The sequence below is a fragment of the Talpa europaea genome (genome assembly GCF_964194135.1).
Source record: "Talpa europaea genome assembly, chromosome: 7".
NCBI lineage: Eukaryota > Metazoa > Chordata > Mammalia > Eulipotyphla > Talpidae > Talpa > Talpa europaea.
In genome coordinates this window covers 4,910,641-5,149,369 of record NC_140074.1, presented here as the reverse complement: position 1 = coordinate 5,149,369, position 238,729 = coordinate 4,910,641, and the positions used below count along the sequence as shown (strand labels likewise).

Sequence of the window (238,729 nt, the reverse complement as noted above, 5' to 3'; positions counted from 1 at the left end):
AGAGCACTCGGGACATTGGAGTGGCCGATTCTAATTCACGGTCCCCAACATCTTGGACATAGGCTTGCCTTCGGGGCGGCCGTCCTGCTGGTGGTTCAGGTCCCAAGGCAGGAGGAAGGGGAGAAGGGAGACGGGGCTTGCTGGGACCAGCGTTTAGGTGTCCCCGGAACTGGGGCCAAGAGGGAAAGTGAAGAAACTCCAGGGCAAGCGAGTTTCAGAAGCTACTGGGCGAGCGTCAGTGCTGACCCGGGTGGTGTGCTGCGGGCGAGAGCCCGAGGGCGCAGGAGAGCCTCCACGGGCAGTGAGCCCCAAAGCAGACGTGTGTTGATTCTGTCTCCTAAGAAGAGCCGGTGGCCACGGATCCATTTGCCCCCCCAGGGTGGGTGGTAAGGCCCAAGGCCACACCCCTAACCCCTTGTCAGCTCCTCCACCCAGTGTGTGCCGGGCAGCCCCGCCTGCGGGAAGGCAGGCAACAGCAAATCCTCCTCAGCTAAAAAGAAGTTAGAGCCACTCTTCTCCAGCGTCAGTGCGCGTCCCAGTCCCCGCTGGAGGGTCCGAAGGGCGGGGGGGCAGCACGAAGGACCACGCGGCTGGTGGGGAGAAGGCAGCGAGGCAGCGAGGGCTGGCCGGGTCCGTGAAGGAGTGCTGGCTGCCAGAAATAAGGGTGCTGACATGCGGTGGGTCCTGGACTATAGCCCTTTTGTTTGGGGACAGTACCAGTGAGAAAAAGCAATCCCTGCTGGTGCTGAAAGAAATGTTGCTGGAGAGCCCGCTCCCTAATGTCTTAAGGGCAGATCCCCAGAACCTGTGGGGAGTGAGCACATGCTGTGTGAGCACATGCTGTGTCCCGTACTGTGTGCGCAGTGTGAGGGGGGACAGGCCAAAGCACGAGCAGCTTACCAAATCTGCTCGACCACATCCTGTGGGACAAATGGAAGGAGTCACTGGGCCATCTCCACCCTGGCTGGCTCGGGTGGCTGTGCTTTACGCCTCTGTGTTTCCCCCCATGTTTCCTGAATTAATATCTTTACTCACGCAATTAAGCCATTTTTTAAAAATAACCAGAGCAGGCCTGACTGGGGCTCCTGGCTCTGAGCGCCGCCCCCCCCACCATTCTTGCCCAAGAAAGGAGGTTGGACTGGGAGGGCAGATGCATGTCTGTGCCAGCTCAGCCTCACCCCAGTGTGACGTGGGTGAAGGGAGGTGCGTGGCTTGGATTAAAAGGTCCGAGCTTTTGTTGATATTGCCCTGAGGTGCCAAGAGCAGTAGCTGGCTTGTGCGGGGGGAACGGCTTTGCAGCTCCCTATGTCACCCTGAAAGCTGGGGACAGGGTCTGGGTCCTATTTCAGTGAAACAGACCCTTCTCCCAGCAGGCTTGGAGTCCTTAGGTCAAGGGCACCCCTGTGTCCTGTGTCCCGTCCCCAGGAATCCCAGCCTAGCGGGGCCAGGGCAAACGGACGCTAGGTGTAAGGGGAAGTGGGCTTATAAGGGCCTGGAAGAGTCCAGACAAAGCCCGCCCTGCTAGGAAGAAAGCCCAGCCCCCAGGCTTGGAAGTCTCCCCAGTACCCCCTCCCCCCAGCACCCCTGCCTGCCTGATCACCTTTAACCTCCACCCAGTTGTTATTTAACTGACTAACCCAGCGGCGCTCGGAAGCCTGCCAGAGAGGCTTGGAGGTCTGTGGGCACATCCCAGGATGAGAGCAGGAACCTATCAGGTAAGATCTTCTTTTAGGGAGGTCCCCAGGCTGTTAGGGTGGAAAGAAGGCAAGGTCTTGGGGATCCCTCCAGCTCCCCACGGCCCTGGAACCCCTGGAATGTGAGCAGGGAAGACTTGGCAGAGATACCCTCGCCCGTGAGTCGGTTTGCCCTGCCCAGTTGGGGAGCAGGAAGCTGAGGGATGAAAGGTGCCAGGTCCCTGGTTACCACCTGGCCAGTGGCCGAGAGGTGGTGGGAAACAACCGTGGAACAGCCAGACCCGTCGTCCAGAACCGCCTCCTTCCAGGTAGGAGAACTTGGCGACCTTGGGTGGGCGGCCTGCCATTCAAGCTTCCATTTCTTTCCGTAGTACAACTCTAAAGAATTGTAACTGAGTTCCCAGGCCGTTGGCAATGATGATAATCCCCCACTTTGTGGGGCCCCAAGGGAAAAACTTTGTCATCTACTAGCCTTAGGCTAAAGATCTGGGGTGGTCAAGGGCTGCGCTGTGTCTCACAGTCCACCTGCAACCTGGCTGGAAGCTCTGTGGATCCCCCAGACAGTGATTTGGGGGACTCCCTTGAGGGGGATCTCTGAAGGAGAATCTATGGCAGGCATGGAAGTTAGCCTGTGCCACCTTGAGAGTCTTCCTGTGTCACCTCGAGGGTCCTCCTGCACCATTTAAATGAGCTGTCAGCTGGATTTTATCCAAGGTAACTCTGGATGCTTTGTGAGGAAGGATAATTAACCTCAAATAATTAATGATGATGATGAAGGTGATGGTGATACTCACGGCAACACTAATTGCTTACTGGCTGCTGGCCCTGTGCCCATGTTACCTGCATTTTACAGATCTGGAAGGTGCAATTAAGAGCAGTGAAGGACTTAGCTGTTGGTTTCTAAGTTCGGCTTCTGTGTGGAGACCCTGTTGGGCTCTGGGCCCAGCACCTTCTGTATGGCTATGTGCAGTCCTCTGAGCCCTGCTTCCCTAGGCAAGGAGCCCGGCAAAGCCACTAGCTGGGAAGCAGCGGCCACTTTCTGCCACCCAGCCCCACTGGGGCCCAGACTGCTGGAGCTGAATGTAGCCCCAGGATAGAAGCAAGGCCCTCTGGCTCCTGCCCTGACAGACACCTTACCAGTTGCTTAGCCTCACCAGGCCTTGGTTTGCCCCTCTATAGAACAGGCACCCCCAGACATGCCTCCCTCTCTCTCTCTCAGGATTGCAGTCTGAGCCCTGGTGTTAACCGCAAGGCCTCAGGGGCTCACCAGCTTCCCCAGAGCTGCACGCCACGTTAGCTTCATCTCCCAGCCCGTCTGGGCAGACAGAATCTTCTGCCTACTGCAGAGGGCTGGTCCCAGATGCCTGGGTAGAGGAGCTGTCAGGACCTAGAGAGGGGAGAGGCCTTGTTCGGGTCACACAGTGTGGTCAGCTGTGTGGCTTTTCATGGGCTCCTGGTCAGAGATAGGGCCTTGCTCTGAAGGAAGAGCAGCTCCAGGCCAGAGCCCACCGACCAGCTGACCTTAGTCACTTCAGAGCACACAGCGCAGGTAGGTCCAGGGTCCGGGGCTGGAATCTGGGGCCGGGTGACAGACCCCTGAGTAACTCTGCCTCCTCCATCACACCTTCATTGCCTCCTCTGAGGAAGGGGTCCCGGCTGGAGCCTCCTGTCTGCTGGCCGTAGGACCAAAGGACGCAGATGTGTGTGCACGGCTCCCTCCACACAGCGCCGGTGTCTAGATAGAACTCGAGTTTGTTATTATTTAGGGAAATCCAAGCCGTGCATGTGAGCCTCTAGCGGGGGCTCCCCAGCTTGATGAGAGGGGCTGATCAGCGCCGCGGGAATGAGGGGAACCAGGGTGCAGCTGAATTCTGGTGCCGGACGGTGGTCTTGGCAGGGGATTCCTCTCTGGTTCTCAGTTTGCTCGTCTGTCAAATGGGCTGGGGCGGCGCCAGGCCAGGAGGAGGCGCTGCAACTCTTCCCTCCTGGGGCAGGCGCTGCACACGGCAGAGTGATAACAAATTGGGGGTGGGATCAGACTTTTTTTCCCTCTGAAAATCATTAAGATCTGCCTGGCAATCCCGTGAGTGGGGACCCCAGGGGCATCCCAGGAGCCACTCCTGCTCCCACGTCCATTCCGGCCCCCTGTTGGGCCTCGGTGTCCCCACCTGCAGAGTAAGAGTGTGGGTCAAGAAGCACCCCAAGATGCCAGCCTCCCAATATGGAAGAAATGGTTCATCCTTGTTTCCTTGTGTATATGTCCCCGGGGGACTGATCACACGGGTAAGCAAACAGAAGGCAAAGTCACCGCTGGTGGCCTCCCGCCCGCAGCTAGCCGGGGTTACCACTTCTGGGGTAACTCCCAGGCTGTTTTCTGAATTATAATTACTTTAACAAAAATGGGATCCCCTGCCCACACTGCCTCTTCATGGGTTTGTTCCCCGAACAGTCTTCTTGTCTGTTGATTCATGACACTCTTTGGAAAAGGTGTTTATTTTGAAATGCTGATATAATCACGTGGCCCAACACTCAAAGGGGACGAAAGGGTGGATGGTGACAGGAATGTGGCCAGAGGTGTCATCTGAGCCGTCCCGGAACAGCCAGGAGTTGCTCACGTGAACTTCTGGGCACGAACATCCCATGCAGACAGCTGAGGCCTGAGGCAGTCCCGCTGTGTGCTGTGGCGGGTTGAGTGACTCTGTGCCTCAGTTTCCCCACCTACACAATAAGGATAATCAGTCCTCCTGGAGCAAGGGTTTGGTGAATGCCTTTAGCGCTGTGTCCACTCGGTGTGGATGTGTGTGACGCTGGGCAGGAACTGGGACAGCTGGGGGTCAGCGAGGTGGCCAGCAGGGAGGGGGGAGATGCTAAGATCCAAAGCTTGGATTTCATCCCAAGTGCAGTAGGACTCGCCTGCAGGGTTTGAGCAGGAGAGAGAGCCATGACTGAGTTTCTTTTCAAATGAGGGAGAACGTTTGTGGGTCACCGGAGCAGGGCAAGGAGACTTTAGGGCAAACCTGTGGCTGAGGACTGCGGAGGGGGGCTGGAGGGGTGGCGGGGCAGAGTGGACAGGCCGGTGGAGGCCGGGGCAGGGCTGAGGGAGAGGGAAGCCCAGTGGGAGGCCCAGCTTTGGACTTGAGCCGCTAGGGGGCTGGCGGAGCTTTTCCTGAGCTAAGAGGTTTGGGAGCAGCAGATGGCGTGTTGTGGATGCGATCAGTTTAAGGTGCCCTTGGGGACATCCCTGGGGGTGATGTCAGGGCCGCCAGGGACTCATGTCTAACTCAGAGGAGAGGGGCACTTGAGGGTCGGATGTCACCGTAGACCTGGGTCAGTGGGAGACGAGCTTAGCGAGAGAGGCCTGACCCCGGGCCCTGCAGTGTGAGGCTGTGAAGGGCGGTCAGCCAGCCAGGAAGGAGGAGAACTGGAGAGGGAGATATCCGGGAAGCGCAGAGGACAAAGGGTTTCAGGAAGGAGGGCGTCATCACCGCGTCACCACGTGTCACAGTCATCGCCACGTCCCTGGCCTCCTGAGATGGACGGCGACAAGCAGCACGGGGGGCTCGGGACACAGCCCCAAGTGTTTCCCCGGCTCATGTTTAAAAGTGGAATTTCAGGGCCCAAGGGAGGCCGGTTTTTAAGGTCCAATTGCCGTCTTAAAAAACGATTCCAGTAACACCTTAGAAGCCAGAGTCAGGATGAGCATGCTCTCAGGGTTTGGCACAGATCATTTCTCACCAAATGGATGGCTGGACGGCTGGCATCCTTTTCCCTGGGCAGGGTGGGGGCCAGAGCAGATCCCTCAGCCCTCACCCCTGTGCACACACCCGCAGAACTGCTGTGGGGGCGGGGCGGGGGTAGATCTGGCTGCTTGCCAGCTCCCCCTACCCTTGCTTTCTTTTCTCTTAAGACAAAGGCTGTGTATCTATTGTCCTCGCTGGAGAGTGAGGTCACTGGAGGGCCTCTCCAGGTGTGCTGTGCAGGTGCCTTGGGTTTTCTCCTTTACCCTTTTCTCTGTGTCCTTTCATGAACATCTGTGGCTTTTTCAATAAAAAGGAAACACACATGGTTTTTGAACATCAGAAATAGTGCTCAGCATCCTTCCGAGAAAGGCCAATAATAACAACCCTGAGAATCCATTTTTCCACCTATGCGTTTGGCAAGGATCGAGGTTAGCTCACACTGTTGGAGAGGAGGTGAGGAGACAGCTGCTGGGGACGTAGGGGCAGAAACTGGGCCCCCTTATGAGGGACAAATTCCCCCCGATTCCCCAGCAATTGCACTTCTTGGAATTTATCCATCAGATGCACTCAAACATAGCAGAAATGATGAGGGTGAAGGTCGCGTACTACAGCGTGTGTGTGATGGCAAAATATTAGAAACCTGACATCCCTCCGTGGAGAATGGCCAAATACACAATAGCATTGCCACACCATGGAGTATGGCAGCTTCGAAAAAACAAATTAGCTAAGAGAGTGGCTCTTATGTACCGACACCCTTACACCTGGAGTAAGGTCCGGGGTGTAAAGGGACGTGGGAGAGGATAATGCAGACTTGAGCCTGGGATCTGCTCTCTGTGAGTACAGAGGAGAAATTAATGTGTATTTGTATTGGCTTATAAATACCTAAAATATCTCTGGAAGGATCACAAGAAGCCTAAGTTTGATGACTTTGGAGGAGAGGAATTAGGATTCCAGTCCTGGCTGGGGTGGGTGGGGGTAGCTTTTCACTCTGCATGTTTATTGGACCTCTGATTATTTAAATGGCATGAAGTAGGGCCTCCCCAGTGGCGCAGCGGTTGAGCACTGGGTTGCGAAGCTGCCCGCGGCCTCTGCGGCACCGGTTCGATCCCCGGCTGCTCCCCGGCCACCAGAGGAGGGTCCCACATGGCGCGCAGACCTCTCCTGCCGCCCGCTGCTCCCCTCAGCAGTGTACTTCGGTCCTTCTGCCTGCTCTGCTCCCTGCTCTGGCTCTGGTGAATTCTCTCACCCTCCCGTGCTTCTGACTGTACCCAGTGCTTGTATAAATAAACAAACAAACAAATAAATAATACATGCCTCTTTAAAAATTAATTAATTAATTAATTAATTAATTAAAAAAAATAAATGGCATGAAGTAGAATCCACTCCCAAAACATGATCATTTTCAAACAAAATAAAAATAAGGAAACGTTTTAATAAAGACTAGAAGATAAATCTATCCTATTCCTTCCCCCTTAAAGTTGACACCTCCAGACCTCCCTGTCACTGACTCGGAAGGGTGCAGTAGTCCAATTTTCATGTAATCGTGAAGTGCACAGAGGTCCAGGGAACAGGTGACTGGACTCTCCTCACCACTTATCATTTCCTGTACGGTGAGGAGACCAGCTGGGACCTGTCCGGAGCCATCCGGAGCATGTGCCGTGTCGCATATGCGTGCCATGAGTTTGCTTTACCGTTTCGCCTTCGGAGAACCACAGGTTTTTCCTGTAAAGCACATGAGACTGGGAGGTACAGGGGGAGGAGCTACGAGGGTATAAGAGGAGAACGCGGGAGAGAGAGGAGAAGAAGAAAAGAGATTTAAGAGGAGAACCACGAGAGAGGAGAGTGCTGCGAGAGGAGCAGAGAGAAGGCCAGGGAAGTAAGAAAGACAGGGAAAAGTAAAAGAGAAGGAAAAGGAAAAATAAAGAAGCAAACGCTAGCGTCAAGTTGCCAAGCCCCTCGTTTCAATCCTCAGCCCTTCTCTTTTCGTGCCTCCGAATCCCGCGGGTCGGGACAGGGACCCCTGGGATTTTCGATGCTGCTTCTTGCTTCCCATGTCTGTACCTCTATTTCTGTTTCTGAGTGGAGCTGAGGCCTGAGGCTCAGAGATCGTTTGTAACAGGCCAGAGGGGAGAATCGACAGAAACTAATCTGCTCAGGGCAAAGGGGAAGAAATCAGTTAGAAATTCAGGAATATAGACAGGGTAAGTGCTTTCCACCGTACACAGAGGAGGCAGTCTCCATCCTGGCATTTCAGCTTTCCTGGGATCTCATTCTTGGAGGAATGGGCCAGAGCTCCGCTGGGCTCCAGTGGTCCGGAGCCCAGTTACCGATGAATCCACTCAGGCCAACCATAGTAGAGAGGGGAGACACTGGCTACATGGAGGACAGAACTGAGTAATACCTGTGATGCCCCATGCGCTTGCATATTTACCAAGAAGGAAGGGAGCAGGCATGAGAAAAATGGGCCAAGGATGTCCCCTGAAATAATTGCATGGAAAGGTGCTGAGATTCTGCGGAGATTCCTCCCGATGAAACAGAATAGCAATGACAAGGTAATCTATACCCAGCAGGCTGGGGGAATTCTGCGGGAGGAGCACACTTCTCACACAGTGGACACCGCAAGGGTGTCGGTGATGGGATGCAAGGGTCAGTGTTGGGGGAAAGAAACAGAACAACCCAGGACCCCACCCTCCCACTCCATGTATCTACCCACTGAAGGTAACGTAAATACCCTTCAGCACCATCCCCCATCCCTGCCTGGCTGGGGGGTGCAAGGAGGGAGGGAGGGAGGCTAGGAATAAGGACTCTGCGACGAGAATTCACATCTTGCTTTTGTGACTCAGCACTGAGCACTTATTCCTTTGTGCCTGATAGCCCAAGTCCCTGATGGTTAAATGAGCAACTCTGCAGAAAGTGTCTGGCCCAGGGAAGGGCCACTGACCCCCTAAGTGACTGCTTGGGAGGTATCCCTCTAAGCTGACTGCTGAGTGAGAAAGTGAGGAGGCAGAAAATGCTGTCAAGCACATGGACAAACCTTAGAGAATGTGTGTGATTTCCTGAGCATAGAAAACTGTGGGACACACGCCACAAGGAGGACCAGAGGAGGAAGATGGGAAGCAGAGAAAAACGATGAAAGCTTCTGTGTGAGCATTTAAGTTCTATGCCTGAATAATATATAGGGAGAAAGTTTCAACAATTACCAAAAAAAAAAAAAAAAGAAGGAAACCAAGAGAGAGGAAAGAAACTCTATTCTCCAGGGGGCTGGGGTGGGGGCACCCAGCAGAGATGCGTAGAGCCGATGACAGGGTCTTCCTGACGCGCCACTTGCTTATTTTGAAGTACAATCTCAGATAAATAATTACTCCCGGTGCCCTCCGGAGAGAGGGAGGCAGGCCCTGAAGCCCCTCCGTGGCTGGGTTGTTTGCAAGGAGCCTTCCTCCTGCCCTCCCGTTTGGACCTCGGCCGTGGAAGGAGAATGCTGTCCTGCTTCCCCGGGCGAGCAGTCGGGGCCCAGAAGGTCACAGGGAAAGTTCTGAAAACTCCAGGACGGTGGGGGTGCCGGGGCACCCCCCTCGCCCCCGCCCCAGGAGCGTGCGGCTCCCCACCCACCCTCCGCACAGCCTCCTCCCCAACTGCAAATTTGATCTTGTCCCCAAAACCATTTTATTGTCATCCACATGCCACCCCCGTTTCCGCTGGCTCGGTGGAGGTCCGAATCGCTTTGCCCAGAGCCTCTCCCAGACCCCAGCCTCTGCAGACCCCGTCCGGGCCTGGCCGGGACGTCGCTTCTGCCGGGAGCCTTTTCCCGGCTGCCAGGCCCGTGCGGGGCCGCGGGAACACGGGGGCCAGGCTCGGGGGCCACGGCCCCCCAGGCCGGCTGGGCTGTCAGACCCGTGAGGCGGGGGCCGCACCCCCGCCCTGCGATCCGGGCGCGGAGCGGGACGTTCCCAGCCGGGCCCCGGCCCCGGAGGCGCCGCCCGCGCGGCCAGTGCACCCCGCGCTCGCGGCTGGTCGCGCCCGGCGCGCGGGGACTGGCTGTCTTGGGGGGTGCGGCCGGGTCCTGGGAGGTCAGTGACGGAAGTGCGCGCTCCGCTGAGCCGAGGACGCCGGGGGGGAGGGGCCGGGGGGGGCCGGGGGGGCAGCGCGCTCTGCACCCTCGCGGGGGGCGCTCCGCACTGTCCGGCCGCCCCTCGCAGGGGGCCGCCCCCCGGGCTCTGATTGGCGGGAGGGCGGTGCCGACGGGAGGGGGCGTGGCGTGGGCGGGAGGGGCGTGGTTGAGCGCGGGGCGGGGCTAGTGGGCGGGGCGTGGCTAGCGGGGGCGGGGCGACGCGGGGCGGGGCGTCCGGCCGGGCCTAGCCCTCCGCCGCCCGCGCAGCGACCATGTCGCGCGCTCGCGGCCACCTGCGCGCGGCGCTGAGCCTGGCGGCCGTTTCTGCGCGCGGCGCGACGTCCCGGGGCGCGGCGCGGCGAGGGTTGAGCGCGCGGCCCGCGCCGCAAGAGCCAGGCATGGAGTATCAGGTACCGGCGGGGGGTCCCGCCCTGACCCGTGGGCCCGGCCCGAGCACGCGCATCCGGGCTCCGCGGCTGAGGAAGGACCGGAGCCGGCACCGGGAGGCCCGGGGGCGGGACCGGATGAGGAAGCTGGGCCCGGGCCGCGGGATCCAGGGTCTCTGAGACGCGGGTGTCGAGCCTGACAGCAGGAAGAAGGGGAAGAAGGTGGCCCGGCTGGGTGCTGGGGCTCGCGTGTCTTCGGGGCCCCAGACAGCACTTGGGGAGCTGGGAGGGGACAGGGGTGCAGGGTTTACGCTTGAGAGACCAGGAGTGTGAATCTGGATTGCAGGCTCCAGGGTTCCGGAGACACATACAGGTGCCCGGAACCGGGGGCCAGGCAGGAATTAGGGTCACTGGAGGGCGGGCAGAAATCTAGACAACAAAAAACTTCCTCCAGACTCCGTGCCAGGGGCCAGTTGCCAGAGACCAGAACCTGCTGCCTGCCAGGCAGGTGGCCCCAGTTTGATGAGAATGGGGCCTCCACCCTGAGGGGTAATAAATAGCATTTCACCCCCATCCGGTGTGGACCTCTCTGAGGCTGTACCTTCTTCCTGCCTTCCTGGCTGTGTGCCCCAGGGACACCCTTCTTTTCTCAGAGCTCCCTTTTGCCCCCATCTGGTTGCTTCAAGCACCTCTTTGCTGGATCAGAATGTGGAACCCCCGTGCTTAGGGTTGGGCATGGAATCCTTCAGGAACTCTCAGTTCTGATTCTCCAGTTCTAAGACCGTGGCCTTCTGTTCTGGCCCCATCCTAGGAGGGACCCAGGTGCATTCTTATTGCAGGGAACAGTTAGGGAGCCCAGACAGGAAGCATGGGTAATCCCGTTAGTCCTGTTACTTGTTCTGCCTGAAATTCAAAGGGTGGGGCTGAACTGCCCCAGGCTCCCTTCTCTGCCAGAGCTGAAAAGATGTCAGTTCTCTCACGTGTGCCTAACCTCACGGCAGGTGCAATAGGCATCAGGCCTGGCCCCTCGGCATTAGGTGTTATCTATCCCTGTGCGCCTTCACCTGCTCCCTGGGGACTATCATTGCCAGGAGGCCGTGCGCACACTCAACACCCTGCAGACCAATGCTGGCTACCTAGAGCAGGCGAAGCGCCAGCGGGGTGACCCCCAGACACAGCTGGAAGCCATGGAGCAGTATTTGGCACGGAGTGGGCTGCAGGTAAGGTGGCAAGACCTGTGACCACTCCCTACTCCTATCTGTGAGTCCCGTGGCTGAAGCTGGGACCTTATATGTCTATACCAGGTGGAAGATTTGGACCAGCTGAACATCATCCACGTCACTGGGACCAAGGGGAAGGTGAGGGACAGGATAGGGGCGGGGTGTCCACTCATTGGGGTGGTGGGTGGGACCTGCCTAACCACAACCTTTTCTCGTAGGGCTCCACCTGTGCCTTCACTGAACGGATCCTCCGAAGCTATGGCCTGAAGACAGGATTCTTTAGGTACTGAGGTACAGAGGGAGGTGGTGTCCCCTAGCATTCTGGGTGAATGCTATGAACCATTCAGCACCTCAGAGCTTGAGTTACCTCCAGGAGCCTAGCTGCATGTCTCTCTGCCCAGTGTTTATTCATTCAACAAACATTCAGTTAACACTTACCATATTAGCCCAAGTTCATGGCAGTTTTGAATTTTCATAATGAAAAAAAATTGGGGAGGGGGCAGCAACTCGAATGTATAAACTGATACCTAGCTGGAATAGTCAGATGTCCTTTTATAAATATTTGCATATTGAAAAAATATATTTTTTCTTCTTTTAAAAAAACTTATTGAAGTGACACAGGTTTAAAAACATTTTTCGGGGCCTCCCTGGTGGCGCAAGGGGTTAATAAGCACTGCACTATGAAGCTTTCCACAGCCTCTGCAGCACGAGTTCGATCCCCCAGCCAGCCAGGGAGAAACCCACGTGGCAAGGCAGACCTCTCCTGACTTGCCCGCTGCTCCCCTCAGCAGTGTATTTCGGTCGGTCTGCCTGTTCTGTTACCCACTTTTGCTGGTGGATCCTCTCACCCTCTGCATCTCTGGCCTGTACCCCAGCTCTTGTATGCATAAATAAATACATCTCTTTAAAAAAATTTTTTTTTCAGTTAGGACCTCTTTGCAGCTAGGAGCTGAAAACTTGGTTTGTGAGGGCTTAGCTGATAGGGAACTTTGTCACACGCTGGTGGGCGCCTCCCAGCCAACCACCGACGGGAGCCCTTTGGCCTGCCTGCCTCTGCTCGGCGAGCCCTTGAGGCAGCACTCGCACTGGAAGATGGGGCGTAGAGATGCGGGTCTCTTCCTGGGTTGTGCTTGGCCGTGAGACCTTGGAGGGGGTCAGGCGAGGAGAGGGAGGAGCAGGTGGAAGGCGTGGACTCGGGAAGGGATTGGGAGGCTGGAGGAACTGAAACCGTCTAGAGGGGCTGGGTACAGGTGCCAGCCTCGGGAGAGGTGAGGCTCAGAGGCCAGTGGCATCGGCCCTGGCAGAGCCTGGGAAGCCTCAATGAGGAGCTGGGGTTCCCTGGGATCGGGGTGGGGGGGTGCATAGGAGGGTTGCAGCAGGGGAGTGATGTGGTCAGACCTGTGTTTGCAAAAGACAAATCTGCCTGGGGAGCGGGAGCTGGAGAGGGGAGTCCCAGTGACCCCAGGTTTCCCGGCAGCTCTCCCCACCTGGTGCAGGTGCGTGAGCGAATCCGCATCAACGGGCAGCCCATCAGCCCCGAGCTCTTCACCAAGCACTTCTGGCACCTCTACCAACGACTGGAGGAGACCAAGGTGCCCCAAGTGGAAGGGCTGGGGGTCGTTGGAGTGGGTGGATGGGCCCAGAGGGCATGCATGTCCCGGAACCCCATGTCCCTGGAGCAGAGGCTGCGGGGCCTGGGCACTGACGGGTTCCTGTCCGCAGGGTGACAGCAGCTGTGTCTCCATGCCTGCCTACTTCCGCTTCCTCACGCTCATGGCCTTCCATGTCTTCCTCCAAGAGAAGGTGCCTATCCAGTCCCCAGAGCCCTGGGCCTGGGTCCTTGGGGAGGGGCTCCCGGGTGGCATCTGGGCGCCCTGGTAACCCCTGCCGTGGCCTCTGCAGGTGGACCTGGCAGTGGTGGAGGTGGGTATTGGCGGTGCCTATGACTGCACCAACATCGTCAGGTGAGATGAGGGCAGCTGCCTGAGGAGAGGTTGGCAGCGGGAGCCGGGGTGGCCGGGCCGGGACGTCATGGCCTCTCGTCTGCAGGAGGCCTGTGGTGTGCGGGGTCTCCTCTCTCGGCATTGACCACACCAGCCTTCTGGGGGACACGATAGAGAAGATCGCGTGGCAGAAAGGGGGCATCTTCAAGGTGACCGGGGAAGCTGGGGGACGGGAAGGACGTGGTCAGCCTGGCCCGCCTTCGAGGCCGCCACAGGAACTGGGGCTGGGGCGGCGGCGTTTGTATCCTGAGATGGGATGGAGTCTTGGGCCTCAGCGGGGTCTGGGTGCTTATCTCAGCAAGTTGAACCCCACCTTGAGCCTTAATCTCCCATTGAAACATAAAGGACCAGGAGTGCCCTGGATCCTGGGCTGGGAGGTTGGGGCCAGAGATGGGGGGGTGGACCCTTGGCAGCCCCGTCTCACTCTCCCCGCCTCCACAGCCTGGCGTCCCCGCCTTCACCGTGCTCCAGCCTGACAGTCCCCTGGCCGTGCTGAGGGACCGAGCCCAGCAGGTCTCGGTGAGTTCGATTGGGTGCTGGGGCCAGGCCTGACTGGGCCTCATGTGCTCGTCTGTGCAGTGAGGGAGCTGGGCCAGCGGCTCACCCAGCTGGAGCGCATCTCAGTTCTAGGGGCAGGGCTTGTGGGGTGTGGTTGACGGGAAGATGGACGCCTAACGGCCTCAGGGAGGGCCTCCTGGAAAGCGGCTGTCTGTCTCCCCTGCAGTGTCCTCTCTACCTGTGCCCACCGTTGGAAGCCCTGGAGGAAGGGGGGTTGCCCCTGACCCTGGGCCTGGAGGGAGAGCACCAGCGGTCCAATGCTGCCTTGGCCTTGCAGTTGGCCCGCTGCTGGCTGAAGCTGCGGAACCACCAGGGTAGGTGGGCAGGCGAGTGGGTGGGCAGGTGGGCAGGAGGGCAGGACAATGTGGAGCCGGCTTCTGAGGATCCCGGGCACACAAGTTCCTCCACACTCCTCCCACCTTGCTCTCCTCCCCACTCCCTCAGGCATTGGGGAGCTGAAGGCATCATTCAGGCAGAGCCACGCAGGGCAACTGCCCCTGGCACCTGTGTTCCAGCCCACGTCCCACATGCAGCACGGTGAGTAGGAGGTCCTGCTTAGCCAGGACCTTTAGTTTCCTGTTTGAGGGGTGGGGCAGTCGGAGGTGGCGCCCACGAGAAAGGGCCCTGGAAGCTCATGCGCTTCCCTGACCTTGCATCCGTGAAATCTCTGGGTCTGTTCCCCCAGGTGATGCTGGGGACCCCCCATGAAGGGATATCACTAAGGGACTGAGCCCTGAGCCTGGCGGTTTTAGAACAAAGTACCCAGCCAGTGGCAGCTGCTGCTAATGTCATTATCATCATCGACCATGAGGTTCTTGAGGATGGTGATATTATCAAGCTTCTTGCTTCCCCCAGAGCTTTCAGCACATGTAGGTGCTCATGGCTGTGAAACCCCTTCAGCAAATGGCTCCAGTGTGCCTACTGTGTGCCAGGCCCCGGGCCAGGCCCTGACAACGTCCTGAAACCAGGCAGATCACATCCCAGCCCCTCACTCGCCTGCTCTGTGACCTGACACGAGCTCCGGGCTTGCTGTGGCAGCAGGTGGCGGGGAATAACCTGACAGCAAACCCCCTCTCGGTTGCTGGTGAGATTCCACCAGATGAGGCCGCCCAAGAGCTGATCCCCTGACTGGTGTCCAGTCACAGGCTCGGTTCCTCGGGCGTGAAGCCTTGGAGATGCTGGCGGTTGGTGGGCGGTGCGTGATGTTGAGGACTGGGGCGGTAGCGGCTGTGAAGGGCTTCCCAGCGGCGGAGCTAGAGGACTGCGTCGCCCCCTCTCCCAGGGCTTCGGGACACGGACTGGCCTGGCCGGACGCAGGTGCTGCGGCGCGGGCCGCTCACCTGGTACCTGGACGGCGCGCACACCTCCAGCAGCGTGCAGGCCTGTGTGCGCTGGTTCCGCCAGGCGCTGCAAGGCCTGCGGCCGAGCGGGTGAGCTCCGGGCTGGGGCGGGGCCCGCAGGGGGAGGCGGGGCCTGGGCGGGCAGGCGGGGCCTGGGCGGGCAGGCGGGGCCTGGGCGGGCGGGCGGGCCAGTGGGAGGAAGGGCAATTTCTGGAAGGATTGAGTGGCCCCTGGGAAGAGGTGGGAGCCATCACGCTGGCCCCTCTCCGGTTCTTGCAGCGGACCTGAGGTGCGTGTCTTGCTCTTCAACTCCACCGGGGACCGGGATTCCGCCGCCCTGCTGAAGCTGCTGCAGGTGGGGTCGGCTGCCTCTGCCCAGCCCCCTCCTGGCTGTGTGACCCCCAGCACTGCCTCATCCTGAGCCTCTGTCTCCCCAACTGTAATAAGATCTGGTTCCCTGCACCCCTGAGTTGTAAAGATGATGAAATGTAAAAGCATCCAGCTCCTGGGGAGGCGTAGTCGTGGGCCATTGCCCGCATTCTCCTCCTGGGTCAGACTCAAGTCCTGCGTGGCCGTGTGCTCGGCACCTGAGCCCGAGCCCCTGACCCGGCCCTGACCCAGACGTGGCCGTCCTCCGAGCCTCAGTTGCAGCGTTGTAAAATGGGATTGCTGCTCAGGGTGCTTGTGTCTTAAGTTCTTTCTAAGGAGTGCCTGGCCTATAAGGGTGGGGGGAGTCTCCGGAGTTGGGAGAATGTATGTGGGCTCAGGGGGTGCAGTATGGAAGTTGGGGTGAGGGGCATCCTCTGACACCAAGCTTTCCTCTTGGCCTCCCAGCCCTGCCAGTTTGACTTTGCTGTTTTCTGCCCTAACCTGACAGAGGTGTCCTTGGCTGGCAATGCAGGTGAGAAGTGACAGGTGTGGCACCTGGGGGCAGGGGGCAGAGCCAGACTGCTCTCCTGGGCCTCCTGCACTGGAGGTCTGGGTGGGAGGTAGATTTGTTTTACTGTATAAACTTTGGTACAAAATTTTGAAATTTTGTGCCATGTGACTGCAACACTGCAAAAGGATTATCAGGAAACTGTTTCTCAGAATGCAGGCTGCAACCCACTGATGGCTCTTGGAATCACTTTAGTGGGTCACAGCCAGTATTTTTCATTTTAAAGGAAATAGAGAAGTTCAGTATGCCTTTTATAACTGTACTGTTCCAGCCCCTCCCCTGTGTGTGTGTGTGTGTGTGTGTGTGTGTACACATATACATCTATATGTATATTTGTGTGCTCTAGGTTGTCATTGTAAAATGTGCTTTTTTACCATGAGTTACCTTCAAAACAAAATAGTGTGAAAATACAGATTCCCAGGTCCTACAGCAGCCGTAAGGGGGGAGGGGTGGCTGTCCAGGAACCTGCATTTCTAGAAAGACTTATGCCCGCCTGGTGATGGGCCCAGCTGGCCGTCATTTGGCATGTGAAGGCAATGAGACGAGGACAGGAAGGTGAGTTCAGTGGGCAGGAGCCCCAGCTTTGAAGTTGGCCCCTGCCGCTCACCAGCTCTGACGGTGAGCAAGTCCCTGGTTTCTTCTGAGCCTGTTTCCCCAGACTGTCCACTGTGAGCCCCAATGATCATGGAAAGCGCCTCCAGTGAAGCTGGTGCTCAGCACCCCCCCACCATCTGTGCCCATTCCCATGCCCCACAGATCAGCAGAACTTCACAGTGACGCTGGACCAAGTGCTGCTCCGCTGTCTGGAACACCAGCAGCACTGGAGCCGCCTGGATGAGGAGCAGGCTGGCCTGGATCTCTGGAGCACCCCCAGTCCAGAGCTAGGGGGACCTGCGCCCCTGCGGCTGGCACCCCGCCCACCCCACCCCCATAGCACCAACTCCCTCGTCTTCAGCTGCATCTCCCATGCCTTACAGTGGATCAGCCAAGGCCGGGACCCCGTCTTTCAGCCACCTGGTCCCCCGAGGGGCCTCCTGTCCCACCCTGTGGCAGACAGTGGGGCCAGCGTGCTCCGGGAGGCGGCGGCCATCCAGGTGCTGGTCACCGGGAGCCTGCACCTGGTGGGCGGTGTCCTGAAGCTGCTGGAGCCCTCCCTGTCCCAGTAGCCATGGGGCTGGAGGCAGGAGCCTCCCACACCTGCGCTGCGTTCTCTCCATGAACTGCTGTATTAGGTGCCTTTTGTTTTCTGATTTCCTGGTTCTGTCTGGACTGGCCCAGGGTCCCGGGCTCTGGACAGAAGAGTAGCGGCCGGGGGTGGGAGGCTGGGATGGGAAATCCTCTGTCTCTCAGCTAGGATGCCCTTGGCCTCTCCTTCCTCCCCGCTGAGACAGGCAGGGGCTTCCAGTCCTGTGGCGGCTGCTGCAGGAGCCCTGCCCGCCAGCCTCTGTCCCCTCCGGCCCCACCTGCTTCCTGGCCCAGACCCAGCTTATTGTGTGGGCCGCCTGGCTGGGCGGGGGTCCTGCCGGTGCTGGTTGACAGATTTCCTCCCGTGGTGGCCTTCTGCGAACGGAGAGGGCCCTTGCTTGGGGCCCCGCGGGGACAGAAGGTGACTGGAGCAAATTAAAGCCTTTAACATTTTTTGTAAAGAAGGGTGGACTCTTGACCTCTACCTCCCTCCGCGGACAATAGGGGAGCGGGGGCTGCAGCTGGTCCAGGAACTGGATTGTGTAGGAACCTGGGCTGTGAGGCTCCTGCTGAGCCTCAGCTGGCCTGTCTGTGAAATGGGAGGCTGGAGGATGTGCGTGACCACAGCCCAGGCGCCACCCTGCAGACCCACAGGGACCTTGTATGGAGGAGTCTCGTGCCCATTTTGCAGAGGAACTGGCTGAGCTTAACGAAGCCGCGAGCTGCACAGTCACAGCCAGTCAGTGGCAGGTCCAGGGTTTGAACCCATGGCTGTCCCCTGCCCCCCGGCTTGAGGTGCCCTCACCTTCTCCCAGCCCAGCACTAGTTTCATGGTCTGATTTATTGGTGGTGAGTATATAGGGGTGGGCCCAGCACTGGCACCTGGCCACTCCCCACCTGCTGCCCCATGGGCTGGGAGGGGGGTGGCCTCCAGATCACCCTTCCAGGCTTCTGTTTCTCCCCCCAGAGTTGTGCCAGTCCAGGTGTGGGTGCCGAGGGGGACCAGATCCCAGTGCCCCGGGCCGACCCTCTGGCCCGGGCAGGAGGCGCTGGTGGCCTGGCTGGCGGTGCAGAGTCTGTTTGGAGTTCTCGCCTCCTGCCCAGCCCAGGTCACTCAGTGCTGGCTCCGGGTTTGAAAAATGGCAGGGACTTGGGTTTCTACAACAAAGTGGACATACGGGGCAGTGGTCTGTCTCTCCATGATCCTGGGCAGCTGCACTCCAGGCCCACTGGGTTTGAAGGTTTGATGGGGTGGGGTGGGGGGACCCCAAGGTCTTCCAAGCTGGTGCCCCCGCCGGCAGCAGACCTCTGAGAGGGAGGCAGGAGGAGCGGGCACAGAGGCAGGTCCCTCTCGGTCGAGTGCAGGGGCTTGGACCCTGGGGTGAGTTCATGAGCCGTGGTCCCCAGCGGGTGGTCGCTCAGTCTCCTGGCGGGTGAGGGCTGGCTGGGCGGCCCCCGGGGCTCTGGGCCCGTGCTACGCCATGCTGCTGGTGGAGCAGGGGGTGCTCTGGGTGCTGCCGATGCTGTGGTTGGTGCTGCTGCTCTCGGAGGAGGCCGGGGCAGCCACCGCCACCACGGGCTCCCGCTTGCCAGGGGGACCTGGGGGCAGGGGCGGAGGTCAGGGCCCCGACTCGGGCTCCCCGCTCCCCCAGAGGCTGGGCTGGGCTCCCCCAGGTGGTGGTGGTGGTGCAGCGGTCCTGAGCACTCACTGGGGTGGCCGGGGATACTCACGCGTGTGCGAGTAGATGCACCAGAGCGCAGCGGTGAGCAGGGCCCCGATGAGGAAGGCGCCGAAGGTGATGCCCAGCACGGCAGGCAGGACCAGGGTCTTGCCTGTGCAAGCAAGCGGAGCGCGGCCTGGATCAGCCCCTGCCTCCTCCCTGGCCCCCTGCCCTGCCGGCCGGCCGGGCACAGGCTGGGCACCAGGCCCAGCTCAGCCACCGATTCTGGCTTCTCGGAGCTGGTACACTGGTTTTCCGTGCCCGCGGCTGGCACTAGCTGTGGTCGCTCTCGCGTCTGCCCAGAGGCCCAAGCCGTCCTCCCGAGGCGGAGGGCGCGTTTTCAGGGAGGAGGGAGGGCGTCGTGTAGGCAGAGTGGGGGCGCCGGGTCCGGAGCCCGCCCGCCTCCCCGTGTGACCTCAGCCCCCTGCGCCTCTGAGCCCCGAACCCTGCTAGGGAGCCAGGCGCCTCCGAGGGCTCTCCAGCTCTGCCCTTGGGTTTTGCCAAGGCTCGTTCCTTTCACACTGCGGGCGGGCCGCCTCCCCTGGCCCTCTGCGTGCCCCTCTGCAGTGGGCTTCTCAGCCCTGCTCTCCCGGTCACGGGACGCCCTGGCCCTGGGGAGGCGGCCACCGGGCAGGTGCCCCCACTTCTGCGCCCAGAGTCAGGGACCTTAAGGAGAGGCCAGCACCACTCTCAAGGTGACTTCCGCCCGTTCAGGTCTGGTCTGGAGGCCCCAAGCCCCCGACAGGGTCAACCTGCAGCCGTGGGGATGGAGGTGCCCGAAGTGCGGCATCCCGTCCCGCAGGCGCTCGCGGCGAAGGGGCCGCTGGGAAGGCCTACTGCCCCCCCCTCCCGGGGCAGCTTGGCCTCGGCCCCACCCATCCAGCCCCTGGCGCCTCAAGAGACCCAGAGAGCTTACCAGGCATGCCGGGGCTAACGATGTTCAGGCGCATGGAGGCAGTCCTCTGGGTGTCCTGGGGAGGAAGGGAGAGCTGTGTGTGGCACCGCCTACAAGGAGGCTTCCGGGTGTCCCCCCCGGCTTGTGGCCCTGGCCTGTCACTGCTGCCCTGGGACCGTGGCTTTAAAGTCACTCTAATACTTTGTAGCTGGGAGCCTTTGAGCAAATCCCGGGAGGTCCGGGCTATGGCAGGGTGTCGGGCGGACAGTCTACGGCTGTTACTGGAATGTCACCTGAGTTCCATGGCTCCTCCCCTGAGGACTGTAGGGGTTCTCTGCACTGTACCCATCACCCTTGGGAACACCTTAGAGCCAGCTTGGCCCGGAGGCTCAGGCCCACTGCGGCTGAGGGAGAGGCCCGCTCAGGAGTGGCCCCGGTGGCTTCTCGAGGGCCAAACCACCGGGGAGAGGTTTAATCCTGCAGCACCTTCTGCGTGCATGGGCCTGGGAGGACCAGATGTGTCCAGGCCTCAGGACGGGAGCCCCGGCATGGTGAAGTGTCACGGCCGGTAAATGCAGAAAATCAGAATACTGTATCCTCTGTCTTAGAACGCTTTCTTGAGCTCTCCGGTTCATTGAGATTACACTGGAGATTCTACTTCATGGATAGATGGAGAATGGGGTGGCGTGGTGGACAGAGATTGGGCAGATGGGAGACTGGGTGGCAGGTGGATGAAGATGACTGGATGGATGGAGGGTGGATGGAGGGGTGGTGGTGGATGAGGGTGAGGTGGTGGGTGGCTGGCAGTAATGCAGAGATGGGCCGCAGATGGGCTGCAGGATGGTTGCAGATGCATATCCAGCCAATGTCCAAGCACAGCGGAGCCAAAGGGAGGCTACAGAGTGGCAGATGGCGTGCCCCTGGGAGCCAGAAGCCACACACCTGACTGGTTTTCCCCTCACCCCTGGTCCCGCCACTTCCTGGGCTGTCATGTCCTTCCTTGGAAATCCCAGACTCATAAGCCACCCTTGAAGCTGGGTCTGTCCCAGGCCCCACTCACCAGAGACCCGTCCCTGTGACGCAGGGCTATGACGCAGCTGAGGGTGCCCGTCGTGGGTGTGGGCACCATGTAGCCGCGGAGGAGGAAGCTGAAGCGCAGGTCACCCTCAGGGCTGGGGGACAGCAGGTTCACACAGCTGCCCTTGGCCGCCTGGTTCTGGATGAGTTCGACTTTGTCTGCCTCGGGCCCCAAGTCTAGCTGGCAGCTGTCCAGGTGGAGCACGAGCTCAGGGAGCGGTGAGGACATGCTCACCTGCAGGGGAGGTAAGGTGGGCGAGGCGCGGTCAGTTCTTCTCAACCCTGGACCCTACCTGGCTCGAGAAATAAACTTGGTCCATTCTAGAGTTACTGCCGCCGGGCCCTGGGGGTGCGGGGACAGGCTTGCGGGGCCTGCCTGGAATAAATGAGGAGGTGACCGTCCAGTCTCAGCTTGGCCTTTCTCTCCACACCTCCCTGCCCCATGCTGGCTCCCCCCTCTCTTGGAAAAGTGAAATTCTCATCTCTGTACCGATGCGGGGAAGAAAGGCTCTGAGGTGCCCCAGCAGTCAGGGTGAAAGTGAGGGCCATACCTGCACAAAGCCCTGCTGGCCCAGCTCGATGGTGTGGGACGTCTGCAGGAAGTGCGGACTGAGGTAGAGGCCCAGCTGGAAGGAGACGTGCTCCAAGGTGATGCAGTGCACCTTTTTCTGTGGGGGAGGGAGGGAGAGCTGGTCGGTCTGGGAGGTCCCGGCCAGGAAGGTCGGGGCGGGGCGGGGTGGGGGCAGACGTCATGGCCAGGTGTACCCAGAGCCTCACCCTCATCTGCACCTTTAGAAAATAAACCAACTAATACTTATCAGAACTCACTGTGGCCCAGGCCTGTGGGAAGTGCCTTCCATGTGTCATCTCAGTGACTGCTCGTAAGCAGCCCCACTGGGGGCGGGAGCTCCTTTCTTATGTCACTACTTATGGGCATGATCTTGGGGCCCGGGAAGCCTAAGTGATTTGCCCAGGGCCACAACTGGTGTGTGCCAGAACCCTCTGTCCTGAAAGGAAGGCTGAGAACAGAACCCTTTCTGTCCTGCCCCCATTGTACAGAAGGGGAGACTGAGGCATGCAGGAGCCACGAGGGTGGCCAGGATCAGAGTGTGAGTTTCCTGAGGGCTGTTCCCGCCCAGGCCAGGAAGGGGCCCCAGAACCCTGGACCAGGTGGTCAGCACAGTGTCATCCATCTCACCCGCTGCGGTGACGGGCTTGTCAGGAGGTGGACGATCACCTGCAGGGGCAAAGTCAAGGAGCTGGTCAGAGCCAGAAAGGACTGCGGAGCTTCCCCCAGCACCCCGGGTTTACGGATGGGGGTCTGAGCCAATCACTGGCTAAGTTTGTCTTCCTACTGAGCCCCACGCGCCCTCCACCCCACAGCCTGGCCAATCAAGGCAGCACCTGGAGGGGGTGCCCCACCTGGAGTGGGGGCCATCTCAGGTGCGTGAGTACCTCTCCCCACCCGGTTCTCACCTCATTGCTGACCATGTTTTCCGTCCCTTGCATGCCACAGTTGGAGTAGGTGCTGTGCAGGACGAGCTGACCGTCTCTGTCCTCAGCCTGGCAGTTGGGGTCTGAGAAGGTCAGGCTGCTGATGGTACACCTGAGGGTCTAGGCCGGGGGGGAGGCACTATCAGGAGGCGCCGTTACTCCAGCACTGAGGACAGCCCCTACCCCAGGAGTCCTGAATCAGTCATTTCATCTGTTCCTCTACCTGTTTCTGTGATCTTGTTCTCCTATACCATTCAAGATTCAACACGTTTTCTGAATATGACTCATTTTTGTACTTAGCTTTGTCCTAAGCAAGAAGAGTTTGATTTGCTACTTACTGTTTTTCTTCTATCATATGTGAAAATAAATCCGAAACTATTAATCTCATCCAAGTTCTAGATACAATCATCACTCAGTCCCAAGGGCATGCAGCCCCATAATCCAATCTCAGAACCATAGACTTTTGGACCTGGGCCTGGGGATCTTCCATCAAAGAGTAGGATGGTGAGTATATTAGGCTTTGAGGGCGATGTGGTCTTGGTCATCCCAGCCCCAGAGCAGCAATAGTCAATGTGTAAATGAAAAGGTGTGGTTGTGTGCCAATAAAACTTTATTTACAAAAACTGGCAAAGGGCCACAGTTTGCTATCTCCTGTCTTAGAAGAATCAAATTTTAGAGTTTTTCAGTGATATTCACAATCAGAGAACCTCAGAATCTTCAGAGTTGAGTGGGTGGTCAGAAGTCCTACTTGAATCCAGCTGACTCACTCCTCTAGAATGCCATCCCTGACCATGGCTGCCTCCCTCCACCCCTACCCCCACCACAAGCTGCCCAGGTCACTTTAGGAGACATCGATCCACCAAATAAAAAGGGTTCTGGGTAAATCCCCAGTGACTTGAGGGTCTGGTATTCAAACTCTACACACTGACCACATCTTACAAGTGGACAGGAGGGCAGTACACTGATTGCAATAATCTTTTCAGGCCCTTTTCTTTGTTTTCTATACAGACATATGTATTCAGAGAAATGTGTGAATTTGTCTTTCCTTTTTTTTGTATTTTATCGAATGGTATCATGATTACTAGCCTTCATGCCATGGCTTAGTTTTCTCACTGAATAATACATACATATCTTTCTGTGTCTATATTTATAGATCCAGCACACTCTTTTTACCTGCACTGTAATGTTCCAAAGATGGGTGACAGCAGTGGGACTGGACAGCAGTAATGCAGACCATCGCCACTCACTACCCCACCTGTTCCACCTCCCTGACAAGTGCTGGGCCAGGCACAGGCAGAAGGTGAAGAGAGATGGGCCGCAGAGGGGGTGGGGCTTCATAGAGGTCCCTCTACCCCCACACCCAAAACTTCCACATGGACTTAGCCACAGGGTTAAATGCCATTCTGAAAATTCCTGAGAACATGAAAGCTTTGTCAAGACTCTGGAGAGAGATCTCCTGCCTCAGAAAGACCAGGAGAAATTACAAAGGGGGGAGATAGGCAGTTGGGATGGCCCAATATTTTCAGACGTCCAAAAAGTTAAAAACGACTGTAGGCAAAATGTAAAGAATTCTAACCCACCAGGAGAAATGATTTCAATAAGAACGAGCGACAAAGTAAACATTTTTGTCTTTATGCAAAAATTTTAAAAAATGGATTAAAAATCATGAAGAAAAATACCAAGCCACAGAGATCAAGAGCCTTGCGTTCTTAACAGTCACTTGGAGCCAGAGCCACGCCCACACTCCTAATCACCGGAGTATAAATTGCAAGAATGGAACAGGCATTCCACCTCCCACACTGGCAAAGTCTTCCTAAAACAAAAACAAGAGTCTGCAGGGGGTGGGGGGATGGGAATCAAAGTGCTCCCATAAATCAGCAGTGAAAATTAGAGTCATCTTTTGGACAGTGGATTGGCAGCATGGATCAAAGCTTCCAGAATGTTCGGTCATTCTGACCCAGTAACCTCACTTAAATAGGACTCTCTGTTCTATGAAAATAATGCTTTGTGCAGAAACTGTTCATGAACGATCACATTTTCTGCATCTTTATAACAGAATGGGAAGCAACCTGAATGTGGAGCCAGGGAGGGTTCACCTGGGGTGAACCTAGGATGGGCCCTGTGTGCTAATTCAACACGATCCCAAGCACACCTGTCCAGGTTCCAGAACCACGCTGCGAGTGGAGCAGGAGCTGACTAGCGTGCCGCATACAACCACACCGTGCAAGCCGTACCCAAAGAAACACACTAGCGTGTTGGGAGCCAGTGTCTACAGGTGGAGAAACTGAGATTTTCCTCTTTTCTAATTTTTCCACATGTTTTTAAAGCCTGGATTATTTTCTCACAAATATCGTTGTTCTTCCACCAGCACATTTAGGGTCAACAGTGAGGACACTGGGGATCCACTGCCTGAGCACTTGGGAGCCCCGTCCGGCTCTGGGTCAGACGGTACCTGGACCCACCACGTGGTAGGAGCCATTCTCAACCCTCCTCCAGGTGGGGCAACGGGCCTGCAGAGGGCTGTAGTTTGTCCCCCAGCCTGGGTTCTGCCTCCATGATTGCTGGGTCAGAGGAGGAAGCAGCCGCCATGTCAGGCGGACGGGAGTCTCCCTTACCATGATGAAATATTTATTGAGTTCCAGAGTCATGGCGTCGTCAGAGCACCTGGGCTGGATGAGGGACAGAAGCAGCTTCTGGTCACAGGTCTCCCTGGGAGGGGTAGTCTGGACCGGGGTGGGTGAGGTGGCCAGTGCGCCGCCTGTGGGGTGGCAGAGGGGGCCAGGCGGACAGTCTGAGTGCCTCGGCAGCGAGCTACTCTCTTGTCCCCAAGTTGCAGGTGAGGCAAATGGAGCTCCCAGGGGTTCCCACAGCAGCCAGGCAGTTCTCGCTGCCAGGTGTGGCCGGCGACACCAGGGGGGGCCAGGGAAGGGGGCTGGGCACTCACCGCAGCTGTGGGCCTGCAGTGAGATGGCACTGGCCATAGGGAGCTCCACGAAGGACGCCACCACGCTGGCGTTGAGCTTCCGGGCCTCCCCCAGCAGGCCTTGGGGGGTGTCTGGGAGCACAAAGCCAAGGATGTTCTTCTCTGGAAAGATCTTGAAGGAGTATTCACCAGTAGTCTAGAGACAGGGAAAAAGCAGTCAGGAGTCACCACAGGCCAGCAGGGGGCCTGCCAGGCCTCCTCCTGCTGCTTCCTGCTGCTTCCTAGGCAGTCCTTCCCTTCAGCAACTGGCTCCGATTTGTCCTTCAACTCAACTCGGGGTTCATCTCGCCAGGAACCTTCTCTGACCCTATGGGCTGTGTTAGGGGCCTTCCTAGGAGTTCCTAGAAGGCTTCCTGGAGGAGGTGCCATGTAGGTGTTGTGAGGGAAGATTAGGTGGTGCCCAGAGGGAGAGGGTGGGGTGGAAGGATTGTCATGTTCAGGATGGGGTGCTGACCAAGTTGAGTTCTTGGGAAGGCTTGGGTTGGCTTGCCCTGGGCTGTCTGGGTCTCAGCAAGACTCACCCAGATTTGCATGTTGTGGTTGGCGTCGATGAGCCAGGACACATAGCGTGGCCCCTGCAGGATGAGCACAGCGGAGCTGGGGTCACCAGAAGCGCAGCTCAGCTCCACCTTCACGGTCACCGTCCTGGGCCTGCGAGGGGGGCTGCGGGCGGGGCACAGACCGCCATGTCAGTGCGCGTGGTAACGCCGGGAGGACCAGGACCAGGCCTGACCAAGTCCTTTCGGGGTGGGACATGGGTCCTTGGGATGGGCGTGGGGATGTGGCGGGGCACCGAGCCAGATGGGGGAGACCGTTCTCTTTCTAGGCCAGGGGCGGGGCTCAGACGGGGTAGGGGGGTTGTGCTTAACAGGGGACTGGGTCATGTGGCGGCGGGCAACGTTACCTGCCCTCGGGGCCGGGTAGGACCCTCAGGATATGTGCCTCCTTGTGGCCGGCCACACCTTCCAAGCGGCAGCCCTGGACCAACGGCCCGGAGCGCGGCTGCCATTGGAGCGTGTGGCCCATGTCCGCGAGAAGTTCTGGGGTGCAGGCAGACGGCGAGCCCTGGGCTGTGGAGACAAGCACACTCAGCGCGCTCCCGAGCAGCTGCTCCTGACCCCGAGCCCCACAGTCACCCACAGTCAGCAAGCCAAGGGCCATCAGAGGGCTGGGTTGCCCACCACCCCACCCCGATTCTTAATGCCTCAACACAGGGTTAACACCAGGGAGGCGCCCTGGGGCACGTTAAGGGTGCAGCACCACCCACACAGCCCCTCACTTTCAGCCTCCTTCCAGCACTTGCCACCACCAGAGTGAGGTCATGTCTTATCTGCATGCATACTTGCCACCTCTGCACCAGCAACAGCTCCCGAGGGTAGGGTCAGGCCTGTCCCCCAGAGTTGCCAAGTGCCTAACATGGGGCTTGGCACATAGTAGGTGCACAGTAAATGATATAAAAGTGCTGTTTTCCTGGGTCAGTTTTACTTGGCCCACCTAGCACTGGGTAATGCTCTCCCAGCAGAGCACTGGCTGCTGTGTGTGCTCCCCCTGGGAGCCCCAGTGTCCCCATCTGAGTGGTGTGGGACAGAGGAATTCAGATTGCTCCAGAGCTGGGTCCTGAGCAGGAGAGGCTGACCTTGATCCAGATGGATGAGGATGATGCGGGGGTCATTCAGTTCAGCCACAGAAACGACAGGCCCCCTGGAAGCCGCCCAGTGGAGGAACTCGCTCTTGCTGGTTAAGGGCGGGAGCTCTGTGATGTTGATGCTTGATGGATCTTGGAAGATGACCAATTTGGGGTTCTGGGGAGACATATGGAGGCTCAGGACATTCTCCTTGGGCCCCAGTCCCTTCTGTCCCAGGCCAGAGGTCACTGGGGAGGCAGCCAGTTGGCTGAGAGGAAGAAGCCAGGGCTGAGAATACTGAGGCTGGTGAACCTAAAGGCAACTCAGAGCCAGGCCCCCCAGAACCAGGTCTGCCCCCTCTCCTGCCACGCCGGGGGAGGGGCTGGATACACACTCACCCACGCTCATCCACCTGTGCAGACATCACCCACCCCTGCACCAATCCCATTCATTCAAGCCACATTGACGACGTCATGTGACTCCCCCACACTGTGAGGGTCTATGAGACAAGGTCTGCTTTGCTTGACACATAGTAGGTGCTGGGATTCTGACATGTTGGCTTCACCCTGACATCTGACACATGGCAGGCCCTCACTGCACATGGGATGGAAAGAAGAAATGGATGACTACGTGAATGAATGAATGAATGAATGGATGAATGAATGACAAACCAGATGGACCCTGCACTGGGGCATCTTTCAGTCCACTAGCCACACATCAAGTTACTTGAAACAATGGAAGACAGTGGATATCATTTAGTAAGCGACAAAGGAGCAAGATAAGTCCCCTGGGTTGACAGGGATGGGAACCTGCGTGGCTCCAGCACCTCACAGCTTCCCCTCCCCAAGCCTAGGAGAGACCCAGTTGGACTTGGGGAAGGAAGCAAGGAGGACTTCCTGGTGGAGGTGTTCTGTTGAAGCCCAAGGGATCAGCAGAAGCTCTTGGGGTTGTGGACTTCAAGTTCCTTTGCATTCTACCTCCAAATTCAGGGGCATTGCTCTGAAGCACCAGGAATAGCAGGATTGCCTGAATGTGGCTGTGGTGGACAGTCCACTAGAATGGAGCTGGACTTAAAAGAGACAGCAGAGTGTGGAGATTTCTGGACCTACTGAACATAGAGCTTCCATAGGATCCAGCAATTCCACTCCTAGGTATTTACCCAAAGGACACAGAAACATCCATTCCAAAGAGCACCTGCACCCCTATGTTTATAGCAGCACTGTTTACAATAGCTAAGCTTTGGAAACAAGCCAAATGCCCAAAAATAGATGACTGGATCAAGAAGATGTGGTACATATACACCATGGAATATTACTCAGCAATCAAAAAAAAAAACTCATGCAATTTGTAGCAACATGGATGGCGCTGGAAGGGATCATGCTCAGCGAAATAAGCCAGAAAGAAAAAGAAAAATACCGGGTGGTCTCACTCATAGCAGGAATCTAGAAAACTTAAATAAGGGACCAGGAAAATGAATAACTATAAGAAAGTGAAAATCAAAATCAACAAAAAACTATGAACCAGAGACACTCTATGGGGGGTGGGGGGTCGGGAGGGGAGGGATTGGGGTCAAAATAAGGGGGTTGCAATTGTATGGGGAATATAAAAATAAAATTTATTATTAAAAAAAAAAAAGAGAGACAGCAGAGTGGTGAGCCCTGGGAGAAAGCCAGCCCATGAAGGAAGGGCTGGGACAGTGGTTTAGAGCTGGGGGTAAGGTTGGGGATGGGGGTGCTGTACCCAGCCTGACTCTCAGGGTCATCATCTGTAAAATGCGGATGTAGCAGAGATTAAAGGGTCAGGCCTCTGTCATTGGCCTGGCGCTGGGCAACGCCCCCAACCAGGCTGTGACCCCTAGAGGCCGCTGCTCTGGAAGCAGAGTTGTGGCCTTTTGCAGCTCTGATAATGCCCCCCACCCACCCCAGGTATTAGCCCAGGAAGGAGGGTGCAGCCCAGGCCTGTGCTGTGGCTGCCCTGACCTTCTGTCCCAGCCGGCGTGTGGGTTTCATGTTCGTTGTGTCACTCAGGGCCTCGGCAGGCTCAGATTGGGCAGGAGGGCCGGAAGAGGAAAGGGGGGAAGAGCTGAGGGGCAGGAGGAGCCATGAGAATTTGATGCCCCCACCCTGAGCGCCAAGGCAAGAGCCCGTGGGTCAGGCCTCCTGGTTGGCCTTAGCCTCTCCCCGCAGCAGGCTTTCATGCTGGTCATTTCTGTCTGTGCCTTCCCTGCCGCTGGTCTGTCCTGGGTCTGTCCCTGCTAGCCCTGGCCTGGGGCCTGTCTGCACGGCCCAGATCCCCTGCCTCCTGTCCCCTGGTGGCTGTCCCTGTGGCCTCCCTGAGTGGCCGTGTCTCTCCCACAGAGGCCCGCTTTCTTTTGGGTCCCATTTTTCTTTCTGTGTCTCTCTGCCTTGCTATCCCGGCTCTTCCCTACCTAGCTCTCTCCCCTCCAGCCTCCGCTGTCTGGGCTGTCAACGGCAGCTGCTCACACCTGGGGCACCCTCCAGGCCGTCCACGGGGGCGTGGGGGCAGTGCACACGTTCCACCCACCGCCGCTTGCTCCTTGCCGTGGGTCCCCAACACTGATCTCCTCGCTCTGGTGACTGTGCCTGACACTTAAAACGTGAGTTTTTTACAAATCATGTTCTCCACTCTTAGCCCCTGTTAGAGCCAGCCTTGCGAATCCAACAGTGTAAAGACCGAAGCGTGTCTCTCCTAATCCACCCCCAGCTGTCACACACGTGAATACCTATGTCGCTAGGTTTCCGCCTGACCCTTGTCCTCTGTACTTAAATATTTTTCAAATTTTGTCTTGTAAGTTCTTCCAAAGCCAGTGACAAGACTATTTTATGGACTGTCCTCCGAGTCCAGTTCTCCCACTGGACATTTGGGAAGACGGAGGCCATGCGTGAGGTCTGCAGTCGGCCAGGGTTGCGAATCAGCCTGACTCCCACGTCTGGGTGTGGGCTCTTTACCCCAAGCACTGCTGCCCTTTGGGTTCCCTCTAGTGGGGCCTCGTGGGGTCCAGGAGGGACCCTGGAGTATAATGCCCACGTGAGAAAGAAAAGCTGGGCCCTTGGGGGCGGGAGATACGGAGCCAGAGATGTGGGCAGCAGGGGCCTGCCCCGGTGGCTGCAGGTGGGAGATGACTCACCGAGGCCAGGTAGAGCGGGATCCCGGGGGCCTGCAGGTGCAGGAAGACGGTCTTGCTTAGGACGAGGACCAGAAGCACCTCTCGGGGCTGGGTTCCCTCTTGCTGGGCTGTCTCCAGGGTCAGGTTCAGCTCCAACACATCCTGGGGGGAGACAGGGAGCACACACGCCATTCAGACTGGCGCAGGCACCAGGGGGACTTCTTGGTGGAGGGCTCTGTTGAAGCCGCAGGGTCGGGGGAAGTGGTGCCACCCAAATCAGTAGTGAGGACTCAGTGACCGCCCCCTGGCTCCCCAGACCCAGCAGAGCACATGGCCTCAGGGGGAATTGGGAAACAGTAACTGAGTGAATGGAGGGCATTCATCCCAGAAAAATCCAGAGATGGAAAAAAAGCCAGAGCCTGAGCAGTCCACGCAGGCCTTTCCACGGAGTCCCCGTGGGCTGAGCGTGTGTGTGGCTCCAGGAGCGCCCTGCGCCCTGCATCCCATAGCGCTGAGGTACCAGCCCTCCGCGCTTGCAGTGTTCCCGCTGCCCTTACTAACATGCTAAAGTGGGGGCCTCTCTGGTGGCGCAAGGGGTTAAGTTGTAGCACTATGAAACTGTCCCGCAGCCACTGCAACATGAGTTCAATCCCCGGCCAGGGAGCTACCCACATGGCGCAGCAGACCTCTCCTGTCTCCCTGCTGCTCCCCTCAGCAGTGTATTTCAGTAGATCTGCCTGTTCTGCTCCCCACTCTGTCTCTGGTGAATCCTCTCACCCCCTGCACCTCTGGCCTGTACCCCAGCTCTTGTATGCACAGATAAATAAATCTTAAAAAAAAAATAAAGTGCTAAAGTGCCATTGGTTGCTATGACGCCAGCCCTTTGCTATCTATATGAACGCGAAGCTGAACTCATTTGTCTTAAGAGGGCCTTGATGCGTTAAAACTTGAAATCTCTCACGGTGTGTGCACTTAGAATGTTTCACAACCAAACAACAATAATATCTGACACATATTGTGCTTGTATGGTCAACCCAACTGGCGCCTGGCCCTGTGCTGAGCTCTTGCCAGGATGGCGCTGAGCTTGATATTTTACCCTCGCGACAACCCTGAGGGGGCAGGTTCTCCCCTACAGAGAGAACATGACTGTTTACAGGTGAGAGGGGACTGTTTACAAGGCAGAGAGGGGACGTCTGTGCCCTTTTCCTCTAAACTTCATATTTATTAAATAAAACACTTTAATATTTTTGAATCTATGTCCTGTGCCTTCTTCCAAAGTCAATGACAAGACGATATCATGGAATGTTCTCGAATGCAAGTCTCCCGCTGGACAGAAGGGAAGAAAGAGGCAGTGAGGACTGGATTCAGCCAGGCTTGTGCATCAACCTCACCCTCGCCTCTGGGTGTGGACTCTTCACACTCTGTTCCCTCCCCTGCTACCCTTTGGGGTCCCCCTAAGGGGAGCCTGAGGAATGCGGAGCTAGGATGTGGCCCAGGCGGGCCTGCACTCGCTACGCCAACACTGCCCTGCTGTATCCATAAGGCAAAGCCTCATATTGAAAGAAACTCTGTGCAGACAGAGCCTCTGCGTTCTCTGCACGCGAACAGGTGAAACCCAGACAGGACCCGCCGCCCGCACACGCGCGCGGCCAGAGACAGAAACACGGAAATGCAGCCCCAGCTGCTCTGAAGGCTGGCGGTCGCCACAGAGACCAAAAGCTGACACCCCCCCAACACCAAAGCTCCTCAAAGTTATCAAAAAGGAGGCCCATATTTCAAGACGAAGACATCAGTGGAAAGTTTTTGGATTTCACTTTTAATTATCTCCTGGCCTTTTCCCCAACGGAGGTCACAGAGCCAGAGAGAGAGTTTTGTAGCTGCTGGAAAAATCTGCCCAGAAATATTTCCGTTACTGGATAATTAGACCGTAATCACTCTTTGTCATTTTGCTCTTTAAAACAAAAGAGAGCAAATAAAAGAGGATTACAGTTTCAATGTGTCACCATTTTTATTCATTTTAGCGAGCTATTAATTTGCTTATTTTTGAATAGTTATTTTTATGCTAATTTATAGCAGAATAAGATGTGTTTTAAACTTGTGCTTGTGTAAGTTCACATTTTTGATTAACTGACTTTTTCTAATGGGTTTGCAGTTTGTGGTTTTCAAAATATCTTGTTTCAGCAATATGAAAAAAAAAAGGATGCATTCTAGACACTTGGAAAATTAAATGCTGCATTTCATGTCAAGTTTCGGTAAGATAAGGACAAAACCAAGGGCGGGTGGACGCTTTGTCCCAGCGCGGTGATGGCTATTTGAAAAAAGGGGGCTGAAGGGTGTGAGTAACTGTGCCACCCGCGGTGGGGTGGGGGAGGCTGGGCACCGCTGACCCCCAGAATCTTTGAGTACGGAGCCTCCCTGGTCGTGTGCCACCAGCTTGAGCAACAGAACATGATTGCACAACTGTGCACACACTGAAACACTCGGCTGGACCCTTGAAATGGGCCAGTGTTATCGCCATAAAGCTGTTTAAAAACAACAACTGAACGAGCAGCCATTTCCCATGGCTCAAGCCAATCAGTGCCTGGCCCAGTGCAAGTCTCCCCCAAAGCAGCTGAGACTCAGGGAGGGGGCCTGCTTAGGGGGCCCTGCTGCTCTTCAGCCCACCCCTGGGTTCACCACTGCCCAACCCAGAGGCGTGAGCTCAGCGACCCACACTCAGCGAGTAGATGAATCTGGTGGCTTGGAGAGGCCATGGGGAGAGCCGCTGTCCCGGGAGGACTCCCACGGGCTGGGAGCACCGCAGGTGACAGAGAGCAGCTGGGAGCAGAGGCCTGGAGCTGGGAGGAAAGAGTCTTGTTACACCTGTTCCTGCTGCTGCCTGTTCCTGTCCCTGTTGATCTGTGCCTCGGTTTCCCCATCTGTGCAAGGGTGTAAGGCAGGGCTGGGGACCAATACTAAGTGGGCTCTGGAAAAAGGAAGTTAAAAGGCAGATGGGAAGTCGGGCTGGGGGTGAGGAGATTTGGGGTCATTTGTTCCAAAGCTCGCCCGCCAAACTCACCACTCAGTCGTCACCAAGTCTCCCCCCATGGAGCTGGGGGCTACACAGGGGCTGAGGCCCAAAGAGGGGTGGTTAGAGGCCAGAACCACACAGCAAGTGAGCTGTGTGGAAACTCAGGGAGCCTGGAAAGCTGGGCTCTCTGATCCTGGTCTTGGGGCCTACCAGAGGCCAGCTGGTTACCAGAAAACGCTGTCAGGGTTTCCACAACAAACCTCCCCAAGCCTGCCCGGCCCTGACTCATCGGCACGGTCACTCACGCGCACCCGGCATCCCCGGCCCTCCCAGCCCGGAGCCCAGAGGCAAAACACGCCTGCCTGGCCCCCCAGCCCCCAGCAACCAGGCTTCTGAGTGGCATCCTGGGATCCCTGGGATGTCTGAGGTCGCTGGGCCACCCGCCCCTGACCCTGCTCTGCCACCTGAGCAGCCTGGGCCTGCCCGGCCCCTCCCTGAGCGGGTGGGTGGGAGACGGAGTTTCTATTTTTGTGCCAGTGTCCCACAGATGCCATTGTTGCGGCGGCGGGTGGCGGGAAGGGGATTTCGGTGAGGAGGTCCTAAGCACTAGTGGCCACTTATAGAAAACGGCTTCCAGCAATTCTTCTAGGAGTGGAGCCTTGGGGCTGCCTGCAGCCCCCGCCCTCCTAGGGCCAGGCGGGAGGCGGCCAGATCGGAGCCAGCCGCCCCTCTGTCCACGGGGGCACTCGGTGGGGACACACGGGCAGGGCGGTGGGGGCGGGGCCCAGCCAGACTGACCTGAGTTCAAAGGCGGGTGGGGTGGGTGGTTAGCCTGTGACCCTGGGCGGTCACTGCCCCGCTCTGGGCCTCAGTTTCCTGGCCTGGAGAATGGGCTGAGCGGTACGCCCACTTCAGCCTTGGGTGGGTTCAATGCATTCTGCCCACAGAGTCCGGGCCCTGGCCTGGGACTGCTTCTTACCTCCCGTTCTCTCTGCCCGCCCAGAGGAGGGCCCTGGCTTGGGGCTGGGGTCGGGGGCTGGCGTGAGGTTGGGGAGCGGTTAGCTGCACCTTGCTGTGGCCTGCCCTCGCGGGGCCTCCGTCTGCCCTCTGTGGGGGAGGAGCTGGACCCAGTGATGTCCTCGTATCTTGTGAACCCTGGGTCCCCTCCTGCCCCCCAGAGGTCCCAGTGTTTGGCACTGGGGGGGTCGTGGCCTCCCCAGGAAGCCGCAGAGTGGGTTTCTAGAGAGACATGCTGCTTTCCCCAGCCAAAGCCCCAGGTGAGCCCACGCCATCCCCCCTCCCTAATTCAATGAGGAGGCCAGCGCCGGGCCAGCCTGAGGCCTCTGTGCTTGGGAAGGGACATGGAGAAGGTACAGCTCTGTCCCCGGGCGCCTGGCAGGGAGCAAATGAACCCCCCGGACAACGGAGAGGAGCCGCAAGTGACACCAGTAAGTCCTGGGGCGGGCGATCAGCCAGCGCTTATAAACAGGTATATTCTGCCCCCTCCTGCCCCCTCCTGCCCGCTCCTGCCCTCTCTCTTTCTGTCTTCCCTTCCTTGCTCCTTTCCCTCTTTCTCCCCCTCACCCGCCCCTCTGTCCATCCGTCCACCCATTGATACTCATTCCTGGACTGGCCCAGTGCGGGACACGGCGGGCCCAGCAGTGAGAGAGCCAGGCTTTCCCTAGTATTTGCAAGGCCTGGGGTAAAATACAAATACAAATACAGCCCACACGCCTTCTCCCCGCATACACGAATGACGACAACCCGGCCCCGGGCACTCAAGTCCTGCCATGCCCCTGTTCTCCTTGCCTGCCCTCGGGGCTCTGGGCGCCTACTAGAGCCTACGTGCCCCCTCTAGAGGGCAGGACAAGGAAGGGCCCTGCCCAGCCCTGGAGGAGCCTGGCCGCTTGGGCAGGGAAGGCTGAGTGCTGGAGACCCAGGGCGGGGCAGGTGCCCATGGGCCTGTCTCTTTGGCCCAGCAGGTTCCTCATCCCGGGGAGGGACGAGCTGGAAGGGGAGCAGGGAGGGGCCACTCACTGTGGGCCCCAGGCAGGCGCCCCTAGCCCAGGTCTGAGGGCTGGCACCGCCTTCCGCAGCCCTCACCACCCCCAGAATGATCTGGGGAACCCAGGGCCGCTCCCGGCCAGTGAGTCAGTGCCCGAGCTGGTGAGTTCCGTCTGCTTGGGGTGGGTGGGGTGCCTTCGATTCCCCGAAATTGCCCAGAAGTGGGGTGAATCAGTGGCTGCCCCAGCTCTGGTCTGCCTGCTGGAGGACAGCAGATTGGTGCCGTCGCCTGCCGGGAACTGCTGAGACACCAGGCCCGGGCTGGTTTCCTGTCTCCGCAGGTCAGGATGTGACCCCAGGCCCCCTCCCGGAATCCAGGCTCCGGCCTGCTCTTCGGGGACCAGAGAGACAGAGCCCCTGCCCCTGGCCCCCCGGCCCGTGTGCAAAGCTGCAAACCTCCCAACACCCACACAAGCACGCGTGCGCACACGCCCTCAACCCCGGCTCGTGGGTGCCGTCGCTCCTCTTCTGCCCACCCACAGGAAACCCGAGGATTCAGGCGCCATGCTGGGAAGGAAGGGGAAGCTGGTTCTCCAGGCCAGAGTTTGAAGGTGGCCCTAGGTCGGGGAGGATCCGGTGCGAGAACCCGCCACCCGCCCCCGTTGCTGCCGCTGGCTGGGGTTCCTCGCCCCAGGCCTTGGCTCGTGCAGGGCCCCTGCCTGGATTGCCCCCAGCGTCTGTCTGGCTAGATGCTGGGAGCCTCCCTTTTCTGGCCCTTTTCTTCCAACTTCAGGGCTTCCTGGGGGAACCCCGTATTCTCCCGCGCCCCCACCATTGCCAACTCCATACTCAGTGCCAGGTCTGTTTTCTCTCTGCACCACCAATGCCAACACAGGCTGGGCACAGAGCAGACAGCTGGTGAGGACTGGTGAGGGGGATGTCAGACTGTTCTAGGGGCTGTCTGGGGAGGACGTCCCTCCCCGGGAAACCACGGGTCCCTCCGTGTCCCGGAAGTGGGGTCTGGTGGGATCATGGGCGCAGCCCTTGGGCAGGGAACCCCGGGACCAGAGGGGAGGCTCCCCACAGGTACTGGCTGTCAGTTGCCCTCTTTGGGAATGTGTTCGCGGCATCTGCCCGGCTACCTGGCAGGATGACCTCTGCGGGTCCAAGCAGCGGAGGGACGGGAAGGTGTTGTCGCACTGCAGGCCATGGAGCCAGGACGCTCGCGCTGAGCCACGGCCCTGCGAGGCCAAGCACGAGCGAGAGCAGCTCCTGGCACCGGCGGCATCTCGCCTGCCCGTCCCCTGGACCCCCGCGGCCTCCTCGTGAGGTTGGTACTGACCTCACGTGTTTCTCTTGGGAAAGCCTGGACTTGGAAGCCAGCGTCCAGGTCAAAGACCGACTCCAGAACCCACGTTCTTAACCCCTGGGTCAAGGTCACCGAGAAGGTCGTTCATCCCTTTATTCTTGCACAGATTCCCCTGACCGTTACCCAGCGTAGGCCAAGCCCTGGGCCAGATTCTCATACTTCATGGCTTTTTGGAAAGTCCTGGCCTAAGAAATAGGTGTCTACTGGAGAGTGGGCAGAAGCCCCCTCTGCACGGCAGGAACTCTGTGAGGTGCTGGCCAGGGACAGGTCCAGGGCTGAGCCCAGGTCTCCCGGAACCCAGCTCTCTCCACCACCCCCTCAAACACCTCCCGCAGCCCTGGCGCTTGCAGCCCGGCTCCTGAATGAAAAGCAGATCCCGCCTGGACTGAGTTCTCATCTGTCGTCACGAGCTCTGGGATGACATGAGTTACACAGCATAAGGCCAGGCTGCCCACTATGGCCAGGGCCTTTCCACGTCCCCAGCCCAGGCCCCAAGTGAACAGTCAGCAACTGCCACCTGCTCACCCCAACGCCACCCACTTCCCTGCCCCTGCGTGTCCCTACCCTCTGCTTCCCCACCACCTCCATAACCCAGTGAGTTCCAGACTGTCCTTTCTGCTGTTGCTCCCTCCAGGAAGCCCTTATCCCACAGCAGCTGGGTACCCCTCCCCTGTGCTCCCCAAGGATGCACCCATCATGTGGATCCTGCCTGGCTGCCTACACCTCAGACTGTCATAGACCTGGGCACGTGGTAGGGGGCATTGCTCTGACTCTGGCTGAAGTTGAGTGACTAGACTGGGGGGACCCCAGTCACCCAGTCACCGAGGGATCCGGGCATCAGAACAAACAAAATGAATGGACACGGGCAATCTTATTTTCCATATGATTACCAACCTTGAAAAAACTACAATGGCTCTGAGAGCCGCACGATATGTGTGGGCGCTATCTGCGGTTTGGGGGTTATCAAGGCCCACAGTCCTGGTGGCAGGCAGGGCGGTGGGGGGCAGGCCCCCCGATATTGGTGGTCTGGGCACCATCTTATCATCGCACAAAGGCAGGGCATTCGGGCGCAGGCTGGCCACACGTTCACCCTGGGCTCGCACCGCAGTGTCGCTATCAGATCCCGAGGCAGCACGGCCAGAGATGGCCGCCAGCCCAGGCCCCGCACTGCCGAGCCTGGAGACCGCCGGGAGCCGGGACAGTCCGGCTCTGCTTCCCTACGTGTGGCTCCAGCCTGGGGCGTGTCGCTTCACCTCTCTAAGCCTGCCTCAGTGTCCTCCTCTGTAAAGCGGGCTAACAGACCCCGCGAGATGGGCCCTCGGGAGGTGGGCTGCGTGTGAGGTGTTGAACTCACTTCCTGGCACGTGGTAGGCCCGGGCCAGTGCTTAGCCTATGGTGAGCTCAATCGCTGTGTTGTTTTTATTGTTAGAGGAACTTACACAAACTTAGACAAAAATCAGGAAGGTCCTCTGGGGAGGCTGGCGTCGCTGGCTTCCAGCCTCCAAGGAGCTGCCTGGCTTGTCGCGGGTATCAGGTGGGGCCACTCCAGGGAGCGAGGTTTGGGTTCCAGGGAGGGGAGCACGTTCCCAAAGCCAAAGGGGGTGCGGGGCAGCTTGCCAGGCCCTCCCACCGTCATCAGGGCTCTTGTCCACTCGGTCAGCCCTTCCCACCAGGCCTGTAGCGGCACCCCCACACTGCCCCTAGAAACGCTCCCCTCTAGGCCCTGTGTGAGCCCCGCCAAGAGGGCTCCCCTCATTCCACTGGCGCTGGCTTGCCTCCGGGTACACACCTGACACTGGCATGGACACTTACCCTCGGGAACTCCAGGAAGAGGACATGGACTTCCAGGGTAGCATTGGGGGCCGAAGTCACACAGCCCTTGGAAACTTCGCTGGTGAAGTATGTCACCTTGCCCCCCTTGGGGTCCACAGGCTGTAGGTCACAGTGGACTGTTTCTGCAAGATCTGTGGGGTAAGCACAGTGGGAGGGAGAGCCAGGTAAGACTCAGGTGTGACAACCAGTCCCACTTTCGGAATGCCTACTGGGTGCTTGGCACCGGCTGAGGGCTTTACTGCATCTTCACAGCTGCCCTGCGAGGTGGATGTCACTATTTCCACTTTTCAGATGAAGAAACTAAGGCTCAGAGGGGAAAAGTCTCTGACCTGAGATGTTACCAGGTGAGGGGTTCACGGATAAAGTAGGAGACTGGGTTAAATTTGAGTACATAAGCATAAGCAATGAGTAACTGTTGAGGTATAAGTGCACCCCAAATATCGTACAGGACATACTTATACTAAAAAAGTTTTTGTCGTTCATCTGAAATTGAAATTTAATCCATGGGTTTGTACTTTTACGTGCCACCTCTGACAACCCTGACGGCACAGCGGGGCCGCTGGAACCCAGGCCTTCAGGCTGGTTCACTCCCAAGGCAGGCAAGACAGTGAGGTCAAACTTCCCCTCCTGTGACTCAAGGAAGCCCAAAGGGATGGTCCAATGGGGTTGAGAGTCTCATGGCCCGGGGGGACAGACAAGAGGGAAGGAGGCCCAGCCTGGAGGCCGCGGAGCCTCCTCCGCGCTGCCCGTCCGGAAACTTGGTCCTGAGGGAAGGGAATGGAATTTCACCCTGACCCAGCAGAGGAGGAAGAGGAAATGAGGCCCCTACACCTCGTCCTAAGGAATGTGCCGGGAAAGGGGGTGGGGGGGCAGCGGAGGGAAGGAGGACAGAGGAGGGGAGACTGTTTGGAAGTTTGTGTCTCCATCTTGTCGCGCTCACTTCCTGTTTTCTTGGAGATCAAAGTTGGGCGCGGAGGGTCCGGCCACACGTCCAGCCGACGCCAGCTCACAGGGGCGGGCAAGGAGGCTTCCGAACCCTGGGCGCAGCCGGCCTCCGCCCCCCTCCCACGGCCCCGCTGGACACAGGACCCCCGGAGGTCAGGGAAGGACATAAGATGGCCGTCTCGGCCACGGCAGCGCCATCCACCAGTGGCATCTGGGGACAGATATCCTGGGGACAGGATGCGCGGCCTCCACGGGGGCCAGGCCTTGCAGTCCTCGCCGGGCCCTGCCCTGGGCACTGTGGCCTGTGGAGCCAGAATGGTCTGGGTTTGAATCTCAGGCCTGACACTTCCTATGTGGCTTTGGTGAAGGTTTCACCATTGGGCCTCAGTCTCCTCCTCTGCAAAGAGACTATAATAAAAGCAGAACCCCCTCGACCCAAAGAGGCCAAGACAGGGCACACGCGGCAGGTCTTGTTACCTCAATTATCTGATTGACTTCAGTCACAGGGGGACTGTGGGGTGGGGTCGGGGGCAGCGGGGGACGGGCAGCTTGCAGGTGAGGGACCTGTGCCGGGGGGGCACTGGTGTCTCAGCCAGCCGACTCCCTCCCACAATCGACTCAAGGGCTGGCACCGTCTCCCGCTGTACCACCAAGCCCCTCTCCCTCCCCACCCTCTCCCTTCCCTATCAGTGAACACAGACTTCTTGGCTGTTCCCTAGTCCAAACCCCTCCTATACAGATGGGGAGACTGAGGCCCAGCAGGGAGGGCTGTGCCAGCCACACTGTGCAAGGCTGACCAGGCGGGGCCTCGGACCCTCCTCTCCCCACACGACCCAGGGTCTGGTGGGCAGATTAGTGCCTTTCTCCTCCCCTTGGACTTTCCCTGCCTCCCTCCCCAGACTTCCAGGAACCCCAGTTCCTCCCGGATTGCCGGGGCCGCCTGGGCCACCTCCTCCATGCCGTCAGCGGGAGAGGCCACAGGCCTGGCCATTATGTAATGATCAGATAACAGGCCAGGCTGGGAGATCAGATAAGAGGTCCATTTATTTTGGGGCCTTTTCGAATCCTGGCGCCCCCACCCCGCAGACGAGAATGGGGAGACCGGAGGGAGTGTGACGCCCGGGCTGTCTCCCGGAGCCGGAGGCGGGCCCAGACAGAGCTGAAAACAATCCCTGCACCAAGGGAACGCCAGGCCTCCAGGGACGGCTGGAGGAGGTGCCGCGGGGGCCTGGAGGACCTGCAGGAGACCCCAGAGCCACCTCTGTCCCCTGCCTCCTCCTCCTCCCCCACCAGGACCACAGTCACCTCCAGAACCTTCCGAACAGCCGCACTAGCACGTGGGACACCACCGCGGAGAATGGTCAAGGAAAGCAAGTCTGGAGTCAGACAGCAAGGGTCAAATCCCAATGCCAGCTCATTAAAGCCGATCATCTTCAGCAAAAGCCTAACATCTCTGAGCCTCAGTTTCCCCCTTGGCAAAACAGCAGCCATCACAGGAGATGTTTCATCGCACTTCCTGGGGCTTCACACACGTTCATGCCTTTGTGCCTCTCAGCAGCCCCAAGAGGCGGGCAATGTCCCGACTACAGGATGACACAGGGAAACTGAAGCTGAGGGCGCAGCCGGAATTTGCTCCGGGTGACCCAGCTATTGAGCGGCAGGGTCTGGACTCAGACCCAGGCCCTCCGGCTAGCACCCAGCCCCCGCCGGGCAGGCTGTCGGTTTGAGGTGTAACCCGGGTAAAGTGCAGGTGCCCAGCTAGTGTTGTGGACACAGTAGCTGCCAGGGCAGGTCCTCTTCAAAAGGGTCCTTTCTGCTGAAGGGGCGGCCTCCTCTCCCCCAGCCACCTGGCCACCCTTTGCTCCTCCCAGGCTTCAATTATGGGCCAGCGGCTGCCCCAGGTTCCAACCTGACCCTTCCACCTCCACCCCATGTCTTGCTTCAGCTTTGCCCAAGGCTCCCCAGTGGCTGCAGGGTCAAGTCCACATGCCACAGGCCAGAATGGGGTTATGATTACAGGAACCTGGCAGATGCTAGGCGTTCAGAGTCTACTTCTGCCTCCTCCAGCTGCCTTTGTATGCCTCAGTGTTACTCTCTCTAAAATGGGCATGATGCTCACTCCCGGAGTTGGCGAGTGTCCATACATGACACACGCGGCTAAGTAGGCTCTCGGGACAGAGGGCTGCTCAGGGACTGGCCACCAGGGTCACAACATTTACGCCATCAGTGGGGAGATGTGACCTTGTCCTCCAAACACACCTGGCCCCCTGCTCTGCCGTGTCTTACCCCGTGGTCTTCCTTTATTTGACCACCTGACCAACTTGTATCCATCCTTCAAAACCCTAGTTTGAAAACCTTCCCATCAGAACCCATCCTTTGCTTCTCAGGGGCATGGTGCCTGGATGTCCTCTAATTCGCCTGTGTCTGCACTCCCAGCAGTCAGTTAACTTTCCAGGATGGAGACAGTCTAGACCCCATGTCCCCATGACCCAGAGCAGGCATGAGTAGACCTTGGTGGAGTTGGTTTGTCAGGTCTGGCTTCAACTTGCTGGATGCCCTGCATCAAGTCCCTCACCATTCTGGGGCTCAGTTCCCCCACGGTCACTCGGCAGGGGGAGAGTAGGATGGTTAGGACATATCCAAGCTCCACTGGGGCCTGAGGTTCCACCTGAGAGGGCAGGGCGCTGATGAGGCTTCTGAGCTTAGGACAGGGTCCTCGGGGAGCACCTTAGGTGCAGGGAGGGGACCCACTACCCGAAGTGAGACGATCTGGCCGCAGGGAGGCCTCACCATCTCCCCTGTGGCAGGGCAGTGCAGTGGCTGGGTCCAAAGCTCGAGCTCCCTGCTCCTCCCTTCACCTGTCTGTGCCCCCGTCTCCTTGGCTATAAAATGGGGTGACAGGATTATCACTTTATTGGGCTTTAGAAGGATCAGTCCCAGGGTCATACACAGGCCCAGAGCAGTGCCTGGCATACAGTCAGTGCTAAATAGATGTCGTGTCTATCGTCTCCACCCCCAGCCCTGCCACAGGCACTGAAGTCCACTTGGGCCTGGATGAAGGTGCCCTTCAGCCTCCAGGGCTGATGCCCAAGCCTGGGCTGGAGCTGGAAGATGTGGCTGGGCCAGGGCGGTCGGCTCTAGAAGGCTCCTCTCCCCGGCCACCAGGCGCAGGGGAGAGGAGCTGGGTTTGGAGGTAGACAGCCTGGGGTTGACATGTGGACCTGGCATTTGTCCTGAGCCTTGACTTCCCCATCTATCTACTGGGTGTAGACAAAAGCTGCCTCCTGCACCTGGACACCTGGGGCTCACCCAGGAAGGGGCGCCCTACCTCTCTCCCAGATCCCCAGATCCCCCTCAGGCCTCGAATGAGCCGGCCAGGACTGTCCTCAGAGAGCCTGGTGCTGACCCATGTGCCGCTTAGTGTCCCTCCGGGTCCATCATCACTGCCTGGCTGGGGGGGGGGGCGCGTCTTTTAGCAGCCACGTTGCCGCTGTCCCCAGGGTCTGGCACTCACCTGGCTCATACAGCCCTGCTTCCTGCTCTTTTTTTCTGTTGGCAAATGGGCAGCTGTCCCAGAGGGCAGCCCCCAGGACGTGGGTGCCTGTGGCCTGTCAGGTCTCTAGCCCCGTCTTCAGTCCCAGCCCCCTTCACGGGTGGCTCAGGGGCTCCAGGTCGCACCTCTGCCCACGGTCTAGCGTCTACCCCACGGTCTACCCCTCCACACTTAAGAGGCTCTGTAATCCCAACTCCCAATGGGGGCCACACACCCCCGTTTCTGGGGCTCTATCCTAATGAAATAACCCAAAATGCAGGGAAAGGTTCCTGTACCAAAAGCAAGCACAGAGCCGGTGTTATAATGTAACAGAGAAGCAACCTAAATAGTCAAGCACAGGGGATCCAGGAGGCAAATGATGGTGCATTTCAAGGAGAGAATATTCCAGAACCACAATGAGATGGTTATGGAGTCTACACGACCTCACCGAAACCTTCTGGCACCTAAGTAAGGGACACAAGACTCCCAAATGCAGATCCACCTGCGTTACAATTACCCAAAGAAAGTAGCCAAAAACCAGTGGACGGTCTTCCAGCATGTTACCGAGCCACCATACCAAGGAGCTGGGAGGATTGTCCCTTTCTGACCTGCTTTCTTGGAGGCGGGGACGGGAGCAAATATGTGGTTAAATTGCTCTTTAAAAAAAATCTCTAAAAAATCTTTAAAAAATCTCCACCTGTTGGTTCCATCCTTCGGGATTTTCTGTGCACGTCGTGAGGGTATTTCTCCTACAGAAAGGGCACCACGTTGCTTGGGTATGCCCCAGACGCCTGTCCAAGCAGGATAGACACACATCTGCCTTTTTCTTGCTGCCTAGCATCCCCCTGCGTAATGAGTCATTGAATGGGGCTGGTGGACACTCGGGGTGGACACGGGTGGTTTGTGGTGGCTGGGTTTTTTTTTCCAGGACCCACAGACCCACATCTTGAGAGAGCTGGGCAAGCAGTGCCACAGGGTTGACGTCTGAAGGTTGAGTTGCAGGGCAGCACTAGGCCTAAGGCAGAGTCTTGAGAGAGTCTGCCAACCTGTTCCAGAACGCGAGGGCCATGCAGGGACCTGTTTTGGGACCCATTTCCATGCCCTCCAGTTTGAACGAAGGTGCCTGGATCCCCGCCCTGGAGTGAAGATCTAGGTTCCACGCCTTGGAGCAGGCCTCCACCTGCCCTCCTTGGGCCTCAGTGTCCCAGGCTGTGAATGAGCTGGGTTGGGTGTCTTGGCGTGCCCTTGAGCCCCGTGGTGGCCAGTGTGCCTGTTCCCATGCCCAGGAGCACGTGGATCAATTTTCAGGAGCTTCCCTAACTGGCTGATCAACACCGCTGTTATTAAAAATTACATTATTAAAGGGCCTCCCTGGTGGCGCAGTGGTTGAGCGCGGGCTGTGCAGCCTCTGCAGCGCCGGTTCCATCCCCGGCCACCAGCGGGGGTCCCACATGGCGCCCAGTCCTCTCCTGCCGCCCGCTGCTCCCCTCAGCAGGGTGTTTCGTTAGTCTGCCCGTTTTGTTCCCTGCTCTGGCTCTGGTGAATTCTCTCATCCTCCTGCACTTCTGACTATACCCAGTGCTTGCATAAATAAATAAATAAATCTTTAAAAAAATTACATTATTAAAAAATAAAATTTTAATTAAAAATTAAAATGCACAGGGGCCTCCCTGGTGGTGCAGGGGTTAAAGACAGCACTATCAAGCTATCGCCAGCCACCATAGCACGAGTTCGATCCCCAGCCGACCAGGGAGCTACCCACATGGCACAGCAGACCTCTCCTGTCTCCCCACTGCTCCCCTCAGCAGTGGATTTCAGTAGATCTGCCTGTTCTGCTCCCCGCTCTCTCTGGTGAATCCTCTCACCCCCCTGCACCTCTGGCCTGTACCCCAGTTCTTGTATGCATAAATAAATAAATCTTCAAAAAAATGAAAATGCACAATCAAACAAATTGTATCTATACTTAAAGGTAACGGCTATCAGGCTCACGACTTCCTCATTATTGTCCTCCGCTTTATTGTCCTCCCGGCCCCAGGCTGTCTCCCTCGCTGTACCTGTCTGCTGGGGACGCTTGATAAGGGTGGGCGGCTGTGCAGCCCCAACTCTGAGTCTGGTGAGTCGGTAACTTGAAATCAGCCCAGTGGGAACACTCACCCGCAGAAACCGACAACGGCTACCCCACCCCTGTTGTTAATTTTTGCCAACACACGCTGCCTCGGAGCCTATAAAACCAGACTCTAAACGTCTGCTTGGAAGGTTCCTGATGATAGCAAGGAGAGCGAGTCAGCTCGTGTCAACACGCGAGGGAGGCGGGAGAAAGGGGCTCGGAGGAGCCCGCCTGAGCCGTGACCTTGGCGCTCGGGCCTCCAGCTCCCCTCCTGGAGGGTGGGCTGCCGGGGCAGCCATCTTGCGGGCTGCCCCTGGGCTTTCAGGAGAGGGCTTGCCGGCCCACACGTGGTTGGGGGCCACGGGCCTGGGGTCAAATCCCCGCTGGGTCCCTCCTCCTGAGACTCAGTTTCCTGTCTGTAGGGAGGCAGTGGTAAGAGCTCTCGAGACCAAGGTTTAGGAACTTTCAGATGCTTTGTGTGTGCCTGCGTGCGTGCGTGCGTGAGTGCGTGTGTGGGGGTGCGTGCGTGCATGTGTGTGTGTGTGTGTGTAGATGGGGGGTGGTCAGCACTGCTGCTCTACCCCCTTTCATCCGCATCCTCCAGATGCACCCGAGTGGCAGGGCTGTCCACAGGGCTGTCCTGGGCTTAGGTGGACGAGGGGCAGGGCACAGCGAGGCCCGCAAAGCGAAGGATGAGGGGTGCCGAGTCCCCAGCTCCTCGCAGCTCCTCATCTGCTGGGTTTCAGAAGGCAACAGACTCCAGGAACCTCTGGAAGAGCCTTCCAGGCTGAGAAGGCTCCATGGGACCCCTACTCTGAGCCTGCACCCCTCTTGGGAAGGACAGAGTGGGGTGCTGCTGTCTGACATTCAGAGGGGTCCTGGGAGGCCCTCAGAGAGGCCCAGGGGAAGGCGAGGGAGGGGAATTTAAAGCTTATCATAAAACAGCAACAATCACGAAGCAGCGGCCCCCAGCCCACCAGCCCTCGCCGCACGCCTGGCTTCTCCACCGAGGGGAAGTTGTGTCGCGTCCCCACTTGGCTCAGGGGCCAGACGGCCGTCTCCCGACAGCACAGCGTGAGCTGAGCCCAGCGCCCGCAGGCCGCCTCCCCAACACCCCTCGTCGTCGGGAAACCCAGGGCCCGGGAAGGACAGGAATTCTCCGAGGGCCGCGCAGCACCCGGACCGGGCTTCCGGGGGAGAAACCGGAGAGACGCTGCGGGCGGGGATGCAGGCAAACACTCCATCCCTGCTGGCCGTTTTAGCGCTAAAAGCCCTTCTTCCCGCCAGGCCGAGCCGGCTGGCCAGTGGCCGGCACCTGCCAGGGGCTGCCAGACTCCCCAGGACAGCCCCGCGGGCATGATTTCAGGACGCAGGAGCGGAGCCTGGAACGCTGGGGGCCCAGCGGTGCGCTGGGGTGAGTCTCCCCACCCGGGTCCCTGGACACCTACTTGTGGGGCTGAGGCTGCAGACGGCCAGCAGCAGGGCGACGAGCGGGGGGACTGCGCCGTGGTCCATGCCGTCCAGCCGGGGTCTGTGCGCTGGGCCTTATCCGGTGTCCAGGGGCAGGGCTGCGGGCGGGCGCGGGCGCCGGCGTGGGCTCTCGTGGGGACCCAAGGGGAGCAGGCGGCCGGAGCGACGGCGTCCCTGCTCCAGCCTTCTGAGGGGGCGGCCGAGGGGTCAGGAGAAGTGGGCACAGGGCCAGGCCCGGGGGCGCTGGCCTGTGGACGAGCAGGAGGGGGTGCTGGGCTCCGGTGGACAACGGCGTCTGTCCTGGCCTGTGGGTGCAGATGGAGGCTGGGGTATGACCGGCAGCGGCGGGGAGCTCCTGGCTCATCCAGCCCAGCCGGGAGGCAGGAAACGCGCTTCCTTAGAGAAGGGGCCGGACCAGGCGGCCTGCCAAGCTGGGAGAGGAAGTGCCACAGGCTGTGTGGCTGGGTGGGGGGCCCTTGGGGGCGGGGAGCAAAGGGGGGGTGGAGGCAGTGGAGTGGGAGGGCCTAGGCTCCAGACTTGTCCCTCCACATCCCCACCCCAGCTTCTGCGGGACCGCTGGGTACAGGGGACATCTGGCAGCCCTGGGGAGGGGGACAGATAGAACCCCATCACCAGGCCCTGGCCCCCACGAAGGGATGTGTGGAACTCGGAGCCCAAGTGAATTCAGTGCTCCATTTTGCAGATGAGGAAACCGAGGCCCGATGTGAGACGTGGCCAAGACTGTGGGTTCAGATTCAAGCCCATCTTGCCGGGCACCACCGCTGCCTTCCATCCGTCCCGTATTATGCCGGCAGGGAAACTGAAGCCCAGGATAGGGACGGAACACCACGTTGGCACAGCATGGCAACTGGGGCTGAGGTCTCAGGGTCCAGAGAGAACCTACCCAGGCCACACATTTAGTGCCTGGCCCCTTCTAGGGGCACAAACATTAACAGCCCCAAATGAAGCAGGGGGAGCTTTGAAGGCATTTCTGACATCGATGACGTGGGTTCAGAATCCTGCTCCAATCTAAGAGACCTTGGGAAAGTCCCCTCAAAATTGGCACCCCTGTTCATAATGTGGGCACAGCCATGCCTGCCTTGGACTGTGGCAAGGTTTCCAAGGGTCAGGGCAGGACACATGAGCCCTGGACCTGACATAGATAGTGCTCCCCATCAGTGCTCCCTGCAAGGCCCCAGCGAGGCCTGCCTCAGAACTGCCCCTTGTTCGTTCTGCAAATAGTAAGTGGCAACGATGTACCCGTCATGGGGGTGCCAAGGTCAGGCCCAAGGGAGTTGAAGAGGCAGCCTGAGCTGCTTGGAGGCCCTGGCATTCAGGCCAGGGGTGGGGGAAGGGAGGGGAAATCTAGGTGGGGAGGGAGAGCACGGGGCAAGGGGATGAGCCTAAGAAAGGTACAGAGGCAGGAAGTGGCCAGACCACCAGGGGACAAGCAGGGTGTGGTGGGGACAGGAAGCTTGGGGAGGCTGGCTCCGGCCCTGCTCAGTGAGGGCCCCCCCACAACCGCCAATGCCAAGACTTGGTCCTGAAGGCTGCGGGGAGTTGCCGTGGGCTTTGAAGCACAAAGTGCTGGTGGAGCTGGGCCTCGAGAAGGCCAGCTGGGCATGTGCTGGCGGGACCCGCAGGGGCAGAGCCAAGGGGCCTCTCTCTTTACACTTGTCCTGGGTCACAGATGGAGAAATGGAGGCCCAGGGAGGGAGAGGAAAACTGAGCCCTCCGTGACCCAAGGGAGCTCAGTGGGCGCTGACACGGGGGCAGGAAGGAGGGTGTGGCCCTTGAGTGGGCTCTGGGAGAAGGTTCATGAGCCCACCCTGCGGCTGCGGTGCCAGGTGTGGGTTACAGGAGACCCAGCCTCACCCAGCAGGCCGGGAAGGCGGTGACAGGCAGGGGGCCACCCTGGCAGCCTCAGAGAAGGGGGCAATGGGCATGGAGAGGCCAAGGGTGACTTAAAAGGGGGTTGGAGGGGGCTTATAAGTTCTCCCCAGGCCCCCCTTCTCCACAGGGTCTGTGGCCTGGGGCCGAAATCTCCCTGTGCACCAGGCCCCGCCCTAGGCGTTCACCTTATCAGCTCCCAATCCATTAAACCAGCAGCCACCCCCAGCAGCCACCCCTCCATTAAACCCTTGCCACAGGAGGCCCCCAAGACTCCCCGAGGCTTAAGTGACCGCAGCCCGAAACTGGAGACTCCATGGCTGCCTGGCTCCAGGTTCAGCTTCTTCTCTCTGCCACCACCTGAGCTGACTTGGAGAGGACGGATGTCACCCGGGCTGTGGCTGTCACAGGGTGAGGGGGTTGCTGTCCACAGTGGGTGTCAGGTGCCCAGAACCACAACAGGGACCCCATCCAAACTGTCCTCCTTGCCTCTCCCCTCCACGCTGCTCCACTCACCCACCCGCCTTCTAGACAGCTCTGCAAAGCCGAGAAGCTGCAGCCAGATGCAGGGAGGACTCCCAGGAGCCACCAGGGAGGGGCAGCCCCCGGGGCCTGTGGCCTAGGTCCCAGAGAACTCATGGAGGAGGGAAGAGATGGGGACCCTAGGGGTGGAGAGGCGATCACGGGCAGCTCCCACGGCAGCCTGGGCCTCCCGTCCCTCCCCCCTCGTGTGGGGTGGCGCAGTGTGCAATTGACTAGAAGCCCCTCGCGGACAGGCATTCAGATGCCCCTTCACCATCGTGTCCCCAGCACAGAGCTCAGGACACTTGGGCTGGGCCTTGAGATGCGCTTACTGTCCATAAGCACGAGGTGCCCCTGAAGTGAGGCAAGGACGGGGATCATGAAAGCACAGGGAAACTGAGGCACGGGGAAGGTCTTGCCTCTGTTCCCAGCACACATGGTCAGTCCCCAGTTGGGCCGTCTGTCCCTGGGGTGGTGTGCACCGGGGGTAGACCTCGGGTTAGCTGCGCTCTGTCCGTCCCCCCGGATGTGCTCTCTGTTCCGATGGACACGTCTACCCACCCCCACGGGCCAGAGAGAGGGGGAGGGTTCGTTCTTCCAGACACTTCCCTGCAGGGTCACTGTAAATTGGCGACCTCCCTCCGCTGAAGGCCACAACCCTGACCAGGGCCATGTCCATGCGGCCCATCAGTCCCCGAGGGGTCAGAGCCCTCACTGCTGACAGCTCTGGGTCTGTCCCGGGTCCTGTCCGGGTTGTGCCCTGGGGTTCGGCACGGGCCCCTGTGCTTTCCCGACACCCTGCTCACACCTGTGTAAACAGATCGTCCACTGCGCTGCCCCCACTGTCCCCCTGGAGCGTGCCATCTGTTTCCTGCGGGGGCTCTGTCTGCCGCAGGCGTTTTCAGGGGCCGCCTAGCCACACGCCAGAGACACGTGGCCCCTCCTTGGCCCGGCCCCACAGCAGGCAGGTGGGGAATCTGCTCTGGCCGGCGGGTGGTGGGGCTGCAGGAAGGGACAGAGCACGTCGACTGTTGGCCCAAGGCCACTGGAGGAATTTTAGACGGCCCCCAGGGGCCCCCCAGGAGGCTGTCTGTCTCCAGCACCGGCCTGGAGCCAGGGGCTGAGAACAGCAGGACCGGATCCACACAGGCTTGGGAGAAAGTGAGTTCAGGGGAGAGTGAGCACTGAACTGGGAGTCATGGTGTCAGGCTCTGCCCCACACTGGCCAGGTCTTTCCTATCCTGGGTCTCAGTTTCCTCATCTGCACAATGTGAACAGAGGCAGCCTGCTGGCCGGGAGGAGCCGCAAACCCAGGACAAGAATCGAACCAGCCACCATTCTACATTCACCCGGCTTGTGCCAAGGGCTACCTCCAGCCACCTGTGTACCAGAGGTCATCACAGCCAGATTTATAGAGGAGGAACCTGCAGCTCTGGTGTACACGGCCACAGGGCTGAGGAGAAGCAAAAGGATCATAAACCTGGGCCCGTCCTTCCTCCCTTGGCTTCCAGAACATTCCATCCTGTTTTCCTCCCACCTCCCTGGTCACCTCACCTATTTCTTTCCTGGCTTCTCTGCACCCCCCTACGCTCAGACCCTATCTTCTCTCCTCTGTCACCCTCACCCTAGAGGTGTCCTCAGATCTCCCTGGCTGTGACATTGTGCCTTGGAGTAAAGCCTGGGACTCAGTTAACCGAGAAAATGTTTCTGAGTCCGTCTCTGCCTCGAGGCTGTGCATCTGCCCTCTTCGGTCTTCTTTCAGATGCTGAGTCTGGACCCCTCTTGTGACTCAGCAAGTCAATGCCTTAGATCTTTGCTACTCCCAATGGGGTCTGACCGTTCTCCTGGGGGCGTCTCTCAGCCCTGCCCCCCACCTCCTGAATTAGAGCCTACGTTTAATCAAGATGCCCGGAGCATTCCTGTGCACATTAAAATTTGAGCTGTGCCCCGACCCAGACCAACAGCTGTAGATTCCATCCACCCTTGTGGGGGACTCCGAGTCTTCATCTCCCCCAGCTCTGTCCCCAGACTCCAGGCTCTGGGTGGCAAACGGCATCTCAGACAGCGCGAGACTCAAACCCGGCTCTAGGTCCTCTGCCAGGTGCTCCTGCCTCAGTCTCTCCATCTCACACCCCGACAGCTCCCTCTTCTAGCTGCCCAAGCCTCAGGTCGGCCTTGACAGTCTCTCTTACACCCCTCATCTCACAATGTTACACCCCTCACAAGCAATGTTGTGGCTCCTCCCCCAATTCCCACTGTTTGGAGGGTTCGCAGCACTCCACGGCCACCCCCTGGTCCAGGCCACCCGTACCTCTCGGGATATTGCAGTCGCCTCCTCACTGAGCCCTACTCACCTCCACCCTCATCCCCCACCCATTCTGTGCACCATTAAAGGGACCCATGAGGACAAGGACCGCGCTCCGCTCCGAGTAAAAGCCGGAGCCCCCTCCTGCGTCTCCTCTCCCATCCCCCCTATTTCCCCTCTTTGCTCGCTCCAGCCACACTGGCCTCCTTGCTGGTGCTGGAATGTGCCCAGCACATGTCCACCTCAGGGCCTTTGCACTTGCTGCTTCCTCTAAAAACACTCTCCCCTTGGAGACCTGCTTCTCATCCATTTGATCCTCGGAGATCAACGGCCCGTGGTCAGGGAGGCCTCCCCTGACCGTCACGTTTAAAATAGTTCTCCCCTCCCGCCCTCCGGCGCACGCGTCACCCTCCGGTTCCCCATCCATGGCCTTGTTTCGTCTGTCCCCCTCTCTAGAGCAGAAGTTCCATGCGTGTAAGGGCCTCGCTTCCTTTGCTGCTGCCCTGTCGCCAGACTGGAGCCTGGCAGGCGCTGAGAGAATGGATGGATGTGCTGAACCCAGACCTGCGGTTTCAGAGACTGTGGTTCCGAGTGCCAGGGTGTGGGTGTTGGGGTATTCTGAGCCCAGGGCAGGGTCTCTAAAGAAGACTGGCTCCCAAGGTTTGTCCCCAGAGTCAGTGGTCCCCCAGACTCTGCTCAGTTCTAAGGAGCAAAGTCTCTGTCCATTCTTCTGGCTCCTTCCCTGCCCTGCAGGGTCAAGGCAGAGTCCTGTACCCAAGGCCTGCAGATCCTGGGCAAAGCTGGCCTTGCAGGTAAACCACTTCCAAAGGCCTGAAGGGCCCACAAGAGCTAGTCAGAGGCAGAATTCCACTGGGCCAGCATTCTAGAATCTGAGTTGTAAGGGCTCTGAGTTCACAGAAAGGGAAACTAAGGCCCAAGAGGCGAGGCTCACACAGCACTCCATGAGCCAATGAGGGCAATGCAGACAGGAGGCCCTGCACCTCTAGAACCCCAGGACAGGGTCCAGCCTACGCCCCTCCCTCCCTGTGTGGCCTGGCGCATGCCATACCACCTCTCTGGGCCTGCTCCCCCAGCGAGGAAGCCCTGTGCTAGCAGGCCTGCATGTCCAGTCTTATCCCGGCCCCCACCCCCCAAAGCCCCCCCACAGTGGAGCCGCCAGGCCTTCCTGTTTACTCCAGGCCCCTCTCGCGGCTGGGAGGCGACAGCCTTGGCCTCCTCTGCCTCCCGCTTCCTTCCTCTCCCACTTCAGAGCCTCCGGCCAGGCCCTCAGGGTCCCCGAGGCCAAGACTTAGGGGCACAGTCCAGGGGGGCATCTGAGGCCATCACTACAGCAGGGCCCACCCAGGAGCCAACTCTGGAAGCCCAAGGGTGTAAAGGCACCCCACCATCGCCCTGGCGGGTTAGAACATACAGCTCCTTGAGACCAGCGGGCTGCCTGGGGTGTCCCACAGTCAGGAAGCGCCACACCCACCTCTTGGCCCACCAGTAGGGGATGAGCATCCTCACTCTAGAGGTGCCCCTTCCTCCCCACCCCCTCCCCTGGCTCCTATCACCAAGGGAAGCCACCAGGCCTCAGGGCCCAACCCAGACCTACTAAATCAGAGTCAGCCTTTTAGCTCTAAGAAGCTGTATCTGGTTTAAAACCCAAACAAGAGGGCCTCCCCGGTGGCGCAGCGGTTGAGCGCTGGGTTGCGAAGCTGCCCGCGGCCTCTGCGGTGCCGGTTCGATCCCCGGCTGCTCCCCGGCCACCGGAGGAGGGTCCCACATGGCGCGCAGACCTCTCCTGCCGCCCGCTGCTCCCCTCAGCAGTGTACTTCGGTCCTTCTGCCTGCTCTGCTCCCCGCTCTGGCTCTGGTGAATTCTCTCACCCTCCCGCGCTTCTGACTGTACCCAGTGCATGTATAAACAAAACAAACAAACAAATAAAACATGCCTCTATTAAAAAAAAACAAAACAAACAAGAGGACCTCCCTGGTGGCGCAGGCGGTTGAGCGCAGCGCTGTGAAGCTGTCCTCAGCCTCTGCAGTGTAGGTTCGAGCAACCCACATGGCACAGCAGACCTCTCCTGCCTCGCCCGCTGCTCCCCTCAGCAGTGTATTTCATCAGTCTGCCTGTTCTGTTCCCCGCTCTGTCTCTGGTGAGTCCTCTCACCTCCCCGCACATTTGGCTTGTAACCCGGTTCTTGTATAAATAAATAAATAAATCTTTAAAATAAATAAGTACTTTGTCCAGGGCCTCCCTGGTGGCACAAGGGGTTAAGACACAATCTATGAAGCTATCTGTAGCCTCTGCAGCAGAAGTTCGATCCCCTGGCCAGGTTGCTGCCCGCATGGTGTAGCAGACCTCTCCTGACTTGCCCGCTGCTCTCCTCAGCAGTGTATTTCAGTACATCTGCCTTTTTATAAGTAAATACAAGTCTTTTAAAAATAAATAAATAAGGCCTCCCTCGTGGCGCAAGGAGTAAACACCGCAACTACGAAGCAAACCGCAGCCTCTGCAGCACGAGTTCGATCCCTGGCCTGCTAGGGAGCAACCCACATGGCGCAGCAGACCTCTCCTGTCTCGCCTGCTGCTCCCCTCAGCAGTGTATTTCAGTCAGTCTGCCTGTTCTGCTCCCCACTCTGTCTCTGGTGAGTCTTCTCACCCACCCCCCCACCCCCGCATCTCTGGCCTGTACCCCAGCTCTTGTATGCATAAATAAATCAATCTTTAAAATAAATAAATAAATAATACATAAATAAATACTTTGGCCAAATAGGGTGACAATGAAGTATGGGAAAAGGTTCCCAACTATATAACGTTGATGAAGGGTGGGTGGGTGGGAGATCATTATATTATTTCCTCCAACCTTTAGTTCATTCGTAAGTTTTCCTTTAAAAACAAAACTCTCTTTGAGCCTCCCATTGCCCTGAGCACAAAAAGTAGATACTGGGGTAGGCGGTCAAGGCCCTGAGAGGTGGGCCCTGCCCTCTCCCAGGCTCCGCTCTCAACTCCCCACCTCCCCTAGGCACCTGCACATCCCAGTGCCCCGCCGACCTCACTCAACTGCCCTGTTCGCCTCTGAGACGCCGCCGCAGAGCTGTTGCCTCTGCCTTTCCATGGTCTCTGTCTCTGGCTGAACTCCAAGGCCTCCTCAAAGCCCCATCACAGCTTCAGCTCAAGGACGCTCCTGCCACCAGGGGGCCTCTGAGCTCTGTGCCCTGAGCTGCCCAGATCTGGTCTCAGGGGAGCAGGTCTGATGGCATCTTGCACCCCGGGGTCCCCACTATGCAGAGAGCCACACTGCAGAGGCCAGAGGCTCAGAGCCTGTGTTGCCGGCACCGCAGACCAAACGGACAAACGTCGGTGCAAGGAAACCCTCAAAGCAAGGTCCACGGTGGCGAGGATGGAGGGGGTGATGGGAGCTTTTAAACTTTCTGTTTTTTTTCCAAGCTGTTGTTTTTAAAGTGATTCTGCAATGCATAGTTTGGAGCAACTTAGGTTTTCATAAACTGGGACGCAGCTGAATTAGAGAAGCTGGAATTAAAACAGTCGAGAGAAGGGTGACAATTTTGTCAGAAGGATTTCTCCAGCTCTGCCACCTTCGGGTGCGCTTCCCTCTGATCCTCAGACAACCCCAGACACCAGCGCGGGTGAGTGTGAGTGTGTATATGATAGCTGTGACACAGAGACCCCAAGGTAGGAGGCCCCAGAGCAAGTTGTGGGTTCCAGGCACTTCCCTTTTGGCCTGGGGAGCAGAGGGACCAGCTGCAGAGGCCCCCTGACACCCCATCCTGCATGGCGCTGCTGTCTCCTACCTGCCCCGCACTAGCATTTATTTATTTTGTGCTCTCTTTCCAATAGACTCACCCTTCATAACTTAAATATGTTTATTTTAAAGGAAAATTTCCATAACTAATGTAAATGGAAAACCAGCCGCATTTGCCAGAAGTAGAAGGGGACACGGAACCCAGAGTGGCTGCCATCACCCCACAAGGGACTTTGAACTGCTGAAGGCTCTCTTGGCCCTACAGGGAACCAGCTGTGCCATGACGCGGTGTCAAGGACACATGAACCCCAAGTGGAGTCTTTCTCAGTGATGAGGCCAAAGTGGGAAAGAGGACAGATTGGGGATCCGGCACCCCCACTCCTGCACACCCTGGGAGGCTGCTCCCACCCCCACAGGTGTGGCAACTGACAACTCGCACCCCTTGCCGGGTGTTGTCATCCCAACCTTGGGGGTCAAATGGGGACACCAAGCTTAATTCAGATTCAGAAGTGGGTTCAGGAAGGGCAGCTGTGACCAGAGGAGCTCCTGCACCTCATCTCCCCAGGGAGACCCCGGCCCCGATGGTGACCACCTCATCCCCACCAAGCTCAAGGCCTTTTCAGATCCTCAGAGCTTCTTGCACCAAGAAGGTAAATTTGCTGCCCACTCAGCTGCCTGGCGTGTGCGCCCTCACTCCTAGGAGGCCCCCAAGCCCCAGGCCCCAGCAGGCGTAGGCACAGAGAACACACTCAGAGAGATGAGGGATCAAGGTCACCCCAAGATGATGTAGAGGAGCCCAGGCGGGGGCCTGGCTCGGCCTGATCATGATTCCCCAAGAGCTAGAGAGCTGCCTCCGTCTCCCTGAACCCCCAGGGCTGGCCTGGCACGGACCCAGCACACACGGAGTAAGGAAGGGCCTGGGTCTTCCACCAGACCTAGGGGAGGGTGCGGAGGGGGCCTGCGGAGCCGGGAGGACGGGGTGGGGGGGCAGGCTGGGGACTCCCACCATACCACATGAGTCAACTCCAGTGGAAGCAAAGAAAAAGGAGTAAAACCGAACGTCCTTGGAAATTCCTTTAGTGTTCAGCTGTCCATGGAAACAGGATAAAGCGGCTTCCTCTGTCTGTGTTCCAGCCGGGCAGGGTGGAGGCCCGGAGCTCAGGCCAGGATGCCCCAGTCAGGACAGGGATGAGGCGGGGCTCCGAGCTGAGGAAGGGGCTCCAGCCAGACTACTTGAGGGCGTCCAGGTGGGTGCAGACCTGGGTGAAGACACTGTCCACGGAGCCTTCTGCGTTGACCTGCGGGGAGACAGGCCTTGAGGGTGGAGCCCCCGTGGGGAGCCAGGCGGCCCGCAGGCCAGGGGATGACTCCCGCAGAGCCCAGCCAGAGTGGACGGCACCCCTTGGAGAGCCAGCAGGGAAACCAAGGCCTGGAGCCGAGGGCAGACTTGAGGTCACAGCCATTTGCGGCTGGGCCAGCAAACACACAGCTTCCCCAGGGCCCCTGGGCTGGGGTTGGGGGGGTCCCCCAGCGCCCTCCCCGCCCCGGCCAGCAGGGGGCGCACCTTGCGCACGATGCCGCGCTTCTCGTAGAAGGCGATCACGGGCTCCGTGGCCTTGTAGTAGGTCTCCAGCCGCTTCTTGATGGTTTCCTCGTTGTCGTCCACCCGCCCGCTGGTCTCCCCGCGCTTCAGGAGCCGCTGGGTCATGGTCTCGGGGCCCGCGTCCACGTACAGCAGCAGCGTGGGCTGCCCGATCTGCGGGCGGCGCGCGGTCACCGGCGCCCAGACCCGCTCGGGCCGCGAGAGCCCGCGGGGCCGCCCGGGGACCTTCCCACGCAGCCCCGGCCCTGCCCTGCCCTGCCCAGACCTTCGCGGCCGCCCCGTATCTCCAGGGGGGCCCACCTCCTGGCCCCCCGCACCCCACAGCTCCCTGCAGCCTGGACCCCAAGCCGCGTTCTCTAGGGACGAGCTCCCGGGCGCGGCCCTCCGGCCCCTTTCCTTGCCCTGGAGCCGGGCTCTGAGCCCCTGGGCGCTCCCTGACCTCTCCCGGCCAGGCCAGGGCCCTGCGGGCAGGCGCACAGCTGACTCGCCCCTAGGGCTGAGCTTGGGGTGAGGGGCTCTGCGCGCTGGGGAGCGGGGGTCTAAGCAAAGTCACTGTGGCTGGAACAAGCACTGCACCCCGGGATGACTTGGAGGGGGGAGACCCGCAACCTGCTCTCCTTCAGTGGGGCCCTGGCACCCCCTGGTGTCCACAGCCCAGAAGACCAGGCGGTGGGACCCGGGGCCAAACCCGCTGCCAGAGGCTGAGCTGGTCCGCCCTCGCCCTCGGCTGGGGACTTTCATTAACCCTGTTTTCTGATGCAGCCGTGAGGCTCGCAGGGACACCTCACAGCGAGTGCACGGGGGTCAGGATAGGATGTGCCCTGGGGCCGCCTGGCATTTGACCACAGGGTCCACGTCTTCCGTGGAAGCCCAGCCAGCCACCATTTCACACATAGGGAAACTGAGGTCTTGCAGCCACTTAGTGGTCAAAAAATACAGTCTAAAGTGACGGAAACCTAAAGGCGGCGCTAGCCTCACAGAAGTGGAAGTAGGGGTGGAGGTGTGGTCCTGCCCCAGGACTGCTGGGACGTGCCGTCCTCCCTGCAAGGCCTGGAAGCAATCACTCCAAGAAGTCCCCCCAGAGCCCCCCACCCACCCTTGCTGCCTCTCCCTACTGGGCACATGTAGGCCCATCTGGACGGCCGGTGACACCAGACGCATGGGTGCGCACGTGTGCATCCCCACGTACAGGGCATTGTACACATGTGCATGCATGCATACTGCCAGGCACATGGCACACATATGCGTGCCGTGTGCACATGCCTGTGGCTCCCACACTCACATCGCTGTCCGTGTCTGTGCCCCGTGTGCGTGCTTATTTGCTGTGTGCATGCGTGTGCTTGGGGAAGGGGCCCGACAGGCACCTGCTCGCGGAAGCTCAGACCCCTCATCCTCAAAGGTCCACTCTTTCCAGCCAGACTTCCTGCAGCTCCCCGAAGGAGACAGATCCCCCTCCCCAGCACAGCCTGCCGCATCCAGGCCACCTGCCTGCTCCAGCTGCCCCACATATCCCTGTACCCCACACCAGCAGGACCCTCCCAGTCCTGCCCATGCTCTTTCTGGCCTGTCTGACCATGTGTTTATGGGGTGCAAGCTCCACTCTTGAGGGATGCATTCTCTCTAATCCCCCTACTGCCCCTTAAGGCAGCTGTGGCCTTTCTCTCCCCATTTTTCAGGCGGGGACACTGAGGTTCAAGGAGGCAGAATGAGGAGAGCTAGAGGCCTCCAGTGGCTGGGCGGGAACCCGAAGCCATGCACCTCCCAGCCCAGTGCTTCCTCTTCATCTAGACTTTTCTTCTGGAAAAGAAAGACTGTCTGGCCAGACAGTCTTCCCTGGAGCCTTAACATGCCTCTCGTTCTCCAGCCCCCACCCCCACCATCCTTCCATCTTGCCGGGCACCCCACACCACAGGCCCCCACTAAGCTTGCTCCTTACCCTTCGCTCAAACTCCTCCCCCTGCTGCACCTCCCGAGGGTAGCCGTCGATCAGGAAGCCTTTGGAAGAATCTACCTTGGCCAGCATGGCGTCTCGGAGCATGTCCAACACCGTTTCCTGGGGACAAGGAGGGATGATGGGGCCATGAACCCCCTTCTGGGGCGCTGCGTGTGCTGGCCCCATGGCCTGCGTGGCCTCTGACCTCTGGCCTTGACACAGACAATCCCAACAAGCCTCCCTCTCAGGAAGCCTTCTCTGAAAGGTGCCGACTTTGATCAATCCTTCAAGCCCTTCACTTCTTCATTCATTCATTCTTTCAACAGTATCGCCTGAGCCCTCCTCCAGCCAGCTCCTGTCCTGGCCCTGAGGACGTGGCAGGTCTCCATGCTGTCAGGAGGCCCACAGACAATTGCACAAGTGATTTATCCAGGTTGTATGAGCAAAGAAGCGGGGTGACTGGCATATAAAATTGGGGGACAGGGTCTTAGCCAAAAGCTGAGCAGCCAGGAAAGTCCGAAAGCTGAGGAGGAAAGAACATTCCAGGCAGGAAGGAGTGTGACGAGTATGAGCGACAGGAAGGCCAGGGTGCTGGGGGACAGAGAGCTGGGGGAGTGGGCAGCCTGGGACTGCAGGGGTTGGCAGGCCACGGGTCCGAGGTTCTTGGGCGCCTCTGGGAGGAACTTTTTGCCAAGAGTATTGGGGACCCATCAGGGGCTTCAGAGCCAGGGAAGACCACGGTCAGCCTCGCTTGGCATCCTGCCGGCTGGTGCCCACTCGGGACCACCGTCGCCCCTGCCCCCCACCCTGCCGGGGCCCACTCACCAGCGGCACCAGCTGCCCCTTCTCCATGATCTCAGACAGCATCTTGCCCCTGGCCGAGCCAGAGCTGACCTCCGCCCGCAGGAGGTCCCCGCTGGAGAGGTGGGTGTAGCCGTACTTCTCGACAATCTTCTCACACTGGGTGCCCTTCCCCGAGCCGGGCCCGCCTGCAAGCGCCCGCCCGTTCAGAAGCCCAGCAGGGACAGTCTGCCAGGGCCACCCAGCCGAGGAGGGGCGGAGCTCAGGGTGCAGCCCCAGGCCCGGGCTCCCGCCCCGCTGTCACCCCCGCCTTGGACTCACCCACCACAAAGATGATCTTGGTTTTCTTCAGCTTCTCTGCGGGAGAGAAAAGGGGGAGCAGAGTCAGCCACTTGCCTGACACAGCCAGAGCAGCTCTGGAGCCTCCGGCCCGTGCTGGGCCCCGGCAGGGGGGTGGACACGCCGTACGCTCCTGTCAGGGGACGGGCGAGTCGGAGCCCAGAGTGAGTTCTGATGGGCTTCCAGGCAGAGGGACCAGCAGAGGCCGCAGGCTCGACACAGGCTGTGGGGGTGACTCTGGGGGACTGAGATGCCCACCCTCCCGGCCCCTCCCTGTGGAGGTGGGGCCTCCTCGGGGGTCACCTCTGGCCCTAGTGTCTTGTGCATCTTGGGTTCCAGACGAGCAGCAGCTCCCCATGGTTCCGTTCCACAGAGGCCCCGACCCTTCCCCTCCCAGGCCCTGGCCCTGCCCATCGCCGGCCTCTCCTGGGCGGTGCGTGTGGAGTTGGCGACCACAACATCTGTTGCCCTGGAGATGGTTGCCAGGGAGGAGGGCTGCGGTGGGCACATGGAACCAGGGCCCAGAGGGCTGAGGAGCCAAGCTCTGCCTTGCCAGCCCCTAGAACTCAGTCAGATGGCAGTCCCGCCAGGCAGGGGACCCGGGGCCTAGAGAGGCGGGGGCCTGCCCCGGGGGTGCCTGGAACGGGAACGTGGGGTCCTTTTCCCTGACTACCCAGCTTCCCCCTCTTCTGCAGAAATAGGCCCTCATCCGCGTGACCTCAGGAAACAATTCCCGGCCCCTCTTCCCTTCCCGCCCTGCCGAGAGGAGGTGGGCGCCGCAGCCCCTGGGGCCCTCCGGGCCTGTGCTGGACCCTTGTGGTGCTGGCAGAACCGCTTTTCCTGTGGGCCCCCTGAGCCTGCCTGCCTGTGATAAGCCCAGTTTGGGCCGAGGGAGGCGGCAGGCCAGCAGCAGTTCATGTGCAAGCCCCGGGGGTGGGAGAGTGACCGGCGGCTTCAGCCAGGCCCGCTGCAGCTTTAAGAGCTGCAGGCCCAGGCCCAACGCCAGGGATGGGATGGTGGTGCCACCAGGAGGTGGGCCAGCCAGTTCTCCGCCCACCCCATGTTTCTGTCCAGGTCCCAACCCAGAGGAGCCAGGAGGACTCAAGACATCCTCAAGGCCACCCCCACGGAATGCTGTGGAAACTGAGTCTCGGAGAGACGTAGGAACCTGCCTCCTCCTCGTGAGGCTCTCCGGGGACAGGCCTCCCCTGGCCAGAGAGGCAGGGGCTCGGCGCTATAAATACCAGCGCAGGAGGTGAGCGGCGAGGCCCTCCCCGGGAGCCTCGAGGAGGCCTCTCCGCTTCTAAAATTAAACATGGAGCTGGCACATCCCGGAGGGTGCGGAGGAAGATGCTGGGAGGGCCCCCAACAGGGCCCCTCCAGCAGCGCCAGAGCCTGCACCCCCTCCCCAGTGTCTCCAGAGAGCGTGCCCCCTTAACAGATGGGTACACCGAGGCATAGGCGGTGAGCAGGAAAGGAGCGCAGCCTCCGTACCTTCCATCCTGTCGAGTCCGGAGCTGAGTCAGCGTCTGCAAGACAAGGGCACCGGTGGGGAGAGAGCAGGGCAGCCGCTTCTTCTCCTCCAGGTTGCATGGGGTGTGTCAGGCTCTGAGGGGAGAGGGGCCACTGGGGCAGGGAAGGCCCAGGAGCCAGGTGACCTTGGAAATGTCACCTTTCCTCGGGGCCTCTGCTGCTCACCCCACAGCAGCCCAGCTCTTCTGGAGGGCAGCGGTGGGCAGCGGTGAGGGGCATAAACAGTGGCACCAGCACCTGCTGAGCTGCTCCCAGCCAGTCCCAGAGACAGGGTGTGGGTCCCAGGGGGCCCAGCACCTTGACAACACTCCCCAGGGCAGGAAGCGGGCTGCCCGAGGCAGGAGGCAGGCCCGAGCAGTGACGGTGGAGGTGAGCAGGAGGTGGGATGGGGTTTGAACCAGATGCCTGAAGGGACTCAGTGGGCCAAGGGGCTGCACTCAGGTGGACACAGCCAGGGGTCCCAGGCTCAACTTCCACCCCCCCAAAAATTCCCCCTCAACCCTGAGAACCTCGCTTCACTGGCTCCTCTTCGTCTTCCCTGAGTTTCCTGGGACCCCACGATGAGCTTCCATGTTGCCCTGGGGCCTCCCTCAGCCTCCCCATCGGTCTCTTCAGGGCTCAGCCTCCGCTCCCCGCCAGCCCTCCCCAAAGCCACCAGCCACTCTCACAGCCATTCTTTTTGACCCTTAACCCTTGACCCTCAGCCAGCATTCCTCCTGCCTGGGTCCTCTAGCCCAGGCCCTTAGTCCACCTAGGACACCCCTCCCTCCAGTCAGCCTCCCTTCCCAGCCCTATAAGTCCCAGGACAGGCCTGGAGGCCCAGCCATGCCCCAGTCAGCATGATGCCCTTCTCCCACACCCCGCCTCCACCCACACACCCCAAGCCTCTCTCTCCAGCCTGTGTCTCACCACCACTCTCTTGTTTTCGGTGAGGGGCCTGGCCATCTCTGTCAGAACAAGTCATTTGTCTGCTTAAAACCCCTCCGTGTGTAGCCCCCTCGGGTCCCCAAATAAAGCCTGGACCCCTTAACATAGTTAATAGAGCCCCGGTGATCTGGCTCTTGCCACCTCCTGCAGCCTTATCAGCTGTTGCTGGAAAAACTTGTAGCTCCTACACCCAGCACGATGGTGCCCCTGCTCCAGGCCCTGGCCAAAGCTGTACACAGTGCCTGGATACCTTTTCCCCAAGGTGCCTGCTTAGGTTGCAGTTTGGGTGTCTCCTCTTTCAGGAAGCCTTCCTGGGCTTTTCTCTTCACTGCCTTCTCTGAACTGTCCCTCCTTTAGCCCCCCTTGTCACATAACCCACACTATGCTGGACCTTTCTGTTGTACATCAGGCCTGTGTTCCCCACCCGGATCCTGGCTCCTGCTGAACACAGGGTTGGGGGATCTCCATGCTCAGTCGTCTTGGGAGGGAACTGAGACTTGGAGAATTGGAGAGAGTTGCTCCAGGACCTGGCTGGGGGTCAAACTTGGGCCTGTAATTTCTGCTGCTCTGGGGCTTAGTACCTAGAGGCCCTTAAGAAGCTTTGCTGTGGGCTCCTGGGGTTTGACTTGTAGCCTCTTTCCTGTTGGGTGTGCTGAAGGATGGGTAGGAGCTCCAAGGCCTCTCAGCAGCAGGTTGGAAGAGGGGAGGTCCCTAGCCGAGGGACAGCCTCGAGTGATGCCTTGAGGTGTAACCTCCATCCTGCTCTGCCCCACCCCCTCCCAGTAACCTAAACCCCACCATCCTGCTGGCACCTGACACTTCCTTGGTCCAAAATAACTTGGGCTGTAAGGAGGCCTCACAGAGGCCAGGGATCCAGGATGGAGTTGGGTTACAGGCTCCGCACCCAGGCCTTATAAGGCCCCCAAATCAGGGCCCCAGCAACTCCCAGTAGGACTGGGTGGTGTTCCCAGAGGCATGGGGTACCCCAGAGGGAGAGCAACCTAACTTCAATTGCAAGGCCAAGTCTCCCAGCTCCTGATCAAAAGCAGCCTTCCCAGTGGTGGGTAACGACCTTGGAGTCAAATCCCAGCTCCATCACTCAGCTGTGTGCCCTTGGGCCGCTGGTGTCCCCTCTCTGGGCCTGCGTTTTTCAGCCCGTGCTACTACTGCTGAAGCGTCCTGCCGTGCTGGGGCAAGCCTCCACGTGAGTGCCCATCCCTTCAGGAGGCTGTGGCTCCGGGCCAACATCCCAGGGGGGTCCCGCCCCTCCAGCACAGTGAAACGACAAGATGGAACAGCTCTGCAATCACCCAGACTCTCGCACCAGGTCCTCCCTGCAGGGAGTCAGGCCACAGGGCTCCCTCCCCAGCCTCAGCTGAACCTGCCAAGGGCAGGGACCTGGAGCCCCAGGAGCACCGGCTGGGACAAAGGGGTGACTGTCTGGGAAGGCGGGAGGGGCTGCCACACACACACAAAGACACACAGTGTGGCACAAACACCCACAGCAGAGTCTGGGGAATAAGACACGGAGGCGCACACAGATCATAACCACGGATACAAACACACAAGCCCCCAGGGTACTCTCACGCGCAAACCGCAGCCCCCAGGTTCCTGCGGCTCCCCTACTTCCCCCACAGGCGCCCTCCCCCCCGCGCGCACAGACAGCCGCACAGGCACACACTGACCTGGGGGAGGGGTGCGGGTGGGCGCTGGGGCCAGTGCGTGCCCTGCCCGTCCTCGCCCGCCGCCTGCAAAGGCGACTATTTATAAGGCTGTCAGCAGCGCACGGCATGCCGGGAGCAGCTCCGTGGTGGCAGGCAGGAAAGGAGGGAGGGAGAGCGGACCGGGAAGGGAGGGGTGTGGACTGGAACCCTCATGGAAATCCAGAGCAAGACTGGCGCCCCCCATAGAGCACCCCAGGTGGCTGTGCCTGCGCATGTGCGCCGCACTTGACAGTGTGCAAGGGTTTCCATCCACGCTGCCGCCATCGTGCAAGTCTCCCTTAGACCGCTGGGGACCAGAGAGACCCTGTGCAGAGAGTTGATGGCCGAGAGAGGCCAGACCAGGAAGGCGGAGACCCAGGCGTGGATTATTGGGGCTTTGCTTGCCAGACAAGGCCCCCAGCCCCTCCTCAGGTCCTGCCCAGAGGCCATCCCTGCTGCAAGGTGCCCTGCAGCTCCATCCCTGCTGCAAGGTGCCCTGAGAGCTCCCCTGGGGCTGAAACCACCCCCTCCCAGTGGGGTGGATGTGTGGATTACAGAAGCCCAGCCCTGGCCCCACAGAGCTGCCAGGCAGCTTCCACATGCGGGTCTTGATAATACTGATCAAAACTAAAGAAATAAATAAATGACTCCCACTGGGGAGCCCTCCCGGCACACCAGGCGCTGGGTGGAGCACTGCTCTCAGACCACACCTGATTCTTTACATACAGAGGGTGAGATCCCGTCCGTACAACAACCTGCCTGAGAGTCCGGAAGGCGATGTGCTTCTCCAGCATTTGCTTAGAGACCGCACAGAGCAGCAGGTGCTAAGTAACGTGGAAACAGAGAGAGCCCGGGACCAGGCGGCTTCGGAAATCATGCATTTGCCCACCGGACCACGTGGAGACCCTGAACACAAGCCAGCCTCGCTGGCCCCCAGCAGCCCCCAGCCGCCCCCAGCCGCCCCCAGCGGTGGGCTTGGTTGACTTTCAAATGTGTCTTACAGGCACTAGGGAGTCAGGAGGGTGTTTGAGAGTGACACTACCAGGAGAGTGAGTGGTTTCCTAGCAACAGCAGCAGCCAGGACCAGCTCTGCCACCTGGGACCTCAGACAAGGTCCTTATATCTTAGGACTTCATTTCCCCTGCTGGAGAGGGAAGCACTGGGCCAGAGGTTCTGCATTTCAAGGTGTTTGAAAGGCCCTCTGAAAACACAGCAGTGGGTGTGGGCATTGGCACGGCCTCCCGACCTTTGTGGAAAGCAAGAGCATGTTGATCAAGATTTCCTTTACCTTAGGAATCCCTTACAAGGGCACAGAGGTGCCAGCCAGTGTGGGGCTGACGGAGGGGCAGTGGCACCACCAGGTGGGGCCCGGCAGGACAAAGGAAGCTGGATGTCCTCACGGCTGGCGCGGCAAGAGGCCCTGGACATGAATTGGTACCAAAAGGCCTGCGCAGGTGTGGCCTGCCCCCAGGAGAGTAACTGACCACCTGCAGGAGTGGGGGTGTGCGAGTAAAACCCACTCCCAGGATTTTTCTGCTTTTTTTTTTCATTTTAACAGCTCTGAAATCGTGTTGCCTTATCTCAAACCAATGGCATCTTAAAGTTAAAATGAAGCAAAACTGGTCAGGGGCGTGTATGCACAGGACGCCCAGAGGGAAGTAGGACTTTCACTTTGTCAGGCCACCCCAGGCTCCTTTTTTTCAAAATTCAACAGCACCTGTTACTTTATATAAACCATCTTGACACAGATGTTCCCCGAGGACATTGCGCTAAGTGAAATGTCAGTCACAAGAGACAAACGACAAAAAAAAAGTGTATGATTCTACTTGTTTGAAGTCTTTAAAGTAGCCACATTCCTAGAAGCAGAATGGAGCATGGTGGTTACCAAGGTGGGCAGGTGGATTCCGAGTCATCTAGTAGAAATAGAGTTTCCGATAACGCAAGATGACGATGTTCTGGAGCGCCAGTTCACAGCCACGTAAATACACTTAACATGACTGACCCGGCTACACTTAACATGACTGACCCGGCTACACTTAACGCTGGTGAAGATAGAAAATTCTGTGGCTTTTTTACAATCAAAATAAAATTTTTAAATGTGAAACTTTAAGTACCTTAAGTTTTAATTATTTAATTTGCATATGGCCTAAGGTTTTCCATCAGGGCTGGGATACTGAAGTTTGGGGATTTTTTCCTCCCACTTATAATCTAGAAGAAGGGAGAGAGGAAGGGCAGAAAGAAGGGAGGCAAGGAGAAAGGAAAGGAAGAGCAGAAAGGAGAGCGGGAATGAAAACAAGTGCATGGAAGAAAAAATATGGACGTTTCTACCCTCGACTATAAATAGGGACTAGAACTGCGAGGCGTCCTCACTTCCTATCTTATATCATTTGTATGGTTTAAATTATTGTATGTGATATAAAAATACCTAAAAACATAAGCAAATAATTGAAACCAAACTTAAGAAAATATTTTGGTCAAAGAAAGAATTCTGAGGTTTGAAAATATGTCCGTGTCGAGGGGCTGGGGGTGAACTGGGGCAGCCTCCCTTTGAGGGTCACAGCTGGATCACACAGACCCCAGGTTCGGGCTGGCCCAAGTGGGCCAGGGGTCGGGGCGGCCACCGAAAGAGCTGGAACAGGGGCTTGGAGAAGCACCCGGGCCCCCATGGGGCAGGAAAGATGCCTATTCCCACATCCCCACGGCCCAGCATGACCTTAAGCTCCCCACGGAGCCCCTGTCGCTTCAACACACTCACCACCTGAGTCAGGTCAGGTGGGCCCAGGCCCTGACCCTGCAAACTCCCTGGCCAGCCCGCTGCAGTCCAGCAAGGAGGATGGTGCCCTCGAGTGGGCTCGCCTCCCCCGGGGCTCCCTGCCACTGCCACAGCCTGCTGAGCAGGGCTGTGCCGCCCACCCTAGGCTTTGTCCCTGCCACCCTCCCTCCCTACCTGACATTCCCAGCCCCATCCGTTGCAGCTAATGCACCGCATAAGGTGGCTACTGGGAGCGTGACACGCATGTGAATGGAGAAAATCGGGGTGCCATTCCTGTGTCCAACTCCACGGCTCACCGTCCCCACTGGCCCAGCGCCAGGAGAGCTCTTGCTCAGGCCCCAGCAGGCTGCCTGCCCATGTCTCACACAGCCACCCTTTGTTCGGCCTCTGCTCCCAAGGGCATCTTATCTGCCTAAACAGGTTGTAATCTCCCAGAGTCACGGACCCCTTTCCTCGTGCCAACCTAGAGTAAACAAGTCCTCTCTCTGAGAGGCTGGCGGCAGGAGAGGCAGCATCCACAGCACCACACCCTCCCAGGGAGGCCTGACTACCTCCTGCTGGGCCCTGCAGGAAATTCTGGCTTCCGACCCACAGCACCCCCAGGCCCCAGAGCCAACCTCTGCCCCCTCCATCCCCTGCTCTGCCTCCTCCCCCTCCTGTCCTCCCAGGCTGCTTTCAGGGATGGGGGATATGCTTCTCCCACCCTCTCCCTGCCGGAAGCTCTCTCCCCAGAGCTCAGCAGGACCCTTTTGGTCCTTCAGGCCTCGGAAGAACGTCACCTCCTCAAAAGTCCCTCTGGCAGCTGCCTGTGTCATTGTCTTTGTAACCCTTAGGAGTCAGACTGGGACAGAACCCATAGTGGGGCCCCTCCCCTCCCTAGAACCTGAGCCCCTGAGAGAGCAGAGTCTGGGGGCTCCAAGGTGAGGAGACTTGCCCAAGGTCACAAAGGCAGGGGGAGGTGGGACTGGAAATGCCAGCTGGGCTTGGTTCCAGAACCCTGCCACCCAGGGTTTGACTCACTGGCAGGCTGACAGAGCTGGCCGTTCTGCTGGCCTCCTAGTCCGCAGCCTGCAGGGTGTGGGTACAGTCCAGAGAAGGCCTGCAGCGCAGGGCCACAGGGAGCTGAGGGGCATCTGGAGACACAGGAACTGGAGCCAGAGCTTAGGTGCATTTATTCCTGTACAAATCATTACAAAACCCAGTCTGGTGTAGTTGCCAGCCCCCGCCGTAATGTGCAATGGCTCGCTGCTGGCCTCCCAGTCCACAGCCTCCTCCAGGAAGCCCTCCAGTCTTCCCTCTGGGCTCTGGGAGGCAGGGGGCAAGCCCCACCTGGGTCCTGCAGTAAAGTGTCTGATGCAGAGTCGGGGGACAGAACCAGGTGACCCGGTAGAGCCTTCCCAGGCCCAGCTCAGGGAGAGCCTTGGAAGCCTCCAGCAGCTGCAGACAAGGGGGCTACACAAAACCCCAGTTTGGCTGGGATTCCCCCTTTCTCAGCCTGCAAGGCTCCCCAACAGGTGGAAAGCCTCCCTGCAGGATGGCAGAAAATGGGGCCTGGCTCTTCAAGAGCCAAGCTAATGGCAGCTGGGCTGAGGGGCTAAGAAAACAGCGGAAAGGTCTCATCCCGGTTTAGAGTCCCCCAGACCCTGGGGAAGTTTGCGCAAAAATACCCTCAAGTTTCTAGGAGGAGGAGACCGGCAAGGGGTCCCCTGACATCCCAAGGAGCTGAGCCCCCAGGGGGTAGTTGATGGGGGGAGCCAGGCTTCGAGAGAACAGACCCAAGGCAGCCGGTGGGCGAGGGAGGGGCCCAGACTCCCGGTCCCCTGGCACTGGGGCAGCGCCCACCCCCGGACGCTGGCCCCCCACTTCTGGGCGCCCCCCACCCCGCTGGCCTCGGACGGCTCTTCCGGCTCTGGAAGGCGAAGGGGGCATCAAGGCCCACCTCCGTGGGGCAGGACCCAGCGACCCCGCCAGCAGAGAGGGCGCGGGCCGTCCTGGGGCGCTGACCGAGGCTGCTGGGAAGGGGCAGGCCTCAGCCTCCGACCGCTCGGAAATACCCTGATTGACGCGCTCTGACCCTGACTGCGCGAGAAACACCTCGACACCCCTGACGAACCGCGCAGAAGCCCGAGACCCTGATTGGCCACAAAATCCCCCCATGCGCCGACTGGCTGGAGGCATCACCCCGCAAGGCCCTGACTGGCCGGAGGACCCCCGTCAGCCCTGACTGGCCAGGGCACACTTCGGCCAGCCTCGACTGGCCAGGAGGGCGCGTCCAGGACGGGGCGGACACCGCTCCCTGGTCCCTCGAGGGCGGCCTAGGTCCAGGACGGGTGGGAGAAGGTGATGCCGTAGAGCTGGGCCCAGGACGAGAAGACCCTCTTCTCGGTGATGAAACGGTGGTGGTTGCCCTTGCGGCTGTGCTCGTTCTGGATGTAGGTGACACACTCGTCGGGCCCCTTGGGCTCATAGTAGTGGTAGGGCATGCGCTGCAGGCGGGGCCGCTGGCTGGGCAGAGCACACGGGCCAGTGAGCGCGGGCCCGGCACGCCCTGCCCGCTCCAGCCCTGGCCTGCTGCCGGCCATCGGCCGGGAGGGCTCCCTGCCCCTCCCTGGGACGGGTCCCGTCTGTGAAATGGGTAGGGTGGAACAGGTGTAGACCATGACGTTTTTTCTTTTTTAGCGCAGCCCAGCCTTTTCCTTTCTCCAGGAGGACCGCAGCACAGGGAGGGTCGGGCTGTGGGCTCTGGAGCCTGCCCCACCCCCTACTATTTGTGGAAACGTCCTCAGGTTTTCTCCTCTATGATGGGGGAAGAATAATGTCCCTACCCCTTAGGGTCACCATGAGGAATAAATGAGGTCATTGCGGTCATGCTTGGTTACCCCGGGTAGCACAGCGGAAAACAGCTGCCACCACTCAGCTTTTCATGCCATAGTGATAGTTCTTATTAATATCCAGACTCTGGAGTCTGCACCGGAGGTGGGGCCCTGGCATAGCTCCCAGGGGCCCAGCTCTCTGCGGAGCTGTCTGAACACCATGAAAGGGAGGCCCATGAAGGCATCCTCTTGGCCAAGCCTCCAGGCCCCCAGCTTCATCCTGAGGCCAATGACGGATTTTGCGGGGGCTCACCTGCAGTAGTCAGGAGGGACCATGCCGTAGACGTGCACGTGGTCACACAACTCCACCGCAATCACCATGGTGAACCAGCCTGTGCTCAGCCACGAGTGGGACTTCTCCCTGGAGGCAGAGAGGGGTCATGATGAGTGCCGGGACAGGCAGGGAGGGAGGGTCAACTCACAGGGGGGGTCTCTCAGAGCTCCTCGCCCCTCCAGCCAGGGGGCACACCAACCATTTGCTACCCCCAGTGCAGCCCCCCTGGGGCCGTGCCGCAGGCTAGCACAGGGCTTGTCTGGGCAGATGCACCAGGTGTGGAGAGAGCACCCTGGAGGGAAACAGAGGGTACAGGGCATGCTGGGAATAAACTCCTGGGAGAACCAGCACACTTGGGCTGTGAATTCCCAGGCTGAGAATGACCTTGGCCACACAGCGTGCTGGAAGGATGGCGGGAGAAACAGACAAGAGCCTAGAGCTGTGTGGCCCACAACTGCAGCCACAAGCCACCTGTGGGCACATGAGCCCTGACCCGGGGTTGAGACACAGTGTGAAGACACATGGGATTTCTTAGTGTGAAAAAAGTATGTGGGCTGGGTCGTGATGATTTTTGATATCGAGTACATGTTGACTTACAAATTTTTTGCAAGTATTTGAATGAAGGTGGTTTTTTGAAAAGTTTAAAAGAAAATAAACTTCTCCCAAGACTGATAAAGAAGAGTGAAAAGACACAAATTAGAAATATCAAGAATAAAAAAGAGGGCCTCCCCTGGTGGCGCAGCGGTTGAGCGCTGGGCTGCGAGGCTGCAGCCTCGCAGCGCTGGTTGGTTCCCCGGCCGCCAGCGAGAGTCCCACAAAAAAAAAAAATAAATAAATAAATAATAAATAAAAAAGAGACCTATAGACACCAGAAGGATAATTTAAAAAAAAAAAAAACAAAACTACACACGTGAATTTGACAACTTAGGTAAAATGGGTCAATTCGTTGAAAATGACAAGCTACCAAAATGTACCCAAGATAAAATAGATAACCTGAATATCCTGTAATTATTAAAGGAAGTTAATTCATAGTTTAAAATCTTCCCAAAAGGGGGGCCTCCCTGGTGGTACAGGGGGTTAAGCACCGCACTATGAAACTATCCGCAGCCTCTGCAGCAGGAGCTCGGTCCCTGGTCGGCCGGGGAGCTACCCACACGGCGCAGCAGACCTCTCCTGTCTCCCCACTGCTCCCCTCAGCAGTGTATTTCAGTCAATCTGCCTATTCTGTTCCCCACTCTGTCTCCGGTGAATCCTCTCACCCTCCCCCACCTCTGGCTTGCACCCCAGCTCTTGTATGCATAAATAAATAAATCTTTTAAAATAAATAAATAAAAACAAAATCTTCTGAAAAAGAATCTCAAGCCTTAGAGTTTCACTGGCAAATTCTATCAAACATTTTAAGAATGAATACCAGTTCTACACACTCCCAGAAAATAAGAAGAAATATTTTCCAATTCATTTTCTGAGGCCTGCACTACCCTTTTACCAAAGCCAGTTAAACAGTACCAACAACAAGAATAATATATGACAACCAAGTGGAGTTTATTCCAGAAATGCAAAGCTGACTCAGTTTTCAAAAATCAATCAATATAAACCCACCATATTAATAGTCTGAAGAAAAACCATGTTATCAATTTATGCAGAAAACAATCAAATTCAATACCCAGTCATGGTAAAAATTCTATCAAGGTTGAGAGGTGATACCATCCCAGGAATTTTTGTAAATTTTTATTAAGCTAGAATTAAAAAAAAAAAAACAAAAACAACAAAAAAATCTCTTAGAGACTAGTGGCAGAAGGAACTTCCTCAACTGGTGAAAGCCAGCTGCAAAACCTTCCGCTTACACTATAATTAATTGTGGAAGACTGCATGCTTCCCCCTAAGCCTGGGGCTGAGAAGAGGATGTTTGCTCTCACCGCTTCCAACATTGCATGGAACATCCTAGCCAGTGCAAGATGGTGAGATAAATAATAGGCATACAAGACTGGAAGGAAGAAATAAAACTCCTTTGTTGCATGTACTTACAAAGTGATCATCCACATAGAAAATCCCAAAGAATCTACAAAAATCTCCTAGAACTAGTAAGTTGTGCAAGGTTACGAGATATAGGCTATAACATACAAAACTCAATATTTCTATATACAAGCAATGAAAAACTAGGAGCCAAAAACCATTTTGAATACGATCTAAATAGTAGCAAAGTAGTTTAAATATTTAAGTATAAGCCAAACAAAATATGTACAAGATCTAAATTGGTCATATTATGTAAATAAAATTACAAAATTAAATTCATTTCAGTTTTTTCTCTTTTAATGTGGCTCCTATAAAAATTTAAATTACATATGTGGCTTTTATTATATTTGTACATCACTGGCCTAGCTTTTTTAGGGAGATTAATCAAGAGCAGGACATGCTGGAAATGAATAGCCTTAGAATAGAGCATGCTGGGAGCAACTGTGTGCTTAAAGCGAGACATGCTGGGAGTAGCCAACACTTCCCACAAGGAACGCAATGGGAGCTCTCCTTACAGATTCTAGGAGTGACTGTGCAACCTCAGAGCAGAGCATGCTGGGAGGCCCTGTTCCCTCAGCACAAAGCATGCTGGGAGGAAGCCCTCCTGGGGAGACAGGACCATGCAGAGCACACTGGCAATGACTCATGCTAGGAGCTGGATGTGAAGAGAACTCCCCTAGAAGACCTGAGCAGAGGGTGACTAGAAATGGTCACATCCTCAGCAGTGCGTGGAAGAGGCCCCAGGCCAAGGAGGAGCACAGGGCTGGACGGAGGGGGGCAGGCAGGAGGCTGGTACCTGTCCTTGCCTGTCTCACCCCGGAAGAGGTCGTCAAACTGGCGCATGCGGCCGGGAGAGACGGCGTAGGCCTCCATGTTGGGGAACACCAGGCCTGCCCGCTGGATGAAGCGCACGAGGCTGCCCTGGGGCTTCTGCATCTTGTTAGGGGGACCCCAGAAGATGAACACGGTTTCGGGGGTCCGGTTGACGAACTCCTGAGGCCTCCGCAGCACACGGAACACGCTGGAATGGGCCACCACGCGAAAAGTGGTCTTGTTGCCCACGTCGGCAGAGTAGCCCGTGGTGGGCGCGTCGTTCATGCGGATGGTGCACTCCGCCCGCTCGATCTCGGGGCCCAGCTTGGTGCCCAGTAGGTGGCTGGAGCTGGTGACAATCACACACTGGCGGCACCGGGAGGGCAGCGTCTGGGGCACGGAAAGTCAACACTGTCAGGACCACTCAGTGCAGGCCCCAGCCTGTGCCCTCAGGCCTCAGGAGACCAGTGATATTACGCCCACTGTAACGACAGGCAGCTGAAGCCTGGCTGTTCAACATTCAACACGTATCAATAAGGAATAATCACATGACACATGACAGAGAGTGACAGCAAGCTGGCGAGTGGCCAGGTACTGGGGACAGAGCAATGAGCAAAGGAGACCAGACTCCTGTCTTCGAGAAGTTCACAGTCAGTGAGACAGGCGCTGAGCAAGATAAAATCATGCCAGGTAATAATAAGTAACGTGCAGGGAAGAAAACAAAAGAGGGGAAGAGGGTCTAGCTACTCTAGGAAGGTGGTCCTGGAGGCCTCTCTGAGCTGAGAAGGAACCACACAGCGAAAGGTATTAAAGGCCCGAGGACTGGTAGGACTAGAGGCTCTGACATGGGAACGACCGTGGTTTGCTGAGAAGCAAAAGAAGGTCACTCCCTTGATCGGGGCAGAGTTAACAAGACAGAACAGGACCGCCATGAGGGGGGACCCTTGAGTCACATGGGGAGGAACGCGGGCCAGGACCGAAGCCAGGTCTATGGGCTATGAGGCCCCAGCCTCAGCCCAGCTCCCCCAAGAGCACATCCTCCCCGGTGCCCTGAGGCATGTCCACATCACCCATAAACAAGACACAGCTTGTCAAGAAGGAAAGGAGGTGCAGGCCCTTCCGGGTCACTGTTTCCCCACGGTGAAATGACCCAGTTGGAACCCCTGTTTCTGGGGCCATTTTCTGCCATGGAATTCTCTCACGCAGCCCTCAAGACTAAGCTCTGGTGGCTTCCCTCAACCCTGACTCCAAGATCCAGCAACACGTCCCGTGCACCTCCACCGAAGGCTTTTCCAGCTTTCCTGAGCTCCAGTTTTCTGGCCTCCCGGTCAGGCTGGAAAGAGCTACAAACCAAGCTCTGCTTCAGTCCTTCCACATCACTCACTCAAGCCCTTCCACATTCTCCTGGGCTCCTTTTAAATTTTTCTTTCAGGGACCTTTAGGGTACAGAAAGTACCCTAAACTAGGTGTGTCTCTGTCTCTGAACACCTGCTAATGAGCACTGTCCCTGTGAGGGTCTGTCGAGAGCCCTGGGCCCTCCACACTGCGTATGTGAAGACCCTGAGAAAATGGGGGGTCGTGAGGGAGGAGAGGTGGCACCCTCAGGGAGACTTCTTCCTCCTGGAAGGTGAGGTCCATGATCAAGGTCCCTAATTTTCTCCCTGACCTCAGGGAAAATGATTAGGGCTTGGAGGACAACAGGATGAATCCCGGAAATACCACCTGAGTTTCAAGGCTACCAAGCAAATAGAAGCCCCCAGGAATGACTTTTGGCCTCTCAACAAGCTGTACTCAGAAGGGGCTGAGGTTCCTCCCTCCTGTGTGACCTTGGACAAGTGTCTTCCCCTCTCTGAGCCTCGGTTTCCTCACCTCTTTGGTAGATGATAGTAACAGTGCGGCGCTCACAAGGGAGGTGTAAGGATGACTGGTGATCGCGGTGCCCGGCACACAGCAGGCCCTTGACAAAGGGCAGCTGCGATTGTCTGTTTTATGTCATCAGGTGCCCCCTTGGTCCTGCTCCCAAGCCCGCTGTGGGGTCCCCAGCTGAGACAGAGGTCAGTGAAAACCAGAGACACCCCTCCAAAGGGATTCTGACTCAGGACCTAGCAGGAGATTCACACGAAGGGTGGGACCTTGGAGAGAACTGAGGCGCAGAGAGGGACAGGAGACTTGTCCCGGGTCACACAGCAAACAAGGGGCTGAAGGCTCTGGAAGCCAAGCTCTGGCCTCCTGGGTCCATCCTCGCCTTTAGGAAGGATGGGGGGTGGGGAAAGCAGAGGTGGGGAGGAGGAGGCAGGGGCCGTGATGCTGGGCAGCGGCGGGGGATCAGCTGCCACGCAGGTCCCAGGGAGCCCCCCAAAATGGCTGCCTACCTTGTTGCCAAGAATGGGGATGTAGCCATCGGAGATGCGCCACTTCTTGAGGTTGACGGGCCGGCGGGTGCGGCCTCGCAGGGAGCCATAATGGAAGACCTCGTTGGCACTGTTGGAGCTGTAGAGGATGAGGATGGTGATGAGGGCAAAGAGGATCACGAACACTGCTGACCGCTGCTCCTGGAGAGGGGAGAGGTGGTGAGCGCCAGCCACCCGGCAGCCTCGGCGGCTCCCGTCCTGGCTACCTGCCATGCCTGGCCAACTCCTTCCCTGCATTCCAGACCAGCCAGGCACTACCTCCCCAGGAAGCCCTCCTGCAGCCCTCTGAGCACACTCGTTCCAAGCCCCACCACCACGCCATCCCTAAGACCATGAGCTCTGGGGGTTGGGACTGGGTCAGTCTTGCTCCCCACTCTATATATGTATCCCAGCTCCCGGAAGGCTCTTGGGGAGCGCTTCCTGGATTGCACGGGCCGCTGTGGAGTCAGCAGGACCCTCCAGCTGCAGCTGGAAGCCTGCCTGGAGACAGGTGGGACATTCAAACAAAGAGGGCCCCAGCCTTCCCCAAGAAGACTGCAAAGTCTTCTTGCAGGGTCTGCAAAGTTAGGTGTGATCTGGGAGGTCCTGGTTCTTTGTGAAGAGCAGCTCTGTGCCAGTTACGAAGTGTTGCATCTCAGCTCCAAGCTCACCCTTTTGGCCTGCTCTGTGGAAACAGATCTGAGCCTTTCAAAGGTTTTGTCTTCCCCATTGCCTGCATATTAAGCTGTGTCAGTAGAGGAGAGGGCGCTGGAGAGACACTGCGGGAGGAAAGGAGCTGGCTGCCCGGGCTCGTGAAGCAGGGCGGGGTTCTCCAGCAGCCTCGGGCAACCAGCCGCCCACCACCTCTCCCCTTCCTCCAGCACCCACCTCTGCAGTTTGGGAACACAGTGCTCTGACTCCAGATGTCGGCTGTGACCACAGCTTCCCCGGAGTCCCGCTCATGGTCACACAACCATCTAGACTGCCCTGAGACCACAGCTTTCGGTTGTCTGGGGCAGTTTTCTATCAGAGCCTGGAGCACCTCCCTGCAGCCATTTCCCATGACGGCCTTCCCTGCAGCCAGGAGGGTGGGCTGAGAACAACTACCAGCACATGCGAGCTGAGCTCTCGGCCCCCCAGGGGTCGCAGCTGTGCCCTCTCCAGCCAGGCCTGGACATCAGTCCAGGGTGCTGGCTGCGCCTTCTGCCTCCTATTCCTGTATTCCTTAGAGTTCCAGCCCCTCGTTACTCCCATGCCCAGTTACAGTTACTTCTTTATTTTTTTTTAATATTTATTTATGCATTCAAGAACTGGGAAACAGGCCAGAGGTATGGGGAGGTGGTGAGAGGATTCACCAGAGACAGAGTGGGGAACAGAATAGGCAGAGGGGAGCAGCAGGCGAGTCAGGAGAGGTCTGCTGCGCCATGTGGGTAGCTCCCTGGCCGGGGAGGGAACTCGTGCTGCAGTGGCTGTAGATAGCGTCATAGGTTGCGTCTTAACCCCTTGCGCCACCAGGGAGGCCCCACAGTTTCTTCTTTAAATTTACCTTTCCCTGTTCAAATCACTGTAAGGTTCCTCTCTCAGCTTGCACCCAGACTGAACCCCCAGAACATGCCACCCGTCCTTCATGATCTATAAGGGATCGTGGGCTTGAGGGAAGGTGTGTGCAGGGCCAGGCACACCAGGTGCTCAGGAAATGAGTGCACCGAGGACGGCGATCCTGATCAAAACGTTCTGGCATCTATTGCTCTGGCCATTCCCCCTCCCCAGCCTTCCACTCACCCCCACCTCCCCACGCCACCCTCACGCCTGCACGGACTTCACTCTCACCGTCCCCACCACCCCTCTCCTTCTCGACCGGTCAAACCCAAGAGACCAGACGTGGACCTGGGCCCGGAGAGAGGCAGGGGCTTGCCCAAGGCACACCCATCAGGGGCCAGAGACGGCTCAAAGCAGGGCCTCCATGCATCGGCCACCACTTGGTGGGGACAGGCTCATGGTAGCCGGGGTCTGAGCAAGTCTGCAGGAGCCTCTTTCACAGAGGGAAGTAAGAGGGGACAAGAATGCAGGGCACTTACTTTGTTGCTACTCATCTCTCTTCGGCGTCTGCTGAGGGGCAGGGGCCAGTGTCCCGCAGGTGGCCCAGGGGACAGTGATGTGGGCTCACACCTGCAAACCACAGAAAGGGTTATGGCCTGGGGACTCACCCCAGCGTCCAGCTGCTCAAAGGCTATACCCTACACACACACACACACACACACACACACACGCACACACACACAGCTCATCTGCCCACCTTTACTGTAAGGCTGAGGGCCATATTGATTTTGCAGGGGACCCTGAGGCCCAGAAAGGGCAGGAATTTGCTCTCCTCACACCCCGGCTCTCCTAGGCAAGTGGCTTCCTTGCTGGGGGCCCTGATGGGGTCCCCTATCCACTCTCCTACCCTAAGTCCTGCATGAGGCCCACATGGAGGAATAAAGACATTCCCTGTGGGTCTTCACTCTGTGCACAGCTCTGCCCCGGGCTACAGAAACCAGCCGTCTCTCCGGAGCACCTGCCCGCCCGTGCCCTGGTCACCGCCGCTGTCCTCTAAGCCTGGGCAGGCCAACCTGCGTGTCCCCTCCCGGCCAGCTGAGCGCTCTCAGAGGCACCATCCTCGCCCACAGCGGAGGCGAGAGGTGAGAAGGATGCAAGGACCCCGAATGACTCCATTAATTAGCCAATTAAGATCTTGAGGGCGAAGACACAGACTCATCCACCAGTGGCTGCAACCACAGCCCCACACTGGCGAGGGGGCTCTGGGTTCCACGAGCCTCGGGCAGTCCCGCCCTCCTGCCCCGGGGGCAGTGGCTTCCCTGCGAAGGGACAAGGCAGGCTCTGTTCCTCACTCCCAACGACAACACCCCTCCATCCTCGCCAGGGGCGCCGCTCCAGACTCAGTTTCCCCACCTGTCAAAAGGAGCAAGTACTTGGGTCCTGCCTCCTCCAGCAGCTTCCCGGCCAGAGGGCACCGGGGAGTTGCAGAAGCCGAAAGCAGGCCCTGGGGGGCTCCCAGCTCTCCACCCTCCTCGAGGGGCCTCTCAGCTCCAGCCGGGATCTCCGCCCCCTGACCTAGCTGCGGTTCACTCCTCCCCAGACACCAGGAATAGCCCGAAAAACCTCGGGCCAAAGGAGGGACCCCGCTCCTGATTGGCCAGGTCCTGGCTCCGCCCACCCCAAGCCCGCCCCCCATCCGCGGAGCCCCCCCTTTCCAGCCCGGCTTCAGGTTTCCACCCAGATGCAGCCCTCTCAACTACTCCGAGAGGTCCCGGGCCTCTCACGGGCTCAGTCCCCCGTGAAAGATCTGGACACAGGCTCCCCAGCAGGGCGCGCCGCCCGTCCTGGCCCCGCAGTCGGGGCAAAAGACAGAAAAGCCCAGAAGCCCAGAGTCGCCCCATCAGCCCTGGGGCCTCTGGCACCCCGGCCCTCCAGGGTGCACAAGCCCCCCCCCCACCCCCCCGCCCTTTCCTTGCTCCAGACACCGGAGCTCACCCGCCCCGGGCTCGACCCACCTCCCGCCTGCGCCTGAGCAGGGCCCCGGCCGGGCCCGCCGTCCGGGTCAGCCCCAGGGTCCAGCTCTGGGCCGGCCGCGGGCAGCGCAGCCTCGCAGCGTCATCCCGGGTCCACTTACTGGCTGAGGGGCCTCGAGCAAGCCATGCGACCGCCGCGCGCCTCAGGGTCCTCATCTGCGGGTGGGGAGAAGGCGGCGGCTCGGCCTGGCTGGACGGACTCAGGCCGCGGGGCCGGGCAGCGCGGGGCTCGGGGTGCGCGCGGCCGGCAGCGGCCGGGGCTGTGGTCACTCGCGTTCCAGGCCGCTCACCACGACCTGCCAGTGCAGCCTGCGCCCTCGTCCGCCCCAGCCCCGCCGCGCCCGGGGTGTGCGGGCAGCTGTGCGGGCAGCGGGGCGGCGCCTGGGGGTCGATCCCCCATTTCACAGGCGAGGAGACTGAGGTCCTCGGGCGCCGAGCGCCCGGGCAGGGCTGCCCGGAGCCCGCAGCGGGCCCGTTCACAGGCCTGTTGACAGGGTGCGCCCCGAGACTGAGCCCCCCGATCTCCCTCCAGGAGCCCACGCACCCTCCCCCGCGGCTGAGATAAGCAGAGGCCAGAGCGCCGGGCCCGGCCGGCACCGGCACCGGCACCGGCACCGGCACCGACACCGACGAGCAGGCCTGCGGGGAGCCACTCAGGCTGGGGGGCTGCAGCTCCGATCGGGGAGACTTCGTGCGTGGGCGGAGGGGGGCACACCCTGCCCTCAGTTTGGGGCTTTGCCTCTCCCAGCCCAGGGGGTCCCCCCACAGGAGTGGAAGCCCCCACGAGCGGCGTGGGAGGAGGGCTCCGCGGAGAAGGGGGAGGGGGACCCTAATTCAGAGACGGGGTGTTGAGCCCAGGGGTCCACGGGGGCGGGCGGGGGGGGCGCCTCACCCTCGGCGCCCGGCTCGGGCTGCCCCTCCCGACCCACCCCCGCGCTCGGGGTCCGAGCCCGGCCTCACCTGGGGTGCGCAGGGAGGCTGGACAGCGGCAGGGACGGGGCGGTCAGGGCAGGAGGCCCTGCGGACCCCGAGGCCGTCCTTGGGGCGAGGGCCGGGGGTTCCCTGCGCGGCTGCCAAAAGAGAGCGGGTCTAGGGGGGCCCCGGGGCCCCCCGCATCAATTCCTTTCCCCGGCGACCCCCGACCCCTCACCCCCGAGCAGACCGAGCCTCCCCCGCTCCCACGAGGCGCAGCTCACCTCCCCCGGGGAGCGCCCGGCCCCCCGCGGCCCCGGGCCCCCTCACATGGCGCCGGTGCCGAGAGCCGGGTCCGCGATGCTCCGGCCGCCCAGGCCCCGCCGCAGCCCGCGCCCGCCGGGTCCTAGCGCCGCCGCGGGCCTGGGAGGCGGGCGGGGCCGGGGCCGCGGTGGCTCCGCCCCGGGGTGGTGCCGGTGGGGGGGGTGGGGGGGGTCGGCCGAGGGGCCCCCTGGCCCGGGGCGCGCGAGGGCGTCGCGTTCGCCTCTGGGCCGCCTGGGAAAATAGCCCCTGCGTCCCGGAGGCCTCTAATGAGGCCCCATTCTTGTCTGGCTTTATTGTCGCCACGGTCCGGATGGGGAAACTGAGGCCCAGGGCACAGTACGCTCTGGAACTGGTTGAGTTTCTCCCTGGGCTCCTTTAAGCAAGGCCCCCAGAACCTTGCACGAGCAGCCACCGCGGTGAACTCGGGTTCACCCTTGGAGTCAAGTCCACTTCAGCCATTTACTACTAGCTGCGTGGCCTTCGCACATTCCCTTCCCTTCCCTTCCTTGCCCTTCCCTGCGCTAGAACCACCTCGCAGAGGGTGGTGGCCATTGAAAACGTTATGTTACTTCTTCTAATTATCGGGCTAGTCATGATATAATTTAATGAGATAGTGAAAAGTAACAGCCATCCATAGGGCCTGGTTTAAAACCCAAAGGCACAGCCCTGCTGAGTGGATGCTGCGGCTCAAGATGTCCCAGGAAAAGACGTCCGGATACTTAAGCGAGGCGAGCAACTTGAAGAACTGTGTCTTAGTGTTCACTTTGGAAAAAGAAATTGTAAAAATTTGCATTCCACTCCCGGGGTGAAACACTCTGGAGAAATTCTTGCAAATGTACACAAAGTTCAAAGGCGCAGTTCTTGAAGTGACACAACCGGAAGCAGCCCATGTATCACCTGCACAAGAACAGGGTTGGTTGGTTTGTTTTTAACAGGATTTTGTTTTTAACATGAGGATGTAGCCCCAGCATGGAATATTATATAGCAGGGGCGAAATGAATGAGCTGCAAGCTCAAGAATGAATCTCAGAGACACAAACTCAGTCAAGGAGTCAAATGTTGCTTAACGGGAGAAGTTGCTTAAGCACGGGCCAGCGGGCACCTGTCAGCCAGGCACAGGGCACAGCTTTTGTCTGTCACAGTGATGAACGTCTTAAAAGCAAAAGCCCAGAAACAGTTGTCCTTGTGGGGGGCAGCAGGGATGTGGGAGAGGCACCCAGTCCTTGGAATGAGCTGGTTTTTAACTTGGACATGGGATTAAGAAGTTCATTATAAAAAAGCAAAACAAAACAAAGAAGTTCGTTAATTATGTTTTATAACTTACAAGTACAATGCATGGCCACTTGTGTGTACCCCAGTATTTCAGAAGTAGGGGGCAGGAGGAAAGATAAGTCACGTGAGTATAAAGAGACATCTTTTGTCCAAACTGCTGACGAAAGTGTCAACAGTGGCTATTTCTGGACTGATGAGCGATAGGCTGTTTCTTTTCCTTTTTTTGGCTTACCTGTATTTCCATATTTCAGAAAATGGTTAAAGATTTTTAATCTTCAGTTTCGTTTTCTGTAGTTTCAATTACCCAAGTAATAATAAAGTAATGCTAAAGTAATAATAAAATAATAAAGTAATAATAAAATAATAATAAAGTAATAATAAAGGCAACATGCCTTTATTACATTATATGGTTACAACTACTCTTTTTTATTACTAATCATTGCTGTTCATCTCTCCTGCACCTAATTTATAAATTAAGCTTTAGCATAATGAGGTATGTATAGAGGGAAGAAAATATATCCAGATTTCAGCACCGTCATTTCGGGTATCCACCATGTGCCTCAAAACAGATACCCCAAGGATAAGGGGGGAGGTGGGGGCTATTGTATATTGAAAACATTTAATTTATAAAAAGTGAACTGCATATATTATATGACCCCTTTTTCCTTTTTTTATTTCCTTTCTTTAATCTAACTCTGCCTAAGGGCTTGTCAGCACACCCCCAGGTGTCTGGAATCCACTGGGCCAACCACTTGCCCTGGGGTGGGGAGGCTGCCCAGAGATGGCGCACCCTTCCCTGTTGCTTAATAAACTTCCAGGTTGTTTTGCTTTGGACTAATCTGGTAAGTTAACACAATGTTGTTTTTAATTAAAACAAAACTCAGGGGGGCCCTGAGGTCAAGTCTCCAGGCTCTAAAGACAAGATCCCTGAGGCAGCGGGGCCAGGGGAGGACACTAGTGGACTCAGGGTTTCCTACCCACCCGCCCCCCCAGCCCATCACCACCACCACATCCATCTGCTTCCTGCCCCTCAGCACCTTTCCCACCCCAGGCCCCTCCTGGGCTGCCACAGGAGGAAAAACACCCTGCAGGGGCCCTGATAAACTCTGCCTGGGCCTCAGAGAAAGGGAACCCCTTGCCTGAGGTCACTGGGCAGGTTAGAGGCTGTACCAGGAGGGCGGCATCTTGTCCCCAGCCCTCCTTCCAGCTCCAGCTCAGTGCCCCTACTCTGGATACCAGAGGGTGTGGCTGCCCAGCTCCTGGACCAAACTCGGACCTGGAGGCCCCTACTCCGGTCTGCCACGTTTCTGGACACAGGTTTATCCCAGGAGTCTCCGCTTTAGGTCTGATTTCCCTTTCCTGGGCCCCAAGAACAACCACGTCTTTCTCAGTGCTAAGCACTTTGCAAACATACCTCACCCAAACCTTAAAATAGCTTGTGAGGTGGGTACAAGTGGTGCCCCCGCTTTCCCGAGGAAGAAAGGGAGGCTCAGAAAGCACACAGGTGCTGCAGCTGGGGTGCCCACGCCTGTCTGCTGAACGACCACAAGTCTTTCTGCCAGAAGCCCCCCAGGCTGCCTCACTCCCTCACCAGGGCCCTCCTGGATGGGGGGCTGTGGTCAATCCTGCCCTCTGCCCAGAGCTGGTCTTCCCCTCATCCCGCCCTCCCCCATGGCCTAGGGGGAGTGGCCTCACTGTAGTGCCCCCTGCCTAGTATGGGTATCCTGGGTGGTACCAAAATTCTTGGTACCATAGGAATTTTCCCTCCCATGGAGTCCTGGAAGGAACACTCCAAGACCTCACCCACTGCTCCAGCTCCCAGCTTAGAGACCAAATCCAAGGCCTGGCGTGCCCACAATTGGCCATGGGTGTTTCCTGGGAGTCAGCCTCTCCCTCTGGGGAGAAAGAAGCTGAGAAAGGGGTCTCTGGAGAAGAGAGGGCAGGGAGGTCTGAAGTGGGCGAGGTCTGAAGACAGCGGCTGTTCTGTAAACAGTGGGTCTGGAATCAGGACAAGGACAGAGGCCACAATCGTCAGGCTGACCCAGAAGACACTGGGCACAGGTGACCACCAGTACCCTGAAGACCTGATGTTTTTCCCCACCTGGCTAGCAAGGTCTGAGTGAGTTCCGGGCCTGGACAAGGCCCCTCTGAGAGGAGAGGGCCCTTGAGATATCCCCAGGCTGTAGAGACCTCCCCACCCCTCCTTCCCTGGCTCACCTTGGCCTCTGTCCTCCTCCGGAGGAAGCAGGATCTCCGCAGGCCAGAGAGGACCTCACAGAGGAGCCAGAGGACGGAAAAACAGAAGTGCCCCCCCCCTACTTCCCAGGGCTGGGAAAAGGCTCCTGCCCCCACTCACCTCCTGGGAGCTGCGGTCTCCAGGGGGCCCGGTCACCAGGCCCATGAGGAAGTGGCTGGTGGATGGCCCCTGCCAGGTTACCAGCTTGGAACACTCTGTTAGGACCAACCCAGAGACAAATACCCCACCCAGGGGCAGAGCCAGGACAGAAGAGCCTCTGTGCTTCGGGCTGAAGGGCTGGGTCAGCATTTCCGGGGGGATGGAGCAGGAGGAGAAAGCAACCTCCAGGGAGGGGGCTGAATTTGAATCTCATCAGAACCAGTGACGTGGGCCAAAGACCAGGGGATGGGGGGGGGTGGAGAGGGGAGGCCAGGGAGGTGGGGGGAGATGGGGGAGGAGAGGGTGTCACCACCAAGCAGGGCAGGGTTGGGTGAATGAGGACAACCTCCTTAAAAACAATGGCTCCCACATACTAAGTGCCAGCCCTGGCACTGCGCAGGCGCCAGCTCTCTGGCGTTAGGGATGACCTCGCGACCTTTACACGAGGAAACTGAGGCCTGGAGAGGGACGCTCATCTGCCAGCGTCCCACCGCAGGAACCAGGAGGCCAGATCTGACTCCAGAGCTTCTCGCTGAGCTGGAAGTTCCCCCACCAGCCTCCTGCCGGCCAGTTCACCCCCCACCCTGTCAGACACTCCCCTGCCAGCTTGCTCCCTCCCTCCACGGTGCCCCCTGCTTCCCCCATCCAGAGCCCTCCCTCCTCCCTCACTTGCAGAGTCTTCTGGGGGGGGGGGGGCTGAGCGGGTGGAAACTGGGCACAAAAGGCAGCGTGAATGGCAGATGCCAGGCTCCATCCAGTCCCTTCTAAGAAGGCTGGGGCTGGAGAGTGGGCACGCTGGGTCACCCAGACTCCCAATGACGACCCACTACACAATGTATGAGGTCCACAGCAAAGTGAGAATGTGGGGCCCCAGGTTAAAAAAACCATTAAGGGGCCTCCCCGGTGGCGCAGCGGTTGAGCGCTGGGTTGCGAAGGGGCCCACATGGCGCGCAGACCTCTCCTGCAGACCTCTCCTGCCGCCTGCTGCTCCCCTCAGCGGTGTCCTTCGGTCCTTCTGCCTGCTCTGCTCCCCGCCCTGGCTCTGGTGAATTCTCTCACCCTCCTGTGCTTCTGACTGTACCCAGTGCTTGTATGAATAAATAAATAAATCTTAAAAAAAAAAAAATTAAGGATTTCAAGTCAGGGAGAGCAGAGCATTAAGCTAAGTGTGGGGCCCCGACCCCCGGAGCCGAAAGTTGAATCCACAGGCTCCATCCTAGCTGAGGGCCAGAGGACCTGACTCTCCATTAGTCTCCTGATCTCCAGGTGAAGGGAAGGTGGGAGAGAGGGCAGACTGGGAGGGTCCGGTCCCTTGATGCAGGCCCAGATGCTCAGGCTCGGCCCTCAGACCTGAGATTGCATCAGCAACAGCCAGTGGCTTCATTCACCTCATCTGCAAAATGGGTCAACACTAACCCCTTCCGGGGCGACAGGCCCTTGCTGCCGCACTTTACAGGTCGGGAAACTGGAACCCAGAGAATGCAAGCCGCAGGCCTGCCCCCACTTGACATTCTTGAATGTGACCAACTCCAGAGTTGACAGAACACTTGATTGGAAAAGTCTTGGAATGTGACCCGTGGGCCAGGGAGGTGACATGGGGTGGAGGAATTTCCTTCCCACCCCTAGCTGTTTCCTTCTAGGCCCCTCCCACTGGGTACAGAGGAATTGTCCCAAGTAGCTTCTAAGTAGGAACCAGATTCCTGGCTCAAGTTCAGCCATAACACCAGACCCTTAAAGAAGCTTCCAGATAGGTGGGGAAGGGTTTCACCTCCTGGGGAAGAAGGCACAGGCAGATAAAATGGCCAGAAGCTGAGCTGGCTGCAGGCGTTGGGGGGTGGGGTGGGGGCTGCTGAGGACTTGGCCTACGAGTCCACAGCTTATGAGTCTGGCAGGGAGAGGAGCCGCCATCCCACTGCAGAGACACAACCACACTAGAGACAGGCATCCAGAAGACACACGTTTACCCGTACACTCCAGATGCGGCCCTGGCAGTCATAGTTCAAAGGCCCCTCTCCCAAGGAACCCCAAGCTCTGGGCTGCCCTGAGTAGGCAGCCAGCCCGGGAAGTGTGGCACCAAAGGCGGGTAGAGGGGAAGTGTAGCGAGAAAGAACCAAGACTGCAGCAAGGTTGAAGGTCATGGTGCTGGTGAGTGTGGAGCCATCAGCCCCGGGGTAAAGGCCACTGGACAGATGTGGAGGGGGGTGAACCCCAAAAGGAAGATTCAGATGACTCAAGGAACGTGGGGTGGAGAAAAGGGTGCAAAGGTCACCATGACACCCTTCTCTCCCCCTGAAGTCTGGAGCCCCGAGGTGGCGGCGAGTGTCCCGGGGCAGGGCGGGAAGGGACCCTAGGTCCACGGGCCTGTGCAGGATCCACAAATTAAGTGGACTTGATGGGACGTGGCTGGAACAGAGGCTGGGTGAAGGCAAGGCTGGTGGTCGGCCAGCTGGGCAGTGGGTTACTGGGTCCTCCAGGACGGGTGGGCGAACACGATGGGTCTCTTCTTGGCCCAGCGGGAAAACACAGCCTTCTCAGTGATGAAGCGGTGGGCACTGCGGGGCGCCCGCTCGTGTGCCAGGTACATCTGACACTCGTCCAGCCGGCCCTTCTCGAAGTAGTGGTAAGGCACTGAGGGGTGGCTCTCCTCCCTGAGGGCGGGGAACAGGGACAGTCATGGGGCACTGGTTACTCGCCTGCCTCCTTGCAGACCCTGCCAGCGCCCACCCCGCACAGAGCCCCTGGCGGAGGTCCTGCAGAGGCCAGAACTGTAGGGAGGCACAGCGCAGCCCTCGGTCCCAAAGGACAGGCCTGGAGACTCAGGCTGTTTGACTCTGGACCAGAGACAAAACCTGAGAGCCTCGATGACCCATCTGCAAAACGGGGGTACAGGGCTCACAGCCTCATCTGCCTCGGCACCGAGCTCGCCCTCCTGTTCATCGGCCCCACGCCTGCAGGTGGTCTGGCCAGGTGCCACAGCAGAGGGCACATAGGCTCCTGCCAGCTCATCCACACTCAAGCAAGTTTCAGAAAACAGAGTGGGAACATGGGACCTTCCCTGAACTTCTAGTGACAATGAACCTGAACTACAATGACTTCGGCAGTGAAAACACAGACGTGACTCATCACCGACGCGAGGAAATGGAGGCTGTGGCTGGTGTGACCACCCAAGGCCACGTGGCCGAGCAGAGACCGCATTCTAGCCTTTTCCTGCCGAGCACAGGGCCACCCCAAGCACCTCCACCCCCAGACCCCCCCGGGGAAGGGCCCATGGCCACGCCAGCCCTGCCTCCCGCCCGGGCCCAGGCCTGACCTGCAGTAGCTGTCGCTGACCATCCCATAGACCACGATCTCCTCGCACAGCTCCAGCGCCAGGATCATGGTGAACCAGCCCGTGCTGAGGAAGGAGCCCGACTGCCTCCTGGTGGGGAGGGACCCAGTCAGCCCTGCACCCCCACTCAAGTGGGAGCAAGCGGTTGTATGGTGGCCCCAGCCTCAGGACCCTCCAGAGACCCACCTCTATACCAGGCTGGGGGTGATTCATTCTAATTGGCACCTCCCAGACCCTGTGCTGGCCAGGAACCAGCCACACCCAGCACTATGGCCCTCAAAGGACTAGACAGAGAGAACAGCTAAGAAGGAAACAATGGAAAGGGATAGAGAAAGGAGGAAGGGAGGTGTTCCTTCCAGAGGGGTGATCAGAGAGGGCTTCTCTGAAGAGGTGACCGCATTAGGCCTGAATGGCAAGGTGTCAGTCATGGGGAGAAAGAACATTCTAGGCAGAGGAAACAGTACATGCAAAAGTCTACAGGCAGGAACCAGTGTGGCATCTGAGGAAGCCCAGATGGCCAGTATGGTAGGAACAGGGTGACCAAGGACAGATGAGATCACAGAGGCAGGCAGGGTCAGATCATACAAGATCTGTAGGTCAGGAAAGGGGAGGCAGTGAGAGTCTGGACTTGATTCTCCATGTGAAGTGAAGCTGCTAGGGTTGAGGAAAGGCCACCAATGGGTTGAATTTGCACGTGTCAGTTGGTGTAGGGGCGAGGGTGGTAGCAGGAAGGTTAGTGAAGGGGGTGAGAAGGGTAGAGGAGGGTGGTGGCACCTGGCGGGGGCGGGGGGGTCACAAAAGATCCAAGAACCCCTGATAGGTGGCAGGTGATGGAAGGAGGGGAGTCAAGGACAAAGTCAACGTTTGAGCTGGAAAAGTGGAGGCTGCCGGTGCAGTTCCTGAGTTGGGGAGGCAGCGGGAGGCGGCCAAGGAGTCAGAATGCTCTTCTGTTTGGGGGAGAAGATGAAATCTTAACACAGAAAGCTTAAGCCAAGCCCAGCGCAGGAAGGGTTCCTACAGTAACCGTGACTCTTAGTATCTGGAAGGGATTTCACAGACGATGCCAGGTCTCAGGGCTCCCCCTCCAGGGGGAAGGTAGCCCGAACACGCCCACCACGGGCAGCCAGCGTGGGGCTGAATGCGCATCAGAGCCATTTGGACGCTTGATCTAGGTGACAATTCGATGAATGACAATCCCTCCAATTCCTGCCCCGTCCCCCTTCCAGGGCAGGACCGTGTCTGCCTCCATCACTGCTGATGGAGCAGATCCTTGCTAGACGGGCCCCCGCACGCTGGGGAGGCCCGGGGCTCACCGGTTCTTGCCGGTCTCGTCCTGGAAGACCTGGTCGCAGTAGGCCATCATGCGCTCGGTGAAGGTGTACACCTGCAGGCCGGGGTACATCTGGGTGAGCTGCAGCAGCGTGCGGTAGGTGCGGCCGCCCAGCGTCCGGTCCATGTGCCTGCCCTGGCCCCACACCACGTAGATTGTGTCCCGCGCCCGCTGGAAATAGTGCGAGTAGTTGCGCAGCAGCAGTGGCACGCTCGTGTGCGAGATGACGCGGAGGGTGCTGCGCCGGCCCACGTCTGCCTCGAAGCCCACAGTCGGCGCCTGGTTCATGCGCAGCACGCAGTCAGCACCGTCGATCTCGGCGCCCAGGCCGGAGCCCAGCATCTGGCCGGAGCTGGACACCACGGCACAGCTGCGGCACGGTTCTCGGACCAGCGGCTACAGGAGGGGGTGCGGGGAGGGGTGGTGGTCACACAGTTGCTCCCACTGACTGCAAGTGACCCCTGTATCAGCTCTAAGTACTTTGCCAACCAGTTTTGCACTTGCGGGACCTGAGGCTGGGTAGGTGACTTTCCCAAGGTCACACCAACATCGAGTGGCAGAGCTAAGATTCTGCACGCGGGGCCCCGTGCTTCCTCAGCAGCCATTTCGTTTCCTTATGCGCAGTGAGCACGGCCTGAGCAAATTTACAGAGCGCTGAGAGCAGCCCCTGGCACAGGCTGGGGGTTATACACAGGTCTGCTAAGTATACTTGAACTTCAGCTCTTCAAGTCAGTCTTCCCCTGCCCGGGCCCCTCTTAGAGGTGCCCACTTAATGAGTAACCGCTGCCTAGTGCCCGTAACAGCCCTGGGGACCACTGGTTCTGAGCCTGATCCTGGCTCTGCCCTGTCCTAGCTGGGTGAGCTCAGGCAAGTCACATTGCCTCTCTGAGCTTCAATTTTCTCATCGTTTACGAGACAGGGCCTGAGACAGGATCCAAGCACCAGGCTGTGAAGGTCCACTGGTAAATGGCCAGAGTGGCAGGCACTGACCTAGGGTAGCACGAGGCCCCAGCCCTCACCTCCTTCTCTCCCCACGGCAGAAGCTGAACCAACAAGCCTGTAAATATTCACCAGGGGGTCAGGGCGCCAGCACTTGCTCCCCATCCCACACCTGCACGCCCTCGTCGGGGAACGTGGGTTTACAGAGGGCTGTGAAGGACGTGGGGACATTAGTTCCAAGCAGTGACGGACTCAGGGGCATTTTCTATCTAAGCCCACCTTCCGCCCCAGCAACAGCGACCATGACTACCGTATTCTGCCGGCGCTTTGAGCCTGTCCTGGCCCGAGGACAGCCCCAGGAGGCGTTCTCTTGTGCCAAACAAGATCTTTAAAATTGTTCATTCCTAACTTATAAGAGTCAGTCCTTTTGACATTCAGATACCAGGATTTCCCACTTGTCTTAAAAATCCCAGAGGGTCTGGCTGCCCTGGGCCCACATCCATGAGCTCTGAGTGTCTGGAATGAAAGCGGACCAGCATGCACCCGGCCCCCCATCACTTGTCCCACCCGGCAAACCCACAGCACACTCACGTCTGCTCCCCATCCCCACCCCACCCCACCCCATCCCCTGTTGTGTCTACTTCCTGATCAAATATTTATACAGCCCCTGAGCTGAACGCTTCCATAAATCATCTCCGCGAAGCTCCAGATCAAGAAGGGGCTGCAGCTGCCTATGCGCTCCCAGCCCCAGGTTCCCATCTCCCCCAAGAGAGGACAGCTCTGGGGTTAACATAACTTTCGTCTGTATCATCTTGTCCTCAGCAGCTGTCAGCACAGAAGACACATCAAAGGCAGCAGGTGCACCCCTGCTGAGCCCACGGGTGGTGTGTGCTGACAGTGAAAGCACAGCACGGGTACCACACTGTCATGTGGCCATGCCTGTCTCCCCTGCCAGACCCGGAGCTCCAGGTGGCCAGCACCCAGGGGAGAGCAGCCAGGCAATAATGTTGAATCATAAAACCAGTTTCCGCTTAGAACTTGGGGCTCAGAGAGGTGAAGTGACTGGTCAATGCCAGACAGCTGGTGAGCAGAGGTGTCAAGTCCAGGGGTCCTGGCTGGCCTAGCATGAGCCCCATTTTCATTACTTCCCAGAGAGCTGGGGGAAGCACCCAAGCAGACTTAGCTGGACCTGTCCCCAACATGTTGCCTGGCCCACTCACCTTCCCATCTGGCACGCTGCTATATCCACTGAAGTGCAGGGGCCCTGGCACGGTGGGCCTGGAGTTGGCAGAGAGGTGAGGGTCTGGGCAGGAGGCCAGGCAAAAGGGCAGGCAGGCCCAGCAGCACAGCAGCACATAGAGAGCGGAGAAGCCCATGGAGCACAAGGCGATGAGCAGGAGCCGACCCTGAAGGAGAGCATGGTCATGGCGGGGGAGGGGGTGAGGGTCCCTGGAGCCCCTAGCGGGTTGTAACCCAGCCTCACAAGTCCAAAGCCCAGCTCAGTAGCTCCTAGGAGATCAGCAGAGTCCACACTGACCGTGCCATCCTCTGGACCTGAAGATTCAGGGCACACTCTCCTGACAACGAGCTCTATTATTATCCCATTCTCTAGGAGAAGAAACCAATTTGCGGTGAAATGTGTAGCTCAAGGCCACCCAGCAAGAGAGCAGCGTGGTGGGGCCTTAAGTCAGGTTCCAGGGTCCATGTTCTCAACCAGAAGTCCAGGTGCACTCTGCAGCCCTGGATCTGCCCTTGACCTCTCTGGGCCAGTTTCTTCCTCTATAAAGTGGGGGCCAATAATGCCCACAGGGGGAGTTATAGGGAGGACGGCAGTAAGCACGCTGTGCACTATAAAGTGCTGTGCACGTGAAGACAGGAGAGTGGCCCTTGAGAGGGGCTACCAGCCCCCTTCAGACCTGGACACTGGCTGCCAGTGTGCCCCTCCCCCACCCCACTGACTCAGTGGCCACCCCACTAGCTAACGACCGCGATCTGGGTCAGCAGTCCAGTGAGTAAGGAGAACAGTGGAAGGGGATGTTGAGGGGTGCATCATTCAAGCAAGGCATTCAGTCACTAAAACTGTTGCCCCACGCCTCCACCACCAACAACCGTGTGCCAAAGGCCATTTGAAACAGGAAGCCCCCCCTAGCACGCTGGCCTGGGCCCCACCTGGGGTTGCCCCTGCTGGCACATTTTTAGTGAATGCCCCCCCAAGTCTTGGAGGAGGGGCCATGTGGTGGGGGACATGACCCTGGGCCTGCCGTGTGTGCTGGGTCACCCTGGTGGCCACCCGTCTCTTTGGGCTGATTTTCTCCCGGCCTGCCCATGGCACAGGTCCCTCCTGCCCCCAAAACGGCCTAGCTGCTGGCTGATGTTCTTTGAAAATTCTAAGTTGCAAAGCAGCCCCCACCCTCCTCCCAGGCATATCCTGCCAGAGGCCCACCCTTTTCTGCCCAAAGCCACATCGGTTTCTAAAAATAATTCTTCTAGAGGCCAGTTGTTCAGGGCAGGGGTTCAGAGCCTGAGGCCTCCGGCTTCCACTTTGCAGGGCCCAGGTCCCCAGCCCACCAGGGACCCAAAGATCTCCACGCAGGCAGTCATGGTTCACTCCGCCAACATCCAGGACTCTCTCCCACAGCTGGGGGCTCCTGAGTAAAGCTGGGGGCAGATGCACAGAACTCGCACACCAAACCCCACTCCCAGTGAGGTGCCTCCTGGGGACGACCTCAGGATGCAGGAAGGAGTCCTGTTACCTCCATTTTACACGGGAGGGGCAGGGTACTGAACCCAGAGAGGGAAAGGCACTCTCCTGGGGCCACACAGCCTGCCAGATCAGGGCTGGACTTTGAGGGCAAGTCAACATCTCCCCTTCTCAGCTCAGGAGCAGTGGAGCGAGAAGTGACAGTGGAGAGGTGAGAGAGGCTGCTGGGCCGGAAACCGCCTCCAGGTCCCCTGCTAGTCTTCCTCTTTCAGCCACTTACCGGAGCCTTCATGCTGTCACTGCCGCTCAGCAGCCCTGAGGCTGCTGTCTCCGGGGTTCCGGCTGGGAAGGGGTGGGAGCAGGGCACCTGCCAAGGCCCAGAAACTCAGGGCGGGTGCCTGGCCTCTGAGGTGACTGTCCGGGAAACTGAGGCAGAAGAGGGCATAAGCCGGGGTGAAGGCTGCTGGCATCTGGTAGTCAAATGCTCCAAAGTCCCCCCAGACCCAGCAGTACCGTCTCCATCCTAAAGGAGCTGGAAGGGGTGACCTCTGCGGGGAGGCCGCCCCCCCAGCCCAATGCCCACTGAGCACGTGGGAAGGACAGGTAGAGAGGGCGAGCCCTCGGTTCAAGGTCACCCATCGGGTCTGGGTCAGAGAGACCCCGGAGCCAGGAACGCCCACTCCCCTCCGCGCCTCCCACCTCGCTACCAGCCTCATGAAAGGAGAGGCCTGGGGCGGGCCAGGACCGGGGACCCCCCTCTTCCTCCGGACCCCACAGCCCCTCCCCCGGGCGGACGCTCACCGGACGGGCAGCTTGGGGCGCGCCGGCTGCTCACGATCCGCTGCTCGGAGCGCCATGGCCCGCTGGCCGGGCAGGAGGCCGAAGCCCCGGGGCGGAGGCGGCCCGCTCGGCAGCTTCTGGAGCTGGAAGCCGAAAGCGCAGGGCCGGCGGTGGGGGCGGGGCCCGAGGACGGGGCGGAGACAGGCGCGGGGGGCGGGGTCTGAGCGGCGGGGGCGGAGCTGCGAGCGCGGCCGGGCCGTGACGTGCGGGGCTGGCAGCGAGGCCTGGGGGCCGGGGGCGGGGCCTGGCGGCCGGGGGCGGGGTCTGGCGACCGGGGGCGGGGCCCGGCGGCCGGGGGCGGGGCCCGAGCGCCCGCGTGTGCGCGACTCCGCCCTCGCCCCTCCCACGCTGTGGCTGTGGCTGCGGCCCGCGACCCGCAGGAAAGGCCTAGAGGGTGTGGAGCCCCGCGCCTGGCGGGGAAATGGCGCGTCTCCATTTCTGAAGTTGGGGCGTGGGTAGGAAAATCAAGCAGGCGCTCGGGGTCAGGCAGCCCTGGCTTCAGACGGGCAGGGTGGCCAGATTCAGCAAGTGAAATACAGGACGCCCTGTTATTGGTACTTAACGAGCAATTGCATTGCAAATCTGAAATTTCAGCTTAGCTGAGCGCTCCTTATTTTCTCTGGTGACCCTCTTTAACCAAGTCACTTTCCCCTGAGCCTCCGTTTCTCTCCTCTGTACAGTGGGGATGAGCCACCAGGGACCTCCCGGCGAGATGCAGCAGGAGCAGCTGCTCTCACAGCCGGCCTTCCAGCCCTGGGAAGTCTCACTCCCACCCAAGGCCCTGGCCATCTACTTTCACCTCTCAAAGATCCCCTTCCCAAGAGTTCACCAAATCCAAGCCAACTCAGTTTTCTGTCCTGCAGATGCTAAAATGCACCAGGTGGCATTGCAGGAGAATTTCAAACTGAAGGGCACCAGGGCCAGGAAGAGTTGAAGGGCAGATGGAGGCAAGTGGAGAGCATATTTCTCATCAAAATGTTTTTTTTACAAGATGCTGATGGGCCAGAAAGCTCATCTCACCATCCCTGCCCTCTCCCTGGCCCTAGGCAGGGACCCAGCCTGGGCTCCCGCTCTGGCCCAATTTCAAACTCCGTCCCTTTTAAAAACACATTCCAGTGTGTGCACAACACCAAGGTACTGTGTTGTGTGCCCACATCCAGCTCTGCAGGCTGTCCTGTCCTGCTCCAATCCAAGTCCCCCAGCTGGAGACAGAGCTCCATGCTCCCCTCTGGTGCCCCTTTGAGCACAAACCCTTTCTGTCTCTCCCTACCCCATCCTGGGCACACATCAAGGGCAGTGGCCCAGCTTCAACCCCTCCTGGTGGCCCCTCATTCACACAAGTTGAGGTGCACAGTGGGTCCCCAAAGCCAGAGCCCTTCTGGCTTCCCCGCAAGTCCTCTTCCGTCATGTTTCCCACCCCACAGACCCAACCCTCAGTGGACAGTGGTGAGTGTTCCCTGTGGATTCATGCATCACCCACGATGGCAGTGGGTGATGGCCATTCCTTTCCCAGGGGCAACTCCCTCACACAGTGGCGCAGACACAGGGGCCCTGCAGGCCCAGATGAAGCTCTTCATTTTGGTTTTGGCAAAACCCCACTCCTGGCCTGGCCCACAGTCCCTGGTAGCCTATCCTGCCTCCCTCTGAATCTCCATCCACCTACCCTGGCCGCCCTTCTGACCCCAACCACACTGAATTCATTTCTACCTCGGGACCTTGGCACCTGCTATCTCCTCCGTGTGGGACTGCTCTGCCCACACGGCCTGCTCCTTCTTGTCATTCAGCTCAAGCATCATCTCAGAAAGGTCCTCGCCAAGCATCCTATCCAACTCTGTACCCCCATTCTTATTGTGCTACCCTGATTTATTTTTTGTAGTGTTTGTCGTACTCTGAAGTCACCCTATATATTGAATGGTTTCCTTGTTTATGGTCCACCTGCCCACTTGACACTAACTCCATGTGGGCAGTCAGACTGTCACCCTTTGGGGTGTCTCAGGTACCCTCATAGTGCCTGGCACCCACTCAGGTCAGGTAACATCTGTTGAATGAGTAAGTTAGGAGAGCACAGAGTCCTGGCCCTGTGAGGCCTTAGACAAGTCCTTCCTGTTCAGCTCAGGCCCCAGCTCAGGCCCCTGCTCAGCCCCTGGCAGGAGACCTGAAATGAGGAGGGGGAGGGGCAGGCTGAGTCATCTCTGGTGGAGGAAGGACTAGGGCCTCTGACTCATCCCTGTCTGATCCAGACCCCTGAGGACTGTCAGGCCAAACCCCAGTTCCTGCCAGCTGCCCTGCCACCTCGGAATTTCCACTACCCACCTCTTTTCAGTGATGAGCTTATAGACTTATGTCTCAACTTCCGGCCCAGTTAGAACAAGAAATTTTCTGTGGTTTGTGCCAGGTCAGAGAGGTTGAAACCCAAGGTTGCCCAGAAAACTGGGGCGATGTCAATATTAAATATCTGTATTACATCTCTATCTTCTAGGAACCCACACCCCAGTCCTGCGGCACACGCTGCCCTGTTGGCCATTTTTCTTCATTTTGTCTGGAGGCCACACAGTGCTGCAGCTGAGCAGCTGGCCTACGATCTGGAGTCCCCCAGTCCTGGGAGTTAGCTCTTGGTCCACACGACCCCCCAGGCACACTGTCCCCTTCCACGCTGAGCCACCCCTACAGGAAGAATTTCCTCCTCTCAAAGACTGGGCTCCCTCACTGTAGACCTTTGCTGCGCCCTTGGCCTGAGATTCTTCCAGGGGTGGTCTGACTCTTCCGGTCTCCATTTAAGGGAGAGAGACCCCCCAATCCATCAAATAATTAAGTGCCCTCCCTTGAATTCCACCGCCCTGTGCTTCTTTGGGGGGCTTTGCACTGTCACCCCAGTTGTGAGTCCTAGGACAGCACCTTCCTCCACATCCAGGTCCCCAGTGCCCAGCAGATGCACATGGCAGGTGCGCAACACATTTAATGAGATAACAATGTTCCTTTTCATTCTTTCCACTTTATAGATCAGACCACCGAGGCACAGAGAGGTCTAGCAGTGTGCCCTGGTCACAGCCAGGCCCCAGAGCGGCCCCCTTGGGCATGCTCAGATTGGACTGGGATCAGCCGCGGCTGCAGTCTCCTGGAGGAGGGAGAAGGAACGATCAGGGCTCTGCAGGCACTTGGTTTCTCTGCTCCGGTGATGCCTGTGTGGCCAGGGCCACTGGTCTGATGCCAACCATTTCACAGATAGGAAATGTGATGACGCGGGGGAGCAGAGCTTACTGAAGATCAACAGTGGATTCTAGCAGAGTGTGTCCCAGAGCTGCCAGGTCCCCCGACACCCCACTTTCTCCCACCTATATCCCTAGAGGAGCAGGTGTGAGGGAGCCTCCCCAGAGGGAGGCCAGTGGACCCTGCTTGATGGGGGCGGGAGGCCTGGGCTCCCGGACTGGCTGTGCCACTTACCCGTGTGTACGCCCCTCAAGTCTGTGGGCCTCAGTTTCCCCGTCTGGACGCCAAGGGACTGGACTGGAGCCACCACCTCCCCCACTTCCCTGAGCATGAGGGCAGGGCTGCAGGGGCAGGTGGGAAGAAACAGGCTCTTGAGTTCGAAAGTTGAGTCCTGGCTCCAGCATTTATTGCTGAATGATCTTACTCAGTCCCTTCATCCCCTGGGCCTCCGTTTCATGGTCTGTAACGAGAGAATAATAGCACTTTGGGAGGATTAAATGAGTGAATGTGGGGGAACCCCTGGCACCGTGCGGGGCACACCACGCCGCAAACGAGGCCGAGTCGTTATTTAGTGAGGGAATGCTGCCCTCTGGAGGCCACTCGGAGAAACGGCGGGCAAGGGGAGCCGAGCCGCTGTGCCCGCCAGTTGGAACCAAGGTTTCCAAACTGCACCCATTGTCCAGATGGGGAGAGCGGGGCCGGGTCTGGTCACTCGGTGTGAGCCTCCACCCACTGGCAGAGTCGACGGGCGTAGTGAGCTGGGCTGACGGTGGAGAAGGTCCGGCCCGGGTAGCGCAACGTCTTCCATAGGTGCTCCAGCCGCTTGCGAAGCCCATATACCGTAGCAAGATCCACGAGCCCCAGAAAATAGCGTTGCTCCGGCCCATCCAGGATGTGCAGGGCGTTGGAGGCATCCGGCAGCAGCCGGCGGTTCTGGGTTTCCAGCTGTTGGGGACTCTGGACCCCTTGCATAGATCTGGGGGCCAACAGGAGGGTGAGGCTACCACCTCCTCCAAGAAGCCCCAGGCAATCCGCCCCTAAGCTGGGTCGGGATGTCCCTGGGCGGCACTCTGACCTGACCCTGCTCTTCCCTTGCTCATGTCCACCTCCTGTGTGCCCAGGTCCGCTACGTCAGATAAACTGACTAAAGGTTGTTGAGCGTGTGGCCAGGGCCACTGGTCTGATGCCAACCATTTCACAGTTAGGAAATGTGATGACGCGGGGGAGCAGAGCTCACTGAAGATCAACAGTGGATTCTAGCAGAGTGTGTCCCGGAGCTGCCGGGTCCCCTGACACCCCACCTTCTCAGTCAGTCAGTCCCAACTGAACTATGCTGTAATGTAAAATATATGGTGAGTTTCTAAGACAATATGGGAAAAAGAATGCAAAATATTTCATACATTTCATACAGCTGATGAACTGATAAAAATGTATTCAGTAACTAAAATATATTATTAAAATGTTTACTGGACTCTTTTTACTTTTTAAAAATGAAACTACCAGGATAACTACTTGCGTGTTCACAAGCAGTGTACATTCTGTATTGGGGGGATTTCCTAAGCTCTCTTGGGGTCATCGAGTCCCAGAAGTTCCAGGGTAACTGAGCTGAGAGACCTGTTGAACAAAGCTCGACCCCAGTTTACCGATGGCATATCTGTTGCCTCAAAAATATACTCCAAATCACACACATACACAAAATTTAAACACTAAAAAAATTTACAAAAAAAGAAAAAATTTACTCCAAATCAGAAGATGCCCTTGACTGAGTCCCAGCCCCAGCCAGAAGCAGGTTTCCATTCCTAAACTTTGTCCTGGGGAGGTCTTGGGGGAAATAACCCAATTAGAGAGACGCCCCACCCAGGCACCAGCCAATCTCAACCCAGTGGTTGGGGGAGCAGGACTGGAGCTCTGATAGCAGCTGCGGTGCCAGGGTTAGCAGAGAAGGTGGAGAATCGCCAGGGGGCAGATATGTTCTGAATAAGAAGTCCTGATCTAGGGGTAGGGGCAAGAAGAAATTTATATAGTTTGGATGGGCAAGCTTGGGGGATCTGTACCCCAAAGCAGGCATTCCACCCTCTGCTGAGAAAACGACTAGCCCATCCACAGGAGCAGGAAGCCATCACCCTGGATTCTGTTCCATCCTCACCCACCCCAGGGTCTTCCTCCAAGGAGGGAGGGTGGGGGGTGGCGATGAGAGACTCTGTCCAGCCACCAGCTGAAATGGGCCTTTTTCCTGAGAAGTCCTGTCTTAACACTTGTGAGATTCTGTTCAACCACAGAGAAGGCCTGGAGACCTGAAATCCCAGCAACCAGCCAAACACTAAGCAGGAACCCTCAGAAGTCACCCGCTTCACTTCTCTCTCTGAGACTCGATTGTCACGTCTCTAAAATGGGGACGAGCCCAGCCACTCGATGAGGCTCAAGGCCAGCACATAGGAGCAATGGTTATGACAGCTACAAAGGGGAGGAGAGGGTGCTGAGGGCCATGACCCAGGGCCCTAGAAGTGGGGTGATTGGGGTGAGGGCCCAGGCAAGAATTTAAATAGGATGGAAACCTGCCCCGAAGTCTTCAATGACTGCATCTCCTGAAAAATGTGCAGATTCCTCACATCAGCCCTGAAGCCCCGTCCAGCAGAATCACCTGTTCTTTTCTTTCTGTTTTGTAGATTTTAGATTTTTTTAACCGTCCTTTTCACTGCTGTGGTCTACCTGGGCCTGCTACCCCTCCCTGCCAGCCAGCTTCTCCAGCCCTGCATGACACATACACAGACACACACAGACACACACACATGCCTTTCTTCAAGCCCCTGCCTGAGCAAGCCTGCCCCTCATCAGCTGTCTCTCCCACACCCCATCACCTCATTCTTGCTGCTGCCCCGGAGGGGGCCCACCTGGCTGTGCAGAAGATGAGGCTGCTGCCGTGGTCGCGCTCGTCCTCATGGAGGCGCTGGAAGGCCATCAGGAGGCTGTAATCCAGCACGTTGAGCTCCTGGAGAAAGGCGGTGTCCAGTTCCATCTGGCGGAGAAGCCAGGTCCGCTGGGGCCCTGCCAGATCATCATCCCCCCCCTGAGTGCTCATCCTGTGCCAGGAAGGGTGCCAAAGATTCCACATGCATCTGTCCCTGGAGGACAAGTGTCTTTACTGTCCCGTTTCACAGACGAGGAAACTCATCTGTAATTTGCCCTGGTCACCTAGCTGGGAGTGGACACCTGCTCTCCTGACTCCAGTATCTGGGCTCTTAATGACTGGGGCCGGGGAGGGTCAGGGATGCCCTTCTAAACTTCACCCCAGTGGAGGAAGAGCAGGCAGCGATCCCCTCTGTAACTCACCCAGGTTGATGGTCTTGCCCTGAAAGTTGAGGTCCTTTAGCACCAGAAGGAGGTGGCTGCCCTCAGGGGCCGGTTCCACCCATCGGCTCACCTCACAGCCCTTGATGTCATACCTGGCGACAGAATGTAGCTTTACATAGACTTGAGACACACGGGGAATCCCACCAGCTGAGAAACAGGGGGTCCCACTGTCTGGCTGTTCAAATCCTCAGCACAGCCCCGCTTATTACTGTCCCCATGTCAGTTAGAGATGAAGGAAAGGTCAGAGAGTTTCTTTGACCTGCCCAAGATCACACAGTAAGTCAAGGGCAGGGCAGAGATTGGAATTCAGGCCCTTGGAAGCTCAGCCCAGGCTCTACCCTGCCTGGGCCTGTCTCTTCGCACCTGGTCTTCCTAGGGCTGTCCCAGACCCAGGGGTCCAGCCCTAGCAGGCAGCAGCAGGCGCGTGCAGGAAGTCCACAGGCCTGGGGAGCTCCTGGGCAGAGTCGCGTGGGAGGCACAGGCACTGCGAGGCCTCCCTGCTTTCCAACAGCACCTGGTGCATACCGAGCGCTCAAGGGATGCCGCCCGCGGGTATCTCTGTCTGCACCCCATCAGGAGGTCTTGGGAGCACCCCTTCTCCTCCCTGGGGCGCAGTTTCCCCGTCTCTCTAGCCTCAGGGGGCACATTCCAGGCGGCAGCGGCCCTCACCTCTCAGAGATGCGGCCGGCGGGGTAGAAGACGCTCTGCATGACGATGAAGTATTTCTGGGGGCGGGGTGGGGAGTGAGGGAGGACGGGAGCTCGCCCTGCGGCCACCAGCCCAGCCCCCCGGCCTTTGCCTCACCCACCTTCTTTCCCGCGGCCACCCGCAGACTGTGCACTCCTAGGAGGGGAGAGCGCGCCGGGTGAGGGCCCCACGCGGGTCCAGCCCGAGCCCCCGCCGCGGGCCACGCCTCCTCGAGGGGCGCGCCCACCGAGCGCGCCCCGGGGAGCCGGGGCGGGACCCCCCCCTCGGAAACCGCCCCCACCCACCCCGCCCCGCTGCGTCCCGCCCACGCCCCTTCATCGCGCCCCTGGACCAGCCCCTCCAGCTCGGCCCCAGGCCCAGTTCTCCGCTCCGCTCTCACTCGGGTGCCCCACGCCCCCTCGCTGGGAGCCGCCCCCTCCCGGGCCCCTCACCTCCTCGCTCTACTCCCCCCCAGCCCCCCCAGCCCCCCCAGCCCCCCCAGCCCCCCCAGCCCCCCCAGCCCCCCAGCCCGCGTCCCCGCCCCGCCTACCCAGCAGCCGCGCGAGCAGAGAGTGCGGGTGCCGCTGCAGGTGCTGCACGTAGCGGGGCAGGTGGGCGAGCAGCGCCCGCACCTCCCGGCGCCGCTGGGTCTTCAGGAAGAAGCGCTGGTCGTGGCTGGTGGCGGGAGGGAGAGGCCACTAGCCAGCCAGGCTGGAGCGGCCTCCCTCCTCCACCTGACGCTCCTCCACCTGACCCCCCTCACCGGCCGGCCGCCCTTGTTTCTCATCCTGTTTCTCATCCCGAGTGCACCCCAGGACACCCCGCCCACCCTCGCGCCCCTGCTGACAGCTCACGACAGGAAGAAGCTGGCCTTGCTCTTGGAGGTGCTGAGAAACTGCAGGTAGGGGCCACCGGGGCCCAGCGCGGCCTGATAGTCCTCCTCGGCCAGGCCTAGGGAGCGGCGGAGCCGGGCGAAGGCCGGGCCGGCCAGGGTGCCCAACTCGAAGCCCTGCAGGGGAGGAAGAGCAGCGCGGAGAACATGCATGACGCCGGCCCAGGTGTGTGCAGTGCCGGGGTGCAGGAGGGCCAGGGCGCCCGGCCCGGGAGGACCCGAGAGAGACGTCGCGGTCTCTACACAGACAGGGAAACAGAGGTGTGAGAGGAAGCGCAGGACACGCCCTCCCAAGCTGCAGTCTTGGGCTTCCTACCTCATGGACCTGGGTCAGGACCTCGGAGAAATCCTCCTCAGTGGGCAGCCCCTGCAGGGAGGGGCAGGGCCTCAGGGCAAATCCAGGCTCAGCCCCCCACTGCCAGCTCAGAATCTCCAGGCAGTCTGCTCCTGGCCTCCTCCCCTGCCCCCAATTTGATTCTTCCAGCATCAGCTCTGGGTGGGCTGAGAGGGGAGGTGGGCGGCCTGCTCTGTGGGGTGGGGTGGGGGCGAGAGAGACCTGAGGCAGGACCTGGATGTGTCTCATCATACTGGGTCCCCAGCACCCGAGTTCCAGTCCCACACCAAGGCGCATGTTGGCCAAGAGAAGCCTATGCCATTCCGGTGGGAGGGAGTTGCTGTGAAGCCAGGGGACCTGCCTGGAGGGGCAGGATCAGGAAGGCTTCCTGGGGGAGGTGACCTCTCAGCTGCCATCTGAAGGGCAGTGAGAGGAGGAGCAGGGTGTGCACAGCAGCGGGAAGAGTACAGGGGCCACCAGGAAGGGTGGCTGCGATGAGCAAGGGAGGAACGGAGTGTGTGAGCGAGGCTGGACCATGGGCCCTAGGCCTTGAGCCAGCAGGCCCCTGGGACCACAGTGAGTACTAGGGCGCCACAGAGGATTCTCAGCAGGCGACGGGCCAGGTCATGAATTTCAGCAGGTGATGAATTTAAAGAGCTCCCTCGTGTTCCCACACTTCCCTGGACCTCCAGGTCCCGTGCCAGGACCTGCTCTGTGGGGTGCGGTCACACCGCACACGCCTGCACACACACGCACAACACACGTGCTCACCAGGGCCCATCCAGCCACTGGGCTTGCAGTTGGATGACCCTTTCTGCTGAGCCAGCATGGCCCAGCCGGGGCTCCAGGGAGAATGGGCCAGGCCCATGGGGTGGGGGCGGATTCCTGCTCAACCAAACACCCTGGCAGAGCTGGGAGGGCCTCAGAAACCAAGCAGTATGACCCCCCACCCGCCCATTATACAGACGGGGATACCGAAGCCCAGCTAGAGTCACACAGCAATCACCTAAGTCACCCAACCCCCCAACATACATTGGGCTCTGTGGCCTCAGACCCCACCCCAGAATGCCCCTGGCTGCCTGCACCAAGCCCCTGACTTCCTCTCCTTAGAGCCTCTCTCATCCCCGGCCCCTGAGCATTAATGACAGCCCAGTCTTGCCACTGGCATTGTGGAGAGACGGCGCTGGACAGATTGGCCACTCACTGTGGGCGGATGGTCCATGGAAACCTGGGTGGCAGCCCACAGCCCTGCCTGCATCATACATGTCAGCTGGTGCAGCTCGTGCCCTGGGTCGATCTCAAACAGGCCCAGGCGCACCTGCCTGTCTCGTAGACGCCAGAGGAGGCCCTGGCGGCCAGAGCTCCAGGTGGCTGCTCTGCCTGCAGCTTCTGGGGAGGGGGCCAGCACCTGGTGACAGGGGCACAGAAGCAACGAGCACGACGTGGCAGCATCCCAAAGGGAAAAAGACCCAGGTCCGAGTCCCACTTTGTGAGCCCTCCCTCGTCTCTCCCTGCCTCAGTTTCCTCCATATGTAAACTACAGAGAATCTGATAGCCACCTGGGGGAGGAGGGGGTTGTGTGGCACTGATACAGTGCCGGGCGAGCAATCAGTACCCAACATCGAGGTGTGGTTATGGTTGTCAGTAGACAGTGTGGTTTTGTTGCAGCCAAACCTGGCCCAAGATGGTCTCTCACCAACTGTGTGACCTTAGATAAGTCACCGAACCTTTCTACGCCTCATCTCAGCTGTAAAACGAGAACCATAACAAATCCTTCCTGGCAGGGATAACTACTGTTTCTGTTGAGTTTGAGCCCCGTGCACAGGAGCTCCACTCATCTCTGCTCCAGGCCAATGCAAAGGGTCAGCAGGAAGCTGAGCTCACAGCAGCAGACCCATTAGTAGCAGGAGCCCAGCGCTGGCCCAAGCTGACCTCGTAGCAGCCCTATCGGGAGCCTTTATGACCATCTCCATTTTCCCAGTGAGGAAACTGAGGAAGTGTCGGGGGAACAGCCGCCAGACTCCCCATTATACTGGCTCCCCACCATGCAGGACCCCTCCTGGGCTTGGACGGGGGTGTGTCCGTGCCTCACGAAGAGGGGAGACCTGGCCCTTGTCCCCCAACTTTTCCCTCTCCTGTCCTCGCTCGGATCTTCACTTACCTCCCGGGGCCCCGGGCTCGGCGCGGCCATCGCCCCCGCAGAAGCGTCCCCGGCTCTGGCCGGTCCCCCGGCGCCCGCCCGCCCGGCTGCGGGAGGCAGGCCCCGCCCCTGCCTCCGGATCAACCAATCGCGCGGCGCGGGCCACGGCCACACCCAATCCGCGCGGGGGGCGCCGGCGATAGCCTGCAGGTCCCGCCTCCCGGGCTGCAGCATCCTTGGGACCGCGGTCCAGCGCCGGGCGGGGCCGCCGCGCTCTGGGCAGGGCCCCCAGGAAAAGACCTCCCGTTCCCTCCTCCTGGGTGGGGGACTCGAGTCTGAGGGGATGCGGGTGCCCTAAATCCAGTCCCGCCTTCCCATTGGCGTGAAATTCCCACCAACTGCTTTTCGGGTCAGAAAACTAAGGTCCGGAGAAGCGACTGCCTCCAGGTCACCCAGGAAGCCAGGGGCACTCGACGCACAGATCCCGCCGCTACAGGCCAGAGCAGCGCCAGGCCCGGGGGGTTAGTGGTGAGAGGGAGGAACACAGCTGCCAGCCTGATCTTTTAAAAGCAGAAATCGATGATGTCACTCTCATGCTAAAGCCTCCAGTAACTTCCCAGGCACTGGAACAAAACCCAGCTGGGGCTCTCGCCAAGGCCCCAGGCCCTTCTCAAGGCGCCGGCGCTGCACCCACCACACAGCCACGGGGCTCTGTCCACCGGGTCCCCACCCCACCCCTCACCCACAACGTTCCTGAGCTGCCGAACTTTAACACCTCAGGATTTTGCGTTTGCTTTTCCCTCTGCTTGAAATCGTTTCCCCGCAGTCTTTAATTTGCCTCCCTCTGTCCTGCCCCATCTAAGTGTCTTCCCAACCCAATTCTTTTTTTTTTTAACAAATTTTTTTTAAAGCTTTATTTATTTATTTATACAAGCACTGGGTACAGTCAGAAGCATGGGGAGGGTAAGAGAATTCACCAGAGCCAGAGCGGGGAGCAGAACAGGCAGAAGGACCGAAGTACACTGCTGAGGGGAGCAGCGGGCGGCAGGAGAGGTCTGCGCGCCATGTGGGACCCTCCTCCTGTGGCCGGGGAGCAGCTGGGGATCGAACCGGCAATGCAGAGGCTGTGGGCAGCTTCGCAACCCAGCGCCCAACCGCTGCGCCACCGGGGAGGCCCCCTAACCCAATTCTTGATCACATCACCCCATTTGCTTCATCCTTCTTAACACTGTCAGAGACTGTCTCCTTCACTTATTTATTGGTTTATTACCTCTTCCTCCTGCTACACCCTCCACACAGGCGGGTCGGAAAGGGAGGAACCACACAGGGCTCCCACCCCAGCTCCTGGTGCCTGGCACACACCAGTCTGGGAAGGCTATATTGACCCACGCAAGCAGGATGTGCCAGGGGCCTCAATGAGTCCCACAAAATGAAAGGCCAGCGTGACTGCAGGGAGCGAGTGGGCATGCTGTGGGTTCTCGGAGGCACTAGAAGTGGGAATGTGAGAAAGATGCTCAATTTTTTTAAAGGCCAGTGGTTGTGCAGGCTGGAGGGGGCCCGAGTGGGCAGGAGCAGCAGTGAGGAAGCAGGGGACGGGGTCTTTGTATCAGGAGGATGACTGCTGCTACACGGGGTTAGTGATGCCTGGCAGGAACAGGCTGGGGTCGGGGGCAGGATGATGCAGTCAAGAGAGGGGCAAAGAGAGAATCCTGCTCAGGACAGGATGAATTTGAGGGGCCACCACAACAGATGGGGAGGTCAGGTGCACTGAGGCTCAGGAGAGCGGGGCTGGAGGCGAGCCTGGGTAAGAACAAAGTGGCTCAGGAGAGCAGGGGGCGGGGGTAAGGGCTCTGAGTCCCGAGGAGCCGCCCTCTCCCAGACAGAGGAGCTGGAGACATCAGCACAAGCCGCCAGGAACCCGTGGGGAGCACCCACGGGGATGTCACAGATCAGCATGGTAGGTATTTCCCCGCTCCAGACCGACGTGACGGGCGGAGTGGGTGCCACCCTCCTGGCGTGATGCCAGCACAGGGAGTGGGGCAGAGCAAACACAAGCGCAGGTGCTCACATCTGGCTGTCAAATGAGACCCAAAGGAACTACCGCCTCGACGGAGGGTCTTCAAGTGGGAACGTGGGAGACCCACAAAGGCCGAGGCACTGACGGGACCTCCCACTACAGCAGGGAAGACAGGACCCAAGGCCCAATGGGTAGTGTGGCTGCACAGCACAAGAAGCAGGGGTGAGGCCAGGGCCTGGAAATGGCCTCTCTTCTCAGATGCCCAAAGGGGAGCCAAGGTTCCCGGAGAGAGGGATGGAGGTGCACACTGGTAATGGGACAGCTGGCTGCCCTGAGCGGCTCGGCAAGATTGGGGGGTGGGGGGGCAAGGGAGCGGGGCCTATGTCAGCTCTGTCACCCCCAAAAGTGGAAGCAGCCCTGCTCCAGCTCAGAAGCAGCCCTCACTGCTGAGCAGCAAGCTGAGCTGAGCATCTGGGCATGAGAGAACCGCAGGCTGGGGCTTTTAGGGGAATACTGGTGCCCGCTGGCTGGGCTGGCAGAGGGTGGGGGAGGCTATGTTGTGTCTGACAGGCGGCCCCACTTCCACTGACTCCCCAGCTGTGACCTACACTAGCAGGACCATCTGTCCCCGCCCCACTTTCTCCTGTGCCCACACAGGGATGACGCAGGAGGGCCCTCTGCACACCTGAGAAGGCTCTGGGCTGGCCACCAGCCTCCTCCAGCCTGGGGGTCCATCTGCCCCACTCAGGGATGGTACAAGACAAACACAGCATTGACATTTATTATTCGGCTCTCCCCCATGCACTGGCGTGAGGACTGGGCCTCCACGAGGAGTTGATCTGGGGGCCCAGTGTGGCTCCCTAAGGTGCCACGAGGTTGGCGGTAGTCCTGGGGCCTGTCAGTCCTTGCTGGAGGCTTTTCAGGTTCCAGAGGTCCTTGTGGGGTCTGGCTCGCCTCAGACCCAGGAAAGCTGCCTTCATAGAGGAATAGGGCATGTGGGGGGTCACACGTGCCAAGTCCAAATCAGCATGTGACAGAAGGGAAACTGAGGCAAGAGGGTAGGATCCAAAGGAAAAAATTAACAGGCAGTCTGAAGGTAAAGTGGGAAGGACCTTAGGCATGAGCCAAAATGGGGTGAGAGAAAGACTTCCAGATGCTCCTCCCTTCTAGCTTCTAGAAAGGGGAGCAGGAGCTCTGGTCAGTCAAGGTGAGTCCTGAACAACTCCATCTCATGGGGATGTCTGCAGGGCAGCCAGACCTGAGGGGACCACAGTGCCTAGGGGGGTCTCTGGGTTCCCATCTTGGTTGTTCCCTGGAGGGGAGGCAGAGAGAGGCCTGCAGCCTCATCCGGGCCTTCACTGAGTCTTTTTGGTCCCCTTCTGGTTCTTCAGCATCACGTAGGTGATGAACACGCCTGGAACGTACAGACCAGAAAGGCTGGGTAAGACTGAGGCTTAGGGCACAGTGCCAAGCAGTGTGGAGCCACATCCTGGCAAGCTACCCTCCAGGCCAGCCAGCCCTCTCCCTGAACGCTCCCTGAGCGCTGACCACAGGCTGGCAGCTGGGCTCAGTGTCCCAAAGTCTACAGAGCACAAGACCCACCCAACTGTTCACTCAAACACCTGTGCACCCTCCTACCCACCCACCCAGCATTCATCATGCACCCCCCACCCCATCACCCAGTCATGAGGTTGGCTCCTTCTTGAGCACTGACAGTGTGGTGGCCAGCCATGAAGACTGTCCCTGTCCCCAGAAAGCCCGCACACTAAGCCATGGAGAAGAGACGTGCCAGGAATGATGAGCTAGGGTGACAAGGGGGTGAGAGAGGCCTCAGGTGTGAGCAGAGAGATGGTGGTGGTGGAGGAGGGAGCAGGCAGGGAAAAGGGAGACAGCACGTAAACTCAGTGAGCCTGAGGCCAGGGGGAGACCAGCGGGTGAGCCCTGAAGGATGAACAGGAAAGACCTAGGGGGTAAGCCGGGGGCCAACAGCCTCAAGCAGATGTACAGCGAGTGGGGAACCCCTGCCCAAAGTGAGGGGAGCGACGACTTACCCACAAATAGGAGCAACAGGAGGCCGGCGGCCAGTGGGATGGCAACAGCATAGGCTCGGGGCAGGAAATACTTGTGGATGACATGCTGGCTGTCAATGAATGGCTGGCACAGAGGGCAGAGAGATGGTGAGCACTCACCTTGCCTGACCTCCCCCTCAGCCAACATCCCACCTCCTCTAAGGAGCTGCCCCTTTCAAAGCACTGGAGGGCATTTGCTTTTCTTTAACATAATGGTATTTTGCATGTCCTGGTTTGTGTCTGCCCTTCATTTGTTGAACATTTACTGAGCACCTGCCTGGCATCAGCCCCAAGTTGGTGCTGGGGACCCGGCAGTGAACAGAAGACAAATGACTTGGCTGCGGCATTCACAGCCTATCTTTGCCTAGCAGGAGCAAAGGGTGCATACTTGAGGTTCCCAGCCTGGGTTTCAAGGCCTTCTTTACTGACATCTTATGCCACAGGATACCAGGTTCTGCCCAAGATTTTGCCTCCCAAACACAATGTACAGCTTAAACAGTAACCAATATATTTTTCCACCCTCTTCCCCTCGTCCCCCCAAATACCCAGAAGGACCTAAGGAAATTCACTAGCCCACTTCATGCCCAGGAGCCAGTAGGATAAGCAGAAAAATTCCCCACAAAGCAAACCTGGAACAGCTTTACAGTGCAGCGGTTAAGAACAAGACTCTGGGCCAAACCCTTTTCCCTCAGCCTCAGCTTCCTCATCTATAAAACGGGGACACCACTAAAAACTTCTAGAATGGGCGCTATTCTGAGGACATGCGGGTACAGCACCGAGCACGATGACTGGTACATAGTGATTGCTTCAGTGATGCCAGGGGTCGGCTTCACCACCCAGGGAGGGGGCAAGGTGAGGGGTGGGCAGGTGGGTGGGGCGCACGTACCAAGAGAATCACCCACACAGTGTAGTAGGTGAAGATGATCAGGCTAACAGCGACGAGACCGAGTCCCACCACCTGGTCTGTCCCCGTGGCCTGGAGAAAAGAAAGGCCTCAACTGACGAAGCGACTCTCCATTTAGGGGCGCTAACTGGGGGAGCGGGACAGGGGGAATGCCGCCGGCTTATTACTCTCTGAACTCCCCATTCACGCCACGGGGGTGCAATTTCTAGGCAGGGAGTGTGCCGGGTCTATGTCTTCACGCGTCCAGTGGGCGGCGGGAGGACAACCCCAGTTCTGGATGCCCGAATCCCAGTTTCTGAGCAGCCTGTGGGCCACGACCCTGGGCGCCACCCCCACACGCCCCGCACCCCCCACACCCGGTCCCAAGCTCACCATTTCCTCCGCGCTCCGCCGCCGGAGTAGCCAGCCACATCCGCTTCCGGATCCGGGCCCTTCTGGTCTGGGACCGCGGGGCACGCCGGGAGTCGTAGTCCTCAGGCCCGCCCGAGACGGGCAGGTTCCGCCTCCTTTTTTGCATGTCGGGAAATGTAGTCCCTCAAGGCGTGTGGGGGCCGCGGGGCCGTTCCCTCCCCGCAGTTGGAAACCCAGAGGGCCCGACATTCCTGGCCTCGCGCCTTTCGAAATCGCCCCAGGAAAAGGTCGTGGGCGGGGGCCGAGGAGGGTGGGGAAAATGAGGCGCAGAGAAAGGTGGTTTGCTAATCACGGCTGCGTCCGTGGTGAAGCGGCGCCCTGTTTCCCGGCCCGGAGGCCCTAAGGAGCCTGTTGAGGGGAGCCAGGCCCGGGGGGGGCAGGACACACTGGCCCCCAGGTGTGGGAAGGTTTTGATCGGCTGTGCAGGGGAGACCCCCTCTCCCCATAACGTCTGCCTCTGGGGCCTTCCTGAGGTCTTGGGACAGCCAGGCAGCCACCCAGCCCCCAGCCCCCTCCCCGGCGCAGGCCCCTCCCCAGTCTTGGAGGTCCTTTCCTCTGAGCTCAAGGAGCGCCTGGGCCACATCACAGTCCCCTTGGATCTGGAACACCCTTGCCCACAGCTCTCAGGGCCGGCTGCTCCTTACCCATCAGGCTTCACTGGGGTGCATGTCCCAGGAAGGTGGCCTTTGCAGCTGGGTACAGGGGTTCCCTCCGTGCTCCACAACCCGAGGATGACAACTTGTTAATCCGGCCCACCTGACTGAGGCCATCTCCTGAGGATGGTGTGTGTGGAGTAGGGTAAATGGTTTTCAGGCTTTTCTGCCCTCCCACCATTAGGATTGCCCCACCTGATGGGGCACCTGCAGTTGTTACATTGTTGTGTTGTTTACTTTTGTGGGCCATGGGAGGGTTATTGAGATAGTCATCAAGAGAAGCGGAGGCAGGAGAGAGAAGGGGAGAAAGAAGCCAGAGAAGCCCAGAGTGAAGACTTGCAGGGGGCTTGGAAGCCTCCGGGCCTCCTGGCCCTGCGGCACCCCTGCCTGCCATGTACCTGTTTGCCACACCACATGTAAAGCTCAATAAAAGCCTGAGAAAGCCACCGAGGGCTCCAGGACTCTGCTTTACCCAGGACTGCTCGAATCATAGAAACCTGCTCTGTGACCATCCTGCCCCTACAGTGGTCACTGCTGTATCCCCAGGACCCAGAATGAAAGGAGCTTTGACTCAACCAGCCTGAAGTGACTCGTCAGCAGCTTGTCTAGATCATGGAATGCTACAGAGCACAGCATCAGGGACTCTCGGCTCCTGAGGGACTGCAGGATCTGCTCCTGTTGGCAGCACTCCTCTCCTTAGGCTCCTGGGACTGCCCTCCGAAAGCTGACAGGGACTGTCCTTTTTGGCCCCGTTCCTTCCCTATCTCAGAAAAGACCTTGGCTCAGCCAGGAGGCAACTTTTCCTTCCCTCACTGTGCAGAAAGCAGGAAGAGGAACTGCCTCCAGGGCCATGTGCAGGCATCAGTTCTGACAAGGGGGGGCAGTAATGCCTTGCTGTAGCAAGGACAAAGTCTGGTAGCCTTGTCTCCTCTGGCCACTGGGGCTTCTGATACTTTTTTTAAAGAAAAGATTTATACATACAAGAAATGGAGTACAGGCCAGAGGCGTGGGAGGGTGAAAGAATTCACCAGAGACAGAGCGGGGAGCAGAATAAGCAGATGGACTGAAGATACTGCTGAGAGGAGCAGCGGGCAAGGCAGGAGAGGTCTGCTGCGCCATGTGGGTTTCTCCCTGGCCAGCCGGGAACCGAACCCGTGCTGCAGAGGCTGCGGACAGCTTCACAGTGCTGTGCTCAACTTGCTGCGCCACTGGGGAGGCCCTGCTTCTGGTACTTCTGAGTTCAGTGAAGGCCCAGGCGAGTTGCCTTACCCAGTGTGGTGAAGCAGCCTGGCTTCTGTGAACTCATAGGCAGTGAGTGAGGGCCCAGACCTGGAGAGTCTGATAGGAGGGGAAGCCTTCGGGCAGTTGGGATCACACACTGCTTGTCCCCTACTGTCAAGCACTCGTTCATGTGATCCACAACCCCATTTGCATCTGAAGGAACTGAGGCACCATGTCCCCACGTGTTTAAGATGCCACCCGGACTGCTGGGGAGTTCTACAGAATAGTTGTTAGAACTTGGGCCTCTGAGGCCAGAGCTGCCATTTACTAGGTGTGAGACTGACAAGAAACAGCCTGTGTGCGGCAGGGGGGAGTTTCCTCCTCAGGGATCTGGGGCAATCACCAAAACTGTAGTCAGGACTGGGAGAAACCCCACCACCCACACCTTTACCACTCCAAAGGTCACCTTACACAGTGGCTTCCTTCTGATGCCATCTCAGGCCCAAAGTCAACATGTCAAAGAAAACCCAAGGAGCCATAAAAACAAAAACTGCAACAATTTTATTTTCCCCCCCAAACCAGACACTGACACTAGGCTGATTTCCCCTTACAATGTTATTCTACAATAGAAGCTGGGACAAGGATACAAATACAGCCCCCTGACCCAGGGAGTTGGGGCAGGGGAGTAAAATAAAAAGGCCTCCCGTCCCCCCCAATCTCCCTGCTCACCTCCTGGAGAGAGGAAAACAGATATTCTCCATCCTGGCAGATCATGCCATGTGGCGGGTTTGTGGGGGGACCAGGAAAAGAAAAAAACTAAAAATATCGTATACCTTTATTTTCTTTAAATCTCCTAGTAAAAACGTTAAACTGTCTTTCAAGAGGATTCCAAACTGTCATTGCATAGACCAATTCCTTTCCAAAAATATCTCTAATATATTCTATCTCTATATAGAATTTTAAGTCCAGGAGCTGTGGGCGCCTAGTGGAAATTCGCTGAGCTTGAGGGGACCGGAGGGCTAAGAGCCCTCCATGGCGAGGAGGCCAGGACTTCCGGCCTCCGGCTTCCAACCAGCGATAATTTGGTTGTGGCCAAATACTCGGTTAGTCCATTACCCTGGCCCAGGGCCTGGTGTGGGAGAATGTGACAGGCTGTCTCCTTTTTGGGGTGAAACTCAGCGCTCACCTTTGGCAGGGCTGGGGGGTCCTGGTTTAGGGGGTCTCTGCAACAGCACCACACCAGCTGCTTTATGTCTGAAGCCCTAGAACTTTGAAATCAGACCCCAAATGCAGCCTACATGCACCTCCCCACTAGGCTGAGGTTAGGAAGACGCAGAAGGGAAGGGCCGTGTGCCCCTATCTTCTGGGTCACTTCATCTGGAGACAGCATGGACCACTCCCTTTAAAGTGCCAGCCAGGGATCTGCGGGGCAGGATGGGACCCGCAGAGCTGACCAGATCCTTCTCTAGTCAGAGCAAACGCTCCTTCCTGCCTCAGCAGGCACCTTCTAACATTCCTTTTCTAAGAGAGTTAGGTGATTAAAAACAATAGCAACAGAAATCCTAGAAATGTTCTGGTCCCAATGCAGAGAGGTTCCAAGACCAAGACCCCTACTCTTGCCAGCTGGGGCAGAAGGGCCAGGACCCCTCCCGGCCTGGGGAGGAAGCCCCCACCCCACCCCCAGAGAGAGCCAGTATCTACCAGGGGGCCCCATCCAGATGCCCAGCACTGCTGGGACCCAGTGAGGGGTAAGCCAGAGAACAGAACCACTTCCCTTCACCTGGGGGAGCAGACAATACCAAACTGTGAGCTCCAAAAAAAAAAAAAAAAAAAAGTAAGAAAAAGGAAGGAGGAAGGGAAGAAAAAAAGTTTTAGGGCTAAGTAAACACCAGCCGGCTGGTTTATACAAAATGAGTGAGATTTAAGAGCGTGGGGAGCTTGTCCAGGGACTGGTTGGCAGCCAGAACCCACCTTCAAGCAAGTAATGAGGACCCAGGGGGAAAGTGCAGAGCAGAGGCTTTAGAGGGGGGCGGGGGCAGGGGCAGGCCCAGACTGCTCCCCACCGGGAAAACACCCTTTAAAGGACCCCACCTCTCCTGCCCGGAAGTGGGCAGATACTTTCAGAGGAGGGCTGAGGCTTTCCTGGCCAGGAGGCCGGCTCCAGGTTGGTCCAGTCTCAGCCCACCTGCCTCTCCAGCACCCACCCAGCCCAGACCAGCTGACCTTGAGGGGAGCAAGAGGGGGCTCTGCTTGCCAGACCAGCCGGCCAGACCAGACCCCCAACCTCCAAGGGCTTGGGAGGCACCTACAAGAAGCCAGCAGCTCAGGACCCAGCCCTGAGCAAGAGAACCACCTTCTCAGCCTGGGCGTCAGGTCTGAGTTGGAGCTAATGGAGGGAGAGGCACAGCGCCACGGTCCAGCCGCACAGCAGCCACGTCCAGGAACCCTGGGGAGGGACTCGGGCAAGGGCAGGCGAGGGCCAGCGGGGTTGTGCTGGAGACGAGCATGTGCAAAGTGCAGGCTGCCAGGGCAGCAGGAGAACATTCGCTGGGGGGAGGGGATTTGTCTCAATCTGCAGTATTGGGGGAGGAAGTTTGAGATCTTGGCTCCAAGGAAGAGGCCGCCAGCGGGTCCCCCGGGACAAAGGACAAGGATAGCTGAAGCACTAAGTAGCCAGAGGGCCACGGTGGCAGGATTCCGGGGGTGAACTGTCCCCCCACAATGGCGAGGGGGTGAGGAAGCAAGGCCCTGTCAGGACACAGCTGAGCCGGTGCTCCTGGAGCGGGGCAGGGAGGACAGGGCAAGCGGCCCCTCGGCCACAAGCCAACTCTGGGTCCAGCATGTGGGAGCTGCTGCGGCCCTGCCGAGGGGACAGGTTGGTCTCCAGCTGGCAGTCCTGGCATCTTTGTCTTGCCCACCTGCTGCGTGGGCCTGCGTGTTCTGCCCTCTAGTGGTTCAGAGGAGAATATTCACAGTGGTACCTGGGCCCTGAGGGGCCAGGAGGGTCCCAGCAGGCTGGGAGGACAATGGAATGTGCTGTGGGGCTGGGGCTGGAGTGCGTGGAGGAGGCACAGATGAGATGCGGCGCGGATTGGGATCCGAGGAGGAAGGTCCCTCGTGGAATGACGCAGGTCTGGATGCCGCCAAAGGCAGGGCCCTTCTCCGGTCTGGACACCCGCTCCTCAATGGCTTTCAATCACGACTGGCTCGTAGACCCCAGAGGAGACCCTGGGGGAGGGGGGGGACAGGTCAGCTTGTCCTCCTTCACACTCCGCCAGGCCAGGCCCTCGGAAGTACCCCACAAGCAGGCACTAAAAACTGGCTCCACTTTGGAGAGCAGGAGACTGAGGCTCAGAGAAGTTGGGCCACTTGCCCTGGGTGACACAGGTGGCCAGTGCTGGAGCCTGCGAGGCAGCGCTGGACAGGCGCTGTCCCGGCCCTTTCTGGGCACTAGCGACTTGCACACTTGGCCACGCTGCCCTCGTTCTCACAGGGAGGGACTGTGCCGGCCCCGCCAGACAAAGAAATAGACATAGTGGGGTCGTGAGGCTTGCTGAGAGGGCAGCAGAAGGGCGGGGAGCCTGACAGGCTAGCTCCCAAATGAGGCCAGGTCCACCCACAGGATGGTCATTCGTGGCCTGGCAGACAGCTCTGCTAAACCTTGCTGCCAGTTAGGCTGGATTCTTCCCTCCCCTAGACCAGTCTCCTCATCTTCTGTGGGAGGCAGAGGGGGTGGGGTGCTCGAGCCTCGGAAGACTACTATTCTCTCACCCACCCCATCCAGGGTAGCCCGGGAGGCTGTAGGGGGATGGCAGCTGCAATTTCAAGCCCCAGCCAGCAGGGGTAGACAGAGCAGCACAAAGGGATGGTCCTGGACCCAGCCAAGTCCCCTGGGTGGGCTCCAGCCGTCAATGGGTACTTTCCCATCAGGCCCTGGGGCAAAGCCTCTGCACGACCTGGCTGGTGGGAAGCTCTGCCACTGACTCACTCACTCAGCGAGCGGGGCGCAAGAGTAATAAACATGCTGTGCTGGGAGCCATGCTACTCGTGGTCTTGTTATGGGGCAGGGAGAGGGGCAGCCCAAACCCTGCAAACCTGCCTGTTCTAAAAATGGTGGCAAAAAGTGAAAGGGGGGAATTGCTAGGGGGAAAAGGCTGTCCTAAAGCTAATTCCATACAGGCTTTGTGGACTCCACCCCCACCCCAGGCCAAAGCCAAAGACTCTGGGAACTCCAAATCCCATCACCACCAAAGGGAAGGTGGCTGGGACCTGAGGGTGGGGTTAAACAGCCAGGTTGGTATAAAGCCAGACACGTGGGCTTTGGAGGGCTTCCCCCATTTTGGCTCTCCGCCAGCTTTCAGCGTCTGGCCAGCTCTGAGAGTGCCTTTGGGTTTCTAGGTGGGCGGATCGGGTAGGACGCATTAAAGACTTTATTTCCCTATTTTCTCCCTGAGTTGTCCATTTTCCTTATTTCCTTTTCCCTTGTAAATAAACCTTTATTAACCTTTTGTGTGTGCCTGTAGTGGAGTATTAATAAGTCCCTTTTAAGTGTGCGGGTGAGGACCCACAGCCAGGAACCCGTTCAATATCGGGGCTGCCCTATAACAGTCTGACAAAGGTCGGGCATGGGGCAGATTCCTGAAAAGTCAGGAATCTCGTTAGCTGACTCCTGCTAGATTCTCCTCATTTGTTTATGGCTAGTTTCTACCATTGTTAAAATACGCATTTAAAAGTAAAACTGCAAATGCTGTTTGATCAATTACTGAATAACCAATTTGATGGCAAATGGCACTGCGTGATACAAGTATTACATTTTCTATAAAATTAGGAATTCTCTGCCAAAAGGCAGTAATTCAACATTGGGCCTTACGTTAACAAGTGAAAAAAAACTTCTGGGAACAAAAAGCTGTAAACGTCCCTGGCCAAGTCTTTAATATGGAGATGTGGCCTTTTGAGGCCAGGGCTAAATGGAGAAGGAAATTCTTTTACTTTAAAGTTAAAGACAGCAGGTGGGTGGCAGACAGGAGCATGCTCCAAATGTAAGAAAATTCCGAATAAGCCAGGAGGCGCCATCGCTGCTCCTGCTAAACTCTTCCTGTTTGTTTAGGGCTGACTCCCCTGGAGGTGACAACTGGTATAGTAGCTGGTGGAGTGTGCATTCAAGAATAAGTCAACCACAATTTTGTGACTGTCGAGCTAATAACCACGGCAGCACAAATAATGCACTCGGAAATAGTCAATGTTACAAGTACTGATGTCAAGTATTAAACATTCTGGGAACCAAAAACTATAACCATCTCCGGCCCTGCCTCGGATGAAATGTTTGTAGCTCCTTAAAACAACAATCAGCAATCTTACAGAAAAAGGAATTTTTTTCCTTGATCTTAAAGTTAGATACGAAAACTAGGCTGACTAGGTAAGTAGAGGAGTAATAGGGAGAAAAAACTCTTTTGTTAGATTAGGAGAACTCCTCCCTTCATTGAGAGCTGGGGGCTAGGGAAGAGCCAGTGCGGCTCACCTGGCATTACTGCCCTCCAGGCCCTTGGTTCCTTAATATTGAATCAATATTAAAACAATATACTATAGATGATGATTTCTATATAAAAGCCTTCTGTTTTTTGCTTTAATCATTTGGTTATATGTTAGTCTAAACTTTATAGGTTAGTTAAAAAAAAATCCCTTTGTCTCCCCTCCCCCAGGGAACTTCCTGCCCTTTGCTTCCCCCAGCCCTTAGTTAAGCGTTCTCTATGGCAAACAGAGAAATGTTAGCTGCAGTCACATAAGCTTTTTGCTAGTAATAAAATGACTGTTTAAGGGAAATGGCTACTCTAAGAACACTTCTGTTTAGCAACCATGCCTTCTTTAAATCAAAGAATAATAAATGTCACTACCTCTGCAGGAGGGCAAATAGACCCTTGGCTGTTCTTAAGAAAGATGTGATGATTGTTATCTTCCTGCCTTTAATGCATGTGCTTATGCACTCTCCTGGTTTGCTTGAAATGTATAAATAAAGGGCTGCTGAGACCCTCAGAAGGATGATGTCTGCACCCTGATCGAGTGTTTGCATCTCCTCATTCCCCCTCCCCCTAATCCCTCAGATTCCTCCATGCTGTCTCATCCTTAGGGGAACCCCTGACTTGACAGTTTGCCAGGCTGGTCCTGGGGCACTGCTGCAAGCAAATGAGAAGCCAGCCCTAAAGATGGGGCTCAAGCAGGTTTGATTCTGCCCACTCCCCGCCCCCCATCTCCTGCCTCTGAGCATCAAGCGGGCAGAAAGGTGTTGCTCACTGCTGTCTCCCCAGCACCCAGCCCAGGGCCTGATGCACAGCTGGTGCTCAATAAACAAACAGGTAATTTTTTAGGGGTTCCCAGATCTAGAAGGAAAGGAAAGGAGGGTCCAAACATGCTTTTTAAGGCCCCGCTATGTACCAAGCCCATCCGAGGCTTTTGCCAAGAATATACCTTGGAACCCTCAGATCAATGCAGGGCCTGTCCCCCGCCTACCTCCAGGCAAGGTGCGTGATCCACACCATTGACAGATGGAGAGACTGAGGTCGCCCCATGGTGCCAAGGACTGGCACTCAACGGTCAGAGACCTTGCTCTCACCACTGGGCCCAGCCGCCACCCTGACCTGCCCCCCTACCTGTTGGCCAGCTGGATGCCACTCAGCGTGGTGGAGCCGTCTCGGCTCACAAACAGCCGGAGGTTGCTATCTGTGGGGACACAGGGGAGGATGGGGGCTGAGTGGGACGGGGGCAGCCGGCAAGTGGCACCGCCCTCAGCCACCCGCATGGCCAGCGCACCCTCAGTGTTGCTGCCGTCTGTGAAGTCCTGGCTCTGCACGATCTTCTCCACGATGTCATCCGCGTCAATCCGTGTGTCGTCCACCCAGGTCGGGTGGCTCTCCACCGAGTCTTTCTTCCGCCTGGGGAGGGCAGTGGGTAAGAGGCACAGCGCTCAGAGGCCTGGGCCCTCACATCCGCCCTACGGAGCAAGCACTTGTCTCCCTGGCCTTAGAGAGGACGACTCTGAGGCTCCAGGAGGCTAAGCAGCCTGCCTACAGCCGTGCCGCCACTTCCATGGAGCGCCAAAGGCTCAGACCCAGACTGACAGGGCCCACTCTGGACAGATAAGCTGAACCCCACACAGCAGGCCGGAGGGGCGGACCCTGGTGTCCCCGTGTTATGGGTAAAGCTGCAGAGATTCAGGGAGCCCCCCCAAAGAGGTCTGGTCTCCAGGAGCACAGAGTGGGACTCACCGAAACGAGCGGTCCGACAGATGTGGGGGCCGAGGGGGCCGTGGGGGCTTCTCGGGGGGCCGGTGCTCGCGCTCACTGCCCTCAGGCCCCTCCACTGTGATGCTGAGGCCGCCCGAGGCACTGCTGCTGGTGGACGTGTTGCGGCGGTGCGTCAGGTCCGAGAGGCTGGAGGAGCGCGAGTGCTCTGTGCTGTAGCCTGGCGGGCGGGCGGCGGTTTGTTACTGGGTGCCGGGGACGTGCGCGGCCAGGGCTGGGCTGGTGGCCACTCACCTGAGATCCTGGACTGCTGGCTGGCGTAGCTGGAATTGCGGGAGTGGCCAGAGTGGAACACCTCCTCGGGGCTGGACAGGTTCTGGTCAGGCTCCTCCGGCACCCCTAGGATGTGGCAGGGCAGGTGACTGGGTGCTCGCCCTCACCCTTTGCACACATCTCCTCACTGAGTCTGGCCGGGGGCTGGGGGTCGGGCACTGTGCATTTCCACTGTAACACTGAGGTTCAAGGGAGCAGCAACCTGCCACAGTTCCCCTCTGAACCAGGTTCATTCAGTCCGGGCTAGCCCTCGGCACCTACCCTGCAGAGGGGCTCTACTGGGTGCGTCAACAGGAGAGAGGTCACAGGCCAGTGGAGAGGAAGAACGCAGAACCAAGTGTGACCCAGTTATCCCAACTGCAGTGTGTGCAGAGCCAGGAGCAGTGGGGATGGAGGCCAGGCCAGGTCTGGGATCAGGGAAGGCTTCCCTGAGGAGGTGGCCTTCGTGGGGGCCCACAACTCAGACAAGGTGTCAGGGAAAGCCCCTCCCACACAAAGGGAACAGCAGGAGCAAAGGCCCTGAGGCTTGAGGGAGCCTGAGGCAGCGTAGCTGGTGTGCCACAAGTAAGGCTGAGAGGGAGTGAGTGGCCAGGCCCCCAAACAGCCCATCTTCAACACAAACTCTGGGCACCCCCAGCAAGAGGCACGGGCCACCATCTACCCAGGGCTCCCCCAGGGCTAAGGAAGTAGCCGCCCCCCAGTCCTCCTGTCAACGCCCCCCAGTCCTCCTGTCAACGCCCCCCAGTCCTCCTGTCAACGGAGAAAGGAGGGATCATCCACCCCCTACTGGGAGAGGAGCACACCCAGCCACAGGCTGGAGCCCAGGCCTGCCGTGTCTCTGGTCTGGCCAAGTCCCAAAAGATTCTCTGCAGATACGGGCGGGGGCCACAGAGAAGCGCAGGCACCGAGGGGCACACGAGGCACTGGACAACTTGGCCGAGGCACCCTCTGTGCTGGGAAGGGATGCACCCATATTCTGGAGCCCCCAACCCCAGGTGCAGTTCCCAGGCTGCAGCAGGCAATGGGAATGGAGGAAAGTGCACCTTCAGGGCCAGTGGGGACTCACTGCTCCCCTGCACAGCCAGAGGTGCCAGAGGCCCCAGAGGCCCCTGCCCACTAGAATCACTCTTGTGGCACAAATTAGGGTCCTGCAAATTAGCCTCTCAGCTCTGAACTCACCCCCACCCCACCCCCAGAGAGAGGGTGCAGTAGCCAAGCAAAGCTCCTATTTTGAGGAATCTGCTTCCCCTGCAGAGCACTAGATGTGGGGGCAACACCCCTGGCTGCACACTGAAGCCCCCTCTCCTAGAGGCACCACCTCTACCCAGTGCCTCGTCGTCTCCTCTGAGAACTTGGGCTGTTGGATTTTTTTTATAGCATTAATGATAATTTGCTAGAAATATGGCCCAGGAAAATCCAGGTGCTGACCGCCTGGCCAGGCTTGCTGTGCTCAGTTTGCTCCTAAGCAACCCAGATGCAGTTTCTATCACTGATCCCATCGTACAGGGAGGACAAGGCCCGGAAGGATGAGGGCTAAGCAGGTGGCGCACAAGAGCCCCCCACAGCACACCGCTCTGCCTGAACACTGTGTCCACCCCAGGCCCAGCTCACCAACTCGGGTGGACGTGCACTTGGCTTATTGTCTAACACCTGTCTCTCCTACTAGGCCAGGACACCAGGTCAGACTTGGTCCAGGGCTCTGCAGGATCCTGACACCAAACACCGTACCCAGCATAGGGAGGGGCCCAGATGTCGGCCTAAGGGAGGCACCGTCGTGCTAACACCACCCCACCTCTCTTCCCAGAAAAGGCCCTGGGGACCTGGGGACACTGCAGATGAATGCCTTCAGCAAGGGGTGGGCTGGGCAGGTAGGGAGCAGTACCTGAGCTGAGGATGGTGGGCCGGGCCTTGGGGTGCCGGGACCCTGTCAGGGAGTTGGTGCTGCTCTTGCCACTGCTGCTGGTCCCGCCACCCTTACACGTCAGCTGCAGGGAGGAATCCTGGCCCGGGATGGAGATGGACTTGGCAGTGGACGGTGGCCTGGAGAGGACAGATGGGTGTGACTGGGGTGGCCCACCCTCAGGTCTGATGCAGACAGAGTTGCCCAAGAGCATGGAGGAGCAAAGAGTAACTGCCTGCCCTCCCGCCGTGCCCGGGAGGGGTCCCACGCCCTGGGCAGCCAGTGACAGCACTCACGTCTTGAAGCAGGGGTCCCCAGAGAGCAGGAACATGCCAATGGTGACCTGTGAGAAAGGGAAGATTCACCACACCCTGCCCGCCACCTAGCCCAGGCCTGCGGGACTCTGCTGTCCCCACGCATGCACTGCACGGCTGCACGAAGCCCCAGAGCCTCACACATCCATCTCCTCTGACGGAGAACGGAACCCTCCTAACTCCTGGCTGGTGAGGGTGCAGTGGGGCTGTGGGAGCCTCCTTCCTGCCCAGCTTGCCCATTCTGTGCCTCCAGGCACTGAGACTGGAGCTGACTGGGGGGCTACTATCTGGGGGCTTCTGGGCGGCTCCCATTGTGTCCTAGCTTTAAAGTGACAATAACGATCTTGCGCTGCTCACTTTGCAAGGGGTGCCAGAGGGCCAGGAGGTAGAGCCCGCCTACCACCTCTTCCTCTGCCTATGCCCCCCCCAGGGTCAGTTCACAGAGGTGTGGTTGGGACTATTTTCTCAGCCAGACATCTCAGTCCCCAGAAGGCAGAGAGGGAGTAGGAAACTGCCGGCCATTGTCTGTGCCCTCGTCCATGGGTCCAGGACGACAGGCCCTTCTCTCTCACAGATGCGCCACGGAAGCTCAGGTGGAAGCTCAGGTGGGGCCGAGGGCAGCACTGCACGAAGAGTCATCCAGCTGGGGCCAAGCTTTCTTGGGACCCTGAATCCGTGGCATCCCCCTCCCTAACTCCAACCCCATCGCAATACTGGACAAGACACCCCTGAGCACTGTGGTCAGGCCTCAGAAGGCAAGGTGGGGTCAATACCTGGAAATGCTGACCTCATCAAAAGTGCTCACCAGAACCTCAGAGACTACTGGGGCCCATGCCCTGGCCCCCCAGTGTGGATGAGGAAACAGGCCGGATGGCTATGCCAAGCCTCTAATGGTGATTTCCTGACCCAGGACAGCCCATGCCTCAGTGCCTCTCACTGCCCACCCAAGGTGAAAACCTGCATTTTAAACAACCCTCCCAGCAGAGGCAGGCTCCCCCTTCCTGGAGTTGGGGTGGGGCAGGAGGCAGCAGACCCCCGGCACCTTGAGGATGGAGTTGTCCTGGCGCGTGTTCTTTGTGTCATAACCCTCCAGCAGGCAGCAGCGCACCGTGGAGCCAGAGCCTGCAAACTCAGCCAGGTTCAGGTCGGCGAAGCCCAGCTGGAAGGGACAGAGGTGGCGTGGGTGCAGGGTTAGCAGTGCAGGGGTTAACTTGCATTGCCAGGGTGGGGAGGGGGAGAGGCAGGCACCGTCCCTGGCCCCCCCCCCCCCGCAGCCCAGACCCACTGTTGCATAACCAGCACCCAAGGACAGAGGCCCTGGTTGGCAGCTCCGATGTGGCAAAGTCGGGAGCTCACATCCCTGAGACACACAAAGCACCCTTTGTGCTGCATCCCAGCATGCAGTGGGGCAGCGTCTGAGATGAAAGGACATTGTTGTCTGTGACACAGACACATTGTTCCCCAGGAAACAAGGCCAGTGCTGTCGGGAGCTGCCAGGCCAGTGGGCCAGGGAGGAGGGACGGCCCATGGGAACTTGGCGTTGCGGGGGGACAGGAGGCCAGGGGAGGGGTGCTTGCCAGGGGGGCAGAAGACCCTTGTGGGAGCCAAGGGAGGAAACTCCTGGCTGACCCTGGGATTAGAGAGAAAAGGATGGGACAGAAGTGAGGATGTGAGAGAAGTGGGTCATGCGTTAGGAAGGTCTCTTAGATGGAAGCCACGCCCACCAGGTTGGGGGGACGAAGGGAAATTGAGGCTATGGTGACAGGTGCTAGGTTAGGGACTTGGGGGACAACTAAATCAATTAAAGATATTTATGGAGCACCGGCATGCAAGTCTCTGCTGCAGAGTTTAGGGGCACACACACCCTTGGGTTCAGATCCCAGCCCTGCCATCCACGCAGAGTGACCCCAGTTTACAGACAAGGGCATAAAGGTTCAGAGAGGAGAAGTGACTTGAGAAGGCCCTACACAGCTAACCCACAGAGCCGGGCCAGAGGCGAGGCTGCACCTCTGTGGGCCTGCTTCCTCCTCAGTATAATGGGGGCAGAGCCTGGGTGGGAGTTTGACTGGAGAGGGGCAGGAAGGGGCCCAGCAGGCCTGACACAGGCTGTGTGAGGAGGGGCCGGCTGGCAGTTTGGTGGCACCTTCCTGGCTGGACAGCTGTCCTGGCCAGTGAGAACCACAGGGAGGTGGGATTTCCACCCTCACAGCACCTTCCACAGCTCACTCCCAGCTGCCCTGCCTGTTTGTGGAGATGGGTGGATGCTCGCGCCCTGGCCAGGGCAAAGCACTGGGCCACGCATGGCACTTCCTGAACTTGGGCTGGTTGGAAGGGCCACGCTGCACAGAGGGGCACACACCTCCTCCACCAGAGTGCAGTCAGGCAAAGGCAGGTCCCTTGGGACAGAGCCACCACCTGCCATCCGGCCGCCTCCCCACAGTGCTGAGGGCGGGCCAGCTGTCCCCATGGAGAAGTCAAGGGTGTAGGGCTGAACTAGCACATCAAAGTCCGAGGTGGCCCATCGAGCCGCCTCGCCCGTCTTCCTAGTGGGAACGGCTGAGTGTGTAGCCCTGGGCGGAGGGGCGTGCTGGGAACGCAACCACAGCCCCTGGTTTGAACAGCGGGACCAGCTAGTCCCTGCCACCTAGTACACAGGGCACTGCTGCCACTAGGAAGCAAAAAGAAATCTGCAACTATGTGAAAAGATACTTGTGATGTGATGAGACCTAAAAAGCCTATTTGGAACAAGTCCCTTCTCTGTAACTAAGAATTCCACCGTCCGCACACACAGTGCCCGTACCGGAAGCACGTGTTTCTCTAATGCGTGCATCTGTCTACTCCTGCTCTGTGCTAGGACAGCACCCACCATGGCCACTTCTTAGAAGGTCTGAAAAGACACTAATGAGTCAAAATGGTGGACAGGTCTGGGGAGCAAGGGCGTGGAAACTGCCCTTTCACTCTGAACTTCCTGCCATTTGTGATGCTGCTGCCTTCACCTCAGGTGCAGGGACACTGGATGAGGAATCTCCCCGAGACATTACTTCTCGTGGAGGGCTGTCCCTTGGCTGGGGCAGAGAAGAGGCTGCATGTTCTTCTGGGAGCTTCTCTCATGCCTGTCCTGCCCAGCCCAGCCATCTGACTGCCACGCACACGTACCTTGGAGTACGCCTTCCCGCCTTTCAGCTCCTGCACAGGGAGAGAGACACAAGTAGAGGGTAACTAGGAACCCCAGGCACCTCGTGAGTTTCCAATTCCCCCCAAATCTAACTGCCAGGGCAAGAGGACAAGGGATAGGGGGGTCAAGTCAGGGGATGGGCTGAGACCCATCTCAGCCCCAAGCTCACAGTGTTCCCTGACCCCGCAGCCTGGCCTCACCTTGCGCACGGACACGCGGAAGATGCAGGGGTCCAGCAGGCCAGTGGCCGGGTTGGCGCTCATCTTACACACGAAGGTGAACCTCTTCCGCCACCGCACACAGTTCTCCTGCACCTCCTCCCTGGGGGCCAGACCGGACAGATGAGCCAACAAGCACACAGGGACAGGGCTTGAGGGGGAGTGGGGAGGGCTGCAGGAGTGCAGGGGTGGGGAGCTCTCATTTTTTACTTTGTATTACAAAGTGACTATATTTTCATAACAAAACTGTGCTTGCATAAGTGCAATAAAAACAAAGAATGCCTAATAAAAACCAAAAAAGCAAAAGGCAGGGTGAGTTCAGGCCAGGGACAACTGCCCTCACCCCCCACGGGCTCTGTGGGCTTGGGCTCTCCTTCAGCCAGGCTCCTGCTACCTGGACTGAGGCTCCGTCTCCCCAGGCCAGACAATCAACCACCTTCTGAGCCTGCGTCCTGAGCTCAGCTACCCCGAGCACAGAGGCCCTGGCTACAGGCCCCCTCTTCTCCACCAACCACCACTGAACCAGCTGGGGTGCACGCGAGCGTGTCTGTGCTGTTGCACAGACCTTGCTTCCAAAGACAGCGGGGGGGGGGGGCAGCCACTATCAACTGCCACTACCCAACCCCACATTCAATGGAAGCAGCAGCTGTGGGCTCAGGCCTTCAGGCCTACTGCAGCCTGGCTCCAGCATGTGGAACCCTCACCACTGCAGGCCTGCGGCCTGACTTCAGCTGTCCCGATGCTAACTGCACAACCACACTCAGTGTCCCCTCCACAGGGAGGCAATCGCGTGCCTGGGAGTGAGTGGGAGCAGCTCCCCTGAGCCTCTCCCAGCTGCTGCAGGGGCCTCAGCAGGCCTGGGGGTGGCAAGTGGCAGAGACGAGCTTCCCACCCCTGACGGCTCCCGTCCCCCCACAGCCAGCCTGACAACACCAGGGCTTAGGAAGGGGCGGCACGGAAAGGAGGGGCAGCCGGAGAGACCTTATCTCCAGCCTCATCCCACCTGACAGGAACCGCCAAGCAAACAGCTGAGGAAGTGACCTCTCCACACCCCAGGGACCCGAGGAGCGCGGTCAGCTGCCAGTCGCCCGAGGGTGGGGAGTCAGCGAAAGCAGGAACCTCCGGGACAGGCTTGTTTGCTTTTCACGAAAGCAGGGAGGTAGCAGGACGCCACCCCCTTCTACAGCTGAGGGCACCGAGGCTCCAAGAGCAGCCCCCATCCTGTGAGGAATGAGGCAGGAGTTGCACGCAGGCCCGTCTGGCCACCGCCAAGCATTCAGCCAAGCGGTAGCACACGGGCCATTCAGCAGCCGGGAGAGCCTGCGGAGAGGAGCCCAGCTGTGCACCTGAGGCACCACTCGCGTCTGTGAGTGCCAAGTGTTTGTGTGTACACCAGGGCTGGCCACCTCGCTGAACTTTATTCACAACATGACACTGACAGTCACCCTGGTGATGACTCAGTGCACCAGCAGAGGGTGGGGGACAGGGTGAGTCAGGGAAGATGACTGATGCCTGGGAAGTGACAGTCAAGCTCGGGCCCAAATGGGGGAGTTCTTAATGGGGGTGACATTCAAAGCCGAGGGACCAGCATGAGTGCGGAGGAACACATGATCTCCCCTTTCCTCAGCAGATGAAAGCGCCTGAGCTTTGGCTGCCACGAGGGGCCCCATCTGGGCTTAGCTTAGCTTAGGCTTAGCTGCGACGGGAGGCCAGGCAGCCTGCGCTCAGTTCTCACACTCGGGCTGGGCTCGACCTCTCCATCCGCCTCAGTGAGCAGGCCCAACACTCACTCGCGGGCGGGCACCCAGTGTCTTCAGATAGGAGAGTCTCACAAAGGATCTGGCCTGGGGAGGGTCTCGCCTGATGAAGGCTCTGGGGATCCAGGGGTGCTCAGTCACCAACATTATCAGGAGGGTGAGTTCCAGCAAACCCCCGCCGTCCCAAGACTGGGGACCAACAGAAAAGGCCAGGGCAAGAGAGAAGGGGTAGAATGGGAGAGTTCCAAGCCCCTGGCAGGCACGGGCAGGTGCCCTCGGGAAGGCGGTGCCTGCCACAGGGGGAGCAGGAGCCTGCAAGGGGGCTGGCTCTGCTCGCTCAGAGCGCGCAGTCCTGGGCTGTACACTCGGACCACGGAGGTGAGCAGCTGATGTTCTGGTGGGAGGAGAATGATGAGGAGCAAACAAGGAAAACACATAGAGGGGAAAAGAAAGAAGTGAAGTAGCGGCAGACACTCCGATCTCCTAGTAGAGAAGGCTGTTAAAAAAACTATCAGAATACACAAACTCGCCAAGGTTGCAGGAGACAAGCTGTAACCACTAAAAAAGAAAAATATGTAATGATAAATTTAACACAAGAAAAGCATAAAACATTATTGAAAGAAACGCAAGAAGATCTAAATGAGGGGAAGAGAGTCTATCACTAGGAAGACAATACTCCCAAACTGACCTAAAAATTCAACACAGTCCCAATCCGAATCTCAGCTAGCTCCTTTGCAGAAATTTGACCAACTGATCTGAAACCTTTATGAAGAAACTCAAGGGACCTGGGTGGTCAAAACAATCTAGAAAAAGAACATAATTAAAGAGTTTGCATGTTCTGCTTTCAAAAGTGCCTGGCTTTACTAACCATGAGAATGTGGTTCTGGCACCAAGGACACAGAGATCTATGGGATGGAACTCAGAGTCCAGAAATAAACCTTCACATTTATGGTCAACTGGGTTTCCAGAAGAGTGCCAGCGCGGGAAAGAACAGTCTTTTAACGTAAGTCGCCGGGTATGCTGACACTCAGGTTTTGTTAACATGCAAAAGAATGAAGCGGATCCATTTCTCACACCAAATACAGTAAATTCAAATGGGTCAGAAACCGGAAGAGCTGATACTATAGCACGTCATGATCCAGGATTAGGCGATCGTTTCTTAGATGACGCCGAAGGTACGTACAGGCGACAAAAGAGACACTCAACTTCATTCAGAGTAAACGTCTGTGATTCAACGAATCCTACCAAGAAAGTGAAAAAAAACCCACAGAATGAAGGAAAAGACTTGCAAATCACATATATAAGGGACTTGCAACGACCACATATGAGCACTTACAGCTTCAATAATAAAAACAATTCTATTGAAAAATGGGCCAATGATCTCACTGGACATTTCTCCATAGGAGACCTATAAATGGCAGTAAGCACATGAGAAAACACCGAATGTGAACAGCCACCAGAGAAACGGGAATCAAAACTACGAGGAGACACTGCCTCACACCACCAGGGCAAAAGCCATCCAAACGTGTGAACACAGCAGGTGCAAAGGCCCTGAGGTGGAACCATGCCTGAAAACAGAAAGGCAGCAGGGAGGCCAGTGGTTGGAGAGGATGGGGAGGCGAGCGCAGGGCATGGACTGGGCAAGAGAACAGAGGGTAGGTCACGTGGAGGCCTCTGGCTACAGGCAGAGCAGAGAGTCACGAAGGACCTGGGAGGAGGGCAAAAGAATAAAACACTCCCAAGCAGCCAAAGGCCCAAGTTTGAGAAAGAGGACACGGAGGGGTGACCACAGTCCCCGTGTGGACCCTCAGATTTCCGCCCACCCACTCTACTCTGTCCCCCACCCCCACCCCCAGGAGGTAGCAGCTGCTGGAGATCTAAGGAGAAAGTTCACTGTGCAAAGTAGAAACACTCAGAGGAGTTAGGATTAGCGTCTGGGAACAAAAGCCTGTATCAAATTGTGGGTTCTCTCCCCTTCTCCTTTGTGAGTTGCCCGTGGGAATGCCAACCAGGAAGCCCCAGGCCTGTTCCTGGTTCCTCTGGGCTAAGCAGGTCAGGCTAGAGAAAGCCCCGTGGAGCCCTCCCAGGCTCAGGTAACAGGAAGGGAGGCAGGTGGGGCTCATGGGATGGGCACTGGGGCCTCCCTCTTGTTTCCACAGGGCTCTAAACACACACTATTAAAGGCCACCACTCCCACGGGAGGGGAGAAACTTGCAGGCTCGCCCTGGCCCACCCCAGGTCACAGCAGGGGTAAAATAAACCCTCCAGCAGCAGCCATTTCCTGATGGCCTACTGCGTGCCACCTACTGGAGCTCTTCCAGGTTGAAAGCTGGGTGTCACTGTGGCCCACCTTACAGATGAGGCTCAGAAAGGAGGAATAACTCATCCACAGACAGAACCGCTGGAGGCAGCGCCCAGGAACTGCTCGAGCCAGGCCCATTGGTGTGCAGAGCCCGTGCTCAGAACTGGCAACGGCAGAGCCAGGACCCAGCCCCGCAGATGTCTCCTGGGCCCCCACAGAAAAGGGAGCTAGGTCCCCCCAGTTGGGTGGCATGGCGTCCAGGCACAGGACAGAAATCATGGGGAGAGGATGAACCCTGGTTGGATGGGGCTCATAAAAACAGCAGGAATGATGATGCCAGGCAGGTGGTCATGAGCCCCAGGTGGGAACGGGCTGAGCCAGGTTTGAGGAAATTTCAGGGCTTTAATTTACTTAAAAACCTTTTATAAAGCGTTTACTATGTGCCAAGTACTACTGAAGGCCCTGGGGACATAAGTAGTGGGCAGGACAGACAGAAAGTCTTGCCATCAAGTCTGGCAGTGGCAGGAGACGGACAGAACGAGGCAAACACACACGGTGGACGGGCGAGTCAACCTCATAGCAGAGAAAGAGGTCCTGGGCCAGAACAAGAGGGAGATCTACAGAGCACCCCGCCTTTTTTTTTTTTAAGTGAAATATCTAAACGCCTGTGCGCATAGGAACACGGGAGGTGCCCCGTGGTACAGTGAGGGAGGTGGCTCCGGCCTGGCAGAGGAGGGCCGGGTAGGGGAAAAGTATCAGATGTGACTGTTTTGTAAGCATGAGCAGGGAGAACAATGAACTGCCCTGGGAGTCTTCCCCATTACAGAGGTGAGAGGCCCACCAACTGCACAGGGGCGGGGGTGTAATCTGGGAGCAGCAGAGGCCGCTGCACCAGACCCCCTGGGCGGGGGAACTGACAGGAGGCGCAGAAGCCACCAGTCTCAGAAAGGGGGAGTGTGAAAACATGACAACACACGAGCACCTATGAAGAGAAATCATCAACGAGAGGTTCCCTCAGGAATCCCGGCCCTGAGCCTGCCCGCCCCATCCGCCCCAGTGCGCGGGACCGCCTGGAAAAGGGAATGCAGCAATGGTGGAAGTCAGGCCCAGCGGGACACCCAGAACCTGGGCCCTGCTTCCCAACCACCCGGATGGCTTGTCCCAGCGGCCCCAGCCCGAGGAGACAATGGCCACAGGCGGGAGGGGGCGCCAACAGGGAGCCCACGGGCGGGGTGGGACCAACGGCGGCGTTTCTGTCCCGAAATTGCTTGTGTAACCGAAATTTACATTGGAAATGGAGAGCAGGGCATGAGGTTAGAAGAAGACATGAGATGGGAACACCCTATCTCCCCACTTCAAGGCTGGCGCCCACACACCCTCCCGAGGACAGGCATCCACCCCGTCAGAGCCACCAAGGCCCCGGCTCTCTGGGCTGGGTCTCGGGGCCCGTCCCCAGCACCTCGCTGCCGGGACAGGTTATTACAGGGGCTGTGTTTCCAGGGCAGCTCAGGGGAGTTTCATTTTTAGCTGGAAGACATACAATTAGCCGCCTAAGGCCCAGAGGGGCAGGCCAAGCCCTTCACCCGCTGCAGCCCGCTGCGGCCATCACAGTGGCAGGGTTCAGCTATTTCTGGGTTGTCCCCACCCAGCTGGGGTCCTCAGCTCAAGAGAACTCCATCAGAGAGGCCTGAACCCCAACCCCCCATTACTCACCCACAAAGATTTACTATGGGTGCCAGCTGTGAGCTGTGGGTGAGGTGACAGTGGGAGCAGCCCCTGGGAGGAGCCCAGTGAGTGGGGAGACAGACCACACAGAAGGTGACTGACCACTGCCGCCGCCAGCCTCTGAGGAAGTGGAAGTGGACAGAGAGCACCGGACAGAGCGGGGGCCTGGCTTGGTCTGGGGCCAACACTGAGGCTGGCTGGGTGAATATTAGGGGAGAAGACATCCCGGGCAGTGGGAGCAGCACAGGAAGCCCCCAGAAAGAGGCAAGAGATGGCCAGGAGTTGGATCAGCTGGAGAAAGTGGTTGCATGAGTGACCCCAGAAGGCCAGTCTCAGGGAGCCTCAACTTCCTTGTCTATAAAAGGTGACACTGGGGCCTCCCTGGTGGCGCAAGGAGGTAAGCACAGCACTATGAAGCTATCTGCAGCCTCTGCAGCACGAGTTCGATCCCTGGCCGACCAAGGAACTGACCCACATGGCACAGCAGACCTCTCCTGTCTCGCCCGCTGCTCCCCTCAGCAGTGTACTTCAGTAGATCTGCCTGTTCTGTTCCCCGCTCTGTCTCTGGTGAATCCTTTCACCCCCATCTTTGGCTTGTTCCCCAGTTCTTGTATGCATAAATATTTTTTTTTTAAAAAGGTGATCTTGCCCATCACACTGGATTCTGGTGGGGTGGGGGAGCACAGGGGTGACTCTGTAATGTCCCCCCCAGCGCCTTTCTCCACTACTCAGTCAGCAGCCACGCAGAGTCCTGCCAACATGGTGTGGATATGGCCACATACCTCTTCCCACATCTGCCCTGCCACGCGTCAGGGGTCAGGGAAGGCAGCCAGCCACTGCAGGGCCCCATGCTGCACTCCAGACAGGGCAACTGCCTCTCCCCAGAGCCCTGGAGAGACAGGCACAGTGCAGAGCCTGCTCTAGAACCATCTCCTTTCCCCCAAGCTCATCTCTCATCAGTCAACTGTGAAACCAGGCCCCGCCCACTGAGCTGTGTTATATGCTGACCACGTGAACTCTACCATAGTCCTGCAAGCCATTATCGTTCCCATTTTACAGGTGAAGAAACCGAGGTGAGGGCAGGCAGATCAGAGAGGGCCCGAAATCAAAGAGCAACAGGGCTGGCTGCTGCCCAAGGTGGCCTGCCACCAAGGCCACACACATCTTCAGCTGGTCCCCATGTCCCTCAAAAGCAGCAGGTGACTGGATACACAGGAGGAGAGATGCTTCCTCCTGGCTCGTGACAAATGACGAGGCCTTCAAGGCTGTGAAGGCTGGCAGGTCAGGCTGAAGGGAACCGCCAGCTCCAGCTGGAGCCGCCCCAGGGTTTCCTGAGGTCAGCTGGCAGCACCTTGTCAGGACCAGCCTCACTGCCAGGAGGCACAGCAGAGCCTTAGCACCACCGGTTTCCATCACGCAGGTGATAAGGGTCAGAGCGGTGAGGCCCCATCCTGGCCCAGGCTGCCAAGTCCACAGGTCACTGCACACAGCACCACATGGGCCAATGGGGACTCCCCCTAGAGCAGGAGCACAGGCCTGGCCCATTGGCAGGAGTCAGAAGAAGGGAACCTGGAATATCAGTGGGATCCAGAGAGACCCTGCACCCACCCTCAGCACCTCCCCAGGCACCCATCTGAGGGCTCATCTACAACAACCACCCCAGCCTGGCAGGGAGCAGCTCTATTGTGGCCACAGCAGCGAGGCCTGGTAGGCCAAGGCTTGTCAGCTGAAGCCAATACTGAAAACTCCTCTGGCTTGTCACGAAAGATGCCCAGGCCCTGCAAGAGCAGACTCCGCAGGCTGGGGTTCCCCCACCTCAGCACTATTAACACTTTGAGTCAGATAATTTGGGTTTTTTTGAGGGGAGGGGCAGATGAGTGGTGCCTAAGATGTTCAGCATGCCAGTGGCACCCCCAGCTGTGACAACCAAAACTGTCTCTAGACTTTCAAAATGTCTCCCCTGGGATACAAAACGGCCCTGGGTTGAGGACCAAGGCTGCAGGCCTCGGACTGGAGTTTCTGCCAAGTGATTCGGAGGAAGGGAGCTGAGCACGCACTAAAGGGGGGGGCACACCCACGAGAACTGAGTGGTGCCCCAGAGACTTCCCAGCCCCAGCTGTGCTCCTGGGTTCGCCCTCTAATGAGAGGTAACCAGAGCCAGGCTCCAGCACACAGGGCCCTCCCTGGCCCCGCAGCCTGGGGGATGCCAGAGGGCCCACCTGCGCCTCCGGGCCATGCCCACTCCGTGACCTCCAGCCCTTGGCCAGGCTGCTGCAGGAGCCAATGACCATGGTGATGTAATAAAGACCAAGGCTCCCCAGCTGATGAAACTCAGCCCAGGCGGGAGACGTGAGAGTCTAATAAGGAAACAATTTAGATGGACAACATCTGCCTGCACTTCCCAGAAGAGAGGCGAACACAGTGCCTGGGGAGGGGCCACTCTGGGCCCAGCCAAGGCCTCCATCCAAGGCTGCAGGGCGGGAGGGCCTCCATCCTGCGACGTGGCCAACGTGGCATCCCAGCAGCACTGAGGTCCTGCCAGGAATCCAGAGCTGCGCAGGGAGCAGCTTGTTGCAGCCCTGACACAGGCTGACCCTCCTCCATGACAGGATGAGGCAGCAAGAAGTTCCTAGAAGCCAAGCCACTGCTCAGCACGGGGTGCTCAGGGGGGCCACTGGCCACCCCAAAACCCTTCTCTGCCCCTCTGCCAACCTGAGCCCTGAGGGTGACTTGGGGATTGGCAGTGGGCTGGGAGGAAAGGCTGAGTGACCGCACAAGTACCTCATGGACAGCCCACTGGGGACTTCAGACACCCCAAAGTGGAAAGGGGTAGGGTCAGCCGAGTCACTCGGGCTTGGCAGGGAAGCTCAGGGTGGGGAGCAAAGGCTCTGGGTGTCAGAGGCACCTGACTCGGGGCCTGCTGCTCACCAGCCCAGCAACCTTGAGGACAAAAACTCGAGTGGCGGGTGCCGGCTTCCCTGACTCACAGACACACAGCCTGCTGCTCCCAGCCTGGGCGCCGGTGTCAAGCTCTGCTGGGGCTCGAGCATCCCCAGTGCCAGTTTTCTTTGACCTCAGGTGGCAGCAGCAGACCTCTCCCTCCTGCACTCACAGCCAAGGAGAGCAGGCTGCTGAGGGATCGAAAGCCCCGTGCTGGCCCAAGCCCACCACCCCGGCTGGCCCAGCCTGGCTCCAGTGCCAGGCACCCTCCTATGTGCCAGGTGCTGCTCAAGCATGAATTCCCTGCAGGCACAACCACCACGCACCTCACAGAGAGCAAATGACACTCAGGGAGTCCTCAGGTCCCCCAGGAGGTGGGGTGGCCTGTACCACCAGACCTACCATAGCACCCCACGCCGACCCTCCACCCTGCTGGTCGGAGTACACAGTCAGGTGTGGCTCTGGGCCAAACGCATCAAGACCTGCTGGTGTCAGGGACCACGCGGCCAGCCCAGGGTCTACTAGAGAAGTGTTTCCGTCAGAGTTCAAGCAGCTGGCTTCCCGCCAACCTGGGATTCACCAGGACCCTGGGAAGCGGCAGATCATCTCCAGGGCACACTGAGGCCCGGAACACAGAAGTCACCTACCCGAGGCCTGAACAGAAGGCTGTGACCTGCCCTCAAAATCCTAAACTAGGCCCCCAGCGAGAGATGGACCCTAGGAGTGCAGAGCACGAAGACATGGCTGTGCTGCAGTAGCAACTTCCCCTCCCCCCAAGACCCACAACTGCTGCAAACACAGAGTGTGGGTTCGGCTCTGCTCAGGGGCTTCCCTTCCCACCCAAAGCCCCGGGCAGGTGGGGGGGCGGGGGAAGCTCTCAGGTCATGGGCATGAGAGGCAGCGACTCAAGGTTCCAGGCTGGGCTCTGCCACCACAGCACACTTGGCCTCTCTGGGTGTCAGGCACTGCCCTGCTCTACTTCCCGGGGTTGAAGAGAGGCCTCATGGGAAAACGGGGCCCTCATGCTGAGTGGGGGCCACAGCTGTGACCATGAGAAGTAACTGAGCAGATGGTCCAGCAGGACCCAGGCACGCCAAGCCCCGGCATGAGCCCCTTTCCCGGACCCAGGCCGCAATCCTGGCTGGGCTCTCCATGGAGGTGGGTCGGCATGCCCAGGCCGCTCCTGACTGACTCACACCGGTGTGGTGTCTGATTCACCTAAGGCAGGAAGAGGAGGGAGGGACCCCCAGCCCTGGAGCCCGGTTCCCTGAATGGCTGGGCTCGAGTGAGTCATGGGGATGTCCCTATGCCGTGAAGACACCTTCCCCTCAACTGCTGCCGCTGCACAAATCACTTCCTCTTCAGGGCCTGGGTCTCAGGTATGGAAGATACATGAGGCTCCGTGTCCCAGAACGCAAAGGCCTGGAGGCAGGGCCCTCCCGCTGCTTCCTGAGTCAGGAGGACCACCTGGCTCTCGGCAGGCACTCAGTGAATAACTGAAGGCCAAATGAGTGAACCTCACAGCCCTACTCCCACAAAGGCTGCCTTAGGCCTTCTTGCACCCACATCTCCACCCTCAGGAAAGGGGAGTTCCCTCTGTGGTCAGGCCAGAGACTGAGGGATCACCTTTGGAACTGCATGCAGGCATGCACCCCACACAGCACTCCCTGTGGCCCCCCAGTGTCCGAGGGAGCTGTCAGGGCCCACAGGCCAGCGTCACAGCTCCTCATAGAGCCTGCTGGGACTCAGACCTGTTTTTCTGGCCATCTCCAAAGGGCTGGGTCAGGCAGGACCCAGCTGCTGTGGCCACTGACTCTCCTGCAGACCCATGGAACAACCTTGGGTCCATCAGCCTGTCACTCACTTATTCCACACACATTAGCTGAGGTCTACTACGAGCCAGGCTTGAGAGGGACATCAGGGAAACATCCAGAACAGGGCTGGACCTCAGTCTTGTCTGCATCCAAAGTGGGCGTGGCTACTCTTGCCCAGGTCCAGCTGTAACTGATTCCCCTTCATCTGACACAAAACCCCCAGGAGGTGCTGGAGCTCAGGGGCAGGCCTTCTCTTGGCTGTCAGCGAGAGTGACATCAGCCAAAGGTTATCCCCACAGAGAGGCTGCCTTCTCTCCACCGCCATGCTCAGCACTTCCCTGAAGGCGACCTCTCAGAGGCTGCAGGGCAGGGGCCATGGCTGTTCTGGCCACTGCTGTGCTCAGGGCAGGGGCTTGGCGCTAGTGGGTGAGTGTCTGCTGAATGGGTGAACCCCAGCAAGAGAGACGAGAAAACAAGAGAGTAAGGGAGCAACATGGACCTTTGCTTTCTGCCCCCACCCCTGGATCCTCTCCAATAACCACCCTGGATGAATGCCAGACCCTGCCAGCCTTACTGAGCATTCTCTCTGGGCAGGGGCTATGCTGAGTCTGTCAGAGTGCTAACCTCCGAGCCTAAGCACCACAGAGCCCGGCACCCCACTTCACAGAGGAACTCAGGCCTTGGAGAGATCCTGTGATGTGGCAGCTTTGGGGCCTCCCTCCCACCCTTCCTCTGAACTGCCAAGCAGCCAGTCACCAGCCTCTGCCAGGGTCTGCAAGAGGCAGAAGGAAAATTCCTGGCCAGAAGACTGCTGGCAGCTGCTAATACGGCCTCATAAACAGGAGTGACGCCTGTCAGGCCAGTTGTTTCAGGCTGTCCCACCAGAAAGACCCAGGACAAGACCTGGGGATCGCCTCCTGGCTTCCCGGTGCCTCGTTTCTATCTAGAGGACTGTGCACAGCAGGTGTCCAACGCAGTCCCCTGGAGCTGGCTCCCAAGGAGAGGACTTCATAGGCCTCAGAGGCCACTTCTGAACCCCCCAGATGATGTCACCCCACACCTCTCAGGAGAGGTTCTTCCACCAAAATGTTCTGGAACTTTATGTCAATACCACAGAGCAGTACACGGCCCCGCCCCTCCTGTCCCGACACTCATTGTGAACAGCAGCAGCTCCAGGTTTTGTTTCCATCCGGAGATGGGAGTCACCTCTCCGTGGACACGCCTCCCCTGCTGCAACCTGCACCCCAAGCTGTCAACCCCGTGGCTGCCTTGATGGTTCCAAAACACAAATCTGACCAATTAGTACCTCCTGTGGCTCCCCCACCTCAGATAAGGCCCAAGCTCCTGCCCCCGGTCCCCTCCACGAGCTCCCAGGTCACTGGTTCTTGCTGCACCTCTGCCCTGGACCCCTCCTCCTGACTGCTCCCTGCCCACCCCACCCCAGCTCATCCTAACCCCCATTTTACCCCAGAACCCAGCCAGGCCCTGCTTCCTGCTGAGGGGACCCTCAGGGATGGGGCTGCGTTCCCAGGAACCCACAAGGGCCCCACATGCAGAAGGTGCCTAGGAAATGGTCCCCAAGGGACTGGGGGCGGGGTGGGGGACCGCAGGGGTACTGTCACCGCTCTCAGAGGAAGCAGCAGGAGGGCCTGCTGCGTGCCGGCGACAGGACCCAGACTTCTACCCTCGCCAGCACCGAGCTGTTCACCTTCTCCCCTCTGGGCAGGTTCAGTTGCCCTTCAGCTGCCAGGCACCTGGCCCTGTGCTGCATGGCTGCCCGGATCTCAGGCGCGCCCCCGCCGTTTGATGGAAGAAGCCGACTGAGAGGGCAAGGCCCTTGGCTGGTCACAGAGCAAGCAAGCAGCCGCCAAGGTCCAACTGCAGAGCCTAGGGCAGGCCCCAGCCCCCACCCCCCCCAGAGGGTTACCCAACACAACCAGTGGTGCCCCCAGCTGCCTCTCAATCACAGCCTCTGAGCCCATGGCAGTGCCCAGCTGCCCGATATGCGGGTGAGGGTTGCTCCTGGCACGGACTGATACTTCCAGCACCAGGGTGGGGAGGGGCTGGGCCCAGGCAGCTGGTGGAGCTGGCATACAGTCCAGCACCATCAGCACCCACCTTGGTTTGACGCCAAGGGAGAAAAGTCCCAGGCCTATGCTAGCACCTGCCATCAACAGAAAGGCCCAGGACTAAGAACATAGGTGGTCACTCCTACCTCTGTCTGGGGAAGGAGCTAAGTGAGGCGTGGACAGGAACAGCAGAGCCCTGAGATAATGACCCATGCAGGCTACTGAGCCAAAAAAGTCAGGGAAGGCTTCCTGGAAGAGGTGGCTCTTGGGCTGAACAGTTCAGTCAGGTAAGGAAGGGGGAAGGAAGCCTGAGGACAGGCAACTACATAAGTGAAAATCTAGAAGGGTAACATGTGGTGAAGCCCAGGGGGGTGCAAGGAGTAGTAGGGCCTGCTCACCCACTGAGGGGCTGTGGCTTCTCACCTGTCCCCAGCCCCCTAGAGTCTGATGCCGTGCCCTCCTTCTCATGTGGGGAGTTGTCTTCTGCCTGCCAGAGAGGGTCCCAGAGTTGGCCACACAGAGGCTGATCCAACACCCTCACCAGGTGGGAGCACTCCAGCCGTGCCTCAGAGTCAAGCACCCCAAATCAGGTGCAAGTCAACAGGGACAAGAAAGGACACACACCCCACCACTTGGGGCCCTGAGTTTGAGCGTGAGCCCCTGCCCCTGAGACACTAGGTGTGCTCCTTGCCTGTTCCTGCCCCTGCAGGGGCAGAGCCACAGGCAGGAAGCACCCTCTCCCTGCAGCACCCCGGCCAGTTCAGACCACAGCAAAGTGCCAGCTGCCACGGAGGGGGGAGGGGCAAGCAGGGGGAACCATCTGAGCTACAGTTGTGACACCCACGGATAAGACTGGCTACAGCATGGGGTGGGGGGTGTCCCCCACGTGCCGGGAGCCGGGCTGGACGTCGTCTGATGGGCATTAGTGCCCGTGTCCTCCCAATAACACTGCGAGGCAGGCACCAGCAGCTCCGCTTACCAGGGAGGGGGCTGAGTCCCTTGCCCAAGGTCACATAGGGAGCAAGAGGCAGAGGTAGTACAGAACCTCTCCCCAGGTTGGGGGAGGCACCCGCCTGACTAAGAGGCATAAAGTCTTCATCAGAGCTCTTGCCTCCCAACTGCTGACGCGAGTGGCTGAGGGGCTGCAGGCTGGTCACTCTCCGCTGACACGGGCAGCAGAGCAGGGAGGGGTCCAGGCCTGCATGGAGAGCTGTGCCAAGCCAGAGGTGCTAAATGAGGTTCAGAGTGGGGCCTCCCTGGTGGCGCAAGGGGTTGAGACGTGACCTATGCAGCTATCCACAGCCTCTGCAGCACGAGTTCGATCCCCAGCCAGCCAGGGAGCAACCCACATGGCGCAGCAGACCTCTCCTGTCTCGCCCGCTGCTCCCCTCAGCAGTGTATTTCGTCAGTCTGCCTGTTCTGTTCCCCACTCTGTCTCTGGTGAATTCTCTCATCCCCAGCACCTCTGGCCTGTACCCCAGCTCTTGTATGCATAAATAAATAAATCTTAAAAAAAAAAAAAAGAGGCTCAGAGCGAAGACCAAAGGTTTGCAACCACACCCCTGCGCAGACACCAACAGGCTCGGGCCGGGCAGCTTCAGGCTTCCCAAGGCCATCATCAGCACAGTGACCTCGGGGAGAGTCAGCAGGCCCACAGGTCACAGACTCGGGTCAGAGTACAATTGGGGCCCTGGGTGCAGGTCCTGTGTCCCCACAATCCAAAGCACTTGCCAGACAAGGTGGAAAACGAAGAGAAACGCCCTTGCCCCCCCACCCATGCTAGTGCCGGGGTCTTTCTCAGCAAATCTGATGCCCCCCACCCCCGCTTTAACCTTCCTGCGACTGTCTGGTGAGAAATGGATAAATCACCGGTTGCCATGGGCAGTACTGCTTGTCCATGGCAGTAAGTAAGCAGGGACTATGGGGTCACCACCTGGCAGTCCCCAGACTCCACAGCCAGAGTCCCCAAGTTCCTGAGGCCTGTGAGCAGACACACCAGCAGTTAGCCTCAGTCCCAGGCCGGGCTCCCAGGTACTGGACAAGCAGAATTCAAAGCTGCTCAGGACCCACTGCACACAGGGTGGCTGCAGCCAAGAACCCCTGGCTGAGGGCTCCCGGAACAGAGCTCAAAGCAAGGAACAGGCCTCAGCAGACAGCCCCGTCAGGCTGGTGGGCAGGTGGCAGAGGTTCCCAGGGTGGCACCTGCCAACAGTGTGGCCAGCTGGTGTTAAAGGCCCGGGCCAAGGAGACAAGGCCAGGCACAGGCCAGGCAGCCTCAAGTCTCCCCAAGGGCATGGGCAGTAAGGGCTGACCCCTCCACAGGGAGCCAGCAGCTGGCCTGGTGCCAGAGTCTGGTCCCGCCCACTCCTCCAGCTGGCTGCTCTCCACAGACCCCCTTCCCGCTGCCCTCCAGGCACACAGGAAAGTCCCCCCCTCAGGGGCCCCTGGGGACCAGGCTGTCCAAGATGAGGGTGAACAACCACCCTCCGGAGCCCAGGGGCGTGCAGGGAGCTTGCCTGAAGTGGGCAGCCCAGGCAGCAGGCAAAGCTCCTTGGGGCCAAACACTGCCACGTGGCACTGCTGCCCTATCTTCCACCTTAAAAGAAACTGAAAGTCTGGGCTTCCATGCTGACAAGTCAACGGAGCATGTGGGGCAGGCCAACTAAGCCCCTGGGCCCTCCAGACAGCCATCTTCTAGCACACTCCAAACACCAAGGATGGGGCCAGACACTGAAAGACCAGGAGACCCATCCACACCCCTGCCTGCCAATCTGCTTGCCAATCTGCCCACGCCACTCCCTCTGCCAGGCCAGCACAGCACAGCCCACCTCAGGAGAACCAACCATTCCTCACTGGGTGCTGCCAGGCCCCCTTGAGACTTCTCCACCCACAACCAAGAGTCATCCACCTAACTGAGAACCAGGCCATACTGCCCCCAACCTAGGCTAGACCCCCAAGACCAGGCAGTCAGCTGGGCCTACACATCTTGATTCGCCCCCAGCCCTCCGGCCCCTCTCCACACTCCGACCATCCCAACCCCTCACCCAGACCATAGCTGGAGCGCGTGTGAGCTGGGGGCTCTTCCCCAGGCCTTCCCCCTTGGCCTTTGACTCTCCTTGAAGGGCCACTTCAAGGAGGAATGCCCTCCCTGTCGCAGCAATGCACCCCAGCAGGAGACCATGGGCTCCATGAGGGCATGGACTGGGTCTAGCCTGGGGTGGGCGTCAGCAACGCCTTCCCCCGGCCCCTGGGTCCAATGGAATCCCAAGGAGGACGCGCCAGCCCTGAAGGCGCACGGTCCCCACCCTCGGGGCCATCCACAGGAGAGGAGTCACCTGGTCCCACCCATCTCTGAACGCCCAGGACCAAGAGGGTGCTCTGTGGAGCACGGACGAACGCCTGCTGGCCACCCCCCTTCACTCAGTCTGAGAGCTCCTGCCTTGGGGGCCCAGTGCACTGCCACATCCCTGCCCCCTCCGGGTCCAAGGGACGGGACCGGGTGCCCATCTTCACACCAAGATGTGCCTCAGAGCAGGCCTTGTGGGGTGGTGGACTCAGGGAGCCTCCTGCAGCCTTTTCGGGCAAGTGGAGGGCAGGCCAGGCCTGGGGCGTGTGTGCCAGGACCTAGCCCCTCGGGCACAGAGCCTCCAGCGGCAGAGCGGAGCAGCCTTCTTCATGCCCCGAGAGCCCCCAAAGACCCCGTGTGCCTCTGAGGGCTGCCGTCCGGCCGATGGGCGCCTGAGAGGGCAGGTACGCTCTCAACATGCTGCCCAAACAGAAATCCCTCCTGAAAGACACCTGAGGATTGAAACTGCCAACAGAGAAGGGCCGGGGAGGGGCCTCCCTGGCACACAGTTGCTTCTTGGATAGTCCAGACCTATGTCCGGAGGCGCCCTGGAGGAAGGAGAGGGCTCCTTCTCTCCTCTCCTTTCTCATGTGGCCTGCCCCTCCCTGAAAAAGGGGTACTGAGGCACAGGGGTAGAAGTCAAGGCAGCTGTGCCATTAGTTCCTCCTGAGAAGTTACCCTGCATAAGTCACATCTCTGCTCTGGTCTCAGTTTCCCCATCTGTTGGCAGAGGAGACAGGCGAAGAGTGTGGAGACCCTCTTCGCCTGTCTCCTCCAGATGGAACTTGCTGTGAGGTAAGTCAGTCATCGCCTGCCTCTTGCTCCCTCCCCTGGCACCACCAGCCACGTGCACAGGCTGGCCCCAGGACGCCCAGGACGGGTGCCAGCTGAGCAGAGACCTCTCAGGATGTTTGGGATTCTTCTTCGTGCATGAAGGGCAGATTGGCTAGAGGCTCACAGCCCTGGGGAGACCACAGCCCGGTCCAATACGTCCCGACTTGCCAAACTTGGCTATGTCCTCTGCTCCCCGCCCCCCAGGCCCCCAGGAAAAGTCTCCCAGATGTCATGTGGGTGCAATGGCCCGGGAGGTCTCCAGGCAGGGACCTTGGCAAATACCCATTGTGCCCCAGTGCCAGCCTGTGCCCGGCCCCAAGTCCACAGCAGTGAGTCAGTCCCACCCCATCTCTTGGCTCTGAGGACCCGTTCCCTCAGTTATCACAGGATCTAGCTGGGTGACTCAAAATAACTGAAATCTGGACTTTCCTATCCTATCCAACCCATTGAAAAGACAGTTTTCAAATGTGAGGGTATCACATGGGCTGTAGCTTGCCCCCAAGGCAAGGCAGGGCTCTGGGGTGGCATCTGCCCAAATACAAACCATAGCTCTGTGCCCTGAGGGCCAGGGCACCATCACTTTAGGCCTCTCGCCCCTTTCCTCATCAGCTCACAGGGTGCTTCAAGGGCTCAAATGACCACGAGTTCCAGGAGCTCAACGGTCCCTGCACATGGTCAGTGCACGACCCTAATGACAGAGAGCGGTGACTACCCCCTTCGCGTGGCCAGCCAGGCTTTACCTCTCTGGCCTGGGCACCTCTCTGGATGGCCGGGATGATTAATGGACATGGCCCTCCGAACACATTAGCTGTGAGGATTACGGTGGTGAGGAGGCCTCCAAAAGATGAGGCTGGTGAACAGAGCAATGTACCACCTGTTCTACCTGCTCAAATTGGGTCAGGCTGGAGCTATGTACCCGGCTGTTGCCATGGCACCCAACTCACAGGGAAACACTCAGGCTAGGAGGGCGGGTGCTGCACAGTGGGGGCTTGGGCCTGCACGGGGTTTCTGGGCCCTCAGGGATCCCTGAGGTTGGGGGGAGCAAGCTACTAGATCTGGGCCAAGGATCTCAGCAGGTTCTGGCACCCCCAGACCCTATTCCAACTCAGAAACAGTGAGGCCTTGGTGATCTGGAAGGGTGGGTTTTGAGGAGGCCGCCCAGGCCACAGACTTGATGAAGGTGGAAGGGTGAGCATCCAGAGACCCTCACCTCCCAGCAAAAGCATAGCCGCTCTTAAGCCGCCTGAGATCCCAACACTGCTGGCTGCTCTCTACAGCCACCCCTGCCCAGCACCCACTAAGAGCCCAGCCTTGGGGGCTCGACTGCAAGCTCCACCCCACTCAGCTTTCATGCAGGATGAGGGCTGCCAGGGAAGGCTGTTTGGGCTCAGCAGGGTTCAGGGACTCCATGGTCCCTTGACAGGAGGGAAAAAGGGGAGGCAGAGGTGAAATCCAGACCCTGTGGGTTGAGACCTAGAACTTTCCAGATTTCCCCGGATGAGGGGGCTGGTTTAGGGCAATGGAAAGGTTGACAGGCAGGGTGACAGTGGGCCCCAGGGCCTGGAGGCTAGGTGTGGCCTCAGTCTGGGCTGGATATCAATTCTTGCGGTCACATGCAGGCCCCCTGTTGATTCCAGCCAGTCCCCCCAAGATCTGGGAGGGTCTGGAGCCTGTGTCCCTCTGCCACAGTAACCCTGACTGCTGCAGCAGTGTGCCCGAGTCACACGCAGCGTGACATCACCCCCTCCGCTCCTCCTCACAGCTCTTCATGTTATGAATGATCCCCCCATTTCCCAGAAGAGGAAACTGAGGCTCACAGACATAACAGGGTAGGGGTTAAAAGCACATCCAGAGTTTCCATCTTGGTTGTGCTACATTAACTAAGGCAAATCACTCCCTTTCTGAGCCTCAGTTTCCTCCTCCGTAAAAGAGGGATAATACCCTCCAGACCCCCACCTCCACTCTGCTCCAGAGCACAATCCTGAAGGTAAGGGAGATGAGCGAGAGAAACAGGGCACACAGTACAATATTTGCTGGCTCTTGGACTCAGGGAGGTTAGGTAACTTGCCCAAAGTCACCCAGGCACTGAGTGTGCAGCCCAGAGGTGGCACACAGCCCCTTCCCTGAAGCCCTGGCTAGCTGTGTGGGTGGCTGGAAGATCACAGGCTTCCCAGGCAACCTAGGATGGGCCTGCCCCCATAGCAAAGGGCAGCCCTTGTCTGAATTCCTCAGATAAGAGGCTCTTAGCAGACTGGGGAGCCTCCAGACATGAGTGGGCCCAAGTGCACAGACAAGGCACCCCACGCTGTCCACACTGGAGATTCTGAAACCTGAGTTAGGGGGTGTGGCTACCCTACCCCCTCCCAGCAAAGCACTGTGCCTCCAGATTCAACCAACAGGTCTCCAAACCGGTCAAATTCTGCTGGCAATTGCCCCCAGTGAGCTTCCCAGCAGGCCACTTTACTTCTTTCCGGTCTCCATTTCTCCCTCCGTGTACCACGTACCCCTATCTGAGAACAGGGCAGCAACTCCAGCTCACTGAGCCCACAGGAGGTGCGAGGAGCAAAGGGACAGCCCAGAGAGGGGGCTGGTGTGCCTTAGGCGCTAGACCACCCTGCACCACAACTGCCAGGAGAGATCTGTACTGAGGCCCAAAAAGAGACAGCACTAGGACTTGAACCCCCATCTGTCAGCCTCCAAGGTGCTCCCCAGCAGGACAGGCCCCCAGGATCCCAGGTGGGCCAGCTTGGGAACTCAGTCGCCTCAGCAAATGAGCTGGGCAGCTGGACGCACAGGCTGGGGGCGCACACAAAATCAAACTTGACCAAGTCTCTTTCAGAGAGGTCGGCAGCCTCCTTGACAAGGGCATTTGCAATGCAAAGCAGTCCAGCTCCAGCCAGAAGATGACAGTCACTCAGAGGGGGCTGGGCGGGCCAGAACCCAGCCGCCTCCCTCCAGCCAGCCTGGGAACGCCTGGGGCTGGCCAGGGAGTGCCAGGGAACCTGTGGCTGGCACAGGCTCGAAAGCATATGACAGCCCGACTGGCCAGCTGGGTGCAAAGTAGCCAGGAATCAACCTCCCTTTCTCACCCCTGCAAGGCACAACCCGCTCGGGGCTCTCCACTGGGGTCCGCAGAACGGGCCGGCCCCCGGATGCGTGCAGGGGCCCAGGAAGGGGCTGAAACAGAGCTCCAGGCAGCCGCCGATCACCTGCAGAAGGGTGCCCGGCACCCTGCCAGCAACTCAGGCCCAGAGCGCCCAGATCACTGCTGGCCTTGTGCAAACCTGCCCCAGACACACATAATCCCCGAGACTCGCTCAGCCCCGAGGAGCACTTCCCTGCGGGCCAAGTGGCTCCTTCGCACGCATCTGCAGGCACGACGGCCCCCGCGCCTACCTGGACGACAAGCTGACAAAGTCCCCGCCATCCAGCAGCCGGACCTTGCAGAAGAGGACCCCGTTCACGAAGGGGACCGCCGTCAGCTCCTCCAGCGTGAAAGTGGTCTGGAATTTGAATTTCTTCTTCTTCATCAAGAAAGCCATGAGCGAGTTCCCTGAGTCCGCGGCCCCGCTGGCCAGGAAAAAAAGGAGGGGGGCGAGGGAGCCAGAAATCCCCAGGATTCCTTTCCCTGCACCACACCCCCTCCCCAAACACCGGCGCCGGATCCCGCCCAGCCGGCGGCGGCGGCGGCCGCGCGGGCGGGCAGCTGCGTCCGAAGGGCCCGGTCCGGGCGGCCCGTCCGGGTCGCGGGCCGGGGGCTTCACCCTCGGGGCGCCGGGGCTCGCAGGGGCTCGCAGGGGCCGGCGGCGCCACCGGCATGTAAACGGCGGGCGCGGCCCGGGAGGCGGGGGCGGCGGGCGGCGCGCGGGCGGGCGGCGGGCAGCATCCCGGTGAGGCGCCGGGAGCTCGGGCCGCGCGGCCGGGCGCGGCGGGCGGGCCGGGGAGACTGAGGGCGGCGGGCGGCCCGGCCCCGGCCCCGCCCCCGCCCCGCCGGCCGAGGCGGCGCCCGCGCCGCGCACACGCCCCCGCACCTGGGCGCCGGCGGCCGCGCGGGGAGCCCGGGGCGGGGAGCCCGGAGGCTCGGGCCGCTCCCGGAGGCGCGTCCGGCCGCCGCCCCCTCCCTCGGGGCTCCGGGCCCGGCGGCGCCGCCTCCTCGGGCCCGGGTCCCGCGCCGCGGGCCCCGGCGGAGCCGAGACGACCCTCCGGCCCGGCCGGTGGCGCCCGCCTCACGCGCCGCCGCCGCCCGCACCCGCGCCCGCGCCGCAGCCCGCCCGACCGACGCGGCGCGGCGCCTCAGAGAACGCCGAGGCCCAGCGCGGCCGCCGCCGAGCGCCGCCGGGGGGCGGGGCTCCGGGCCCTGCCGGCCCGCGATTGGGCGGCGCGGCCGGCGGCGCGGGGCGCGATTGGCGGGCGGCGCGGGGGCGGGCGGCGCGGGGCCGGGGCGCGGGGCGCGATTGGCGCGCGCTGCTCCCGCCCCTCGGCCCGGGCGGAGCGCAGGGAGCCCGAGAGGGGCCGGGGGCGCGGGGGGCGGGCGCGGGGCGGGCGGCCGCGGCCGCGGCCGGCGGGGCCGGGAGGAGGGCGCGGGCGGGGGAGAGACAATGCCGGCGAGGGACGCCGCGACCCCGCCGCCCGGAAGGCCCGCCGGTGCCCCCCAGACCTGAGCTGCCGGGCCGCCCGTCCGCTCCGGGGGGCAGCGAGCCCCATCCTGCAGGAAACACGCCGGCAGGGCCGGGACTGCGCGGAGGGGGCCCCCCACCTCGGAACCCCTCGTTCCGGGCGCCGGGGAGGGAAGTGTCAGCGCAGGCCGCGCGGTCCAGTGCGCGCTGGCCACCCCGAGCTGCTGGCTAAGCCTTTGTTGTTGGCTTCTTGCCCGCCGTGGCTGGTCTCCCGGACGGAATTGACTTCCCTGGGCGCAGACTGCGCGGGGAGCCGCGCACCCCCCAGGCCCTCTGCCTAGTGTGGCTCATCCCTCAGTCCCCAGAGGTTTAGGGGCAGCCTGCTCGGAGCCAGGCTCGGCCTGCTGCCCCAGCACTTAAACTCCAGACCAGGTGAAGCAGGGACGCAGCACACCGGGGCCTGGGGGAGCCCCGCTGGGAGGGAGTTGGGATAAAGAGAAAGCTGCTTGCCCAAGTTGCCCAAACTGCAGGCAGGAAGCGCGCCCGGAATTGGGCAGGTTCCAGGTGGAGAGCTGGTGAGGCCGGGTGGACTGAGAGCATGCGGGCCTCAGCAGGCTGCCTGCACCTGTCTGACAGTACCGTGTGGATTGGGGGGACAAAGATGGGACTGGAGGGCCTGAAGGGGCTCTGTCCTTGCAGAGTGTCGTGGAACAGTGAGGAGGAGAACCTCTCACACTTTGGAGCAGAAGTGTGACCCCACTTTGATTTGCTTTTGTGGTAAAAAGCTTGCAGGGGCTGCGGTTAATGTGGAGGGGAGATAGGAACAGAGATGAGGGGGCCTGTTGTAGTCCAGGCAGAGATGAGGGCTGTGAACCCCCACACTGGCTGGAGGTAGGCAGTGGGCCTGGGAGGCACTGGAGAGACAGATGTGACTGGACTTGGGGAAGGAAGTGAGCATGGCACCAGGACTTGGGGATGAGGTGTCTGGACACATCGTTGAGCACTGAGATTTCTGGTTTCTTCTGACTTTCCAGCCATAAAATGGCTCCAATTTGTACCATTATTTAAAAAACACAGTCAGATAGAAGAAAAATGGAAATAGCAGCTCCTGGCACATTTATATCTTCTCATTTACCACCAGGGAAGTTGAGCCTTGAAATCACCTGGGGTGTATTCTCTCACTAATCCTGGCTGGGCTAGCTCTGCAGGGGAGGAGCTGCCACTGCCTGACCCCAGGAGGGGATTTCAGAGGAGGGAGCCAACCAAGGATGTCCCCAGGCCTGGTAGGCTTCTCAGTCATGGCTGTGATTGTGATCGTGACCTTGAGTAACCTCAGGCTCTCCAACAGGAAGCAGGGTGGGCCTGGCTGCCAGACTTAGCGCAGTGTGGGGTATTTATCTCTGTGGCCTTTGGACTGGGAACCCAGGAAGTTTCCCTTCCCTCATTTCCCAGATGGTGTCTGGGGAAGGGAGAGAGCATGGCAGCAGGGCAGTTTGCGCCCTGTGGAGTGAATCCTGGCTCTGCTGTGCATTGAGAGTGTGGCTTTGCCTGGGGACACTGAGGTCAGGGGGTCTCAGTATGGTAAGGGGAGGACCGCTCAGCTGGGAGCCAACAGATCTGAGTTCCAGATCCTGCTGGTGCGACCACAACTGTCACCCACACCTTGGGTGTAGTTTGGCCTGCCTAGAACGAAATCCTGAAACCCTAAACTTTACCATTTCTGAGCCAGTTTATTCACCTGTGAAGTGGGGATAAGAATCCCAACCTTGGGCATCCCTGGTGGTGCAGGGGTTTAAGACAGCACTATCAGGCTACTGCCAGCCACTACAGCACAAGTTCCACCCCTGGCCAGGGAGTTGACCCACATGGCGCAGCAGACCTCTCCTGCCACGCCTGCTGCTCCCCTTAGCAGTGTATTTCAGTAGATATGCCTGTCTGCTCCCCACTCTGTCTCTGGTGAATCCTCTCACTCCCCACACCTCTGGCCTGCACCCCAGTTCTTGTATGCATAAATAAATACATCTTTCAGAAAAAAAAACAACAAAGAATCCCAACCTTTCCAGAATGTTGTGGGGTCCTCAAAGGCTGTGGTGGACAAAAGCTCAGTCCTGGAGGGACACAGGGATCCTGGTCAGCACTCCAGGTCCACAAACACACCCCCCCCCCAAATCCCCACACATAGCTGGTCCTACCTCCCTGAGACCCTGACCAGACCTAGGAGGAAATCAGCACTTAACAAGATAATTTTAAGGAATGAATTCCAGAGAAATGTGACAGATGATGGAATTGGGGGGGTCTGGATTTAGATGTGGTAGTGAAGGAAGGCCTCTGATGTGGTATCTCAGCCCTGCCTTAAATAATAGGGGGACCCAAGCAAGATAGCTCTGGGGCAGAGGGAAGAGATGGCACATTTGGGGGACTCCATGTAACTGGAGGGGAGTGAGCAGAGTCGTAGAGACAGAAACGGGGCTCACGTGACCTCCATGGGCCTGGGAGTTTAGATTTTTTAAGTTCAAAGGGACACCACTTTGCAAGCATGTCAGTGACAAGATCCAGAATGGCTCGTGGTCCCAGAAGCATCTGAAGCAAGTTGTGGCTCCAAAACATCAGATACTGGGTTAACGGACCCGTGTTCCCTCCTCCTCCTCCATCCACCAGTGCCCACAGCTGAGAGATCATCTCCCACTAGTCATTTTCCTAAAGAAAAGACTTACGTATGGCCTAGCAGGAGGTGAGGTGACCGCTACCTCACGTGGTGGCACACTGGACGACAAGGCTGAAGAGAACTTCCAGCTGACCTGTGACCTGTGCCACTAAGGGTTGCTTTGCTCTTCATCGCATCACACCCGAGGAGGCCAAGTTGTGAAAAATACCTGTGGGCATCAAAGGGATGCCTCACCTGGTCACCCATAATGTCATGCCACCCACCAATCTGGTCCCCTCATTGGAGTGACACCATCCAGACTGATCTGGAAACTGGCAAGATTACAGATTCATCGGGTTTGACACTGGTGAGTGATGGTGTTGACCAGAGGTGCCAACCTGGGAAAGATGGGCGTGATCACCCACAGACAGGGACACCACCCACACTGGGTGGACGACTGTGCCACCCGACATTTGTGTTAACTGGCGAAGGAAACAGACCAGGGTTCTCTCTTCCCCAAGGAAAAGGAATCTGCCTCACCATTGCCCAAGAGAGACAAGACTGGCAGCCGAGTGGCAATGGGGAAATGCTTGCTAGCTAATGTAGTAGGATGTCTTAATGCTTAAATAAAGCAATACAGCATGATTTAAATAAATTAATAAAATAAAAACTTCTTCTGGGTGCTCTGTAGAGAGTGTGTTGATGGTCAGGGGTAAGGACAGAGCAGGCAGGCAGGTAAGGAGGTTTTTTGCTACACTTATTGCTACACTAATGGAAGACTCTGCTGCACCAATTCTCAGCACTCACTGTGTTACCCCAGTAGTAGTTACCCCAGGTCCTGCTCAATCCCTAAGAGTCTAGGAAAGACTTAGAACTTTTGGAGTATCAAAGGATTTTGCAAGTGAGTAAAGAAATCTGGAGGTAACTGGTAGGTGTGGGGGGGTCCCGAAGGGAAAGAAGGAATTTCGGGCCCTGGTGGCCTCTAGGGTAGACTCATAGCTGCCGAAGAGGGACCGCCTTGGGCAACCCTTACCCTTATCTGGCCCCGGACAAACTCTTGTGATGCTGTTTACTTATCTCTTCTCCCCATTACAACACGAGCTCCACAGGGGCAGACACGCCATCCATGGGGTCCCACATCCAGCCTGCCTAAGATAGGCGCCCCATCAATGCACATGTCATATAGACGTGTATATGTATGGGTGCAGGGAGGGATGGTCAGTTGGGTAGATGGGGGGGTAGATGGATGGATGCATGGATGGGTGGGTACATCGATGGATGTGTGCATGCATGAGTGGGTGAATGATGCCTAAGTGAGTGAATGGATGGATGGGTGCATGTATGGATGGGTAGATATGTGGGTAACTATAAGTTCCACCATATCTCCCCCTACTTTCAAGCTCCTCCATGTTGCCAATAACTTGAAAATTCAATGTGTACAATACCTTTTAAAATAAGTTGCCCCTTGGGGCCTCCCTGGTGGTGCAAGGGGTTAAGTCTCAGCACTATGATGCTGTTGCCAGCCACTATGGCCTGAGTTCGATCCCAGCCAGGGAGCTGACCCACATGGCACAGCAGACCTCTCCTGTCTCGCCTGCTGCTCCCCTCAGCAGTGTATTTCAGTCAGTCTGCCTGTTCTGCTCCCCACTCTGTCTCAAGCGAATCCTCTCACACCAACCCACACCTCTGGCCTACACCCCAGTTCTTGTATGCATAAATAAATAAAATAAATCTTTTCAAATAAAGGAAAATATGTTACCTGACAGCAATGCTTACACACATTTGCAAAGTCACACATGTGAGATGGCCCCTGAATATTATAGAGAAATATCAGGCGCAGCCTGATTATCTGACAGGAGGAAGTGGGCAGCGGTGCACAAGACCTGTGTTCATTCCCTGCTCTACCCTCAGCCCGTGAGCTGGGGCCTGGGACACAATAGGTTCCAACAGATTTGTCCAGGAAAGGGCAGCAATGCTGGGCAGCTGTTGAGAGGTGGAACTGGGTGTGCTGAGCAGGAGACACCCTCCCGTTCGTGGTGAGCAAGTCAGAACAGTCGATAAAGGATGAGATTATTTTTGTGAAGAAAAATGGGTGTATTGTGTGTGCATAGGAAAGAATCGTGACAGGCACACCCTAAACTAACGTGGGGGGGGGGTCGCTCATTTGTGGGTGTTATTTAACTGTTGTAACATGATGAGTTTATTGTGTAATCTCCTAATACATAATTACAAGGAGATTACAAACAAAAACCCTTCCATGCTTCTCTTATCACCCTCTGGATAAAATCTAAGGTTCGTAGTTGATATTATGCCTCTTCAGAAGCACCTGCTCAGCCTGTCCCTGCCTGCCTTCCTCGGGCCCCTGCAGCCCTGCCCAAAGGCCCTGCCCTTGTCCCCCTGACCACCCGGTGACACCTACTTTGGCTCAAGTACCCCCTCCTACCCATCACCCCACATCGGTACAATGTTTACTCCCTGCTCTGCACCCCTAAGTTACTAACCACCTGTGTGGGAAAATGAAAGTGCCCGGCCTTCTGTTTTCTGTCACCTGGTACATACTCGGCACCCACTGGAAGGAAGGGAGGATGGGGGGAGAGAGGAGGAAAGAAAGGAAGAGAAAGGGAATGAAACAGAGGGGAAACTGAGGCAGGAAAATATCACTTGTGCAGATCACCCGGAGGGCAGCTACCCAGCTGGCCAGCTCTCTCAGTCACCTGACACCCAGCTCAGAGGGCCACACCAAGCTGCCTTCCCAGCCCTGCGTGCCAAGGGCGGTCAGTGCTGACTCATTGGTGACTGGTCTCCAATTATTTGCAGAACTGGAATGGCAACCAAGCTACCAAGCAGCTGACCAAGGGCATATTGATTTGTGCCAGGCTCCTCGCTCACATCTGAGATAGTCACCCAAGAAGATAAAGGCTCCAAAGAACTCACCCATGACAATTCATTCTTTTTAAATCTCCCATGGCCAAGTCTACAAATCTCCCCATTGATCTACCAACTCTGTCCTTTTCAACCCAAGCCTGACCATCACTCACAGTGGGTAGTCATGGTTCAGGACACGAGATCTGGAGTCAGAAGGCCCTGGGTTCTGGCCCAGGGATTTCTGAGTCAAAGGGTATTTACATATTTACTGTTGAGAAATACTGCCAAACTGCCTTCCAAAAAGATTGGACCCATTTGTGTTTCCACCACCGGTATAAGACAACACCTGTTCCCACACTTTCTCCATCTTTATCAACCTGCGTGGCAAAATAATAATAATAATAATAATAATAATAATGTAATAATGATAATAATAATAATAAGCTATACCATTGTTCTTGCATTTCTTTCATTGGTATCTTCTCCTATTTCTTGGCAATAGAAATTTCTCTATAAATTTTTCCTGGCTATATCCTTTGGTCCAGTTTTTATACTGAAACTCATCTTTTTGTTATTTGTCATAGCTTATTACATATTATGGATATCAATGTCTATTATATATGTTAGAAGATTGCTTCTACTTAATAGTCTTTGTTTTTTTTTGTTTTGTTTTTTTTAATTTTCTAGAGGCATGTCTTATTTCTTTACTTATTTGTTTGTTTGTTTTGTTTTTGGTTTATACATGCACTGGGTACAGTCAGAAGCGCGGGAGGGTGAGAGAATTCATCAGAGCCAGAGCGGGGAGCAGAGCAGGCAGAAGGCCCGAAGTACACTGCTGAGGGGAGCAGCGGGCAGCAGGAGAGGTCTGCGCGCCATGCGGGACCCTCCTCCGGTGGCCGGGGAGCAGCCGGGAATCGAACCGGCGCCGCAGAGGTGGCAGGCAGCTTCGCAACCCAGCGCTCAACCGCTGTGCCACTGGGGAGGCCCTACTTAATAGTCTTTGAACTTTGTTTATGGTATCTTTCTGACTCAAAGAAATCACTTACCAAGCCTAATTTAAGAAATAGGAATCAATCTTCTTCTGTGGGAGTCAGGAGGCCGGGTCTTTTTGGAAGGCAGTTTGGCAGCATTTCTTAAGAGTAAATATGTAAATACCCTTAATTCATTTTGTCACATTGAAATAGTGTGAGTTGGGGCTCATTCCTCATCTTTGAACCTCAGTTTCCCCATCTGTTAGTGGGGTGTTGCCTCCTGGGGTTCTGGGCAGAGAGCAGTGTGAAGATGGAGGCCTAATGCCAGGCACATCAGGACAGATTCCTGGTTGAAACATCAGAATGTGTTTCCCAGTTTCTGCTATGTCTAGAGTCCCACAGTGCTTTGCCCAGAGCTGCCCCTTGTCCCTGTGGCTTTGCAGCTGAGCTTTGCCTTCTTAGCTGTGGCTGCAGCATCAGCACACTGCCAGCCCCGGGCTCCACATCGCTCATAGGACAAAGTCCAAACTTCAGCCTGTGTCCTGCACGCAACACCGGCCCTACCCTGTCCTGCTGTCAATAGTACAAAGCATAGGCTAGCGGACGCCTCCTACCTTGCCACATATGCCAGGGGCCTCGTTCATTCAGGGGAAGTTCAGGGAGCAGTAGCATGACAGCGGGCACCTGAGTTGGTGTGTGTGGTCAGAGCAGGCTCTCGCAAGGAGGTGGCCTTTAAGCCCAAGCCTGGCAAATAGTAGGAGTCAGCCAGGAGAGAAGGCGAGCTGAGGGAGAGGGAAGTCTAAGCTAAGAAAACGCAGGAGCCGGGACCTGGGAGAGGTAAGGGCAAGGCTAGAAGAGCCAGGCCCCACCCCACAGGAGACCCAGCAGGACTTGGGAGCCATGGCTGGTAGCGGAAAGAGGATGGTGTGATGGCCCAGGTTAGCTCCCTGTATGGCCTGAGCCTCTCTGTACGGGTTAGGGATTTAACACCTTCAGCTTTCCCTGCTCTGCCTGCTTCCTGGTGTCAGGGTGAGCACACAGCTCCCAGGAACTTTCTTCTGCCTCAGGTGACCTGAGTTCAAATCCCAGCGTGGCCCCTCCCTGACTCCATCACTCCAGGCAAGCCATTAACCTTTTTCACCTTCAGTGTGCTCACCTGCAAATTGGAGATAATGACACCTTTGCCCCGCCAGTCAGATAATGAGGGAAAAGTGTGTGGCACGGGGTTACTGAGAAGTGGAATCCGGTGGAATGAATTCCTTCTGTGCAAAGTCAGCCAAGACTGTGGAGGGACCACAGGGGGGCACCCAAAGGGCAGGAGGAAGCCCTGTATCTGGGAAGTGTCCCTGTGGCCTGCCGGCCCCAACCAGAGCAGAGGAAAAGGTTGTCTGGGGCTTTTCTTGGACAGCCTCCGACCAGGCTTGGTCTTTTGGACCTTCGTAGGCCTCCACCCTGCAGACAAGACTCATCAACCCGGCAGGAGCTCAGACCTTTCGCCCAGTGTCCAGGGCAGTGCTTACCTAGAGGGGTGTCCAGGTCACCTCCCTGTCTCTTAGGCCCCTCTTAGGCACACAAAGCCCTTTAGCCCTTGCTGAGCTGTTTATTTCCTGAAATCCTAGTCACAGCCCCTCGTGTTATACTGTGAACAATAGCTGTGTTTTTTTTTTTAAGATTTATTTATTTATGCATACAAGAGCTGGGGTACAGGCCGGAGATGTGGGGGGTGAGAGGATTCACCAGAGACAGAGTGGGGAACAGAACAGGCAGACGGACAGAAATACACTGCTGAGGGGAGCAGCGGGGGAGACAGGAGAGGTCGGCTGCACCATGTGGGTCAGTTCCTTGGTCGGCCGGGGATCAAACTCGTGCTGCAGTGGCTGCGGATAGCCTCATAGTGCTGTGCTTACCCCCTTGGGCCACCAGGGAGGCCCCAATAGCTGTTATTTTTAATGTCACAATCACCAAATTAAAAAAAAAAAGAAAAAGAAAAAAAGGAGACAGTCACCAGTGGTGCCACTTGGTTATGAGGCATTTGGGGCAGAGGGGCAGTGGGGTGGCAGCAGACGCTCCTCCACGTTAGTCCTGTGACTTGGAGCCCATCGCTTGGCGTCTCTGAGCCTCAGTCATTACAGCTGTAAAATGGGTTTAGCGGCCACTCTTACCTCATGAAATTCCTATGAGTATCCCGCAGGGTGTGTATAAGGGGCTTTGTAAATCACCTGGCTCCGGGGAAGTCCTCCTCAAATGGTCGTGATTAACATCACACCTTGTTTTGTCACCTGTCCTCTCTACTCAACTCCTTCCAAACCTCTTTCCAGAGACAGTAGGGAATTTAACACTTGGGGCTTCCTAGCACACCCCCAACTCCTAACTGCTAGCTGGAAGTTGGGAACCCTCAATTTTGATCTGATATTGGGCCTTGGGGTCCCACCCTCCCAGACCTCAGTGCCTACTTCTTCCCTCTTGTGGAAGCACAGGGGTAGGGAGGTGGGGGGTATGGAAATAATGCTGGCTGAGGGTCTCTAATTCTGCATTTCAGACCCAGAGACCCCAGACCCTCCACCTCACCTTTTCCTTCCTTTCTTCAATAAATATTACCCAGGGTTCAGATTTCGACTTTGCCACTTCTTTGCTGTGTGATCTTAGACAAATTACTTAACCTCTCTATGCCTCAGTTCCTAGACTGCTAACATGGAAATATATTATCTACTTTCCAGAGCTGTTACGAGCGGTAAGGAACAGATATTTCTTTCTTGTTTATTATTTTAAATTTATTTATTTTTTTAAGAGAATAAATTTTTTTTAAGATTTATTTATTTATTTATACAAGCACTGGGTACAGTCAGAAGTGCAGGAGGGTGAGAGAATTCACCAGAGCCAGAGCGGGGAGCAGAGCAGGCAGAAGGACCAAAGGACACTGCTGAGGGGAGCAGCGGGCGGCAGGAGAGGTCTGCGCGCCATGTGGTTCCCTCGCCCGGCAGCTGGGGATCGAACCGGCGCTGCAGAGTCTGCGGGCAGCTTCGCAACCCAGCGCTCAACTGCTGCGCCACCGGGGAGGCCCTATTTTAAATTTATTTTTATTTTAGTTTTTGATGATGAGTTGATATTTATAAAGTACTTAGAATAGTGCCTGTTTGAACACAAACGGAATGTCTTCTCTGTTCCAGGCACCATCCTAAGCACTGAGGATACCAGCTTGATCAGTCAGACAAGAATCTTGACTTCCGTGAGGTTTTGGTGGGGTTGGCGGGAGGCTTAATAAGTGACGCTTTAAACAAAGTCCTGATGCTGCCCCTTCTCTTCTTATAAAGAACAATAGCTTCTGAGTATTCACCTTGCCCTGGAGACCCCGCCCCTCCTCTCTAGCAAGCACTGTGCTCCCAAGCCTCCTCAAAATGCCAGCAGCCTACAGGCATTTCCATCATTGTTATACACTGAATGTGAGTCCCCCCAAAAGTTCGTATGCTGAAATCCCAACCCCCAATTGATGCTGTGAGAAGGTGGGGGCTTTTGAGAGGTGATTAGGCCACAAGGGGAGGAGCCTGCATAAAAAGGGTTAGTGTCAGACCTCCCCCAGAGGTAAAGTCTCAGTGCTATCAAGCTATCTGCCCCCACTGTGGCATGAGTTCGATCCCGATCATTCCCCAGCCAGGGTGCTGACCACATGGCACAGCAGACCTCTCCTGTCTCACTCCCTGTTCCCCTCAGCAGTGTATTTCAGCAGATCTGCCTCCCCACTCTGTCTGGTGAATCCTCTCACCCTCCTCACCTCTGGCCCGAGAGGATTCACCAGAGACAGAGTGGGGAGCAGAACAGGAGGATCTACTGAAATGCACTGCTGAGGGGAGCAGGGGGCAAGACAGGAGGCAAGACAAGAGGCAACACAGGAGAGGTCTGCTGCATCGTGTGGGTCAGCTCCCTGGTGGGGGATCGAACTCATGCTGCAGCGGCTGCAGATAGCTTCATAGTGCTGAGACTTAATCCCTTGCGCCACCAGGGAGGGCCAAGATGTTCTTCTCTTTTTTGTCACTGTTTTGCTGATTTCAAAAGTAGCACATGTGGGCCTCCCTGGTGGCGCAGCAGTTGAGTGCTGGGTTGCGAAGCTGCCCGAGGCCTCTGCGGCGCCGGTTCGATCCCCGGCTGCTCCCAGGCCACCAGAGGAGGGTCCCACATGGCGCGCAGACCTCTCCTGCCGCCCGCTGCTCCCCTCAGCAGTGTACTTCGGTCCTTCTGCCTGCTCTGCTCCCCGCTCTGGCTCTGGTGAATTCTCTCACCCTCCCGCGCTTCTGACTGTACCCAGTGCATGTATAAACAAAACAAACAAACAAGCAAATAAATAAATAAATAAAACATGCCTCTATAGGAAAAAAAAAAAAAAGAATTTAAAATTCAAAAGTAGCACATGTTCCTCAATGGATTGAAACTGGAAATCAGTAGCAGAAGGAAAACTTGAAATTTCACAAATATGTGGAAATTAAACCATCAGTGAGTTAAGAAGAAATCACAAGGAAAATTAGAAAATATTTTAAGAACAATTGAAAGTAACAACACAACATGCCAAAATTTACGGGCCGCAGCGAAAGCAGGACTAAGAGGGAAATATTATAGCAGGAGTGCTGATGTTAAGAAAGATCTCAAAGCAGCAGTAACACAGGCTCATCATTTAAAAATGCAAGCATTGCATAATCTTACACTATAGAAAGCAAATATTTAAAAAGTGAAAGTCTCTTAACAGTATAGTATAGATACTTCAGAGAGCTGTTTCAAAGCTTGTAGTACTAGTATTTTTTTTTATGGAATAGTATAATATACATTGTTTTGTCACTCTTGTGTCATTTTGCTTTTTTTTAACCTAACAGTAACTCTTAAAGTCTGCTCCTTGCTGGAACATTCTCTTCAGCCACTGCACAGTTGTCCACAGTAAGCACATCCATTAGCATTTAGCCAGTTTCATCAGGATATGCTTGCACTTTTTAACTATTTCAAGCTACACTGCAGCCGACACCCTTGTAAATGCTCCCTGTGCAAATGGGAGTGCCTCTGGGTCAAAGGGCAAGAACATTTTTAACATTCCCTCCAGGATGGTGAAACCAGCTTTCCCTAGGAAGCAGGGGAGGGCCAGTTTCCTGACCTCAGTCATTGCTGTCTTTGCTCAGCAAGTAGGTATGAGGCAAACCGACTATGCTGAGGCGTGACATTTGAGAGGGACCACGCCTTTTGCGGTGACAGTCCTCGTGCTGCCACTGGGGTCCAGGAATTGACCATTCTGGTCAAGCAGATGACTGTGGCCCAAACTTCTCTCAAAACCCCCAGCTTATTTAGTAAGGCCAAGAATTCCCAGGGAGAAGCCAGGCTGCTCTGAATAAACCGAAGGGCCCAGAAGGGGGTGAGTGGTACCTACCTGCCCCTGCTTAGCATCTCCAGTTGCCAGGAGAGGAGCAGAGCTGGGTGAGCTCCCTTCCAGAGTCCAACTAGGCTTTTCCCTGAATCATCATGACTCCACCAAACCTGGCACTAAAGTGATTAGCGTCCCTTCCGGCCACTTGGTGGCAAACATCTCCCTGAACACATCCAAAGGTTTGCCTGCTGCCACCACTGAGAGCATTCAACTGTGACTGGGGTGGAGAGGCGGGGCAGGTCACAGGGAGAGCAGCCTGTCACCTGGAGGCCAGGGCAGCCCTTAACACACCCTGTCACCTTTGGCCAGGGTAACCTTCAACAAAGTGCATTCCTATCTCAGGCGTACACTGTGTCCCCTCTCACCTGGACCTCTTCCTGTCACACACTCTGGCCCTCCCCACTTTGCCTGGCCCACTCCTGGTCACTCTTTAGATCTCAGCATCAGGGGCACTTCTTCCAGGAAGCCCACCATGACTGCTCCAGGCAAGGAAGTGCCCTTTCTAGATACTCTCAGAGTAGCAAGTCTGCAGTGACAAATCATGGTGTGGGTTATTGTTATTTGCATTTATCTCCCCCTTGGCAGTGAGGCTTTTGAAATAGGACATGTCTCTGGTCTGCATGCCAGTACCTGAAACAGTGTTTGGCATGTGTCACTGCCTGGGGGCAACGGTTACATGCATGATATCAGAAGACAGGCTGCTCAGGTTTGAATCCTGCCTCTGTGAGCTTGGGCAAGTTACTGAACCTCTTTGTGCCTTAGTTTCCCCACTTGTAAAATAGGGATAACAGTATCTACTTCATAGATTTGTTAGGAAGATTACATGAGCAGACATAGTGGGGTGCTGAGAAGCAATACCTGGTCTGCGGAAGGTGCTGGATCAATGCTAATGCTAGATCAAATGCCGGTGGTTAGATAAGGGTCTCCAAGGATAAGCTGCAGCAGGCACTGGAGTTTACCTACCCGGGATCCCCCTGTGCAGAAGTTGCTTAGCATATTGCCAACATGCTTTATAGATTGACTTGTCATTGTCATGTTAGTGTCACAGTCCTCGGCCAGAGCTCTGGCGATGGTGGCCAGAAACCCTTGGGGAGCCACCACATTATTCTGACTTCTCTCCTTGCTGCCTTTCCACCCCTGCTCCTACTGCTGCCCTTTCCTGAAAAACTAGTGCAGGTTCCTCGCGGGAGTTTTGCCACTGCCCTGTTAGGGTAGAGCTCGGTGACCCAGCAGGTGTCGGAGCAGCTGTCAACAGAGACCCGCTTTGGACAGACTGGCCCCGGGAACCAGCCCTTGGAAGGGGACTTGCCCATGTCTGGCTTTCTAAGGCTGTGGGTCCCACAGGACAGCTGCCACGCAGGGAGGCACCGTGCTGTCTGGGGGCGGACCATCCATCAGATTTTCTCTGTGTATAGAGTGTAGACAGCATTTAGGGGCTGATCCTCCAGCCCAAGCCTGCCCTTCTCCGAGGAGACCGGCGTAGGGGCTTCTTAGTATACCTGACCCAACCCCACCAGCTGGCTGCAAGTCATGTGATCCAACTTGGGTCAATCAGATCCTACTGTGGGATTTTCACACACACACACACACACACACACACACACGCACACATACGCCCCAACTAGTGTTGGTTGGCCCATGAACTACACGCCTCTGGTAGCCTCATGCAGAGAATGAAGAAGGACAGAATGCAGCAGGCAGCCCTTGGCACTGGGAACTCAAAGAGGGCCCGCTGGCTTCCCAGCTTTCTTTTTCTGCCCCCCCCCAGTGGGGCTCCACCGCCACCCCTCCTCTCCACCAGCCCACTCCTCCATATAAGCCCCCCACTCTCTTAAAGCCAAAGGTGGGTGCCCCTTACCATATCCGAAACTCCTACTGCATTTTCCTGTCTCGCTGGCCCTGCCTCCAGAGGAAACCTCAGTCCCTGCCTCGGTGATTTACTGGTCAGCTCAGGCTGACCCCCAGGCCTTCCGGGAAGCATCTGCAGCGTTGCTCTCGTCACTGCCCTGGGGGCGCCTGCGTGCAGGGACCGGCTCACAGGAAGCAGGGGGTCTGGGTCAGCTCCAACCTCCGGCTGAACAGCACCAACCAGAGAAAGGAGCCTCTGAGGGGTCAGCGGGGGCTCGTCCCGGCTTAGGGCGCTTGTTCGGGTTTCCTCTTGCAAAATGGAAATCGGTTTATTTATCATAGATATAAATGCCGTCATGTGGGTGTGAAAAATCATTACGCAAATGCAGAAAAGTTTAAAGAAAAATGTCTGTTTCACCTCCAGGCTCATCACCCAGAAAATAAACAGACAGAAATATTTTTTTCCAGAAAGGACATCAGGCTGTGTATACCATTAGACGTTGCCTTTAAAAAAAAAAAAAATTTGCAGTGTAGCAAGTGGATATCTTTCCTAAAAAATAGCTTTATTGAAGTAACTAGCATTCAATACTTAAAGTGTATAAAAGTCAACGTATGTATACACTCATGAGCCAAGCATCACAATCAAGGTAACAAATACAGCCAGCCATCACCCCTAAATTTTCCTTGTGTCATTTCCTAATCCCTCCAGCTGCTCGCTGTCTCTGTCTCTCTCACACACACACCCCTTCCAACAACCACTGATCATGCTTTTCATCACTATAGATTAGTTGGCATTTCCCAGAATTCCACATAAATGGAATCATACAGCACATACCCCTTTTTGTCTGACTTCTTTACTTAGTATAATTGTTTTGAGATTCATCCATGTTGTGTGAATTGATAGCTCATCTCCTTTTTACTGCTAAGTAATATTCTATTTATGGATATACCACAGTTTGTTCACCCAAACTTCTTGATGGACATTTGAGATACTCAGATTTATTTATTTTTGCATACAAGATCTGGGGAGTAGGCCAGCAGCGCAGGGGGTGTGGGGTGGGTGAGAGGATTCACCAGAGACAGAGTGGGGAGCAGAACAGGTAGATCTGCTGAAATACACTGCTGAGGGGAGCAGTGGGAAGACAGAAGAGGTCAGCTGTGCCATGTTGGTCACCTCCCTGACCGGGGATTGAACTCGTGCTGCAGTGGCTGCTGATAGCTCACAGTGCTGAGACTTAACCCCTTGTGCCACCAGGGAGGCCCAGATACAGCCAGTCTTTTTAACTTTAGCTATTCTCATTGGTGTCTAGGAGGTGTCTTTGTAGCTTTAACTTGTGCTTTGCACATTTTCCATGGCTGTGTAGTCCTATAGTACTGGATCCTTACTTTTTTTTTTTTTAGTCCAAAAGGGCATGTTTATCATAAAAAAAGAGAGAGAAGAATAAAGGACACTTGCATAAACACAAGTGGGCAGAAAGAGCTGCCCGCAAAAGGGGGCAGGTTTGCTAAAAGAGGCCAGCATAGTCACAGGCGGGCACAAGAGCTGTGTCCTGCAAAGGGAGAAAGTTGGTGGTGAGAAGCACCTGCATTGGCACCGGTGGGCAGAAGGGCTGCTCCCTGGGCCCTTACTTTTATTTCATGGAGACCTTACTGGTGTGTCCAATAGGTTGTCTCGAGTGTGTGGCTGGTCCTCATAGCTCTGACAAGCAGCCTGTCAGCCTGGCTTCTTCTTTTTTTTTTTTAAGATATATTTATTTTCATACAAGAACTGGGGTACAGGCCAGATGCGCGAGAGAGTAAGAGGATTCACCACAGATGAAATACACTGCTGAGGGGAGCAGCAGGTGAGACAGGAGAGGTCTGCTTCGCCATGTGGGTCATCTCCCTGGCCGGGGATCGAACCTGTGCTGCAGAGGCTGCGGACAGCTTCGCAGTACAGTGCTCAACTGCCTGCGCCACCAGGGAAGCCCTTCTGGCTTCTTTTGTCACAAGGCGTCAATGGTTAAAAAGAATGTCTATTGTTAAGTCTTTCAAAAAACACATTTGCAAATAGCTCCCCTAGAAAATTGCACCAAGTCAGCCCCATTGGAACCATCCCTGCTTCTAATTCAGGCAGAAATCTCCAGAGTGATTACTTGCAGGATTTAAGGAAGTCTTTCAAGCATGACCCCATGACTTTTGGCCGGAAGCCAGAAATAAGAGCAAATTAGCCACAGGACTTCCTAGGAGTCGCCTTGAAAAATCATTAAGACGATCGGGGAGGCCATTCGGGGTGAGCTGGAGAAAGAGGGTGTCGCTGGGGTCAGGCCTGGGGGGACCCCAGCAATATTCATTCCTGACCTATGACCTTGGGCCAGTCATTTGACCTTCCTAAGATATGGTGTAGGACAAACACTCCAATCTCGAGTATGTGGTGGTTAGACATTCCCCACAGGTGTGTGGGAGGAGCCTTCTTTCCTCTCCAGACCCACACTTCCCCCCAGGTTCCTACCTGAGGGCAGGATTGGTGAGGGAGGGAAGAGAAATATGGTCTACCGCATAATGACCCCCAGAGATGCAGATGTCCTAATCCTGTGATTAGCGTGAGCACTTTGGGTTACTTGGCAAGGAGGAAAAGTAATTAAGTTTGCTGCTCCACTGAACTTAAACTTGGGAAAATTATCTTGGATGCCCGGGGTGGGCCCAAAGTAATCACAGCATGGAAGAGACCACTGGAGCAAAAATGGAATGATGGTTTTGTAGATGGAGGATGGGGTGACAGACTAAGGAAGCTTCTAGAAGCCGGAAAAAGCAAGGAAATGGATTCTCCCCTGGAGCCTGCAGAGGGAACTCAGCTCTGTTGGCACCTTGACCTGAGTTCAGTGAGCCCCTTTTTTGGACTTCAAACCAAAACTTCTAGCAGACTGTTTTGGGCTTCTAACAGAAACAAGATAAAAAATTTGTGTTGTTTCAAGCTGCCTAGTTTGTGGTCATTTATTAGCACAGACATCGAAACTAACACAGAAGGACAGGTGAGCCCCATGGGTCCGGAATCCCTGAATCCCACAGTAGGTGGGAGGGGGAACATGGCAAAGTTGACTGGTGGCAGCGGCTTCCTGGGTCCTCCAGGAGACACTGAACAGTGCTCCTGTGTCCTTGTGGCTCAGGCTAAGAGGAAGAGAGCTTGCCCTGAGCAGCAGGTCTTGAATGCCAGCCAGTGGGCGCTCTGGAAGCAGTGGGGAGCCAGGGAGAAGTTCAAGCAGGGTAAGGAGGTGATAAGAACTTGATTTTAGGGCCTCCCTGGTGGCACAAGGGGTTAAGTCTCAGCACTAATAAGCTATTGGCAGCCACTGCAGCAGGAGTTCAATCCCCGGCCAGGGAGCTACCCACATGGCACAGCAGACTTTGTCTGTCTCCCTGCTTTTCCCCTCAGCAGTGTATTTCAGCAGATCCACCTATTCTGCTCCCCACTCTTTCTCTGGTGAATCCTCTTACCCCCACCCTGCACCTCTGGCCTACTCCCCAGCTCTTGTATGCATAAATAAATAAAATAAATCTTTTTTTAAAAAAAAGGAGCTTGCTTTTAGTCACAGGGAGAGGGTAAATGAGCACTGGGCTTGGAGTCAGAGAACTGGATTGAAATCTCCACACGGTCCACCTCCCAGGGTAAAACCAAGGCATGCTGCTGACTATCTGGATTTGGACCCCATTTCATAGAATGGGGTACTTCAGTCAAGGAGCAAACTGGTCCAGACTAGTCAGAAAAATTTTTTGGAATTATCTGACCTGACACACAGAGTGGGGGAAGCAGAAATGACCGAATGAACGAGACATTTATTGCACACGAATCAAGAACTTCACCTGCTGCATATCATTTAATCTTCTCACCACCTCGTCAATGGCTCTCCTATGTTCCTAGTTTAAAGGTCAACACTTTGCCCACAGGCCTACGTGGTGAGGCCCTGCAGACCCCTCAGGCCTCACCTCAGTCCTCTTTCTCCTTTTTTCTCAGTGCTCAGATTCTCTCAGGCCCCAAAACGAATGTGGCATGCCCCTCTCACCTCAGGGCCTTTGCACAAGCCATTCCACCCACCAGGAACTCAGTTACCCTGCTCTCCAGTTTCTTAGCTCCTCCATCCTCTGGTCTCAACTTGGTAGCCCTTTAGGCACCCTGCCTTCCAGCTAAGTCGGGTTTCTATGTACCTGTACTCGATTCAAATAATGTACCTCATATAGAGTATATAAAAAGACACCCCTAGGGCCTCCCCAGTGGTGCAGCGGTTGAGCGCTGGGTTGCGAAGCTGCCCGCAGCCTCTGCGGCGCCGGTTCGATCCCCGGCTGCTCCCCGGCCACCGGAGGAGGGTCCCACATGGCGCGCAGACCTCTCCTGCCGCCCGCTGCTCCCCTCAGCAGTGTCCTTCGGTCCTTCTGCCTGCTCTGCTCCCCGCTCTGGCTCTGGTGAATTCTCTCACCCTCCCGCTGACTGTACCCAGTGTTTGTATAAACAAACAAACAAACAAATAAAAAAAAAAAAAAAAGACACCCCTAGGTTGTTAACTGCTCGGTCCTTGCCACTAGACCAGGGGAGCCAAGAGGCCAGGATAGGAAATGTCTGCTGAACACATGCCTGCATGCAGTCATAAGAAAATAAATGTTTGCTGAAGGAAAAAACAACAGAGGCCAAAGATTGGTGTTATCATAATCCACATCTTTGCAAAAGCAGCTACGGGCTCAGAGAAGATCAGAGGTCTGTTCGAAGTCACCAAGTGAACCTGGAAAGCTCCTCTCTTTGCAGGAAGCTGTGGCTGAGACTGGGGCCTATCTCAGTCACTGTAAGGGAAAGCTCCTCTCTTTGCAGGAAGCTGTGGCTGAGACTGGGGCCTGTCTCAGTCACTGTAAGGGAGGGGGTCAAAGCTGGAGAAACTTGGGTTTACGTGTGAGGCAGGTCTGTGGGGGAACCGCCTTCAAGGGCAGCACTGAAAGAGGATGTGCTGAGCACAGCTGCCAGGGCAGAAGAGGAAGGAACCAAGGTGGGGGAGGGGAAGGGGTGGGCTGGGGCCCAGGGCCCACCCCTGCAGCTCTAGCAAATCCCCCCCATGGTCCCAGCCCTCACCCCACCCCTGGCCCCTGGTCACTCTCTGTAACATTTTCACACACTCTGGCTGCTGTTGCTGTTAAGTGACTTTTCAAGCTGGGTCATGACAAGTGTGGACAAGAGTTGGGTGCTTGGCCCACTCCCCCACTGCAGGTGGGACTGCAAATTGGCAGGCCATTCTGAAGGGTGACTTGGCAATATCTGTGAAAACTTTCAAAGGGTGTTCCCTATAACCCAGCACTTTCACTCATGGGGATTTAGTCCCACGTGGGTTGGCAATAATCTTCACACAGGAGGCAGCACAGTTTGTGATGGCAAAGGACCAGAGGCCACCTGATATCCACCAGAAGGAGACAGATCAGTAAATTATGCTTGCAGGTCCTGTGGAGAATGATGCACTCATTAAAAAGAATGAGCAGGGCCTTTCTGGTGGCACAGGGGTTAAAGTCTCAGCGCTATCAAGCTATCGGCAGCCATTGTGGCATGAGTTTGATCCCCGGCCAGGGAGCTACCCACATGGTGCAGCAGACCTCTCCTGTCTCCCCACTGCTCCCCTCAGCAGTGGATTTCAGTCAATCTGCCTGGTCTTCTCCCCACTTTGTCTCTGGTGGATCCTCTCATTCCCCACACCTCTGGCCTGTACCCCAGTTCTTATATGCATAAATAAATAAATCTTTTTAAAAAAGCAAGGAAAGACTGAGGCACTGTCACAGGCCAGAAGGAACAAGGAGACCTGACAAAGGGCACCGTGATGTCCTGGACTGGATCCTGGAACGGCCAAAGGCCACTGCTGCAATGAGGGAAATCTGAATAAAGGGTTAAGTTTAGGTAGGTAGTTTCTCTCGGTTTCATGGTCAACTGCGGGGATCACCTCAGCATACACGGGGCAAGTGGTATTCAGAAACTCTCCAGAATTTAAAAAGGTGGTCATTTCATAAAGATGGCGCTGAAGACAAAGGAGACCCCTGCCTGTCCCAAAGCCAAAACCAAAGATTTGAAGGCCAAGAAAGCAGAGCCAAAAAGGTATCCACAGACACAAGAAATAGAAGATCCACTGACCAATGGCCTAAGTCACTGCGGCTCAAGAGGCACCCCAGATATCCTCAGAAAAGCACCCCAGGAGGAACAAGCTGGCCCCCTGTGCCATCATTGCGTTGCCCCTGACCACAGCCCCCCATGAAGAGGCAGAAGACAACACACCTGTGTTCACTTGTGCTCATGGTGGACATCAAGGCCAACAGGCACCAGGTCAAACAGGCCGTGTCATTGACAAAGCCAAGGTCAACACCCCCATCAGACCTGACCAGGAGAAGAAGGCAGTGTCCAACTGGCTCCTGACCATGATGCTTTGGGTCTTAGTGGGAGCCTCTAAACAAGTGCAGCTGGCTAATTCTAAATAAAATTCTCAATAAATTTTTTCACCATATGAAATGAATAAAGAGATAAAAAATGAGGGCCTCCCCTGGTGGCACAGCAGTTGAGCGCTGGGCTGAGAAGCTGCCCGCAGCCTCTGCAGCACTGGTTCGATCCCTGGCCTCCGGCGAGGGTCCCACATGGCGCGCAGATCTCTCCTGCCGCCTGCTGCTCCCCTCAGCAGTGTACTTCGTCACTCTGCGTGTTCTGCTCTTCGCTCTGGCTCTGGTGAATTCTCTCACCCTCCGGTGCTTCTGACTGTACCCAGTGCTTGTATGAATAAATAAATACATCTTTAAAAAAAAAGAGAGAGATAAAAAATGAGACAGGTGATGGGATATCACTTCTGAGACCTGGTTACAGAAAGGTGCGGACCTCCTGGCTGGCTAGCGCCCTTGCTCTCTTGTGTGCTGGCACTGGACAGGCCACATGCTGCCCTAGGGAGGGACCCTCGTGTGTGGGAATTGGAGACTGGAGGATGGCCATCAAGGAAATGAGACCATGGTCCTACAGACCATGAGGAACTGAGTTCTGCCAACAGCTGAACCACAGATCTCTGAGCACAGAAATTTCTAGATAGTCAATATTTGTTGTCCTAAGCAGCTGAGTTTGTATGACGATGCAGCAGTAGATAATGAGTGCAGCTGTCTGTTGTTTTTCCATTGGCCTGGGACCCTTGACATAGACCCTCCTCGCCAGATACCAACAGAAATGCCAACACAGGCTGCCTCCAGCCTCCGGGTGGTCCAGTGTGAGGCTGGCAATTTTGCTAGATTATTGAGATAAAAATTCAAAACTTGTAAATTCTCAGGGCCACTGTTTGAAAAGCATCACTCCCCTGCTTAAATCCTCTGACAGTGTCTGTCTCACCATTCGAGTACAATCCCAGGTCCTTGCTGTGGGGCGTCCCCCACCCACTCTATGAGCTCACTCTAGGCCCCTGATCACTCTGGTCTCCCTCCCTGCCCGTGCCTGCCTCAGGGCTGTTGCACATGCCATGTTCACTGCCTGGTATGTCTTTCCCCACAATTTTCCACAACTGCTGGCTCCTTATTCAGGCCTCCACTCAAAAGTCACCCACTGGATGAGAATGGCCTTCATGCCTCACCCTGGCCCCCTGTGTGCTATTTCCTCATAGCATTGAACACTAACTGAAGTTATGTGTGTGCGTGTGTGTGTGTTTAGTTTGGTTTTACATTAGTCAGATAGGTAGTTGGGTGTGATGGTTCAGAGTCTTGGACTCTGCTTGCAATCCTGCCTCTATCACCTCCTAGCCCTGCTCCCAAACAGGCTATGTAGCCTTTCACCCCAGTTCTTGTATGCATAAATAAAAATAAATCTTTTTTTAAAAAAGAATAAACAACATGCCTAGACTACGTCTGGCACGTCCGCTGCAATTATGTTTGCTGTTATTAACTCTATTGTTCTGTCTTCCATCGCCCCTGAACCCAAGCCCAGTTTGGCTTTTGCTCACTGTTCTATGCTCAGCACGGGGCTTGGGTCACGGTAAAAGGTCAATAAACACTTGCTGAATGAATGAATGAATGAATGAAATGAAGCAAGCAGAGTAGGTGCTAGGAATGCTGCCTCTGGGACCTGGCAGACCTGCTTGCACAGTCTCCTTGTCTTACCCCTGAGGAACTGTGACTTTGTGGTGACTTTGACCTCTCTAGGCCTCAGTTTCCCTTTCTGAGGCCCTCAGCACAGTGCAGGTGTGTGTGGGCAGGCACAGGGCACAGCAGCCATCATGCTTCTTGGCCTCAGTGAGTCCGGTGTTTTCAACTTGCAGACAAGAGGGCGAGCATATCCGAGTTGCAAACAACTCCTGGGGCTCCATGACCTGGGCGGGGTTCATTCTCAGGTGGCCCTGCCTGCAGTAGTGGGCCCTGCCCCTGGGAGGGGGAGGCAGGAGAGGGCTCCGGGTCAGAGGCTGTGTTCCTGACACAGGCCTCACTGGACAAGCTGGACCTCCTTCAGTTAATACTTCTAGAATGTGGCAGCAGGAGGGTTTTGAGCTAATGTTCTGTAGCTGAGGTTCTGGGATTAGAGAGCACAGTGGCCTGTCATCCTGGGGGGCAGAGGGATAAGTGGCCTGGTGGGAGCCGTGGCCGGATGGGGTGGGTCTCCGACAAATGGAGTATGGGCAAAAGTGACTGGGCATCATCTTCAGACCTGACCCATGAAAATTCTCTGCCTCTGCATCCTCTGCCATCTTCCCCACCCCTACCCCTGTGGCACCAGCTGACTGCTCTGGCCAAGGCTGTATGGGAAGCCACAAGGGAAATAACACCCCCCAGTAGCCTGACCCCGGACACATCCAAGGAGCAACAACCCTTCCACCCACCCCTTCCTGTGTTGATCAAACTCCCAAGACAGAGAAATTAACTGTTAATCTGATAAACAATGAGATTTCAAAGGTTATGGGTTATGGAAGTCAATGTATTTTTTTTCTACTAGGCTCATTTTAGGCAAATATTTGAATATTGTATTCCCCTATCAGTTAACCAAACTAACACCCATATATCATAAACACTTCAAGCATCACAGACATGAAGGTCTTCGCCTCTGCCTGGACCTAACCACGCATATCTGTGGGCAAAGTTATCACACAATGCATGCTCAGAAATGTTTCCTTTCTGGTTTTTTTTTTTTTTTTAAGACATTTATTTTTACAAGCACTGGGTACAGTCAGAAGCATGGGAGGGTGAGAGCATCCACCAGAGCCAGAGCTGGGAGCAGAACAGGCAGACTGACAAAGTATACTACTGAGGGGAGCAGTGGGCGTGGTAGGAGATCCCTTGCCGGCGGCCAGAGATCCAACTGGCACTGCAGAGGCTGCAGGCAGCTTGGCAGCCCAGTGCTCAACCACTGCGCCACCGGGGAAGCCCATCCTTTCTGCTTTTTTTTAAGATTTATTTTATTTATTTATACATACAAGAGCTGGGGTGTAGGCCAGAGGTGCAGGGGGGTGAGAGGACTCACCAGAGACAGAGTGGGGAGCAGAACAGGCAGACTGATTGAAATACACCATTGAGGGGAGCAGCAGGGAGTCAGGAGAGGTCTGCCACGCCTTGTGGGTCAGCTCCCTGGCTGGAGATGGAACTCATGCTGCAGTGGCTGTTGATAGTTTCACAGAGCTGAGACTTAACCCCTTGTGCCACCAGGGAGGCCCTGAAAGGTTTCCTTTCATTTAGTCGCCTACCTTGGATATCTTTCCACCTTTGGACATAGGCACCTGCCTCGTTCTTTTTTTTAAGATTTATTTATTTATGCATACAAGAACTGGGGTACAAGCCAGAGGTGTGGGAGGTGAGAGGATTCGCCAGAGACAGAGTGGGGATCAGAACAGGCAGACTGATGGAAATACACCGCTGAGGGGAGCAGCAGGCAAGTGAGGAGAGGTCTGCTGCGCCATGTGGGTCACCTCCCCGGCTGGGGACTGCACTCACGCTGCAGGGGCTGTGGATAGCTTCACAGGTTGCGTCTCAACCCCTTGTGCCACCAGAGAGGACCCTGCTTCGTTCTTTTTAATGTTAGCCTGACATTTCATAACACACGCACACTGGAACTGCATGAGCTATTTACTGTTGTTAACAAATTACCCCCAACAGAGCAGTTTAGAACAACATGCATGTGTTATCTTAGCTGGGAGGGTCCGGAATCCAGCAGGGGCTGGGCTGGGCAGTTCTGGCTTCAGTTCTCTCCTGAGGCTTTCCTTAAGCTGGGGCTGGGGGGAGAGTCAGCTTTTGGGTTCCTTCCTGGGGAGAGTACAGGTAGGTTTCCTCCTGGCTGTAGGCCAAGACTTGGGTGGCACGCTCCCCTCCTTGGGCTGTCTCAAAGCCCCAGGATGTGGCAGCTGCTTCCCCCAGAGTGAGTGGTGGGAGCCTAGGAAGGAACAGAGAGACATGGCACAGGGCAGGTGCTCTGCCCCTGGTAATCAATCTAGCTCTGGCGCAACATGGAGGAGCTGCCCCAGCTGAACACCTGGAATCAGGCAGCACTGATTGGAGTGCGGGGCTCTATTGGAAGCTGCTGCCTCCACCATCTGTGCCCACCAAGGAAACGCAGAGATTTCCTGTCTCCGTTCTGTTACAGGGCAACCTCATCCGTGCACTTAAAAGGAACTTATAATAAGACTCAACTGCAGGCACACACTGAAAGGTTAACGAAGGGTTTATTGGGGTCTCCCTGGTGGTGCAAGGGGTTAAGTCTCAGCACTGTGAAGCTATCACCAGCCACGACAGCACGATTTCGATCCCTGGCCAGGAAGCTGACCCACAGGGCGCAGCAGACCTCTCCTGTCTCCCGGCTGCTCCCCTCAACAGTGGATTTTGGTGGATTTCACCTGTTCTGCTCCCCACTCTGTCTCTGGTGAATCTTCTCACTCCCCGCACCTCTGGCCTGTACCCTAGCTCTTGTATGCATAGATAGAGTTTATTTACAAACGGAAGGGGAAATGAAGCAATGGATAACTCAGGGAGAAAGGAAGATTAATTGGTGAATGCATCCTACCAGTTCTGCTGAGCTGGAATCCCAACAGCTCACTGAGAGCTGGTGAAAAACCAAGAGCCAAGAGACCCCCAAAACCCACATGTCTAGGTATATACCAAACCTGACTGCTTAACTCCACCCTCAGTTCCCAGCAATCCTCCTGTAACAGGGTGGTCCCCAGGAAAGGGGGAGGTTCCAGGTTTCCTGCCCCACCCAAAAGAAGGGTGGAGCTGAGTAGAGAGAGAAGAGGCTGCAGAGGAGACTGAGGAAGGAAGGAAGCAGAGTGGAGCCAGGAGACCTGGAAGAGGCACATGGAGCCAAGAGAAATGCGAAGAAACTGCGCTTGCCTGTTGTCGTGCACTGGGTGACACAGATGTGGGTGAGACTCGTGGGGAAGTGACAGTGGCGGTTTTGGTCTTGATTTTGATTTTGTTCTTTTCCTCCCAGACTCTGATCTTTTTCTGTGGGTCCCCACTGGAAGGTGCTTTAGACTTATGGCAGGCTTTGGGGCCTTGCTCTGGGCCAATCCTGCTTGGGCGGACTTTTACCCACAAGGGGACGGGTAACTTTGGGTGCTTGATTTAGAAACTATATTCTTTGCCTTTCCTGTATTATTTACTAATTTTATTAAAGTTCCTTTTCATTAAAGTCTCATATGTTTTGTGTTGATGCGGTAGATGACAGAACCTATTTAGAGCAGGCAGGTTTGTGGGGTCTGGGGTACCTCTCTCCCTGCCCTGTAACACTTCCTTCAGTTGTATCTCTTTGGTCTGGAATGGGGGTGGGGTCCATAAAAACTGTGTAGAGTTTGTTCAGGGCATCCTTCCCCACCCCAACAATTCCACTGCTTGAAAGTCCTGTTCACTTCCCTGACATCCCTGAGAGAGGGAGGTTTTCTGCAGCTAAGCTGCCCCAGGCCCTTTGCACAAGCCAGCTCATTGAGTTCTCCCCAAACACAGATCCTCATGGAGCCCACTTTGCAGATGAAGGATCCCATGGCCCAGAGACCCCTCGTCTGAATCCCATGAGGACCCAGCACCCTCGGGAACAATGGCCCTTGGCATGAGTTTCCTCCATGGAGGGTGAGCTTCCACAAAGTTGAGGAAAGGAAATGACCGTGAACCACAGTAACCAGTCTCACCCCTAGAACCTGCTTTAGGGAAATGAAAGGTGTTAGAAAAGAAAGGAGGCCAAGAGTATCAAACAAAATCTGGCTTTATTGAAAGACTGTGAGGTGACGACTCGCACCCCATAATGGAAGAGTGAGTCTTATAGGGTCTGGCTACTGCCAGAGTTTTTTCTGTTGGAGGTGGGGTCTGCTGGAGTTATTTATTGCCTGGGGCAGGGGTCCTTTGTTGCTGTCAGCTAATCTCTGTTAGCTTATCTCTGGTGCCTAGGGCAGCTGGGTTCTGGGGCAGTGACTGGTTTTATGAGGGGCCTGTGTGTGCTCTATTCAAAAGGTGGGCCAGGACTCCCATCATAAAGATGAGGAAACTGAGGCCAGGAGTGACAGAGACTTCCCTCAGGCTGCACAACTGCCCAGGGGCAGATCAGGGGTCACACCCAAGCTCCCTGGTTCCTGGATCTTCTTTCTAGATTCCCACCAGGAGCAGTGGCAGGCACAGAACACACACCGCTCACCAGTCTCCAAAGAGACAGCTTGATGCTTCCTCCGATCACACAGAAGAGGATAAGAAGGTTCTGGGACACAAGCAGGCCCTGGCTGTGAGCAGGTGGGGGTGGTCAGGACTCTGTAGCAGGGAGGAGGAATGAGGAGAGAGCCTGGGCTCATGTGAGAGACTGACTCCCCACTATTGAAAATTCATATCTTTGAGGCAGAACCAGTAAGAGGATGTGGGTTTCCCTTTCAAGCACTGTGCCTCACATGTTAATTCAGTACAAGTGAACAAGGTGGGAGAGGAGGGTCAGAGAGGCTCCAATGCGTGACTTCCGATGTGTAGCTCAACCTCTCTGGGCCTCTGTTAGGAGGGTAGGTGAGAAGCTCAGCAAGTGGTGAAAAGGGCTCTCTGCAGTGTGGGAGGTAGAATCAATTCATGGTTAAATGAGGAAGCAAACCCAGTACTAGCATGGCTGATTTGACACATCTCACCATCAAAAGTACCAGTGGCAGTCTACACAACTCAGCCTAGAGGCTGAGGGGTTGACCAACAGGCCATACCATGCTAAGCCTGCTGGATGATGGGTTGATATGAAGGCCAACCACAGCTCAGCAGGAGGCTGAGGAGGTCGACCAGCATGCCAACTCACCTCAGCATGTAGGCTGAAGGGTCAACCAGCAATGCAGACCCGCTCAGGCTAGAGGATGAAGGGGTCGACCTGCAGGCCAGCCCCATCCCAACCTGGAAGCTGAAGGGTCACCGAGCAGGCCTGCCCCAGCCCTCTCTGAAGGCTGAGACATGCAGGCCAGCACCAGCCCAGATGGAACTGAGGGGTCCACGTGAAAGACGGGCCCAGCCAAGACTAGAGTCTGAAGGGGTAGAACTGGAGGCCAGCGCCAGTCTAACCCTGAGGCTGTGGGGGTAGACCTGCAGGCCAGCACAACCACAGAGCTGCTCATCCAGCAGTGTATGGGGTCGACCTGCAGACCGGCCCCGATTCGGCCTGGAGGATAAGTGGGTCGACTAGCAGGCTGGCACCAGCCCTGCTGGAGGCAGAGTGGGTTGATCTGCAGGTCGGCCCAGTGCAGCCTGGAGGCTGAGGGGTGGACAAGCAGGACGGCCTCAGAACTACCTGGAGTGTGAGGGGTTGATTTGCAGGCCAGCCTCAGCCCTGCCTGGAGGCTCAGGGGTCGAACTGAAAAGCGGCCTCCGTGGGGCCTGGAGGCTCAGCGCTCCACCTACTGGCCGGCCCTGCCCAGCCCAGCCTGGAGTGTGAGGGGTCCATCTGCAGGCGGGCCTCATCTCTGCCTGGAGGATGAGCGGGTCGACAAGCAGTACAGAATCAGCCCTGCCTGGAGGTTCAGAGATCTACCTACAGGCTGGCCCTGCTCAGCCTGCACTGTGAGGGGTCGACCTGCAGGCCGGCCCCACCTCTTCCTGGAGCATCAGCCAGTTGACCAGCAGGCTGGCCCCAGCCCTGCTAGAGGCAGAGGGGGTCGATCTGCAGGTATCCCCAGTGCAGCCTGGAGGCTGAGGGGGTGGACCAGCAGGCCGGCCTCAGACCTACCTGGAGTGTGAGCGGGTGATTTGCAGACCAACCTCAGTCCTACTGGAGGCACAGGTGTCGATCTGCAAAAGGGCCTCAGCCCTGCTTGGAGGCTCAGGGGTGGACCTGCAGGCTGGCCCCACCTAGTCCAGCCTGGAGTGTGAGGGGTCCATCTACAGGCAGGCCCTAGCTCTGCCTGGAGGATAAGCAGGTAGACCAGCAGGCAGGCCTAAACCCTGCCTGGGGTCTCAGGGGTAGACCTGCAGGCTGGCCCCAGCTGTGCCTGGAGGATGAGTGAGTCGAACAGCAGTATGGAATCAGCCCTGCCTGGAAGCTCAGGGGGTCGACTGGCAGGCCGGCCAAAGACCTACCGGGAGTGTGAGGGGTTGATTTGCAGGCCTGCCTCAGGACTGCTGGAGGCACAGGGGCCAATCTAAAAAGTGGCCTCGGCAGTAACTGGACACTCAAGGGTCGACCTGCAAGCTGACCCACCCCAGCCTGGAGGCTGCTGAGGTCAACCTACAGGCCAGCCGCAGCCCAGCCTAGAGGGTTAGGAGGTTGAACAAAGCTGAGCCCCAACACAAGCTGGGGTACAGAAGGTTGGCCATAAAGGCTGGCACCAGCCCAGCCTGGGGGATGAAGAGGACGACATGCAGGCCCTCGCAGCCCAGCCTGGATCCTGAGGAGGTCGACCTGCAGGCTGGCCCCAGCACAGCCTTGGGGCTCAGGAGGTCCACCTGCAGGCGGGCCCCAGCACAGTCCCAGCCAGCCTGGGGACTGAGTAGGTCGACCTGCAGGCCGGCACCAGCCAGCATGGGACTGGGTAGGTCAACCTGAAGGACGGCCCTACCCAGCCTGGGGGCTGAGGAGGTCGACCTGAAGGTGGGTCCCAGCACAGCCTTGGGGCCGAGGAGTTCCACCTGCAAGACGGCCCCAGGACAGCCTGGTTGCTGAGGAGGTTAACCTGCAGGCCCCATCCCAGTTTAGGGGCCGAGGAGGTTGACCCGCAGGCTGGCCCCAGCCCAGCCTAGAGGCTGAGGAGGTTGACCTGCAGGCTGGCCTCAGCCAGCCTGGGGGCTGAGGAGTTCCACCTGACGGCCAGCCTAAGACCAGCCTGGGCGCTGTGGAGGTAGACCTACAGGCCAGCCCCAGCCAGCCTGGGGGTTGAGGAGGTTGACCTGCAGACCGGCCCCAGCCAGCTTGGGGGCTGAGGAGGTCTACCTTGTGGCTGGCCCCAGCCAGCCTGGGGGCTGAGGAGCTCAACCTGCAGGCCAGCCCCAGCCAGCCTGGAGGCTGAGGAGGTTAACCTATAGGCAGGCCCCAGCCCAGCCTACTGGCCGAGAAGGTCGACCTGCAGGCTGGTCCCATCCAGCGTGGGGGCTGAGGAGGTTGACCTGCATGCCGGCCCCAGCCTGCCTGGGGTCTCAGGAGGTCGACCTGCAGGCTGGCTTCAATCCAGCCTGGAGGCTGAGGATGTCCACCTGCAGGCGGCCCCAGCCCAACATGGAGCCTGAGCAATTCTGCTTGCAGGCTTGCCCCCGCCCTGCTAGAGGCACAGAGGCTGGATCTGGAATGCGGCCTCATTCCTGCCTGGAGGCTCTGGGGTCGACCTGCAGTCCAGCCCCACTCAGCTTGGAGCGTGAGTGTCGACCTGCTGGCCAGCCCCTGCTTTTCCTGGAATATCAGCTGGTCGACCAGCCGGCCGGTCCCAGCCATGCCGGAGGCAGTGTGGTTTGATCTGCAGGCTGGCCCCTTGCAGCAAACTGGTTGACCTGCTAAGGGGTTGACCTGGAGGCTGGCCCAAGCCCTGCCTAGAGGCAGAAGGGGTGACCTGCAGGCTGGCCCCAACCAGCCCAGCCTGGAATGTGAGGGGTCCACCTGCAGGCCGGCCCTATCTCTGTCTGTTGGATAAGCAGGTAGACCAGCAGATCGGCCTCAGCCCTGTCTGGGGTCTCAGCAGTCTACATGCAGGTCAGCACAGACCAGCCTGGAGGCTGAAGGGGTCAACCAGAAGGACCTCACCAGTGCAACCCATTGGCTGAGGGCTCCACCCGCAGGCCGACCTCAGCACAACCTGGCTTCTCAGGTGTGGAGCTGTGTGCCAGCCCCAGCCCTGTTGGAGGCAAAGGGTCAATCTGCAAAGCAGACTCAGCCCTGCCTGGAGGCTCAGGGGTCGACCTGCAGGCCAGCCCCAGCTCTGCCTGGAGGATTAGTGGTTCCACCAGCAGGCCGGCCTCATCCCTGCTGGAGGTACAGGGATCGATCTGCAAGGCGGCTTCAGCCATGCCTGCAGGCTCAGAGGGTCAACCAGCATGCCCATTACTGCCCAGCCTGTCGGCTGAGGGCTTGACCTGAAGTCCGGCCCCATCCCAGCCTGTGGGCTGATCAGGTCAACCAGCAGTTTGATTCTGTTACAGGGCAACTCCAATATAATGCAGGTTTTCTGACTGTGGGTCCTCACCCACGTGCTTAGAAGGGACTTATTAATTCTCAACTCAGGCACACACAAAAGGTTAATAAAAGGTTTATTTACAAGGGAAGGGGAAATGAAGAAATGTATGTGGTGGTGGCCTGTCATGCAGGCCCAAGCTCAGCCTGCAGGCTGAGGGGGTTGATTGGCAGGCCAGCCCCAGCTCACTGTGGAGGCTGAAGGAGTTGACCGGCTGGCTAGACTCAGCACAGCCTGGCAGCCATGGAATTGACCGGCACTTTGGCTACAGTTCAGCCTCGTGGCTAAGGACCCGCTCGGCAGTCCGGCCCCAGCACAGTTAGCAGCTGAGGGATTTGACTGGCAGTAGGGCCCCAGTTCAGCCTGGCAGTTGAGAGAGTCGACTGGTAGTCCGTCCACAGCTTAGCGTGGAGGCTCAGGGGTCAACTACTGAGCCAGCCCCAGCTCAGCCTGGAAGCTCTGTGGGCCAATCCGAAGACTGTCATATCTCAGCCTGGAACCCAGTGGGTGGACCAGCAAACCGGGCCCGCTCAGCCTAGAATGTGAGACGGTCCACCAGTAGGCCTGCCCCAGCTTGGCCTGAGGCTCATTTTCTCCCACAATGTTTTGTGTGGCTTTCCATTATGGGTCAGATGACAGGGTAGGAGCCTGCAGTCTAGCTTTCACTCCTGGTTCTATGCATGCAGTTCTATATCTTTGGGAAAGTCATGCCCTATTTCTGGGCCTCAGTTTCCTCTTCGAGGAAGTAAAGGGAATGTCATGATCTCAGGGGAAGCTGGCAAGAGCAGACCAGGAGAGAGCCTTCCCACCAGCTCTGCAGGTCAGCCAAGCTGGTGGACGCCTTTCAGCCACCTTGGTCCTTACTGTGGGGGCTCAGTTCTCCTACTGCCCACTGAAGGGGGAGAGACATGATGAGGCTGGAAAGGTGCAGGAACCAAAATCACAGCAAAAGAAAAAAAAAAATCACAGCTTAACTAAGGCAGGGCAGGTTCCTCGGCTTCTGTCCCTGAGCTCTCTCCACACCCACAGCTCCTCTCGGCTACGTAGGCTGGTCGGACCCGGCATGTCTCTCGGGAAACGGCACGCTCAGGATTCCTGGAGTCCAGATCCCTAAAACCTCGGACTGGGAAGGCGTCTGCTTGCAGTGCGCCCCCGTGTGGCTGCTCATAGCTCTGCGCCCCAGAGCCGCCCACAACCTCTGATGAGCCGGGAATTACTTACAGAGTATAACCAAATCGGACTCCTTTGGTAGAAAGACGGCATCATTCATTTTTGTGCCACTAAAAGGTAAAAAAAAAAAAAAAAAAAGCACTACCTGGTAAAATATGACACACACGACCTTATCACTTAAAATTTTATACTTATTGAGGTGCTTTTTTAAGAATTTACTTAGACTTTTTTTCATCATGCATCACTATTGTGCATGATCCAAATAACTTAGTGAAGATGTTCTTGAAACTTCTGCACACACAGAAGTTTTCGTTGTATTGAGTACTGAGGTCTGTGTTGTTCCAGACTTCAGAGATGTCCTAGACCCTGAATGTTTCCGGAATGTCCTTCCAAGCTGCTGATTTTGATGTGATCATGCAGGTATTGAGGGATGTGAAACAATTGCTCCTTGGTTCACACCGATCCTGATTTCAGAGATGTTAAAATACAGTGTTACCACTACTTATTCAGCAAAATTATTGGGGTGCCTGCTCTGTGCCAGGCCTCTGAGCACTGATGAATGCATAGCCAGGGAGCAAGGCAGAAGCAAGAGCATATTTGAAGAAAGGCCCTGGGGTGGGAGGAGCTCAGGGGCTCCCGCGGGGCTGGAGCATGATGATGAGGGAGATAGTAGCAGCTATTGGAGCTGGAGAGATGGGAAGAAGCAGACCAGGAGGATCTTTTTTCCAAAGCATGTGGGAAGCACATGCAGAGCCTAAAGCTGAGATGAGAAACTGAAGTACAAAGAGTCTCTATAAACAGCACACACCAAGTCACTAAAAGTGATGGTGGATGAAATGGAATGCAGGTCTGGCAGGTTCCAGCACCTGGGCTTTTAATCCTTGCTGGAGGGGCCAAGGGGACCTAGCTATCTGATCCACCTCCTTGCTGTCCAGCTGAGGAGACTAGAACCCAGGAAGGGGAAGTGCCAGCTCTATGTGATACAGCAAAACAAGGGCTAATCTAGAACTCAAGTCTCCAGGCTCCCAGCTCCCTTCTCACCCCCAGCTCCAGCAGTGGCTCCAGCCTTGATCAAGGCCCCTCCTCCCCGAGTCCCAGGGAAACCACTGCTGCTTGGAGAACAAATGGGCTGTCTCTTCTTAGGTCCTTTGAGTATCCCTGGTTTCCAGATTGCACTGGTGGTGACTGGTTAAAGCCTGGAGCCTGGAGCCTTCCCAGGGTCAGGCCAGGTGAGGCTCAGAGTGGGCTCCTGATACAACCCAGTATGGACTGCACTGGACTTTACGGATGGTGGGTCAATTCCAGCCCCACTGACCTCTCGGTCCTCTGAGCCTTCCACCCACCCGATGGCGAAGGGGCTCTGAGCACCAGGGCATAGTACCAAGATCCAGGGGTCAGCCAGCCAGGTGTGCCCATGGCCCCCTCCCATCAGCACAACCCCAGAACCATAGATACTGGGATAGACACTGCTCTTGTTTATTTTTTCAGAAAAATTTCTAGAACTGAACTGGCTAAGTCACTGGAACTTGAATTTAAAGATTTCTGTAGAGGGCCTCCCCGGTGGCGCAGTGGTTGAGCGCTGGGTTGCGATGCTGACTGCGGCCTCTGCGGCGCCGGTTCGATCCCCGGCTGCTCCCCGGCCCCGGTCCCACATGGCGCGCAGACCTCTCCTGCCGCCCGCTGCTCCCCTCAGCAGTGTACTTCGGTCCTTCTGCCTGTTCTGCTCCCCGCTCTGGCTCTGGTAAATTCTCTCACCCTCCGGCGCTTCTGACTGTACCCAGTGCATGTATAAACAGAACAAACAAACAAATAAATAACATGCCTCTATTTAAAAAAAAAATAAAAAAAAATAAAGATTTCTGTAGAATCATCAGGAAATAGTTCTCCTAGGACTTTGCACCAATTTACACTCCTAGCAGGGGTGGAGTTAAGGGGTGTTCCCTCTCTTGTCCATCCCAAATAACATCTGAGGATCCTTTTGTTTGCTTTACTTTTATGATTATTTTTGTTGCTTTTTTATTTATTTGTTATTTCTTTATTTTGGGGGAGATCCCTCTTTATTTTGGGGGGAGGTCAGAGAGGCTAGCACCCCTGGCTGCTGATTGAATTTGCACTTCTTGTTTTTAGAAATAAATATACTCAGGATTGCTTCAAATAAAGTGCATATAAATTGTTTAAAAAAAAGTTTGCACAGGGCCTCCCCGGTGGCGCAGCGGTTGAGCGCTGGGTTGCGAAGCTGCCTGCGGCCTCTGCGGCGCCGGTTCGATCCCCGGCTGCTCCCCGGCCAGCGGAGGAGGATCCCACATGGTGCGCAGACCTCTCCTGCCACCCGCTGCTCCCCTCAGCAGTGTACTTCGGTCCTTCTGCCTGCTCTGCTCCCCGCTCTGGCTCTGGTGAATTCTCTCACCCTCCCGCGCTTCTGACTATACCCAGTGCATGTATAAACAAAACAAACAAACAAATATAATAAATGAATAAATAAAAACATGCCTCTATTAAAAAAAAAAAACTATAAAAAAAAAAAAGTTTGCACAGCTTATCACCCAAGACAAGTTCTCAGACTCAGCGTATCGAAGGAATCTATGGAGCCTGTGATAAAAATGAAAAGGCATGCAGTGACTCAGAGGAAATATTTGCAGAAATATATGGGACAAAGGACTAGTATCGAGATATACAAAAAGCATTAAATACTTATTAAAAAGTCAAGTTAGGGGGCCTCCCTGGTGGTACAAGGGGTTAAGTCTCAGCACTATGAAGCAATCCGCAGCCACTGCAGCACCAGTTCAATCCCCGGCCAGGATGCTGACCCACATGGTGCCACAGACCTCTCCTGACTTGCCCGCTGCTCCCCTGAAAAGTGTATTTCAGTACATCTGCCTGTTCTGCTCCCTACTCTGTCTCGGGTGAATCCTCTCTCTCTCTCTCACACACACACACACACACACACACACACTTCTGGCCTACACCTCAGTTTTTATATTCACAAATAAAATAAATCTTAAAAAAAAAAAACTGCATCTTACATAAAGGTCTTTAGGTTGCAAGTAATAAATTACTTGTAATTAACTACCACAAAAGGTGGAAGGGGTAATCAAAATGAGAAGGGGGTGGTCGAGCAGATAGTGGGGAAGAGAGGCCTTAAGGGTGAAGCTCAGGGCTGGGGGGCTTCAGAGCAGGGTCACTTTGTGTGGGGTGCTCTCCACCCTCCCTCTCCTCACACGTTCCCTCCCTGCTCCTCCTCTGCTGTGCGACCTTTTTGGTTTGCTGGGGCATGAGAGGGAAGAGGATTCAAACAGGTACAAAAACAGAGCCGGTCTTTGAACCCCAATTTCAGATTTTGAGGGACAAGGGATTGGCCCAATTTGAACGAGGTATCCACTCCCCTTCCTATCACCTGTGGCCAGAGGAGCAGAAGCAGGAATCATGGGTTCCAGACATGATGGGGTGGGGGGAGGGAGGGGAGAAGGGAAGAAGCAGGGTGGAGAGGAAAAGGGTGCGGAGGAGGAGCTGGGGGTTGCAGGCGGCAGGCAGTCAGGAGAAGAGGGCAGATGCCTCCCCTGGGAACTGGGGGAAGCGCACCCCTAGAGCCACACCAGCGGCAGCAGCGGTGCGGACAGCTCAGGTGATCCCAGAGCAAACACTCCTCAGGCTGTAACTAGGGAAACAACTGGTCTAGGCAACCCCTGAAGCTGTTTCCACCTGGAATTTAAATTGCAGACCCTGAGGATAGGATAAAGCCTTAGGATGCTTTCAGTCCTGAACTCTTGCTTGGGGTAAACAAAACGGGAGATTTGCTAGCCCCGGAGGGTAATCTCGCTTCAGGAACTGCGGGGCCTTGAGTGCTGAGACCCGAGCTGAAATCTCCAGTCTCTGAAGAGCCTTCTGCAGGGTTAGCTGCATGACGAGGGCAGCTTTGTCCAGGAGGGGGCTCTCTAGAACCCCAGGTTTTTTCCCTTCCAGCTGAGAAAGTCCCAGGGCAGACTCTAAGGCTGGGGACTGGCTGCTCCTCTGATTAGAATGTGGAAACTTCCACTCCCACCCAGACCTCCTGGAGGAGAGGGGCTGGAGATTGAGTTTAATCAGCAATAGCTGATGACTTAAACCAATCATACGTATGTCATGGAGCATCCCGAAAAGCCCAAGAGGAGGGGCTTCAGGGAGCTTCCTGGCGAGGGCGTGCATGGAAGGGTTGGGAGAGCAGCCGCCTCGGGAGCAGGGAGGCTGGCCTGGGTCTCCTCCGCCTGGCTGGCCCAGGTTCCGGCCTTGGGAAGCTGGTAATTAGTGAGTTAACAGATTTCCTGGGTTCTGTGAGCCGCTGAGAAATTAATTGAACCTGAGGAGCAGGTGGGGGCACCTCTGATCTATAACCAGCTGGTCAGGAGCGTGGGGAATGAGCTGGGTTTGGTCCAGGGAGACTGAGCTTGTCACCTGGTGTCAGGGTTGAGCTGAGTTCTCGGACACCACACGGGAGTCTGAGAATTACCTGTTGCTGTGGGGAGGCCTCCACATACACCCACATTAGAATTGGGTTCAGGAACCCCTTGAGTCCCTTGACCACTCTTCATGGACAGAGGACTGTGTTTTTCTCCTGGACGCACACTTACCAACTGAGACCAGAATTGGAATCCCTTCCCAAACTGCACAAACTGAGCACAGGGGAGGGATGGTCCCTCAAACCAAGCCGGAGTGTCCAGCCAGGAGGAGTCCTGGGCGCTAGGCAGGCACTAAAAACATCTAGAAGAGATCCCGGAGCCCCCACCCAGGCAGGACCCTGCTGAAGGCCTGCCTGAAAAAAGTGGGGATCCCTGACATGACCAGAGCCCCTTTGTGTTGGTTCCTGATGGGCAGTTGGCATGTGAACACCATTGCCCATGTGTGTGAAACTGACTCAGCTTCCAGCACCGCGAAGAGCCCAGCCCAGCTCCTCCCGGTGAGTCAGACCCAGCCAGGGCAGAGGAGGGACAACACTTACAGGGGCCCGGGATGGTCAACCCACCCCCATCGCGTGGACAGGGGGACTGAGACTCAAATGAATCTGCCACTCCGGCCTCTGGCTCCTCACAAGGGGCATAAGCCGCCCGCCCCTGAAAAATTATGCTCAAAGCTTACAAACTAATCTCCAAGGGGTCACTCTAACCACAAGTGATTTGTTCGGCTCCCCCAGAGTCTACAAATATTTAGTAGTCCCTATAAACCAGAAGATTCCACATAAAACCCCCAATTTTGGCTGCTTTTGTACAAAGGAAAGAAATAACCAGCAGAACGGACCCACATTCCCCCACTTCCCCCTTTTTTTTTAATTGTCAAGATTTATTTCAACTAATTTTTGTTGTTTTTATAGAAATAACATTGTGTAATAAGATGTAAGTTTCAGGGGGCCCCCTGGTGGCACAAGGGGTTAAGTCTCAGCACTACGATGCTGTCCACAGTCACTGCAGCACAAGTTCAATCCCGGGCCAGGGAGCTACCCACATGGCGCAGCTGACGGCTCCTGACTCGCCCGCTGCTCTCAACAATGTATTTCAGTAGATCTGCCTGTTCTGCTTCCCACTCTGTCTCAGGTGAATCCTCTCACCCTCCACATCTCTGGACTGCACCCCAGTTCTTGTGTGCATAAATAAGTCTTTTTTAAAAATTAAAAATAAAAAGCTGTAAGTTTCAGGTTATGTGAAGGTGAGTTAAGCCTCAGCCCAGGCAGGGGCTGGCATCTTAGGTTGTTTAGTTGCTGAATTCAGGGTTAAAGAATCCTTGGAGAAGGTGCTGAGAGGGGTTCTCAGATAGGGCCCCCTTACCTCTTCTTTTCAAATGCATTACCTCCCAGGGGCCAGTACTAGAGGTCAGGGTCGCCTGAGCTCAGCCCCACCTGGCTCTCGGCCACTTCATTTGGCTGCTGAATCCTCCTAGGCCTCAGTGCGGGCCCTACCTGCCCGAGGCCACCGCGCTTAGGTGGGGCAGGGTGAGTCAGGGCAGGGCACCCCAGGTTCCTGTCACAGATCCATGGTCAAGGCTGACACTCTGGAAGGCTGATTCACACTCACACTCACGGGAACTTGACTCACAGAGAGGAGGCGGGGCGGCAGCACACCTCAGGCGGAAGGCCAGCTCAGCCACGCACAAGTCACATGCGCCAGGTGAGTCTTGGCGTTATTCTCTCCCACTAACAAGTGGGGGAAATGAAAACCAACTTACAGGAGTCCTGAGGCTGAGATACCCCATTTGAGCAGGACCCAGACATTCAAACGTGCAACTACAAAACATGAGGAGTGTGTGAGGAAGGGAACACAGGATGTGACCCAAGAAGGCTCCCTGAAGGAAGGGGTGCCAAGTTGAACGTGAAGGATGGAGAACAGTAGGAAAGTGATAAGGAAGAAAGTTGTTCTGGACAAAAGGAACAGCAAAGGCAAAGACTTGGAGGCTAGAAAAAGAGACTGGCATTTTTTTTTTTAAGATTGATTGATTGATTGATATACAAGCACTGGGTACAGTCAGAAGCGCGGGAGGGTGAGAGAATTCACCAGAGCCAGAGCGGGGAGCAGAGCAGGCAGAAGGACCGAAGTACACTGCTGAGGGGAGCAGCGGGCGGCAGGAGAGGTCTGCGCGCCATGTGGGACCCTCCTCCGGTGGCCGGGGAGCAGCCGGGGATCGAACCGGCGCCACAGAGGCCGCAGGCAGCTTCGCAACCCAGCGCTCAACCGCTGCGCTACTGGGGAGGCCCGAGCCTGGCATTTTTAAGTAAACTTTTTTTTTATAATTTTCTTCCAGATTTATGGAGCTATAATTGACAAGGAAACAAACTTTCAGTGGGATTTGAGAGTACAGGACAGAAAACAGGGTCAGGTCAGACTATAAAAGTGATGGAATCTTAGCACAGAAAAATTTAGGATGGAAGGTTTCACAGGACAAACACCAGAGGTGGGGTCAGGACAATTAATAAATCTTAAGTAAACCAGCTATGGAAGTTTCCAGGAATCCGAGGTGGAGTCAGGAAAGATTACTAGGCACAGATGGGGGCAGACAGGAGGATTAAGGATTTTAAAAGACCAACCCAATCCGACCCGCAAGGCAAAAATTTCCATAATAATTCCATCAAAGAACATTATAAAAGAACAGCCTTTCAGTGGCAAAACGCAGCTCTTACCTCTTTGCAGGCCCTTTTTTCCTTGTTCTCTTTTCCTTGGTAACCTTGCCGTGTGCTGATGAATGGGAACAGCTGCCGAATTCTTTCTCAGAAGACCCAAGACCCCCACGCGCCTAGCCCCATCATCTGAACTCCATCAGAAGGACTTTTTTTCCGAAAGCTTGTAATTCACACTGAGTGAAGGGCAGGAGACTGGCCAGGTTAGGTTTGCCTCCAAATCCCCCTCAGGTGGAACTGGAGGCAGGGAGGCTCCTGCGGGTGCTGGAGGGCAGGAGATACAAGGTCAAGAACCTGACTCACACTAGGAGGTGGGGGCAGAAGGGAGGAACGTCATCCACTAACCCAGTTATAGAAACCAAGACCCTGAAGCATCAACACCCAGATCAGGAGGCGCAACACCAGAAACTACCAGACTGCTGTAGGGAGGGTCAGGGGCACAAACCATCCACCCACTAAGATGAGCCCCTCCTTGAAGATGATAAAACCTAACGCAGCCCTCATAAGGGGGCAGCAGCCCATCTGCCCACCTGTGCCTATGCAGCTGCTTTCTTTCTTTCTTTTTTTTTAAAGATTTATTTATTTATTTACACAAGCACTGGGTACAGTCAGAAGCGCAGGAGGGTGAGAGAATTCACCAGAGCCAGAGTGGGGAGCAGAGCAGGCAGAAGGACCGGAGCAGCGGGCGGCAGGAGAGGTCTGCGCGCCATGTGGGACCCTCCTCCGGTGGCCGGGGAGCAGCCGGGGATCGAACCGGCGCTGCAGAGGCCGCGGGCAGCTTCGCAACCCAGCGCTCAACCGCTGCACCACCGGGGAGGCCCCTGCAGCTGCTTTCTTTCACCAACTCTCTCCCTCCGCAGGGCAGCAGCCTCCTGCCTGCCCGTGCCCTGTACCTGCCAGGGCTTCTCGTCACTGAGCTCCCTCGGCGGAGGCTGCTCTTCTCAAGGCCACCCGCCTGTGACCACGCAGGCCTCTCTCAGCAAACCTGTCCCTTTTGGGGCAGCTCTTCCTGCCCGCTGGTGTCTGTGCAAGTGTCCTTCATTCTTCTGTCCCTTTTCCTAATAAACCTGCCCTTTAAATATAACTGGTGTCTCTGTCTCGTGGAGAAACTTGCCTGGGAAACTCGCTGCGTTTCGCTGAAACGGGAGCTCTGGGGACACCTTTCCCAGAGTGAACCCAAGGACCCCGCAGTCTAAACCCACAGGCCCCAAAAAACGACAACAGATGCACTTGAGGGATCTGAGGAGTTCTAACTAGTGGTGAGGGGTGAGGCCATGGGCAGAAGCAAGTCACTGGGGTTCCAGCAGAGAATGGAGGTACCCTTTGCAGGGGTGGGCTAAGCCAGAACAAGCTCCGTGAAGCCCAGAGGCTCCCATGGCGGGCGTCAGTGGGAGAACAAGCAAGTGCAAAGCACCATAGGAGTCCCCGATGGGGGAGAGCTGGCAGGGATAGGGGGGTGTCGGAAAGAGCCTCTTGAGACAATAACATCCATGCTTGGCCCCAGGAGCTTGCACGGGAAGAGGTAGGCAGAGAAGGTGACAGTCCTGGGTGGCAGAAAACTGGCATATCCAGCACAGCCTCTGGGCCCCTGTCATTGGACGGGACACTCAAGGGAAAGATCCCCTTTGCAAACATCCACGCCAAGTTTAATTCATCTCCAACCAAGAGTGGGCTTGTCCCTGCCTGCTCCGCTCGGCGACCACCTCACCACGCTGTAAGGGCCCCAGTCAACAGTCTGGATCTCCCCAGGGCCCCAGAAGTCTTTTCAGGGAGCTCTGCAAGCAGGTCTGCTCAGATGGACCCCTCCCTAGGCCCAGGTCCCAGAGTAGAGGGAGCCCACACAGCCCCTGTCCTGGGAGGCTCTTCGGGCCTCTTGACTCAAAGCTATAGGAAATCGAAAGTAGCTTCAATAGCTTCTTTCAAAATGGGGGTTTCTCCCTTGTCTCCAGCCCAGTGGCCTGCAGGGCGTCTCCTCCACTCCCGCAGGGACATGGGGAGAGGCTACCTCTGCTGGGAGTGGAGTCCTGACCCCATTTATAATAAAAGTAGCGTGTCAGCTTGTTCCCGGCAGCGGCCACCAGCGAAGCCTCGCCTGGCCGTGTGCACAGGCCATGACTCCATCAAGAGGTGGAGTGTGTTCCCCCAGCACCACGGGCTGGACTGGCCTGCGAGGGCATGACCGAGAGAGCATGACAAAGTAACACCCTGCCAGATCCCAGCCACCCTTTAAGAGGACTGTAGCTTCCACTTTCTTCCGATCAGAAGCCTGGCCACCATGTTGCAAGGGAACCCACACATGGGGAGCAGACCCCCGCCAGATGACGGTCCCAGCTCAGTTCTCTGCCAACATGCAGCTTCAGCTTCCAAGACATGTTGCAAGACTGCATCACCTTTCAAGCCATCTTAAAAGATTCCACCCTACCCCACCCCAGCTGATGACAGAAAACATACACACTGCTTCCTCCAAGCCCTGCGCAAGCTGCAAAGTCACAAGCAAATAAAAGATTGTTGTTTTAGGGCCACTAAGTGGTGGGGAGGTTTGTTACCCAGCGATCAATCACTGCAACAAGCAGCTACCGCTGTTGAGCAATCACTGCGTGCCTGGCCGCGAGAGGCCACCATGAGCACATCAGTGTCATCACAGCTGGCTTTGTAGCCGAGAAGTCAAGGCTCAGGGGAAATTAAAGGGTCCCCTCCCTGCCAGGACTCACAGCCGATAAATATGAAGCAGGCGGACTCCAGAGGCCTGGCATTCTTTGTCACAAAGCCACGTGTGATCTTTCAGGACCAACCAGAGGCCATTCCCATGGTGGTACGTGGCCAGCCTCGTGCTGCCCCCACCCTCCGCTGCTGGCGAGCTCTGCATCCCTGGCTCAGGTGCCTCCATCCAGAGGCCTCTTTGTTGGAGGCTGTCAACCGAAGCCTTCCCCGGTGCCTCTGCCAAGACTTCCTTATCTGAGAGAGAGGGAGAAACTTTGCTCTGAGTCAGTCCTCAGTACTTTTCCACTCCTACAGCCCTAGTGGGCTGCCCCACCCCCCCAAGCACACACAAGTCTGTCCATAAGACAAGAGCTTTATATTGGGGTTCCCAGTGAGTATGATGATCGCCCCATCTGAAATATCTGACTTGTCTGGAGCAGAACGGTGGGGGAAACAGACACTGGGGGGAGGGGCCCGGGAGCTTTGTCCTCTCGCTTACACCTGAGCAGGTGGGAGTGGTCACAGGCTCTTACTCTCATTTTGGTTGCTTGCCTCAATGGACTCCAAGACACGCGGCAGCTCAGCTCCTCACAGGGGGCTCCCACAGCCTCATTCAGAGCACCTGGAGCAGGAGACCCTGGCACCCAGCTCTGCCCCTGTGGGCCTTGCTTCCCAGGCCTGGTTGGCCCTGTCTCCTTCCTGCTCTCTGCTCCCAGTGTCCGTGCCACCTTATAGTTTTAGGGCTACATCTGTAATCTGGTTCAAACCGCCTTAGACAAAGCTCCTCTTGTGATCTCAGGAAAAGACTCGAGAGTTACCCTTGGGGTATCTGGGTCTGATAATAATCACGCCAGTATTTCTGTGTCCCCGGCTGATGCTCAGTCCCGACCTCGAGAAATGAGTTGACACTTACAGTGCTTCGAACAGTCTTTTCTGCAGGTAAGTACTCAGCACATGGTAGCTGTTCCCCTCTAATCCCCACAGCACCCTCCCAGTAGGTACTGACTCAGCACCCCCATTTTAGAGTTGAGAAAACTGGGACCTATGGCCTCGGAGGCTGTTGTACAGTCTGGGAAAATGCATTTCACCCCGACCCCTTTGGGGACAGACTTCCATCAAGATGGCGTAAAGTGTTAGAGGTTTCACTGGTGGGAGCTGCAAGGGCCAGCGGCTGGGACGATTTCTTTATGTAAAGCTCCACATTTCAGGAAGGGCTCTGAAAAAGGTCACACCTGTGAAGCCATTACAGAGAAAATATATCACCTGTCTCCTTTGAACTAGGTCAAAGACCTTTGGCTGGGTCATAAAGCAATTGTTGTAAGAAACCATAAGCAATTGTTTGAAGATTATGGACTTTTAGCGAGAAGAGACTCAGCCAGTGCCCTTTTCATCTTTGCCAGAGAACCGGTAAGCAGGGACGCGCAGCCTGGGAAGTCGAGCCTCAGTAATACCAATCAACTCCTTCCCTTAACTTCTCGCCTCACCTTGTTCTTTTCCTCCCATAACCACCCCGAGACACACACACACACACACACACACGCATGCATGCACGCACGCACGTGCACGCGCACACACACACGCACACACACACACGCAGCTTTATCCCCTCTGTGGGGCCCATTTTAGGTTTTCTACTATAGTGCCAAGACGGCAGACTGGCAAGGCAGGGGGCCGGGAGGTTGGCAGGCCTCCCAGCCCCGGTGAATCTTTGTTTTTTCTGGGCTCTCTGGTGTTCTCTGGTGACCTTGCCCCTTCCGTAGTCACATGTCCTCTAGCTGCCGTCTTCCCCTGATGACGCTGCCCTTATAGCCCTGACCTCGAGGCTCAGGTGTGCACACTTAAGCATGCCCACACCCCTACTCCAGGTGTCCACACACAGGCATGCGTGCCCCAAGCCCATGCTCCCAAGCGCCTCCAGCATTAGCACAATCAAAGCCACAGGTGATAGCTACAGAGGCTAGTGGCATAAAAAGCCTGATTCACTTACCCAACATCTTCCTAAATCCATGTAGCCTGAACTGCAATTATTTGATCCCAAATAAATGTACTTTGCCTTTTTAATTGCTTCCTGTCTTTCTAGATTGACAACTCAAAAAAATCACCCCAATATAAGTGAAAGCCCTCGACTGGCACCATCGAGCCACCACCCTGGGTTTAGATGTTAAGCCATTCTCTTTCCTTTAGCATCAGCGTAGTCTAAGAGTGGGAGAGGTGGCTGTGTTCCCGCTCAAGTGCCAGACAAACGACAGCTCCAGCTGTCTCTCAGGAAGCCCTCCTTTAACCTGGAAACTCCTGAAGGTCAGGTTCATATTGTCTCCAGGGGAGTCCACCTCTCCCCAGCAGCAAGGTCAGAGCAGCTAAGAGTTAAGAGCGCTGGGCCTCCCCGCTGCGCTTCTGCCTGCTCTGCTCCCCCCTCTGGCTCTGGTGAATTCTCTCACCCTCCCCCGCTTCTGACTGTACCCAGTGCTTAAATAAATAAGTAAGTAAATCTTAAAAAAAAAAAAAAAGTTGAGTGCTGGTCATCCCAGGGAGTAAGATAACTGTGTGACTTCAGGCAAATTCTTTAACTTTTCTGATGGGGGGTGCCCATCAGACATAAACAGAACAAAGTCAGCACCTAATTCCTCAGGCTGTTGCAAAGAGTCAAGGAGGTAAGGCTTATAAGAGCTGGGCGGAGTAGAGGCTTAAAAATGGTCAATTTGTATTATTACTAAACACAGGAGAGAGAGATAACCACGTCCTGGCGTGGGTGGGTGGGATCCTTCCAGAAAAAAGGAGAGTCTTCATGAGAATCTGCTGGGGGAGGGAGGACTTCTCAATTACTCGGAAGAAACTCCTGGGAACCAGCTCTGCCTGGGGGTGACCTCTGTTCCAGCTGAGTCAAAGTCTTCCGGTGTCTGCACCAAAGTTCTTACCCTTCAGGGAACACCAGAATCACCCAGAGCTTTTACAATGCTTACTCTTAGAGTGCTCCTTTCCTCTAATTCTAGGTTTTGGGTGAAGTCAGGGATGGGGTAAGTGTAACACCACAGGCAATTCTCATCCAGAGTCTGAAACACAGCCCTAAGCCAGGAAGAGGCAGACTTGCTATAAAGGGACAGAGAGTAAAAAAGGCAAGAATTATTTAATGACTGCATATGCAATAGGCTGTACCATAAAGCCTGGATGTGTACCAGGCCATATAGTTTTGTGTAATTACACACTATGACTTTTATACAGCGATGAAATCATCGCGCAATGCATTTCTCAGCGCATATCCGGGTCTGTAAGAGATGCGTGACTGTACTTTTGACTTTGTGGACTAGATGTCTGTGTCACAGTCACCCAACTCTGATATATTTCCCTCTCCTCCCCACTCTCAACTCCTGCTATTGTGGCAGGAGAACAGCCAACGACATCATGTAAATGAAGGATGTGACTGTCTTTTGATAAAACTTTATTTATAAATAAAAGTGGCGGGCCGAATTGGATCTGCAGGTCAGTGTGCCAGCTTGTGCTCTCTGGCAGCTCATACCTCTACCATATACTCAATAAAGACACAGATGGGTATGAAAAACGGTAGTATTTCTTTAATTTAAAATTATGACCTGGAAGGAACCAATAGAAGTGATCCAGGTTTCCTCTTTATACCCAATTGGAACAGATACAATATTGGCTCAGATTTCCAACCCCAAAGAACCACCAAACCCAGTGGGGAAACCTCAGGGGGGTCCCCACAGCTCTCCTGAAGAGCCATCAGGTTCCATGGAGGCAGGGTGCCTGGGGTGCCAGGAGCTGCTGCTTTCCAGCCACAGTGAGAAGGGCTTTCCTTTTGCCACCCAACTCCTCTCTGGCTCGATTTCTCTCCAGCTCTCTGCAGCTGGCACTGCCTGCACCCTCCAGGCTGGTGGGACAACAGTCACATCCCAACCGTCTTCGGGGGCATCTTCCCAGGATGGCAACGGTGGAGGCGAGCAATTCTAAACAAACCTGCCCACAAGGTCGGCACCCTCTGTGTTTAGCTGCGATCTGGAGCCTGGAGCTTTACCCCTCAGGTCACATTTGGCCAGGGCACCGGCAGCAAAAGGACCAAACTGAGAAACAACCCGGGAGGACGCAGGGTCTCAGTAATCAATGGCGGTTCTGAAAATGAAACAGACAAATGCCATCCGGGTTGGCTCCCTACAAATGGGGAGAAATCATCTAGACAAACAGGGAATACCACCTCCTGCAGCAGCACCCTGAGGTGGACCTGCTCTTCCCCAGCACAGAAATCCAAGGTCCCACTTCTTGGCGCTTTGACTCTCCCCGCTCACATACTGAGGGCCAGTCAGGTCTCCAGATACCACAAAAGTCAGTGGGGGGTCTCATCAGAACACAGGCGCTGCATAGCGTGTCAAAGGGCTCCAGGGGGTGCTGGGCACCCAGTTTTTTGAATTTGCAGAGCGGCCTTCAGAGGTCATGGAGGCTTTCCCAGGAGGGGTTCTCAGACAGAATAAATACAACTGGCTTGAAACAGCCTTCTGGACGGAGCCAACAGCTCACCTCCCATTGCAGAGGGGCAAGATGTTTCCACCTGGGTTGACTCTCTTAGATTGACAGCAGCCTGCTGTTTGACCTGAGGGCAGTCCAGGGGACACCGGGGAAGATCAGATGGTGCCAAGCCATCCCCACAGCACACGACATTCCTGAGCCCGGCTGGCAGGTATATTGGTAGTCAGGGGGCCCCTGCTGGGTGGGGTGGGGGGAGCACGGCATTGACCAGAGTCCCCTGAGAACTGAGGCACAGTGAGAAGGGAAAAGGGTTTCCTCCTTCGGCCCAGTCACTCTCTCCCGAGTAGCTCTTACTGCGCCACTGCCATTATCTTACTCAAAAGGATGGCACCCCGAGAGGTGGGGGGGAGATGGCTCAGCAGTGAGCCCCAGTTGTGTGAAGACCCCCAAGTGAGAGCCTTCCTGACAGCCGTCCTAGACACAAGCCGAGCACATGACAATACGTGTCATCCCCAGGCCTGACCCCCAGCTAGTCAATCACGGGGTTCTCAGCAAGGCAGCTCAAGTGGTAGGATTTGACAGGTCCCAGGAACCCAACAAGTTCCTCTTCCCAGTCTCCTTCATTTCTCAGAAACAGGGGACCCCCACATCTCTATCAAAGAGGGAGCTGTCCAATCATGGAGCCCACTTACAGGACCAAGGTAGTGTCATCCAATCACAGCAGAAGGCGAGCCGGGCAGCCCTCACTGGATGATGCCGTCTGGCTGCCCATTCTGGGCCACCTGTCCCGAGTCAGAGGCAGGAGCCGGACTGGGCGTGTTGCTCTGCAGGTAGCGGCGGATATCTTTGATCATGGGCCGGAGGACCTGGATAAGGACACTCAGGGCCGCCTGGGTGCCCTCCATGGCCTGGGCCTGGCGCTCCTGGGCGCAGGCCTGCACCTCCTGGGAACGGCGGATCATCTGCAGCAGGTCGTTCTGCTGCTCCAGGTGCTGGGCGATCTCCTTCACGTGCAGGTTGGTGACCCTCTGCTCCTGGATCAGCTTGGCCGAGTTGAGGGCGATGCGACTCTTGAGCGCCTGTGGCTTGACAGAGGTCTCGGCGTGCTGAGCCATCATCTCCACAGGCGCCTCGGCCGGCAGGGGTGGGGGTGCCTCGGCCGTGCAGTATTCCACCACCCCCTCCTCCAGTGTGTGATAGGTGGTCTCTGTGGGGACTGTGAGGAAGAAAGCAAAGGCAGCACCAGGTCACTTTCTAGAAAGAATGAAGCTCCCCAGGGGTGGAGAGGAGCCCACTGAGCTCTGTTCTGGGAATTCAGGCCTCCCCTGACATTATAGGTATTCACATGTAAGTCTAGACTCTAAGGGGTTCAGAATCCTAACCTACTTAGTAATCAACGGGCCAGCCCCAGATCTGGCAAAAGCAAAGATGCTAATACTAAGGCTAGCAAGAAACTCAGAGCACCTACTAGGTGCCAGGCACTGTGCTAAGCCCTTCACACTCGTTAGCTCTCCCAGTCCTCATGATGATGAAGACTCCCTGTCATGTTCATTTGCAGAGACTCAGAACGTGGAGTGCCTTGCCTGAGGTCACAGTGCTTATTCAGCAGATCCAGGAAGCACACCCAGGTCTCTCCAGCCCCAGAGTCCAATGCACTCATAACACCCCACCGGGCTGCCTCTAGCTGCTACAGGCAGGGCCATGTGCTCCCGCAGCACCAGCAGCTGCGGGGTAGGACTCCACACAACTGTCTACAGCCGCCTTACCTTTTTGATGTCCCTTTGGTCACGCAGAGGAGAATGTGGGAGAAGGGCAGCCATAGCCAAAGTACCCAATAAATGCCTCCCATCTCCTTGATCACCTGGGTCAATCTAAGACTAAAGCTCCTTTCTGTTCCATAACTGATACAGACCAGTGTCTGCCTTCCCACCTCACTGACCTTGAGAAATGTGACCCCTTTGGGGAGGGGGCACTCACACATACAGGGTTCCCCGCACGCCCCACTGAGAATCAGACAGCTTGTTGCCCATCACAGAGGAGCCACAAACAGGCCTTGGCACAAAACCTTAAACTAAAAAAATCAAACCAAAGTAAATTCCGTTGTCGTTCATAGCTGAGAACTTTTGAAGGGATTCTAGGTGGACTGTCAGGGCCTCCATGCAGGTGAAAAAGGTGACTCTCCACCCTCAGTGCCATCATCAACCGTGTGCCCCCACCCACCCTCCTCCAAGAAGCCCCTTCCTCGTCCGAGTCCTTAGGTTCTTCCAGTGGGGAGTGTGGTTGTTCACATGTGTCTTGTCTGTCCTACTGGAGTGTAACTGGCCTATATCTTAGAGACCTTGGTAATCCCAGTGCCAGGCACAGGGTCTGACAGTGTTCATGTTTGATGAGTGGATGAATAAGTACATTAACGCCGGGAACCGTGGGGTTCCTGAGCACAGCCTGCTGATGTTCGCTGTGCTGAAAACCCACGCTGTCTCAGTCTAGGCTTGATATCTAACTCAGGAATTATTGTTCCCGTCGATTTAGTCATTCAACAGCTATGTCTTGACTGCCTCCTATGTGGCAGACCCTGTGCTAAGTCCTGTGGGGATACAGACATGGCCAAGGACCACACAGTTCAGTCATGGACATGAAATGGTGGCAAAACAGTTGAGAGCAGCCCAGCCTGTCAGAAGTCCAGACTGCGTGTTGAGGGACGTCCCAAAGAGAACAAGATCACTTCTGTCTGGGAAGTTTCTGGAAGCCCTCGTGGTCTTCTAAGACTCCCATCTAACTTTTAACCCTTGACAATCAACCTTCCCCAGGCTGCCCCAGCTCTTGCTGGCCCTTCCCATTTATGTACGCTGAACTGGGCGAGAGAGGTCACTCACTCTGTGTCAGGGTGACCGTGGCTGCGGCTGCGGTGGCCGTGGGTCCGAGGGCCACGGGATGGATCTCCGTGGTACTGGGCAGGCTGATGATGGTGGCCTCGCCCAGCAGGTTGCAGATGCGCTGTTGCATGGGGGTGAGCAGCACAGGGGCTACAGCTGGGCCGCCAGCACCACTGCCACCACCTGTCCCAGGCCCACCAGCTCCATCCTCCTCAGTGGGCCCTGGTGCCTCGCCACCCTCCACGGCTGCCCGGACCTGGGCAACCTTGCGACGGACCTCGGTTTTGAGGTCTGACCACTTCTTCTTGACCTCAGGCAGCTCCCTGCGGCAGGTGGCCACAGCGTTGACCCTTCTCAGGATGTTGTGCCAGGCCGCGCTCTTGGCAGCCAGAGGGACGCCAGCGTTGAAGTGGTTCACCAGCAGGTGCTTCTTCAGTTCCAGCTCTTCCACGATGATCTCCACCTCTCGCTCCGAGAAGTTCATCTTCCTCTTCTTGGCCGGGACGGCCATAGCCTCTCCCCACCCCTCTTTTCAAAGAAATTATAATCCCCCTCAACCGTCCCAATTCCCCTTCTCTTTTTCCTCAGCCTTGCCCCTCACCCACCCCCCCTTTAGGGGATAGGCCGGGCCTGACCAAAGCCAAGCCCCAGGCCTTTGGGAACCCCCCTCGCTACGCAAAGTGCGTAGGGCCCAGTCCCCACCGGCCCCGCCGCGGCCAGCCAGCTGCGTAATGGCTTCCTGAATCTGCCTCTTCCGCCGGGGTGTGCGGAGATCCGCCCACTTCCCCTCGTCCCGCCTTCCAGGGCTTCTCCAGGGGAAGGGTTGGTTGCGCCTCACTTATCACGTTCCTCATTGGCTCCTTCTCCTTGTTGCTCACACGAAGATCACGCCCCCTCACTGCAAGTCGCCTGATCATTGGCCTAAAGGTGTGTCCGTCGCTATAGGACGCTCCGCCCACCTGACCGCCTTCCCCTTCCATTGGAACATCAGTCTGTCGTTCACTCGCCGGCTCTACGCCTATTACACCGCTAAATTCAGCTATTTTATTGGCGGTTTAGGAAGTGAGATGACCCGAACTCGGCCTCCTGCGGATACCCAACGCTTGCGCCCTGGAGCTGTTGGCCGATTAATTTTTAATTCCAACGCGGGCATAAAATCTGCCTCGTAAAGCGCCGCTCACAGTCTCTCACACAAATCGCGTTTCCCAGCGAGACCTACGATCTCTCCCTCCAGGCGCGCCCCTCCCGTCCCCGCCGCGCCGCCGTCTAAGCAGCGTTTCTCAATGGAAATTGGCCACGGGGCCTTCCGCCTGCCAATCACGTCGCCCGAGCCTATCGCAGCGTGATTGCCGCCCTCCGTCCCTACTGGGCCAATCCCCGCTTTCCTCAGTTTGAATCGGCCCCGGGTTGAGCCCGGTTGGCCCCGCCCCCTCCATTGATCCGGGTAGTCCCGGGCAATGCGGGCCGCCCTCCGGGAGGCCCCGCCCCCTCGGGTCGCTGTCCTGCCTGCGATTGGTCGGTTGCCACGCCGGGGGCGTGTCCGGGGGCGTGGCGCCCGGGGCGGGGCTCCCGGAAGCGGCCCCTCCCGCCGGTTTGCCGGCATCGCGGAGCCCGCGCTCGCGCTCTCGGGCCCCGGCGTGTCCCCGCGCCCTCGCCGCCGGCCCGCCGCCCGCGCCCGCGCCCCCGCCTCGCGCCCGATGGTGAGCAGCGTGTTGTGCCGCTGCGTGGCCTCCCCGCCGCCGGACGCCGCCGCCGCGTCGGCCTCGTCGCCCGCCTCCGTGGGGGACCCGTGCGGCGGCGCCGTCTGCGGGGGCCCGGACCACCGGCTGCGCCTCTGGAGCCTCTTCCAGGCGCTCGACGTCAACCGCGACGGCGGCCTCTGTGTCAACGACCTGGCCGTGGGGCTGCGGCGCCTGGGACTGCACCGCACGGAGGGCGAGCTCCGGGTAGGCGACGCGCTCCGGCCGCGCGGGGGGGGGGGGGGCCTGCGCGCCCCGGGCTGTCAGGCCTGGGCGGGGGTGACAGCTCTGCCCGCCAGGCCCCGGCGGCCCCTCGAGGCTTGGCAGGTCTGGCGGTCGACGTCGTGGACTGGGTGGGACCCCTTGAGGAATAGGTGGACACCCCGTGTACGCCCTGGCGGGAGTGGGGTCCTTCTTGACCTCTGTGGGCGCCGGCGGATCAGCGCCGAGTGGCACAGGAGGTCACTGTCGCAGCTTTCTGGTGGTGAAAAGGCCGTCGGGCTTTGCCCAAAGTAGAAGCCACGTCCGCCTTTTGTCACCTCCCTCCTGACCCCAAGGCTGAGCTGGACGGTCCCCCCAACCCTCCCCACCCCATGGGCCGGGTCCTCATACTTTTCCTGCGCGCCTCCCTTCTTCTCCCCGTTTCCATGCCAGCGGAGGGCCCCGATCTGGTTCCTCTCAGAAGCATGTGGGAGTTGGGAAAAAATGGGAACTGGTTTTCAGGCGGGTGGGTAAGGATGTGGGTGGTGAGGACTGACAGTTCTTTCTCAGGCTGGACTCATCCTCACGGCCATGCTTGTCCAGAAGACGGGAGCACGGGCCCTGCAGGGCAGGGCTGCAGATTAGGGGGAAGAATCAAGGGGTAAATTCTTCCTAAAAGTGAATATCCTGGGGAGGAACAGTCTCATGCTGGAGTGGGCGCTTTGCTAAGGTGCAAGGGGAAACAGGTGGCCACCCTGGGCCTGCCAGAAGAGAAACGCTCGCTTCTCTGTCTAAGGACATGGAGCCCAGGCTCTTTCTTCCCCTTCCATGGAGCCCAGGCTCTTTCTTCCCCTTCAGTCTCTCCTGGTGGGTTTCTCAGTCTGAATTTGTAGCTGTCGCTCCGCTCCCCTTAGCCTGCTTTCCAACCTGGAGGAGGGCTACAAGTACTTCACCTAGTAACCTAGTTCTCATCAAAGTTCTTTTGGCCCATTCGCACATACAACAATTCAAGACTCGTAGCCAAGTGTGACGAAATCTAGTAAAACGGCAGTGAATTCAACCTGTTTGTTGCTCAGATGGATAGACGTAAGGGGTTTCTAACTCAGGTCCAGGGGATTTGGGGCCCACATCCCGGGTATTTCACTCACTTAGGATGAGCCAGGGAGGCCAAAGGGCAGCACCACACAAGATAGAACCACTGGGTTAAATCCAAGAGGTGGAGTGACATGTTTTTTATTTATTTATTTATTTATTTATTTATTTTAATAGAGGCATGTTTTATTTATTTATTTATTTATTTGTTTGTTTTTGTTTATACATGCACTGGGTACAGTCAGAAGCGCGGGAGGGTGAGAGAATTCACCAGAGCCAGAGCGGGGAGCAGAGCAGGCAGAAGGACCGAAGTACACTGCTGAGGGAAGCAGCGGGCGGCAGGAGAGGTCTGCGCGCCATGTGGGACCCTCCTCCAGTGGCCGGGGAGCAACCGGGGATCGAACCCGCGCCGCAGAGGCCGCGGGCAGCTTCGCAACCCAGCGCTCAACCGCTGCGCCACTGGGGAGGCCCATGGAGTGACATGTTTTAAAAAAATTTTTTTTTTAAGTGAGTTTTACAAAAAATGGCGTTGTGAGCTGGGTTCCCATCTTCCCATCCATAGCTGACGAATAAGTGACTTGGAAAAATAGGATGGTAAACTCAGAGGATCTGTGTGTCTCGTGGGCTCAGGGAGATGGGCGCTAGGTGAACCTCTCTGTTTTTATAAACCTGCCCACTTGGCATATGCTGCCAGGCTCGCAGCGGGAGGGCATCTGGTATTCCTGTTTATACCATGCTTTGTGCCTCAAATGGAGTCACTGTTCTTGTAGCTCAGGGCACATCTGCTCTTGATCTAAACCCATTTTTTTGGCAGCAAATTTGTAAGGGCAGATAAGGAGAAAGTGATCGTGATCGCTTTTCTTTTCCAGCACGGAAAGAAAACCTTTTTGATTAACCAGAAGGCGCCTATCACTGGAGTCACGTTGGCTCCAAAATCTTTTGATTCTGTGACTATGTGAGTTCCATGAAATGAAATAATTCTTTTTTTAATATGGACCACTTCTCGCATTTTCATGTCACGCTTGCACTGGGTCATGCTAATCTGTGTGTCATTCCACTTTTAGTGTGTGTGCCTCTGGAGTGCGGCTTTGGTCTGAACTCTATCTCTTTCAGCTTTTGAATACATTAAGTTGTTACACAGCTTAGAGAGAGATGGGGAGAGCAAGATAGCTATGCTTCTCCTTTATGACATGTTGAGGAGCGCAAGTTAGTCCTGTGCTGAATTTTTTTTAAAGATTTATTTATGCATGCAAGAACTGGGGTACAGGCCAGAGGCATGGGAGGATCCACCAGAGACAGAGTGGGGAACAGAATAGGCAGGTTGACTGAAATACACTGCTGAGGGGAGCAGCAGGCGAGTCAGAAGAGATCTGCTGCACCATGTGAGTTGCTCCCTGCCCAGGGATCAAACTCGTGCTGCAGAGGCTACAGATTGCGTCATAGGTTGCATCTTAACCCCTTGCGCCACCAGGGAGGCCCCCTGTGCTGAATGTTTTTAAGTATTAGAGAGGTAATCGGCCTTTTTGTAAATAACTGGGCACCAGGAAGACACCCTGCCTCATGACCACCCCCACACACACTTCCTGTTGAAATAGTATCAGTATTAGCTGAGTACAGAGGAAGCAGTGCCCAGTTTTGCGAACTAGTAAGAGCCAAATGAGAATTTGGGGCCCCTTGGATTTGAAATGGGTCATCTGCCGAGGGACAAGGCACAGAAGAACTTTGGCAGCTGCTTCATGTAATGCACAGGCCCAGCCAGAGAAGCTCAGGAATCGGCTGCGAGTGTTTGTCAGTGGGTGATGGGTGAACCTAGGCTTTGTGTCTGCACGAAGCCTCTTGCCAGCCTACAGCAGCTTAGGTCAAGTTTTCTTTTGAAATGAACCAGCAGTTTTCGGCATCTGCCTTCATTTCAAGAGAACTGGGGATAGTGGAGTTAAAATTAGTTAATATGGAAGTGGGTAGAGAAAGCAATGCCAGCCAGCCAGCCAGCCAGGGACATATTCTTTGGAAAGGGCGCAGGAGCAAGAAGCTCGTCCTCGAACAAGAGAAGGCAAGGGTTTACTAAAGAAAAAAAGATGACAGCTCGGCAGTGACCTCAGGAGACGAGACTAAAGCTGGAGCTAATTATAGCATAGCCTATTTAAGGCATTTTCATGTGACCAAACAAAAGCTTTGTCTTACAGCAAATTTAAAACATAGGTTACCACTCAGGCAGCCTCAATTAGAGGAAGAAAGCAAAGCTGTGTTGCATGGAAATGGTTGTTCCTTTAGCCGAGGCTCGTGGGGCTCTCCTGAGGGCCTGGTGTTCTAGAAGAGTATGGTTTGCTGACTCAGCCTTGTCCCATCTAGCGGGACCCTCACAGTAATTGTGTGAAGTAGGCAAGCTGTCTATTTTACAGGGTCAAAGGGTAAGGAACAGACTAAAACACCTTTAAACTCATCTGGTCCCCAAGGAATTAGACCAGAGAAGGACCAAGGCCATCTTCTGATGCCCGCCTCACTCCACTTTCCTCTGCCAGTTGTTGCTGTGAGACACAGAGAGTGCCAACCTGGGCTTTGGGACAGTTTGAGAAAGATAAGAATCAATTTCGATCCACCTCTGTTCTTCCCAAGCTAGGTTTGCAGATTATTCAGAGATTATCCTGGCCAACCCTCAGAATCCACCCGGCCCTCATTCCCTCCTAGACCTGAGCAGTATACACGAGGTAGCCAACCTCTGTTTACTTGACATAATTGAACAGAGAATCATTAATGTCGAGTTGGCATGTCTTAATCAGACAGTACTGTAGAACTGGAGACCTTTTCAGTGTTTCACCATTTGTGGGGAAGGTGTTCGCCTAATTAGCTGGACATAGATATATCTCTGGAAGAAAGAGCCTTTTTCAGAGAAAAGGCACAGTCGCCCTTTGGTGTAATATAATGGCCCATTAGAGAAAGAAAAGCACTGTTTGCAGATTGAATTGAGTTCATATATTGAACCGGGATTGCTGTCTCATTGCAAAATTGGCCCCTGACTGGAAGTGATTATCCTCCAGTAAGCTAGAGGGTCTTTTTAGGAATTAGTTGATAACTTGGAAAGATAGAGTCAGGTGTCCTAATCCCTAAACCAGGGAATGAATAAGAACATACCAGAAGACCTGATTGGGAGCTTCAGTTGGACAAATTCCTTTGATGTTCAGAGTCACACGTTAAAGGATTTTTCCCTTTTGTTTGTGGAAGTCAATAGTTGTTGAAGTCTCACAGAAAGCACTGGGGAATGAGAGAAACATGTTTTGCTGGTGTTCATCCTGGTCGGTGGGGTATAGCCGCGGGCTGGATTCTGCAAGCACAGCTATGCTCAGAAAGCCAGTCTCACTAAACTAAGGCTAGGCAGGCTTTTCCTTTGAACCATTTCTTCTTTCACTTACGTGCATTGGGCAGATCTTGGGCTGGAAAGGGTCCCCGGCCATTGGGGACCCCAGTGTGGGGATCATTCCTTCCAAGCCATCAGCCCATTCCAGTGTGGGCCTGGTCAGAGGCAGCGAGAGTTCTTTCTTCTCTTAGACCGAAAGCTGTCTGCTCCTGTCTGCTCCCCATTTGTCCCAAGTTCACCTTCAGGAGCAACACCGAAAAGTCACCTAAGGGCCCTTTGAGTATCTGAAAACAGCTGTCTTGCCTTCCTCTCATCTCTGCCGCCACTAACGTAGGAGGTTTCACAACACGCTTCCAACAGGCCAGCTGCCCGGGCCTTCCACGCCCCTCAGGGGAGGCAGGGTGCCGTGGAAGGTCTCCCCTTAGCCTCGCTTCCCAGTTTTGGTGATCTGCGCAGGACAAAAGTATTACTTACAATAAGGTATTTTGAGAGACATCACATTCACATGACTTCTGTTACAATGTATGGTTGTAATTGTTCTGTTTCATTATTAGTTGTTAATCTCCTTCTGCGCCTTATCGAGAAGTTAAACAACCAGAGGTGTGTACATGGAGGGAAAGTGTGGCGTCTACAGGGTTGGGTGCTGTGTGCTGCGGTGATTTGGGGGCATCCACAGGTGGGTCTTGGACTGTATCTCCCGGCGATGACCATACAGCCTTTCCCGGGAAGTAGTCCACTTCGGGAGAGGCGCCATTGACAACAGACCACAGAGTATATGATCCGTGTGTGTGAAAGTCCAACACCTGGAAAGCAGGATGGTGGTTGCTCGGGGTCAGGAGAGGAGGGAGCTGGAGAGAACGGAAGGTAGTAACTGAAGGGTGTGGGGTTTCTTTTCAAGACCATGAAATGTTCTGAAAATTGACCTTGGCAATTGACCTTGCACATATCTGTGACTAAACTAAAAACCATTGAATTTTACATCCAAATGGATGGGTGCTCTGTGTGGTATGAGACTTTTATCTCCGTGAGACTATTTTTAACAAAAACAGTAGTGTTGTGTGGCATTTACCTGGATTCACATGTTGTTTCTGCCACAAGTTACTCCACCTTGCCAGGTCTTCCATTCCCTCATCAGAAGCCTGGCTCAAATACCTGCTCCAAGGTGGCTGTGCAGAGTAAACGCAAGTTTACAGAGCCTAGTACCTTGCCTGACACAGAGGTGCTCAGCACAAAGTGACTTTTCCCTCCTGAGTCTTTGGAAAGAAGATGCCCGACACTGGTCATATGTACATTTGCCACCACCCCCGCCCCTGCCGCTGGCTTAGGTAAGAGTGGACTAGAAGGAAGAAATCTGAGGACATTGCTAGTAAAGGGAGAGCCCCCCATGTAGAGCAAGGTGGGGGGTGTCTTCAGTACTGTGTGGGTTACTGGTGGGTCTGAATTCTTCAGATCAGGAATATGCAAACCAAAGGAAACCCTGGTGCTGGAGATTTCTGAAGTGATCGAAATAGCAGGGTTGCCCCCTGGAAGGGTGTCTGTGGCCCAGAAGTCTCTCCGGATGGGAATGGGGCCTGACAGCGCCGCTCTGCTCTTGGTGTTTCCTTCCTCTGTTACGGAGGCGCGCTCATAAGTAAACTCTGCCTAATGCACAGGCTCTCCCGGCCTCTGAGGTAGCAATAATCAAACACATGACTTCACGTGTACGCAGGAATGAAAGCACAGCACGAAGTGACTAGAAAATAAAATCATTAATATTACCTTTTCAGAAACTCAGTCACTGCGTAATCCACGTGTGGTCTTTCTTAAATGTGGGAAAGAATGGAACCTTCAAGTCGAACTTGGTAAAAACCTTTGGAGATTTCCTCACTGACTATTATTTTGCAGAAGCGGGTCTGAGGCTCAGAGGCCAGCTGGCTGAAGGGGAAACCAGTAGCAGAGCCCCGGATTTTGACTCTGCCCTGTTTAGCCCAGCCTGCACTGCTTCCTTCCTCCCAGGGCTGTGTACACTGGACAAGCCCTTCAAACTTTGCCACAGTAGTTTTCCCATCTGTGCATAACACCAGTTTGGCCTTAGAAGGCCCGGGATAGTGACCAAAATGGTAGGTACACTCTTTTCTCTGTGTGATATAGAAAGCCTCAGCACAGGACCTAAGAAATAGTTGAAAATAAAGAAAATAAATGAGTAACAAAGGTAGCACATAGGAAACTTCTTATCTGCCCTGAACTCTTGACTGGCCTCTCCAGGAAGCTTGAAAAGGAGGTGAGTCAGGGCTCATTTCCTCAGGGTCAAAGGGGAACTCAAAGAGAGTGCTGCTACCAAGCCTACTGTTGCCTGTGAAGCTTCCTGCCCCATCCCATGCACCCGGGCCTCATGCCTTCTTTCCTCCGGCCCTCCCTCTCCTGCAGTCTGAGATGGCTCTTGGAACCAAATCACAAAGAAAACCACCAGCATTGCCTGCAGTGACATGCCAGTGGTGGGGGGAAAATGGGCTGAGGGGAGTCGAGCTCCCCAAGACTAGGCACCAGCTGGTGGTTGAAGCCGCATCTGGGGACCCGAGTCAATCGGCTAGTCCTGTGGTTGAGAGCAGCCAGCTACTGCACCCACCTCCATCGGCCTGTGGGCCTCCTTCTTGCCCTCCAGCGTAAAACTCCATTGTCTAGTTTGGTTCGTGTCTTTAGATTGAGGCTGAATCTATAGGGCATGAGAACTGGAAAGGTCCCCATGCTTTGCATCCAGAGAGGTTAAATGATGCATGCAGAGCTCCCCTTAACCGTGCGTTTATGGATATTTTTTTCCTTTACACGTTGGGTGTGTTTTTTGCTAGAGTTGCTTCTTTAACCTTATAAAAAATAAAGATAATATATAGTAAATAGTTCTAGAGCTAAAGATTGCCTTTTCTGAATTGTTTCTAAGAGCTGGCCTGGTTTAAACCAGTTATTCTTACATAGAATTCTCCCATTCACCCTTCAGGAATATTGGCTGAAGGCAGCCTTTGGGGGCGCTTCTCTGCAATCCCCCCATGACGCAAAGCAAGCATCTGGTATGAGCTGTGTTTTGCACTCATTCAGACAATCTCAGTTTCAGATTGCTATCCTGAAAGCAGTTTTTAGAAACTGAAAACATTTAGTGTTGCTTTAATAATAAATCTGCTGGTTTGCCTTTTTGTGTGGGAGAAGGGAAGGCGTGAACAAGACTAAAGTGGCTGCAGCTTGGAGGCTGAGCTTGTGCCAGTGGTTTGGTTCCCATGGGTCAGTTTTGCATGGATTAAGTTGGTTTTTCTTTTTTATGCATACAGAACTGGGGTTCAGGCCAGAGGTGCGGAGGGTGAGAGGACTCACCAGAGACAGAGTGGGGAGCAGAGCAGGTGGATCCACTGAAATACACTGCTGAGGGGAGCAGCGGGTGAGACAGGAGAGGTCTGCCGTGCCATGTGGGTCAGCTCCCTGGCCGGGGATTGAACTCGTGGTGCCGATTGCTTCACAGTGCTGAGACTTAACCCCTTGCGCCACCAGGGAGGCCCCAGGGTTAGGATGTTTTTGATCATTTTAGGTGATTACGTTTTTACATGCTGCCCTCAATACCATTTTGTCGCCCTCCTTCCTTACACTTTGCTAGTCTGAAGGGGAATCATGCACTTCTAAGAGAAGAAAAATAAAAATTTTGCTATTTTCTATACAGTCTCTTCTGTAGAACCTTAATTTGCATATGGCATCTCAAAATCTGCCACTTAAAATTGGGTTGATTTTGTACAACCCTAACTTTGTGTCAGAGAAAGGAAAAAGACATCTTTGTTCTTAGACGCTGGGCTTGGACTTAGGACCTTGGGGGGAGTGGCTCTGCCATCCTGGCGCCCTCTCTCCAGGGCACTTGTCTTCTGCTTTCCCAGGCACAGGAGCTCCTTCCGGGAGTTTCTGCCAAGGCGAGATTTTCTGGTTTTACTTCCTAAAGTGGAAATAAATTAGGGGATTTCATCTTTTGCATCACTGCAGGCTTTTACCTTGGTTTCACTTGTGCCAAATGAGACAAGTGCCTGCTCCTCTGCTGTCTAACTGTGCGTTGAGTCTCAGGCAAGGGCGTGTGACCTTATTCCTTCCACCCGGAAGCCTGCTGCCGAGGCAGACAGCACACAGGGTCTCAACCTTGAGATCTGCCAGTTGATTTGAGTTCAGAAATGGACACAGCCGTGCCTCTGAAAAAGCAAATCGCTGCTGCCGTAGATCAGTGTTTAAAAGAGATCCTTCAAACACTGTTGCTTTTGTCCCATCCTAAAAGGATTTAAAAGAATATGTACCCCCTACCTTGCACATTTTTAAGGTGATATCTAAACATTTTGTTGGAAGCTTAGTAAGTGCAGGGGATATGATTTTTGTGCATGTGGTTGAAATGTTTTTGTTAGTTTTGGTTTTGTTTCTGGTTTAGGAGTTTTACAGTTGACTCATTTTATAGAAAATGCCCTCCTTATAACCTTATCGGCCCAGCCAGTCCTCATTTTTAAGGGAAATCAGTATGGCTCTCTGTCAAATGTGATCTGGCTTCATTTTTCTATTTTAAAAAGTATTAATAGTGTTCCCTCTGACAGCATCTCTTTGGAATGTTAATGATAATTCTAAGATAGACAGGGAAGCAGGTAGTTAAACTGCTAGACACGAGACAGGGGACATTGCCCTGCAGTCAGTCCTGGAGCTCTCAGCATGGTTGTTACAAGACTCCCAGGAATCTCCAGTTGTCCTTCTGTGGGTTGCTCCAGGCACACTTCCACCTTGGGCAAGCCATCATGGTAACCTGGAATGGGTTCCCACTGGTGGTTCATTCCATTAGAAACTACTGTTTTCGCTGAAAAGTATGGGAGATGCTGTGACTTTTTTCTAGCAAGCCTATAGATTCCTGGAAGAGAGTGGGTTACTTTTGCAGGTGATTAGTCTCACCTTAACCAGCTTCTCTTGAAGTTTATAAGCCATACAGTCAGGAGGGCTATATGTACTTGCCACCCCTGTCTCTGGATATGGATGGTTTCTTAGACCCAAGAAAGCTAAGAAAGGTAGAATTGTGTTATGGTCATTGTATAGAACCCAAATTATAGTGGTCTACTTGATGTTTCTAATTTAGGTGATGACTGTGGTATATGGAGAGAGATAAACTATTAACCACAGGGAAATCAAATATACAAGAAACAGTGCTTTAAAATAAAAATATTAACAAAGGATGGAATTGAACAAATTTTCATTGATTTCTATCTCTGGGGACAGTCAAGGGTGATTTTAGGTTAAATAAGCCATAGGATCTTCATCATTAGTTTCTTTTCTTTTTTTTTTAATATTTATTTATTTATGCATACAAGAGCTGGGGTACAGGCCAGAGATGTAGGGTGTAAGAGGAGTCACCAGAGACAGAGTGGGAAACAGAACAGGCAGTCTGACTGAAGTACACTGCTGAGGGGAGCAGCGGGTGAGGTAGGAGAGGTCTGCTGCGCCATGTGGGTATCTCCCTGGCCGGGGATCGAACTCATGCTGCAGCGACTGTCAGCTTCATAGGTTGCATCTTAACCCCTTGCACCGCCAGGGAGGCCCCTGAATTAGCTGATATTATTTATGACTCACTTTCTTTTGTTGACTTATAAGCTATAACATTCTGTCTCTATTTGTCTCTAGTGGTTGCTTTAGGAATTATAATATATGGCAGACCACTTCATATAGTTCCAGAATCTTAAACAGTGTGCTTCCATTGTGCTCTGGTTCTCATGCATTTTTACCTTTACGTGTATTATAAACCCACAATCCATTGTTAGATATTTTTGCTTTACACATCACTTATCTTTTAAAGAGTTCTAAATGGTAAGAAAAAAGTCCTTTATCTTTTACCACACTGTCGCCACTCCTTGTGCTCTGCCTTTGTGTAGATCCAGATTTTCATCTGGTATCTTTTTCCTCCTACCTCAAGGCCTCCTTTAGCATTTCTTTTTTTTTTTTTTTTCCCAAAGGGAGGGAAAGTTTATTGCGCCCCCGGTGGACCTCACAGACCCAAGGCTGGGGTCAGTGGAGTCGAGCCCTTTAGCATTTCTTAAAATGCAAATCTACTGGTGATAAATTCTCTCAGTTGGTGTATTTTTGAAAGGTACTTTATCTTCCCTTTGGAAGGTATTTTTCTGGTTATAGAATTCTGGGCTAACAGTTTCTGAGAGGAAGTCCCTGTCATCTTTGTTTTTCTATGTATAATGGGTCTTTTTTTTCTTACAGCTGCTTTAGAGAATTTCCTCTTTATCACGGTTTTTAGAAATTTAATTGTGATATGCCTGGGTGTAATCTTTTAGTTGTTTCTTAGACTTGGTATTTGTTGAGCTTCTTACATTTGTGGACGTGTGGTTTTCAGTAAGTGTAGGAAAAATTTGGCCATTACTTTTAAGTATGTGCTGCCCCCCAGCCCCTCACTTCATGGACCCTAGCTATGTCTTTGTTGGCCCCTTAGTGGTTGTCCCACGCTTCATAGGTTTCTTGTTCTTTTGTTTGTTTTTCAGTTTATTTTTGGAAAGTTCCTATTGTTATGTCTTCAAGTTCATTCATTTTTTTTCTTCAACACTGTGTAATCTGCTGTTAAAACCAGCCAGTGTATTTTTCATCTTAGGTATTGTCATTTTCACCTAGAATATCTGCAGTGACTCTACTTAACATGCTTGATCTTTCTGTTAGCTTCTAGAGCATATGGAATACAATTTTGACTTAATATCCTTGTGCACTAATTCTGTCGTATGTTGTTTCTGGGTCAGTTTCACTTGAGTAATTTCTAGCCTCATTATGGGTGCTCTCTTCCTGCTTTGCATTTGTGTTAATTTCTTACTGAGTTTTATCTTGGGTGCTGGATATTTTTCATATTCCTGTAAACATTCTTGCATATTATTCTGGAATGCAATTATTTGGAGACAGTTTGGCCCTTATAGAGCTTTTGCAAGCAAGAGCAGCCTTTAGCCTGGGCTAGTTTTGCCCCACTGTTGAGACACAACCCTCTGAGCACCCTTTTGGATCCTCCCTATTATTACAGGTTTTCACTCTGGCTGGGGGAGCAGGACCTATCCTTAGCGCTGTGATCCCACTATCAGCAGTTTCCTCCCACACCTGTGACTGTACGGGACTCAGCTATGTGCACCTCGCTCTCCTGTCAGGCACTCTGTCCTACAAACTTCAGCTGCCCTGGGTAGCCAGTAGCCAGTCTGCACCAAAGCTTGGAAACCAGCAAGGAACTGGGCAGTCCCGGGCACGTCTCTTTTGTTATAAGATCTCTCAGGAGGCATTATCTCTGTCACTTGATGTCCATTGCCTTGCAAGCCAGTGTTTCATATATTTTGTCTGGCTGTTGAGTTGTTACAGGCAGGAAGTGAATTGGTCCTGTTGCTTTATCTTAGCTGGGAACTGCTGGCTTCATAACTCAGTTCTATTGTATGGAGGAGTTCATTAAATTAAAAGCCAATAACCAATAAATAAGGTATTTCTCTTATGTTTGTAGTTGGGAACCCAAAATATCACCACATGCTCCCTTCCACTAGCCTTTCAAGACCTAAAAATAAGAATCGTTTTCATTAAAGGACCACTTGTTTAGGATTTTTGGCTCTAGACCGACTCTTCTTTGGTATTAAAACTTCTTAAGCGCATGAACTCAGTCATTTTCTAGATAATGATAACAAAATAGCTAATACTCACTGAGTACATATTGTATATACTATCTAAGTTAGTCTTTTTTTTTTTTTTAAAGATTTATTTATTTATACAAGCACTGGGTACAGTCAGAAGCGCGGGAGGGTGAGAGAATTCACCAGAGCCAGAGCGGGGAGCAGAGCAGGCAGAAGGACCGAAGTACACTGCTGAGGGGAGCAGCGGGCGGCAGGAGAGGTCTGCGCGCCATGTGGGACCCTCCTCCGGTGGCCGGGGAGCAGCCGGGGATCGAACCGTTGCTGCAGAGGCTGCGGGCAGCTTCGCAACCCAGCGCTCAACCACTGCGCCACTGGGGAGGCCCACTATCTAAGTTAGTCTTTAATCAATGCTGTGAAGTCACAAAACCCCCATTTTGCACATATTAAACAAAGCACAGCTAAAACAGCTGACCAGGATCACTCAGCTAGTGAGGATCCTCAGGATTCAAACCTGGGGTCTGGGCCCAAAGACCACGCATTTACCCAGCACACACAGCTGCTTCTAGACAAGGTGGCTCTGTATGTCCAGCGAGTGCGGCTTTCAGAACAAGCGCCAGGGAGCCCTGGCGTGGCTGTCTCACTGTCTTCTTGTGTCTTCTTTTTAAAAAGCTCTGTGTCTAGGTATGTATCTTCGTGAGATAAAAGAGGACAGTCAGTGAAGAGAAGTCTCCTATTTGCCCTTGCTTTTTTCATATACTAGGATATTTTCAAGTCACTTGACAGTTGACAGTAGTACACAAGGAACTGCCCTGTTCCTTTTACCAGCAGCGTGACCCAGTCAGTGTGGGGGTCTGCCACCATTCACGCACACCCCCCTTTTTAAAGGGCTTTGTTTCCAAGCATGTGCTGTTATAAACGGGGCTGCGAAAAATCGCCTTATATTTTATCACATATGTTCACACCTGTGACACATATGCGAGGAGATGATTTCTTACACGTGCAAATCTACCTAGAGGACTCACTGCGGAAACTGGAATCGCTATGTCAGAGGGTTTGTGCTTTTGAAATGTTGGTTTTGAATCCATGGACAAACTGCTCTTGAGAGGTTGTACCGACTCTTAGCAGTGTGTGTGTCTCCCCACACTCTCCTCGACACAGTTTTTCAACTTTTTTATGCTGTTTTTAAGATAACAGCGATGAACAGCGTGTCAGAGGGCCGCCTTTGTGAGGGGGGCGGGTAGCTGATCACTGCCTTCACCTGCCAGCAAATTAAGAGACAAATGCCCGCAGCTTAATACCCTTTGGTTCATGATCATTTACTCAGTTACGTCCACAGACTGAATCTGTGCCCGGTTCTGGGCCCTTGGGGGCAGAGAGACACGCCACCGAGTGGGTCTCTGGCCGCGAGCAGCGAGGTGTGGAGGGAGACAGCAGAGGAAAAGTTGCCATGACAAGTCGCTAAGACGTGGCCTGCGTTGTGCCACCGCAGCGGGGAGCGCAGGATAAAGGAACAAGGACGAGGCCTCTGGATGTCTCGGGAGAGGCTGCCGGGGACCCGGTGGCGCGCGGCCGTCCGGCGACTGCCATCTGGAGCAGCGTGGAGAGGCGGCGGTGGGCCCCCTGGGGATCCCGGGCGCGGAGGTGCCCCCCGGCCGGGCACCTCCCTGCAGAGCCGGCCGCAGGCAGGGCCGGGCAGCGGTGATTGGAGGGCTGGGCTGGCCGGGGCGCGGGGCGCGGCGGTGTCTGCAGAGGCGATTGGCCGCGCCCCGCTGCAGTGAGCGCGCAGCCTGGATGCGGGGCGCAGCCTGGATGCGGGGCGCCGCGGGGCTGGGCTGAGGCTGAGCCGGGGCTGCCGGGCGGCTCTGCCTGGCTGTTGCCGTTTCCTTTAGGAAACAAACAAAAAAGCCGCACGCCGGATCGGCCGCCTGCAGAAGTGAGTTTTTATTGAGGCAGCGCCGGCCCCCCTCGTGGCGGCCAGTCGCGCGGGAGCCCCTGCCAGGCCCGGCGGCCGCAGCCCAGCAGGTCCGCAGCGCCGTCCTGCGGCCCCGCCAGCCCCGGCAGCGCCCCGACCCCGCCGGCGCAGCCCTCCGCGAAGTGAGCAGTCGCCGCGGCCGGAGGAGCCGAGATGCTGCAGAGGCTGTGGCACTTTCTGTCTAGCGTCCTCCCCGGGGCGGGGTGCCAAGGCCCCGGAGAGGGGAGCGGTCATGGAGTCAGAGGCACCCCAGCGCCTGCTCAGGGAGACCAGATGTCCAGCTTTTTGGGGAAACAGGACGGAGGGGCTGAGGCCACGGAGAAGAGACCCACCATTTTGCTGGTGGTCGGACCCGCAGAGCAGTTTAAGGTAATGGCAGCCTCACGAGGCCCTCCGAGGTGAGGGGCTCTTCTGGGATCATTTTCCTGGAAGGAAATGGAGTGGGGAGGAAAGGACATCAGTCGATCAGTTTGGTTTTGGGGTGTGGGAGGGGTGGCAGTGAGGAAGCCCAGGTCTTCCGTGCAGAGGCTGTCGTGGCCTCTGTGAACTCTGCTCCCCACCCGGGTCGCTTTGGTGTGGCCCTCGGGGGAAGGACCGTGGGACGCAGTCGGTTGACCTTAGGGATGGTCGTTCTGCCCCAGAAAGCCCTTTGAAAAGAAGGGACAAGCAGTTAAGGAGTGTCTTACGTGCTGGCATGTCTGAACAAAGCAGGGGCCCCTGCACTAAGCTGGCAGAGTGAATCTTCAAGTTGAACCCAACTGCTGGGGGTGGAGGGGGCAGCCAGTGACCTGCATCCCGAAGGTCGGACCTGCTGCTCCTTGGGGTCTAGGAGGAAGGGAGTGAAGGGGGAGGTCAGAGCCAAGGCCGGTGCTCCTCTTGGGTCTGTGGTCCGCTGAGTGCCAGGCCTTCCGTCGGTCCCACCGCTGAGTGCGGATCATCTCGTACGCACCTACAAGAGCCAAGGTAGGTAAGTGGTGGGACGCCCATCTCGTCGATGAGGAAACTGAGGAGCAAAAAGGTTACGTAATCTGCCCAGGGTTGACCCGTCAAGGAGGGGTTGCAATGTCACCCCTAATCTGTGGTGAACTTTGGCCCCTGTTGCCTACTTTCTCCTTTCCCCTAAGAAAGAAGTTTTTAATGGGGCCAGTCTCTTTCTGGGGGTTATTTGGGGGCGGTTTCTTGTGCCCACAGTACGCATGACCTTGTGCCACCTCCACCTCCCACGCTTCTGTTATTTTGAGTCTTTTTTCCTTTCTCAGGATAAAAATCTACCGGACAAGGGGAATAGATCCTGCCAGTGTGTCTGGCGCATTGTAGACACCCCCAAAATGTTATTTGAGTTCAGCTGCTCTGTGTGCTGAGGGGAGGGGCTTTGGGTGGAAATGCTGGGGTGGTCTGTAAGTGGAAGCCTTGAGGAGAGCCCTCTGTCTGTGGGGGCCCCTCCCTGGCCGGCGGGCAGGCAGCTCACAGTCTCATGGCTGAGACGTCCTTCGAGAGGGAGACACTTTCTACCTCTGACCACTTGAGACAAGCTCTGAAATGGCGCTGGCTCTCTCTCTTGCCAAGAACTTTCCTCCCAGACCTGCTTGCTTTCTGGCCCACGGATTAAAGGATTGGCTGGCTCCTTTTTAAATTCACCTGCTTTTGATTTTAATAAAGGGCTACTCCATTTCCCAGACTCATGCCGACCCCTCTTGCCAGCCCACCCCCTGGGGGTGGCTGGCATCAGGACTTGCTGTCCTGAACAACTTGTTCAGATCCTCTGCAGAATCCAGAGCGAGGGGGACTGAGCCTGAGACCCATGCTGTTCCTTGGCTCTATTCCCCAAAAGGGAGCCGGAGGGGAACCTCAAGAAGGAGGCGCTTCTGGGCAGTGTGAGTCCTAAAGGCAGCTAAACCCGGTGTGGATGGATGGCAACGGGCGCCCTTTCTAGCCCAGATACTCCTGAGGGTGTTTGGGGCTCGTGATCCTTGGCCAGGGGCCCGGCCTCGCCATTTCTCCTAGAAGCCTCCTAGAGAAGCGCGCTCTGGTGCCCAGGCCTCCCAGTGTGCCAGCCGCTCCACTTTGTTTGACTCTCTGTTCCCCTGTGAAAATATGTCTGCTAGCCAGTCAGGTTCCGGCAAGTCTTTATTCTAGGAACCCTCGGGTTCTCCCTTTATCTCTGTCTTATAGTCAGTCTGCAGTTGGAGAAGAAAGCCAGTTCTCCGGAGTGGGAGGCGCCCTCCGCGGATTGAAGCTTGCAAATCCTGAGGGGCCTGTCTTCTCCCAGCTCAGAGAATCTTGCTCATTGTGTGTCTAATTGCCAAGGGTAGGCAGGTTCCATGGGAAACCGGCTGCCTGCGCTGTCATGGCAACCCCATCATCAAATGACTCTGCGGCCAGGCAGCGAATGAGGTGCCCAGGCCTGGCGGTGGGCGGGGCTCGGTCCTCCGGATGCTGGCGGTGATGCTGGCCTGGCGCCCTCGCATAGTAACATTTCTGCTCGCCTGAGTCACTGCAGAGGAGGGGGAAGTGCATGGTGACCTAATGCCGAGCCCCAAGGTGCTCCACCTGCCCTCGTCCTGCTCAGGCTGTCCCGGCATGCAGAGGAAGCACCTGTCTTTTGGCAAGACACTGAGTGGTGGGACCAGGAAAGCTGGGGGGTCACATCGGCTGTTTTGAGGGTGAGGAGGTGCTCCTAGGAGCAGGTGCCACCTTGCAGAGCAAGGGAAATCAGATAACAGCAAATTCTAAGGAATCTAGAGTTGCGGCCGTTGTGCCTCTCTCCAGGTTGGTACAGGAATGAACGTCAGAAGAAAGGAAACAGTGGATCTGGGTCACACAAGTAGACTAAGCGAAGAAAGCCGAGACTTGGAGGTGGCGGGAGGGGGAGAGATCAGCAGGTCACCCGTCACCCAGAGAACAGCCAGATAGCACGCGAGCCCTGCTTTGGTCGTCTTCGTCATCCGTGTTTCTCTTGGGTTTCAGAAGCTGTAACGCAGATCAGGGTTGTGTTTTACCTGAGGCTGAGCCTGAACTTGCTCAGGTCGCCCCAGTACCCCACACCTGCCAGTGTGAACCACTGCTTCCTATACTTCTCAGGCTTATAGGCCTTCTTTGAAAGCTGAAGTCTAAAATTTCCTTTGGCAGTATCGGGGTTGGGTTCTGTTTAAGTGGATGTTGTAACATGAGCCGGGCCTGACAGAGGCTCAACTCCGCCCCCAGCAGGCTCTGGACAAGCCTGGGAGCCTCTCCTGGCCCATATCCTCATCTTAAAGATTAAGGGGTGATCCTGAGCCCCTCTGGATCTGGTGCCTGGAGTTGGCTCACTTGGGGAGAATTCCAAGTTTTCTGTATAAAAATGGAGTTCAGAGTTACCAAGGAAGTTCAGTAGGATGGGTGGTTTACATAATACGCAAACTTGCCAGTTCAGGTTTATCTAATGAAGACAATTAAATCATTTGGACTCAATCACAGTTACCAAATAAAAATATTAGAATCTTTTTTCAAAATCACCATTAGCGTTGTAAAATAACATTCTGGCATGCATATACTGCCAAGAACTTTTCAGATAACTTCATGACCTCAGGATACTATTGATCTGTAGGATGATGAGCTTACTGATAAGCCAGAGGTTCTGCTCTATTCCATTCTATTTTTCCTAGAAAAAAATAGTTGCTCAAAATAAGATATAGATTTTACTTTTGTTTAGTATTATTTTCAAAACATCATAAACTCAGTGATACAGAAAGAAAAACTCAATGCTACAGCTATATTTACCAAAGTTATTTTTAAATATATAGTTTATTAGGAAATGACATCTCCAGTTGAACTGTTTTATTTTTTTTTTTTATAGAGGCATGCTTTTACTTATTTATTTATTTCTTTGTTTGTTTTTGTTTATACATGCACTGGGTACAGTCAGAAGCGCGGGAGGGTGAGAGAATTCACCAGAGCCAGAGCAGGGAGCAGAACAGGCAGAAGGACCGAAGTACACTGCTGAGGGGAGCAGCGGGCGGCAGGAGAGGTCTGCGCACCATTGTGGGACCTTCCTCTGGTGGCCGGGGAGCAGCCGGGGGATCGAACTGGCGCCGCAGACGCTGCGGGCAGCTTCGCAACCCAGCGCTCAAACGCTCCGCCACCGGGGAGGCCCCAGTTGAACTGTTTTAAACATTTAACAGTTCAGTTCTTTATAAATGCAAACCTCCTTTTACAAATAGATACATTATCTTGTTGCGTTGGATACAACACCCCAGTGACTATCTGCAGACACTCAGGAAAGCAAAGCCAGGTCTTCAGGTGTGCTTCTTTGATCAAGGCAGGGGCCCATTCCAGGCAAGGAGGTAAAAGGATCTAAACAGTAGCCTCCTGCCTTCAAGGACCTTGTGCGTAGAGATAAGATGAGTATAAAAATAGCCCCAAAGCAGAACATTCTAGATCAGGCAGCTTAAGAGACAGCTGAGTGTCTTAGGTTTAAGTGAAGCTGAGCAGGAATCTATCTGGCTGGTTGACCCTGAATTGCCTTTGGTACCTCATCCGGCCCACTTTCTTGTAACCCAGGACCAGTTTTTATTGGACTTATCATCGGATCTTTCAGCAGGATCAAATGCCATTTAAGTTATTTAAAATCGGTTTCATGGGTGGTATGTAACCTTTTATCTTTTAGTTCTTTTTTAGAGTTCGCAACAAAAGCTGTTTAGTGAGTTAAGAAATTCCTTTTACATTTGCAGATCCCCAAACGATAACTCTCCATTTTTATCCGCCCTCTAGCGGGTTAGTCTATATTAGGAATTGGCGCTCTGCGGAGGGAGCACGAATAGTCGGTTCCTTTTTCGTCTTTGTGACGCAGCCGCTTCCCCCGCAGCACGAATCCGGGGGACACTTTCTGTGGGGAAGGACTGAGGTGGGGCGAGCAGGCTGGCCTGGAGAGGTCCGCCCTTGCCTGGCGCGCCACTCTGACACCCGGGACCCGAGATTCCCTTGCGCGCTCATCTGCACAGGGCGTCCCGAGCAGTGTGGCCTGGTAGAACTTTCCTGCTGATGGAGACACTCAGTGCGAGGGTGAGGCTGGTGGACCGTGAACGCTCAAATGTGTCCCTCTGATGGGGATGCTGAATATTTCGTCTCACTTCATTTGAGTTAATTTCAGTCTTTAAAACCTCTGTACTGACAGCACAGTCCTAGGCCAGAGGTCAAGTGAACTGAGTGTTTGTTGCTCTGCATGTGGACCCCAAAGACCAGGCCTGTGAGTCCTACCAACGCCCCTGACTGACCCCAAAATGGTACCTTGGGGGGGTGCCTTAGCACAGCCACCATTAGCCTAGAGTGTCACCTGCCTACCCGCCCTTGTCAGCTCCTTAGCACTTTGGGGTTCCCAGGGGAAGCCTGCAGGGAAACACATGGGTTCTGAGGTGCTTGCTGTGCAGAGGACCCTGGAAAAGTTCACTCCAAGTGGCACCTGGAAGCCACATGGCAAAGGCAGCCAGAGTCAGGGCTCAGCTCCCTTGTGAATGAACAAGCCCACGGTGGGGGCACTCGGAGGTGTCTGGGCCCCCGTCTCAGCCCCCCCCGCCCCCCCTCCTACCCTCTCCTACCCTCAACTGCCCAGTTTCAGCGAGCATTGATCCTATCTCCATCTGTTGATTTTTCTGTTGGGAATGATTTACCAAAGGGAGAAAGCTTTTGTATTGGGTGACGCATGTGGGGACGTTGTTGAAAAACAGGCTGGAAACTGTTTGAAGGGTTGGCAGCCGAGAGGTAAAGGCTAGTTTGGGCGGGATGCTCAGCCCGCCTCCCAAGAGTTAACCGCCCCCCAGTGGGTGACGTCAGGCCTGCTCTTTACACCTCTCCTTGAGCGACCCTCTGCCGCCTCCTCGCGGGGCCGTCCCCATTGGCTGTTGGCGGCACTGCCAGTGGGCGGACTTTGTCAATGAAGTAAAAGGGCAGGGCCTGAGCAGCCGTGACAGCCGCGGCCCACAGATCTTGCTGGAGTTGGCGGAGGGCAGTGCTCCCCATCCAGCGGCGCCACCAGCATGCTCTGCCTCTGCCTGTACGTGCCCCTCATCGGGGAGGCCCAGACCGAGTTCCAATATTTCGAGTCCAGGGGGCTTCCCGCCGAGCTGAAGTCCATCTTCAAACTCAGCGTGCTCATCCCTTCCCAGGAGTTCTCCACCTACCGCCAGTGGAAGCAGGTCTGTGCGCAGGGCAGGCATCCGGGCAATGTCCCCCCCTGGGGGACGGAGGAATGCCTGAAATGTGGGTATTTCCCGGCATGTGGCTGTAGCCGGGAGAGGCCCACGTCATGGGAATGACTGGCTTTCACGTGACTTCCAGGGAAGTCTAGAATTCCTCGGAAAGCACTTGTGGGAGCTGGAGTCCTCTTGCTGTAGGGGGGAACGGGGCGGGGGGTGGGAGGGATGGGGTGGTGGCAGGGTCCTGAGAAATACCTGGCAGGGAAGAGGGGGCATGGGGGGGTGCGGGCTATGATAAGGGGAGATTGTACAGCTGGCAGAGGGCTGTTTCCTGAGCTGGGAGTGGAGGCCACTGGGAGGGCAGGCAGAGGGGGGTCCTTACTGAGCTGTCCCTGTGGAGCAGGGAGGCGGCAGAAACTCATTGTTTCAAAGAGGGAGAGCACCTTTAGAGTCTAGAGGTCCCTAGGGATACCCCAACTTCTGTTAACTGGAGCCTGTGTTGTCCCCAGCTCCTGGTGCTGTGAAGGGGTGGTGAGTTCTGAGATAGAAGCAGAAATGTTGAGAATATTTTGCAATCTGCTGCACTGGGCATGTTCTGGGGTGTTTGTGTCACAGGGCACCCAGCCTAATAAGGCACACGGATGGCACTGGTGGTAGAGCAGCCCAGATACCAAACCTTTACCAACTCCCTACATGGCTTGTGGGTCCTGCTTCTGCTCCTGCCCTAAGTCTAGGGCAATTGCGCACTCACATGTAGTCTGTATCGTTCTGATGTCTGCAGGACACTCACAGAACCCCAGACAGCAGATAGCACAGGGCTTGCACCTGTCTCCTTGTTGCCATGAGTGTTCTCTGGATCACGTTAGCTGGCACAATACCTTTCCACCCTCGATCACTGGGCAGTAATCACAAAAAGCCTTCGGGCAGCTCAGGGAGAGATTGAGGTGGTCATCCCTGGAGAGTGCCAGCCAGCCAGTGGTCCGTCCAGACCCGTGGCTCCCAAGACTGAATCCATCTTGGTTTGTGGATAGTGACTGTAGCTCTCGCTGAGAGATTTAGAATTGGGCAACATTTTCCTTAGGAGGTTCTCAGTCCTAGGTTTGGGGTGTTGCTGGGTTGGAGTGACTCATTTGTGTCCCCCACCTCGAGATTAGCCCTTAGGATGGCAGCAGCAGTATCTCTAGGGAGGTGGCTCTGGAGTCCAGCCAGTCTAGTTTGAATCCTACCCACCACTTCCTGAGCTGTGTGACCTGGAATAAATTGTTCAACCTCTCTGAGCTTGTTCCTTTTGCCGTAAACTGGGGAAAATAAATAACAGTACCTGCCTCCTAGAGCCATTGTAGAGGATTCAGCAGGTTGCTGGAGCCCAAGCCTTTAGTTCTTTTGTGGGGAACCCCCACAGTTGTTGAGCATCTAAAACCAATCACAGGTGCTGAACAGAGCTCACCTGGAAGGGCAGGTGAGCAATTCGGAAGCTCAGGGCCCAGGAACAGGGTCTCTTAAAAGCCTTCTTGGGCCACTAAATTAGTAGATCTGCCCTGCCTTTGGGTGCCTGGCTGAGCTCTGGGGTGTTTCTATCATCCGACTCCCCTGAGAGCACACTGGCACTGCCACCAAGCTCCTGTCCAAGAATAGTTCCCCTGGGCTCTCACCCTTCTCCAGCACCCAGGCTTCCCTCTGACAGTGTTTCTGCCAAGCAGGCATTGGCAGGGCCTGGCTGTGCCCCGAACCCTCGCTCTGGCCACCGGATTGTTCTTGGGCCGCTGCCACTTGGAGGAATGAAAAGTCGAGCTGCAAAGCTCCTGGTGGATCTGGAGCTCCCACCATTCCCACAGTTGGGCAGGGAGTGTGCAAGGCTGAGGCCCGGCACCAGGAACTGCGCCTCAGGGGAGCTGGTCCAGCCTGCCACTGTGGCCTCCACCATGAGACCACCTCTGGGGGCTCCTTTTTTCTGTTCCTGAGGGCAGCAAGGTGTGGACATTTTGGAGTTCTGGCCAGTCCTCAGGGGATTGAGGGTAAATTATCATTATAGCTTTGGGATTAGAGCCACAGAAATGTCTTGGTCCACATCTGTTCACAGATTAGCAGTGTCCTGTGGACCGAGCGCCGTGAGGATCGAGGTGAGGCTGGTGTGTGAGCTGAAGTAAGCGAAACCTCATTTTTGTTTTCCAGAAAATTGTACAAGCTGGCGATAAGGACCTGGATGGGCAGCTCGACTTTGAGGAGTTTGTGCATTATCTCCAGGATCACGAGAAGAAACTGAGGCTGGTGTTTAAGAGTTTGGACAAGAAGAATGATGGTGCGTGTCCTCTCCAGGGTAGGGCCGGTGGGTCCTGGGCCTCTCGGAGCCTGGCTCACGGCCTCTGTCCTTGCCCCTTAGGACGAATCGATGCTCAGGAGATTATGCAGTCCCTGCGGGACCTGGGGGTCAAGATTTCAGAACAGCAGGCAGAAAAAATCCTCAAGAGGTAAGCGCTGAGCAGCCCCTGTGCTTGACTCAACAAAAGCGTGACGAAGCAAGGTCTGGGGCTGACTCCGTGGCGCCACATGCTGTCCTGACCCCTTTCTCAGAGCTTTGGCTTCTGGTGGTGGTAAAGGGGTGAATCAGTAACCCCTGTTCCCAGACGCCAGGTCAGCTCTCCCTTGAGAACCCACAGAGTCCTGCCCCTTCCCCAGTGATCCCTGAAGGGAAAGAGCATTTGGGGGGATTCCAAGTCAGTGAAAGGCGAGCAAGGGACACCCTCGTATGGCTGGTTGTGAAGGGGCGGGGTCTTGCAGGGTGTCCCCATTGAGATGGGCTCTTCCCGAGATCGGTAGCTTTCTCTTCACACCACAGTTAGCTGCGCAGCCCCAGAGGCCCGCTCTCTGGAGAAAGGGGCTGTGACTGGGTAAAGCGGTCCCATCCAATGGCCCTGGGAGCAACTTCCTCTCCTGGCCAAGCCTTTCCACATTCCCAACTCTGGGCCTGAGGCAGCTGCCCTCAGGACGCGGCCTCCGTCCTCGCGCCCCTGCGCTGTGCTGTGCCTGCTGTGTTGTACCCACTGTGCGCTTGCCACGCTAACGCCCACTCCGAGCACTTACTTGTGTTGTTTCTCCTCTCTCCTCTGCATCCTCCTTTGTCTGTCTGTCAGAATACGAACGGGCCACTTCTGGGGCCCTGTCACCTAGTAAGTATCCCTGTCGCCCTGGTGACTGCCTCTCTCCCTGACTCTGCCTGATCAGGACACGTTTCTTGCGGGCCATTATATTCTAGTTTGTGTGCAAAGCATGGTGGGGAGCCCGCCTACCTCCCTCCTGGGGGACAGAGGCACTTACTGTGGGTCCTCTGTGGCCACAGTGCCTGCCCTTGGCTGCCCGAGGTGGGACATGCGGCTGACAGACGGGGGCTGTGGGCACGTGGGTCAACCTGGGCACCTTTGTCTTCACAGCATGGATAAGAACGGCACGATGACCATCGACTGGACCGAGTGGCGAGACTACCACCTCCTGCACCCCGTGGAGAACATCCCCGAGATCATCCTGTACTGGAAGCATTCCACGGTCAGCGCTGGGCCCAGGCCCCCAGTGCCTCCCCCCCGTCCCCAGACTGCATGTGGGGATGGGGTTACCGCTGGCCTCGCCAGCAGCACGACCGTCCACTTTGCTGCCAGCCCCTGGACGCCTCCACACATTCCCCCTTCCCACGTGGCCTGAGCGCCTCTGCAGAAACCCGCCTCCCTCTTGTCTCCGCTGCTGCCCATTCTTCAGGGGCCACTTCAGATGCCATCCTTCCCCGCCCCGCTCGTACTCCCTCCCAGGGTGGGGACGCAGCCACTTAGAGAACAAGGGCGTTTAGGGTTCTCCCCCCACTGCTCCATTTCTGACAAAAGACTGACCTCATGGTCTTACACATACTGCTCAGAAGTGCAGATCCGCACCCTCGTTGGTAGCGGCCACATTGGGGAGCCCCCCTCCATCATGTGGGGTCCCTCGCTGGTGCTTATTGAGCTACCCGGTATCTGCAGTCTTCTCCAGCCTGGACTCTTCCATTTAGGAGGAGAAGCCAGAGGAGCTCCTCCCATCTGTCCCCTGGTCCCCTGGCCAGGGACCCCACTCAGGGCGTGAGCAGGCTGGCCTGGGGCTCTGGCCCGCAACTCGGGGGTCACCGCAGAGCTGGCCCCAGGAGAGAGTATGACGCAGGCACCACAACCCTCTCGTGTTTGCTGAGGCCTTACAGCGTGTCCTGCCAGCAGGATCTGGTTACACATCAGGTTTCAGGAGGATTTTCACCCCTGGTTGGTCCCGTGGCACAGCTAGCCAGCTGGCCTCTGTGGAAATGCCCTGTAAGCAGTTCTCGCAGGAGGCGGCTGTGTGCTCCTGGCCCACTGTCCTCAGAGCCTATACCTGGACCTCTCCGAGGCCGCCAACAGGGGTCAGAGCTTGGCCACCTTCCATGGTGGGGGATGGGCGCACCCGTGTCCCAGCCAGAGTCCCTGGGGATGGGCCAGGCTAGACAAAAGCTCCGCCACAGGCAACTTTATTTGTCTTGATTGGCTTTCCTCCTAGATCTTTGATGTGGGGGAGAATCTGACCGTCCCTGATGAGTTCACTGTGGAGGAGAGGCAGACAGGGATGTGGTGGAGACACTTGGTGGCTGGAGGCGGGGCAGGGGCCGTGTCCAGAACCTGCACGGCCCCCCTGGACCGGCTCAAGGTGCTCATGCAGGTAAGCAACAAGGCCCATCTGGAGGCCTGTGTGGGGCCATGCTTTTCTGACCCAGTAAGCTAGGTTGGAATTACTACTCAGATCAGGGTGACCATAGGGCCGGGCCAGGCCTCAGTGACTTTTTACACAAAGCTGATCTCATTTTATCTGAACCACATAAGCCTGGGCTTATACTACAGGGCCAGTGTGGATGGGTGAGGCTGGTGCAGCCAGGGAGAACTGGGTGTGCCAGGAACAGTTGCCTTAGCTGGTCTTGGTGGGGCTGTAAGGTCAGATAGGTCCTCACCTGGCCCAGTCACCATTACCTTGGCCTTGCACCAGCCAGACTCCACGTCCACAGAGCAGATATAAGCTAGACCAATGCCAGGGGCAGTTTTGCAAAATCAGCCTGTGCAAGGACAGACACCACTGTCCAGCATCGGTCTGCACGGTGATCAGTCACCCCCGGTGCCCTCCTGGGCCTGTCTTGGTTGGCAGCCTTCCCGACGTACCATGACAGGGAAGCCCAGTGGTTTGGGGAGAAATTCCAGTGAATCTGATGGATCCCACCCTCCCAGCCATATGACCTTGGGAGCAAAGTCCTGCGCCCGCAGCCCTCCCTACCCCTGTCCCCACCCCACCCCCAACTTCCATGCTCCTGGAACTCGGGCCTCAAACATGTTGTCTTAGCAGTTTCTTTCCTGAGTTCCCGGGAAAGCTGCAGAGACTGATGGGCCCAGGGTGGCCTGGCGTGGGCTTTCAAGGGCAGGGCGGGGGCTGGGGTTTGGAGGTGGCTGAGCTGCCAGCTCACCCTATAATGCTCTGCAGGTTCATAGAGGACTCACATTTTTCTGCCGCATAGCTCAGTCTCCCTTTCGGAGAGCAGTCGCTGCGGCGGCGGCCCCAGCAGGGCACGGTCCGTCCAAGCGGGCTCCAGAGCAGCCAGGGCCCGCCTTCAGGATTCGGGAGGGAAGGGCCTCCCTGCCGACCCTCTGTCCTGTGAGGCGCCTCGTGGACGAGGTCAGGCATCCCGTGGCCCTGGGTCTACTCTGACCGCTCACCCCACCCCTCAGGTCCACGCCTCCCGCAGCAACAACATGTGTATTGTGGGCGGCTTCACCCAGATGATCCGCGAGGGCGGCGCCAAATCACTCTGGCGGGGCAACGGCATCAACGTCCTCAAAATTGCCCCCGAGTCCGCCATCAAATTCATGGCCTACGAGCAGGTGAGGACCCGCTCCCCAGGCACAGTCACCCATCGGCAGCTGCTACCTGAGCCTTTCCTGAGTGGAGGTCTCTGCCCTGCCAACACCCCAGGACCTGGAGCCAGTCAAGGGACAGGGCGAGGCGGGAGGCTGGGTATGACACCCCCACTCCCCCACCCCGCTGCCGGTGCCCCTGTGGGCAGATTCCCCTCCGTGCTGGGTAGCGTCAGGTGTGCCGGGGACACCAGGCCTCCGCTGCCCCTGCTGGATCTGTAGGGAAGGGCAGGGCGGCATGCTGGTCTGGGGGTACCAGTTTGTATGTTCCCTGTTCTAGATCAAGCGTCTCGTTGGGAGTGACCAGGAGACTCTGCGGATTCATGAGAGGCTCGTGGCAGGGTCCTTGGCGGGGGCCATCGCCCAGAGCAGCATCTACCCCATGGAGGTGAGCAGCCTTGGGCTGGGCAGGCAGTGCTCATGGGGATGAGGCTGAGGGGGGCGCCATGCTCACACTCCCTCTTCCCGTCGGGCCCTGCAGGTTCTGAAGACCCGGATGGCCTTGCGGAAGACGGGCCAGTACTCGGGCATGCTGGACTGTGCCAGGAAGATCCTGGCCAGAGAAGGGGTGACCGCCTTCTACAAAGGCTATGTCCCCAACATGCTGGGCATCATCCCCTATGCTGGGATAGACCTCGCCGTCTATGAGGTGAGGCCCCTGGAGCAGGGGGAGAGATTTGGAAACCCCTCCTGGTCACCCTGTTGGCTCCCTGATGGATCGGGGTGGGATGGAGGGGTGTGGCTAGAACGGGAACCAGAACCAAAGGCTGCGGCACCTCCCAAACTCATGAAGTCACTGTTCGCCTCTCCTGTCACTGTCTGCTCCTGGTGGCCCCAGTTTTGCACCCTCAGGGGCTGGGTCAGCAGATATCCAGAGCACAGTGCGGGGGCAGTGGGGGAGGGGGTTTCCTGCTCTCTCCGGGAGTCCCCAGAGACAAGGGCGGGCTGCTGGGCTGAGTTAACGAAGTCAGTGCCTCAAGGGCCCCACATGAGGAGGAAATGCCTCCTGTCTGGATCCGGTCACTGCCCCGGCCACCCAGCTTCCTGAGGCTCACCCCGTCCCTCCCCTTCCAGACGCTCAAGAATGCCTGGCTGCAGCGCTACGCAGTGAACAGCGCCGACCCTGGCGTGTTTGTGCTCCTGGCCTGTGGCACCATGTCCAGCACCTGTGGCCAGCTGGCCAGCTACCCTCTGGCCCTGGTCAGAACTCGGATGCAGGCCCAAGGTAAGGCTGGCCCTAGACCAGTCCCAGGGGCCATCCCCCAGAGCAGGTTGGGAACCAGGGAGTTGCTGGTAAAAGGCCTCTGACAGGTGTCCCTCTCCCTGCAGCCTCCATTGAGGGTGCCCCAGAGGTGACCATGAGCAGTCTCTTCAAGCAGATCCTGCGGACCGAGGGGGCCTTTGGCCTGTACCGGGGTCTGGCCCCCAACTTCATGAAGGTGATCCCCGCCGTGAGCATCAGCTACGTGGTGTATGAGAACCTGAAGATCACGCTGGGCGTGCAGTCACGGTGACGGGAGGGGGCAGGGGCCTTGCCCCGCGGACTCGCTGATCCTGGGCGCAGCCCGGGGTGTGTAGCCGTCTCATTCTGTGAATGCCGACACTAAGCCGACGGAAGCCAAGCTGTGCAAAGCCTGGCCCCCACCTGCGAAGGGAGAGCACTGGCAGGCCCACTGGGTGTGTCCTGCTGACCCTGCCACCCCTCGTGTGCATTCCAGGGACGACCTGTGGGTCCTCCTCAGGGCCGAGGCTCAACAGGACACGGCTCTCCCGTGGACGGGGTGCTTCCCCCAGGGCCCGCTGGACAGCAGGGCTGGGAGGCAGGCTTCTCCGGCCTTCCATCCTTGCAGCTCCACCATCGGCCGCAGACCCCACCCCAGCCTGCGAGCGCCTTCCCCCTGCCCACTTGGCTTCCTTCCTGGCTGCCGTTTTAATCTGGTGGGAAGAGGGCACGGCTGGCCTCCTCCCTGTGCTCCTGGCTCCACTCTCCTCAAGCCGCAGGGAAAGGTGTTCCACCTGACCTCACCACCCCGGCTTCCCGACCCACGGCCTGGTGCAGGACAGGGTGGGTCTGGCTTTGTGCTCGCTCTCAGCGGAGCGCACCAGCAGACGGGCATCTGGATGTGCGCGCATGCAGGGTTGCATGGCTTCACAGAGGCTGGTGCTGGGCCCTGGCGCCCCAGGATCTCTGCTCCCCGCTGCTGGGGGTGTCGGGGCGCTCTCTGCTGGATTCGGTGAGGAAGGCATCAGCTCACCACTTCCTGTCCCCTCTGGGCCGCAAGGACAGTCGGGCACCCGCCTGGCAGGCTGGCAGCTTCTGCCCGCCTGGCGAGAGAAAGTGTAAAGGGCTTGATCATGTGCTGCTGGGAAAAGGGTTTTGTTCAGAAAGACGCTGGGCAGGTGTGCAGGGTCTGTGCTTCCAGAGGGAAGACAAGGCAGTGGGTAGCTTGGCGGACTGTAGCAAGGTCTGCTGGGGATGCCCCTGGGGGTTTGTGTCCAGTCCCAGCTGGGGCCGAGTGGGACCAGCCCCACATTCCACTGACGTTGCGGTGTGCTCGCCGCACTGCTTGTGAGGAGCCTATTTATTTTGTATTTATTTGAACAGATTTATGTCCTAACTATTTTTATAGATTTGTTTAATTAATAGCCTGTCATTTTCAAGTTCATTTTTTATTCATATTTATGTTCCTGATGGGTTGCACCTTCCCAGTGCTGGCAAGGTGGGGTGGGGAGAGGAACGGGGGGCATGGGGGGTCCCTCCCACTGCTGCCCACTCTGACGTCAGGTCACATCTGTCCAAAGAAATTCCTCTGGAGCTGGTGACAAGAAAGGCAAGGAGGGGTAGGGCCTGAGCGCGGAGAGCAGCATCCTTTGGCAGGTGGGGGCAGAGGTCGCCCCGGGAAGCCATGGGGTCTGAGGGTGGGTCGGGGTGGGTGAATGGGAGAAATCCCAACAGCGCTGAAGGTGAAAGTCCAAATCATTTTTTGGACTGGGAGGATTTCTTTATTTCCCCCTTTTTGGCTGACAGGGCAGCGGGGTGCCTATCACTGTGAGTTTGTGCGTGGGGCAGAGGAGCGGGTGGCCAGCCCCCCGCCCTGCCTGTGAAGTGGGCGCCCTCCCTCCAGCTGCCTCTGCGCCACAAGCTGGTCAGCGCCACTGCCGATGCCGCACGCGCCAGAATAGCCAGATGAGGACGAGCTGAGTAGGACGCAAAGATCAATGCAAAAATTATCTTTATATATAAATAGAGTATATCTGGAATTTGTGAATGCAAATTAAGAAAGACTTGGAAGTTGTCATTTAAAGCAGCCTTCTAATAAAGTTGTTTCAAAGCTGAAGATGCGTCCGCGGCTCTTCTGATCTGGGCTTGGACGGTGCAGGTATTGATGTGTGAGAAAGCCAATGTGTAGCCCCCTTGGGCAGCTTCTCCCCTTGAGTTCCTCGGGGGTGCCCCTCTTTAGAACAGGTGTTGGTTGGATGTGGGGTGCTGAGGACCCATGCTTCTGAGCTGCTGAGTCGGGGCGGGAGAGGTAGGGGGTCGGGCCCTTCCAGCCCCGTTGACTCAGACACCGTGGCTTCTCTCCACTTCCCTGGCTGTGCCTCCCGGCTTCGGTCAGTTCCGGCCATCTTCTGATGAGGGCAGGCCCCCCTTGGCACAGTCCTTGCTTTCTGCCTGACTCCCCAGGAAAGGGCATGACCTTGGGGGGCAGGGAATGTGTTACTGGGTTTTTTCCAGTATCTAAGACAGTGCCTAGTGACTTCAAATAAAGTCAGGGGGCATCTCCCTGGGCTAAGTTGCTCTCAGGCTCAAAAACACATTTGTTTAACTGTCCACACTCTAGGCTCCGATGGCCCAGGCACCTGATAGGCTGGTGTGAAGCAGCAAGTGTGCCCACATGCAAAGCTGGCATAGACACTTGTACTAGGTTAAAAGTGCCCTCCGCCCCAAAACTCATGTCCACCAGGAAGCTCAGAATGTCACTTTGCTTGGAAATAGTTTTTGTAGATGTGATCCATTAAGATCAGGTTTAGGCTGGGCACTAAGGCCAACAACTGGTGTCTTTATACAATTATACAATGGAAACTGGACACAGACACGCATGGGACAGAGACCCAGAGAACACCCAAGGGGGGCAGAGCTGCAGCTGCAGATCCCCATGGTTACAGGCAGCTGCCAAGAGGGAGGAACAGACCCTCCAGAAGGGGCCGGCCCACCAAGGTCAAATCTTTGACCTGAGCTGAGACGAGTTTCTGTTTTTAGTCACCCCAGACTGTTGTCATTTGCTCCCGGAGAAGCAGGCCACCTGCATCAGATGCCTCTCGTGGGGGGACAGGCAGAAGCCATTTCTCAACCACTGGCTCTTGGCCAATTGGTCCCCTCACTTCAAACCTGCTGCCTCCAGCCCGGAGGCCACAGAGAACCTGGGTGCCCTCCTCTTCCAGGTCAGTGTGCAGCCTGGGGCCTTGCCAAGTAGGCCTTTTTCTTCATCCCTCCTTTCCATCTTTAGTCCAGTGTCACCTTTCAGAGGCTTCCCTGCCACCCTATTTAAAATGGCAGCCTGTTCCCCCACCGACCCAGCCTTCCCTGACACACTGACCGTCCACTCTACCGAGCTTCCTCCGTGTGGATGTAAGTCCACGAGGATGGGGGTGGGGCAGGGCTTGCTTCACATGCTTCCCGGGAGAGCAGGCCCCTCGGGTGCTTATTTAGGAGGTACTAGCTGGAGGAGGCCCAGCAAATGTGCCGGAGTGTGGTCAGCAGAATCAGCATCAGGCCCCTCCTAATTCCCAAAACCTGTGGCCAGGTGATGTGACGAAGGGAACTCAAGGTGGTTCATCTGACCTCAAAATGGGGAGCTCAACTGCACCATCCAGGCGGGCCGGGAGAGCCAGAGAGATGGCCCCAGGGCACTGGTGGCACCTCCAGAAGCCGTAAGAGGCCTGGACCAGTCCTGAGAGCAACTTGGCTTTAGCCCAGAGAGATGCCCCCTGACTTTATTTGAAGTCAAGTTAAATTAGAACATCACGGTTTCAGGCGCTCACTGTGGAGAATGAGTATGGGCATCAGCTGCGTGAGGGTCACGGCTAAGCATCCCATTTCATGCTCAACAGGACCGGCTGCAGGTGGGAGCAAACAAGCGTCTTCAAACCGCCATGAGATGGCAAATCTCATGCCTTCTCTTGGCAGGAGAGCGGCCTTGGTCATGTTTGCGGCCAGATGGTGCTTGGGTGGGGCCAGGGAATCATGGAGGAGGGTAAGAAGCAGGCCCGGGGGCCCCGGCCTCGCCTCAGACCCAACTAGATGGGCCCTGGCCAGAAGCCTCAGCGGAGCCTGGGCAGGGGTAGGAGTTGCTGGCTGACCTCTCCTTGTCCACTCCACAGCCCGGGCACTGGAGCCCCTCTCACCTCAAACACGCAGGTCTTTGGGAACGGTGTCCAGCACCTACTCGGGCCCAGCCTGGGACGTAGGGTGTTAGGGAGGGTGGGGCACGGCCTGCCTGACTCTCCACGGATAGAGAGTGGAAATCCCGGCGTCTTGGTGTCCGCTCTGTGGCCCAGGGCAGGTCAGACCACCTTTCTGAGCCCTTTGGCTTGTCCACTAATAAAAGGAGCCGTGCCCGGGGGCTGCTGGGAAGTTGAGACAGGAAGTGGAAATGGCTGGTCTAGGAGCAGTGGTCGCCCAGCTGTCCTCCCCGTGCAGGATTCCAAACAGTCATTTCCCCTCAGCGCCTCCCTGCGGCCCCAGGACCTCCGGCATCTGAGCGGAAGTGAGGAGGGCAGCGGGGGCCCTGCTGGCGGGTTCCGGCCAGCTGCCTCCCTGAAGCGGACCCTTTGCTCTCCAAACCCCAGATCAGCTTTCATTGAGTGCACATAGGGCCTCGCTTAGTTCTAAGAAGGGGCTGCTGCTGCCCTTCCCCCCCCCCCCATTTACAGAAAGAGGAAACCAAGTCTCTGGGAGGGTCGGGACTTGCCCAGGGCTTTCCCTCGAGTGGGTGATGGACCCAGCAGGCCTGGGGGTGGAGGTAGGGGGGGCTCCGCTGGGGTTTCCCCTGCCCACGCCACACCAAGCGGACCTGACCCAGGTCACTGCCCACCCCAGGGCCTTCACCAAGGGGCAGGTGTGCCTGGTTCCTGCTGCTCCCCAGGCCGGGAGGCCACAGAGAAACTGGGCCACCTCGGGCACTGTGATCCTGGGCAAATCTCGCTATTTCCCCGAGATGGGCACACACCTTCCTTACTGCCCAGAGGAGGAAGGGACGCGTCCAGGCTCACACAAACAGGACCAAACCTCAGTTCAAACCAGCTTTGCTGACTCCAAGGGCCACGTCCTCGGCTTGAGCTCCCGGCACCCATCTGAGCTGGTAGAATGTAGGGAAGGGTGAGAGACCCAGGTGTTGACCTTGGGCCCTCAAGAGCTGAAGAGAAGGCTGGAACTGACCTGCAAGGCCTGGATGTGGTGGCTGGGGAGGTTGGCAAGGGTTGGGTGGACCAGGAGGAACCCAGTGAGAAAACTGAGGTCTAAGGGGTCAGAGGCCTGGCCCAGTCCCCCAAAGCGGCAAGCCTCGTGCTCCCAGGTTCCCACGGCAGGCCGGTGGGGCAGCGGGCACACAGGAGTCATCTCTTAGCCATTTTCTGTCCCCCCTCAGCACAGCCCTCCTGGGCCTGCTATCTCCCTACAGCAGTTGGGCTGAGGAGAGGGAGCAGGCTCCACCCACCCCAGGCCGCCCCAAAGAACCCTACTCCCCTCCCCGTCATTTACAGGAGGGCAGACAGGACTGGGCAGCGACCACAGTCACTAGGCCCCCCTACGGCTGTTTCTCTACCCCGGCCACACTGACTCACACCTGTGGCCTCCGCTTCAAATGACTAGACTTGGTGTCTCAAAACAACACAAACCTATTCTCTCAAAGATCTTGAGGCCAAAATCCAACTTCACCGGCCCCCGGGCTGGTTCCGGCCTCCCACCTCCGTCCTCTGCCCCTTCTGTAGTCAGACCTGCTGCTTCTCTCCTGAGGACGCTGGCACTGCATTTAGATCGTGCCAGATAACCCCTCACAAAGCCATTAGCCACCCCCACAAGCCCCCCTGTCCCTTAAGGTGTCCGCTGAACCCCTCAGCAGTGTATTTCTGTCAGTCCACCTGTTGTGTTCCCCACTCTGTCTCTGGTGAATCCTCTCACCCCCCGCATCTCTGGCCTGTACCCCAGTTCTTGTATGCATAAACAAATAAATCTTGGGGGAAAAAATGCCAACCAGAATCCACCCAATCCTTGCAGCCCACTGGGGCTCTACGCCAGCACCCCCGCCCGGGGAGGAAGGATCTCTGTCCTCACAACCCTCCTCTCCTTCCTTCCTGAATCTCTTTTTGGCCCCTGACCATGAGTTCCAGGAGCCCCACTGAGCTGAGCAGGAAGTGTGTTCTGAGAACAGACAGTGGACCCCACCAGCTGCGTGAAGCCCCATGGATGTGGGGATTCTGCAGATTTCACTGTTCAGCCTTCCCGTCCCTGATCCCCAAGGGCCTGTCCAAAGATGGGCAAGGAGGGGCTTGCCCAAGGCCCTAGTGGACAATGGCAGGATCCCTGACCCAGGCCTTCTGCCACCAAGGCCACAGACTGTGACCTGGGCATGACAAAGTCAGGGTGAGAGTTCCGGCTTGGGGTGCTTTCCTAAGAGACGTCTACCTGCCGCCTTCAGATTGCGGCCTGTTAAGCCCGTCTGAGGGATGGGCAAGCGGATCCCTATCATGGAGACTGCCCAGAGGATGCAATCCCAGAATCAGCCCAAAGGTGACAGACCTCGCACTGCCTCCCTCTCCTACAGGGTTTTTGCATCCTCTGCTGCCCTCCGGTGGCTGTGGGGAAACAGGCCCGGGCCCAGCAGGGAAGCGTTTGGGTAAACTGAAGCAGGACTGTCCTACTCCGGAAGGCGAAAGAAGCCGGGCTCACTCAGTGCCTGTCAGGGCCTTGGGTTGGCTGGTCACTCTCAAGCCCCGTCACAGGGAATGGGTCTGACTAACATGTCCTTGAACTTTTCCATTCGGCGGAAGAGGGCAAGAAGGGAGTGGGCAGGCTCCTCCGCCGGCAGCAGCCCCAGGGGAAAAAGCCCTTAAGGAGTCAGGCGCTGACCCCAGCGTGGGTCAGCCTGCGGCCACTGTGAAACGTGGAGACGCAGCTGACCCAGGAGAGAAGAGCTGGTCGCTGAGGCCTGGCCCGCAGCCAAGGCCCCCCACTGCTGCCCCGGGCTACGGGAGGAAGCCGGGGCTGAAACCCAGTCAGGGGCCAAGAGGGAAGCAGAGGGCGGGGAGCCCCTGCTGACACGGTGTCCTGGACAGCGCCGTGGCCCACGCTGGGGTCATCACATGCCCTCTTTGGGATCTGGAGCTGAGAGAAGAGGCTGGGAAGATACCAAGGAACCCCGGCGGGGCCTGAGGGTGGCAGGGAAAGGGAGAAGTGAGTGAGCAGGGGAGGGGGCAACAGTCGCAAGGAAGGCCCCTTGGTTCCCCAGGCCTGGCTCCCGCCCGAGGCTCTGGGGCCCTCAGGACTTGCGGTCTGACCAGTGGAGCAGGAGCAGCCCGAGCCGGGAGACCCAGACTCACACCCCCTCGGGGGCGACTCCCATGGCTCAGCCAGCCTCCGAGGGGCATTCCCAGAGCTCTTCGGGGCACCCGGCCGAGGGGCATTCCCAGAGCTCTTCGGGGCACCCGGCCGTGCAGCCTGCCAGGGCCAACCATACAGCTGTGGGCCACGCATCCGGAGGGAGAGAAGGTGGGAGGCCACCTGGGGTGAGCTGAGGCCACCGCCCCAGAGCAGGCTCCTGCCTGGCGGGCGTGCTTGTTAGTACAAGGAAAGTGAATTATTTTTGTTTTTAAATAACGACATTTAAAACCCCCAAGAGGATCAGGGGGGTTACCACTCACCTCCACTGGGAGAGCCCACAGGCACCTGATTCTGGCGGGCACCCTAAAGCCACCATGCCACTCGGCTTCTGAAACCCTGGGGACCTGGACCCCATGCAGGGCACAGCCCCTCCACACTCCCACGCTGGCTCATCCGGTGGGCCCGTTGGCCTGGGCTATCTGGAAGGCGCCGAGCTCGCCCACCCGACTCCTGGCCACCGCAGACTCTGTGCTGAGCCTGCACGCTCACCATCCACGGCCGGCATCTTGTCATTAAACCCCAAGGTCGACTCATTGTGCCCAGTTGACATCATGCCCTCGTTGAGGCTCGGAGAGGGGCATCACCCCCATCCCAGTCAGTGGGCGGTGTCTGAGCCGCCTCTACTCTGGCAGTAGTGTCCTGGGGGTTACACGACAGAGCCCTCTGGGCCCCCACCAGACAGAGGGGCATGGCATCGCCCCAAGCATCCAATGACCTCTGGCCCTTACGCGCCCCGGCTAGGGATGGCACAGCTTTTCTTTATTGCCAACAACACACAGTGCCAGGGCACATGGGAGGGGCAGAAACCAGAGGGAGTCAGGGCCAAGCCCCACTGTCCCTCCTTCCCTGGCCCCATGCAGGAGTCCGACGTGATTTCCAACCACAGATGAGGCAGCCGGAGATGCCCAGAGAATGGCCCAGGGCAGGGGTGGGGCAGTCCCTGGCTGGGGCAGGGGAGGAGGTAGGCACCCCATGACGCTTGAGGGCCCCAAGCGACCCTGCAAGGACCCACTGCGAGAAGCACGAACAGGGCTTCTAGGGCAGGGCCGCAGAGGCAGCGTGCTCCTGCCTGAACCCTGCCCTGGGACAGCATCATGGCCAGGGGCAGCTGGGCTCAGGTCCTGGGAAGCAGCATCATCCACCACTCCCTGCTCCCTGGGCAGACGCAGGTCACTGCGGGGCCTGAGCGATGGCCTTCTCCACGCGCAGGTACCAGGGCTGGATGCGGGTGTGACGCATCATGTCGTCGAAGGCTTCCAGGCCCTCCATCACACGCAGCACCCCGTACACGGCCTGCGGGGCGACAGCACCGTCACGGAGGCTGATCGGGGGTGGGCATCCAGACCAGCCCTGCCCTCTGCCAGCGACGTGCTGGGTCTGCCACCTCCCGTCCCCGAGCACGCCATGGCCCACGGCAGGGCCATTGCACGCGGGTTCTGGGGGGCTATGGGGGCAATGGGGCAACTGCAGGTTCTGCCTGCCCCACGTCCACACCTTCCTTCTGGGCAGCAGCCCAGCCAGTGTCCTGTGGGGAAATGCTTGCTCCCACTCTCAGGCCCTGAGCCCCGACCTGGCAAACATCCACCCTGGCCGCAGGACCCGAGGGCGGGCACGGAACCCTGCTGCACGGACCAAGCTGGAGCCAAGTCCAAGGAGGTGAGATGCAGCAGGGAGGGCCTGCATCCAGGAACATCACTCAGCCCGGATCCACCAGGCCTGGACGGACTTGTCACATGAACCCAGCAGCTGACTTTACTGGGGCCCTGAAACAGAGGAGCCCGGTGTCTCTGGAGGTGGAGGAGCTGTGAGGTGTAGGTACTGCCTGTATCAAGGTCCCCAATCCCAAATACAAGGATAGTCTGGACCCCCACTCCCAGCTCCCACCACACTTACCAGGTCAGCCAGGTTCGGCTTCTGGCCCCCCATGAAGGGCCGGTCTTTGCCCACAGCTGCCACCCACTTGTCGGCAGCTGCATAGAGGTCCTCACGCACATCATCCTGGAGGTGGTGCCTGGTGGGGGTGGGAATGGCCTGTCAGGGGAGCTCTGACCCCCTCACCCAAGTGGGGAGAGCAGGAAGGCCTTGGGGCCAGCAGAGACCCCAGTTATCATCCGCTCCAGACCAGGAAACCCTGACCCAGTGAGAACCAGAGGCTCAACCATGGGGAGAGGCAGGAGGGACAAGGCGCTGGACTCCAAGGCCCACCCTGCTTCCCCTGGAGTCAGGGGGACCAGGGATTCTGGGTTGAATTCCCAGTTCAACAAACACCTGAAGGGGGTGGGGAGCTCGGGGACAGCAGGCCCCTGGGCACGTGTACGCGTGCGAGGACTCTCACCTGCTCTTGAGCCTCTTGCTGATGATGTACATGGCAGCGGCGCCCATGTACTTGGCCACAGCGCCCTCCACCGCCCCGAACCGGCCCTCCTTGACAATGTAGTCGAAGGAGGCCAGGGCCTCGGTGGGCGTGCGGTAGACGTTGGGGGAGATCAGGTGCACCAGCCAGTCGTCCGCCCACTGCCGCCATTTCATCTCCTCCCTGCGGGCACGGGGGCACAGAGGGCGGCCAGGTGGGTTCCAAGCTGCCCTAATCCCAGCCTGATCCCCCTGAGGAAGACCTTCCTCGCCACCTGCCCGCAGCCCCACTCACGTCCTCGCCTCCTTGCCCCCATAGAGGCGCTGGGCCTCCTTCTCGTCCAGCATGAGCCAGTACTTGTTGCAGAACTCGGTCACCTCCTTGCCCTGCTCGTTCACAGCCTTCATGGGGGGGTAGTAGGTGACCACGTCTTCCAGGGGCTGCCTTTGGGAGACACAGAGTCTCACCCGCCCCACCCTCCCTCCCCAGACCCAGCCCCACACCTCAGTGGGAATGCCCACCCCAGGCCACAGGGGCTCCTGCAGACAGGGGGTTGGGGCAGATGGCGGGGCAAGTCCCTGAGGGTGTGTGGGTGACAAGGGGGCATCTCAGAGGAGGGTGCCCATGGCCCGTTCTGGAGAACAAAGTTGTAATCCCACCTGTCCCCATGTGGGAACTCAGGGAGGCCTTCCTGGAGATAGCAGGGTGTCCCCGGGGCTCCTTACCCTGACACCAGGCAGGTCTTGAGGGCACTGATGATGACAGAGGAGTCGTTCAGTTGTTGCTGGAGGAGAGGAGACTGGTTGAGGGCCTCCTGGGGACCTCTAGGGGGGCAGACCTGCTGCTGGCAGGATCACCAGGGGCTCTAAACAGCACAACCCTAGGGCGTCTGTGGCCCTGACCCCAGGTTTATCCATCCATGGGGCTCACCCCTAAAACTGATGTCCACTGGCCTCTCCTCTCCCCCAAAGACCCAGTCCTGGCCCATCTAAGTAAGGGAGACCCAAGTGTGGCTAAAGAGGAGGAAGGTGTGGGGAGAGCCCCTGGTCTGGGTCCCACCCACTCACCCGCCTGGCCTCCCAGGCACTGAAGGCAGGGGGTAGTTTAGAAGCTATATCATAGCTGCCAAGCACTGTGCCAGGCATTTCAGATCTGCTGTTCCTACAACCGAGAAAGTATTGTCCTCAATGAATGAAGAAGGAAATCCAGAGAGGTTAAGTGGCCCCAAGTCATACAGCCTGTGATGGCAGAGCCACTCCTGGAACCCAGAACACCCTGCTTTCAGCCTGCAGAACCCCTGTTAAGCTCCGTGGGCTCCACCTCCATTAGGGCTGGCCAGTGTTTGGTGTTGGACCCTGTGGTCCAGAGAGCTAAGACCCACACAGGGCACTGCAGGACAACCTAGGACATGGGGCAGAGTTGTCTCAGCAGCTCACCAAGCTCTCTCCTTCCTGGGCCAACAGGATGGGCACCTTTCTGTAGGAGGAGAACTTGATCTCGGCCCGGCGCACGGGGTTCACCTCCACCACCTCGTAGGGCAGTGCATGGAAGTCGAGGAAGGCGCGGACCTTGCTGCAGAAGGGACATGTTTTGTACTGGTACAGGGTCAGCTGCAGTCGGCTAGACAGGGAGAGCTGTGAAGAGAGCAGGCGGGGTGGGGTGGCTCCGGAGGCCTGGTCTTCTGCCCAGACTCTGGACCCACCCCCAAACCTACTTTTACCAGGGGAGTCTCCTAGGCAGAAGCTGGAGGGATGAAAGGAGAAGGATTTAGTGGGGGAGGGGCAGGAAGAAAAAGAGGTCCAGGGAAGTGGGGGTCCTTTGTACATGGACAACCAGGCTCAAGCACCCACCCAGGTGTGTAGGAGGAATCTTCTGGTCTCTATGCAACACTGAACAGATGCCTCTCTCTCTCTCCTATCCCAAGGGACACCAGGCACCACCCCCCATGGTCTGGCCTCTAGCAGAACATTTGTTTCAACATGGAGGGCCACTCCCACCCCCCCAACCCCAGGACCTCTGGCTGAGGGAGCACTGCTGGGCCCCAACCTGGCTAGCAGCCCAGATGGCCAGAGCAGAGCCTACCTGACACCTCCAAAGGGTGGAGTTGGACCTGGGCCTTGAGCCTGGCTTGGCCTGTGCCCCAGGTGAGCCTGCTGCACCTTCAGATTCCCAAGCCTTATCTGCAAAGTCTTAACTGCAGTCCACCCCCTTCATTGCTCAGAGGAAAAACAGACTACACTGGCGGGGGGGGGGGGGGGGGACAGGGAACTCCTGTCCCCTCTGTGGCCCAGGAAAGGGGCACCTGTGGGTGGGGGTGGGGGGGGCAGAGTAGAGAAAAGGTGTTTGGGAGTGTGGATAAAGCATCGCAAAGGTTGGGCCACCACAGGACTGGCAGGACACCTCCTTGTGTCCGGCCAGGTGTCTAGGTTCATCAGTTCCATGACCGTATTAATGCTAATAAATACACCCACGACAGGATCTGGAGAGATGGGAGGGAGGCGACCAAGTGATAAAGAGCGAACATCACTTTCTCGTGACCTCCCAATCTTCCCGTTAAAATGTCTTAAAGCTCGTTTGAAAAACGACGTGACAGGACAAGAGCGCTGGCAGGGCGCCTGCAGCGACCCCATTTCACGGATGGGGACGCTCAGGACTCGGGGACGTAAAACCAAGTCACTCGCCCAAGGTCACGGGCGGAGGAGGAGATTCCCGACCCCACAGGAGCCCCCAGGTGCGGCGCTGAGCCCAGAGCGCAAGCGCGGCCCGCGCGGCGGGTCCCGCCCGGACTTACCTGCGCGGCCAAGCGCTCGGCGCGGAGGTCCTGGGCGCGCAGGTGCCACCGCGCCGTCTGGTACAGCCCCAGGGCGCCCCCCAGGGCCAGCGCCGCCGCCCCCAGGAGTCGCGGGCTCCCCTTAAGAGCCGTGGCGGCGGGGCCCGGGCCTCCGGCTGCCCCGGCGAAGCCGGCCCGGCCACTCTCGGGGGGCCCGGGCCGGGGGCGAGCGCCCAGCCACCAGGCCGCGGAGCGCCCGCCGGGCCGCAGCACCCGCGCGGCCTGGGCCATCGTCGCTCCGCCGGCGCCGCGGGCGGGCGCGCGAAACGAAACCGCCGAGGCGCCGGCTTGAAGGGGCGGGGCCCGAAGCCCGGCGGTTGCCAGGGGTGACGGTGACGCCGAGCTGGGAGGACCTGCCCTCCCGAGAACGCGCGTGCTTGCCGGCGCCCAGATTCCCCAAGCCCGTCAGAGCTGCAGCAACACCCGCGGGGTGTCTGGGAGTCCCTGCATGCCTCGGGCTTCTGAATTTATCGGGGTAATGAGTCTCGGGGGGACTGGGGCCGAATACCCTGGTGGCCCCTGAGCCCCAGGGTCGTCTATAATATATGCTTAGGAACGTGCACCTCTGCGCCTAATGGACAGAAAGCGAAGTGTCAAGGCAAGGGTGAAGGCTTCGAGTCCATCGGGGCCGCGGAAACCGCCCGCGGGCCCTCAGGACGGGCGCCCGGGACGCGGGCTGTTTCCGCCCTCCCGCGCGGCCGCAGCGCTCCCGTGGCCCGAACCATAAAGACGTCCCGCGCAGCAGGGGGCCTCAGCAACCACGTGTCTCAGATTTCGCTCACTCGGAGGCGCCGGCCCGCCGACCCGGGGGTCCCCAGAGGCAGAATGAGGCAAAATGGGGTCCCAGGGTGCCCCCGCCCTCCGCCGGCTTGCTCCCCCGAGCTGAGGGGGGGAGCCTCCACCTCCCAGGCTTCTCCGCGGGCAGCCCCGGGACGGCCCGGGCGGGCGACCGGAAGCGGGCGGAGTGGGCGGAGATCGGAAGGCGTGACGCGTTGTGGGCGGGGCGGGGCGGAGTCTGACGGGAGGAGGAGGAGCTCTGCTCTCCGAGGAAGATGCGCAAGCTCGGCGGCGGGGGGCGGGGCCGGGGTCGTGGGGGCGGGGTCTAGCGGCAGGGAGGGGGCGGGGCGGGGCGGGGCGGGGCGGGGCTCGGTCTCGCTGCCTCGAGCTGCGTGGGCCCGCGCGCCTCTACCCGCTTCCGCTGAGCACGCGCCGTGGGCGCGACGGTCGCCGCGTTGCACCGTCGCGAGACCCTTACGGAGCCCCAGGCCACAAAGTCGGGGCGCAACGGGGAGCTGGGCGTGCCGATGGAGCCGGAGCGGAAGGCGGGACGAGCAGTTGCTTTCTCCGGGCTGCCCTCCTGGGAGAGGGAGGTGGGACCAGTTTGGGGGCTCGGAAGGGGCCGCAGAGCCTCCAGTCCTGGGTGGGTTGCCAGCTACAGACGCCCTCTACGGGCTCAAGGCAAGCGCCGTCGGCCGGGTCCTTGGAAAAGGCGGCATTCGAGAACTGGGGGCAGCTGGCCGTGTTTTACAGATGGAGAAACTGGGGCCGCCGCAGAGCCCCTGGGCCGTGTAGGATTTGCTCCAGACACTTCTTTCAGCCTCTGGGAGGGGGCGGGCCCGGTCTTTGCCTAGTGGGGGGAGAGAGAGAGTGGGGTCAGCATCCCCGGCCACCTTTGCTGGCTTGGCCTGGAGCCTTGGCCAAGGCGACTTGATATGAGGCAACCTGATGCCTGCACAGGTAGAGCCGCCTCTTCTTGTCTCAGCTTACCCTTCTATACAGTGAGAGCAATGACCAGGGTGTCCTGCACAGAGATGTGTCAAGATCAAATGGGAAATTGATGAATGCAGGGAGAGGCTGAAGGCTAGTGAGGCCCGTGCTTTAGATACCCTCGTCTTTTGCCCACCTGGCAGCTTCACCCTTGCATGGGGTGATTCATCCTTTGCCAAATATAGAGGGGCAACCCAATGACCAGCCCTTCCAACATGAAGTACATGGCAAAGTCCTTTCTATGCCGTCCCAGCTAGGACTGGACTGATATGAGTGTAGGTCCCAGCTCTTAGCTTGCCACCCAGGTCTCCCTGCCTTTAGTCCCTCCACTGCCTCTTCCTTAATGCATTCCAGTTAGAGGCCTCTCAGTGGCCAGCAGTGGGCACAGGCCAGCTGAATGCACAGAGCCCCAGGGCTGAGGACCAGCTGTGGCCGAGTTGGATGGAGCCTGAGCCCAGGCTACCAGGGTTGGGTGTACTCTCCAGCTGAGGCCAAGAGCACACAGAAGCGAGAACGGTGTCAGGTCAGGCTGGTGGCAGTGACAGGCCCAGAGCCAGGCAGAGAGAAGAGTGGGTTTGATCAAACTCAGAGACAGCTTGTGTGCAGCAGCCCTTGGGTCTGCACCAGCCTCTGTTTGCCCAGGGCTGTGAAGGATTTGCAGCCAGCTCTTCACAGAAGGGAAACTGGCAGAGATTTGCAAGCCCCTGGAGTAGGCAGGGTTCAAAAGGGGCCCCTGACTGGGCCATGCTGCTCTGCACCAGACCTGGTTTCCTCACGCTGCCCACCCCGCCCTGGCACCCCTCCCCTGGAGAGCAGCAGGATGAGTTCATACCAGGGGGACCCTGAATTTCAGGATCTATCTAGAATGTTCTGCTAACCACTTATCGGTGGTCCCTGCCCCTCCCCTACTTAAATTCTTTGGGGCTCCATCTGTAGTCTCCTCCACAGCCAACAGTCACTGCAGACTTGAGGATACCTTTTATGGTCAAAGGGTGGAGCCCCTGGGCTGCACTCTGGGATGGGGTCACTGGCACACCCCAGGGAAGGCGAGCTTTGGTGGCGACATCGTACCCCTCCCCCTCCCCCCCCCCCCCCCCCGCCCCGGTTGTGCTCATCTCCCCTTCCTGCCCTTTCACCACCCAGATGGCAGCAGGGCTTGCCAGAGGGGGTGGGGGTCTGGCAGGGACCTCGCTGCCTTACAGAGGCCATGTCTGTGCCCTACGCACCAGCCCAGGCCCCTTCCCTATGCCGCCCCCAACCCGCCCCAAATCCAGAGCCCAGGCTGCTGGTGAGCTGATTCCAGGGAACAGGTGGGTGGAGCCAATGCAGTCTCTGTCAGTGTCAGTGTCACCTGAGGCCTCAGGGCAGGAAACAGGCAGCCTCGGCCCTTGTGGGACAGCCATCTGGGGGACACAGCAAAGGGGCTGGGACCCACACCACCTCCCAAGGACAGCCAGGCCCCCG

The 238,729-nt window shown here is 57.1% G+C and overlaps 11 protein-coding genes across 18 annotated transcripts; 2 read left to right on the top strand and 9 right to left on the bottom strand.

The window, feature by feature from the left end:
- Nucleotides 1-9,814: 9,814 nt before the first annotated feature.
- On the top strand, nt 9,815-17,152 carry FPGS (folylpolyglutamate synthase; the record flags this gene model as incomplete). 3 transcript variants are annotated; one of them, XM_084238277.1, is made up of 15 exons in its annotated part: nt 9,815-9,952; nt 11,020-11,148; nt 11,233-11,286; nt 11,367-11,431; nt 12,626-12,740; nt 12,874-12,951; nt 13,051-13,112; nt 13,198-13,300; nt 13,593-13,670; nt 13,876-14,023; nt 14,154-14,246; nt 14,992-15,139; nt 15,329-15,404; nt 15,884-15,950; nt 16,743-17,152. In XM_084238277.1, the coding sequence occupies 15 exons, from the start codon at nt 9,815-9,817 to the stop codon at nt 17,150-17,152; spliced, it is 1,764 nt and encodes a 587-aa protein (XP_084094403.1). The 3 variants fall into 3 exon arrangements, with proteins under 3 accessions (XP_084094403.1, XP_084094402.1, XP_084094404.1); XM_084238276.1 differs by having other exon boundaries at nt 12,871-12,951; XM_084238278.1 differs by lacking the exon at nt 12,874-12,951.
- A 1,401-nt stretch (nt 17,153-18,553) lies between these two features.
- On the bottom strand, nt 18,554-46,423 carry ENG (endoglin). The gene is made up of 15 exons (XM_084236308.1): nt 46,342-46,423; nt 38,289-38,440; nt 30,115-30,255; nt 26,978-27,143; nt 26,246-26,411; nt 25,863-25,992; nt 25,303-25,477; nt 24,974-25,116; nt 22,341-22,478; nt 22,063-22,101; nt 21,416-21,532; nt 20,848-21,099; nt 19,809-19,863; nt 18,903-19,004; nt 18,554-18,770 (listed from the first exon to the last, which is right to left on the bottom strand). The coding sequence occupies exons 1-15, from the start codon at nt 46,406-46,408 to the stop codon at nt 18,646-18,648; spliced, it is 1,968 nt and encodes a 655-aa protein (XP_084092434.1). The 5' UTR covers nt 46,409-46,423; the 3' UTR covers nt 18,554-18,645.
- A 9,517-nt stretch (nt 46,424-55,940) lies between these two features.
- AK1 (adenylate kinase 1) lies at nt 55,941-61,082 on the bottom strand. The gene is made up of 6 exons (XM_084236763.1): nt 61,020-61,082; nt 59,508-59,543; nt 59,211-59,374; nt 58,389-58,505; nt 56,414-56,605; nt 55,941-56,147 (listed from the first exon to the last, which is right to left on the bottom strand). Exons 1-6 carry the CDS (start codon nt 61,024-61,026, stop codon nt 56,079-56,081), a joined length of 585 nt encoding a protein of 194 aa, XP_084092889.1. The 5' UTR covers nt 61,027-61,082; the 3' UTR covers nt 55,941-56,078.
- Nucleotides 61,083-68,776: 7,694 nt separating this feature from the next.
- ST6GALNAC6 (ST6 N-acetylgalactosaminide alpha-2,6-sialyltransferase 6) lies at nt 68,777-78,523 on the bottom strand (the record flags this gene model as incomplete). The annotated part of the gene is made up of 6 exons (XM_084238275.1): nt 68,777-68,966; nt 69,588-69,695; nt 72,418-72,824; nt 74,807-74,986; nt 76,903-76,993; nt 78,498-78,523. The coding sequence occupies 6 exons, from the start codon at nt 78,521-78,523 to the stop codon at nt 68,777-68,779; spliced, it is 1,002 nt and encodes a 333-aa protein (XP_084094401.1).
- A 6,744-nt stretch (nt 78,524-85,267) lies between these two features.
- On the bottom strand, nt 85,268-91,888 carry ST6GALNAC4 (ST6 N-acetylgalactosaminide alpha-2,6-sialyltransferase 4; the record flags this gene model as incomplete). Its single annotated transcript, XM_084236933.1, has 5 exons — nt 85,268-85,946; nt 86,609-86,716; nt 87,940-88,352; nt 90,116-90,301; nt 91,877-91,888. The coding sequence occupies 5 exons, from the start codon at nt 91,886-91,888 to the stop codon at nt 85,757-85,759; spliced, it is 909 nt and encodes a 302-aa protein (XP_084093059.1). The 3' UTR covers nt 85,268-85,756.
- A 4,463-nt stretch (nt 91,889-96,351) lies between these two features.
- On the bottom strand, nt 96,352-103,237 carry PIP5KL1 (phosphatidylinositol-4-phosphate 5-kinase like 1; the record flags this gene model as incomplete). Its single annotated transcript, XM_084238981.1, has 10 exons — nt 103,069-103,237; nt 102,112-102,315; nt 100,890-100,940; nt 100,536-100,690; nt 100,232-100,356; nt 99,803-99,837; nt 99,664-99,719; nt 98,974-99,086; nt 98,535-98,688; nt 96,352-96,619 (listed from the first exon to the last, which is right to left on the bottom strand). The coding sequence occupies exons 1-10, from the start codon at nt 103,096-103,098 to the stop codon at nt 96,352-96,354; spliced, it is 1,191 nt and encodes a 396-aa protein (XP_084095107.1). The 5' UTR covers nt 103,099-103,237.
- Nucleotides 103,238-106,419: 3,182 nt separating this feature from the next.
- DPM2 (dolichyl-phosphate mannosyltransferase subunit 2, regulatory) lies at nt 106,420-108,554 on the bottom strand (the record flags this gene model as incomplete). The annotated part of the gene is made up of 5 exons (XM_084236307.1): nt 106,420-106,478; nt 107,116-107,218; nt 108,020-108,109; nt 108,205-108,242; nt 108,410-108,554. The coding sequence occupies 5 exons, from the start codon at nt 108,552-108,554 to the stop codon at nt 106,420-106,422; spliced, it is 435 nt and encodes a 144-aa protein (XP_084092433.1).
- Nucleotides 108,555-113,504: 4,950 nt separating this feature from the next.
- On the bottom strand, nt 113,505-144,103 carry EEIG1 (estrogen-induced osteoclastogenesis regulator 1; the record flags this gene model as incomplete). The annotated part of the gene is made up of 11 exons (XM_084237459.1): nt 143,681-144,103; nt 123,480-123,600; nt 123,261-123,290; nt 121,147-121,263; nt 120,087-120,133; nt 119,773-119,930; nt 117,852-117,956; nt 117,582-117,777; nt 117,127-117,248; nt 116,967-117,036; nt 113,505-113,550 (listed from the first exon to the last, which is right to left on the bottom strand). Exons 1-11 carry the CDS (start codon nt 143,824-143,826, stop codon nt 113,505-113,507), a joined length of 1,158 nt encoding a protein of 385 aa, XP_084093585.1. The 5' UTR covers nt 143,827-144,103.
- A 47,336-nt stretch (nt 144,104-191,439) lies between these two features.
- Nucleotides 191,440-194,080, bottom strand: NAIF1 (nuclear apoptosis inducing factor 1; the record flags this gene model as incomplete). Its single annotated transcript, XM_084239156.1, has 2 exons — nt 191,440-191,912; nt 193,570-194,080. 2 exons carry the CDS (start codon nt 194,078-194,080, stop codon nt 191,440-191,442), a joined length of 984 nt encoding a protein of 327 aa, XP_084095282.1.
- A 1,186-nt stretch (nt 194,081-195,266) lies between these two features.
- Nucleotides 195,267-223,170, top strand: SLC25A25 (solute carrier family 25 member 25; the record flags this gene model as incomplete). Of its 6 annotated transcripts, none has more annotated exons than XM_084238444.1 (11): nt 195,267-195,515; nt 217,887-218,013; nt 218,095-218,182; nt 218,846-218,881; nt 219,143-219,254; nt 220,260-220,418; nt 221,471-221,623; nt 221,937-222,044; nt 222,138-222,305; nt 222,731-222,881; nt 222,986-223,170. In XM_084238444.1, the coding sequence occupies 11 exons, from the start codon at nt 195,267-195,269 to the stop codon at nt 223,168-223,170; spliced, it is 1,536 nt and encodes a 511-aa protein (XP_084094570.1). The 6 variants fall into 6 exon arrangements, with proteins under 6 accessions (XP_084094570.1, XP_084094569.1, XP_084094572.1 ...); XM_084238443.1 differs by lacking the exon at nt 218,846-218,881 and adding an exon at nt 215,628-215,714; XM_084238445.1 differs by lacking the exon at nt 195,267-195,515 and adding an exon at nt 209,698-209,913.
- A 7,903-nt stretch (nt 223,171-231,073) lies between these two features.
- Nucleotides 231,074-235,729, bottom strand: PTGES2 (prostaglandin E synthase 2; the record flags this gene model as incomplete). Its single annotated transcript, XM_084237613.1, has 7 exons — nt 231,074-231,608; nt 232,209-232,326; nt 232,651-232,851; nt 232,963-233,112; nt 233,394-233,452; nt 234,105-234,302; nt 235,460-235,729. The coding sequence occupies 7 exons, from the start codon at nt 235,727-235,729 to the stop codon at nt 231,486-231,488; spliced, it is 1,119 nt and encodes a 372-aa protein (XP_084093739.1). The 3' UTR covers nt 231,074-231,485.
- Between the last annotated feature and the right edge of the window lie 3,000 nt (nt 235,730-238,729).

What these genes read in the sequence shown, in the direction of transcription:
- ENG (XM_084236308.1), bottom strand. Translation starts at nt 46,408, where the DNA reads ATGGACCACGGCGCAGTCCCCCCGCTCGTCGCCCTGCTGCTGGCCGTC. An exon ending in CCTCATCCATCTGGATCAAG is followed by an intron (nt 26,412 to 26,977) that starts GTCAGCCTCTCC and finishes TTGTCTCCACAG; the next exon opens with CCCAGGGCTCGCCGTCTGCC. An exon ending in AAAACATGGTCAGCAATGAG is followed by an intron (nt 22,102 to 22,340) that starts GTGAGAACCGGG and finishes TTGCCCCTGCAG; the next exon opens with GTGATCGTCCACCTCCTGAC.
- AK1 (XM_084236763.1), bottom strand. An exon ending in CAAGATCATCTTTGTGGTGG is followed by an intron (nt 59,375 to 59,507) that starts GTGAGTCCAAGG and finishes GGGCGCTTGCAG; the next exon opens with GCGGGCCCGGCTCGGGGAAG. An exon ending in AGGGGCAGCTGGTGCCGCTG is followed by an intron (nt 58,506 to 59,210) that starts GTGAGTGGGCCC and finishes CCTTGTCCCCAG; the next exon opens with GAAACGGTGTTGGACATGCT.